The sequence below is a fragment of the Elephas maximus genome, chromosome 11 (assembly GCF_024166365.1).
Source record: "Elephas maximus indicus isolate mEleMax1 chromosome 11, mEleMax1 primary haplotype, whole genome shotgun sequence".
In the NCBI taxonomy this organism is placed as follows: domain Eukaryota; kingdom Metazoa; phylum Chordata; class Mammalia; order Proboscidea; family Elephantidae; genus Elephas; species Elephas maximus.
Window position 1 is genome coordinate 20,345,354 of NC_064829.1, and position 253,900 is coordinate 20,599,253.

Here is a 253,900-nt window from a genome sequence, read left to right on the forward strand (position 1 = left end):
TTAGATTTTGTATAAATGCCCTTTATTATGTTGAGGAGTTTTCCTTCTATTCCTATTTTGCTGAGAGTTTTTATAATAAGTGAGTGTTGAACTTTATCAGATGCCTTTTCTGCATCAATTGATAAAATCATGTGGTTCTTGTCTTTTGTTTTATTTATATGGTGGATTACATTAACTGTTTTTCTAATGTTGAATCATCCCCGTATACCTGGTATGAATCCCACTTGGTCATGGTGCATGATTTTTTTTGATATGTTGTTGAATTCTATTGGCTAGAATTTTATTGAGGATTTTTGCATGTGTTCATGAGGGATATAGGTCTGTAATTCTCTCTTTTTTGTGGACTCTTTACCTGGTTTTGGCATCAGTGATACGCTGGCTTCATAGAATGAGTTTGGGAGTACTCCGTCCTTTTCTATGCTCTGAAATACGTTTAGCAGTAGTGGTGTTAACTCTTCTCTGAAAGTTTGGTAGAACTCTGCAGTGAAGCCATCCGGGCCAGGGCTTTGTTTTGTTGCGAGTTTTTTGATTACCTTTTCAATCTCTTCTTTTGTTATGGGTCTATTTAGTTGTTCTACCTTTGTTTGTTTCAGTTTAGGTAAGTAGTGTGTTTCTAGGAATTCATCCATTTCTTCTACGTTTTCAAATTTTTTAAAGTACAATTTTTTGTAGCAATCTGATATGATTCTTTTAATTTCAGTTGGGTCTGTTGTAATATCACCCATCTCATTTCTTTTTTGGGTTATTTGCTTCCTCACCTGTTTTTCTTTTGTCGGTTTGGCCCAATGGTTTGTCATTTCTGTTAATTTTTTCAAAGAACCAGCTTTTGGTCTTGTTAACTCTTTCAATTGTTTTTCTGTTTTCTATTCATTTAATCCTGCTCTAATTTTTATTATTTTCTTTCTTCTGGTGCCTGAGGGTTTCTTTTGTTGCTCTCTGTTTGTTCAAGTTGTAGGCATAAGTCTTTGATTTTGGCCCTTTCTTCTTTTTGGATGTGTGCATTTATTGATATAAATTCACCTCTGAGCCCTGCTTTCACTGTGTCCCAGAGGTTCTGATAGGAAGTGTTTTCATTCTCATTGGATTCTATGAATTTCTTTATTCCATCCTTAATGTCTTCTATGACCCAGTCATTTTTGAGCAGGGTATTGTTCAGTTTCCAAGTGTTTGATTTCTTTTCCCCGCTTTTTCTGTTATTGATTTCTACTTTCATGGCCTTATAGTCAGAGAAGATGCTTTGTAATACTTCAATGTTTTGGATTCTGCTAAGGCTTGCTTTATGACCTAATATATGGTCTACTTTAGAGAATGTTCCATGTGCACTAGAAAAGAAAGTACACTTGGTTGCTGTTGGGTGGAGTGTTCTGTATATGTCTACGAGGTCAAGTTGGTTGATTGTGGCATTTAGATCTTCCATGTCTTTATTGAGCTTCTTTCTGGATGTCCTGTCCTTAACCGAAAGTGGTGTGTTGAAGTCTCCTACTATTATTGTGGAGCTGTCTATCTCACTTTTCAATGCTGATAGAGTTTGTTTTATGTATCTTGCAGCCCTGTCATTGGGTACATAAATATTTAATATGGTTAAATCCTCCTGGTGTATTGTCCCTTTAATCGTTATATAGTGTCCTTCCTTATCCTTTGTGGTGGATTTAACTTTAAAGTCTATTTTGTCAGAAATTAATATTGCCATCCTGCTCTTTTTTGATTATTGTTTTCTTGATATATTTTTTCCATCCTTTGAGTTTTAGTTTGTTTGTGTCTGTAAGTCTAAGATGTTTCTCTTGTAAGCAGCATATAGACAGATCATATTTTTTTATCCATTCTGCCACTCTTTCTCTCTTTATTGGTGCATTTAGTCCATTTACATTCAGTGTAATTATAGATAAGTATGTTTGTGTGTGATGAGTTTAGTGCTGTCATTTTGATGTCTTTTTTGTGTGTTGTTGACAGTTTCTTTTTCCCACTTAATTTTTTGTGCTGAGTAGTTCATATATTGTCTTTTCCTCTTACTCGTTGTTGATTTTGTTTCTGCTGAGTCTCTATTTTTTTCTCGTATTTTATTTAGATGAGTTGGATAGTTAGTCTCCTTTGTGGTTACCTTAATATTTACCCCTATTTTTCTAAGTTTAAACCTAGCTTTTATTTCTTTATATTGCCTTGTCTTCCTCTCCATATGAAAGATCTATGGCTACATTTCTTAGTCCCTCTTTCTTGTTTTAATATTGTCTTACAGAATAACATCGCTGTTTCCCTGTTGTGAGCGTTTTTTTAACTTGATTTATTTTTGTGACTTTCCTGTCTGGGTTGACATGTGATTGCTCTGTCCAGTGTGCTAGTGTTGGGTTGATACCTGATATTATTGATCTTCTAACCAAAGAACTGCCTTTAGTATTTCTTGTAGTTTTGGTTTGGTTTTTATGAATTCCCTAAACTTCTGTTTATCTGGAAATGTCCTAATTTCACCTTCATATTTGAGAGACAGTTTTGCTGGATACATGGTTCTTGGTTGGTAATTTTTTTCCTTCAGTGCTTTATGTGAGTCAACCCATTGCCTTCTTGCCTACATGGTTTCTGCCAATTAGTCCGAGCTTATTCTTGTTTACTCTCTTTTGTGGGTGACTTTTTGTTTATATCTAGCTGCTCTTAAAATTCTCTCTTTATTTTTGGTTTTGGCAAGTTTGATTATAATATGTCTTGGTGAGTTTCTTTTAGAATCTTCCTTATGTGGAGTTCGATGAACATCTTGGATAGATATCTTCTCATCTTTCATGATATCAGGAAAGTTTTCTACCAACAAATCTTCAACAATTTTCTCTCTATTTTCTGTTATCCCTCTGTGTTCTGGTACTCCAATCACTCACAGGTTATTTCTCTTGATAGAGTCCCACAGAATTCTTAAGTTTTCTACATTTTTTAAAATTCTTTTATCTGATTTTTCTTCAAACATATTGGGGTGAGGTGCTTTATCTTCAAGCTCACCAATTCTGCCTTCCGCTTGCTTAGTTCTACTCCTCTGACTTTCTATTGAGTTGTCTAATTCTGTAATTTTATTGTTGATCTTCTGAGTTTCTGATTGCTGTTTCTCTACGGGTTCTTACAGCTTATTAAATTTTAAATTATTTTCTTGAATAACCTTTTTAATTTCTTCAACTACTTTATCTGTGTGTTCCTCGGCTTGTTCTGCGTATTGCCTGATCGCCTTCCTAATTTCGTTCCTGATGTCTTGACGAGTTCTGTATATTAATCTTTTGAATTCTGCATCTGGTAATTCCAGGAAGGCACCTTCATCCAGAAGATCCTTTGATTCTAAGTTTTGAGAGCTTGTTGACACAATCATGGTCTGCTTCTCTATGGGACTTGATATTGAGTGTTTTCTCTGAGCCATCTATAAGTTATTGTATTAGTTTATTTTATGTTTGCTTTTTTTTTTTTTTACTGTATCCTAGCTTCCTGCTTTTTTTTGTATTGATACACCCACATGGGTTGCTTGAGTGAGCTAGCTTGGTTATTTTCACCTTTAAAGCTCTGACGTCCTGTCACCAGATGGCTAGAGCTTTTATCAGCTATATCAGTCTAGGAGTCCACTCACTTTTCTTGTATGAATTCAGCTCAGGTGTCCAGGTAGCTGATCATCAATTGTGTGGTACAGGCTCTGTCCTACAATCTTAGAGGGGCAGGCGGGATTGGTGTAGGTACCAGTATCTGGTTGAAGCAGGGGGTCACACTCTGAACAAGGCAGGGGGCTGAGAACTGTCCCCCAAATGTCTGTGAGGAAAGCACATCCCTGTTCCCTAGAGCATACAGGTGGGTGGGTTCTGTGGACAGACCATGGACACCCAATGCTTTTGTTTGTAAGGACTGGGAGGTACCAGTTATCCTTGGACACTTGTTGCTGGTGGCTGGGTAACCTGAGTGGAGGCACCAGTCCTTATGCTCCTGAGGTGGGTAGGCGAGGACTGTATTTAATAGGCAAAGAGGTGTGAAATATCAAATACCCACTTCTTCACCGCACAGCTGAAAGAGTTACAGTCTGCCATCGAGGGCCCATTCTCCTGAAATAGGCCCACGCAGGTCCATGCAGGGGGAAAAGTTATTTAAAGTCTATGGGCCATTTACGCCTGAACAGGAGCTGCTTCTGTCCTGAGCTCCCCTGGTTAGCAGAGCTGGCAAATTATCTTTTCCCCCAATTTTGAATTTATTTCTATTGTCAGGCTGGGAGAATGGCCCCGGGTCCTCAACATGGCCTATCCCAGGCCCAGGGCAATTTGACAGCCACAAAAGCTGGCTTGGGAGCTGGGGGTGTGGTAAAGTATACGCAAGTACTTAGCTTTTGCTGAGAGCGCCATTATTCTCTGGTTCTGGAGGTGTGAGTAGGCTGTGCGGCTGGCAGCTTCTCCCTGAGGAAACTGTGGCCAAATGCTACCACCAGTCTGCCACAGCCGCTCCCAGAAATGGTGCCTGAGTAATCCCAGCAATTCAGGTCCTGTAACTCCTCTCCGGTTCTGGACCGTCTCTCCCTTCCCGTGTCACTCAGTCTGTTTTCTTACTTTGCCTTTGATGTTCAGGGCTCCTAGCTTGTCATAAATATAACAGTTTCACTCATTTTTTCCGATCTTTGTTGTAAGAATTTTTTCTTTTTTTTGTAAGAGGGATCGCAGGAAGTGTCTTGCTTTTCCGCCACCTTGGCCCTGCCTCTTGGCCTCCATTTCTAACCTCCTTGTCTCTTGTCTATTGCTACCATAAACGAAAAGAAAAACCCATTGTGGTCAAGTCGATTCTGAGTCACAGTGACCCTATAAGAGAGAAGAGAACTGCCCCACAGGTTTTCCAAGGCTGTAATTTTTACGGAAGTTGACTGCTACATCTTTCTCCTGCAGAGCGACTTTTGGTTAGCCCTTAACCACTGTACCACTAGGGCTTCTCTGGCTACTATAAAGGCTATGAAAAGTAGAGTGTGTGTTCTAGCCTCTCCTGCAGCTAGAATTGTCATTGGGACAAAGTTGTCAGCAGTGACATAAAGGGAAGTCTATAGGTATTGTTGCTTCTCTTTGACTTGTTCTCTTAGTCTGTCAGTAGCACATGTATTACCGTAGCAGACATTTTGCAACTATGAGGGAACAAGCACAAGATGAAAGCCAACATGCTAGGGTTGGTGGAACAGAAATAGAGAAGGACCGCGGGACTTGGTTATACGAGAAAAATACCCCTAACCCCCCGCTATTTAAGCTACTGTCGTTGAGGTTTTCTATTGCTTGCTGATGAGTTTATCTTTATTTGGCACACCATTGATACATGCAATTTCCTTAGACTATCGTATAACAAATCCTCAAAAAATGGTTTCTACTATTATTATTATATCAAAGCATGCCTCGACTGCCACCTCTCCCCAACCTCACTCCCCACTGTATGGCAACTGAGCTCCATAAAGGAAGAAATACATGCGTTAATAGTGCATTTTTTAATCAGCCTATGAATTCCTGAGGAAATACTACCAGATGCTATCCTAAGCAACATCTTCTCATAAAGCAAGAGAGCTAGAACACTGAGCCAAGTCACTGGCCCCCACCACTCCTCTATGAACACAGACCCAGTTCTGACAGAAAGCCCTCCTGGGAACTCTCCCTCGGAACTTACCCGTCCCTGCACTTACAGAACTTGCCCCAAGTCATTTCCAAATTCCCTTCCCCCAGAGAATAAACTCAACCTTCCTTTCAGCTCAAATGGCATCTCCTCAGAGAGACCTTCCCTGATGACCTTTTCTCCTGTTACTTCCCCCAGTTACACTCCATCTCCCCCTGTCATACAAACTTGCAATTATCTTATCTGTTTATTGGGTGTTTGCCTCCCCTGCTAGGCTGTAAGCTTCATTAGCGCAGGACCTCGTCTGTTTTGTTCCCCACTGTATACCAGAAAAAAATTAAATAAGAAACCCAAACCCGTTGCTATTGAGTCAATTCCAACTCATGGTGACCGTACAAGAGAGTAGAGCTGCACAATAGAGTTTCCAAAGAGCGACTGGTGGATTCGAACTGCTGACCCTTTGATTAGCAGCCGTAGCTCTCAACTACTGAGCCACCAGGGCTCCAAAGTATACCTAGCATATAGCACAGTGCCTGGTGCTTAGGAGGTGCACAAAAATACCTGTTAATTCAATTATCAAACTTCTAAAAGCTCAATGCAGATTTGGTCCTGCCTCCCATAGGCTACAACCTATGCTGATAAAATTGGAAAAACAGGTGACTTATTGCATGAATGTTTTACAAAAACATTCAAGACAGATTTCAAAAAGAATTAACCTTCACTATCAAAAATTCCTTTTATGTTCACATATTCAGGAGCAAGGCAACAATACTACATCTGTATCTCTCCCACACGTGCAGTATTCAATTTGCAAAGATTACTAAGGATTCTTAGGGTTTCCAAATTTAGTGCTCTGCTAAGGAAATGTTTTCCTGTCTCTTTCCATTGGAAAAAGCCATAAAATGGCAAGGCAGATCAATAAGCTGCAGTGATATTTCTTTTTAAACTTAGCCTCATAAATCTGCTTGGTGTTAGAGAGCCAGACACATGTGAAGGCTTTGATCTATTGTATTTACTGGCTGTTAACTACTCTTGCAAAAGAGCAAAAAAAGTTGGAGGGAAGGTGTAATAAAGTAAAGAGGTGCTGTGGATGGGGGTTTGTGTCCCCAGTGTTTGTGTAAGCATGCATAAGTGTGTGCTTAAAAGATAAAATTGACTCATTCGACCTTGGATCACATGTTTGTAAAGAGTTGGATTAAAACATTTGAAGGGCACTGAAAATCATATTTACATGAAAATTTTAACCTAAAATTTTTAAGCAGAGTAAGCAACACATCTATCTTAGAAAAAAAAAGAGAGCTGAATTTATGGAAGCCCCTTTAAGGAGTCATGTATAAAGATTATAGAGTAATAGAGTGGGAACTATGAAATTTAATTAAAACTAAAAAGCTTATTAAATAAAGGAAAGACTGAGGAAGAAATGTTTTATAAATGTCCAGAAACCAGAATTTCAGAATGTGGACACACGATAAAACAATCGTTTTACTTTTATAATTGTATAAAGGATAAAATAGCTTAACGGTTATAATTATATATCATATATAAATTTCTAGGAGTTCTACCCATCTGTCTTAGGCTGGGTTCTCTAGAGAAGCAAAACCAGTAAAGCATATAAATATATATAGAGAGAGAGATTTTTATCGAAGAAATGGCTCACATGGTTGTAGAGGCTGGAACGTCACAATCCGTGGGTCAGGCTTCTCCTGATGCATGTAGCCACAGGGTCTGGCAAACCCAAGATCAGCAGGTGAAAGAGCAGGGCTCTGGTTCACAGGCTATGAAGATCGACAAATCTCAAAGATCGGCAGGCAAGACCAAAGGTAAGCTGCTAGCTCAAGTCCCAAGAACTGGAGAACAGATGAATAGCAGCCAGCTGCAGGATCCAGAACGAGCAAAACCGCAAGCCTTGCCAGAATAACCACTTATATTCAATGCAGGCCACACGCCCAAGGAAACTCTATTTCAACTGATTGGCTACTCACAGCAGATCCCGTCATGGAGGTGATCAGATAACATCAAATCTCATCATGGAAGTGATCACACCATCCTACGACTATCAAATCCCTGAGAATCATGGCCCAGCCAAGCTGACGCACTACCTTAACCATTACAGTACCTAAAAAGGTTTATTATGGGATGAGAGTTTATAAAGAGTTGGTATAGCGTCACTATGAGTCAGAATGACTCGAGAGCGATGGGTTTGGTTTTGGTTACTTTACGAAGAGCACGTATCTTTTTGCATATGATTGAAACACAATTTTATACGACTATCCCTAGTTAATTTTTAGTCCTTGGTTAATCCTTATATCACTCCAGTTAGGTCAGTGGGTCCATTTCCCTTGGCTATAGACTGGTAAAGAAACTAGCAACTAACTGAGCGAGTTGTGTGGCTTACCCAGAGATAGTCAGCTAATCAGCATGGAGCTGGTCTGAAACAGAGCTTAAACCCCTGACTCACCACGTAGCTTTTCCTGGTTGTGAAACTTTTCTTCTTCCTGTTTACATTTTCAGTGTGATCCACATATATCGTGTACCTAGGATATTGCTAAATGTGGCAGAAGGCCAAGAAAAATAAGGCACACTATTCTCAAGGAGCTCAGTCCTGTCAAGACATCATTGTCATCTGTTTTGGGTGAGAAATATGGGCTGTTTCAAAAAAACAAAAACAAACAACAAACAGCCAAGGAATTCTTTGCTGGGAACTCCTTCAGTCAACATTTATGACATGCTTACTGTGTGTCAGGCATGGGTCTACGCACTGGTTATTTGCAGTGAACAAGACAGACCAGGTCCCTGTCCTCCTGGGGTATATGTTCTAGTATGTAAATATCACAGGTTGCTAAGCTTTCGCTAAGTCGCTGGCAAGATATTAGCCTATCAAATAAAGTGACACCCGTTTTTAGCTAAAGTGAAAAATAATTGAGCCTTTGACTCCGTTGTTGTTGTTGTTAGGTGCCGTTGAGTCGATTCTGACTCATATCAACCCTATGTATGACAGAACAAAACACTACCCTGTCCTGCGCCACGCCCACAATCATTGTTATGCTTGATCCCATTGTTTCAGCCACTGTCAATCCATCTTGTTGAGGGTCTTCCTCTTTTTCGTTGACCCTGTACTTTACCAAGCATGATATCCTTCTCTAGGGACTGATCTCTCCTGACGTGTCCAAGGTGTGTTAGACGCAGTCTCGCCATCCTTGCTTCTAAGGAGCATTCTGGTTCCAAGAAGATTTGTTCGATCTTTTGGCAGTCCATGGTATATTCAGTATTCTTCGCCAACACCACAATTCAAAGGCATCAATTCTTCTTCTGTCTTCCTTATTTATTGTCCAGCTTTCACATGCATGTGATGCAATTGAAAACATTATGACTTGGGTCAAGTGCACCTTAGTGTTTAAGGTGACATCTTTGCTTTTCAACACTTTAAAGAGGTCTTTTGCAGCAGACTTGCCCAACGCAATGTGTCTTTTGATTTCTTGACTGCTGCTTCCATGGGTGTTGATTGCGGACTCAAGTAAAATGAAATCCTTGACAACTTCAATCTTTTCTCCGTTAATCATGATTTTACTTATTAGTCCAGTTGTGAGAATTTTTGTTTTCTTTATGTTGAGATGCAATCTATACTGAAGGCCATGGTCTTTGATCTTCATCAGTAAGTGCTTCAAGTTCTCTTCACTTTCAGTAAGCAATGTTGTGTCATCTGCATATTGAAGGTTGTTAATGAGTCTTCCACCAACCCTGATGCCCCATTCTTCTTCATATAGTCCAGCTTCTTGGATTATTTGCTCAGCATACAGATTGAATATGTATGGTGAAAGGATACAACCCTGACGCACACCTTTCCTGACTTTAAACCACACAGTATCCCCTTGTTCTGCCTGAACAACTGCCTCTTAATCTGTGTATGGATTCCTCATGAGCACAATTAAGTGTTCTGGAATTCCCATTCTTCACAATATTATCCATAATTTGTTATGATCCACAGAGTCTAATGCCTTTGCATAGTTGAGAAACACAGGTAATCACCATTCTGGTATTCTGTGCTTTCAGCCAAGATCCATCTGACATCAGCAATGATATCCCTGGTTCCACGGTCTCTTCTGAATCTGGCTTGAATTTCTGACAGTTCCCTGTCAATATACTGCTGCAGTTGCTTTTGAATGATCTTCAGCAAAATTTTACTTGCGTATGATATTAATGATATGTTTTTATAATTTCTGCATTTGGTTAGATCACCTTTCTTGGGAATAGGCATAAATATGGATCTTTTCCAGTCGGTTGGCCTGGTAGCTATCTTCCAAATTTCTTGGCATAGGCGAGTGAGCACTTTCAGCACTGTATCCACTTGTTGAAACATCTCAACTGATATTCCTTCAGTTTCTGGGGACTTGCTTTTTGCCAAAGCCTTTAGTGCAGCTTGGACTTCTTCCTTCAGTACCATCGGTTCCTGATCATATACCACCTCTTGAAATGGTTGAACATTGACTAATTCTTTTTGGTATAATGACTCCGTGTATTCCATCTTCTTTTGATGCTTCCCATAGAATATTTTCCCCATAGAATCCTTCACTATTGCAACTTGAGGCTTGATTTTTTTCTTCAGTTCTTTCAGCATGAGAAATGCCAAGGTTGTTCTTTCCTTTTGGTTTTCTATCTCCAGTTCTTTGTACACGTCATTATAATACTTAACTTCGCCTCCAGGACATGGTATTATAAATTAGAAAATATTTTGTTGTTATGGTTAGTTGTTGTTGACTCAGCTCTGACTCATGAAGACCCCATGGACAATAGAACAAATCACTGCCTGGTGCTGCACCATATTTATGGTCGTTGGTATGCTCAAGTCCATTGTTGTAACCACTGTGTATTTTGAGTACTTTCCAACCTAGGGGATTCGTCTTCCAGCAGTATATTGAACAATGTTCTGTTGAGATACACAGGATGTTTATTGGCTATCTTTCAGCAGTAGATCCATCGTCAGGTCTTTCTTCCTAGTCTGTCTTAGTCTGCAAGCTCTGCTGAAACCTGTCCACCATGGATGACCCTGCTGGTATTTGAAATACCTGTGGTATAGCTTCCAGCATTGTAGCAATACTCTAGAGACCACAGTATGATAAACTGATAGAAGTGTGGTGAAATAAATACTTTAGAAATCATTAATCTGGTAAATTATGAAAAAAAACTAAAAATTATGACAAAAAAATTATGACACCATGGAGTTTAGCTTACTTTAAGAAGCTTGTATCTAGCTGGTGGCAGTGTACTCTGATTTCAGAAAAGTACTTAAGATAACACCAAAAAAAAAAAAAAAAAGATTCAAGAAAAGCTGACTTATTGACTTATACAGAGAAAGAAGTTATTGATAGATGATTGGGTAGGTGCAGAATTGCTGAGTAGACTGGTATTCCAGGCTCAGAAAAAATGAAGCAAGGCCCCCAGAGCCAAAGCCAAAATCACATGAGAGAGCCAGTCTGACAAGGCACCACTGCCACTGATGCCAGCAACAGGACGCCGAAGGCTATGCCACTGGCCAGCGCTGCGTCAGGTGCTGCTGTGTTCACACCCACCAGGGCTACCCCTGTGACACCTGGCCTTAATGGCCCCTCTGTTTCTTTCCTGACCTTTTGACTTTCCTCACCATGATTCATATAGTGGGGACTTCCCTGAACCTAAGGAGCCCCGACTCGACTACTAACCTAAAAGCTGGTGTTCAAACCCACCCAAAGGTGAAAGGTCACAGCCTTGCAAACCCTACGGAGTGCAGCTCTACTCTGCACACGTGGGTCGTCATGAGGTGGAATCAACTTGGCATGAGCGGATTTCCCTGAACAAATTTCCCTGAACCCTGGGAAGCCAACAAATGACAAAGGTCCACTGCAGGGCTGAAAATTTAAGCCAAAGTTATAAAGTGAAGGTGAACATTTTGCTTCTTAAACATCCTCTTTATTAGAAGCTGGTGCTAATATATGTTAGCTCTAGCTGTTGACTCAGATAAATATGGCTTCTATCTCAACAACTTTGTTTAGCATTTCATGTTTGCATTTTGTATGTAACTTGCAAAAGAAATTGATTTTTTTTAAACATGGTAATAGTAAAGAACATTTAAGCATCTATTAAGTCATGTTTTTACCTAGAAACTTTCTTCTAAGTATTTGAATGGGTATAGCTTTTGTGGCTTCTCTAAGTAAGGCTATGATTTATTGGATAATAATAATAGGAAATACATAGTCTTAATAAATGCTTTACATGTATTAACTCAGTCCTGACAACAACTCTAAGAGGTAGGCATTGCTATTATCTCCTTGTTCTCAGTGAAGAAACTGATGTACAAGAGAACGAGTAACTTGCTTAAGGCCACTCAACTGGCCTGCCCTGTATTGTTGCCTACCACAATATACAAGCCTCTTTAGCACATATGAAAAATGGACCACCCTACATTTCCACTTTCTGTGATGCCTTCACCACATTTAATTTTCCCCTTACACATTGTCTTCTCCCCAGATCCATTAAAATGTTATAAGCCAGGGAGACAATTCCATCTCAATCATTATGAGTCCAGCGACAGGAAACTCTTAGTATCTGTACTTATCAGTGTAACCAGAAGAAATCATGAAAAAGGCACAAGAGAGGGAGGAAAAAGTCTCTTAACAACTTCTTAAGACTCGAGAGGACATGACTAAGTCAGCCAATGTCCTTCACCTTTCAAACATAAAGGTAATTTTTAATTCCCTGGGAAATAGTAGTCTCGTCTATTTTCAACATTTTATAATGTGATAAAAGAACAAGATGACATAACAAAAAAGAAACATGAAAGAACACACAAAATCCAAATTTAAAGCAAGGCAAGAAATGCCTAGGGCTTTTCAAAGGCAAACATGATATAGATCACTACTGAGCAACTACTCCTGTGTTATAGAAAGCTGAAACCCGAGAGAGTGTCTAATGAGGTCACATCACACTCATCGTGCCATAGAGCAACCATTCTTCAGCCTGTGATTTTACTTCCCTCTTGTTCTTCTTTTCACTTGACATACATCGTCCAAAGCTTTCTTCCATGAAGTGTATTTCTTCTCATGTTTCCATATAGTCCTCTTTTGCTATTTGTCCTTACAGGTCTTTTTCTTTCACTTAATTTCCTTTCTGACCTTTGCTGCTCAGCTCTTACCTCACTGGATTTCAGTCACTTGTGCTGTGCAGAGGTTTTGTCTGGAAGTTCTGGGCTGAGTCATATGGAAAGACGCTCTCTATCGACAATGACAAGACAAGGTCATTTTTGTATCAGACTAGTGTCCTCACCTGTTTACCAACAATTGTTTTGCTTTGCATGGGCAACATGGTTGGAATCCTGAAAGGCCCTGCTCCCCTAAAATATGGTTCTTCTCATGGACCCCGGAGTTGAGTTCTGGAGGCCTTTGTTAAAACATATTGTTCAAAAGCGAAGAGTGTTTTACACTACTAGTCCTGTCACTCAGTTTGGAGGACACTGGGGGAATGGAACCTAGGACAAGAACATTTTGGGGGACCTGTTCTTATGGTGGGGGACTATCATGGGAGACAAAGGCCAAGGAGCTGGAGGCTTGATTGCCAGGAACAAGCATCAGGTCAGTGGGCTCTTGGATGAGGAAAGGGAAGGTGTAGCATACAAGATGGAAGAATCACGGAGATAAGCCACCTGTCTGAGAAACATGTCCAGGGCTAATGCAGATTGGTCACATTATAGGGAGTCATTACTATTGGGGGGATGGGTCATACCATTCCCCACCCTCCTCCCCACCAAACCCTGAAAGGTAGAGTAAAAATTGCTCAGCAGAAAGAAGTTTTCTTATGTCAAGTGAATGGCGAAATCTGTGAGACATCCCATTGCTTTAATTACCCCAATACTCGGAGTGAAAATATTATCCTATATATTTATTTGACTAAAACTGAACTACAGCTGTCACAACAAACCAAAATGGAGAGGGAAGTAAGATATGAAAGCATATTTTAGAGACAGCTGCCATCTGTTTCCATGAAACCCTTAGCGTGTCCTCAAGAGCAATGATCTTGCTCTGATTCTTTTGTTTTATTGCTGCCCACTTTTCACATGTCCTTTCCAAGCCAAAGGTTTCACTCACCTCAAATAACATTGCTTAGCAGAACTAGTACCAGACTCCTAAAAAACAAAACAAAAACCAAACCTGTTGCCGTTGAGTCAATTCTGACTCTTAACAACCCTATAGGACAGAGTAGAGCTGCCCCATAGGGTTTTCAAGGAGCACCTGGTGGATTTGAACTGCCAACCCCTTGGTTGCAGCTGAACTCTTAATCACTAGGCCACCAGGGTTTCCAACAGGCTCTTAGATGAGGGTAATGAGATTTCGAGTTATTCTAAGTCAGCATTGCAAAGGAAACCTTTGCGTGTTTGGGGCAGCTGTTGTTTCCACCAGCCATCCCAATCAAAGAACGTAGGTTCTCGTTTAATACTCCAGCTTTTGTTGTTGCTGTTGTTATCTGCTGTAGGGTTAGCATGCAACCCCAGGTAGGTGGATTGCCAGGCCTTTATTCCTAGTCCATCTTAGTCTGAAAACTCCACTGAAACCTGTTCAACCTCACGACAACACACGAGTCTCCACGGACAGATGGGTGGTGGCTGCACACGCGGTGCACTGGCCAGAAGTTGACCCTGGATCTCTCACGTGGAAGGAGGAAATTCTACCAAGTCACAAATTTATCTCACGAAGGCGATGCCCATCTTTGGCCCTCTGGCTCTCAAAGACCAGTGCCTCAATGAAACCAAAGAAAGAAAATAACTAGGGGCGAGGCATTGAGAGGCCTGGGTTCCAGTCTCCCCCATCCCCAGACTTGTTACGTGACTGTGAACAAGGCGCTTACCCTCCCTGAGTGTTAATTTTTTCATTTACAAAATGGACATAATAACCTCACCATGAACTGCCTCATATGACTGTACGTACTACTTTATGTATGTACTTTCATACAAAATGAAAGAGCTGAGGTAAATTTGGGTACTGGGTTTTAAGTAAGAAAAGGAGCCCTGGTGACCCAGTGGTTAAGAGCTACAGCTGCTAACCAAAACGTTGACAGGTCAGATCCACCAGCTGCTCCTTGGAAACCCTGTGGGAAATTTCTACTCTGTCCTATACGGTTGCTATGAGTTGAAAGCGACTTCAGGGCAATGGGTTTGGGTTTTTTTGTTTGTTTGTTTAAGTAAGCAAATCTCACTAACATGAATTCCTGATTCCATATACATCTAATTTTTTCAGTACTACAGAGAAAAATAGGCCTTTTCTATTTCCAGGAAACCCCGGTGGCCTAGTGGTTAAGACTTTGACTGCTAACCCAAAAGTTGGCAGTTAAACTCCACCAGGCACTCCTTGGAAACCCTATGTAGCACTTATACCCTGTGCTATAGAGTTGCTACGGGTTGGAAACGACTCAACGGCAGTATATTTGGTTTGGCTTCTATTTCCATAATACATATTTGCCCTTTGAAAAATTACCCTCAGGAACATGAGGCAGGAAGTAAAGGGAGAGAAACAGGAAGGGCAGGTCCTTCACTGCACACCTACTATGTGCCAGGTGCTTTTCCCAGGCACCTTATATGAATTAATTCATTTAATCCTTGCAACATCACCACATGGGAGACAAGGCGATGTTCTTCTACCCCCTTTTACAGGTGGCTGGGATAAGGAATCTAACTTTCACATTGTTGGGAGGTGGTAAAGTTTAGATCTGAAGCCTATCCATGCTTCTGCCACTCAACTGAGAGACTGAATGAACAAATGGACGATGGTCCAACCATTGTAAAAATACAGCTCTGACATACAAATGACATTGCTTAGCAGAACCTCCAGCATCTAGCCAAGGAAGTCAAGCCACTGTCTACAGTGATCACTCTAGGAAGCCAACCAACAATTCCTGTAACAATGGGCCCCAGATGGTCAGGACTTGATTACTAACTGACTAATAAGTTAGTTGCCCTAACTTTTTGCCCCTGCTTCCAACTGAGGACCCACCAGAAAAGACAAGCAGGTTCCCTAACCAATCCCACGGAGGGCATAGTAGTGATTCAGTGGTAGTGCTCTCGCCTTTCATGCTGGATACCTGGGTTCAATTCCTGGCCAATGCGGGTCATGCACAGCTACCACCCACCTGTCATTGGAGGCTTGCATGTTGCTATGATGCTGAACAGGTTTCAGCAGAGCTTCCAGATTAAGATGGACTAGGAAGAAAGGCCTGATGATCCACTTCTGAAAACCAGCCGGTGAAAACACTATGAATCACAATGGTCTGATACGCAACTCATCATGAAGATGGTGCAGGACTAGGCGGTGCTTCATTCCATCGTGCGTGGGGTCACCATGAGTCGGGGCCGACTCCACGGAAGCTCACAAGAACAACAAATTACGTAGCATGTCCAGCTTCCCTGTGCCAGCAGCCTCCAATCAGGGCACACCTGAAGCCTTCCCTTTTTCACTGTAAAGCTTTCCCACTGCCTGCCTGCCTTGGAGTCTCTGCCAAACGGAAGTGATGGTGGTGGACTCCCTTGCTATAGCAAACTCGGAACAAACAGCCCTTGTTTACTCTTCTTTGGGTGTTCTTTGTCTGTTTCCACAGGACTCTGCTTAACCTGGAGCCCTCCCAGCTCAGTGGTTAAGAGCTCAGCTGCTAACCAAAAGGTCAGCAGTTTGAGTCCACCAGCTGCTCCTTGGAAACCCTATGGGACAGTTCTGTCCTGGAGGGTCGCTATGAGCCAGAATGACTCAGTGGCAATGGGGTTGGTTATGGCTACTCAATCTGCTTGCTGATCTACCAAAACCAACTTTTTGGTTAGAAGTGGAACACTTAACCACTGCGCCACCAGGGCTTCTGCTGATCTACAGAGAAGAAAAATGTACACTCACAAAGGACTTATTTTCTCCCAAATGGCCTTAATCAGTCAAGCTTTTAGCACAAGACAGAGAACTTTTGATTGCGTGTAGCAAGACTCATTTTGAATAGACTCATCTCAACAATCTGAATAAGGCTCCATTTGTTGTTGCTGTTATTAGGTTCCGTCAATGACACATAGCAACCCTATAAGACAGAGTAGAACTGCCTCGTTAGATTTCCAAGGAGCAACTGGTGGATTTGAACTGCTGACCTTTTGATTAGCAGCCAAGCTCTTAACCACTATGCAACCAGGGCTCCAAGGTTCTATTTAGCTGGTAATGTTTTATAAGATAAGGTGTAATCTGATGCAAGATATCCTATAAGTCATCTTCTCTTATAAACAGGAGTTGTGGGACTAGATTTTTGATCCAGCCTCATGACTGACTATAAATTATTTTATGTGCTAACTTTACTTGATTGGGATGCTTACTTAGGAAAGGAAGCAAGTTATGACACTATCCTTCAGGGATAAAGATTTATTGGAAAGTTCAAAAATACATATATTGTGTAGAAGCCAGTGCTTCTGTTCTAGCTTCCCCTGTGTGGCTGGTATAGAGCTCATAGTGTCACCCAGGCTTCCTCATGCCCCTAAACCAGCCTCTTAAGATGGCCTTCATTGTGGAAAAGTAGTCAGTGAATTCCAGAATAACAGGTTTAAAAGGTTTAAGGATTATCAACAGGTCTGGTCTAGGTCCTGCTTGTCGAGATTGGCAAATGGCAGATGGCCAGCCACAGATGGACCAGGGCAGAGTTGAGCAGGGAGAAATATTTACTCAAGCTGTGTGAGCACAGACCAAAATCCTGGTGGAATGTAGCCATGATCTAGAAGAACAATACTGAGCATCCAAGGAAAGGATCCAGAGAGGGCAAAGGGCTGTTTGTCAGGAGGCAGTGTAGAAAGTGCCATCTAGGATTGGGCCTGGGCTCTATGAGTACTTATTTTAAGGTAGACAGTTCGAATCCACCAGCCACTCCCTGAAACCCTCTGGGACAGTTCTACCCTGCCCTACATGGTCACTATGAGTTGAAATTGACTTGAAGGCAATGGGTTTGTTTTTTCTGGGTTTTGTGGGGGGATGAGAGGTGGAAGGAAAGGAAGCTGAGAGGGACTGTACTAAGGCTGCCAGGTACCTGTGAAACCAGGACAGGTGGTGTGGCGAGGCCAAGGGCAGGTGACAGGAAGAGCAGCAATTCCTATATACAGCAGGTTTTTCATAAACAACCAAGCTTAGCCAGTCTTTAAAAACTTTACTCAAATTCCTGTAAAAAGACCGGACTTAATGGCCTGACTGAGACTAGAAGGACCCTGAAGGTCATGGTCCCTGGACCCTTTGTTAGCCCAAGACTGGAACCATTCCCAAAGCCAACTCTTCAAACAGGGAGTGAACTGGACTATAAGACAGAAAATGATACTGGTGAGGAGAGAGCTTCTTGGACCAAGTAGACACATGAGACTATGTGGGCAGCTCCTGTCTGGAGGGGAGATGAGAAGGCAGAGGGGGACAGAAGCTGGCTGAATGGACACAGGGCATACAGGGTGGAGAGGAGGAGTGTGCTGTCTCATTGGGGGAGAACAGCTATAAGTACATAGCAAGGTGTGTATAAGTTTTTGTATGAGAGACTGACTTGATTTGTAAACTCTCATTTAAAGCACAAAAAAAAAAACTTAAAAAAAATCAAACTTTAAAAATGGTTAATCAAACTTAAAAAAGGACTCATCATACCTTGGCTTGTATTAAATTCTGTAAACATGCACTGAATGTCTACTCTGTGTACAGCACTGTGGTAGATGCAAAGAGGAATTAAAGAAATCCAGCCATGTAATAACCATGTAATAAAGGAAGGACAGAAAGACAAATGGCACCACTAGAGAAAATTAAGCAAGAGGATGTCTATGAGTTGGATTCTCTTCACCTGATTGAGCCACCTCAGCCTCAGGTGACCTCTCTTTCCCTGGATCTGCCTCTACTAGCCAGTAGACACTTCCTTGGTGCTTTGTATCTTGTGTTCAATTCAGTCATGTATAATATTGATCGAGAGGCTACTAAAAAAACTATGCACCAGGAAATCGAGGGCTATAAAGAGGCATTAGACACAGTTTCAGTCTTCAAATACTTTGCAGCCACTCAGCCTTTCCTGCAGCCTGGGACCCACGGTCTTCTCTCTCAACTAAGCTCTCACCATCATGCTGAACTCCCCGAGCCGTCACTGTCCATGCCAGGACACCCTCCATTTCCAGTGTTCCCATTCCTGAGCTGCCATGCTTTCTGGATGAAGCTGTGTACACAGCGGACATGGCTGACCTCCTGCGATCCCTGCTGTTCAGCCACACCTGGGCATTTGATGTCACTTGATGATCCTTTGTACATTCTGTGTGTCTTCCTCCTGGGAGCTGTGCCAAACCTTTCCACCCTCCTCAAGCCATGAATGTACCCTTGCACTTATAGCTTGGATATTATCTTACCTCTCAGCTTCCTGGCCAGAAATGTACTTCTCTAGCTTATACTTTCTCTTGCCTCTCTCTCTGCCCTCTCTTTCCTCCCTTCCATCCCAGAGGAAGAGTTATCCCTTCCCATCTTAGTCTAGCTTTCTCTCTGCTCACAAATATCTTGATACCCTTCATCCTACAAAGAAAAGCATTCCTCTAATCTTGAATCTCGGTCCTGCTCCTCTCCTGGCTCTCCCTTCTTCTCCTTGATGGATTTGTCAGTAGAGAGTATGCCTTTCCTGCCTCTGCTGGCTGCTCATCCATCATCCCAGCTGCTGCAGGCAGGTGCCCACCCCACCAGGCACCCAAACTGCTCTGGAAGAGGTTGTCGATGGCCTTATAGCTGTGAGACTGATCTAGAAGCCCTAGTGGCACAGTGTTACAGCGCTCTTCTGCTAACCAAAATGTTGGTGGTTTGAACCTACCAGCTGCTCCACAGGAGAAAGATGTGGCTGTCTGCTTCTATAAAGATTTACAGCTTTGGAAACCCTACGGGACAGTTCTACTTTGTCCTGTACGGTCACTGAGTCAGAATCCACTCCACGGCAGTGTTTGTTTGTTTGTTTTTTAACCCATGAGTTGCCTTCAATGGTTTCATTGTCACCTTCAGTGCTTTCTGAGATGTAGCACATTCCTGCTTTTCCTTTCATTTCCTGACAGCCCTTTTCAACCCCTTTCCTGGCTCCTCTTCTTTCCACCCAGGAAATATGGGTTGTAGCTAAATTCTGACTGCGGATCTTGTCTTCCCTTGGGGAGAATCTCATGCTGCTGCCAAGCCCATGCCAACATCTCCTCAATGTATGTGTTTAGATTTGACTTTCACCTCCATTTCAGATCCAACTTTATAATTACTTCCTAGACAGCAAGTCTAATTCAACACATCCCAAATCAAATTCCTGATCATTTCCCCAAACTTGATTTCTTCCCCCTTACGTATTTCACATAAACACTCACCTTCTTCCCAACAGTCTCTGCCTCCTCCCTCCACCTCCCTGCTTCCTCCACTCACACCACTTAACTAATCACCAGATTCCCTTCTTCCCGACCATCTCTCGCACCGGTGCCCTCTTTCCTCTGCCTTTTCTGTACTTCAGGACTGGAAGGTATGTGCTACAGTTGAAGGTATGGAGATGTTGGAGGCCATTTGGAATCAGCTTTGGATTCTGATTTCATGGTGACCTAGGAATAGAGCCCGCGTAAGTAATTCTCGGGGCCTTTATTTCCTCATCTAAAATTCCTCTCAGGGCTGTCGTGAGGTTTAAATGGCATAATATGTAAAGGACCTAGCTCAATGTGTGGTATATATAAACAGCAAAAAAAATGTTTTCTTCTCTTTTCCTTTTACCCAGATTGTTTCAACAGACCTGTTTAACCATTTTCCTATTCATTTTTCCTTTCAATTCATTTGCTATACCAGAACCAATTATTTTCCTAAAACCCAGATTTAATACTTTGTCATTTTTCTTCCCTCAACCACCTTTGATAATTCCCTGTTGCCCGAATAAAGATCATATCCCTGGCAAGATGCTCGAAGCCTTCCAAGACTTGTGGCTATTAACCATATTAGCCATTAACCTGAGAGCACCTCTGAGGGACTACAAATATCCAAAAAACAAAGATGATGCCTTTTATCCAAGTTTCTCCAACTCAGTGACTGGAATGCAGTAGATAATTAAAGCACGTGTGTTCTAGCTACATCTGTTGCTACATTTGTACCCAGTGTCATCAAATGTGCATTTGTTTCCCTTACTGAACTACCCTTGGGTCATACTTACTATACTATAACACTTTTGGGGTATTATATTTTAATCACTTCTGTTTTCTTTGTTGAAAATCTGCTTAATAAATATGTATTGATTATTTCCAAAATATTGGTAATCATTGAAATTGATGATGAGCCTTGATGGTTCATTATGTTATTCTCTCTACATTTATGTGTGATTGAAAAGTATCATAGTTATCTAGTGTTGCTGTAACAGAGATATCACAAGTAGATGGCTTTAATAAACTGAAGTTTATTTGGTCACAGTTTAGGAGGCTAGAAGTCCGAATCCAGGGTGCCATCTCCAGCGGAAGTCTTTCTCTGTCTGTTGGCTCTAGGGGAAGGTCCTTGTCATCAATCTTCCTCTGGGTCTAGGAGTTTCTCAGCATAGGAATGCCAGGTCCAAAGGACGCACTCTGCTCCTGGTTCTTCTTTGTTCGTGGTATGAGATCCCTCTCCTCTCTGCTTATTCTCTCTTTTCTATCTCAACAGAGATTGGCTCAAGATACAATCTAATCCTGTAGATTGTATCCTGCCTCATTAACATCATAGAGGTTAGGATTTAAAACACATAGGATAATTACTTCAGATCAAAACCGAGGGCAATCACACAATACTGAGCATCATGGCCTACCCAAGTTGACACATATTTTTGGAGGGCACAATTCAATCCATGACATTCCACTCTATGGCCCCCAAAATTCATGTCCTTGCCACATGTAAAACACATCCTCCCCATCATATCATCCCAAAAGTCTTAAATCAACTCCAAGTCCCAAAGTCATATTCTGCAAAATTCCTATTTATCTGTGAAATCTAGAATAATATATTATCTTCTTCCAAAGTACAATGGTGGAACAGGCACAAGGTAGACATTTCCATTACAAATGGGAGAAACTGGAGGAGAAGAAGAGATAATGGACATCAAGCAAGTCCAAACCCCAGCAGAACACATTACATTAGCTCTCAAGGCTTGAAAATAATCTCTGTTCTCTGAGGCCACTTAGGCAATGGCCCTGCCCTCCAGACTCTGGCTGTTGACCACACTCTCCGGATTCTGGGTGGAGGCCCCTTGGCCCTGGGCTTCAACTCTACCTTCCAGGCCTACTGCTCCCTTGGCTTTGGGCGGCCTCATTCTCCTGGTTTATCTGAGTGGTGACCTCACCATCTCAGCCCTGGCAGGTGGTCTGTTCTTCTGCCCCTCAGGCATGGCAGCCCCATCCCCTCAGCTTTGAGCAGCTGATCCTGCCCCATCCTGCAGGCACTCATGAATGGCAGCCCCGCACTCCGGAGCCAAGTTGGTGAAAATCTGACTTTTTGAAACCTAGGAGGCTGCGGCCCCACCCTTTGACGCCTAGCAGGCCGTGGTTTCACCCTTTGAAACCCCAGAAGTCATGGCCATAGCCTTTGAGACCAAGCTCTGCTTCCTGTACGCCTCGTCTTTTCAGCTTCTGCTTCCTCGTTCCTTGGCCTCTCAGCCCCTCGGGCCCTGCTCTTCATTCCTAAAGCATCTTGTTTGCTATATGTGGCTGAGAAGCTAGTTTTTCCTGAATGTTCATTATCTCCTTCTATAGAAACAAACCCTCAATTTTTAGCTGACTTCATGGCCACTCAGAAAAGGGTCCGTTTCCTAGGTTTGTTCATGGCTTGATGTGACCAGGTGATGAAATTCTCATCAATGAGGCATAAGTGGAATTGTCCTATGGTGGCTTCTGGGAGCCTTCCTACCAAGACAACTGATCTATATCCTCTGTTTTGCCCCTTCCTCTCACCTGCTGTCTGGAATGAGGACATGATGGCAGGAGATTTAGCTGCTATCTTAGACTATGAAGATGAAGGTCACATGCTAGAGATGAGGGAGCAGTGAGCTGGAAGGAGCTGGGCCCCTGGGAGTTTCATGGAGTAAAGTCGGACTGCCAAAAGAAAGAACAGATCTATCTTGGAAGAAGTACAGCCAGAAAGCGCCTTAGAAGCAAAGGTGGGGAGACAACATCTCACATACTTTGAACATGTTGTCAGGAGTTCCTAGAGAAGGACATCATGCTTGGTAAAGTAGAGGATCAGCGAAAAAGAGAAAGACCCTAAATGAGATAGATTGATACAGTGGCTGCAACAATGAGCTCAAGCATAACAATGATTAAGAGGATGGTGGAGGACTGGGCAGTGTTTTGTTCTGTTGTACATAGGGTCATTATGAGCTGGGGTAGACTTGATGGCACCTAACAACACAACAACAGAGCCACTATACCAGGTCCAGAATGGACAGCTGTGAAATTTTATGTAAGAGAGAAAATACTCCTCTATCTTGCTTAGGTCACTCTTATTTTGGGTCTTTATTTCACAGAGCCAAAGTTGTTGCTAACAAATACACACTTCTTAATAACGTTTCTTCTTTGAATTATATTCAGTTGTGAATACAAGTCAGGATAGGAGTTTTCTTCTCCCTGGCCCTCTTCTTTCTACCTTGTTCACAGATAAAAGAGGCGGTGTCAATATCAGGAAGAGAAACTTGCCTTTGTGGTCTGTCTAGTTCTGAGGAATGTGAAAGACTGAAGCCCAGGAAAGACCTCCAGCTGCCTGGCCCAGTGGAGCCAGGGGTAATGCCCAGTGTTACGTGGACGTGTGAGAGGAGTGTGGAGGGGGAGAAAAGCCCTCAGGAAACGTAAAGAAAGAGGAGACGATTTTTAGTAAACATGGGAGTAGAATCAACTGTGTGTCAACTGAAGGGTCATTGGAGGGGAAGGTGAAGATAGGATTCTGCATTCTCTGGACTAGAAAGTGTGCGAGATGGGTTACTGGTAAGACTACTTCCTATCAGGTGATGGGCTACACCTATCCAACCATCCAGATGCTGCCAGCAAAGCTTGAGGGTGACATTCTTAATTCTCTCCATTCAGACACGTAAGCTTCTTGTAGGGAGGGTCCCTGTTTTACTCTACAAGTGTGGCCTAGTTCACAGTTTATAGATGCTAAATAACTGTTGGGCGTTGTTGATACATGATCATGATGCTGATTAGCTTCAGTTGTCATATATCAGTACCCCTGGGAAGACGCTTTCCTGCGGCAAAATCTGAAAAGAATAAGGTACCTCATCCTCTCTAACTCCCTTCCACCGGAATGTTTAAGTTACTTCTTGGTATTTGCCCAAGTTAATACATACCCAGCACATATGTTTTTACGCAGATGGTGACATTAATCGTCTAGAGTGGCTTTAGCCAAGCATTCATAAGCGATATTTCTTAGTCTTCTATTCCATTTGGAATTTTACTCCCTCCCCTTGTGATTTCAAGCAAAATAACCACAAAGGGAGGGGATGTGTCTTACTAACAATAAATATTTGTGGATTGAATGAATGAAAGAATGATAACAAATCAACAAATTTCTATAGACTCACCACAGCCAAGTGACTGTCATCTGCTTTGTGTTACTTCTTAATTACCAAACAATAAACTAAATGTCTACCATAATGCACTGGACCTATTGAGGCTGGGGGTGTCTCTGAGACTATGGCCCTGAGTTGTTCTTCAAAACTTGCATGGAAACTATCCTCTGAAGTCACCTTTAAACTAAGGAACAGTTTAGCCCAAAGAGTAAGGTTTGTCACCCTTGAGTATTGTGTTTCTTTTTAAAAAAAGTCTATATGAGACCAAAAGGTCAACAGCCCTTTTAAAGCATAGATGAGAAGGTTGGGGGCAGGGAGATTAAGTAAATGGGAGTGAAACAACTAGAACAGAAATAAGGAGAATGTTGATACGTTCGTGACACAGAATGTAACCAATGTTACTGTTCCTTATGTCTAGAAACTGCTGAATGGGAGCTGGTTTTGCCCTGTAAATTTTCACCAAAAAAAAAAAAAAAAGAAGTCTAGTGTAACGTGTTGTTCATCAGTTAGTATTTACTGTGTGCCATTTTCTGTGTTAATTAGTATAAGGAGCCCATAAGACCTGCTTTACAAACTGAGTAGAAAATACACACAAATAGAGGATATTTCATTCCAGTAGGGGTGTGTGTGTGTTTGTGTGTGTATAAAGCTTAAGGTTAACACATTTTTATTACTTAAACTTTAATAAACATTGTAGCCTCAGCCAGCCAATTGCCGACAAGTTGATTCTGAGTCATAGCGACCCTGGTGGCATAGTGGTTAAGTGCTACAGCTGCTAACCAAAAGGTCAGCAGTTTGAATCCACTGGACATCCCTTGGAAACTCTGTGGGGCAGTTCTACTCTATCCTATAGGGTTGCTGTGAGTCGAAATTGACTTGAGGGCAACGGGTTATATATATAAACCAAAAACCTGTTGCCATCTAGTTGATTCCTACCCATAAAAAAAAAAAAAAAATAGCGACCCTATATATGTATATATATTACTCACTATAAATTAAACAGAAGTTCAAAGGAGAAATATTCACATGACCTGGAGGGAAAAGTTAAAGATTGCTTCGTGAAACAGATAATCAGCTAAAGATAACTAGGGTTTGGCTAGACACCTTGGAGTCATTCCAGGGGCTGGAAAACCATAAAGCAAGCTTGTGGAGCAGGATCATGAGCTGAGGTTATCAAGTTTTTGAGCAGAGGAATGACACAAAGTACATTCGAGAATACTGGTCTAGCTGTGTTCACCTGGATGGAAAGGTGATTTTCTTTCTTGTCATAACACAGGGCCTAGGCCATTGTGGGGGCCTAAACAGCACAAGAGAACAACAACGGCAATCTGTGTTTGTTGAAAGAATGAATACATGAATAGCTTATTTACAACAAATGCAATTGTCCTCTCCTCTTCGTTCCAGCGAGGGTGCAGTAAGTGATACAGTCCTCTCCCTTCTATCTTGCCTTTTTTTTTTTATTCAAATCTTCTCCGCTTTTCCATCTTCAGACTCATTGCCCACCTTCCTTTCCTTTCTTGGCCTAAAGGAAGGAAACGGGATGAAAGGGGACGCTTAACAGGGCAGAGTATTGATTCCTCTGTGTCCGGTGAAGTGGATGACACTCCCTGCAATTATCCCTGTCATATCCTCCCTACAGTGCTCCCACCCTGACTCCAGGAAGACACCAGAACTATTTTTGCCAAGCCTTACATACTGCATGTCTTGAAGCTCAAGCCACTACGTTAACTACATTTTCCAAAGGAGTATAATTCAGTTATAGGAGTAACTATAAATAAAAAAGAATGTTGCGCCTTCTTGTCTATTCATGGGGATCACTGTTTTCTGGGAAGAATAATTTCTTTCTAAAACAAAGTAATTCCGTTTGAGTCAACTACCACTTTTTGATAGATGCTGTCACAACAAATGCTGCAAATTGTCTTACGGTTGATGACTACTCACATTTAGTTTTGCTTTTATACAAAAACATAGAAAAGCACAAAGAAAAAAACATAATCCTACCCTATGGGTATAAGAGCTGCTAACAGTTTGGTATATATCCCTTTTATTTTTTTCCCTCTGTTGGTTTACATGAGTTTAAGTTTAAAAAAGAAAAGGTACTGTATGTGATATCTAGTAGCTTCCCCTCTCCCTCAGTTAGGCACTAAAATGGAAAAAAAGCACTATATCGTGAATATTCTCTCCTGTTAATCAGTCTTTCAATGGCTGTATAACATTCCTTCATGTGAATTATTATAAACATCCTTCTATTTTTTAGTATTGAATTGTTTTTCATATTTTGATATTGAAAATAATATTATGGTAAACATTCTTTTTTAAAATAATTTTTATTGTGCTTTAAGTGAAAGTTTACAAATCAAGTCAGTCTCTCACACAAAAACCCATATACACCTTGCTACAAAATAAAAAAAACACTCCCAATTACTCTCCCCGTAATGAGACAGCCCACGCTCTCCTTCCACTCTCTCTTTTCGTTTCCATTTCGCCAGCTTCTAACCCCCTCCACCCTCTCATCTCCCCTCCAGGCAGGAGATGCCAACATAGTCTCAAGTGTCCACCTGATCCAAGAAGCTCACTCCTCACCAGCATCCCTCTCCAACCCATTGTCCAGTCCAATCCATGTCTGAAGAGTTGGCTTTGGGAATGGTTCCTGTCCTGGGGCAATAGAAGGTCTAGGGACCATGACCACCAGGGTCCTTCTAGTCTCAGTCAGACCGTTAAGTCTGGTCTTATGAGAATTTGGGGTCTGTGTCCCACTGCTCTCCTTCTCGCTCAGGGCTTCTCTGTTGTGTTCCCTGTCAGGGCTGTTATCGGTTGTAGCCGGGCACCATCTGGTTCTTCTGGTCTCAGGATGATGTAGTCGCTGGTTCACGTGGCCCTTCCTGTCTCTTGGGCTCGTAATCACCTTGTGTCCTTGGTGTTCTTCATTCTCCTTTGATCCAGGTGGATTGAGACCAATCGATGCATCTCAGATGGCTGCTTCCTAGCGTTTAAGACCCCAGACGCCACTCTTCAAAGCAGGATGTAGAATGTTTTCTTAATAGATTTTATTTTGCCGGTTGACTTAGATGTCCCCTGAAACCATGGTCCCCAGACCCCTGCCCCTACTAAGCTGGCCTTCGAAGCATTCAGTTTATTCAGGAAACTGCTTTTGGTTTAGTCCAATTGTGCTGACCTCCTCTGTATTGTGTGCTGTCTTTCCCTTCACCTAAAGTAGTTCTTATCTACTACCTAATTAGTGAATGCCCCTCTCCCACCCTCCCTCCCTCCCTCCCCACTCTCGTAACCACAAAAGAACGTTTTCTTCTCAGTTTAAACTATTTCTCAAGTTCTTATAATAGTGGTCTTATACAATATTTGTCCTTTTGCAACTGACTAATTTCACTCAGCGTCATTAGTGACTTCCAGGTTCCTCCATGTTATAAATATTTCACAGGTTCCTCACTGTTCTTTATCAATGCGTAGTATTCCATTGTGTGAATATACCATAATTTATTTATCCATTCATCCATTGATGGGCACCTTGGTTGCTTCCATCTTTTTGCTATTGTAAACAGTGCTGCAATAAACATGGGTGTGCATATATCTGTTCGTGTAAAGGCTCTTATTTCTCTAGGATATATTCCAAGGAGTGGGATTGCTGGATGGTATGGCAGTTCTATTTCTAGCTTTTTAAGGAAGTGCCAAATCAATTTCCAAGGTGGTTGTACCATTTGACATTCCCACCAGCAGTGTAAAAGTGTTCCAATCTCTCCACAACCTCTCCAACATTTCTTATTTTGTGTTTTTTTGATTAATGCCAGCCTTGCTGGAGTGAGATGAAATCTCATTGTAGTTTTGATCTGCATTTCTCTAATGGCTGATGACCGTGAACATTTCCTCATATATCTGTTAGCTACCCGAATGTCTTCTTTAGTGAAGTGTCTATTCATATCTTTTGCCCATTTTTAAATTGGGTTATTTGTCTTTTTGCAGTTGAGTTTTTGCAGTATCATGTAGATTTTAGAGATCAGGTGCTGACCAGAAATGTCAGAGCTAAAAACTTTTTCCCAGTCTGTAGGTCTTTTTACTCTTTTGGTGAAGTCTTCGGATGAGCATAGGTGTTTGATTTTTAGGAGCTCCCAGTTATCTAGTTTTTCTTCTACGTCCTTTATAATGTTTTCTATACTGTTTATGCCATGTATTAGGGCTTCTACCGTTGTCCCTATTTTTTCTTCCATGATCTTTATTGTTTTAGACTTTATATTTAGGTCTTTGATCCATTTTGAGTTAGTTTTTGTGCATGGAGTGAGGTATGGGTCTTGTTTCATTTTTTTGCAGATGGATATCCAGTTATGCCAGCACCATTTGTTAAAAAGACTGTCTTTTCCCCAGCTAACTGTTTTGGGGCCTTTGTCAAATATCAGCTGCTCATATGTGGGTGGATTTATGTCTGGATTCTCAATTCTGTTCCATTGGTCCATGTATCTGTTGTTGTACCAGTACCAGGCTGTTTTGACTACTGTGGTGGTATAATAGGTTCTAAAATCTGGTAGAGTAAGGCCTCCCACTTTGTTCTTCTTTTTCTGAAATGCCTTATTTATCCGGGGCCTCTTTCCCTTCTATATGAAATTGGTGACTTGTTTCTCCATCTCATTAAAGAATGTCCTTGGGATTTGGATCGGAATTGCATTAAATGTGTAGATCGCTTTTGGTAGGATAGACATTTTTATAATGTTAAGTCTTCCTATCCACGAGCAAGGTATGTTCTTCCACTTTTATAAGTCTTTTTTGGTTCCTTGCAGAAATGTACTGTCGTTTTCTTTGTATAAGTCTTTTACATCTCTGGTAAGATTTATTCCTAAGTATTTTATCTTCTTGGGGGCTACTCTAAATGGCATTGATTTGGTGATTTCTTCTTTGATGTTCTTTTTGTTGGTGTAGAGGAATCCAACTGATTTTTGTATGTTTATCTTGTATCCCGATACTCTGCTGAACTCTTCTATTAGTTTCAGTAGTTTTCTGGAGGAATCCTTAGGGTTTTCTGTGTATAAGATCATGTCATCTGCAAATAGAGATACTTTTACTTCTTCCTTGCCAATCTGGATGCCCTTTATTTCTTTATCTAGCCTAATTGCTCTGGCTAGGACCTCCAGCACAATGTTGAATAAGAGTGGTGATAAAGGGCATCCTTGTCTGGTTCCCAATCTCAGTGGGAATGTTCTCAGGTTCTCTCCATTTAGGGTGTTGGCTGTTGGCTTTGTGTAAATGCCCTTTATTATGTTGAGGAATTTTCCTTCTATTCCTTTTTTGCTGATAGTTTTTATCAAGAATAAGTGTTGAACTTTGTCAAATGCCTTTTCTGTATCAATTGATAAAATCATGTGATTCTTGTGTTTTGTTTTATTTATTTGGTGGGTTACATTAATTGTTTTTCTGTTGTTGAACCATCCCTGCATACCTGGTATGAACCCCACTTGGTCATGGTGCATGATTTTTTTTGATATGTTGTTGAATTCTATTGGCTAGAATTTTGTTGAGGATTTTTGCATCTGTGTTCATGAGGGATATGGGTTTGTAATTTTCTTTTTTTTGTGGACTCTTTACCTGGTTTTAGTATCAGTGATACGCTGGCTTCATAGAATGAGTTTGGGAGAATTCCGTCTTTTTCTATGCTCTGAAATACCTTTAGTAGTAGTGGTGTTAACTCTTCTCTGAAAGTTTGGTAGAACTCTGCAGTGAAGCCTCCAGACCAGGGCATTTTTTTGTTGGGAGTTTTTTGATTACCTTTTCAATCTCTTCTTTTGTTATGGGTCTATTTAGTTGTTCTATCTCTGTTTGTGTTAGTTTAGGTAGGTAGTGTGTTTCTAGGAATTCATCCATTTCTTCTAGGTTTTCTAATTTGAGTATAATTTTTCATAGTAATCTGATATGGTTCTTTTAATTTCAGTTGAGTCTGTTGTAATACCGCCCATCTTGTTTCTTATTCGGGTTATTTGCTTCCTCAGCTGTTTTTCTTTTGTCATTTGGGCCAGTGATTTATCAATCTTGTTGAGTTTTTCAAAAAACCAGCTTTTGGTCTTGTTAATTCTTTTAATTGTTTTCCTGTTTTCTATTTCATTTAGTTCAGCTCTAATTTTTTTTTTTAATCTGTTGTCTTCTGGTGCCTGTGGGTTTCTTTTGTAGCTCTCTTTCTATTTGTTCAAGTTGTAGGGATAGTTCTTTGATTTTGGCCCTTTCTTCTTTTTGGATGTGTGCATTTATTGATATAAATTGGCCTCTGAGCACCGCTTTTGCTGTGTCCCAAAGGTTCTGATAGGAAGTGTTTTTATTCTCACTGGATTCTATGAATTTTTTTATTCCATCATTAACGTCTTCTAAAATCCAGTCTTTTTTGAGCAGGGTATTGTTCAGTTTCCAAGTGTTTGATTTCTTTTCCCTGCTTTTCCTATTATTGATTTTCACTTTTATGGCCTTATGGTCAGAGAAGATGCTTTGTAATATTTCAACATTTTGGATTCTGGTAAGGCTTGCTTTATGACCTAATAGGTGGTCTATTCTAGAGAATGTTCCATGTGCACTAGAAATAAAGTATACTTGGTTGCTGTTGGGTGGAGTGTTCTATATGTGTCTACGAAGTCATGTTGGTTGATTGTGGCATTTAGATCTTCCGTGTCTTTATTGAGCTTCTTTCTGGATGTCCTGTTCTTCACCAAAAGTGGCGTGTTGAAGTCTCCTACTATTATTGTGGAGCTGTCTATCTCATTTTTCAATGCTGCTAGAGTTTGTTTCATGTATCTTGCAGCCCTGTCATTGGGTGCATAAATGTTTACTATGGTTATATATTCTTGGTGCATTGTCTCTTTAATCATTATATAGTGTCCTTCCTTATCCTTTCTGATGGATTTAACTTTAAAGTCTATTTTGTCAGGAATTAATATTGCCACTCCTGCTCTTTTTTGATTGTTGTTTGCTTGATATAGATTTTTCCATCCTTTGAGCTTTAGTTTGTTTGTGTCTCTAAGTCTTAGGTGTGTCTCTTGTAGACAGCATATAGACGGATCTTGTTTTTTAATCCGTTCTGCCACTCTCTGTCTCTTTATTGGTGCATTTAGTCCATTTACATTCAGGGTAGTTATGGATAGGTATGAATTTAGTACTATCATTTCGATGTTTTTTGTGTGTGTTGACAGTTTCTTTTTCCCACTTGATTTTATGTGGCAAGTAGATTTTCTTTATATATTGTCCTTTTCTTGTATTTGTTGTTGATTGTGTTTCTGCTGAGTCTCTCTTTTTTTCTTGTATTTTATTTTGATGAGTAGGATAGTTTGTCTCCTTTGTGGTTACCTTATTATTTACCCCTATTTTCTAAATTTAAAACTAACTGTTATTTCTTTGTATTGCCGTATCTTCCTCTCCATATGGAAGGTGTATGATTACATTTCTTAGTCCCTCTTTATTATTTTAATGTTGTCTTCTTTTATATAGTAACATCGCAGTTACCCTGTGCTGGGCTTTTTTTTTTTTTTAATCTTGCTTTGTTTTTTTGGATTTCCCTGTCTGGGTTGACTTCTGGTTGCTCTGCCCAGTGTTCTAGTCTTGGGTTGATACCTGATATTATTGATTTTCTAACCAAAGATCTCCCTTTAGTATTTCTTGTAGTTTTGGTTTGGTTTTTATGAATTCCCTCAACTTGTGTTTATCTGGAAATGTCTTAATTTCACCTTCATATTTAAGAGACAGTTTTGATGGATATACAATTCTTGGCAGGCAATTTTTTTCCTTCGATTTTTCAAATATGTCATCCCATTGCCTTCTTGCTTGCTTGGTTTCTGCTGAGTAGTCTGAGCTTATTCTTATTGGCTCTCCTTTGTAGGTGACTTTTCTTTTATTCCTCTCTGCTCTTATAATTGTCTCTTTATCTTTGGTTTTGGCAAGCTTGATTATAATATGTCTTAGTGACTTTCTTTTAAGACCAACCTTATTTGGACTTCAATGGGCATCTTGGATAGATATCTTCTCATCTTTCACAATATCAGGGAAGTTTTCTGCCAACAAACCTTCAACAATTTTCTCTGTATTTTCTGTTATCCGTCCCTGTTCTGGCACTCCAGTCACTCATAGGTTATTTCTCTTGGTAGAGTCCCACATGATTCTTAAGGTTTCTTCATTTTTTTTTAATTCTTTTATCTGATTTTTCATCAAATATATTAGTGCCAAGTGATTTATCTTCGAGTTCAGAAATTCTAGCTTCTACTTGCTCAACTCTGCTCCTCCAACTTTCTATTGAGTTATCTAATTCCGTCATTTTATTGTTAATCTTCTGAATTTCTGATAGCTGTCTGTCTCTGGGTTTTTCCAGCTTATTAAACTTCTCATTATGTTCCTGAATAATTTTTTTAATTTCTTCAGTTGCTTTATCTGTGTGTTCCTTGGCTTGTTCTGCTTATTGCCTCATTTTCTTCCTGATGTCTTGAAAGGTTCTGTATATTAAACTTTTGTATTCCTCTAGAATACAGGGATCATCTAGAAGATCCCTGTATTCTTTGTTTTGAGAGCTGTTGAGGTGATCACGGTCTGTTTCTTTATTTGACTTGATATTGACTGTTGTCTCTGAGCCATCTAGAAGTTATTGCCTTAGTTTATGCTTGCTTACTCTGTTGTAGCTGCTTGCTTTGTTTTGTTTTGGTATACTCCTATGGATTGCTTGAGTGAGCTAGCTTGATTATTTTTGCCTTTGGAGCTCTGGTGTCCTGTCCCCAGCTGGCTAGAGCTGTTATCAGGTGTATCAGTCTAGGAGTCCATTCAGTTTTCTTGCATGAATTCAGCTCAGGTTTCCAGGTAGCTGATATCAAGTGTGTGGTACAGGCTCTGTCATACAACTTAGAGGGGTAGGGGTGATTGGCGTATATACTGGTATCTGATTGCAGCAGGAGGGTCACGCTCTTAACAAGGCAGGGGGCTGAGAACTGACCCCCAAGTGTCTCTGAGGAAAATGTGTCTCTGTTCTGTAAAACATATGCAAATACTTAGCTTTTGCCGAGAGAACACAGTTCTCCTCAGGTTCCAGAGGTGTGAGTGGGCTGTGTGGCTGGCTGTTTCTCCATGAGGAAACTGCAGCCGCAGGCTAGTGCCAGCCTGCCGCCACCGCCACCACTTTGGGAATGGTGCCTGGGGGCTCCCCGCGATTCAGGTCTGGTAATTCCTCTCCACTTCTGAATGGCCTCTTCCTCCCTCTGCCCCTCAATTCATTGTCTAAGCTTGCCTTTGATGCTCAGGGCTCCCAGCTTGTCACAAATATACTCCTTTCACTTGTTTTTTGGGGTCTTTGTTGTAAAAAGGGCTAGACGGAGGTATCTGTCTATTCCACCATCTTGGCTCCTCCTCCTAAAATTCTTATTTTAAAAAAAATCTTAAAAAATTAAAGATCTTAGTGCATTGTTGTTACTAGTTTCTGTCAAGTCAATTCTGACTCAAGGTGAGCCCATGTGTGCAGAGTACAACTCCTTCATAGGGTTTTCAAGGCTATGACCTTTCGGAAGCAGATCTCCAGGCCTGTTTTCTGAGGTGCCTCTGGGTGGGTTCAAACTACCGACATTTTGACTTGTAGTTGAGTGCTTAAATGTTTGCATCATCCAGGGAATCCCCTTAGTACATCATTTCTAACTATTTCCTTATTGTAAATTTTTAAATACAGTATTTCCAAGTCTAAGGCTGTACTTTTTAAAGATTTTTGATACATATTTTTGCCAAATGGATCTTGGCTGAAAGTGGAGAATACCAGAAAGATGTTTATCTGTGTTTTATTGACTATGCAAAGGCATTTGACTGCATGGATCATAACAAACTATAGATAACATTGTGAAAAATGAGGATTTCAGAACACTTACTCTTGCTCATGAGGAACCTGTACATAGATCAAGAGGCAGTCATTCAGACAGAACAAGGGGATACTCAGTGGTTTAAAATCAGGAAAGATAAGCATTGGGCCCGTATCATTTCACCATACTTAGTCTGTGTGCTGAGCAAACAATCTGAGAAGCTGGACTATACAAAGAAGAACGGGGCATCAGGATTGGAGGAAGAATCATTAACAACTTGAGATATGCAGATGGCATAACCTTGCTTGCTGAAAGTGAAGAGAACTTGAAGCGCTTATTGATGAAGATAAAAGAATGCAGCCTTCGGTATAGATTAAAAAAAAAAAAAAAACTAGTGATTACACCCCAACATAAAGAAAACAAAAATCCTCACAACTGGACCAGTAAGCAACATCATGATAAACAGAGAAAAGCCTGAAGTTGTCAAAGATTTCATTTTACTTGGATCCACAATTAAGGCCTATAGAAGGAGCAGTCAAGAAATCATGCATTGGGCAAATCTGCTGCAAAAGACCTCTTTAAAGTATTAAAAAGCAAAGATATCACTTTGAGGACTAAGGTGAGCTTGGCCCAGGCCATGGTATTTTCGGTCACCTCATATGCATGCGAAAGCTGGACAATAAATAAGGAAGACCAAAGAAGAATTGATGCCTTTGAATTATGGTGTTGGCGAAGAATATTGAATATACCATGGACTGCCAGAAGAACGAATAAGTCTGTCTTGAAAGAAATACAGGCAGAGTGCTCCTTAGAAGAGAGGATGGCAAGACTTTGTCTCATGTACTTTGGACATGTTATCAGGAGAGACCAGTCCCTGGAGAAGTACATCATGCTTGGTAAAGTAGAGGATCAGCAAAAAAAGGGAAAGCCCTAATGAGATGGATTGACACAGTGACTGCAACAATGGGGTCAATCATAGCAACAACTGTGAGGATAGCACAGGATTAGGCAGTGTTTGGTTCTGTCATACATAAGGTCGCTATGAGTTGGGACCAACTTGAAAGCACCCGTCATGGACTGAATCGTGTCCTCCAAAAATGTATGTCAACTTAGTTAGGCTATGATTTCCAGTATTGTGTGGTTGTCCTCCATTTTGTGATTGACATAATTTGTCCATGTGTTGTAAATCCGATCACTATGATATGATGAGATAGATTAATGACAGGTATAGAGATGAGATCTACTAGATTAGATAGTGTCTTAAGTCAATCTCTTTTGAGATATAAAAGAAAGAAGTGAGCAGAGAGACATGGGGACCTCATACCACCAAAAAAGCAGTACAGGGAGCAGAACACGCCCTTTGGACTTGAGATTCCCGCACAGAGAAGCTCCTACAGCACAGGAAGATTGATGACAAGGACCTTCCTCCAGAGTTGACAGAGAGAAGAAAGCCTCCTCCTGGACCTGGCACCCTGAATTTGGACTTCTAGCCTACTAGAGGAAACCCTGGTGGCATAGTGGTTAAGAGTTACAGCTACCAACTGAAAGGTCAGCAGCTGGAATCCACCAGGCGCTCCTTGGAAAGTCTATCGGGGCAGTTCTACACTGTCCTATAGGGTGGTTATGAGTTGGAACCAACTCGACAGCAATGGGTTCGTTTTGGTTGTAGCCTACTAGACTGTGAGAAAATAAATTTCTCTTTGCTAAAGCCATCCACTTGTGATATTTCTGTTGTAGCGGCACCTAACAACAACAATGGTAATTCTATTTTCAGTTTTTTGAGGAACTGCCACACTGTTTTCCACAATGGCTGTACCATTTTATGTTACACCAGCAATGAATAAGAGTTCCAATTTCCCTACATTTTTGCTAATGCTTGTTATTTATTTATTTTGTCTTACCCAATTTTATCTTAGTCACCCTAAAAAAACCAAAACCAAAACCAAACCCATTGCCTTGGTATCTCATTGTGGTTTTGATTTGCCTTTCTCTGATGGTTAATGACAGCCAGGATTTTTTCATGTGTTTGGTGGCCATTTGAATGTCCTCTTTGGTAAAATGTCTGTTCAAGTCCTTTGCCCATTTTATGATTGAGTTATTCGTCTTTTTGTTGTTGTCAGAGTTTTATATATATTTTGGTTATTCATTTCTTATCAGACCTATGGTTGTCAAAGATATTCTCCTCGTCATTAGCTTGTCTTTTCACTCTTTTGGTAAAGTCTTTTGATGAGCAAGAATTTTTAATTTTTATGAGGTCCCATTTATTTATTTTGTCTTTTGCTGTCTGTGCTTTTGTTATTATATTAGGTAATCCATTGTTAAAAGCTGGGCCTGACAGCCTTGCCTCTGCGTTTTCTTCTAAGAATTTTAGGGTTTCAGTTTTCATATTTAGGTCTTCAATTCATTTTAAATTTGTTTTTGTGTATGGTGCTAGACATGGATCCTCTTTCATTTTTTCTGCGTGTGGAAATCCAATTTTCTTGGCACTGTTTATTGAAGAGATTTTCTTTCCCCATCAAATGGACTTAGCACCCTTGTCAAAAAATCAGTTGACCATAGATATGTGGCTTTAACTTCTCTCTTTTTTTGTTATTAAACTTTTAGGTTTAGTAATAGAAATCAATGGTTCATACTAAATAAGTGAGGATGACACAAATTTAAAATTAATTTTTTTTTTTTTTTTTAATATGGAACACTTCACGAATTTGCGTGTCATCCTCGCGTAGCGACCATGCTAATGTTTTCTGTATGGTTCCAATTTTAGTATATGTGCTGGGGAAGCAAGCACTTATTTTTTTCTTTTTTAATTTTCTCAGATGGGGCAAATCCCACTTTAATGCAAAAGGCTTGATTTACAACACATTCAGTAATGAACAAACAGTTATTGACTTGTGAGCATTGGAATATATAAAAGTCCCTTGAAGTTCAAGTAGTCAAGAGCATTCAACATAATTTGCTCTTTGAGGGGCTTCTGTGGTTTTACTTAACCCTTCTTTTCTAAATTAGATTAAATTACTTTCACAGCATTTAGTTGGTGTTTCCATCATGTGTTTGAGAGTTGTTACAAGGTCAAATATGAGTTTAATATAGACATTCCATTTGGAGGCCTATCTAGAAAATACTGCATTTAATCTCTATGTTGTTCCAAAGCATCAGCACTAATCGCACAGTGGAAGTCACGTCACCTAGCAACAAGTTCAAATGCTGAGCTGTACGCGTTACATAGAATACTCCTGGATTTTCAGCCAAACTTCTTGCTTTACCTTTTATTTACCAATCAAATTAGTTCCATTATCATAGGCTTGCCTTTGACAACCTTTTACATTAATGCCTAATTAAAAAAAAAAAAAAAACTTCATATAAATCAAAATCTGTACTTTTAAGAGCAGGTGTAAGGCCAATGAAACACTCATTGATTTAGACTTGTTTTTCTTCTTTAGATAGTGCGATGATATCTATAATAAATGTTATTCAACATGTCTTCTGACCATGGTAAATTCTAGTTAAGCTGAGTAATTATTTTATTTAAAAAAGTTATATATGGTTGCATCCCTCACTTGGCTCTCTCACTGTGTTCCCCGTTAAATTAATCATCGTAGTTTGAATCCACCACTCAGATTAAAAAAACAAAACTTGTTGCCACTGAGTAGATCCCATTTCACAGCAATCCCACATGTTACAGAGTTAGAGCTGCTCCATGAGGTTTTCTTGGCTGTAATCTTCACAGGAGCAGGTCACCAGACCTTCCTTGATCTTTCATGTTTTTCTTTCTTATATCTCTAGGCTGAATTCCAAGCTATTTCTTTCAATTTATTATTTCTCTCTCTAGCCAACTGTTCAGCCTGTTGAGATTATTTTTCAAATGTCAATATATATTTCATGCGTAGGGTTTCTATACGCTTTTTTCCAAATTTGTTTGTTCTTTTTTCCCATAATATCCTGTTTCTGCCCTATACGTTGTATTTCTTCCTTTATCTCTTCCAACATTTTAAACATAATTCTTTTAAAGATTCTTTCATATTGTTCTATTAACCCTAGTTCTTAGATGGGAATGATTTCTTTTGTGATTCTTCCTCATGGTGGTTCATTTCCTGTGTGGTGTCTAATTTTCACCTCTGAACTCACCTGTAATGGGAGTGGTTTAGATAAATTACAGGGAGAGCAGGCCAGCTTCCTGTGGCTTCTGACAACTGGTTGCCCAGTTAGAGTGTTCCAGTCTCTGTTTCACAGGTGGGACAAGTCCTGGCTTTATAACTGGGATTTCTTCTCAGACAGGCTAGTGGCCCTGTTTTCTATCCCGTATGAACATCAAAACCCCAGCTTCCAACTCCTAAAGCTCGTGTTGAATTCTCCTATCATCCTTATCCATTCAGTTTTACGCTTATACATTACTTTGCCTTTGAGTTTACTTTTCCTTTCTAGCCTCTTTTTTTTCTTTTTTCCATTCAAGAAATGTTTATCAAATGCCTACAAAGGCGTCTGACACAATTCTAAGCACTAGGATCTGCAGTGAAGAAAATAATGCCTTTGCCCTAAAGGATTTTATATTCACGGGATTTCTCATTCGCCATTCATGCCCTAAATGTACTGAAAATATTTTGTCACGTTTTGTCAGCATTTCTATGTGTTTAGAGTGTGTGTGTGTTTGGGGGGGGGTGTATATGGGTGGAGATGTCCAGCTGCTGCAGCTCCTTCTGCCATAACAGCCAGAAGTTCCCTGTCCTCCCTCTTAGACCATCCTACCTGTGCCTCCTAAAGGGTTGAAAGGATGGCAATACTTCTGGCACGCCTTGAAGACTAGGAAAATATTTCTAGTCACATTTAACCTGAGAGGCAGCTGAATATAATTAACTGTTAAGGAGGTAGATTTGAGAGTCTAAATGCCTAGTCTCCAACCCAGCTCAACCGCTTATTAGTTGTTAAGACCTTGGGCAAAAGTCACTCTTAGTGCTTCAGTTTCCTCATCTGATTCATTATATGCTTATTGATAGGATTTCAATGAGTAGAGTGCTTAGAATGGTAGTTGGCATGTTGTAAGTATTAATTATTGGTAGCTGCAATAAAAACATCAGTGACCCAGTGGCAAACACAATGCTTTATGACTAGCAGATTGTCAACAGATATTCATTGTTAACTTTTTCCTGCTCTGTATTTTGCTTTCTACCATCTGCATGCCTTGTGGGTCAGGGCATGCGGGTGAAACGTTTCATCATAGTGTGCACCTGTGTGGCTGGGCTGAGTTGTCAGCTGCAGCAAGGTTGGGAGCCAAACCAGGTAGCAACCAGGGGGATGTCTGAAGTCCCCACGGGGACAGAAGGAATTCTGCCAGACAGCTCATTTCTCTGAGGGTATTTATTATAGCTCGCTCCTATGTAGACTTATCTGCTTCTGGGGTGCCTTCATGATGCCCGGTGATTTCTAACAGAAATACCCCTCCTCTCAATCTCAAAGGAGTCCCTGGGTGGTACAAATGGTTAAGTGCTCGGCTGCTAACCAAAAGATTGGCAGTTCAAGTCCAGCCAGGGGTGTCTCAGAAGAAAGGCCTGGCAACCTACTTCAAAAAAATCAGCCATTGAAAACCCTGTGGAGCATAGTTCTACTAGGACACACGTGGGGTCGCCATGAGTCAGAACTGAATTAATGGCTAAAACCTACCTGCTCATCAAAGCTCAGCTAAAATGCCTCTGCTTCCACAAAGCCTTTTCCAAATCCTACATTCTACCTTCTCCTTTATCCTCCTCTCACTGTAGAGCAAGTACTCATCCCTCCCCTGAACCCAGATGATAGCATGTCATCCGTATCTTCTTTACCAACTTGTGACGTACAATCCGGTTATTCGTGTTCCAGTCATTGCATCAATTAGAAGTCAGCATCCTGAGGGCAAATCTCCATCTGATTCACCTTTGTTTGCTCACAGCCATTTGCTCAATAAAACACTTGCTAAATGAATAAACGAATGATAAATAACCACAGCAAAACTGACCTATATTTCACAGCTGAAATCAAGTATTGGGAAGTTCCAAAAATCACTGATCAATAACAGACTACTTTCAAGACATTACATACTTAGCAGAACTTTTCTCTGCCACTAAAGGAAGCACTTCAAATATCTGCTCCATGGCTGCAACCCAAAAAACCCACTGCCATCAAGCTGATTTCGACTCATAGCAACCCTATAGGGCAGAGTAGAACCGCCCCACTGGGTTTCCGAGGCTGCGAATCTTTATGGAAGCAGACTGCCATGTCTTTCTTCCGTGGTGGGTTGAATTATGGACCTTTGGGTTAGTAGCTGAGCACTTTAACCACTGAGCTACCAGGGCTCCTTCCGTGGGTTCAAGAGGCTTGTCATGAATGGCTGCAAGCAGACTTATACTTGTAGCAAGAGAGAGTATCGTGGTGTCGTGATGTGGAATCTCAAGAACTCACGCAGTAAAGCAGAAGTGAGTTGGGTTAGAAATTTTTTGCAGTGACCTGCCTCATTTCCACATAAAATAGTTTAAAGGAAGTAAACATGTTCTCAATGTGTTTTTCCATTTCACTTTAAACGGAGCTCCCATAGTTTGATTCTCGTTTTGAATGATGTCTCTGTAACAAGCCTTCTACGTTGACAAAGGAGACGCTGCATTTCATGTGGTTACCGTAGAAAAGACAAGCAGTTCCAAATACCTCTTAACATCTTTGTGCAGCTTTTGAGAGCTGAAGTCCCCTAACCTTTCTCATGTTTGGATCTCTGTAGTCTACGGCTATAAATACATTAATAATAATGTACACTATATCTTTATATGGAAACCCTGGTGGTGTAGTGGTTAAGAGCTATGGCTGCTAACCAAAAGGTCAGCAGTTCGAATTTACTAGGCACTCCTTGGAAACTCTATGGGACAGTTCTACTCTGTCCTATAGGGTCGCTATCAGTCGGAATTGACTCAAGGGCAATGGGTATATCTCTATATAATATATATGTTCACACAATATACAATTAGTACAATGATAATATACAATTATATCTCTATACTTTACAACCATTATAAATATTACAAGTAATGTGTGTTTTATTTATTTTAACTCCCCCTTATTTCTTGATTTATTTTGCTTTAAATTATTTATCAACAAAGGTCTAAACATTTATTGAATTATCTTCAGCCTTGTGGTGATAAACTTCTCCTACTACTTTGATTTTGTATTACCAATTAGAACCGGAAATGGGACAAATTGGCTCCGAATCTGTGTTATACAGGATATCAATCTGTTTCAACTTCGTAAAAGTTGTTCAAATGCCATTGCTTCAGATTCTAGTGGGACTCAGGACATCAAAATATCTCTATTTTATAAGACAAAGTGATTTTAACATGACCATATTTTAAAATATGAATCAATTTTTTTGTCACTCCAGCTAAAATCATTTAGCATTATATTTTTACTTACAGCTTTTATATTTCTTTAGTGTGTCATAGTTTAAGGCAATGCCACTCTTTAATACAACATTGGAAGTGCTCAACAATTTTTTGAAATAGTAAGACCCATAATGTGGCCTAGATAAGAAACAAAATTGTTTAAAGTCTCAAAAAATGCAAAATGGAGAAAAATTCCGATTAAAATGTTTAAACAAAACAGTCTGGTTCTCTGTAGACAAGGAATTTATCCATAAAAGCCAGTAAATATTTAGTGCCCCTCCTCCCTGTCACCCTTGCTTCCTTCACCTCCCAGTCCTGGATACATCAGGGCAGCTCTCCACTTGCCCCTCCTCCTGAGTCAGAGGAAAAAAACAATTCTTCACTCCAGTTCGATGACATAACTTCCGGGAGTGCCTGTTCAGAAGTAAAAGCTGTCAGGGATTTTTCCACTTACACTGTACCTAGCCTGGCTAGAATGCAGGAAGCTTAGAGATGGAGGGGGCTGTGGGAAACTGGGCCTGACACAGACCAGGTCTTAAGTAAACGTTTGTTGAATGAATGAATGACTCAATAGAAGAATGATGCCCTATATTTTTATTACACTTTTTTTTAACATGTAGGTAACTGCCTTCTCTTTCAGTTTTGAAAAGGAAATAAAGAATTGTTTTCATTTTTCATCATTTCCTCCTTTTCACTTCAACACTGCTGAAACTATTCTGAGAGGAGGAGTTCAGATTTCTCGACTCTGCTCCAGTAATAAGTTGCTCCCCTTCTCCCTGTGCACCGCTTTCTCTTCAGTGAAACCTAGAAGTTCCCCCTGACAGTGCGGTTCCTGATTTGGGGTATGCGAGGGAGACACTGCTCATTTGAAGTTCTGGTGAGCAGAGGACCAGAGGGGCTGGACATTCCTGAAGAGAAGGTGCCTGTATTGACAGGGTCTGCATGGAGGGTTCTGAAGCCTGTGTAGCTCTTTCCCTCTGGGACTATCGGGCTGTGAAGGAAAGAAAGGAATGAAGGTGGAGGGGGTTACCGTATGTGCTGGGGCTGGCCCGGAGATCTACTTGGTGTGGCTTCCTGTGGTCGGCCACTGGGCATACTCAGGAGGGAGTAAAAAAAGGGAGTAGGGTTAGATAACTAAAATCAGCCTTGGGAATATCAAAATAGAATCGATGTAATAAATCCCTCTGATTCTAGGACACATTTCCTGGCCTCAGAAAGGAGATGTCGTTTTGTTCCAGCCATGTGGCTTCAATCGTAATGTCTATCCTTCTGGCTTAGAAGCAGCTCTTGGCAAGTGAAGTAAGTGGCTTTTATGTGATGCCATGGGCACCAATCACCCCTCAGGTTGAAGTCTCATTCTTAAGGGTTATGCCCTTCACTCTTTTTAAAACAGAGAGGAGAAGGGAGGGGAGGATGGGGGCAATAAAACAAAAACTCAAGACCGGGGATGGGACCACAGCTTTCACAATTTACTCAAAGCTGGGCCTAATTTGTTTCTAAAGTATTTTAAATATAGAAAACCCTGGTGGCATAGTGATTAAGAGCTATGGCTACTAACTAAAGGTCGGCGGTTCAAATCCATCAACTGCTCCTTGGAAACTCTATGAGGCAGTTCTACTCTGTGCTGTAGGGTTACCATGAGTCGAATTGACCTGACAGCAATGGTTTTTTGTCTTTTTTTTTTTTTGGTTTTTAGTTGTATATTCTTTTCTGTCTTTTTCAGAATGTAAATATATGCCTTTAAAAGTGGGTAGGAGGGATTATCTGGGTACACACAGCATGCTCATGAGCTTTGTGACAAGCACTATTATTCCTTCTTGACTCCAGGTTACAATTAAATTAAAAAAAAAAAATCACTTAAATATTTATAACTATGAGCTATGTGATTTTGGAAACTTTCATGTAAATTGTAGATCTTTAGATTTTAATTTACATGTATCGATTGATTCTTCAGAAATGTTTTGAATCATCCAAGAGTTTTCTTGGATAACCTCATCTCCTAAGCCACAAGGTAGAGGTAAGGTTAAAATATCTGAAGACAGGTTGTAGTAGTCACTGTGTATTCAACTTGTAATCTTCCATAAAATCTGGCTCGTTCATTTACCTCGCCATCTTGTTACAGATGACGAAGCAGGGCCATAGAGTAGGCAGTAATGAACACTTGGAGACTGTGCCAGTGGTACTATTAATCCATGAGTCATTTTTTCCAGTTGATAGTAGTGAATACTTAGAAGTAACCAGGGCATACAGTTTGTACTAATGACAGCACAGTGTCATAGTACCTGGAAGTGTCATTGTAACTGCCAAAGAGGTTAAAAAAAATTCCTGATATCTGAGAAAACTGGACCTTAATTCCTTGATTGTAAAAGATTTGCTGCCTTAATGTAGATTTACTAATACAACAAAGGTGAGGTAATTTTTGTTTTAATATAGAGTATAAGAATCATCAGCATAGCATTCAGCATTATTGGTACTTTTCCTCACAACATTTTCTCTTTTATTTGTTCTTTGGTTTCCTCATCATTTTACACTGGCCACCATTTAAACACCATCCTTGTTACTTTCTGGTCACGCATCTCACAAATCAAGCTGATTTCTTTTGATAGCAGTGTTTTCCTGCCCAGAACTCACGATGTTGATGTGATGTACACCTCACTTCTCCTTCTGTCTCTGAACTGGTCCCTTTCAGAGGACACAGCCAGCCACCCAGCTGCTCAAGCCTTTAGCAGGTGAGTCCCGCAGAGCAGTTCCCTGTTCTTAACCTCTCTCTAACCCACATGCAAGTCCTGTCCATTTTACCTCACAAATACCTTCCTAATCTCTGCACCTTCATCTTCCCTCATCACCACTCTTGCTTGTACTACCCCAAGTACCTCCTAAGTGGTCCGGCCTGGGTAGAGACGGACTTCCTGAGACTGGAGGGATGCCAAGGGCTACAAGTGGTGGGGGCCTGCATTGAATCCCATGCACACCACGGGAGGCCATAGAAACTTTGCAATGGGATTGGCTCTGAACATTGAGCACTGAGGCCTGAGAAGCCTAGTGCTGGTCCCGGTTGATGTTCAGGGAGTGCCTGCGCTGGGTACAAGGCTGGGCCACAGCGCCTCTGGCAGAGGTGTATCAGGAGCAAGAAAATGAGAAACAATGCATTTCATATTTACCCATCTGGTGTCATGTCCCTTCTGTCTAAGGAACTTCCTTTAACATTTCTTCAGTGGAGATCTGCTGGTGGTGGGTCTCTTGGCTTCAGTTTGTCAAGGAAAGCCTTTGTATTGCCTTAATTTTTGAATGATATTTTTGGTAAATACAGAATTCTAGGTTGATAGTTTTTTTCCTTTCAGCTGTTTAAAGATTACCTTGCTCCATTGTCCTCTGGCCTCTATAGTTCTCATGAGAAGTCTTTGTCATTCAGACTTTTGTTCCTCTGTATGGAATTTGTCTTTTTTCTCTAGCAAGTTTTAAGATTTTTCTCTTTATCGATGTTTGTTGGTGGTTTTGTTATGATGTGCCTTGGTACACTTCCATGTCTTCATTTAATATATCCAATCTTTCCTCTGGCTTCTTGAACATATGGAATATTATAGATATTTTAAGGTCTTTGCTAATTCTATTGTCTTTGTCATTTCTGGGTTTGTTCTTATTAGTGTATTTTTCTCCTGATTAATGGTCATATTTTCCTGTTTCTTGGTATGTCTGCTAATTTTTGATTGGATACTGGCTATTGTGAATTTATCAAAATACACTGTTGAGTAACATATTCATTTAAAGTGTATTGCACTTCGTTCTGACACACCATTATTTTACTGTAGATATTTGATCCTTTTGAGGCTTGCTTTTAAGCTTGGTTAGAAAAGATATGGGATGGTTCCTGGCTACCACCACTGACTGCTCTGACAAGGATCACAATAGGGGGTCCCAGACAGAGCTGGAGAAAAATGTAAGTCAAAATTCTAACTCACAAAAACAGACCAGACTTACTGGCCTGACAGAGACTGGAGAAACCCTGAGACTATGGCCCCCGGACACCCTTTTATCTCAGTAATTAAGTAGCTCCTGAGGTTCACTCTTTAGCCAAAGGTTAGACAGGCCCATAAAACAAAACAAGACTAAAGGGGCACCCCAGCCCAAGGGCAAGGACAAGAAGGCAGGAGGGGACAGGAAAACTGGTAATAGGGAACCCAAGGTAGAGAAGGGAGAATGTTGACATGTTGCGGGGTTGTTAACCAATGTCATAGAACAGTATGTGTACTAACTGTTTAATGAGAAGCTAGCTTGTTCTGGGAAACCCTGGTGGTGTAGTGTTTAAGTGCTATGGCTGATAACCAAGAGGTCAGCAGTTCAAATCCGCCAGGCACCCCTTGGAAAGTCTATGGGGCAGTTCTACTCTGTCCTATAGGGTCGCTATGAGTCAGAGTTGACTTGATGGCAGTGGGTTTGGTTTGGTTTTGGTTTAGTTTGTTCTGTAAGTACAATTAAAAAAAAAAAAAAAAGCTTTGAGCTAGGGCTAATTTAGCCCCACTATAAAAAAAAAAAAATTTTTTTTTTTACTAAGCTCTACTCTATAGTGTCATTGTGAGTTGAAATCGACTCGATGGCAACGGGTTTGGGTTCTTTACTAAGGTGAGAAACTTCTGAGGACTCTGTACAATGCTGCATGTATTATTCTGACTGGTGGGAACGAGAACTATTCCAAGCTCCATATGATCTGCCGCAATCGTTTGGATTAATACTTTCCTGTGGCCCTTTCCCTAAGCAGGCAAAGAAGCAGTAATCAGCTCAAGGCTCCTCTGCAGCTCTTCGGAGCTCCCTCTTGGTACAACACCCTTCTCTTTAGTACTCTTTCCCACAATTCTGGCCACCTCAGCCTCCTTGAATTTCAATCTCTATCTCCTGAGCCTAACAAGACGGATAGGTTCTGCTTGGGTTTCCCTGGCTGGAACGCAGCCTGAAAACCTTCTCCAGGCCACGAGCTGGAACAATCATATGCCTCTCCCCACACTTCCCCCTTCTCTCAGCTCACAATTCTGCACTGTCTGTTATCCAATATCCCAAACCAGTTTTTTGTTAATGTGTTTTGCCTGTTTTTCTAGTTGTTTATGGTGAGAGGGCAATTTCCCTGACAGTGCTCCTTTGCGGGCAGAAGTTCCTGGTAATGTGGTTTTACATTTGCTTCTCTGGGGTCCCAGACATTTACCATTTTTATGAGAATTCTTGGCATGGGATACCTACACCATGTGGTGCCGTAAATTTGGACACCACATACATGCAGCACGGGCTTGAGGAATCCATTAGTTGTTTTTCTACCCAGAACCACCTCCAGGCAGATGGCAGCTTTCGTATAGCTTCTCTATGTCAGTTGGTGATATTTTTACTAGACTCATTTCTTGACTAAGCAACCCGCGGTGCATCCTAGCTGTCACGGATTGAATTGTGTCCACCCAAAATATGTGTCAGCTTGGCTAGGCCATGGTTCCCAGTGTTGTGTGATTGTCTACCATTTTGTTATCCAATGTGATTATCCTGTGTTGTAAATCCTACCTCTGTGATGTTAACGAGGCAAGATTAGAGACAGTTATGTTAATGAGGCAGGACTCAGTCTACAAGATTAGGTTGTATCTTAAGCCAATCTTTTTTGAGATATAAAAGAGAGGAGTGAGCAGAGAGGCAGGGGGACCTCATGCCATCAAGAAACAAGAGCCAGGGGAATAGTGCATCCTTTGGACCTGAGGTCTCTGCGATAAGTACCTAGTCCAGGGGAAGATTGATGACGAGGACCTTCCTCCAGAGCCGACAGAGAGAGAAAGCCTTCCCCTGGAGCTGATGCCCCGAATTTGGACTTCTAGCCTACTAGACTGTGAGAGGATAAATTTCTCTTTGTTAAAGCCATCCACTTGTGGCATTTCTGGTATGGCAGCACTAGATGACTAAGACGCCAGCTTTGTACTAAGGTCTTGGTACCAGCTTCCCACCTTGAGTACTCTGAGTCCACATCTATGATTCTAGCATGGGTATTAAAACTCCAGTCCCCGGCTCTAGGGCCTTTTCTAGGTAAAATTGGTATTTTTGCATTATGAACTCCATGCATATTTTATTTTTATGTACTTGTAATGTCGTAGCAGCACAGTGGTTAAGAGCTCAGCTGCTAACCAAAAGAATGGCAGTTTGAATCCACTAGCTGCTCCTTGGAAACCCTATGGGGCAGTTCTACTCTGTCCTATAGGGTCTCTATGAGTTGAAATCAATGGCAACAGATTTCTTTTTTTTTGTAATGCTGTAGATCATTTAGCCTAGTAACAGCTCAGTTTTGTGATTCCAATTTAAAAAGTTTAATTGATTGTGATTTTTGTCTATATGCTAAAGACTTAGTTTAAAATATAATTAATTTAAGTTCTTGTAAAAGTTTTGTTAGGTCAGACAATGGTTGTCCTTAAAATTGAAAAGAAACATATTAATTTATAAACACAGTTTAACAAATTAAAGGGAATTTAGAGATGCTATGGAAACTGGGAATGATGCTATAAAAGCACCCTTGAGATTAATTTTTTTAATGGCTAGATTTTTAAATAGAAGAATAAGATTTTAGAGCAAAACTTCAAAGACTTCAGAAGATCTAGGTTTTTGTTTTATAATTTTATTTGTTTAATCCAACAGTTTCTACGTGTATCATTTAGTGACACTGATTACATTCTTTGAGCTGTGTGACCATTCTCACCCTCCTTTTCTGAGTTGTTCCTCCCCCATCAACATAAATTCACTGCCCCTTAAGGTTCCTGTCTAATCTTTCAAGTTGCTGTTGTCAATTTTATCCCATACAGATAGTTCTTAAAAGAGCATAGTGCTCAAGGCAGACTTTTTTTTTTTACTAATTAAGCTAAACTATTTTTTTTTTTAATTGTTTGGTTTAAAGAAGGCTTCAGGGTATGTTTCGGTTTAAGATTTAAAGATTATCTCAGGGTAATAGTTTCAGGGGTTCATCCAACCTTCATGACTCTAGGAAGTCTGGAGTCCATGAAAATTTGAAATTCTGTTCTACATTTACCCCCCTTTTGATCAGGATTCGTCTATGGACTCTGATCAAATGTTCAGAAGATCCAGGTTTTTTAATTTGTCACTTTACTACATTGAACCTTAATTTCATAAAACTTAAAATAAACTCTGAAGAATCCTTTCTGCGCTCCAGCATAGTCCTCTGAGCACCAATAGCTCCTAGTTAACAGGCCACACAGATTCATAAATTCTTATGCATTAGAACATATCTTCAGCAAAACTGAAAGGATGGATCTATAGTTTTGTTTATATTCTTCCCTGGAGAATTTTTTTTTTTTTATGTAAGCTATCAAATCACGATGTAGTTGATTCAGTTTGGTCATTATAATGGTTGAAATAATTCTCATAACCATTTTATTGAGAAGTCTCAGCTTATAAAGCTATGAATATGAAAGTTATTTCTCTCACTAGCTGCCACCAACTGTGTTCCATCAGTCCCTCTCTGCTGGGTGGCAGGGATCTTAGTGAAAGCACAGTTTGATTTCATAAATTTCCACACAGTTTTGGAATTTAGGACACACTATTTGTTTTAGAATTTCATTTTCATCTGACTCAATGTACTTTTTGTCTTCCTCCAGTCTGGGCTCCAGGGACTCGGAAGCATGGGATGGGGTGGTAGGTTCCACTCTCACACACCTCCCTCCCTCTCTTTTCCCAATACTGGGAAGTCTGCTCTTGGTTCCTATGAAGGGTGCATCTGGGATCCTTTAGAGAGTCTTAGTGGGCCCCTCAGAGGCCCTAAGTGGTGCAAATGATTAACACACTTGGCTGCTAATTAAAAGGTTGGCAATTTGAACCCGGAGGCACCTTGGAAGAAAGGCCTGGTGATCTACAGGTAGTCCTTGACTTTTGACATGTTCAAGTTATGATGAATGACACAACTGTTTTTGTTTTTATCATGCTCTAGGTGAAGTTTTACAGAGCAAATTATTTTCTCATTGAACAATTAATACACATATTGTCTTGTGACATTGGTTGTCAACCCCATGAAGTGTCAACACTCTCCCCTTCTCAACCTTGGGTTCCCTGTTTCCATTCGTCCAGCTTTCCTGTCCCCTCCTCCCTTCTCGTCCTTGCCCCTGGGCTGATGTGCCCATTTAGTCTCATATACACGGCTGGGCTATGTGTATTATTGTTTGTTTTATAGGCCTGTTTAATCTTTGGCTGACGAGTGAACCTCAGGAGTGACTTCAGGCCTGAGTTGAAAGGATGTCCCAAAGCCATACTCTCAGGGTTTCTCCAGTCTCTGTCAGACCAGTAATTTTTTTTTTTTTAGTTTTAATTTTGTTCTACATTTTTTTCCAGCTCTGTCCAGGACCCTCCATTGTGATCCCTGTCAGAGCAGTCTGTAGTGGTAGCCAGGCACCATCTAGTTGTGCTGGACTCAGTCTGGTGGAGGCTGTGGTAGTGGTAGTCCATTAGTCGTTTGGACTAATCTTTCCCTTATGTCTTTGGTTTTCTTCATTCTCCCCCCAGCCCTCAACCCAGTAACTCAGTTCCTATGAGAGTCTGGATGTGTCCACGAAACTTCTACAACTCTGCCTTGGTCAAATTGTGCTGGCTTCCCCAGTATTGTGTACTGTCTTACCCTTCACCAAAGTTAGCACTTATCTATTTTCTAGTTAGTGTTTTTCCTTCCTACTCCTCCCCTCCCTCATGACCATCAAAGATTGTTTCTTCCTCTGTGTAAACATTTTCATGAGTTTGTATAATAGTGGTCTCATACAGTATTTGTCCTTTTGTGATTGACTATTTCACTCAGCATAATGCCCTCCAGATTCATCCATGTTGTGAGATGTTTCACAGATTCATCATTGTTCTTTATCATTGCATAGTATTCCATTGTGTGTATGTACCACAGTTTATCCATTCCTCTGTTGATGGGCACTTAAGTTGTTTCCATCTTTTTGCTATTGTGAATAATGCTGCAATGAACATGGGTATGCATGTATTTGTGTAACAGCTCTTATCTTTTTTTTTTTTGCTACATCTTATTGTTAGTAATATGTACTACCATATGTGGCAGCATGTAATTTGCTGTTATCATTCTCATGCTAACCCCTAAAGACAAATAAAAATCAGATTTACAAAGAACTGATAATAAAAGGCAATATTTATGAAAACTTTTTTAAAAAGAAGAGGTATTCAACTTACGTCAGAACTGACTTACAATGGTCATTGGAATGGAACTCCAATTTATGACAGGGACTACCTGTGTTTCCAAAAAATTAGCCATTGAAAACCCTATGGAGGACAGTTCTACTCTGACACACATGTGGTCCCCATGAGTTGGATTTGACGAGATGGCAACTGGTAAAACGGTAACTGGTATGGGGTCTATCACCTGCACAGGCCCTTGGCATGAGATTGGCCCCTGCTTGACCTCTTTCCCTCTCTTTAGCTTCCCCTTCAGGTGGCCATCCTGCAGCCCTTTCCTTCCGGGTCCATTTGTCCAGAGGTAGCCCCCTAGTGGAGGGGAGGGAAAACTTCAGTCAGCTCAAGGCCAGCACCTCCTTCAGGGTCCCCTTGACCCTCAGGAAACTCACTTGCCATGCCTGATAGTGAGGACATGGCCATCTTGCTCCTGTCCAGTGCTCAATGTCCAGCAGCAGCATCAGGCACTCTGCTGTACACATGAATCACCAGCAGTCAGATGAGAGGCATTTCCACCCCTAACATTGTCAAGGGGAGAATGTGTATGTGTACCCCACTGGAGGAGGGCATCTCTGGCTCCTTTCTCAACGTTTGACAGGAGAAAGAAGGGGAAAAAACTCTCTCCACCATTACTGTTTACCTCCAGTGATGTGTAGGTGACTGTGTGTGTGTGTGTGTGTGTGAGTGCTCACACATGCCCATGTGGTGGGGAACAGGGAGGAGGAGGAGGGGATGGAGCTTCCTGAAGCAGCTTCCACTGGAAGGCTGCCTCTCAGTGAGCTCTGTAGGGAGGGGAACCCCAACAGCTGACAGTTCTCTGACCTTAGTATGTGGGTTCTTTTCATTGTGTGTGTGTAATTTGTTTTTTTTCTTCTTCTTTTTTAATTTATTGTGCTTCAAGTGACAGTTTACAAATCAAATCAGTCTCTCATACAAAAACTTATACACACCTTGCTGTGTACCCCTAGCTGCTCTCCCCCTAATGTGACAGCACACTCCTCCTCTCCACCCTGTGTTCTCCATGTCCATTCAACCAGCTCCTGTCCCCCTCTACCTTCTCATCTCGCCTCCAGATGGGAGTTGCCCACATAGTCTCATGTGTCTACTTGAGCCAAGAAGTTCACTCCTCACCAGTATCATTTTCTGTCGTATAGTCTAGTCCAATCCATTTGAAAAGTTGGCTTTGGGAATGGTTCCAGTCTTGGGCTAACAGAGTCTGGGGACCATGACCTCCAGGGTCCCTCTAGTCTCAGTCAGACCATTAAGTCTGGTCTTTTTATGAGAATTTGAGGCCTGTGCTGCACTGTTCTGCTCCATCAGGGATTCTCTGTTATGTTCCCTGTCAGGGCAGTGATAGGTTGTAGCCGGGCACCATCTAGTTCTTTTGGTCTCAAGCTGACATAGTTTCTGGTTTATGTGGCCCTTTCAGTCTCTTGGGCTCATCTTTACCCATGTTTTGGTGTTCTTCATTCTCCTTTGCTCCAGGTGGGTTGAGACCAATTGATGTATCTTAGATGGCCACTTGCTAGCATTTAAGACCCCAGAAGAATGTGGGTTGTTTAGTGCCTTTTATTCTTAGCTTTGGGTCTTTGCCACCAGTTCTGACACTAGACACCCCACACCATCTTATTACACTGAATTCACACATTACATCCAATTTCCTCAGGCATCATAATGACGGCATTGGCTTGCTTTGGGGGCGTGATAACAGAGTGCAGGGAGTGCAGTTTCACACCTCTGAATGAATTGACCTTAGGTAACTTATCTTATCTGATCATGTTATAAATGTACTGCTTTAACTAAGACCAATTTAATTCAGCAGATGTGCTGCAAGAAGTGCTGAGAGAGATAAGCAGAGGCCACCCAACTGAACGGAAAAACGGTAAGAATGTGGGAAAGACACTGGTGATGAGGAGGAAAGGTGTGTGAACTCTTTATTAATACCAAAGAGGTTTCCAATTACAATACTGCCAAGAGAAACACACAGCAATACTATAACACACAAAATACACTGGCTGGCTTAACCACTTGTCTCCACTTTGACAGGATGTTGAAGTATAATTGCAATCCATGAGAATTTACTGGTGAACACTTAGCCAAATCCATCTCTGTGTCCCAACATATTCTCCTGCTCTCTGGCCATCATTCAGCATCCCTCCAACTTTATTCTGGTCTTTTCCTTAAAACCATTTCCTAATATTTTTGCTACCAATGGTATTCTCTTGACACAATTTGTAGATAAAGAAAAACTATTAAAATGTCACTAGTTGGTGCTATTTTTTAATACATAAGAATAAAAGATTCAACAATTTCCCCCTCACACCAGCACAAAAGCAGGGAGTAGAAAGCACGAAGACCGCCTTAGATTTAACCTAAGCCCCTCACACAGGCAGCACAAGTCGTCTGCTTTCCTGGTGCTCCCTGCCCCTATCTACAGTCACTTGGACTTCTTGTTTCCCGTCTGGGGCTGCAAGACCCTGGCCTCGTCCTCGGGGATGAACACGCTGACGGTGAAGTCGCTGGTCTCTGTGCCGTACTTGTTCTTCACCACCAGGGCGTACTTGCCTGAGTCAGCGGTGCCCACTCCGGTGATGGTGAAGAAGGCCGTCTTTCCTGCCTCAAACTTGAGGTTGCAGTGATCATTTGAGGCCAGAGGCTTCTCATTCTTCATCCAGGAGACCTCTGGAGGTGGATCGCCCCACACGTTGCAAGTGAGATTAAGGGCCTGCAAAATAGGTTTTACATGAGGGGTGGAAATACATCTGATACGATGATGACCTAACTTTAAGAATCTTTCTGGTGAGTAATGATTGTAACCCTTGAATACTGTGTTCTTAAAAAAAAAACAAAACCATCTACATAAAAACAAATAGACAACAGTTATTTTAAAGTATAAACAAGAAGGTTAGGGGGAGAGATTAGGGAGTTTAAGTCAATGGGAGTGAAACAACCAGAACAGAAATGATGAGAATATTGACACAATGTGAAGAATGTAACCAGAGTCACTGATCATTATGTCTAGAAACTGTTCAATGGGAGCAGGTTTTGCTGTGTATATTTTCACCAAAAAAAAAAAAAAATCTTGTGGCTTGACATGATCGGATAGAGAATAATACAAACACCTTGGATGGGGGCTTAAAGGTATTACTTTTATGAACCTGCATGAGTTAAAATCTGAAATCAAATCTGAGCAGTTTTCTTTAGAGCCGAGTCTTTCTGGCTTCTGGAGTGCTGGTTATCAACAACATGAAGGAATGTGTGCACCGGTGCTCATTACAGCACTGTTCCCAATAGCTAAAGGTGGAAACAACCCAAATGTCCATCAACAGATAAGAAGATAAACAAAATGTGGTCTATACACACAGTGGAATATTACTCAGTCCTAAAGAGAAATGAGGTCCTGACACATGCCTCAACATGGATGAACCTTGAAAACATGACGAGTGAGGTAAACAGCCACACAAAGGCAAATACTAACAGGAAATGCAGGGAGCCCAAAGTTTACGAGTAGTTGCCGGGGCAGCAGGGTTGGGGAAGAGGGATTCATTGCTTAGGGGGCACTGAGTTCCTATTAAGGGCAGTGGAGTCGTTTGGAAACCAGGTGCAGTCAAATCAGTGCTGACTCAGGGCAACCCCGTTTTTTCAGAGTAGAACTGTGCTCGACGGGGTTTTCAACGGTTAATTTTTCAGAAGTAGATTGACAGGCTTTTCCTTCTGAGGCACCTCCAAGTGGACCTGAACTACCAGCCTTTCAGTTAGCAACTAAACGTGTTAACTGTTTACACCACCCAGGGACTCCTAATTTGGAAAAGGATAGTGGTAATTGTTGCATGACATAGTGAATGTAATCAACTTCACTGAATTGGACATGTAAAAATTGTTGACTTGGCAAATGTTTTGTTACATACATTTTTACCACAGAAACAAACAAACCACATTGAGGAGCTTACTTCCATTCTCCAGCTCCACTGTCTCTTTCCTAAACACGATGCTTTTTGCTCTACTGTGGCAGTGAGGACACAGTGGAGAAGCTCATTGCCACAATCACTACCTGCTTCATTTGCAACTCGTTTGCATCACTGAGTCCAGCCCCAGAATCCTAACAGCTGCTTCAGATAATGTAACTAATTTTCAAATTCCATATTCCTCATTTTACTTCTTTCCCCCAAACACCACCCAGTCTGCTGCAGTTGTGCAAGGCGCTCTACCAGAATGTATTCCCAAACAAAATATTCCCATCTGGGCTGAAGCCTTCTCATTCTAAAAGACCAATATTTAGGCCTTCAGTTTTAGTTTACTTTTTTTTACTGGAATGTTTATTGAGGTAGTTATAGATTCACCTGCAGTTGCAAGAACTGATACTGTGATAGCCTGTGTACCCTTCACTCATTTTCTCCCAGTAACAACATTTTGTGAAAGTATAGCACAATATCACAACCAGGATATTGACGTTGGTATGACTCACTGATCTTACTGGCATTTCCCCAGTTTACTTGTGTGTGTGTGTATGACCTGTGTAGGCTTGTGGATCCACCATCACAGTGAAGATCAGAACACTTCTATGACCACAGTGATCCCTCCTGTTGCCCTTTTATAGCCACACCACTTGTCCTCCTCTCCAATCCCATTCCTAACCCTTGTTAACCACTAATCTGTTCTCCATTTCTAAAATGTTACTTAAATTGGAATTATACAGTATGTAATCTTTTGGGTCTGCCATTTTTGACTCAGCATAATTCTTTAGGGATTCATCCAAGTTGTTGTGTTTATCCTTTTTTATTGGTGAGTAGTATCCCATGGTATGTATACACCTATTGAGCGATATCTAGGCTGTTCCCAGTTTTGGGCTATTATGAATTAAGTTACTGAGAATATTCTTAAGCAGGTTTTTGTGTGCACATAAGCTTTTATTTCTTTGGGATAAATGCCCAGGAGTGTGACTGCAGGCTCATAGGGTAATTGCCTGTTTTGTTCATTTAAGAAACTGCCGAATTGTTTTCCAAAATGGCTGTACCATTGTATTTTACATTCCCATCAGTGATGTATGAGTGATTCAGTTTCTCCACACCCTCACCAACATGTGCTGTTGTCACTTTTTTTTTTTAATTTTTAATTTTAGCTCTTTGATAGGTGTGTTGTGATATTTCATTGTGGTTTTAATTAGCATCTCTCTGATGGCTAGTAGTATTGAATTTACTTTACATTTTAAATTCCATTCTTGCATTTTTCTTCATACTGAAATCCAGAAATTACAAGGAAAAGAACTAGTCCTCCCAGTATACAGGGAAAAGATTATCCTTCTAAATGTCCTTCTAAAAGGTCTTACATAGTCACTTGTTATCTCTTGTGTAGCAGTGCCATTTAAAATTAGGTCGATTAAGAAATTTGTTTTCCTTCCACCATTAATTGGCATTTCTTATTAAATCATTCTACAATCCATTTCAGCAAGAAAAGTACGAGTCAAACTATTGTAATTAATCTTTTTTACCTAAGAAGACCAGGTATATGATTTCAGAAACTATGATTACTTGAGGGTTAAAACTTTTACCAAAACCAAACCAAAAACTCCCAAACACCCTTCGTGTCATAGAAAACCATTACCCCTGCTTTAGAGTGGAGTAAGAGTTTACCAAGTGCGTTCACATACATTCTCTCTCTTCATCCCCACCACAACCCAGTGAGTTGGGTATTTGTAAGTTCACTAGGTAAGAAAAAATGGAAAGAGAGTTCAAAAACAAGAACAGCCCAACCAACTGTGGTCCTATTTTCCAGCCATGAAGAAATGACAGCTGAATGAAACCTACCTCACACTAAAGTGTTTACATACGCTGTGTTTTATTACCCTTGTCCTAACCGTGGGTTGTATTTCTTTATTGCCGGGTAGAGCTGGGAAAATGTGGGCACCACAGCCAATACCCACGCCCCTGTGGCTTGTATATTAAGCTTGTTTTAATGAAACACAGGAACAAAGAAAGTGACTCCAGGTTATAAATTCTATTCATTGCTTTTCAGAGGGATTATTATGGAACCAGGAAATTCCAGTTTAAAACTAAATGGAAAGAAGTCAGTTTTCATCGGAAGAGGGACTGCAGAAATAACACTGAGCAGCAGATTTTCCTTCAAAGCTGAGGTAGCAATAGTCCAGTCCATTTTCCTCTATGCGTTAGAGGTTGTTTCTTCAATTGTATTTGTCACATAATTATGATCGCACATTTTCAGCTTCTCACAATTTTAAAGGGGACACTGGGAAGACACTTAGTGGTCTATACAAGTTGGCATGAGACAAATTGGCTAAAAGTGAGACCATCCTGGTGCTTAGCATACAAAACACTTAAGATGACCAGAAAATGGAATGTCTAACCTTGTGTTTGGCTATTCTGAAGTCATCCACACACAGCAGTGGACTAAGGTGAAGATGGCAGGAAGTTAAATGTATGGTAGAACATGGAGCAAAGTCAAGGGCACTGAATCCACTCAACATGTGGGAGGAATGGGGACATACTTACCTTACCCTCCTGGATGGTGACCACGTCTGGGAGGCCGCCCACCACTCGGGCACGATCTGCAAGCACATGTGTTTCTGGTTAGCCTCTGAAGTGATGAGGTGGGTGACAATATTCACAACACCACCCCAGTGAGCTAACTTTTCAGTTTCATTTTCCTCTCCTTACAGTTATTTCATACCCGGTTTCATGTGCAAACCAATAGCCCAGTGATTTAGGGTTTTAATCCTTCACACACATACGCATGCACACAGGTGCCTGTATCTTCCTAAAATAGCAACTTGAGATTGCTTGATGGAACCAAGCTGCACTATAATTTTCATGGCTATATTTAGCTTAGTGGCGCTAAGCTCAAGGAGGCAGAGCAGATCTCTGCGGACGCTTCCAAGCCCTGCGTGGCCTCTTTTATGGGTTTCCTTATGATTTAAAAAGGCTGCAGAATGGAAGGGCTGTGTGCCAGCAGGATCAGGAGGCCTGTGCAGATGTGGGCTTTCTTTGAGGGCTTCCCTAGAGAGCTCCCTTTCTCCTCTCCTGCTGCAGCAGTGGGCTCTTAGTCCTTTACCACGAGTCCCTCTAGACCTTGGTTGTGCTGTCCAGAGCCGCCATCTATAGCTGTGCAGTACAGAGGCCCCCAGACAAGGGGACAAGGTAGAGGACAGGGCTCTGACATCCAGGGCTTCCTCCCCTGGTCAAGCCATGTGTTCTGGGTGCAACTGCCTCAGCCCCCAGGAGGGTGCCTTTCTGTAATCCATGCAAACGTGACCCCTCTGCCCCTGAGTTGGTGCCACCATGGTCTGCTTTTGAGGCCTGCTTCAATTAATTCATTACTTTTGATCCTTGTTCCTATAATTTCCTTTTCCAGCAGTCAGGGTGAGGCTGGTTCCATTGTACCATGTGAAAGCCTCATCCATGTTTGATTCCCTGAGTGACCTGCTGTGTGATATTCACCATATGGACCTCAGTCTCCTCATCTGTAAAATGAGGGGGTTGTACTAGATCTGTGGACACTGAGCTTCCAAACTCTGCTTTACAGCGTGCATGGGGCATCTCTACGGCCTGAGAGGAGGTGTGAGCAGGGGTGTATTATGTAATAAGCAAGGTAAGCACAGGCCTACCTGTGCTTACTTACTAATCATAGTGAACAATTTCACATTTTTTTTTTTTTTTTTTTTTACCACATCAAAGATTCTGCTTCTAGGTATGGCTGGCATCTGTCTCTTTCCCAGTCCCACAGCACTTTCCTAGAGAATCAAAGCCTCTTTTCAAATTTACAATTGCTGACAGGGGTGGATGACCCAGTAAGCAAGATAAGCACGGGCTTGTGTGTACGTACGTACTAATCTGTAGTGAACATGTGAACCCATGTGAAATTGTTCACTACAGATTAGTAAGTAAGCACACATAAGCCTGTGCTTACTTTCCTTATTGGATAATCCGTCCCTCGGTGTGAGAAGGGGACATTGCATTAGGGATCTAGACGCCCATCCCAACTTTAATTAAAAATAACTTTGTTTTTACCAATTTTGTACTTCAGGTGTTTGTGGAAGATTTTGTTAGAATTAAGTATGCCATGGCTTATAAAAGTTGGAAGACATTGAGTGAGAAGATCTCTAAGGTCTTCTCAAGCTCTAAACTGCCGTGATCCGGAGAGCTAGGAAAGGGATCATGAGCTGGAGGGAGCCTCCGTGCCCCCAAGAGACTTTAAGAATCAGCAAGGCCATCCAATGCTTGTGGATGACTGACAGACGCAGGAGGGACAGACTGGAGACCAGATAAGAGATCAATACTTCCCTCTTGCTCTGACATGCTCCAGGTCACACTTTCACCCCTGGTACTGGCATCTACCCCATTCACCACTGGTGGCAGCATTACAAACCCATAGCAGGAGCCAAGAGAGTGACAGAGGAGAAAGGAGGGTTAAAAATCTCATTCCTGAATGACTTGGAGCCATTGGAAAATGGACGGATGGCTTCACTCTCACTCCTCCAAGTTCTCTTCAATCCCAACTTAGGGTTGACTCTACAGTTTTATCCCTCAACAATTTTCATATTCTGGCTCCCACAACGAGAAAGAAACTGAATTATGATGGTGGATTAGCCAGCGACTTCTGGGGTCATGTAATACGGTTCCAGTTATTCCAATCATCTTATTTGTGAAGTAAACAGTTGATAGATGAAGGGTTGTGGATGTGTCTTAGTAAGTATGTTTCTGGGTACTCAGACTTGATAGCTGGTGGTCATTCACTCAGACTGTGTCTAGTTAAATGAGAGTAATAACAGCCTTCCTGAGCATCTTTTCTCTTCCAGGGGCTCTCAGCAACATGTGGGAGCACTTGCTATGAGACAAGTTACAGTGATTTACCTGACGGAAAATTTACAACGTTTTGTGATTTTTCTTTTCTTTAACTGTGTATACACTTTTCTGATACATTGTGGCTGCAGGTGATTGACAACCTGTTGTGTGATCTCCAGCCAAGAGATTTATCAGGATGTCTGGTTGGTTGCTCAAACCAAGAGCTGTGTGACATTCTTATAATGTAACCTGAGGCCTTCTTTTCATAGATGTTCTTACTCAAGAGACTGAAATGAAATTGTAATGTATAATGTAGACCACCTATAATTTTGAAAAAAGAAACAAATGAAAAAGCTCTTTCTCTTTCCTCTATTGTCTTAATACAAAAGAAAAGCTACATTTTGAAACTATGCCGGGTAAATGGGAAGGAGATTTACTTACTTTTCTCTGCAATGGCAGCTTGTCTGTGGTTGAGAGAAACAAACATACACACAAAGAAGAATTCAGTGTTAGTTCAAAGCAGTTAACCTTGCCTGCATTTCATTGCCTCAGAAACGTCTTGCTACTCATGTAACAGTGGGGAGTGCTGTTTGGAGTGGACTTGCTGGAATAAAAGGCCCTCTCTAACTCAGGTCAGGGAGCAGCACACAACGTTCCAGAGAACTCAGACCACTTACGTGGCATTTGCTAGGAAAAGGACTTACTTTAGCCTCTGGAATTCAGCATAGGCATCCTCATATGCTTTAAAAGAAAAAAGACAAGTTAAGAGTTTTCTCACACAGAATTGACAACACACAGAGGCTGATTATAACTCACGGCCTGAGTTAATTGTGTTCCGTCCAGACAAGACTAAGCCTGTTTAACGTGCTCAACAAGAAGAGGAAATGCTTTCTGGGTAAAAAATACAAAATGGCAGATTTTAGGAGATTTGAATTCATCATGAAACCTTTACACAGAAAGGCAGAGATTAGCTCCACCAAAGATAAAATGGAAATAAAAGTGTGTTTCAAATAACAGTTGGCTGTCTAATAAGCATCCTGGTCAGCAAACAAGCTTTTCTCTTATTAAATATCCCAGGCGTCACAACTCCCCCAGCTAAACGGGTGTGTCTCCAGCTACACCGTCTGGCCTGTGTATTCGGTTAAAGGGCAGAATGAATTACTGTAAAGTAACCTCAGGGTATACTGAGCCTGAAGGAAGCACTGCTTCTTATGCCGTGATGGAGGTAAGACGAGTGAGTGAAGGAAAGGAGAGTTATAGGGTTCTAAAAAAAAAACTGCTTTCCTTAGCTGTCAGAGTAAGCCACTTTGAGAACTTCAGGCAAAACGGCAGCTTCATTTTAACGCTCTTGACGGCACTGGGTTTTTTTGGGTCTCCTATATCTTTAAGCTTCTCTGTGGTCTAGACTCAAAACTTAAGTCTACAAAACACAGATAATATGAGTTCACCCCCCCTCATTTCATGAGCTGAGAAATATAAAGTCAGAATTAAAGTCTCTGGCTCTCATTGTTTCTTACCTGTACAGGATAAAAATGGACTAAATAGTTAGTGTAAACCAGGCTGAGATTCAGCACCCTTCTTCCCCCACTCACCACATAGAGAGACGGAAGTGCACAGCTGGGCCCTCCACCTCTGCTGGCGGCAGAGATACTGTGAAGACAGCCCACAGCCTTTTACTTAAGGATGGTTTGAGGGTTAAATAAGCTTTGATGGGCCAGAGGGTTAAAAAAAAAAAAAAAATTTACCCACCCACTTGTTTTCCTTTTTCTAGCATTTCAAGTAGTCAGACGGACTGCAGAAGAAACCCCTGTCATTGTATATGTGACTGGCCTAGAGAGTTGCGTCCCTCTGGAGCAGACTGATGAACTCGTTGACTGCAGAAGCCCTTCAGTGAGTCTTTCCAGTCATGATGGGGTAGGGGTTAGGGCACAACACAACTGAAACAGGCCGGAAAGGCTGCTCTCTAAGTTAGGAATATATTCTCTGAGGACTAAAGAAACACTAAGCTCCATTGCATGTTTTGGTTATATTTTGATATACGAAGATGTGGAGGGACAAGTCCATCGCCTCCTTCAGTAACTTAGTGTAGACTATTTTATTTCTGCAGGAAAGACTAAGATGAATAGTGGGGGAGAGAAGGGGCACCACATTTTAACACTGAGAGGCGTGTGTCACCTTCTTCTTCGCTCTCCTGTGGAAAACCCTTATATGTACCTCTCTTTACTCTCTTCTCCTGTTCTTAATTCTCTCCAGAAGCCCCCGCGCTCTCAGTACCTGACCAAGAAATCTGAGACCATCAGGATCCAATTTCTCCAACTTCCTTCTTTCCTCTTAGTATGGACTTTGTTTTTCACAAATCCCCTCCTCTAGTTTCTGAAGAAAAGGAATCCCTGCTCCTTTCCAAAGTCAACACTTAGCCTCTGCTCTTGATTTCAGACCTTTTCTCTTTACTCTGCAGGACTTTGATAGATGCCCCATTATTCCCCTTCACTCACACCTGCAGTCCTCCCAGCTCAACAGACTTCTTGGACTCTATGAAGATGCTCAAATTTCATTCACCATAGAAATACTCTTTTTCAGTGTGGGTACACTAGAAACAATCCTCCTTCTCTAGTGACTGTGGAGCCACCTGGCCTTGTTTGTAATCACTTTGTGGAGGAGGGGTGCATCCTTGCTGTCCCCACTGTACCTCCCGCTCACTCCCTACCCCCTGAACTCTGGCTTCCTCCACCACTGCTGGCTTAACCCGCTTCATCAAAACCAAAGCGCTCTTCGAGCAGTCGAATGCAATGACCTCTTTCCACCCTTCACTCTTCTTCAAACTTACTTTATAGTAAGTTCTAATCTGCGGAATATCACTTACCTTGTCCAGAAAGATCCACTGTCTTCTGGTGTCCAGTTTTGCCATCAAAGAGCTCCATGACATATTTCCCTTTGTCGTTGGGAGTAGGCTCATTGATTTGTAACCAGATCTGCTCTCCGGTGACCCCACTCTTAACTCTATCTGAGTACCTAATAGCGGTTCCACTGGTAAAATCAAAGAAAACATTGTTAGTGTGGGCTTTCATCTGAAGCTGATCTTTGGCCATTCTTGAAGGTCTTGCTGTAACATTTTACAGACTTTTAAATAGCATGGGTTCCACGTATGTTATTCCAATGCTTCAGAGAAAGTATTGGCCCTGAAGCACAGAATTCGGACTCCAAGGCTTGAGGGGAAGGGGAGGGGGCACTGATATTAAATATAACATTTAATTCCCAATAGCAGTCTGGAGCCAGAGCAGAGAGCAAGCCAACACTTCTCAGCTATATTAATTATCTTTGTTTTTGCTTGGGTTTATTTATAGCACTGAGGGAATCTTTAAAACCAAAAGGCCAAACTAGATATGATTGATAGTTATATATCAGCTTTTATAAGCTGGTCCAAAACACATTTAAGGGGGCCCACTTGTGCCTGACACCTATTTACATGCTTGGTTACAGGCTATTTAAAACATATGTAAATATGCACAAGGCAGCAGAGCCAAGGGTAAGTGAAAAGAAGAGGTGCTGCCACAATGAATGAGGCACATCCTCTGTCCCTGAACAGGAGTTTCTCAGGATTTTACAGTGTGTCAGGAGAATAAATAGAAGTATAACCCTATTTGCCCTGGTGGTGCAGTGGTTTAGCACTGTGGCTGCTAACCAAAAGGTCAGCAGTTGGAATCCACCAGCCGCTCCTTGGAAACCCTATGGGGCAGTTCTATTCTGTCTTATAGGGTCACTATGAGTCAAAATTGACTACAATAATGGGTTTGGTTTTTTGGTTTATAACCCTTTATTTTGTGATCTCACAGTCCAGAAATGCTGCTGTCCTAGATGAAATAGGAAAAAGAAATTGGATATACTCTGAGTGATGTTAAAAGAAACTTTATGGAGAAATTGTAAAAATGTGAAGAAATAAGAAAAAAAAGCACTATACAAAACAACACTGTTACAGTCACAGTTATGCATAGAGAAAAGTCTAGAAGGAAGTACTCCAAAATGTTCATAGTATGGCTCATAAAACTATGTTGTTGTTAGGTGCCATCGAGTTGTTTCTGACTCATTGCGACCCCACAGGCAACAGAACAAAACATTGTGTTCATATGGAACCTGTACATTGACTGCTGCTTCCATACGTGTTGATTATGGATCCAAGTAAAATGAAATCTTTAACAACTTTAGTCTTTTCTCCATTTATCATGATGTTACTCATTGGTCCACTTATGAGGATTTTTGTTTTCTTTATGTTGAGGTGTTATCCGTACTGAAGGCTGTGGTCTTTGTTCTTCATCAGTAAGTGCTTCAAGTCCTCTTCACTTTCAGCAAGGAGCATTGTGTCATCTGCATAATGCAGGTTTTAATGTCAATCCTGATACCATGTTCTTCTTCATATAGTCCAGCTTCTCAGATTATTTACTCATACTGAATAAGCATGGTGAAAGGATACGACCCTGATGTACCCTCTTCTTGATTTTAAACCACTCACTATCCCCTTGTTCTGCCTCTTGGTCTATGTACAGGTTCTGTATGAACACAATTTAGTGTTCTGGAATTCTCATTCTTCGCAATGTTATCTAGAGTTTGTTATGATCCACACAGACAAATGCCTTTGCATAGGCAATAAAACACAGGTAAACATCTTTCTGGTATTCTCTGCTTTCTGTCAAGATGGATCTGTCAAGATCCATCTGACATCAGCAATGACATCCCTTGTTCCACATCCTCTTCTGAATCCGGCCTGAATTTCTGGCTGTTCCATGTTGACGTACCGTTGCAACCATTTTTGAATGATCTTCAGCAAAATCTTACTTGTGTGTGATAGTAATGATATTGTTTAATAATTTCTGCATTCTGTTGGATCACCTTTCTTTGGAATGGGCACAAATATGTATCTCTTTCAGTCGGTTGGCCTGGTAGCTGACTTTCAAATTTCTTGGCATAGACGAATGAGCACTTCCGGCACTGTGCCCATTTGCTGAAACATCTCAACTGGTATTGTGTCAATTCTTGAGCCTTCTTTTTCACCAATGCCTTCAGTGCAGCTTGGACTTGTTCCTTCAACACCATCAGTTCTTGTTCACATTCTGCCTCCTGAAATGGCTGAATATTGACCAATTCTTTTTGGTATAGTGACTCTGTGTATTCCTTTCATCTTCTTTTGATGCTTCCTGTGTCGTTTGATATTTTCCCTGAAGAATTTTTCAATATTGCAATTCAAGGCTTGAATTTTTTCTTCAGTTCTTTCAGCTTGAGAAATGCCGAGTGTGTTCTATCTATCCTTTTGGTTTTCTAACTCCAGGTGTTTGCACATTTCATTACAATACTTTATTTTGTCTTTTCGAGCTGCCCTTTGAAATCTTCTGAACAGCTCTTTTATCATTTCTTCCTTTTGCTTTAGCTATTCTCCATTCAAGAGCAAGCTTCAGAGTCTCTTCTGACATCCACTTTCTTTCTTTCTTATCTTTTAATGACCTTTTGCTTTCTTCATGTATGATATCCTAAATGTCATCCCACAACTTCTCTTGTCTTTGATCATTAGTGTTTAAAGTGTCAAATTTATTCTTTAGATGGTCTCCAAATTAAAGTGGGATATACTCAAGGACATATTTTGGCTCTGGTGGACTGGTTTTAATTTTTTTCAGCTTCAAATTAAGCTTGCATACGAGCAATTGATGGTCTGATCTGCAGTTGACCCCTGGCCTTCTTCTGACTGATGATATTGAGCTTCTTCATCATCTCCACAGATCCCTGTGTATTCCATCTGGCGAGGTCCACATGTATTGAGTAACCATTTATTTTGTTGAAAAAAGGTATTTCCAATGAATAAGTTGTCGGTCTTGCAAAATTCTATCATGCAATCTTCTGCATCGTTTCTATCACCAAGGCCATATTTTCTAACTACAGATCCTTCTTTGTTTCCAGCTTTTGCATTCCAATCACCAGTAATTATCAATACATCTTGACTGCATATTTGATCAGTTTCAGACTGCAGAAATTGATAAAAATCTTCAATTTTCTCATCTTTGGCATTAGTGGTTGGTGTGTAACTTTGAATAACAGTTGTATTAACTGGTTTTCCTTGCAGACATATGAATATTATCCTACCACTGACAGCATTGTACTTCAGGATAGATCTTGAAATGTTCTTTTTGACGATGAATGCAAGCTCATTCCTCTTCAATTTGTCATTCCCAGCATAGTAGTCCATATGATTGTCTGATTCATAATAGCCAATACAAGTACATTTCAGCTCACTAATGCTTAGGATATTGATCTTTATGTGTTTCATTTTTGATGACTTCCAAATTTCCTAGATTCATGCTTTGTGAATTCCGTGTTCCAATTATTAGTGGATGTTTGCAGCTGTTTCTTCTCATTTTGAGTCATGCAACATCAGCAAATGAAGGTCCAAAGCTTACTCCATCCACGTCAACTCTACCTTGAAGGGCAGCTCCTCCCCTGTCATATTTTGAGTGCCCTCCAACCTGAGAAGCTTATCTTCAGGTGCTATGTCAGACAGTGTTCCACTGCTATTTGTAAGGTTTTCACTGGCCAATTTTTTCAGAAGTAGACCGCCACGTTCTTCTTCCTAGTCTGTCTTAGTCTGAAAGCTGCGCTGAAACCTGTCCACCATTGGTGACCCTGCTGGCATTTGAAATACCAGTGGCATAGCTTCCAGCATCACAGCAATACACAAGCAACCACAGAATGACAAACTAACAGGGATAATATTATATTATAAATTCTTTCTATTCTGTAATATATTATTATAAATTTATTTTCTAAAACAAACATGTATTATGTTTGTAATTGCAACAACCAAAATGAACATAAAAAAATAGGAAAATAAAATTCTTCACCAAAAAAACCTTTTAGCTTTCAAATATGACTTTAGCATTTCTCTTATACCATCACATTCTTTAAAAGTAATTAAAAATTAAAATGCCATAAAATGTAGGGTAAAGGAACTTGTCTATACCCTGCAGACTCTAGCCTGAGCAATAGATATGTCTTAGAGTCTTAGACAGAAGGACAGGTAGTTCTCTGCTTTGCTATAATTGTTGCTGTTGTTAGGTGCAGTTGAGTCAGTTCCAACTCATAGCAACCCTATGGACAAGAGAATGAAACACTGCCCCGTCGTGCGCCATCCTCACAATCATTGTTAGGCTTGAGCTCATTATTGCAGCCACTGTGTCAGTCCATCTCATTGAGGGTCCTCCTCTTTTTCGCTTTGCTATAATAAATCTGTTTAAATTCTTTACACTCTGGCTAATATGCAAAATAGTACTTTACATTTGTAAAGTACCTCATGGTTTACAAAACATCGTCATTTTCATTACCTCATTGAATCTATTAATCTTTTGAGATAGAGTAGGTATTACTACTCCTTTTATATAGGAAAGAAAAGTGAAGTTCAGAAAATTAAGTGACTTGCCTAAGATCACTTGGGAATTTAGGAGCAAAGTCAAGACTGAAACCCATTTCAAGGTTTTCCCCATTGCAGCACGTACCTACATGAAGACAGTGAAGACAATCCTTTAATTCCTGTACCTTCCAGAGACACAAAAATGTACAAATAACTCCTTTAGCTGACTAGGCCAAATAACTTAAGACATTTATGCAGTATCCATTTACTGCAGTATCCATTTCCTCAGAGCGTATTTTCAATGTTCTCATTTTTTTTTTTGAACAAGTAATTCTTTTAGAGATGACGTAAAGCTTTTTGATTGATGATTCAATTAATTTATCTTATTTTTCAGACTGATATATTAGAATGTCCTAGATGTCACAGAGGAATTTCCTAGTAATTGATCTATTTTAACTTATAATTACTTTCCTAAAATGTCCTCTGAAGGAAATAGAACAAAGGAAAGAAAACTCAAGCATTCTACACTGGAGTTTTACTTCTCATTTTTCAGAACTCAAGAAACTAATAATAATAAACCACACTGTTGTACATAACAATAAAGTAGTTTTAAAGAAAACACAAATTATTGCTTTGTGGGACCCAGTTCTAGTACAACCTAGACTTTTAGTGCAACTTGAACACAGGGGCTAGGGCCATGTGAGTCTGGGCTCTGGAGCTGGGCTGCCTGGGTTCAGCCCTGTGCCCCTACGGAGCTGTGTGACTTCGGGCAAGTCACCTCCCAGACCATAAGCTTCCTTATCACTAAAGTGAGGTTGTACCTATGTCATAGAGCTCTTGTGAATATTAAATAACTTCATACCTCTAAAGGGTGTACAACAGTGCCTGGAATACTGGAAGAGCCACTGAATGCTGGATGTAATAAACATTATCTGCTTCCTTCTGGCGATGCCAGAATGACTTACTTTTCAGAGGGGCTTTGAAGAACATTTTGCAGTTTAGAATAAGTGTTCACTGTATCCTAAGACTGGACTGACGTGGCTGGGCCCCCATCACATTATATATGCCAGGCTTCTGTTACCTTTCAGCTCAGAAAATTGTAAGAAAGTACAGAGGTCAAGGACATTGTCAAGAGTTGAAATGGGAGGACTGCTTTGACTTGGAGATCTACGTAGGTTCTTGGAATCTCAGAGGTGAACTAGAGTGGAACTCCTGCATAACTCCACAAAGGTAGTTTTGAGATTAGAGCAGATCTTCAGGCACAATCCAGTCCAAATACACATCCTTAAAGTCATCTTAGAGTCTCCAAAGTCTTCTGAGAGTGGCCTGGAAACATGGGAATGCCCAACAGAGCCAATCGCTGTAAAAATAACTTGGCCACTCTTCTGAATTAATTCATATAAAGGGAAATTTGGTACCTCTTGGTGCACACTGCTTCAGTCTCGTTCCAAACCAGAGCATGTGTTAGCAGTATGCAGCGGTGGGTTAACCAGTAGGCAAGGCACGCATGGGCTTACTTATGTTTACTTACTAATCTATAGTGTACAGTTTCACAGAGATTTCACCACATTTGGTGAAACCCAGGTGAAATTGTACACTACAGGTTAGTAAGTAAACACAAGTAAGGCCGTGCGTGCCTTGCGTATTGGGTCATCCGGCCCTGGCTGTCTGTAGCAAGAAAGGGATAGAGACCTGGCCCTGGATGTCCAGCAAAGCAGAGACGGCCTAAGCACGACCCTGTCTGGAGGTGGAGGTTAGAGTATAAGCATGGATGTGAATTACGACGCTTCTCAGGTTACAGGAAAGATGTACCATAGCCATTCCTGGCCTCAAAATATGTGTATTAAGGGCAAGTGCTACCATACTAAGGGGGTGGACGGGGTTCTTCTGTCCTGTGCTCTTCAATGTCAGGCCCTGAGAAGCCAAGGGTGTCAGAGACTTCCTATCTGACAAAAACAAAGGTTCAACCTCCCACTTTCTTTGCCCCCAGTGGAGAAAGAATTTGTACACCTTGAGTTCCCACTTACGTACTTGTGGGACCAGTTGACTTTCAAATCATCCAGGTAGTAAGGAACGATGGAGTATAGGCGGATTCCCTCAGCGGTGCTCTGGATCTTCAGGTCCGTAGCAGACAAAGCTGAAAGGGGACACAGCACATCCGTGCACCGGTAAGTCCACCGGCAAGAGAAGAACGAAGCAGCATCCTTGTGGTGCGAACACTGACTTACCGATTCTTTTGCATACTTCAGTCATCAGCTCTTTAAAGGCTGTGGGTAGAGATTCACAGACAAAGGTTTAGTATGAAAATGTTCAATGTAAGGTCAAATCTCAAATTCTTAGTCAGTATTATGCTTTCAAAAATTCCCTGTCTGGTGAAGGGTACTGATCACAAGGTAAATTTGTTGACCAATGAATAAGTGCTATTTGAAGGAATAACTTAATTTTTTATCAAATTTTAAAAGACTCCTGTTTATTTTGATATTTTTCTCCCTCTGATTCTTTGTAACTGTCACCGTATATACATCCTAGGGAAAGAGCCAGAATGGGATTCCCAGGAAAGTTCTTGTCTTTAGGATTCTCTTTCTTCCTAAATCCCAAGAAGCCTGGGCTTACATAGAGGAAGGCTTCTTATCTGTGTCATCAATTCATAATGAATTAGCCGTCGAGTTCCCTGCTCTCCCTCAGTCTAATAATGCGTTGCCAATAAGCACATTTAGTCATCTGTCCACCAAGGAGCCCCGGTGGTGCAGTGGTTAAAACGATGGACGGCTAACCGAAAGGTCAGCGGTTTGAAACCACCAGCAGCTCCGCAGGAGAAAGATGTGGCAGTCTGCTGCTGCAGAGATTTACAGTCTTGGAAACCCTACAGGGTTGCTATGAGTTGGAATCAACGCCTCGGTAATACGGTGGGTTTTCCACCAAGAGTAGGAAGGCAAAATCAAAGCCAAACTTCTGCTCTTTGTCAGCAATACCGTTAAAAGATTTCATCCAGGAACAAACTGGAAGTTTGGGGGCCACATGTAGGTTTTCATTTCCGTGATAGTTTGTCTTTAGTAGTGGCTGAAAAATGAAAATTGCTTTCTTGCTATGCTAGTAACTGCAAGGCTTTGAGTTTCATACCTAAATCTTTCTGACCACTGTTTAACAGTGAACTATTTTGGTCATGCTTCCCACAGACTTTTAATCCTGGAACATTTCTATAGTTGAAACAAAAATGATGTTTTGAATTGAAAACAGACCCCATTGGACCATGGCCTATTCCTTCCCTGAGGATCAAAAGTAGACTTTTGATTGCTAGGAAGACTAAAACAAGTGAAGTATTTTTGAATAAAGCAGTAGTTCATGCTGCTGAAATTTCAACTAAGACAAAATCTTCAGGCCAAAAAAGCATGACATCAATCACCAGCCCAGCCTCAATCCTAACTCTCCTAACCTGCATACAGAACACACAAAATGGACCTCACAATTGGTGGACTGACCTTCATCCACAAGCTTCAATCTGCTCTTATCTTTCCCTCGGTCGTCTTTCAGGATCACCTCATAAATCCCAGCATCTTTCTTCGAAAACTGAGGGGGGAATAAAGATTCCACATTGCAGTTTATGGTGGACTCAGGGTATAGTGTTTGCATGTCTATGGCCCTGTGATTTATGGAGCTGCCAACCAAACACATGTTGAATGAGCATCTAGCCATGCAGGCGATGCTGGCACCCAGTCAAGATGGCCCAGGTAGCAGTGCTGGTTTTCCTACCTTCTGAGGCTATCATTGATCTGAGGCTCAGAGCCCTTAACTTGTACTCTGCCTTCATTTATTAAAAACAGAGGATCACATAATTTTGAAAGCTGTCCTCTTTTAGACAGAAAGTGGATAAAAATCTGTACTTTAATGAATACTATGTCTGATGGTCTCTGGGTCTTTAGGGAACAAAGAAGAATCCACTTAACTGCCCTGCCCCTCCCCTGTGGATAAGAAAGCCAGTAAACCAACAAAACCAAACCCAGTGCCTTCGAGTCGGTTCCGACTCATAGCGTAGGACGGAGTAGCCAGTGGGGGTTGGAGATCTCACAAAACCACGCATATCACAAGGTGAGAAAAGCTCTTATGTTTCTACAGCTTTTTTTGGTGGTGGGGGAGGGTAATGTTAGGGGCAAGAAGCTCAGGAACAGGGAGAAGCAAGGAATTATAAATCACCTAGCAAGAAAGGAACAGAATCTAGTCTACGCTTTTTGGGAGAACATAGGGTACAGAAGGAATAGCCTACATTTCACGTGTATATCGCCTACCTCTGTTATAAGCAGGGTGCATACACAGGTGTATCACCTACCTCTGTTATAAGCAGGGTGCATATGCCATCCTTAAAATCATGTTTTTCATCCACTGATATCTCTCTCTCATCTTTATACCACACAATATGAGTTTCCTTCTTAATATTTGCCACCTAGAAGAAAAAAACGCCATTACCTTTCTTGAAATAAAGAAATGCTATTGTCATAGAACAGAATGGTTCTCAGTGCAGCAAATTACAGGAAAAGGAGCAGTGAACTTGAAGTAGAAGACAGAGATTTCTAAACCAATCAGCTGAAAGCTATTTTAATTGAGAAAAGAGTTTAGAATAAAGTGAATATGAATGAACAAACCTAAATCTAGTATTTCTATTTCCAGCAGTAAAAACTGACTTTAAAAATCATCTGGTAAAGAAGAAAAGCTAGAACAGACAAATACCTATATACTGATATAGACACTCAAATAAAAATAAAAATCTGAAAACAAAAGGAAGACAAATTCCATCAGACCAAAATACAGTCTGTGTCATTAAAAACAAATGGCTTTATCAAAAGAACAGAATAAGGAAGCCCCAATCTAGATCTAAAAAAATTAATAAAAGATAAAGGGGGCATTACAAATGAACACAAAGAGGAAACATGGTTTAATAAATTCGTTCTTAGCAATTTTGAGGAAACCCATTCAGATCCTGTATCCCCACATCATATTGTGGCATCAATTTTGAATGGACTAAAAGGCCTCATACAGTCGAAGGGTCTTGAGCTTTATCTGAAATATTTGAATTTTTTACAAAGGAGACTAGATTCATGTATTTCTTGCATAATTAAAATTATATTAAAAAATAAAGGCCTCATATAAGGACAAATCCCAAAGACTCCACTGAATAATCAGGCAAAGGCATATACAATTCTAAGAGTTTGAATAGACTCAATGGCAATGGGGTTTTTTTAAAAGAAAGAATACAACTATAAAACAAAGAGAGGAAGAATGTTTAATCTCATTATTAACAAGGATATGCAAGTTTTAAAATGTTAACATTTTCAGCTAATAAGTTAACATAAGAAGAACCAAGGCTGGTAATCGTGCAGTGAAACCGTCCAGGCAAACCTTCTTTATAACCCTACAGATTGGTTCCTGAATCGAAGAAGTAACTGTATTACTAGACAACACTGCTCATGATAAAAATGACCCCAGTTGGAAAACCGCATCTGGACTGGGAAGGACTAGAATTGGACCCCACAGCTCGGGGCCTCCCTGAGTGCACTGACTTTTGTGATTTGCACGTGTCCCTTCCTGGGACTCTGGGAGCTCTGCCTAGTGAGTTGTTACAAGAGTTGTTGGAGATTTTTTTTTTTTTTTAATAATTTTTATTGTGCTTTAAGTGAAAGTTTACAAATCAAGTCAGTCTCTCATACAAAAACCCATATACACCTTGCTACACACTCCCAATTACTCTCCCCCTTTAATGAGACAGCCCGTTCTCTCTCTCCACACTCTCTTTTCATGTCCATTTCGCCAGCTTCTAACCCCCTCCACCCTCTCATCTCCCCTCCAGGCAGGAGATACCAATACAGTCTCAAGTGTCCACCTGATCCAAGAAGCTCACTCCTTACCAGCATTCCTCTCCAACCCATTGTCCAGTCCAATCCATGTCTGAAGAGTTGGCTTTGGGAATGGCTCCTATCCTGGGCCAATTGAAGGTCTGGGGGCCATGACCAGCAGGGTCCTTCCAGTCTCAGTCAGACCATTAAGTCTGATCTTATGAGAATTTGGGGTGTGCATCCCACTGCTCTCCTGCTCCCTCAGGGTTTCTCTGTTGTGTTCCCTGTCAGGGCAGTCATCGGTTGTAGCCGGGTACCATCTGGTTCTTCTGGTCTCAGGATGATGTAGTCGCTGGTTCATGTGGCCCTTTCTGTCTCTTGGGCTCGTGATCACCTTGTGTCCATGGTGTTCTTCATTCTCCTTTGATTCAGGTGGGTTGAGACCAATTGATGCATCTTAGATGGCTGTTTCCTAGCGTTTAAGACCCCAGACGCCACTCTTCAAAGTGGGATGCAGAATGTTTTCTTAATAGATTTTATTATGCCGATTGACTTAGATGTCCCCTGAAACCATGGTCCCCAGACCCCTGCCCCTACTACGCTGGCCTTTGAAGCATTCAGTTTATTCAGAAAACTTCTTTGCTTTTGGTTTAGTCCAATTGTGCTGACCTCCTCTGTATTGTGTGCTGTCTTTCCTTTCACCTAAAATAGTTCTTATCTACTATCTAATTAGTGAATGCCCCCTCCCACTCTCCCTCCCTCCCCCCTCTCGTAACCACAAAAGAACGTTTTCTCAGTTTAAACTATTTCTCAAGTTCTTATAATAGTGGTCTTATACAATATTTGTCCTTATGCAACTGACTAATTTCACTCAGCATAATGCCTTCCAGGTTACTCCATGTTATGAAATGTTTCACAGATTCGTCACTGTTCTTTATCGATGCGTAGTATTCCATTGTGTGAATATACCATAATTTATTTATCCATTCATCCATTGATGGGCACCTTGGTTGCTTCCATCTTTTTGCTATTGTAACAGTGCTGCAATAAACATGGGTGTGCATATATCTGTTCATGTAAAGGCTCTTATTTCTCTAGGATATATTCCGAGGAGTGGGATTGCTGGATCATATGGTAGTTCTATTTCTAGCTTTTTAAGGAAGTGCCAAATCAATTTCCAAAGTGGTAGTTGTACCATTTGACATTCCCACCAGCAGTGTATAAGAGTTCCAATCTCTCCACAGCCTCTCCAACATTTATTATTTTGTGTTTTTTGGATTAATGCCAGCCTTGTTGGAGTAAGATGAAATCTCATTGTAGTTTTGATCTGCATTTCTCTAATGGCTAATGATCGTGAACATTTCCTCATATATCTGTTAGCTACCCGAATGTCTTCTTTAGTGAAGTGTCTATTCATATCTTTTGCCCATTTTTAAATTGGGTTGTTTGTCTTTTTGCAGTTGAGTTTTTGCAGTATTATGTAGATTTTAGAGATCAAGTGCTGATCAGAAATGTCATAGCTAAAAACTTTTTCCCAGTCTGTAGGTCTTTTTACTCTTTTGGTGAAGTCTTCGGATGAGCATAGGTGTTTGATTTTTAGGAGCTCCCAGTTATCTAGTTTTTCTTCTACGTCCTTTATAATGTTTTCTATACTGTTTATGCCATGTATTAGGGCTTCTACCGTTGTCCCTATTTTTTCTTCCATGATCTTTATTGTTTTAGATTTTATATTTAGGTCTTTGATCCATTTTGAGTTAGTTTTTGTGCATGGAGTGAGGTATGGGTCTTGTTTCATTTTTTTGCAGATGGATATCCAGTTATGCCAGCACCATTTGTTAAAAAGACTGTCTTTTCCCCAGCTAACTGTTTTGGGGCCTTTGTCAAATATCAACTGCTCATATGTGGATGGATTTATGTCTGGATTCTCAATTCTGTTCCATTGGTCCATGTATCTGTTGTTGTACCAGTACCAGGCTGTTTTGACTACTGTGGTGGTATAATAGGTTCTAAAATCTGGTAGAGTAAGGCCTCCCACTTTGTTCTTCTTTTTCTGAAATGCCTTATTTATCCGGGGCCTCTTTCCCTTCTATATGAAATTGGTGACTTGTTTCTCCATCTCATTAAAGAATGTCCTTGGGATTTGGATCGGAATTGCATTAAATGTGTAGATCGCTTTTGGTAGGATAGACATTTTTATAATGTTAAGTCTTCCTATCCACGAGCAAGGTATGTTCTTCCACTTTTATAAGTTTTTTTGGTTCCTTGCAGAAGTGTACTGTCGTTTTCTTTGTATAAGTCTTTTACATCTCTGGTAAGATTTATTCCTAAGTATTTTATCTTCTTGGGGGCTACTCTAAATGGCATTGATTTGGTGATTTCCTCTTCAACATTCTTTTTGTTGGTGTAGAGGAATCCAACTGATTTTTGTATGTTTATCTTTTATCCTGATACTCTGCTGAACTCTTCTATTAGTTTCAGTAGTTTTCTGGAGTATTCCTTACGGTTTTCTGTGTATAAGATCATGTCATCTGCAAACAGAGATACTTTTACTTCTTCCTTGCCAATCTGGATGCCCTTTATTTCTTTATCTAGCCTAATTGCTCTGGCTAGGACCTCCAGCACAATGTTGAATAAGAGTGGTGATAAAGGACAACCTTGTCTGGTTCCCGATCTCAACGGGAATGTTTTCAGGCTCTCTCCTTTTAGGGAGATGTTGGCTGTTGGCTTTGTATAAATGCCCTTTATTATGTTGAGAAATTTTCCTTCTACTCCTATTTTACTGAGAGTTTTTATCATGAATGAGTGTTGAACTTTGTCAAATGCCTTTTCTGCATCAATTGATAAAATCCTGTGATTCTTGTTTTTTGTTTTATTCATGTGGTGGATTACATTAATTGTTTTTCTAATGTTAAACCATCCCTGCATATCTGGTATGAATCCCACTTGGTCATGGTGCATGATTTTTTTGATATGTTGTTGAATTCTATTGGCTAGAATTTTGTTGAGGATTTTTGCATCTACATTCATGAGAGATATATGTCTTTAATTTTCTTTTCTTGTGGTGTCTTTACCTGGTTGTGGTATCAGGGATATGGTGGCTTCATAGAATGAGTTTGGTAGTATGAGTGGTGTTCACTCTTTTCTGAGAGTTTGGTAAAACTCTGCAGTGAAGCCGTCCAGACCAGGGCTTTTTTGGGGGGGGGAGTTTTTTGATTACCTTTTCAATCTCTTCTTTTATCATGGGTCTTTTTAGTTGTTCTGTCTCTGTTTGTGTTAGTTTAGGTAGGTAGTGTGTTTCTAGGAATTCATCCATTTCTTCTAGGTTTTCTAATTTGTTTGAGTGTAGTTGTTCACAGTAATCTGATATGATTCTTTTAATTTCAGTTGGGTCTGTTGTAATATCGCCCATCTCATTTCTTATTCGGGTTATTTGCTTCCTCTCCTATTTTTCTTTTGTCAGTTTGGCCAATGGTTTATCAATTTTGTTGATTTTTTCAAAAAACCAGCTTTTGGTCTTATTCTTTCAAATGTTTTTCTGTTTTCTATTTCATTTAGTTCAGCTCTAATTTTTATTATCTGTTGTCTTCTGGTGCCTGTGGGTTTCTTTTGTTACTCTCTTTCTATTTTTTCAAGTTGTAGGGATAATTCTTTGATTTTGGTCCTTTTTTCTTTTTGGATGTGTGCATTTATTGATATAACTTGGCATCTGAGCACCGCTTTTGCTGTGTCCCAAAGGTTCTGATAGGAAGTGTTTTCATTCTTATTGGATTCTATGAATTTCTTTATTCCATCCTTAATTTCTTCTATAATCCAGTCTTTTTTGAGCAGGATATTGTTCAGTTTCCAAATGTTTGATTTCTTTTCCCTTCTTTTCCTGTTATTGATTTTCACTTTTATGGCCTTATGGTCAGAGAAGATGCTTTGTAATATTTCAATGTTTTGGATTCTGCTAAGGCTTGCTTTATGACCTAATAGGTGGTCTATTCTAGAGAATGTTCCATGGGCACTAGAAAAGAAAGTATAGTTGGTTGCTGTTGGGTGGAGTGTTCTGTATATGTCTACGAGGTCATGTTGGTTGATTGTGGCATTTAGATCTTCCATGTCTTTATTGAGCTTCTTTCTGGATGTCCTGTCCTTCACCAAAAGTGGCATGTTGAAGTCTCCTACTATTATTGTGGAGCTGTCTATCTCACTTTTCAATGCTGCTAGAGTTTGTTTCATGTATCTTGCAGCCCTGTCATTGGGTGCATAAATGTTTACTATGGTTATATATTCTTGGTGCATTGTCTCTTTAATCATTATATAGTGTCCTTCCTTATCCTTTCTGATGGATTTAACTTTAAAGTCTATTTTGTCAGGAATTAATATTGCCACTCCTGCTCTTTTTTGATTGTTGTTTGCTTGATATAGATTTTTCCATCCTTTGAGCTTTAGTTTGTTTGTGTCTCTAAGTCTTAGGTGTGTCTCTTGTAGACAGCATATAGACGGATCTTGTTTTTTAATCCGTTCTGCCACTCTCTGTCTCTTTATTGGTGCATTTAGTCCATTTACATTCAGGGTAGTTATGGATAGGTATGAATTTAGTACTATCATTTCGATGTTTTTTGTGTGTGTTGACAGTTTCTTTTTCCCACTTGATTTTATGTGGCAAGTAGATTTTCTTTATATATTGTCCTTTTCTTGTATTTGTTGTTGATTGTGTTTCTGCTGAGTGTATTTTTCCCTTGTATTTCATTTTGATGAGTAGGATAGTTTGTCTCCTTTGTGGTTACCTTATTATTTACCCCTATTTTTCTAAATTTAAAACTAACTTTTATTTCTTTGTATTGCCGTATCTTCCTCTCCGTATGTAAGATGTATGATTACATTTCTTAGTCCCTCTTTATTATTTTCATATTGTCTTCTTTTGTATAATAACATCACAGTTACCCCATGTTGGGCTTTTTTTTTTTTTTAATCTTGCTTTGTTTTTTTGGATTTCCCTGTCTGGGTTGACTTCTGGTTGCTCTGCCCAGTGTTCTAGTCTTGGGTTGATGCCTGATATTACTGATTTTCTAAAAAAAGATCTCCCTTTAGTATTTCTTGTAGTTTTGGTTTGGTTTTTACAAATTCCCTCAACTTGTGTTTATCTGGAAATGTCTTAATTTCACCTTCATATTTAAGAGACAGTTTTGATGGATATATGATTCTTGGCAGGCAATTTGTTTCCTTCAATTTTTTAAATACGTCATCCCATTGCCTTCTTGCCTGCATGGTTTCTGCTGAGTAGTCCGAGCTTATTCTTATCGGCTCTCCTTTGTAGGTGACTTTTCTTTTATTCCTCACTGCTCTTATAATTGTCTCTTTGTCTTTGGTTTTGGCCAGCTTGATTATAATATGTCTTGGTGACTTTCTTTTAAGATCTACCTTATGTGGAGTTTGATAAGCATCTTGGATAGATATGTTCTCATCTTTCACAATATCAGGGAAGTTTTCTGCCAACAAATCCTCAATAATTTTCTCTGTATTTTCTATTATCCCTCTCTGTTCTGGTACTCCAATCACTCGTAGGTTATTTCTCTTGATAGAGTCCCACATGATTCTTAAAGTTTCTTCATTTTTTTTTTAATTCTTTTATCTGATTTTTCATCAAATGTATTAGTGCCAAGTGATTTATCTTTGAGTTCAGAAATTCTAGCTTCTACTTGCTCAATTCTGCTCCTCTGACTTTCTGTTGAGTTATCTAATTCTGTCATTTTATTGTTAATCTTCTGAATTTCTGATTGCTGTCTGTCTCTGGGTTTTTCCAGCTTATTAAACTTTTCATTATGTTCCTGAATAATCTTTCTAATTTCTTCAGTTGCTTTATCTGTGTGTTCCTTGGCTTGTTCTCATTTTCTTCCAGATGTCTTGAAAGGTTCTGTATATTAAACTTTTGTATTCTGCATCTGGTAATTCCAGGAATGCACTTTCGTCTAAAAGATCCCTGGATTCTTTGTTTTGAGAGCCTGTCGAGGTGATCGTGTCCTGTTTCTTTATGTGACTTGATATTGACTGTTGTCTCCGAGCCATTGTATTAGTTTATACTTGCTTACTGTGTTGTAGCTGCTTGCTTTGTTTTGTTTTGGTATACCCCGTTTGAGTGAGCTAGCTTGATTATTTTCACCTTTGGAGCTCTGGTGTCCTGTCCCCAGCTGGCTAGAGCTGTTATCAGGTATATCAGTCTAGGAGTCCAGTCAGTTTTCTTGTATGAATGCGGGTCAGGTTTCCAGGTAGCTGATATCAAGTGTGTGGTACAGGCTCTGTCCTACAGTCTTAGAGGGGCAGGGGTGATTGGTGTATATACCGGTATCTGATTGCAGCAGGGAGGTCATGCTCTGAACAAGGCAGGGGGCTGAGATCCGACCCCCAAGTGTCTCTGAGGATAACGTGTCTCTGTTCCCTAGAGCATGCTTGTGGGTGGGTTCTGCAGAGGGACCATGGGCACCCAAAGTTTTTGTTGTGAGGACTGGGAGGTACCAGTTATCTTTGGACCCCTGTCACAGGTGGCTGGGTGACCTGAGTGGAGCTACCAGTCCTTAGGTCCGTGTTGTGGGTAGGTGAGGACCTTGTTTAATAGGCAAAGCAATGTCAAACGTCAAACACCCACCTCTCCACCGCATAGCTGCAATGGTTGGAGTTTGCCAACAAGGGCCTATTCTCCCAAGATAGGCCCACACAGGTCCATGCAGAAGGGAAAGGTGCAGACGGTGCATGGACGGTTTATGCCTGGACAGGAGATGCTTCTGTCCTGAGCTCCCCCAGTTAATTGTTGTTGTTAGGTGTGGTCGAGTCGGCTCTGACTCATAGCGACCCTATGCACAACAGAACGAAATACTGCCCAGTCCTGCGCCATCCTTACAATTGTTGTTATGCTTGAGCTCATTGTTGCAGCCACTGTGTCAATCCACCTCGTTGAGGGTCTTCCTCTTTTCTGCTGACCCTGTACTCTGCCAAGCATGATGGCTGTCTCTAGGGACTATCCCTCCTGACAACACATCCAAAGTATTTAAGACACAGTCTCACCATCCTTGCTTCTAAGAAGCATTCTGGTTGTACTTCTTCTAAGACAGATTTGTTCATTCTTTTGGCAGTCCATGGTATATTCAATATTCTTCGCCAACACCACAATTCAAAGGCGTCAATTCTTCTTTGGTCTTCCTTATTCGCTGTCCAGCGTTCACATGCATATGATGTGATTGAAAATACCATGGCTTTGGTCAGCTGCACCTTAGTCTTCAGGGCGACATCTTTGCTCTTCAACACTTTGAAGAGGTCCTCTGCAGCAGATTTGCCCAATGCAATGCGTCTTTTGATTTCTTAACTGCTGCTTCCATGGCTGTTGATTGTGGGTCCAAGTAAAATGAAATTCTTGACAACTTCAACCTTTTCTCCGTTTATCACGATGTTGCTCATTGGTCCAGTTGTGAGGATTTTTGTTTTCTTTATGTTGAGGTGTAATCCATACTGAAGGCTGTGGTCTTCAGTCTTCATCAGTAAGTGCTTCAAGTCCTCTTCACTTTCAGCAAGCAAGGTTGTGTCATCTGAATAACGCAGGTTGTTAATGAGTCTTCCTCCAGTCTTGATGCCCTGTTCTTCTTCATATAGTCCAGCTTCTTGGATTATTTGTTCAGCGTACAGATTAAATAGGTATGGTGAAAGAATACAACCCTGACACACACCTTTCCTGACTTTAAACCAATCAGTATGCCCTTGTTCTGTCCGAACAACTGCCTCTTGATCTACCTAAAGGTTCCTCATGAGCACAATTAAGTGTTCTGGAATTCCCATTCTTCGCAGTGTTATCCATAGTTTGTTATGATCCACACAGTCAAATGCCTTTGCATAATCAATAAAACAGAGGTAAACATCCTCTGGTATTCTCTGCTTTCAGCCAGGATCCATCTGACATCAGCAATGATATCCCTGTTTCCATGTCCTCTTCTGAAACCGGCCTGAATTTCTGGCAGTTCCCTGTCGATATACTGCTGTAGCCGTTTTTGAATGATCTTCAGTAGAATTTTGCTTGCGGCTCTAGGTGCTCATCAGAGTCTATCTCAGGCCCAGGGATTCAGCTGCTGAAGCTGGCTTGGGGGTTGAGGGGGCGCGGTAAAATGTACGGAAGTACTTAGCTTTTGCCGAGAGCGCTGTTCGCCTCAGGCTCCGAAGGTGTGAGTGGGCTGTGTGGCTGGCTGCTTCTCCCTCAGGAAACTGTGGCTGAACGCTAGTACCAGCCCGCTGCCGCCCGCCGCTGCCGCGCTCTGGGAATGGTGCCTGAGGGCTCTCCGCGATTCAGTTCCGGTAACTCCTCTCCAGTTTTGAAAGGCCTCTTCCTCCCCCTGCCCCTCAGTTCTTTGTCTAAGCTTGCCTTTGATGCTCAGGGCTCCCAGCTTGTCACAAATATACTCATTTCACTTTTTTTTTCAGGTCTTTGTTGTAAAGAGGGCTTGAGGGAAGCATCTGTCTATTCCACCATCTGGGCTCCGTCCCTACTGTTGGAGATTTTTAAGCCACAGAGCTTCCGAACCTGCCCAATGGGGATCTTGTGTCCTGCACATGAGTCGTCATCTGGGGGGCAGGCAAGGAGAATAGCTCCCTGACATGGGCTCCTGCACTGACCGCTGCAAGGACTCCTAGCAGGAGAAACCCTCTACACTGCCTTCGGGGGAGCTGGGGTTCCTGTCCTGTACCCCTTTGCAATTGGTGCCAAGTGGGGCCGTGGCAGTCTTGTGGGTCTAAATGTTTAGTGGTGAGTAAATTGATATAATAATAAAATTAAGGGCTCTGTTTTTATGGGGACAGAGGAAGGTTAATTCTACTTGAACTGAGAAGGGGAAGGCTTTACAGAGGAGATGACATTGAGTTGGGCCTTGAGAAAGAGTTTTGTCACAGAAGTTGAAAGAAAGACATTCCGGTATTGGAACAGCATAAATAAATAATATTTGAGTACTCAATTTATTTGTAGGCTCCCCTTGGTTGTTCAGAATCTGGGCAAGGGGCTGATCTTTGAGGACAGCCATCAGAACAGGATACCAGAGGGCTACTGCAACGGTAGGGCCGATAGAGGGAGGGTGGATGTGTGGGCTTCTGGGAAAGAGAGGGTTTACAGGGAGGTCGGTGAAGGAGAATGCAAATAGGGAACTGCATGGCAGTGATAAAAGGGAGAGGGTGAGTGTTTTAAGCTGCTGCCTACAAAAGATTTTCTCAAGAGCCATTGCCAGGCTGTGAGAAAGACTGAGCAGATTTTTAATACTGTGTTGAGCATTAAGAATGTACTCCCATTTTTTAAGGTTTCCTGAAAGCTGAAACCTAAAATTGATTTTTCTTATTTATTTCTGGTAGACTGCTGTTTCTCTGAACTTAAAATATCTAGTAGAGACAGAGAGGGCTGTGGTGGTTTGGTAGTAGAGTTCTTGCCTTCCACGTTAAAGACCTAGGTTTGATTCCCAGCCGATGTGCCTCATGCTACCACCCATCTGTCACAGGAGGCTTGAGTGTTGTTATGATGCTGAATGAGTTTCAGCGGAGCTTCCTGACTGTGATGCACTAGGAAGAAAGGTCTTATGACCTACTTCCAAAAATCAGCCAGTGGAAACTCTGTAGATCACAATGGTCCAATCCGCAACTGATCATAGGGATGACGCAGGACTGGGCAGCATTTCGTTCCATTGTTCGTGGGGTCACTGTAAGTCAGGGGCTGACTCGACGGCAGCTAGTAAGAAGTAGAAGCTGGGGCCCTTGGGTTCCGGCTTTCAAAATGACAACTGCACACCCAACACCAAATCCAGGCTTCTGCTTTTGAGTTGCTATCAGCCATCATGACCATAACACTCCAACCTCTTCCAGAAGTTCCTTATCTAACATTTTTTATGATAACACCCTATGCTAAGGAAAAGGGCCTTGGTGGCACAGTGGTTAAGTGCTTATCTGGTAACCAAAAGGTTGGTTTGAATCCATCAGCTGTTGCATGGGAGAAAGGTGTGGCAGTCTGCTTTTGTAGATAACAGCCTTGGAAACCCTATAGGGCAGTTCTACTCTGTCCTACAGGGCCACTATGAGTCAGGAGGTTCAAGGTGGTTTAGAATACTATTTAGATTTTCTTTTCTCTTTTTCTAAAAATTTCCAAAGGCCTGATAAGACCATTGGTTGTGAGCTGCAAACTCTTCACTAAACCTCTCTATCAAGTTAGCACAGTGGCTTCAGAACCAGTAGCAGAGCTGGGGACCCTCAAAAGTCCTGATTGTCACACAGTTAGATAGGAAGCTGCTAAATTTTCACAGAAAAAAAAATCGTAGTTGGAATGATTCTGGCAAAGACCTACCACTTAGAATGCAGATTTGTCCTCATTAACTAGGGCATGGGTAACAAATGGGAGTGATCATCTTGCCTTTCCATGTTTTTATGTTTTATTTTAAATGTTTCTTCCCAACCAGAGGTTACAGGAGCATTCACCAGGAAGGATATGCTGCTTATTATAGTGGTGCAAACAGAGAAGATGAAAAACTGATCTTCCTTTCTCCACATTCTAGGTCATCTTTATTTCACTTGAATCAAGTATTACAAATTTATCTACCACTTACCTTGCATTTCAATAGTACGTTACAATCGCTTGTCACTTCCCAGCTCAAATACTCAGCAAAGTGCGGACCTATGAAATTTGAAATGACATAAGCAATCATTTTATTATTCACAAATGCAAAATCAAAGTTCGTTTTTAAATCGTAAGGTATATTATGTTTGAAAACGAAATTTAAAAATTCTAGGTTTTTTTAAGCATTTTAAATGGAAACATGTTTAATACATAAATATTTTCAATTGTTTTTGTATGTTTATATATATTATTATACTTGTTTTAATTTGTTATGAAATAATCTTAGAATATTTTGTTCAAAAAACTGGTTTTTCTCTCTATTCACTGCCTATCTTTTACCTTGTTTCCTGATCCATTCTTGCCGCTGGAATTCAGCTTCTTTCTGGAGCTTTTTATAAACTAGAAATTGGAAACAAGGAAGTATGAAATTGAGTTGAGCAGTATAAATGTACATGCCAGACACTGTGCTAAGCAATTTATATTCATTATTAGAACACTCTCACATTGTGACAGCCCCACTGGTTTTCAATCTTTACAGATGGAGAAACAGACTTAAAAAGGCTAAGTAACTTGTCCAAGGTCGCAAAGCTAGGGAACTGTGGAATAGAATCAGATGTTGTGATTGTAGAGATCTGACCAGCCTCTACAGTGTTCTGTTAAACGCCACATTTTAAATCTTGGTGGTTTCCATGGTGGCTTACGTCAGCTGACTTACTACTGTCTATTTGTAATGTATAATCAGTAGATTTGGTATGCACTGTTTTTGCATTTTTTCCTTCTCAATTTAAGTACTTTAAAGTAAGTATACCTTATAAAACAGTATCATAGTTTGTTTCTGAGACACACATATAGTCTCGGCTGTATGACAGTCTTCTTTACTGGAGGGTTTTAGTAATACTTAGGTATATATGAGATCATTTCAACGCAGTCTTGCCTGTGGGCCAGGGATGAATTGGGTGTCCTTTTAAAGCAACTTTAATTTCTATGATTCTGTGGAAAGTAGAAACTGAGAATTGTGTTTTGCGTACTGGAATTCAATTGAGAAACGCCTCATGCGTCCTTTCACATGACCACGTTGTGCTGTGGAGTATTTGCACAGAAGAGGAGAGCAATGCCCTCCAGTTAATATTCCACAGGACTCTTACCATCTCCAATAAGAACAAGAGTAGAATGGCCAGTTGCTTTTCCGTCCTGGAGCTGGAAAGTATACGTCCCCTCATCCTCTTCCTGCAGCTTCTCCATGAACATTTCAATTATACCAGTGTTTCGGTCAATATGCATCTTATATTTCTTCAATGCAAAGAGGAAAAGACAGAGAAATCAGTGAACTAGATATTTTATTTTGAAGACAATGAGCTTGGTAAAATAAAAATCAACCACAAAGAATTATAATTTTAATAAAATTTCTTAATAACGTTTTTCTTTTTTAAAAGATAAGCAAGTCTTCAAAATCTTTTTCCCAAGGAAAAGGAAAATATGAGGAATATATGACCATCAATTCAGAGTACTTGGTTAGAGGATGTCCAGAATGAATTACTACAAGATCTGAAATTTAATTTCTTAATTACAAATAAAGTTTTGTTATTGCAAATCACAAAATGTTGTTGAGTTATTTTTAGATTCCCACTGACTTTCCAGATCGCATTACTCTGAATGAGCAGAAGGATGTAAAACCACCAGCAGTCTGAGGGAAGCGCTGCCTACAGTTTCACACCATTCATGGCTATGCCCCTGGTGTCTAGTACATGGGTGGCATACAGTAGGCAATCAATAAATATCTGCTAAATTAATATGTAACTGAAAGATACTTCGAAAGTTGAAATCATTTGCCCTGACTGAATTAAAATTGCTCTAGTAGACTGTGCTTATTTTATCTCATTGCTTGAACAACTTTTTTCCAGAGGGTAAAGATAAATCTAGTCCCTGTGCGTACAAGCACAAATTTCACAACAGGTTTGAGTTAATGAGGTTTTGCTATAAAATATCACAGAATGAAGGCTCAGGTCTGGGCCCAAGTCTGCGGTGCCATTAAAGCTCCAGAGCTTCCCTTGCTGAAGCCAGTCTCTGGCTGAGACCACATTTCTGCTTAGCTTCCCTGTCCCCCTGCCCCCCATCTGCCCCCATTTTGCTTTCCTCACTCCTGTCTCCTGAGAGCACTCCCCCTGGACATCACTCCAATGAGAATCTCTATTTCAGGCTCTCTTTTGGGGGAACCTGACCTAAGACAGCAATTTTCAACCTCTGAAATAGTATGGTTAGGAGCGATTGCCATGACAACAAACAGCTCTTTAACTACAGTGTGTATTGTGTGTGTCTGCGTGTGTGTGCACGCATGGACACATGAAGAAGAGTGTGTACGCACATATGTGCATGAGTGTCTGCTCAGTGGCTGTGGTGGCAGAGTGCTACCAACAATGCCTTTCCTTCCTCTCTGTTGGCCAGGTGGTGCTCATACTAGCAGATGAGAACATTTCTGAACTAGGAAGGAGACAGGCCACACTGGACACAAGAGTGACTTATTCTGGCTCTAAATGCAGTTACCACATGAGCTGAAAGGAATATGCCGCATACTCTTCTGCTATTTACATAAACCACCTTCTACCTCACTCGTGGATCCTCAAATGTTTTAAAAATATATCTCAATGGGTTGTTACAGTGGCCACGAGCCACACCGCCTTGTCCCTCTCTGTTTCCCATTTACTCCCGTGATAGCATGTGGGAGCGCCAGAGCCACTGAACTGAAGGCCTTTAGAACTACTGGGCACAGTCCTGGCTGTAATGATATCTGTGGGGAGGACAAATACAGCTCACATGTCGTAACACTATCTATAAAACCTTCATTTATGTTAAACGCAAAGAAATATAGCATAAGGATGGAAAGTCCAAGCTCGTCTAGTGAAATAAATGTATGAACGTGTATATATGTACACATACATATTCACTTACGTAAAACAGACATAAAGACACAAAAATGTAGGAAAAAACATGTATACCAGCATGTATATCAAAAGTTTTAAGAATGTAATTTTTTTTACAATAAGTATATGTCATATTTTTAACCAGAAAAGCAATATGAGATCTTTTTATTGCCTTTTTTTTTTTTTTTTTTGAGCCATTGGAACAATAGAGGCCATTTCCTCAATACAAAGTATCAAGTCTTTGCTGGGGTTATGCTAGTTCAGGTAAGGGCTCCTTTGCCTTCTCAGGTGAGCAGCTGTTTTCCAAGGTGACCATACTCACCAGGCTGCCTGAGGTAACCTTGGTTTATGGCTGCTGACTTGGAAACATGCTTATTGTATACCCTTTCACTCTCACAAGGGCCCAGTTTGGATAACAAGATGTACTCAGTCTATGTTTTCCCTCCACATTTTTCACCTGAGGAAATGATTTAAAAATTCCCCCCACTCCACTGCCCAGTGATTTTCACAACTTACCTGTATTCTAACAGGGCTTCTCCTAGGTATTTTACAACAATACATTTAAAAATCTAAAAAGTGTAAAACCTACCGGCCCCTCAAAAATTTCCTTGTCATTAAATATGTAGCTGACTTTGGCGTTGCCAGACAGCTTCTCAGCCTGCATCCAAAACCGGACCTGCCCCTTCTCCAAAATTTCAACTTGCAACTCTGATTTAACTGGGACAACTACGAAAAATAAAAACAGAAATAGTATTATATTAGTAACAAATTGTGCTGAAACTGATCTTTCAACAAGTGAAAAACAGCCAGTGAAAATGGAGATGTAGTACTTGGCTTCTTGCATAAACCTGGAGACAGGGAGAGCATTGCAGGGACAGCCTCAGACCATGGGACGCAAGACGGGTTCTAATCCAGGGATGGTCATTTTGGGCAAGTCTCTCACCTTCTCTGAGTTGCCTCAACTATATAAATGAGGAGGATGAACTTCTCAGGGCCCTTCTAACATATGCCTCGATCTACTGTGGCTGTTGTTGGTAGGTGCTATCAAGTCTGTTCTTACTCATGGTGGCCCTGTGTACAACAGAACAAAACACCACACGGTCCTTCTCTACCCTCACAATCATTGTTATGCTTGGCTCATTGCTGCAGCCACTATTTCATTCCATCTCGTTGAGGGTCTTCCTCTTTTTTGCTGATCCTCTACTTTACCAAACATGATGTCCTTCTCCAGGGACTGCTCCCTCCTGATAACATGTCCAAAGTACGTATGCTTCTAAGGAGCATTCTGGCTGTGTTTCTTCCCAGATAGATTTGTTAGTTCTTCTGGCAGCCCATGGTATATTCGATATTCTTTACCAACATCATAATTCAAAGGCTAGGTTTACTGAGGGACAATAACAAGGAGTGATGAAACGAGTCCTGGACAACCCAGAAGAGTTGGTGACTAGTCCAAGTTCTGCTAATAACAAACTGCGTAATATCAGGTGGTTGCTTCCTGTCTCTGGGCCTCACCTAACTTGTCTATAAATGAATATAATGTCTGTAAATATCCTAATTAGCCAAGATATTGTCCAGCTCCAACATTCTATGGTTTATTAACTTAATTACTTCAAAATATTTGGGAAGGAGTGAAGTTTTATTTTCTTCAACAATTTAACTCACTTTGGGAGCATTTTAAATGTTTTTAAATGCATTTTAAAGAATGGTTAATTTTGACTATATACTATACAAAAATCAACTAACTTGTCATTTAAACCGTATCCATCCCAATGTTACATGAGTTCATTTTACTTCTAAGACCAAGCAAAATTTTTAGACGCAAGTAAGTGAGTCTCTATTGAGGAGTTAATTAAAATACATCATGCCTTCCTTCACGTAGAGGGTGCAGCAGCCACGTGGTATCTCTGATTTACAACTGTATCACTTAAGCCACTCAAGTCTGAGTGAAATTTAGTAAGTTGGCTGATATCTCTCAAAATCGGTTCTTTTTAATTTTTTAAAACTAGATAATGTTCTCTAGAATGGCTCCTCCAACTGCAGGTGGCTCTAGGGCATACTTTGTGGAAAAACATGGCTGTCTCTCACAGCTTAGTTGTCTGGGAAGTCATCACCCTTTACTTTCTCTACACTGTTCTTAAACCTCTCTCAAAATTTTAGCATGTGGTACATTTTAAACTACAAATTTCCCAAACTTCTACCAAATATAAATTAATACTTCTCTGCATTTATCCTAAAATGACTGTTTTTCAAGCTTCAAGGAATGCCTTTCATTTGCATTATTGCATATTCATTGAAAATTTTAGTTTAGATTCATCCATTTCAGAACTGAAAGAAGGCTTAGGCGTCATCTGCTGAGGCAGACAGAGATGGCTTTGGAGTCATATTATGACCTTCAACAGCTACCTTCCTCTTTAAGCCTCATTTTCCTCACCGGCTCAAGTGGATATTTTCTACCTCACAAGGCTATTAAGAAGAGTAAATATAGTAATAAAATGCATTAAGTTACTAGACTAATGACCAGTAGTCAAGGAAGGTTAGTTCACTTCCTGACCTAACTTCACTGACAGGAGTGCTGAGACCCAGGAAGGTTTAGTAGCAGAGGTGAGCGGAGAATTACAATCTCCTCCCTCAGCCTAGGGTTATTTCCTCCATCCTGCATTCCTCCTGATCCTGCGTTGTCCACTCTGAGGACCATCAGGGGTTTCCCAGTGTGGGCATAACTTCTGAGGAAAGGGGAGGATGGACAGGCCACAGTGTGCAGACAGTAGAAGCTCATGCTTGCTACCAGTAAGTCCTGAGGGAAGTGGAAAGTAGACTCTCTTCTAGAAAAGTCTGAGACCCCATTCTGGGGAATGTAGTATATGAGTGATGTGATTACCTTGTAGGCCGTAAGGGCCATTGGCCTGGAAAAGAGGTCTAGAGTGTTGGTTGGGGGTGGTGGGGAGGGATCCTGGAAGGCTCTGCCTCCCTTATTGTTCACCGTTGTCTTTGAGTAATAAGGACATTGTCTGGGGAATGCTGGCCACCAGGAATCACCACAGATGGCATGGTGGCCAATATGCCAGGTGCCCACACAGAGACAGTCCCACGTGTATAGGGGAACAGGCTCCAGGGTCAGACCCCTGGGTTTAACCCCACATACCAGCTTTGCGAGTTTGGTCTAGCTACTTAATCTCTCTGGGGTTCACTTTCTTCATCTCTAAAATCACATTACCACAGTACTGACCCCTTTAAGGTCACTGTGAAGTTTAAATGATACATCCCATTTAAGGACCCTACAAACAGCCTGGCATATCATAAGTGCTCTGTAAATGTTGACTATTATTATTTTGGTACCTCTTTCCTCTTCCAGTTGCTTCAACAACATCCTACAACCACCAATTGTAACATATACTATATTGACATTTATGTATATATACTTGTGTATATCTTCACACATACATATGTACACAAGTGGGATAATAACCAACGTCTGCAAATAGTGAATTTCACAGAGTGTTGATAATACTGAAACATATACCCCCACCCCTGCACAAACCAAACCTTGAAAATCTAAGATATAGATATATGTGGAGCCCTGGTGGTGCAATGGTCAAGGGCTCAGCTGCTAATGAAAAGGTTGGCAGTTTGAATCCACCAACTGCTCCTTGGAAACCCTACAAGGCATTTCTACTCTATAGGGTCACTATGAGTCAGAATGGATTTGATGGCAACAGGTCTGGTTATATGTGTATATATATATATATATATATATATATACATTTTTTTTAAATACACTTCCTCTCTACAAATGCTGGTAAAACAGAGTAGATTATTTCTGTTTTTATCTCTTTATACATATATATGTATTTTTTTTCCTTTTTCTCATCCCTAAACTTCTCTAGGCTCTCTTCTCTGGCAGTTAATTTGCTCTAGCAAATATCTGCTATTTGTAGGTTTAAGGCATATGTTTAATGGTTTTCAAAATATTTTTGAAAACAGCTTAAAATAGGAGAATTTACTGTGTAAAAGGACAAAAGAACACCACAGTCTCATTCACATCCTCTAAGAAACAAGGCCAATTTAGAATCTTACAAAATCTCAAGAAAATGAGTTAGTAAGTGTCAACATTTACTAAGAGAGAGTGAGAATACTTTGAGAAATTAGTATGCTGCTTTGACCCTATCATCAGCTCTCTGAAAACATTTCTGTAGTCACTTGATTAATCTGATAGTGGCTAGGGGCAAAAAGAGCTGGAATATTTAAAATGCTGCTTCAGCGGCCTGGGGAGAACTCCCTTGGTTTGGAAAGTTGATACTCGCATGTCAGGGTTGTAGACACACTCTCGGGTTCCCTCTCTGTGCCTACCAAACTGACACGCTGCCTCTAATCAAAGCCTACCTGAGTGTGTTTGTTGCTCCTTCTCTCATAGGGCCAACAGTCAGAGTCCGTATGTTTATACAAAATAAAACATCTCAGAATAAATGAGAGTGGCAGCAGGCAATCAAAAATGCCTTAATTAACTCTAAGTCCAGATGGCCACTGAGCTCCAGGAGGGCTGGCGTCTTGTCTCCGCACTGACTCTCCATCTTTTGTCATCACCATCCTTACAGCTAAATGTAAATGTTGTTTGGACCAGCTGTTGCCAAGACATTTAATCAGTGTTTATTGTCTGACTAACTAGATTCATAGGTGCTGCTATTTCTCTCCATTTCTACTGATGTTTGAAAGTAGACGGTGCAAACATGACTGGGGTCTGCCTCTCTTTTCAGGCTCTGACTGTGTTCAGCAGAGTGACCCTTTCCTTCACTCCCTGCCTCATGGCCCTATGAAGATAAAGAGAAAAGGGGAGACTATCCTCTATGGCTCGGAGACAGACCTCCCATTCCTAGCAGTTGATTCTTTCAGGACCACTGTTTAGATTAAATTAATATATATATATTTTTTTATGTATTAGTGTTCAAAGCTCGACTGATACCACGTTTATTAACTCTTACAGCATCTCTATATGGTAAGTACTATAAACTATTAAGGAGTCCCTGGGCGGTGCAAACAGTTAATGCGCTTGGCTGCTAACTAAAAGGTTGGAGGTTTGAGTCCACCCAGAGGGCACCTTAGAAGCAAGATCTGGCGATCTGAAAAGCCAGTCAGTGAACACCGTATGGAGCCTATGTACAACCAAACACCTCATGGGATTTGTTTTCCTGGTTTGGAGATTTAGGGGCATGGTTTCATGGGACATCCCAGTCAATTGGTCTCATGTTTTTAGTGTTTCTGTTCTACCTCCTCATTTGTTGCATAGTGCCCGGGGTCTTAAAAGCTTGTGAGCAACCATTCAAGATACAACAAATGATCTCTATTTGTCTGGAACAGCAGAGGACGAAGAAGAGGCAGGAATAGGAGGAGAATATGGAATGTGTTGCTAATTGCCTCAATGAACAACTGTCTCTTTTGCCATGGGACCAGAAGAACTTGATGATGCCTAGTTACCATCCCTGAACATTTTGATCAAAGATTCTATTAAAAAAAAAAAATCCTGAACAAAAGAGGGAAAAATGTGGAACAAAATTTCAAATTATCATAGACTCTAGATTTTCTGGAGCCGTTGAGGCTGGATGACCCCTAAAACTACTGCCCTGAGATAAGTGTTAAACCTGAAACTGATACTATCCTCTGAATTCTTCTTTAAACCAGATAGTAGTTTAGCTTAATAGTAAAAAAAAAAAAAAAAGTCTACCTTGAGCATTGTGCTCTTTTAAAGAATTATCTACATGGGATCAAATTGACAACAGCAACTCGAAAGTTAGATAAGAAGCTTAGGGGCAATGAGACTATCTTAATGGTGGTGGAAAAATTTGGAGATGGATAGTGAGAATGGTTGCACAACTTGAAGAAGGCAATCAATATAATTGAAGTGTACATGTAGAAATTGTTGAATTGGTGTGTTTCACTGCGTGCATTTTCACCAAAAAAAAAAATGGAAAAAACAAAACAAAACCCTATGGAGCACAGTTTTACTCTGACACACATGGAGTCACTGTGAGTCAGAGCTGACTAGATGACAAGCGTTTTAATAAAATATTACAACAGCCATTCCTGAAAAAAAAGCAAGGCCCAGGGAAATTGAAATAAGTTGCCCAGGTTCACTGAGTGAATCAAAAAGTACACCACAAAGCAAGTCCAGGCCAAAACTTTACATTCAACACAATTTTAAAAATCAACTTTTCAGATTCTGTTCATGATCTTACCTTGCCAGCTTTATGCCAAATAAACACCCAGGCAAGAAGTGGCTTGCCTGTAATGCTATGGGGAAAGTTCTCCCCTAGAATTCAGAAAGCTGCATGCTGCCTTCAGAACACATAGGCCACTCTGCTCTGAACAAAGTCCATTTTGAGAACAGTGCAGCTGAGGCCAACATTCACCAACAGGATCAAGAAGTCTTTCCTTAGAAATGTCAGAGAATGTAGGCAATTGGCCCTAGGGCAGTGTTTTTGTTCCTTTGCTAATCATAGCCTCCATTGAGAATTCAGTCAGAGTGATGGGCCCTCTCCCTAGAAAAATACACCTGTACAAATATACTAAGTTTTGTCTACAGTCTCGGGTAGGGATATAGTTTTGCGGATTTGTGAAACTCCTGTATTAGTGAAGTAGTTTAGGTATTAGGGTGTAAAAACAAAATTCTGATTTTACAAGAATGAATGTATGCTGTCATTCTCTATTTGTTTGCTCAAGCTCTAGGGTGTAACTTTCTGGATGCTTCACTACTTTGGCCAACAGGTACTAATGGCAAGAGATGCTATCAGATCAGTGGAACCTGCCGGGTGTCATTTCAGACTTCTTTCTGTTGTCTTAGGTGTCGATTGTGGAATTTAATCTTTAATGTAGAAAGTACTTAATTAAAGGGTTTGATAGAAAGTTCCGAGGGATTATTTTTCTGACCAAGGCATGTTTATCTTATTTTCCAGGAGTTTCGAATAGGAGGTATTCTCTTTATTCAGAGATATGACTCCTCTATTAAGTTACTTCTGCTAAATTACTTATGAAGAGATTAGTTTTCGAAAAAGACATGTTGCTGTTAGGTGCCATAGTCAGTTCTGACTCATAGTGATCCTATGTCCAACAGAAAAAAAACACTGCCTGGTCCTGCACCATCCTCACAATCTTTGCTATGTTTAAGCCCATTGTGGCAGCCACAGTGTCAGTCTATCTCCTTGATGGTCTTCCTCTTTTTTCCTGACCCTCTGAACTTTACCAAGCAAGAGGTCCTTCTCCAGGGACTGGTCCCACCTGATAACATGTACAAACTACGGGAGACAAAGTCTCACCATCCTCGCTTCTAAGGAACTTTCTGGCTGTACTTCTTCCAAGACAGATTTGTTCGTTCTTCTGCCAGTCCATGGTATATTCAATATTCTTCGCCAACACCATAATTCAAAGGCATCAGTTCTTCAGTCTTCCTTATTCACTGTCCAGCGTCTGTATGCATATGAAGTGACTGAAAATACCATGGCTTGGGTCAGGTGCACCTTAGTCGTCAAGGTGACATCTTTGCTTTTTAACACTTAAGAGAGGTCTTTTGCAGATTTGCCCACTGCAATACGTCATTTGATTTCTTGACTGCTGCTTCCATGGGCGTTGGTTGTTGATCCAAGTAAAATGAAGTCCTTGACAACTTCAATGTTTTCTCTCTTTATCATGATAATGCTTACTGGTCTGTTTGTAAGGATTTTTGTTTTCTGTATGTTGAGGTGCAATCCATACTGAAGGCTGTATCTCTGATCTTCATCAGTAAGTGCTTAAAGTTCTCTTCGCTTTCAGGAAGCAAGGTTGTGTCATCTGGCTACTGCAGGTTGTTAATGAGTCTCCCTCCAATCCTGATGCCCTGTTCTTCGTCATATGGTCCGGTTATTCAGATTATTTGCTAAGTGTACAGATTGAATAAGTATGATGAAAGGATACACCCCAACTCACACCTTTTCTGATTTTAAGCCATGCAGTATTTCCTTGTTCTGTTCAAATGACTGCCTCTTGACTATGTACGTGTTCCTCATGAGCACAATTTTGTGTTCTGGAATTCCCATTCTTCGCAATGTTATTCATAATTTGTTACGATCCACACAGTTGAATGCCTTTGCACAATCAATAAACACAGGTAGACATCTTTCTGATATTCTCTGCTTTCAGCCAGGATCCATCTGATATCAGCAATGATATCCCTTGTTCCACGTACTCTTCTGAATATAGCTTGAATTTCTGGCAGTTCCCTGTCGATGTACTATTGCAACCACTTTTGAATTGTCTTCAGCATAATTTTACTCGCATGTAATATTAATGAATTTGTTCAAGAATTTCCACAGACCACTGGATCATCTTTCTTTGGAATAGGCACATATATGGATCTCTTCCAGACAGTTGGCCAGGTAACTATTTTCCAAAATTCTTGGGATAGGCTAGTGAGTGCTTCTTGCATTGCATCCATTAGTTGAAACATCTTAATTGGTATTTCGTCAATCCTGGAACTTTGTTTTTCACCAATGCCTTCAGTGCAGCTTAGACCTCTTCCTTCAGTACCATTGCTTCTTGATCATATGCAACCTCTGAAGAAGTTGAATGTCGATTAATTCTTTTTGGTACAGTGACTCTGTATTCCTTCCATCTTCTTTTGATGCTTCCTGCATTCTTCAATATTTTGCCCATAGAATCTTTCACTATTGCAACTCGAAGCTTGAATTTCTTCTTCAGTTCTTTCAGCTTGAGAAATGCTGAGCATGTTCTTCCCTTTTGGTTTTCTGACACTAGGTCTTTGCACACTTCATTATAGTACTTTACGTTATCTTCTTCAGCTGCCCTTTAAAATGTGTTCAGCTCTTTTACGTGATCATTTCTTCTGTTCGCTTCAGCTACTCTATGTTCAAGAGCAAGTTTCAGAGTCTCTTCTGACATCCATTTGGGTCTTTTCTTTCTTTTTAACGACGTTTTGCTTTCTTCATTATGATTTTCTTGATGTCATCCAGCAATTCGTCCGGCCTTCAGTCATTAGTGTTCAATGTGTCAAATCTGTTCTTGAGATGGTCTCTAAATTCAGGTGGGATATACTCAAGGTCGTACTTTGGCTGTGGTGGACTTGTTTAAATTTTCTTCAGCTACAACTTGAACTTGCATATGAGCAATTGATGGTCTGTCTGCAGTTGGCCTCTGGTCTTGTTTTGATTGGTGAGACTGGGCTTCTCCAACATCTCTTTCAGTATTTTATTTGATTCTTGTCTATTCCATTGAGTGAGGTTCATGTGTATAGTCAAGTGCATATACCCAGAAGATATATATGTGATACCAAAATATGTAGGTAAAACTTGAAGAACTTAATCCTCAAATGTTACACCTATGTTGCCTGACACTTCTCTATGTAACAGAACATGGGATGTATTTTCTACAGTCATATCATTTGTATCTCTGGAGGACAAATGGCAAAGCAATGAAAAAGCAGCACTTTTAGAAAGTATATCTGTACCCACCAATGTGGGTTCCATTTATGTTCTCAAGAGCCTCTGTTCTGCATACCATCAGATCGTCACCTGACCTATTCCAGAAGTCACTACCGAGTAAAATTGCTGAGCTCTGTGAATGCGTTTTGGACACTTACTTGGGAATTTGTGTTCCTGGCTGAGAGCAAGTAAACGTTTCAACTCTGTAGAAAGAAAGAGAGAACATTAAACCTTTACTAAAACAAAACTGTCTTTATGTTAGAGAATACTTGAGAAATTAAAGCAGCATTAGACTTCTTAATTTGATTTGAAACTTACCTTCTTCGTCTATTAAGTAGCTTGAAGCAATTCCATCAGTGTCTGTTACATCACAGGAGTAAATTCCCAAGTCATCCGTCCCAAGGTCTTTAAAGGTCATTTTCGTCCTTCAAAACAACAATATTTTTCTTAGAATTGAAGCTATATGGGGTCAGTGGATCTGTGTTCTGCCCTGTCTGTAGGTAGGTTGGCATTTGTACGTGCTACTTCATTTGAAACACTGTTCCTATCCCCCTTGCTGAGCTAAAACGTACTGATTTTTGATGTCTTAGGTTAAATGTCATTTCTGAGAAGACTTTCCTGACCTCCTTGGATGTGTGTGTGTGACAGGGTAGCTGGTATCTCCCACCCCCAAACTGTCTTGTATTTCAATACAAATCTGGCAGAAAGATATGTAGCTGATCAGTCCTTGCTGGGGAGCCTGAATTTTTTCCCCAAAGAGTGGAACCTGCTGTCAGTACTGCTGGGTGCCTTTCCCTGTGCTCCCCTTTTCTGAGCTTATCGTGCTGGTTTATATGCCTGTTCCATTATCTATATCCCATAATCCCTGTGCCTGCAGGGGCAGGTATTGTTTGGTTTACTGTTGTACTGCCAAAACCCAGTACCTTGTCTGGAACGTAATATGTGCATCATAAACATACGTGGAACGAATAAATGAATAAGTGGATCAATGGTTACATTTTACTGTGTTTTCTAACTTTGGTGAGTCATACTGCTAGTCAGTGTCTAAGATCAGCTAAACATTTTAATGTTAGCCAGTGGAAACACTGGAAGAACTATTTATAGTTTGTCTTTTCTTTGACCAAATGTATGTTTTACTTCAAAGACTTTACAGCAGAGTGACAGAAAAATGTGTTTTAATTATAGTCAGTATTTTCTTGCCATTCTCCAACTAAATTGTTATTTCTTTCTGAGATAAGTTGGGTTTCATTGTAATAGAAAAATACTTTGTTTTAGCAAATATAATTCAATATGGTTGATACTATGAGAGTACAAAGCTTGATAAGCAAGGTGAAGTAAAAAGAAAACTCAAAATCTTAGAGCTGAAAAGAAGTGAGAGAACATAAAATTAATTCCCTCTCTCCTCCCCCATTTTACAAGAAAAGAAACAGAAGTTACATAGCTTGCCCAAGGTCACCCTGGAAGATGGAAGTAGAATGCATCATCTATAAGTACTACCCATTATTGAGTTCTTTTCACTCATCACTGATGGTGAAAAGAGCACAAGAGATTATATTTAGCCCATTTAATTTACCATAACTTGAAGCAAGTAGCAAGTTCTTCCAGCAACCCCCCATTAAGCATTCTCACCACTACTTTAAGACTCCAAAATGTCTTAGAATTAATGAGAATCATCTTTACAGTGGAATTTTATGTCAGTCAAAGCTTTTCTAACATCATAAATGAGATAATATATGAGAAAGCACTTTAAAGACGCTAATGTGAAAGCACTTTATAAGGACTATTATTTTTAAGGTTTATATTCATTATGACTTTATATGTAGTTGCAAATATATTTGCAACTTCCTCCCCTTATTCCAAGTAATTAAAATTGAAAACGAAGAGCTTACATCACGCTCCTATGGTGAAAAGGAAACCCATTACTACCACTGAAGCAGTTCTTACTTGTTGCCTTTGCTTTCAACTTCTAACCGTGGAGAATCCTCAGTGGATATGTAATCCTTAGACCAGGTGAATTTGGAATTTGGAGACATCTGATCACATTCGAAGTTCAAAGAAATGACTCCATCATCATCCACATTCACAACAACCTCTCTGGTTCCTAGAAGGTCAAAAATAGGATGCTGACACTTTCTGGTAGAATCAACTAAGTACAAACTTTTACCTTGAGATTCTTTACTTTAGCCTTAAATAAAGCAAGGTCTTGAATCCGTGCAAAAGAAGGTCCCAACCGCTCACCAAATGTGCATGGTCCTGTTTGACAAATCAACTTTCTCACTGTAATAGAACATTAAATGAATGTGCCACATCTCTTAGGTAGACCCAAAACCATGGACAGTATTGTTTGTTCAGGGCTGAAAAAAAAATTGGTGCTATTTTAGCCACATTTTCTCGCTCAGTCCTTGATGTGACCATGGTACATTCATGAGAATGGGTTGATTGTGAAAAGGGGGACAATGTAGCCTTGGGAAAAAAGAAGGTTGAATAGTCCTTCACCAAAACCAAAAAACCCATTGCCACTGAGTCAGTTCCAATTCATAGTGACCCTATAGGGCAGAGTAGAACTGCCCCCATAGGGTTTCCAAGGAGCAGCTGATGGATTTAAACTGCTAACCTTTTGGTTATTAGCAGCCGAACTCTTAACCTCTGCAACACTAGGGCTCCTGACCTTACCAGGACCTAATTCATGACTTTTGCTTCAATAACACCCACCTTCAACTAGTCATCAGGAAAGGCTAGAAAGAATAAAGAACTGAAGGGAAATTGGAGGGGAGAACATAGAGGGAGTAAGAATTGCCTATGTTCACATGTTCAAAGTTGGTAAATCATGGAAGAATGCAGACATCCATGGAAACTTGCTCTGCTGATCAGGTGACCATGAGCCAACCTAAAGACGCCCCTCTGGATTAGAAACGAGAGCGATCTAGAAGCAACTATTGTCAAAATGTATGGAAATACGTTGAAATAAATTTTGAGAGATACAGATGTTTGAGAAGGATTGGTTTTTGAATTTTAAAAGAAAAAAATTTCAGGAAAAAAGAAAACAATTCAGTTTATGTTTCGAGTTCTTTCATTTTTGAGAGTTATGTTAAATTACACCTCCATCTAATATAACATATCAAAGAGTTTGTACAGCATGAGAACATTGACGCACACACCAAAATCTATTCCGAACGGAGTAAAATGTGCTGCTCATTTTGACATTTACTCACGTGCCAGTCTAAACTTGATTTGTTTTAATACTTTAGGAAAAACATATTTAATCCCAGAATGGCACAGCTTTATTTAAAGAGAAGCATGAAATATATTCCAACAGATACTTCGCATGAGTTGACGGTTTCCTTTCCAGATTGTATCATAACAGGCTAGCATCTTGGCCTACTGTCCAATAAAACTTGTCAGTGGAAAAAACATTGCAAAAATGCTCCCAGGGGAAAGGCAAGAAGCAGCCAGGGCCCAAACAGCAGAGCGGCAAGAGGGTCTTTGTTCCTAACCTTCGCATCCATTCTAATTTGTGTCCTTACTGTTGGCAGTGTGGGCTTCAGTGATAAACCTCCAAAAAGTAGTTTTTAACACATGTAAAGCTCAGAGCAGACTAGTTCTAGAGGAATGTTTTAATCATTTTTTTCTTTTAAGCAAATAAAGGGTTATTTTCAGATAAACTGAAATAATGACCAATTAAAGGTTAATGGTTCCCTAACTGAAATGTCCACCATATGTTATGTTTAAAAAGCGCTGTCTATTCCATTGGAAATTGCGGGTGGGGATTTATTCCTATTCCTGAAGATACCTGATGAAACAAATATCAAAAAAAATATTAAACAAGAACTCTTATTAAAACCTAAAAAAGGACTAACACCTAAGAGAGTGCCCATTTAGCATGGTTGAGCCACAGAGAGAATATGAATAGAAAAGTGTGGTATTATCATGAAGGGGAAAGAACTCTTTCTAGAATGGATGCTGACTAAACCTTTTGTTGATATTTTCATATCTATTTTGCAGGCATGGCAGATTGTTTATATTAATCCTTCATTGTTTCATCTGTAATCCCTTTTTAAAAGGAAATGAATCATCCATATGCTTGCTGTCTATTATATTAGAGGTATACCTTAAATTTACAACAGAAAAAAGTGGTATAGGTTAAGAATCTTGTTTTTACTAAAGTGCAAGATTTGATCTTTCTGCAAACAGGAGTCACAAAACTGGAAGAATGGGAACAATTTAATTAGCTAAGCCTTTCTCTCAATTCCATAGCTAATCTTAGCACGCTCATACCTCACCCATCTGGAACTTTGCCCAAAACCACGAAGCGAGGAACTCAAGCCTCCGGGAGCTAGTGTTGATGTGACAAAGTCCACACACTGGCATTCCTGGGCACCAGTCATGGGAGACTTTCGTAGACTGTCACTTGAAATCTATTTACACTTAGCTTAAGATGATTCTAAGAAGCCTCGTTGGTAGGTTTCTCTCAGTAGCCTACACTAAAAAAGAGGGATTAAGAAGGTACTTTTTTTTTAACAGCAGGCACACTGAGAATAAGAAAAATGATCATAAGTGAGGAAGCTGAAAAACTAAAAAGCAGACACAAAGACAATTGGTATGAGAGCAAATAGCTCCTCGCTCCATAATGACATTACTGTATTGCAACAGTGTACAATAGATAAGCCTAATAATTATGGCTCTGAGTCACACAGAAGAGGGTAAATATGATGCAGTACACTGCATCCAAGAAGGCTGTACTTAACGAAATGTGTAGTATATATATATTTTTTTGTGTGTGTAGTATATTTTTAGTATATTTTAAAAGAATTTTCACCAAACTGTCTTAAATTATATTTTAAAGTATTGATGCTTTAGCAGTAAACTGTCAGGTAAATGGAACAATCTAGTATTTAAAACACCATTTTTTCCAGGTTTGTGATTGATCAAATTTGGCCCCAAACTCATGCAACTTGGAGAACAGAAAAACCTGCTTACTTGCTTTCTCAACTGCCTCTGTTGCTAAGAATATAGCTATCTCATTGATGTGTTCTGGAAAATTCATATTTGTAAAGTATTTTTTGTGAAAACATGAAATGAAACAAAAACATGTTATTTCTGAGTCCCAGGCAATACACATGTTTCCACCTTAACCTCTGAGCGTTACATCGTTTTATAGCTGGGCTTTAACCTAAGAAATGGGATAATTTATACTTCTTGGAAAAAAGTAGTAATTTTTGAAAGTCCTAGATTACAGTTGATATTTAATATTAACTGTAATGTCACCTAGCATCTAAGAAAGTTTTTCTCATCTATGAAGATTTTCTCACTGATCACATCCAGTTAGCACAGGAAGCAGTATCTGCAGTGAGCGGAAGAGAAAGGCACAGGCATTTCTTCAATTTACGGACACATAATTTCTTTTTATTGTGTCCATGTCTGGGTGCAGTCAAAATTGTTGATTTATTTAAGTAAATGGGCGTTAAAGGGAAGAGTTAAAACTATACTCAACACTTAAACTATACTCAGCACTTAGAATTTTCACTTTTTGAAAAGTTGCATTGGGTATTTACCAAGAATAGGGCTAAATTCTACAAGGACAAAGATTTGGTCTGTTACATTTCCCACACATATTATTTGCGTCGGAGACTAGACTTAAAAACAACTTTAAAAGGAAAAGGTCATCCTGGACAGAACTGGAGAAAAACGTAGAACAAAATTCTAAGTCACAGAAAAAGACCAGACTTACTGGCCTGACAGGGACTGGAGAAACCCTGGGAGTATGGCCCCCGGATACACTTTTAGCTCAGGAACGAAGTCACTCCTGAGGTTCACCCTTCAGCCAAGGATTAGACAGGTACATAAAACAAAATGAGACTAAATGGGCTCACCAGCCCAGGGACAGGGACTAGAAGGCGGAGAGACGGGGAGCAGAAAAGCTGGTAATAGGGAATCCAAGATTGAGAAGGACTGTTGATGTGTCATGGGGTTGGTAACCAATGTCAAAAAACAATATGTGTACTAATTGTTTAATGAGAAGCTAGTTTGTTCTGTAAACCTTCACCTAAAGTACAATAAAAAAAAAAAGGAAGAAAAAGATCAATTTAGAATTGCAATGTTTATTTTATTGGCACTTGTCTTATTAAACCTTGAGTACAACATCAACAATATTTTAATAAATAGATAATATGAAATAAAAGTTCTAACAAAGAAAATATTTTACCAGCAGTGTGCTTCCTGCTGTATTTTATACTCAGAATTAGAAGCTTGATCTTCTCCCTGACAAATCAATGTTACTGTCAACTGGCCCCAAATATCACTCTAAAAGAAATAATAATCTCAAGCATTTGAAAAATCAAGTTCACTGAAACTATTTCCAATACTTTTTCCTTCTTAAGTGTATTTCATGAGTTCCATAACAATTTTCATTAGAAAACAATGTTCAGTAAAAATAACGTAATGAAAAAATATACTTTAAGCACACATTGTTTAAACATAAGGTAAGTTTATTGTCTTACAATGATGACTGCAATAAGTTATAGCTTGTACACTATTTGTTACATGAACTATGATGCTGAGGTCATCACATTCTTTCAATATGACCATTTGAATTCAAAGACTTCTGTTACTGTTTAATTTTACTTAGTTTGTTAACAAAGTTCTTTGAAGAAAGGCAGTTTTTCAGAGTGACATAATAGAAACTGTTTCACAGTGATACTTCTAATGGAAAATTGGACTGAAGCTGCCTTTGGAAAAAAAGGTAGACGCTACCTGAATTCTGGGTTTAGGAATAGGAAGAAAAAAAAAAAAAGGTGTTTTTGGAAAATATAAAGAAATTACTTGGTATAATGAGGAGTAAATGTGAAGAAACAGTAATTTAAAACAGAAGGATATCACTTGGAAATTGAGAAGTAGGCAAAAACAATAAAAAAATGAACTTAGCATTTTCTTGCATGTGAAAAATGGACATGTTGGATTATAGACTTCTCTTTTATAACAGGAAGTAGACAAGTCCATCTGGAGGGCAAATTTTATACATATTAAAATCTGGTAGGAATTAATAATGGGATGTTTAAAATAATGGGTCCTGGATATATTTGTTGATGTTTAGGTACCATCTAGTCCATTCCTACTGATAGTGACCCTATGGAAAACAAAACAAAACCTTGCCCAGTCCCCCGCCATCCTCACAGTTGTTGCTATGTTTGAGCCCAATGTTGCAGCCACTGTGTCAATCCATCTCATTGAGGGTCCTTGTTTTTTTCACTGACCCTCCACTTTACCGAGCATGATGTCCTTCTCCAGGGACTGGTCCTTCCCGATAACATGTACAAAGTATGTTAGACAAAGTCTTGCCATCCTCATTTCTAAGGAGCATTTTGGCTGTACTTCTTCCAAGACAGATTTGTTCGTTCTTCTGACAGTCCTGGGTATATTCAACATTCTTTGCCAACATCATAATTCAAAGGCATCATTTCTTCATTGGTCTTCCTTATTCATTGTCCAGCTTTCGAATGTGTATGAGGTAACTGAAAATACCATGGCTTGAGTTCAGGTGCACCTTAGTCGTCATGGTGATATCTTTGCTTTTTAACACTTTCAAGAGGTCTTTTGCACCAGGTTTGCCCAATGCAATACGTTGTTTGATTTCTTGACTGCTGCTTCCATGGGCATTGATTGTGGACCCAAGTAAAATGAAATCCTTGCAAATTCAATCTTTTCTCTGTTTATCATGATGTTGCTTATTGGTCCAATTGTGAGGATTTTTATTTTCTTTAATGTCGAGGTGTAACCCATACTGAAGGCTTCTGTCTTTGATGTTCACCAGTAAGTGCTTCAAGTCCTCTTTACTTTCAGCAAGTAAGGCTGTGTCATCTGCATAACACAGGCTGTTAATGAGTCTTGCTACAATCCTGATGCTGTGTTCTTCTTCATATAGTCCAGTTCTTGAATTATTTGCTCAGCACACAGATTGAATAAGTATGGTGAAAGGATACAACCTAATACACACCTTTCCTGACCTTAAACCATGCAGTATCCCCTTATTCTGTTTGAAAAACTGCCTCTTGAACTATGTATAAAGTTTCTCATAAGCACAGTGAGTGTTCTGGAATTCCCATTCTTTACAATGTTATCCATAATTTGTTATGATTCACACAGTTAAATGCCTTTGCATGGTCATTAAGACACAGGTAAACATCTTTCTGGTATTCTCTACTTTCAGCCAAGATCCTTACGACATCAGCAATGATATTCCTTGTTCCACTTCCTCTTCTGAATCTGGCTTGAATTTCTACAGTTCTGTGTTGTTGTACTGCTGCTACAGTTTTTGAATTATCGCCAGCAAAATTTTACTTCTGTGTGATATTAATGATATTGTTGAATAGTTTCCACATTCTATTGGATCCTTTCTTTGAAATAGGCACAAATATGGATCTCTTCCAGTTGGTTGGCTAGGTAGCTGTCTTCCAAATGTCTTGGCATAGACAAGGGAGTGCTTCCAGTGTTGCATTCGTTTGTTATAAATATCTCAATTGATAGTCCATCAATTCCTGGAGTCTTGTTTTTTGCCAATACCTTCAGTACAACTTGGACTTCTTCCTTCAGTCCATTGGTTCTTGATAACATGATACCTCCTGAAATGTTTGAACGTTGACCAATTCTTTTTGGTGTAGTGACTGCATGTAAAAATTCAAGCCTCAAGTTGCAATATTGGAAGATTCTACAGGGAAAATATTAAATGACGCAGGAAGCATTAAAAGAAGATGGAAGGAATACATACAGTTAATCGCCACCAGATACTGTTTGGTATACCAGCCTGGAGCCTGTTAGAAATGTGTTCATTGCTTTCTAGTTAATACATTGGTCTTGTTTTTTCTAGAATGTTTATAAAAAATAATCATTCATTTGAATATCGTGGAAGTTTCTTTTGTAAAATCACAGTAGAAATTTCTGCCTGCTATGTGTCCAGGCCACCACGTGTCTGTCAGTTTGTTGTACTGTCGTGACTTGTGTGTTGATGTGATGCTGGAAGCCTTGCCACCAGTATGTCAAATACCAGCAGGGTCACTGTAATGATTTTTTTAAAAAAAGCTGAAATAAAAACCACATTAAACTGTTCATATTCCCATACATTTCATAATCTGGTATGAGAATCCTTTCTCATGTGATTTAAAGTCTTTTACAATGGCATTAACGTATCACTTTTTATAAACTTTATTTGTCCTTCTCTGTGGTGTATGTGTGTGTGTGTGTTATGGGACAGAAGAGAAGCAGATAGGAGGGAGTTAAAACAATCTGCCCCATGTAAGGCTGAGCTGCCCTTTGCCGAAGATGATGATAGCTGCTGACCCACCATACTGGGCTGCCTCCACTAGACGCTTCTCTTACAGCTCCCCTCCATAACGTGAGGCACACTACAATTCCTAGCCAACGCACGGTCATGACCTGACTGTCAGTGGAGGCTTTTGTCTTGCTAGGGTGCTGAATAGGTTTCAATGGAGCTTCCAGACTAAGAAAGACTAAGAAGAAAGGTTTGGCAATCTACTTCTAAAAATCAGCCAGTGAAAACCCTATGGATCACAAGAGTCTGATCTTCAACCGATCATGGGGATGGTGGAGGACTGGCCAGCATTTCATTCCATTGTTCACGGGGTATCCTTGATTCGCAGCCAACTCGATGGCAGCTAACAACAACAACAGGGTTACGTTTACATGCTGTGGGTACGGAGCAGATGCATACTCACTGGCTAAAACATGGAAGTCATTCATTACTTTTTCATTTAATAAGCATTTATTAAATGCCTACTCAGTACCAGGTACTATGCTAGGCCCTAGAAAAACAAAGAAAAAAGACATAGTTCCTATTTTGAAGGAGCTTCACAGTCTAAATCCACAGTTCTCAAACCTGGCTTCACACTAGAATTACTATGGAGCTAAAAATCAATCCATCAACCAATCAAACACAAATAAATTTGTTTCCAGCCTCAATCTTTGTTCTTGTTATTGTTGTTAGGTGCCATCGAGTTGGTTAAGACTCATAGTGACCCTATGCACAACAGAATGAAACACTGCTCGGTCCTCCACCATTCTCAGAATCGTTGTTATGCTTGAGCCCATTGTTGTGGCCACTGTGTCAACCCATCTCACTGAAGGTCTTCCTCTTTTTTGCTGACCCTGTACTTTACCAAGTGTGACATCCTTCTCCAGGGACTGGTCCCTCCTGATAACATATTCAAAGTGTGTCAGAGGAAGTCTCTTCACCCTTGCTTCTAGGGAGCATTCTGGCTGTACTTCTTCCAAGACGGATTTGTTTGTTCTTTTGGCAGTCCATGGAATATTCAATATTCTTCATCAACAGCATAACTCGAAGGCATCAATTCTTCTTCGGTCTTCCTTATTCATTGTCCAGCTTTTGCATGCACATGAGGCGACTGAAAACACAATGGCTTGGGTCAGGTGCACCTTAGTTGTCAAGGTAACATCTTTGCTTTTTAACGCTTTAAAGAGGTCTTTTGCAGCAGATTTGCCCAATGCAATATGCCGTTTGATTTCTTCACTGCTGCATCCATGGGTGTTGATTGTGGATACAATTAAAATGAAGTCCTTGACAACTTCAATATTTTCTCTGTTTATCATGATGTTGCTTATCGGGCCAGTGGGAGGGTTTTTGTTTTCTTTAATGTTGAAGTGTAATCCATACTAAAGGTTGTAGTTTTTGATCTTCACTAGTAAGTGCTTCAAGTTCTCTTCACTTTCAGCAAACAAGGTTTTGTCATCTGCATAAGGCAGGTTGTCAATGAGCCTTCCTCCAATCCTGACGCCATGTTCTTCTTCATATAGTCCAGCTTCTTGAATTATTTGTTTAGCATACAGATTGAATAAGTATGGTGAAAGGATACGACCCTGACCCACACCTTTCCTAACTTTAAGCCACGCATTATTCCCTTGTTCTGTTCAAACGACTGCCTCTTGCTCTATGTACAGGTTCCTCATGAGCAGAATTAAATGTTCTGGAATTCCCATTCTTCTCAATGTTATTGATAATTTGTTATGATCCACACAGTTGAATGCCTTTGCACAGTCCATAAGACACAGGTAAATGTCCTTCTGGTATCCTTCATGACTCCACTGCTCAACCACTGAACACACATTTGCATTCCCAGCCCTAATAGGTTCTGGACCAATCAGTTTTTTGAAACTGGAATTTTAATGAGTCCTTAGTTAGTAGGTTGTCAATTCAATCCCAAATCTTTATTTCTACTGGTCCTGCTGCATTCTTCTAGCAGTCCTGCTCCTGGTGACCAAGCCCAGGTATGACCCAGTGCTTGCTTGCGACTCTGTCTTGTGTCTGGGTCCTCCTGCCATCACCTGACTCCTGACCACTGCTCTGTTTCTCTGATAAGAATGCCTGCAGCCTGTACCACCAGCTCTTTGTTGCCCTCCAGGTCACCTCCAGGTCACCTTGGCAGGTCTCTCTCTTGTCTCAAGTCTGATCTGGCTCACTTTGCCTGCACCTATGCCCCAGATCTGATGCGATCAACCACAGGTACTGTTTTAAAAATATCAAATATCAAGAACAGAAGTGCCCTTTTACGTACTAACAAATCTAAACTAAGTATTTTTCAGCTTATGCTTTTTGCAGGTTTTTCTAGCTAATAGATTTCTTGGAAAAGTATGACACATTTAGTCCATTACCTGGATCCTCATTACTGGCACAGTTAGACTTTGTAGCAGTGACTGGGCTACAGATCCTTGCATATTCTTTGACTTCAATGGGAGACCAGAGACTCTACCAGCACTGGTGGCTTAGGTTAAATTTTCAGGGGAATTCAAAGTACACCTGAGATATCTTGTTGGCTGTATTTGTGGTTTGCTGTTACATGATAAGCTTTATTTTCTATCCGAAAATTTAATGTTTTCCAAAAGAAGTTGTTCTTCTAAAACAGCAACCTAAGTTTCAAATCCCAAGTCTTGAAATTGGATAAAATGCTTTTCCCTTCATTCTAACATAAAATAAATGCCTGGGTAAAAGAAAATATATTGGTATTTAACAAAATAAATTTAGACAATTTTAGGTTACATGCAAATTTTTACAAGGACTTATAAAACCTCATTTGTAGTGTATGAACATGTTACTTTCACGACTAAGGTGCTCCTGACCCAAGCCACAGTCTTTTTAATAGTCTCATATGCATGCAAAAGCTGGCCGGTGAAAAAGGAAGACAGAAAAAGAACCGATGCATTTGGACTGTGGTGCTGGCAAAGAACACTGGAATACACCTCAGAGGAAATGCAACCAGCATGCTCCTTAGACGCGAGGGTGGTGATTGGCTTGCTTACTTTAGACATGTCATCAGGAAAGACCAATCACTAGAAAAGGATCTCATGTTTGGTAAAGGAGAGGGTAAGCGAAAATAAGGGAAACCCTCGATGAGGCGGATTGACACAATAACCAACATGCAGAAACGATCATGAAGATGGCACTGGACCGGGAAACATTTCATTCTGTTATACATAAGGTCACTATGAGTTGGAGCCAACTCAAAGACAGCTAACTAACTAACTAACAACAACATCTTATGTCCCATCATACCGTGTTGTAAACTCTGGCTTTGCTGCTAAACTGTAAGCCCTGCCTTCAGGGACGGCATCACTCTTTTCCCAGTGCCTACACAGTGCCTGTCCTGTCCTAGGTGCTCAGGAAATACATGCAAGGAAGAATGGGAACATAGCAAGTGGAACAAGTCCAATGTCACTCTAGGGTTTTGGTGTTCCTTCATGGGGAAGCATTTAATTTTGTACATCCAAGGATTCTTTCTAAGCTGTGAGCCAATGGCTCTGAGAGAGTTAGTATGGTGCTGTTTAGCACACAGATGTCTGCAGCTGTTTCTTCTGGTTACATTCTGGGAATGGGGTAGTCAAAAAAAAATGGCTTGTGGTGCCTTATTCCAAATCAGTGAAACAAAATGCTCACCCAGGAGCTACTAGCAGATCCATTTCTGGTGGTAAAATTTCTGTAGTGATGGACCTGTGAATGTCATGCCTGGCCGTCTGGTTTAACTTTTCCTCAGCCAATCAGATTTGGGATCCACAACCTACAAGATGACTTTGGCCTACCAGTGAATAGAAGAAGAGTTCCCTTTGTAGGCATCCAAGTGGTACTCTGACAAAAGGAGATTCTGCACTTGGGTCCATTTTCATGTCCATTTGGTACCTTTTATTTCCTCACAGATGTAAACTGAAGAGTCTGATTTCTGTAGGAATGTGTGTCCTGGTGTTTTCCTGTGTTACCTTCAACCTGGCATATGCATTCATAGCATTTTTCTGTTTCCTCATGAAATTTTGCAAAGGATACTTACATGTAGTGTGGCACGTCCTCTGGACACCCACCATGCTTTTGTACAAGGAGGTCACTTTTGTTGGACCCCTGTCTAGAAAGTAGTTACAAAAGTGACTGAAAACAGGTTATGAAGAAAGAGAAGAAAAGGGGCAGATGTTCCCTAACGGATACATTTTTATACACTTTTCAAGTTAACAGAGCAAAAACAGTTGTCTATTGTATGTTCTTTTCTCATCAGAAAAATAAGTATTACATTATAGATCTGCTCTTTGTTTCTGTCTGAAAATGGGGACAGACTAAAGTGTAAGTGCTTGGACTAGAGTGAATATAAACCTAAAATAACTGGTGGATATATATTTTTTATATCCTCTCTCCTTTTCAGTGCTTTCTTTTATGTAATTTTAATAAACTAAAATATAGGATACCTTTGAAGAATGATAGAGATTGAAAATGATAAAAGAAATCATTACTATGTAATAACCTGAAACCACTTGGGATGTGAACACTGTAAATTTTGTTCTCATAATAAAGGGAAAGACTGTCTTCCCTAGTCCAATCATAGCATCTCTAAAACTGGGAAGTGCGGGCAGCCATTCAGTGATGTCAGCCGTTAGTTTAACCCAGGGTCAGCAAACTACGGCCCGTGGGCCAGATCTGGGACGTTGCCTGTATCTGTATGATCTACAAGCTAAGAATGGTTTTTCCATTTTTTAACAGTTGAAAAAAAAAAATCAAATGAAGGTTAACATTTCGAGACATGTGAAGATTACGTAAAATTCAAATTTTCGTGTATATAATAAAGTTTTATTGGAACACAGCCATTTTATTAGTTTATATATTGGGTATGGCTGCTTTTATGCTACAGGGACAGGACTGAGTAGTGGTGACAGAGATTACATGGCTATAAAAAAAAATACTATCTGGCCCTTCACAGAAAAAGTTTGCCAACCCCTGGTTACACTTAATAGCTGTGATTACCTAGCTCCTACATTTGTTTAAGGATTGTGCCTGTATTGTATCAACCTCCCCTACGACTGGAAAGACATTCTTGTGTGACTTAATGGCCAGTGCTTTACAGGAATAATGTCCCAGGAAGGTATGCATGAAACGGTTGGTCCAGGAAGTGGAATTTGACCAAGAACATTCCTGTTTTTAGATATAGACCAGAAGACCCCTAGGTGTTTTTCAAACCTGGCTCACTCCTGTCCTGAGGCACCTATGAAGAACAGCAAATGGCTGTCATATTCTAAGGTCATATTTATCAGTGATTCAGACAGCATTCACTGATGGTCTTAAAAATTAGGAAAGGCACTGAAGTTAGGTTGGATGCTATTTTGGTTATTGTACCCAGATGAGGTTAATTTTAATGGAAAATAAAAGCACACCTGGACGTGTTTCTGCCACCACAGGACCGGCAAGGTCAGACGGCTTCCCGACACCCGCCTGGTTCATGGCTCGGACACGGAAGACGTAGCTGACACCCTCCTGGAGGCCTTGCACCTGGAAGAAGCAGGTAGAGGAGCAGTGGATGTGTTGTGCCCTTTTAAACAGAAATGTTCTTCCTCTGTAACATTGCTTTAGTTATTCAGGAGAAAAAGCCCAGGACATGACCTAAGCTTTAGGATTTTCCTCTCTGGACCAGTTGTAAGCAGTTGGTGAGGAGGTGTAAGATCCCTTCAACTCTTTTTTAGATTGTGTAATGGCCACCAACATCAGAATCCAAAGACTGGTTTAAATGAGTTATCCAAAAATACAACACCCAAAGTACTCATGATAGCATAAACGCTGCCTTTTTTTTTTTCTTTTAACTGATGCTTTTGAGACATCCTATGAATAATTTCAGACAAAATTCTTGGCAAGTGGGGGGAATTAAAAACATAGACCATTGACATTTTCTATTTGTTTAGAAGCATGTTAAAGCACTAGAACAAAAACAAAAATTGTCCCTGTAAATTTAATATAGCTATTTCTTACAAAATAGAGAAACAATATAATTATGAATGTAAGTAACTTATGCATAATCAAAATTTAGAAGACCCTGTAAAGCAGTTCTACTCTAAAACACATGGGGTTACCATGAGCCAGGGCAGACTTGATCGCAACTAATAATAACAACAACATTCTAAATTCTAAATCCCCAAGTTTTTAATACTCAAGGAGATGTTGGCTGAGGATCCACTACATGTGTGCCACTGAACTATGGTTATAAAGAATTGTCAAAAAATATTTCTATTTCTGTGATGGACCCACTTCACAATTTTTTTGTGACTTTGAGTTCAACACAGTCTTATTATTGTTTTAAATACCATTAATATATTATCAAAAATGAATTTTTATTTTTAAAATGTGGCTTTGAAAAGCTATACTATATTTTTAAAAAGGAATTTATTACATACAGAGGGCACACTTTTCCCATAATATTGTGACAGAGCTCGATAGAACTTATTTACCCAAAATTGTTTAAATCAAACAATGCTAGAACACATTTATTCAATTAAGTGAAGTGTTTGTGACCATGTATTTAAAGGACCTATGTATTAGATTATTTGATTTTTTAATCTAATTACTTAATAGTATTGTGTTTACAACAACAGAATGTCACTATCCGTGTAATGATAGCTTTCACTGGAGCCAATTTGAGATAGATTTTAATCTGTAAGCTAGCTTATATTTAGGCACAGGCTACATGCACAGTTTGATGTACTTAAACTCTGTGTTTAGACATACAGCCAGGAAACTGTGGATTTTCCTTGTTGTGATAAAAACAGCCTGATCTCCAGGTGCCTGACACATCTGCACCTGACTCTTAGGTAATGTGAGGCTAAGCACACATTTGAGTCAGATTGCGCAACACGGACAAGGAAGTATATCCACATTCCAGTGTCTAGCTGCTGCTGTGACAGGGCCACTCCTTCATCAACACAGGGACAATGACCACTGACTCCAACAGCATCAGAAATACATAATTTATGCACATCGACTTCCCTTTTTCTTGGACTCTTTTTCCTTCCCTATAATTTCCACAGGAACTGTTTTCTTGCCTTTTCCATCTATGTCCCCTGCCCCCTTCAATAACTCACTCCCTTCTTACACTTTGTCGCCCCCAGGTTGTGATTACCAATTTAAAAAAAATGAGAAAGCTTGGTTAAATTCTTTTGGTTGAAAGTAACACAGCTTTAGCTTTTAGAAACACCCAGACAATTGGTGTTAAAACAGTGGCGTCACTATGGTTGATGTCACCCAGTGCCATAACTCAGGTCTCACCCTCCCACGTGCCTACTCCCGTACCAGATCATACAGAATCCTTAGTAATTTTTTTTGTATTAATGTAATTCGTAAATTGTAATTCCCATATATCACTCCTCCTTTCCCTTTAATTACTACTTCATTCTCAAAAAAGTTACTGATATAGGTTCACAAATATTAATTACCACAATATTGTAGCTAAAACACCAGAAAATTTGACAAAATCAGTGACTATAAAAACAACAAAATAATGAAAACAACAGTGCATGCTTATGGAATGTGCAGAAAAAACCACGTGATTCAAAGAGTCACCGTAATTGGGTAATAATGACAGCTCTGACCAGAGCGCATTAGAAGGTTCAAAAAGTAAATTAGCATAGAGTTTTAACCTTGTAGGTATATTGATACATGTAAAGCTGGGCTTACGAAAAATGTTTTGTTGTTCTAACTAACTATAGTGATTTTTTTATAAAAGATAATAAATTTCCGTTGAAACACGGCACAAAAATTTTACAATCATTTTGGTGTCACTCCCTCTGACGGTGTCATCCAGTGTGGTCCACATCCCATAGCCCCTGATGACACCACTGTGCTGAAATGAATGTGGCTGCTTCTGGCAGAAACAAGTCGGCCCCCTATGCTCTGGCTACAACAACACTAAATTCTCCCACTGGTGGAACTGTCTCTCCTGTCCAACTTAAGTTTATCAGGCTATACTTTAAAAATATGTTAATGATTATGTAAGTCTCCAGTATAGGCTTGAAAAGCTTCTGAATATAAAACATCTGGACCAATGCATATATACCAAAATGGGTATGGAGATTACAGGATATTTATCTTCTTTATATCTTTATTGTTTGGATTTTTCTTAATGTGTGTGTGTTAGTTTTATAATGAGAAAAATCAATAATCCTATTTCCATTTTATAAGCTGTTGATAAAATATAAGATCATAAATCAATGGAATCTCTAGACCTTGTAGGAAGTTCGTCTCTAGGTTTGTTGGGCATAATCTCAGTGTCACTTTCTTGCTCTTAAATTTGCCCTGCTTCTTCTTTTTGCTGAGTGACATTAACTGTTCTTTGATATGTTTAAACTCTGATATTTTTTCCATGTGAACTGTCTGTCTGTCCAAGGGCTCTGCCCATTTTTCTGGGCTGTGGGTCTCCTTGGCTTGGCACCCCACCCTTGTTTTGCTTGATCTAAGCCCAGTTCTGCCTCAGGCTCTTGAGATCCTGCTCTGGGGCAGACTGAGGATTTGGAAACCCTCATCCCAGCTGTATACACATACCGCCACCGTCAGGATGTTTCTGACCTTTATTTTATGCTGCCCTTTGGGGGTTACTTTGAATCTAGAGGTCTTCTGATTTATCCCAACAACCAAACAGCATCCTATGCTCCAGGCTTTCTGGACCTTTTCTCTTTCTCATGAAATGTGACCTTTTCTATTTCCTCAGGGCTTTGGAAGGGGCTGGAGAGCTGATTGGCATACGCCAAATTGAGTTAATGGCCTATTAGGTATAATGACTTATGGGTACCCCCTACTGGAGGAGAAATCTACATTTTCTTTACAGGGACTGTAAATGCCTTCACCCCAGAGAGCAACAGACTGATGGCGTGGACTTCAGTCCATGGTGGTAAGTGGATGGAAGAGATCTGTTAGACTAGGAATAATACTCTGAGTATCTTCATGGCTCACTGAATGGGAAGTGGCCAATTATGCCAACAGTTCCATCCAGTGTGCAGCTTTCTGCATGACTGTGGTGAAGTCACACTTCATTCAAATCATAAGAAATAGGATCATATTTTCCATAGTTCTAAGGCCCTGCTGTGAACTCAGGGCCTCCACATATCACTGTTAACAATAAGGGAAATCATTTTTTCAAGATTTCCATTTGGTACAAGTTAGGGACTCAGTGGTTATAGCAGAACAGTTTTTGGTAGATAGAGTTAGGAATTAGTTCAGTTAGAAAACTCTAGAAGAATTTGGAGGGCAGTGACATGAATAAGGGTGAGGATAAGGTCAAGAGTTGAACAAGTCCACTCCACTAATCTCTGAGAGCTCACATTAGCACAAGCTTGATGGAGTGAGTAAAGAGAAAGAGCATAGCACCAAAGAATCAGCAGTTAAAGGCCAACTGGTGTGAACTCTGTAAAAATAGCACCCTTGAGTAAAAAAAAATTACAGGCAGGAATGGAAAGCCGTAATGTTTTAAGACTGAATAACAAAAATGCAAGTTGGACAAGATAGGGCAACAAGGGAAAGAAGAGAGAGAAGGAAACTGACAGATGTTTTTCAAAGTGAGGTATTCAGGTTAAATACACCAAACTGTTTAAAAAGCAGCAGAAAGTACCCTCAAGCCTAACCACCAAACAGAATTTTACCAAGAACTCAATATATGAAACAGACCAGTGCAGAGCTGTTTTGCTTTATCTTGCTAACTTTAACATTAACATTTTTAATAGAGCAGTTCTCCTCTGTAAAGACGGTTTCTAAAACTACCAGCATCCTATTACCCTCAGGTAGTTGTTCTTAATAGCCGCCTTGTTGAGTCCTCGCCACTTGTCATCTCTGGCATTGGCCTCCTTCAAGTCCACAAAGTAACCAGTCACCGGGGTCCGTCCAGAGTAGACTGGAGGCTTCCAGTGGAGAACCAGGGAGGTTTTCCTGACTTCACTGTACTTGAGATCGTGTGGAGGTCCTGAGAGAGTGAAAGCAATGAATTGAAACATATTGTAGATGTGAAAAATCAAATATATGTCAATTTAGAACCACACCTAAGGCATTAAAGCTGAATCTGATGCTCGTGTTCTTTCGCCTTTTACTCTAGCATTCTCATGGAAATATGTATTTTTGTGGTCTTTCTCACATCGTCTTCCAACAACTGCTCTCCATCAATCCATTCCACCCCTTTAATGGGTGGTGAAGTCCAGTGCAAGGTGCCTCTCAGTGTCTATAATAAAACTTTCCTTCAGGCTGTTCTCAAGCCCGCAAACGTGCCTGGATTAAAATTCTTTATCAGAACTGTTTAATTTAGTTGCAGATTCAGTTTTAGGTTATTTTTGGAAAATGATCTGAAAATCCTTCCAAATCTCAATTAGTATGAAGAAAACAACTCCATTTGATGGCATGTGACTATAGATAGTAACACTTCTCTCAAAGAAAAAAGGAATATAATACAAAACAGCTCCCAGTTGGAAGGAAATCTTTCCCCGAAAGCATATATCCCATATACTGGTAAAAACGAATGACAGTTTATGACTTACAAAGAACCTTTGCCAAAATAAATAGACTCAAACCTGTGGGGCTTGAATCTGTGCTAAACACTGTCAGGTATTTTACATTCATTTATCTCATTCATCTCCGAAACGATGAAGAGAAGCCAAGTAACTTATTGAGCCTCATCATGTTGTTAGGTGCCATTGAGTAGGTTCCGACTCACAGACCCTATCTTCTCTTGTATGAAACACTGCCTAGTTCTCAGCCATTCTCACAATCATCGCTATGCTTGAGCCCATTGTTGCAGCCACTGTGTCAATCCATCTCATTAAAGGTCGTCCTCTTTTTCACTGACCCTCTACTACTTTACCAAGCATGATTTCCTTCTTCAGGGACTGGTCACTCCTGAAAATATGTTCAAAGTATGTGAGACCAACTCTTGCCATCCTTGCCTCTAAGGAGCATTCTGGCTGTACTTTTTCCATGCAGATTTTTTCGTTCTTCTGGCAATCCATGCTACATTCAACCAATTCTTCGGTCATCTTTATTTATTGGTAGAAGGCCAGAATTTGCACCCTGTGCGTGTACTCTTTGATCTCTTGGGAGAGTTCTAAACACTAACTAATTACCTTATCTTTGCATGACCACCAGCTGCAGTGCAGGTGATATATTTACTTATTTTCCTTTCTTTCTTTTTAGATAACAACTGATTTCTAACAAACCAATCATAATCCCCTAAAGTGACTCACACTGGCCTGAAGGCCAACTATAAACACAGCCTCTATCATGCTATTCTTTGTGTTTTGCAATAGATAGTTCAATGTTTATTTGGCCCTTTACTTGGCAAAATATTGGGATTTACAACACATATTTTGGGGAGACATAATTCAATACATAACATCCCACCTTTTGGTCCCCCAAATTCACATCCTTGCCACATGCAAAACACATTCACCCCATTATATCATCCTAAAAGTCTTAAACCAACTCCAAGTCCAAAATCCCATCTTCTGCATCATCTAAATCAAATATGGGTGAGACTTTAGAGGTATTCCATCCTAGGACAAAATTCTTCATCTGTGAACATGTGAAATCTAGAAGATGAGTTATCTGTTTCCAAAAAACAATGGTAAAACAGGTACAAGGTAGACATTTCCATCACAAATGGGAGAAATTAGAGGAAAAGAAGGGATAATAGGCACCAAGCAAGTCCAAAACCCATCAGAAAAAATTACTTTAGCTCTCAAGGCTTGAAAATAATCTCCTGTTCTCTGAGACCACTGGGGCAATGGCCCCACCCTCCAGACTCTGGGTGTTGGTCACACCCTCCATCCTGGGCTTCAGCTCTACCTTCCAAGCCCAGTGAGACTACAACTCTGCTCCCTCTGCTTTGGGAAGCCCCATTCTCCTAGTCCATCTGAGTGGTAATCTCACCCTGCCACCCCAGCCCTGCAGGCCCCGTTCTTTTGCCCCTTGGGCATGGCAGCCCCACTCCCTCTCCTTTGGGTAGCAGCCCCATCCCCCTGGCACACCTTAACAGCAGCCCTACACTTCGGAACCAAGTTGGCAAAGATATGACTCCTTGAATTTATGAGGCTGTAGCCCCACCTTTGGGATCCATGAAGGTACTGATTCTTTTGCTCCTTCCAACAATTCTGCTCATCTCTGAGCTGCTTTTCTTGGAGGACAACAGATGTAGCTCCTTTGGCCTGTTTCCCGCCAATAGAATTTCTCTGTCCTTTTCAGTCTAAGCTGATGGGTTTTCTGCTATGGTGGTTGGTTAGATCCATCAGTCACAGGCTTAATCTCTTTAACAAAAGATTGTGTAGCTACGCCCTTGGTGAAAATTCTAGGACATGTGTCCTTAGTTTGTACAAGAGAATTTTCTCAATCTTGAATGAAAGGTATGAGTCATCCTTGAGTTTCCACAGTGTCTTCTGTGGAAATTGGTTTAAATAATTATCAATACCTTACACTTACATAGCATGCTCTGTTTTGTAAAAAGCTTTTGTGACCACCATTCTTGTGTCATCCTCAGAACCCAGTAAGGAATCCAAAGTGTATTGCCACCCCTACTTTATAGAGGAGGAGCTATGATCTGCGGCTTCCTAGCACTTCTAGTCTAGGAATCAGAAGACCTACCTACCAATCCTAACTCTGCCACTTACTACCTGTGTGACCTTCAGTGTATCTTTTAACCCAAGTCTCCGTTTCTTCACCTATAAACTGGAGTGATGCCAACAGACACCCATAGTACTCTTCTATAAGTGCTTGCCCAACACTCTTCAGGAAGTCCAGGATGGATCTGAGAGATGAGGGTCAGTAGGGTGGAGGACTGTCTCAGTCATTTCTCCTTTGAATTAACTCACTGTCACTCTGCAACCTTTTTTGCCAAATACAATGTTTTCTATCAAAGCATTTTCCACAGGCATGCTCAGAATTTTAGTTTCTATAGACAGTCAAATTTTAGCTTTACTCAGGAATTAAAGAATTTGAAGCTAGATTTGCTCTTGTTGAGGTGGCAGAAAGAACTTAAGATATATTAACTGGCATCCAGGAGGTGCAAGGAGAAGTGGTGTGTTTGCCTGCTGGTTATTTGTTGAAGTTGGGTGAGTAACTGAGCTTCTCTTGTATTCTTTTTATTTATACTTGGCACAGAAATAATGCAGATGGGTGCTCACTAAGTGAAAGCAAAGGGGTGGTTCTTACAGCACTAGGGTTTCAAATAGAAGAAGTGGGTAGACTGAGACCCAGTATGCCCTAGTATGGCCTCTTGTTCTGATGCAGCCCATGCTGGTGCCATATCAATGTTAAATATGTGGAATACCAATCCAGGTGGGAGAATTCAGCCCTCTCGTGGCACTCGAAATACTTGTTTCAGTAACACTGGAAGCAAAATAGAATCATCCTTCAAATACAGTAATGTTGCCAGTTTGAATCATAATGGTTTAGTAAATTTGTTTATATTCAGTTTTTAATTTGCTCAGTGTTATAGGCAAGAGTCTCTGTCGTGTTCCCATTCACCCTCTCTGCCCACCCAACCACCTGTTATGATTACCTCCAAAGGAGAGTATCTGCCAGTCAGGTTCCAGGATCTTTCTTGTGATGCAGAATTGGGAAAATGTGTAGAGAGAGAATGAACTAGATAGGTAAGTGGAGAGGGGCCTGGGCTTAAGCCTTAAGCCCATCCAGTGCCGTCGAGTTGATTCTGACTCACAGCGACCCTATAGGACAGAGTAGAACTGCCCCACAGAGTTTCCAAGGAGCGCCTGGCGGATTCGACCTGCTGTCCCTTTGGTTAGCAGCCATAGCACTTAACCACTACACCACCAGCCTTAAGCAGGGATGTTAAATTGATCTGTGTTACATAATGAATAGCTATGGGACAGGGAGGAGGGGAGAAATAACAAGGAAGAGAAATCACAAGACTAGGGCTGAAAGGGAGACTGAGTTGGTAAACGCAAGGCTCTAGAGCAGCTGGAGAATGCAGGAGAACTGGTGAATGTCAGAGGAGGTTTTGAGAAATTTCACTATGGGATGTGAATCGGATGCTCTTTAATTTAATGGCCTTTAAGAAGCACAAGTAAAGATTGGAATTTCCTTTAGATTATCATTTAATGCTCATGTTGTGTGCTTGTTTCAATCTCACTCCTTGCAGAGGCCAAGCTATGTGGGCTTCAGGATTTATTTGGAATACACACATAAGAAATTTATACTCAGTTTTATATTGGTATCTATTATCTACTATGGAAACCCTGGTAGCGTAGTGGTTAAGATCTGTGGCTGCTAACCAAAAGGTCCACAGTTTGAATCCACCAGGCGCTCCTCAGAAACCCTATGGGGCAGTTCTATTCTGTCCTATAGGGTCACTATGAGTCGGAATCAATTCGATGGCAACTGGTTTGGTTTTTTCCTTTGGTATTATCTAATATTACTGTAAAACGATTTTAGGTTAACATGAGAATCCAAGAGAATTCTTTTCTCATGAAAGTTATCTTTATAACACCTTCATTTAGTTTCAAGTTGTAGGTTCCATTGAAAGAAGGCCCACACCCCGGTGTTGAGACACGGTTTCTATGGTTTACCTGGAACAGCAATGGTCCACTCCTCACATTTGAAGGATGTGCTTGCTGCTGAGAATTCTCCTAATCCAGTGATGTTCATGGCCGCCACTTGGAACTGATACACCATATTTTCCTTCAGGTTGCTAATCTGCAACATCGACAACATCACAGGTAGTGAATGTTTCAGTTTTCTTTTATTCTAGGTGATCAACATTTTCTATATTTACCTCCTGTGTAAAACATATCCCAATGAATTATACCATTTTGTAATCTTCTCCCCTTGAGTGGGGGTGAAACCTGTGATCTTCGTCTAACCAATAGATTATGGCAAAGGTATTGGAATATCAGTACCATGATTGTGTTATGTTACGTGTCCAAGGAGAAGGGATACGCAGATGTAACTGGGGTCCCTAATCAGTTGATTAATCAAAAGAGAGATTAGCCAGGGTAGGCCCAACTTCGTCAGGCAGAATCTATTAAAAGCAGGTCTGGGCCCTTCCTGAAGAGACACACTTTCCTGCTAGCCTTGAGAAAACCAACGGCCATATTGTGAACTCCCTGTGGAGAAGGGTAGCCTCTACAGCCAAGGGCCTCAGCACTACAGCTGCAAGCAACTAAACTCTGCCAACAACCTGAATGAGCTTGGAAGAGGAACCCAAGCTCCAGATGAGAATGCAACCTGGCTGACACCTAGATTAAGAGGATGCAGCTAAGCCATCCCCAGACTCCTGACTATTGGAAGCTGTGAGATAGTAAATGTGGGTTATTTTAAGCCGCTAAGTTTTTAATAATTCATTATGCAACAATAGAAAACTCATACATGTCCTCATGAAACGTAAATGAATTCTAAGTTAGGAATCAAATATTAAATTTGCATAATGTTTCTGCTCTTTACTGAGCGACCTAATCTTTTCTATAACAGTAGAAATTGGGTTGTAGTGAGGGTAAATACATGGGATAGGATACTGAATGTGAAAGCGTTTGCAAAATAGAAATGATGGAAACACATTGGTGTGAAAAAATCATGGAATATAAACAATCCATTGAACATTAAAAATGCTTAATAAATTGAGGTGCTTATGGAATCAACTATTCATAAGGTTTTCACTGGCTAATTTTTCCATAAGTAGACTGCCAAACCCTTCTTCCTAGTCTGTCTTAGTCTGGAAGCTCCACTGAAACCTGCCTATCAAGGTTGACTCTGGTGGTATTTAAAATACCAGTGGCAAAGTTTCCAGTATTACAGCAGCACACAAGCCACCACAGTACAGCAAGATGATAGACATGTGGCACAACTCAAAATTGGAAGAAACAGCTATAAACATCCATTAATAATTAGAATGTGAAATGTACGAAGTATGACTCTAGGAAAATTGGAAGCAGTCAAAAATGAAATAAAAAAAATGAAATAGAACACATAAAAATCGATATCCTAGGCATTAGTGAGCTGAAATGTACTGATATTAGCCATTCTGAATTGGACGATCATAAGGTCTACTATCATGAAAACGACAGATTGAAGAGGAATGGCATCATGATCATCATGAAAAGAACAGTTCAGGATCTATCCAGAAGTACTCAGCTGTCAGTGATAGGATAATATCCATATGCCTATAAGGAAGACTAGAAACCCTGATGGCGTAGTGGTTAAGTGCTATGGCTGCTAACCAAAAGGTCGGCAGTTCGAATCCATCAGGTGCTCCTTGGAAACCCTGTGGTGCAGTTCTACTCTGTCCTGTCAGAATTGACACAATGGCAATGGGTTTTTGGTATAAGGAAGACCAACTGATACTACTATTATTCAAACTTACTCACCAACTGCCAATGCCAAAGATGAAGAAACTGAAGATTTTTACCAACTTCTGCAGTCTGAAATTGATTAAACATGCAATCAAGATGCATTGATAATCATTGGCAAATGGAATCCAAAAGTTGGAAACAAAGGATTGGTAGTTGGAAAATACGGCCTTGGTGATAGAAACAATACCAGAGATTGCATGACAGAATTTTGCAAGACCAATGACTTCTTCATGGCAAATATCTTTTTTCAGCAACATAAACAGTGACTATAAACATGAGCCTCATCAGATGGAATACACAGAAACCAAATAGACTACATATGTGGAAACAGACAATGGAAAAGCTCAATATCATAAGTCCGAACAAGGTCAGAGGTTGACCATGGAACAGACTATCAATCACTCACATGCAAGTTCAAGTCAAAACTGAAGAAAATTAAAACAAGTCCACAAGTGCCAAAGTATGACCTTGAATATATCCCATCCAAATTTAAAGACCCTCTAAATAATAGATTTAACACATTTAATACTAATGACAGAAGACCAGATGAGTTGTGGAATGCCATCAAGAACATCATACATGGATAGGAAGACTTAACATAGTAAAAATGTCTATTCTACCAAAAGCCATCTATACATACAATGCACTTCCGATCCAAATTCCAATGTCATTTTTTAATGTGATGGAGAAACAAACGACCAACTTCATATGGAAGGGAAAGAAGCCCCGGATAAGCAAAAAAAGCAAAGCATTATTGAAAAAGAAGAAGAAAGTGGGAGGCCTCACTCTACCTGATTTCAGAACCTATTATACAGGCACAGTAGTCAAAACAGCCTGGTACTGGTACAAAAACAGACGTATAGACCAATGGAACAGAATTGCTAACCCATATATAAATCCATCCACATATGAGCAGCTGATATTTGACAAAGGCCCAGTGTCAGTTCATTGGGGAAAAGATAGTCTTTTTAACAAATGGTGCTGGCATAACTGGATATCCATTTGCAAAAAAATGAAACGGGACCCATACCTCACACCATGCACAAAAACTAACTCCAAGTGGATCAAAGACCTAAACATAAACACTAAAACGATAAAGATCATGGAAGAAAAAATAGGGACAACGTTAGGAGCCCTAATACAAGGCACAAACAGAATATAAAACATTACCAAAAATGACGAAGAGAAACCAGATAACTGGGAGCTCCTAAAAATCAAACACCTATGCTCATCTAAAGACTTCACCAAAAGAGTAAAAAGACCACCTACGGACTGGGAAAGAATTTTCAGCTATGACATCTCCGACCAGTGCCTGATCTCTAAAATCTATATGATTCTGTCAAAATTCAACCACAAAAAGACAAACAACCCAATCAAGAAGTGGGCAAAGGATATGAACACGCACTTCACTAAAGAAGATATTCAGGCAGCTAACAGATACATGAGAAAATGCTCTCAATCATTAGCCATTAGAGAAATGCAAATTAAAACTACGATGAGATTCCATCTCACTCCAACAAGGCTGGCATTAATCCAAAAAACACAAAAGAATAAATGTTGGAGAGGCTGCGGAGAGATTGGAACTCTTATATACCGCTGGCGGGAATGTAAAATGGTATAACCACTTTGGAAATCTATCTGGCGTTATCTTAAACAGTTAGAAATAGAACTATCATACAACCCAGAAATCCCACTCCTCGGAATATACCCTAGAGAAATAAGAGCCTTCACACAGACAGACATATGCACACCCATGTTTATTGCAGCTCTGTTTACAATAGCAAAAAGTTGGAAGCAACCAAGGTGTCCATCAACGGAAGAATGGGTAAATAAATTGTGGTATATTCACACAATGGAATACTATGCATCGATAAAGAACAGTGACGAATCTCTGAAACATTTCATAACATGGAGGAACCTGGAAGGCATTATGCTGAGCGAAATTAGTCAGAGGCAAAAGGACAAATATTGTATAAGACCACTATTATAAGATCTTGAGAAATAGTATAAACTGAGAAGAACACATACTTTTGTGGTTACGAGGAGGGGAGGGAAGGAGGGTGGGAGAGGGTTTTTTACTGATTAGTTAGTAGATAAGAACTGCTTTAGGTGAAGGGAAGGACAATACTCAATACATGGAAGGTCAGCTCAACTGGACTGGACCAAAAGCAAAGAAGTTTCCAGGATAAACTGAATGCTTCAAAGGTCAGCGGAGCAAGGGCAGGGGTTTGGGGACCATGGTTTAAGGGGACTTCTAAGTCAATTGGCAAAATAATTCTATTATGAAAACATTCTGCATCTCACTTTGAAATGTGGCGTCTGGGGTCTTAAATGCTAACAAGCGGCCATCTAAGATGCATCAACTGGTCTCAACCCACCTGCATCAAAGGAGAATGAAAAACACCAAAGTCACACGATAACTAAGAGCCCAAGAGACAGAAAGGGCCACATGAACCAGAGACCTACATCATCCTGAGACCAGAAGAACCAGTTGGTGCCCGGCCACAACCGATGACTACCCTGACAGGGAGCACAACAGAGAACCCCTGAGGGAGCAGGAGATCAGTGGGATGCAGACCCCAAATTCTCACAAAAAGACCAAACTTAATGGTCTGACTGAGACTAGAGGAATTCCGGTGGTCATGGTCCCCAAACCTTCTGTTGGCCCAGGACAGGAACCATTCCCGAAGACAGCTCATCAGACATGAAAGGGACTGGACAGCGGGTAGGAGAGAGATGCCGATGAAGAGTGAGCTATTTGTATCAGGTGGACACTTGAGACTGTGTTGGCATCTCCTGTCTGGAGGGGGAATGGAAGGATAGAGAGAGTTGGAAGCTGGCAAAATTGTCACGAAAGGAGAGACTGGAAGGGCTGACTCATTAGGGGGAGAGCAAGTGGGAGTACGGAGTAAGATGTATATAAACTTATATGTGACAGTTTGACTTGATTTGTAAATGTTCACTTGAAGCTCAATAAAAGTTAATAATAATAATAAAAAAGAACATCATACATGAAGAAAACAAGAGGCCATTAAAAAGACAAGAAAGAAGGGAAAGACCAAAATGGATGTCAGAAGAAGCTCTGAAACTTGCTCTTAAATGTAGACTAGCTAAAGCTAAAGGAAGAAATGATGAAGTAAAAGAGCTGAACAGATTTCAAAGGGCAGCTTGAGAAGACAAAGTATTATAATGAAATGTGCAAAGACCTGGAGTTAGAAAACCAAAAGGGAAGAACACACATGGCATTTCTCAAACTGAAAGAACTGAAGAAAAAATTCAAGCGTCAAGTTGTGATAGTGAAGGATTCTACAGGGAAAATACTAAATGACACAGGAAGCATTAAAAGAAGATGGAAGGAATACAAAGAATCACTACCAGAAAGAATTGGTCAATGTTCAACCATTTCAGGAGGTAGCATATAATCAAGAACTGATGGAAGAAAGAGGTCCAAGTTTTACTGAAGGCATCAGCAAAAAAAACAAGGCTCCAGGAATTGATGGAATACCAATTGAGATGTTCCAACTAATGATACAATGCTGGAAGCACTATGCAAAGACATTTGGAAGACGGCTACCTGGCCAACCCACAGGAAGAGATCCGTATTTGTACCCATTCTAAAGAAAGTGATCCAATAGAATGTGGAAATTATTGAACAATATCATTAATATCACACACAAATAAAATTTTGCTGAAGGTAACTCAAAAGTCATTAAAGCAGTGCATTCACAGACAACTGCCAGAAAGTCAAGCCAGATTGACAAGAGGATGTGGAATGAGAGATACCATTGCTGATGTCAAATAGATCCTGGTTTAAAGCAGAGAATACCAGAAAGACATTTATCTGTGTTTTTTTAACTATACAAAGGCATTCGACTGTGTGGATCATAACAAATAATAGATAACATTGAGAAGAATGGGAATTCCAGAACACTTAATTGTGCTCATGAGGAACCTGAACATAGATCAAGAGACAGTCGTTAGAACTGAACAAGTAAACACTGTGTATTGTAAAGTCAGGGTTGTACCCTTTTACCATACTTATTCAATCTGTATGCTAAACAAATAATCTGACAAGCTAGACTCTATGAAGAAGAATGTGGCATCAGGCTTGGAGGAAGACTCATTAACAACTTGTGATATGCAGATCACACAACATTGCTTGCTGAAAGTGAAGAGGACTTGAAGCACTTCCTAATGAAAATCAAAGACAGAAGCCTTCAGTATGGATTGCAGCTCAATACTAAAGAAAACAAAAAACCTCACAGCTGGACCACTAAGCAACATCATGACAAACAGAGAAAATATCAAAGTTGTAAAGGATTTCATTTTATTTGGATTCACAATCAACACCCATGGAAGCAGCGGTCAAGAAGTCAAACAACGCATTGCTTTGGGCAAATCTGCTGCAAAAGTCCTCTTTAAAGTGTTAAAAAGCAAAGACGTCACTTTGAGGACTAATGTGTGCCTGACCCAGTCCATGGTATTTTCAACCACGTCATATGCACGTGAAAATCAGACAGTGAATAAGGAAGACTGAAGAAGGGTTGACGCCTTTGAATTATGGTGTAAGTGAAGAATATCGAATATACCATGGACTGCCAGAAGAGCAAATCAATCTGTCTTAGAAGAAGTACAGCCAGAATGCTCCCTAGAAGCAAGGATGGTGAGACTTAGTCTCACAAACTTGAGACATGTTATCAGGAGGGACCAGTCCCTGGAGAAGGACGTCATGCTTCGTAAAGTAGAGGGTAAGCGAAAAAGAGGAAGACCCTCAATGAGATGGATTGACACAGTCGCTGCAACAATGGGCTCAAGTATAACAATTATTGTGAGGATGGTGGAGGACAGGGCTGTGTTTCGTTCCATGGTACAGAGGGTTGCTATGAGTCGGAACCTACTCATCTGCACCTAACAACGATGATGGAATCAGCTGAGTTAACAAACTTATCTATTTATGATTTAAACCAAGACAAGAATCTGTCTACGCCTGATTTTATCAAGAAGCCATAAGTTTATCTACAAGAGTGCTTATCTTGCCAGTTATTGAGGGTATAAGTAGAAAATAATGGCTATGTGTTATAGCGACAGAGTAATACAAGCACCCTTTTTTATTAAACACACCCACGCATATGTACATATATTCTCTTTAAAAAGAGAAACTTTTTAAGTAAGGGGAAAACATGATGTAGATAACTTGGGTTTAAAAGTACTTTATTCAGGTACCAGTGTTGCTTGGGGGCCCTGGTTGTATGACCAATCATCTCAGTTTTCCTGGAATTACAGGATATCCCAGAATGCAGGACTTTCAGGGCTAAAACTGGGAGAGCCCTGGGCAAACTGGGGAAGGTAGTCTTTTTAGGCCTAGGTGAAACATTGTGGAATGCAAATTCTGTTTCTCTCAAAGGTATGCTAGGCTATTCACATTAACCCTCCCACTGGAAAAAAAAAAAAATTTAAAGTCCTGGATTAAAAATATTTAAAAAATCCTTGAAAGCATCAAATTAGTGACAAGACGTGATGGAATTACCAGGCCAAAATGAAGGAAAACAGAAAACAAGGATAAATGGAATGCAGAATTGGCTTTTGCCTTGGAGATATTTGCCAATTGAGGCAAATTTGACCTTTGGTTTTAATGTTTGCACAAAGAGAAGGGCTTAGAAATCACAGCCCAGAGCCATCCCGAAAAGATGAGAATAAAAGGAAATCTTTCTTCGGACCCCAAAGGGCTTACCCTCAGGATAAAGGTGAATGAGAAATAAACCTGCCTTCAGGGACTAGCCCTGCAAAGATCTACCCGGCATCTATGAGAGTGATACTTCTGTCCCATGCCCAGGGAGTAAAGGCGTTTAGGGGTTAGGATGATTCTGGCCCCTTTTACTTTTCCCTTCCTAGTCTGTCCTTGGGACTCTGGTCATAAGAGAGTATGAGTACACTGATAGCCCACATGACATCCATATTGGCGCTATAACTGCTGCCACTGTATATTCATAAAGTGGTTTCCATCCTACATAGCACATGTGTTATGAGTTAGTTACCTAATTTGATAGTCACAATACACCACTGAGGTCCTGATGAGTGTCCCCGCTAGACAGATTAGGAAACTGAAGCTCAGAAAGGATAAGGAATTTTTCCTAAATTGTTCAGCTAATTGGTGGAGAAGAAAGTACTTGAAAGTGGATCTTTGGATCCCAAGCCTAATGCCCTTTCCCCTCCACTAGCTGAGATTAGGTCAAGTGACAAAAAAAAAAAAAAAAAGCACAGGCTACATTCACCCAGAAAGTGCCCCTGTGTTTGTCCTGGATGTAGAAAAAGAAGTAATGTTTTTGCCCCCCAAATCAAAGATAATAATAGCTAACTAATATGCTCTTAGGGTCCCTAGGTGGGTCATAGATAAATGCCAAGCAATCTGCTTCTGTAAGAACTGTGGCCAAGAAAATCCAATGAAGAAGTTCCACTCTGTAACCATGAGTCAGAATCAACAGCAACAGGTTTTGTTTTGATAATATGTTCTCAGCACTTACTCCATGCCAGGCACTGCCCTAAATACTTCACAAATATTATCTCGCTGATCTCACAACTACCCGAAATGGAAGGTGCCATTATTTTCTTCATTTTATATATGAGGAAACTGAGGCTCAAAGATGTGAAGTGACTTGGCCATAATCACGGACAAAAAGTACTAGTGCCAGGATTTCATCCAGGCTGTGGGGCTGCAGATGTCCCAACTCTTAACCACTATAGTTGCTGCCTACACATTTTTCTTCCTCCCAGCGGGCTTATTCATCCTTCTATTTTTCAGGCAACCCACCCTAGAACTTGATGCCCCCTGGACTTTTGCTTGGTAGCAGGTTACTTGACTGAATCAAGCTGAATACTTCCACCTCTTCTGTTAACACACCTTCAGCAATGGCACATTAGGGGCCTGAGAGCCCTTAAGCCAGCAACACGAAATTCCCTCTTTCTGCCAAATTACTTTTTCAGATGGTGGCCAAACTCCACAAGGACACAGAGGCAGATTCCTCAAACAGAGCCTCATTCACCAGAATAATTAATAAATGCCTTGAAAGGGATCAGGGGAGAAGATTTGCTGCGGTTTTGTTGGGCATCTGGAGAGTGAAACACAAGCAGTTCAAATACATCTTTTATTTCTACTTACTGCCTTTGTCAAGAACCTTCACATTCCATAGGGCAGATGGATTAAGTAGGTTTAGGTTTTTTTTTTTTAATAGTTCTGTGTTTACGTAAAATAAGGGTCCCCCTCCCTACCTCTGCCAAATAAAAAGAAAAGCCACATACAAGGAAAAAGGAAAAGCAAAAGCCTAAATCTCTGTGCTGACAAATACATGGAAGAAAACATTCTTCTCATCAGATAAACACTTGATATCGTGTTTCAGTGATTTTTTTCCCCTAAAGGAGCTAAGCACAAAACTAATACAATTTGGCTGAAAAAAATAAACTTACAATGGATTGCCCTGACAAAAATGTGGGATTTAAGATGTTGGAGAAGGTTTGTGCCAACAAGCGAAAGCAAGTCCCATTGCCTGCGACCTGGAAGCCTAAGCCCTTTGTACCAGAGTTCAGCTTTGGGTTTTGGCATTCTCCTTGGAGACTCCAATTAAAGAAAAAAGAAAAGAAATAAGCCTACCTTCATGTAGACGTGCAGTGCAAATTCACACAGCCTGACTGTCCAAAAATATTAAAGCCTTATGTTTGAATTAAGAGGGAACTGAATGGGTAGTGCCCCCAGACAACTTGAAGAAGGAAATATAAGTCGTTGGAGAACCTTCATCCTAGATTTCAAATTATTCATGCAAGTAATGTTTTTCAGGACAATGAGCAGCACAAAGTCAAAAATAATCAAGCATGGAATCAAGCATAGGAAAGAAGGCACCAAGAATCATACCATAAATAAACAGATAATAGATAAAGACCTTCAAAGATATGAGACAGCAGATTATCAGACATAGATTATAAAAACAACCATGTTTAAAAAATAAAATATGAACTTAAAAATATGTACAGGAGACATTAAGCTATAAAATACATAAAATGCGACCTGGAATAACTGGAAAATACAAGAAAAAAGAGAATGGATGTATTTATCAGTAAATTACATGCAAAAGAAAAGATAATTTGTAAAGTGACAGATATAGTCAGAAGAAGATATACAGAGCACAATAATGAAGACACAAAGATGGGAAAGAGAGAAGAGTGATTAACAGACATGGAAAATAGAATGAGAATATCAAATATATGTTTAATTAGAGTTTCAGAAAAAGATAATGGGGTAGCAACAATATTTTAGGACATATGGCTAAGAATTTTCCAGAAACACCTTCCAGAAAAGTCCAATGCACATATTAAAAAATCTCCCCCTCAAAAACAAATTCTAATCAGATAACATTTTAAAAAATCCTTATACTTACACACATAATATTTTAACTGTATCACATCAAAAGTAAAGCAAAATATTAAAAACTGCTCAAGAAAAAGACAAATTACCCTCAAATGAGCAAACGGACTAAGAACTGACATATCAGCTTTCACAATGAGCCAGTGCTGAAAGAAAATAACCATCATTATAGAATGTTATACCCAGAAAAAATATTTCTGAAGTATAACCAAAAATATATATATTTTCAGAAAAACAGAAATAAAAAGAGTTTGCCCTCAGAAAGTCCTCACTAAAGGTGGGTCTAAAATATTTACTTAGGCAAAAGGAATCTCAGATGGATGATAAAAGGTAAGGAATTAAAAGCAAATAAAGTGGCAAATATGTAGGTAAATTTAAACAAATATTGACTCTATAAAACAATAATAATGCCTTTCGGGTAAAAAAGATAGAATTAAAACACACACAGAACCAAACAATTTGGGAAAAGGGTAAAAAGGTAAAGGAGTCTAAGGTCCTTATGTTTCAAGAGGAGGGTAAAACAATGGAATAACTTTAGGTTCTTTAAATTTGCTTGTTGTAATTCTTAGAGTAACCACTACAGAAACAAAAGCAAATTACACCCAGAATCTATAGCTTTCAAGGTAGTATGGGGGAAAAAAATGGAAGGATTAAAAAATAAAACTATTCAAAAGTAGTTAAGAGAGAACAGAAAATGAACCATAAAACAGGCAGACAAACAAAAAGTACAATATAAGATGCTGGTTAAAAGCAGTAATTAGTAATATCATTAAACACTCCAGTTAAATGACAAACAAAAATCCAACTCTATGTTATTTATAAGAGACACATATAAAACACAAAGTTACAGAAAGTTTGAAAGCTAAATGATTAATAATGATACATCATGCAAACACCAACCAAGAGAAAACAAAGCAAAAAAACTCATTGCCATCAAGCCAATTTCAACTCATAGTGACCCTATAGAACAGAGTAGAAATGCCCCATAGGGTTTCCAGGGAGTGGTGGTGAATTTGAACTGCTGATCTTTTGGTTAGCAGCTGTAGCTCTTAATCACTGTGCCACCAGAGCTCCTAAGGGAAAACAGGTATAGCTATATTAATAACAACATAGAACTTGAAGATAAAACATATTATCAGAAATAAAGGTCACTTTGTATGCATCTAATAAACACTGCTTCAAAATATATATAAAGCAACATTTTAAATGGGTGAATTTTATATTATGTGAATTATATCTAAATAAAGATATGTACACATACATACAAATGTACATATGTATCAAAAGTTTATAGAACTACAAGGAAAAAAGAACAAAGCCACAGTTATCATGGGGAATTTTAACACATTTCCTTCAGTGTTTGATAGAATGAACTGATAAATGCCAAAACCAAAGACAAGGAAAGAATCCTGAGAGCAGGTTAAGAAAAACTAAGAGTCACATACAAATGGGAAACAATAAGACTGAACTCTGATTACTCAGTAGAAACCATGCAAGCAAGAAGGCAATGAGATGACATATATAAATACTTGAAAGAAAAAAAAAAAAAAACTGCCAACCAAGAATAATATATCCTGCAAAACTCTCCCTCAAATGTGATCGTGAATTTAGGACATTTTCACATAAACAGAAATTAAGGGAATATGTAAGTACCGAACTAAACTTACAAGAATTATTAAAGGGAGTTCTTCAGTTAGAGAGCCAACAACATCAGACAACAATCTGAATCTAGGAAACAGGACAGCATCAGCCAGATCCAACCTACACAATGAACTCTCAAGGATAAAATAAAACTAAAAGATTTACAACAGGGAACCAGAAGGGTCAATTGGTAAATGACAACAACATCAGAACAATAAAAGAGGGAATAAACAGTGTAGGTATAGAACTTTCAAATGGAGAGGAAGTCAAGGTGCTATCAAGTAATTAAAAACTGATTTAAACTTAGAGGGATGGGGTAAATTTTGAGGTAAACACAAAGAAAGTTAACAAACCTACTCAGCAAAATAAAGAAGAAAAATATAAAGTCTTAGTAAACACAAAATCTATAAAAATAAAAAAATACACAAACAAAAGGAATTCGGCACAGAAGAGTAAGAGGAACAAAGAAAACATCAGCATCACAAAAAAAAGCACTACAAATTGACAGCAATAAACTCATACCTATCAATAATCACACTGAATGTAAATGGCTTAAATGCACCCATAAAGAGACAGAGAATGACAGAATGGATTAAAAAAAACAGGACCCATCAATATGCTGTCTACAAGAGACAAACCTTAGAAACAAAGACATAAATATATTAAAAATCAAAGGATGAAAAAAAAAATATGTCAAGCAAACAGCAACCAAAAAAGAGCAGGAGTAGCAATACTAACCTCAGATAAAATAGACTTTAAAACAAAATCCACCATAAAAGACAAGGAAGGTCATTATATAATGATTAAAGGAACAATCCACCATAAGAACATAACCATAATAAAGACCTACACATCTAATGACAAGGCTCCAAAACACATAAAACAAACTCTAACAGCACTGAAAAGAGAAACTAACTGTTCCACAGTAATAGTAGGAGACTTCAACACACCACTCTCAGTAAAGGACAGAACTTCTAGAAAGAAACTCAACAAAGATACAGAAGATCCAAACGCCACAATCAACCACCTAGACCTCATAGTCATGTATAGAATGCTCTACCCAACAGCAGCAAAGTACGCATTCTTTTCCAAAGCACATGCAACATTCTCTGTAATAGACCACATCTTAGGCCATAAAGCAGCGCTCAACAAAATCGAAAACATTGAGAAAATACAAAGTATCTTCTCTGATCACAACACCATAAAAGTAGAAATTAATAGCAAGGAGAACAAAGAAAAAAAAATCAAATACGTGGAAACTGAATAACACCTTGCTTAAATAAATCAAAGATGGAATCTAAAAACTCCTAGAATCAAACAAAAATGAAAACACATCATACCAAAACCTTTGGGACACAGCAAAGGCAGTCCTCAGAGGTCAATTTATAGCAATATATGCATACATCAAAAAAGAAGAAAGGGATAAAATCAAAACATTAGCTATACTACTCCAATGACTAGAAAGAGAACAGCAAAAGAAGCCCACAGCCACCAGAAGAAAGGAAAAATAAAGATCAGAGTAGAAACAGATGAACTAGAGAATAGAAAAACAACAGAAAGAATTAACAAAACCAAAAGTTGGTTCTTTGAAAGGGTCAATGAAATTGACAAACCACTGGCCAAACTGACAAGAGAAAAACAGGAAAGGACACAAATAACCCAAATAAGAAGTGAAATGGGGGACATTACAACAGACCCAACTGAAATAAAAAAGATCATAACAGAGTACTATGAAAAACTATACTCCAACAAATTTGAAAACCTAGAGGAAACGGGCAAATTTCTAGAAACACACTACCTACCTACCTAAACCAACACAAACTGAGGTAAAAAATCTGAACAGATCCATAACAAGAGAAGGGATTGAAAAGGTAATAAAAAAAGCTTCCAACAACAAAAAAAAAACCCTGGCCCAGATGGCTTCACTGGAGAATTCTACCAAACATTCAGAGAACAGCTTGCACCAGTACTACTCAAACTATTTCAGAACATAGAAGAGGAAAGGATACTTCCAAATTCATTCTACGAAGCCAACATAACCCAGATACCAAAACCAGGCAAAGACACCAAAAAGAAAATTACAGACCAATATCTCTTATGGATATAGATGCAAAAATTCTCAACAAAGTTCTAGCCAATAGAATTCAGCATCATATTAAAAAATAATGCACCCCAACCAAGTGGGATTCATAGCAGGTATGCAAGGATGGTTCAACATTAGAAAATTAATCAACACAATCTACACATAAATAAAACAAAAGAAAAGAATCACACATTATCTCAATCGACACAGAAAAGGTATTTGATAAAGTCCAACACCAATTCCTAATAAAAATGCTCAGTAAAATAGGTGTAGAAAGGAAATTCCTCAACATAATAAAGGTCATATATACAAAACCAACAGCTGACATCATTCTTAACTGAGAGAGGCTGAAAACATTCTCCCTGAGAACAGAAACAAGACAAGGATGCTCTTTATCACCACTCCTATCTAACATCATGCTGGAAGTCCTAGCTAGAGCAATAAGGCAAGAAAAAGAAATAAAGGACATCCAAATTGGTAAGGAAGAAGTAAAACTATCCCTATTTACGGATGATATGATACTATACATAGGGAGCCCAAAGGAGTCCATAAGAAAACTACTGAAACTAATAGAAAGATTCGGCAGAGTCGCAGGACACAAGATAAACATACAAAAATCAGCTGGATTCCTCTACAATGATAAAGAGAACTTCAAAAAGGAAATCACCAAATCAATACCATTTATAGAACCCCTGAGTCGGAATCGACTCGACAGCGCTGGGCTGGTTTAAGAAAATAAAATACTTACGAATAAATCTAACCAGGAATGTAAAAGACCTGTACAAAGAAAACTACAAAATACTACTGCAAGAAACCAAAAGAGATCTACATAAATGGAAGAACATATCATGCTCATGGATAGGTAGACTCAACATTGTGAAAATGTCAATTCTACAATTGTCAGTTGCAATCTACAAATGCAATGCAATCCCAATCCAAATACAAACAACATTCTTTAAAGGGATGGAAAACTTATCATTAACTTTACATTGAAAGGGAAGAGGCCCGGGTAAGTAATGCACTATTGAAAAAGAAGGGTAAAGTAGGAGGACTCACACTACCTGACCTCAGAACCTAATATACAGCTACAATAGTCAAAACAGCCTGGTACTGGTACAATGACAGACATATTGACCAATGGAACAGAACTGAGAAGCCAGATGTAAATCTATCTACCTATAGTCACCTGATCTTTGACATAGGCCCAAATTCCATTAAATGAGGGAAAAGACAGTCTTTTAAATAAATGGTGCTGGCAAAACTGGATGTCCATCTGTAAAAAAATGAAACAGCACCCATACCTCACACCATACACAAAAACTAATTCAAAATGGATCAAAGGCCTAAACATAAAACCAAAAAGTATAAAGATCATAGAAATAAAAATCGGGTCAATGCTAGAGGCCCTAATTCATGGCATAAATAGGATACAAACCATAACTTACACAAACACCAGAAGATAAGCTACATAACTGGGATCTTCTAAAAACTAAACACCTGTGCTTAGTGCTTAGTGCTTATCAAAAGACTTCACCAAAAGAGTAAAAAGAGAACCTACAAACCGGGAAAAAAAATTTGGCTCTGATAAATCCATCAAAGATCTAATCTCTAAAATCTATAGGAAAATTCAACACCTCCTCAACAAAAAGACAAATAATTCAATTAAAAAATGGGGAAAGGATATGAACAGACACTTCGTCAAAGAAGACATTCAGGTGGCTATCAGAGCACATGAGGAAAAGATCGCATCACTAGCCATTAGAGAAATGCAAATCAAAATGACAATGAGATACCATCTCACCCCAACATTACTGGTGTGAATAAAAAAAACAGAAAATAACAAATGTTGGAGAGGCTACAGGGAGACGGGAATTCTTATGCACTGCTGGTAGGAATGTAAAATGGCACAATCATTTCAGAAAATGATATGACACTGCCTTAAAAAGCTAGAAATGGAAATACCATATGATCCTGCAATCCCACTCCTAGGAATATATCTTAGAGAAATAACAGCCATCACAGGAATAGACATATACACACCCATGTTCATTGAAGCATTATCCACAATAGCAAAAAGATGGAAACAACCTAAGTGCCCATCAACAAATGAACTAATAAACAGGCTATGGTACATACACACAATGGAATAACATGCAACAATGAAGAACAATGATGAATCTGCAAAACATTTCACGACATGGATTAACCTAGTGGGCATTCTGCTGAGTGAAGTAAGTCAACCACAAAAGAGCAATTACTGTATGAGATCTCTACTATAAGAACTCATGAAAAGGTTTACACACAGAAAGAAAAAATCTTTGATATTTACTAGGGAGGAGAATAGTGACCAGGGAAAAACGCGAACTAGACAATAGGTAAGTGGTAACTTTGGTGAAGGGTAAGACAGTACACAATAGTGGGGAAGTCAGTACAGCCTGAACAACGCAAGGTCATGGAAGCTCCACAGATACATGCAAACTCCCTGAAGGACCAAATTACTGGGCTGAGGGCTGTGGACCATGGACTTGGGGGACATCTAGCTCAATTGGCATAACATAGTTTATAAAGAAAATGTTCTACATTCTACTTTAGTGGGTAGCATCTGAGGTCTTAAAAGCTTGTGAGTGGCCCTCTAAGATACTCCACTGGTTCTACCCCATTTGGAGCAATGGAGAAAGAAGAAAACCAAAGACACAGGGAAAGATTAGTCCAAAGGAATAATGGACCACAACTACCACAGCCTCCGTCAGACTGAGTCCAGCACAACTAGATGGTGCCTGGCTACCACTACCAACTGCCCTGACAGGGATCACAATAGGGGGTCCCAGACAGAGCTGGAGAAAAATGTACAACAAAATTCTAACTCAAAAAAAAAAAAAAAAAGAGCAGACTTGCTGGTCTGACAAAGAATGGAGAAACCCTGAGAGTATAACCCCGGACACCCTTTTAACTCAATACTGAAGTCACTCCTGAGGTTTACCCTTCAACCAAAGATTAGATAGGCCCATAAAACAAAACAATACTAAATGGGCACACCAGCCCAGGGGCAAGAACAAGAAGACAGGAGAGGACAGGAAAGCTGGTAATAGGAAACCTAAGGTAGAGAAAGGGAGAGTATTCACATGTCGTGGGGTTGGCAACCAATGCCACAAAACAATATGTGTATTAATTGTTTAATGAGAAAATAATTTGCCCTGTAAACCTTCATCTAAAGCATATTAACAAAAAAGAAGAAAAATATTACAGCCAAGAAAACCCTATGGAACCCAGATCTACTCTGTCACACGGGGTCCCTTTGAGTCTGAATCAACTCAACAGTACGCCACAACAATGACAAACAGTGATCTAACCATTGGCCTTATACAGAAAAGTGTCAAATTTCTAATTTATTTTGTATGACAGAATCATAGCTATAGAATTTGCAAGTCAAAGTTTATAACAGTTAAAATTCTGGAATTGTTGCCCAACAAGCCTTTCAATAAGTGCTATCAGCTTATACTCACAGTAGCAGTAAAGAGAGATCTAATGGGCTGTATCCTTGCCGGTGGTTCACATTGCTTATTATCTTTTTGTAATCTTTTCTAATTAATTTGATACATTAAAAAGTAGTTATTTAAAAAAAATAATAAAATGACAAAAAATCAGTAAGGATAAAGAAGATTTGATCAGCAAGAATACAAACGTGCCCTAAAGCTCATATATAGAATTCTTTACCCAACAACTGTAGAACATGCATTCATTTCAAGCACACAAAGAACACTTACATAAATTGACTATATATGGGGCCATAAAACAAATCTCCACAAATGGCTGAGGGTTGAAATCACAGAGTATGCTCTTTAACCACAATTCATTTGAGCTAGAATCAGTTTACAAAAAAAGAGATAGTTTAAAAATTCTCATATGGATTAGGAAATTAAGAAATATACTTCTCTCAACAATAACCACATAATATAAAACAAATTATTTAAAAAAAAGAAATATACTTCTACAATGCCCATAGGTAAAACAAGAAATATTATTCTAACTCAAAAATATTTTAAAGTGAATAGTAATGAAAATACTATATATATAAACTTAAAGGATGCTACTAAGGTGGTTTTTAAAGGTACATTTATAGTTTTTTTTTAAAGTTGAAAATTGATGAGCTACACATTCCTATCAGAAGTTAGAAAAAGAATAGCAAAAGAAAGTTTAAGAAGGTAGAAGGAAAAATCAAGATGAGTATATACAATGAAATAGAGAAAGCAAACTTTTGAGCAAAGCCAGAGTTACTTTTTCAAAAAATAATACGATTGACAAATATCTGACAAGACAGGTCAAGAATAAAAGAGACACAAGTAACGCTCATCAGTAATGCAAAACAGACATCATCATAGATGTCGCATACATTTAAATATTGTAAAAGGGTATTAGGAAAAATTCATGCTGACAGATTTGAAAGTGTAGATGAAATGGGTACATTTATAGAAAAACAAAACTTTCCAAAACTTAAACGATAGTCCTAAAACTACTTTTTTTAATTAAATACTTAGTCCAAAAGATTTCCACAAGGAAAAATCCAGATAGCTTCACCAGAGAGCTGTACCAAACAATCAAATTTTTCTAAAGAGTAGATGAAGAAGGAACACCCTCTAATTCATTTTCTGAGACTAGAATAAACCAAATACTAACACCTGGCAAGGATAGTACAGGAAGGGAAAACTGGAAGACCATCTCACTCCTGAACAGAAGCAAAAATCTCAAACAAAATGTTAGCAAACACAACCCAGGAATATACAAACAGTGTATACATAAGGTCCAAGTCAGGTTTGCACTAGGAATGCAAGGTTGTTTTTAATATTAGACAATTACTATAGTTCATCACATTAAAATTAAAGGAAAAAAATAGCATGATGACATTAACGGATTTTTCTTTTAAAAGTCTGGATAATTTTAATTAATTCTTAACAAACTAGAAATAGAAAGAAGCTTCCTTTAAAGGAAAAAACCAAACCCATTGCCGTCGAGTTGATTCTTCTGACTCATAGTGACCCTGTAGGACAGAGTAGAACTGCCCCATAGAATTTCCAAGGTTGTAAGGTTAAAAAAAAAAAAAAAAATTTCTTTTTTTAACCTTTGTGGGAGCAGACTGCCACATCTTTCTCCCACAGAGGAGCTTGTGGGTTTGAACAGCCAACCTTTTGGTTAGCAGCTGAGCACTTAACCTCTATACCACCAGTGCTCCTTACGGTTTCCCTGAGCTGGTAATAAATGTCTCCAAAACATCTATAGCAAAGATAAGTTGAAATGTTGAAAGCTTTCCCTTTAAGATAAGGATCAAGTCTAGAATGACCAGTATCACCTCTTCTGTTCAACATTGTGTTAAAGATTCTAGGCAGAAAGTGAGGTAAGAAATGAAGTAAAAGATACACAATTTGGAAAGGAAGAAGCAAACTGTCCTTATTTGCAGATAATATGACTATTTAGAGAGAAAATCCAGAAGAACTTATAGATAACTTCTTAAAATCCTAAGTGTAGCAAAAAAAAACTATATATAATAAATTATATGCAAAATTAATATCTAAAAATCAATTATTTCTATCAGTGACAACAAAATGATATATACTCTTTAAAATAACACTGAAAATATATAGTACCTATATGCTACCACCCACCTGTCAGTTTGGCATACTGTGGTGGCTTGCGTGATACTATGATGCTAGAAGCTATGCCACCAGTATTTCAAATACCAGTAGGGTCACCAATTGTGGACAGGTTTCAGCAGAGCTTCCAGACTAAGACAGACTAGGAAGAAAGGCCTGGCAATCTACGTCCAAAAATTAGGCTTTGAAAACCTTATGGATCACAATAGAACATTGTCTGATTTGCTTCCTTTGGACCAACAATCATGAAGATGGCATAGACCAGATAACGTTTCACCCTGTTATACATGGGTCAGCATGAGTCAGAGTGGCTCAACAGCAGCTAACAACAACGTAAATAAATAAATGACGCGCAAGACCTCTGCAAAGAATTATAAAACTTCATTGAGAGACTTTACAGAAGACCAAAATAAATGGAAACAAATACCATGTTCACAGATTAAAAAGTTAGAAGACTCAATATTTTAAGGAGCTCAATGATTCTTCATTTACTTACAGATTCAATGCAAGCCAATCAGAATTCTAAAGGGTTTTAGTTTTGTTGAACTTTTTTCTCTTGTTTTTTGGTGGAACTTGGTAACTTGATTCTACAATTTATATCAAGGTACAAAAGACTAAGAATAGCCCTTGAAGAAGAGGAATAAAGTGGAAGAAATCGATGAAGCAGTTATCAAATTTACTATAAAGCTATAATAATTAACTCAGGGTGGTATTGGCCCAGGGGTATACAAACAGACCAATGGAGCAGACCAGAAAGCCCAAAACGGACACATGCATATAGAGAAACTTATTATAGGACACAGATTACCTAGCAGAACAATGCGAAAAGGACACTTTTCAACAGGGTATCTAGGAAGTTACTTTGACCCTCACCTCACCCCATACACAAAATCTGTAGATGAATTAATGACTTAAAGGTAAGTGACAAAACTTTAAACTTTCAGAATATAATCCAGTGCACTATCTTCATGACCTTGGAATAGAGAAAACATTTCTTTAAAAACGAGCAAAAATCACTAATGACAAAGCAAATTAGCTGATAACCTAACTACGATAAATTTGATAATTTCAATGAGATTAAAATTGAGGTACTTCCCATAAAGAAAGGAAAATATGAGCCATTGAGGTGGGAAAAGATACTGTAAGTTATACAGACACAAAGGACTTACCATCACACTGTATGAAGAACTTAACAAATCAATAAGAAAACCCAACAGAAAAATGGGCAAAAACCTTGAACACGTATGCTGTAACAGAGAATATAAAAATGGACTACACGCATAGGGAAAGACTTTCCAACCCATTTGACACTCGGATGGTCAAATGTGAAAACGTGTGAATACACCATGTGTTGGCAAGGATGTGTATCAATAGGAGTTCTCATACTATTCAGAAAACAGTATAGAATTATCTAGTAAAGTGACACAGACCCCATGACCCTGCAATTCTACTTTTAGGTAATAACCTAGAGAAACTAGCACAATGTGTGCCAGGAGACATGTACAAAAATGCTCATAGCTACACTGTTTGCAGTAGCTAGAAACGTAAAAATGCCCAAATAACAACCAAGTAAATTGTGATATGGTCATATAGTGGAATACCATACAGTCATGAAAAAGCATGAGTTATAGCTCCTATATACACCAACATAGAAAAATCCTCAAAGCAATTTTTATGCACTTTCAGTATGTGTGTTATATTCAATACATTTTGAATGCTAAATTAAAGAATCGTGGCATTGAGGTGGGGGAAGCACCACGCCCCGGGCCTCATAGCATGGGGCTCTGGGAGTGCTGGGAGGTGGCAACTTTAATTATTTAATAGCTGTGGTGTTGATGCTCTAAAGAGGGGGGCCATCGTTGGCAAAAGTGAGACCCCTTAGATGCTTTGAGGAGGTCTGATCGAGGACACCCACGTGTGGAAGAGAAACTTGAAGGTGAATACTCATGCAGCACCCCTTTGTGACCCTCAGAGCCAGTACAATAGGGGATACTTCATAGGTGTGGACTGAGGTCTGGCCATCAAGCTTGTGTTCCTCTATCCCCTGTGAGCGGAACATGGAAAGTTAAAAATCCAGAGTCACTGGAAGCTAGTGGCATATTGGTTACAGATATTTTATAAGGTTTGGAAGAATCACTAATTTATACAGTAAGTATACAATTCATATTAAATATTCTAAGAGGTTATTATGTGTATGTATAACCCAAAACCCAGTGCCATCGAGTCGATTCCAACTCACACCAATGAATCAGAAAATATAACTCCTGCCTGTTTAGCCACTCTACTATTTACTTTGATATGTTTTCTCACAAAGGCCCTACCATTGCAGACAATGGAAACAGGAGAAACAAAATGGAACACTCACAAGGTACTGGGTGTGTGCATGCAGCGGTGCGACCATACATGTGACACTCGGCACTAGAGAGAGGCACATCCTTACCTTGTACGCCTGATCACTGACGGCCTTAATGTTGGCTTCTTTCCATTTTCCTGGTACCCCGTCAATTACTTCGCGATAGTTCACATAATAGCCAGAGATTTCAGCCCCTCCAGTCTTTTCTGGTTGCTTCCATCCAAGAACCATTGAGTCACGAAAACTTTCGAGACAAGTGATATCATAGGGTGGAGATGGTGTCGCTGTTGCAATATGAATAGCTCGTGAGTAGGCAGAAAGGCACTTATGATTCCATATATATCAAACTTGTGGAACTGGTGCCATTCGTGAACACAATAGATCTTGTGGCCCAGAAAAACTAAAACGAGAACCTGATCAGTAACTTGGCAAGTTATTTGGTATATGAGAAAAAAATTGATGTAATAAAAATATATACTGCAAATGTTATTCAAAAAATACAAATAAGATGCCCCTAGAGAGCAATTAGTTTTGGAGTATTAACAGCAAAATGATGAAACATCCTGAAAAATTGATTTTGTTCCCCACAAGAAGAAATATTTTTCCCCAAGGTATTTTTTTTACTCATGTTTCCTTATATGGCTTTGTTTTTATTTGCTTACTGAGGAAAATGTAACATGTCTATCAATTTTTGCATCAATTTGCTTATTAGAATTTCCATATATTTGTAAATTAGCACTTCACCATTGAGAAGCACTCACCTGTGCGAGACCTTACAACTATACAGTTTTTGTCTGCACACAGGGAAAATCTTACTTTGCAGCTCAACTAAATGTCACCTTTTAAGAAACATTTTTAAAAACAAGCACAATCTGCCACGTGACTTTCTCTTGGTAATTATTTCTGTAGCAATATTTTTAACCTGTTGTGGGAACATTATTCATACAGCACAAGATACTAAACAGCTGTCACTGTTTATTACTGCCTCGCCAGAAAAAATAATTAGAAGATATTTCTTAAAAATCTTCATTTATGGTGGCTTTGCTGATCAACTTTTCACCCAGCTACTGACATTACAGTTTCATATGAGGGGCAACTATGGAGAGAAATCTATCTAGATAGACAATAACATCAAAAATAATTTTCTGAATACTCATTTGGATTACAGGAGGTATAGGAACTGTCTCATTCTTTTTCAAAAAATGAAATCTTTTACTTCCCTCTCTATTTGAATATGAAGTCTCAAATTAATATCTCATGTCATCTTGAGTTGAAGGGACCAATAAATGTGTCAAAAAGAATAGCAGAGTTTACAGAAGTTGGAGTGGGGTAGAAATAGGGAAAGGATATAACTTATCAGCATAGGAAGGTCATCATTTCATTTTTATTTGACAAGAAAAACATTGTCTCCTAGAATATATAAACGACAAGTACCAAATATCCTAATCAGATAAAGCTTAGCTTACTGACAAACAGTCTTAAATAAATCAGTTCTGGGAACATGAATTGTGTAGCGTCAATCAGCCATATATGCTTATAATACTTTATTAAACTTTTCATGGCAGCTCCAAGGTAAAATCACTTATATTGATTTAGACTAAATGTGAAGGATAATTTGAAAACCTGAGGATACACCACAGAAGTTAACTGTTACCCTGGCAAAATATCACTTCTTGGTGAAAATTTTTCTTATATGTGGACTGAACATGAATATTTCAAAACGCCTTACCTAGGCTATGATGGTCAAGTCCTTCCTGCTCTAATCTCTAATTCCCTAAGCAAAATGAGTTCAAAGATATCTGCCTGGCCAAACCAAAAAGGACTCTGTAATCAAATTATTTTAAAGGTTCCATTGCCATCAAGTGTAATGAATAAAATGCAAAAGCTATATAAAATTACTTTTATAACACATTAAAAAAAAATCCCACTGCTGTCGACTCCTACTCACAGCGACCCTATAGGACAGGGTAGAACTGCCCCATGGAGTTTCCAAGGACCACTTTTGGATTTGGATTTGAACTGCAGACCTTTTGGTTAGCAGGCATAGCTCTTAACCACTTCAGCTTTTCCTATAACACATTAGGCAGAAGTGTTTCAAGTGGAGAGCTGAAAACACGTGGGAACACGATGAAACGGAGAGGAACATGAACATAGATGGGAGAACGCAATGTGGACAATGAGAGGTGAATACACTGATGGAGACAGACGGAACGGTTTTACTCTTCAGCGCTCACCTAGATCCTTCTTCTTTTTCAGAGGGTCAGACTTACTTTTCCCCTTAGGAGCTGCTTTCTCTGGTGGTGGGGTAAGCTCTTCCTGAACTGTTTCACTTACTTTACTCACTGCTGTTCTGCCCAGTTTGTGAGAGCTACTGGGCAGTGCAGGTTTGTTAGGTTTGCTACCAAGCAAAGCATCTTTCTTAGCGGTTGGCCGGGAGGCTTCATGCATGCCTCCCTGGAAGTCTGTTAGTCCACCAGGTGTGTCACTCAGGTCAGGCCACACATCTCGAGACACTCCTCCCCCTAAATTGCCAGACAATAACAAAAACACTTTGAGCCTAAATGCAGTATAAACTGCTCTTACTAGAACAAGGAGAAAAACATTAGGGCCACAAACAGAACAAAAACAATCTTGGTTTAACAGAAACCACTTGGATTTGCAAGAAATATGGAAACCACATGTTTCACACAATTTACACCAACAAACATTTCGACTTCTCCAGATTCAAGAAGAAGAAGAAATGGGAACAAAAAAACCACAGACAGATCAGGAACTGCTTTGATTTGCAGAAACTAGAGTTTTTTAGTATATACAAGAAAAGGTAAATCTCAGACATTTCTTGAGTGAATAAGCCCTATCACTCAACAGAATAGGGGGAAAAAGGACCAAAAGTACACAAAAGACATAATATTAATGATCTTGGTTTTATAACAGAGTTATACACATTACAGCAACAGTAATGGTCTGGACCTCCCAACCTCAAAAAACATATTCACTATTGCCCACTTCATACCCAAACCACACCAAGCCATGAGTCAATTCCAACTCACGGCAAGCCCATATGTTATAGAGTAGAACTGTTCCATAGGGTTTTCTTGGCCAAAATCTTATGGAAACAGATTGCCAGGCCTTTCTTCTGCAGAGCTGCTGGGTGGGTTCAAACCACCAACCTTTACGTTAGTAGTCAAGTGCAAACCGTTTACACCAGCACAGCTGCCTGCCCATTTTATGAGGAATGCTAAAAGAGAAATATCGAATGCTAACTGAAGATAATTAATATTAAATATTTTTTCTCTTTACATATGTGTTACTATATCACAGATTTCATTTTTACTGTTTTGAACTGCCTTTGCTTACTTTATGCAAGATTGGGAGGTACACCACGCGCAGGCATAAAATTGCTTTGTTGCTGGTTTTCTTCTGACCATTACTTTGCAGGCAGAGAGGAGCCATATGATTAATCAAACATATGTGCCTCATATGAATTTTAGAGTTTATAAAAAGCATGTTAACATGCCGTTAGTGCAAACAAGCCAGCTCTGTGACAGATGAAATGATACATGTTATGGGTGGTCTACCACTTTATGGAATTGGATGGTCCTTCGCATTCCCAGAATGAGCATGGAGTTAGGATGGAGACTGACACAAGGGTTCATGGGAAATTTCAGAGGAACTTGGGCTTGTGAAGATGAAAAGGCTGTGGGTGCACAGAAACTGGATGAGTGATGACGATGTGGAAATGATAGCTGCAGAAGGTTCAACGTTGCCTAGGTTGAGGGAAAACTAGTGGCTGAGGATGGAACTACTGAGCAAACACTAGAAGCTTTAAGCAATTTCCAGAGAGGATGGTATCTTCCTGTAAAACTTAGAAAAATTCATTTTTTTCCCTACCTAATTATGGGTAAGAAACTTACCGATAGCAGCTTTTACTTGAATAGCTTCTGAGTCCTGTGAATAGTCACTAAGTCCAGCTGCGTTAACTGCTCTGACTCGGAAAATGTAACTCTGACCAGTCACCAATCCGTGACAAGTAAATCTAAAAGGAGAGAAACTTTCAGTAACTGTCCTAGAAGGGAAGTTAGGGGAAAGGGCTGTTAGTCTAACTGAATGAGCTGGCTTAAAGAAAATCATTATTTTTTTTTAAAGGAAGGAAAAGTTGTAGAGAGGCACAGGGAATGTAAGTGCTTTCGACAAGGAGGTAACTAAGGCAATCTTCTAAACACGCTCTCGTGAAAAATGAGGAGTCTCAATTTAACTGCCAATTAGTCCCCTAACCGTTCTTAGTTTCTGTTTGCTCATCAGTAAAATGGGGATTACAATGTACAATGTCTACTTTGTAAATACTGGCCATAATTTTAATAAATAAGGCATTCAATAAATAATAACTAGTATTAATAATGGAAACGCTGGTGGTGTAGTGGTTAAGTGCTATGGCTGCTAAGCAAAAGGTTGGTAGTTCAAACCTACCAGGTGCTCTTTGGAAACTCTAAGGGGCAGTTCTACTCTGCCTATAGGGTCACTATGAGTTGGAATCAACTTGACAGCAATGGGTTTGTTTTTTGTTTGTTTGTTTGCTTAGTATTAATAATATTATTAATCACTATTTCAGGCATACATTATGGCTGTAAGGCATCTCTACTCCGTATCAGAGGCCATATCACTGTCCCTCTGCCTACCAAGGAAAGTACAACTACCTGAAAAACTACCCTAAAATCTGAAAATAGGGTGAAACATGAATTCCAGAATTATCACAGGAGAAAAGTGGGGTACAGAACTCAAATTCTAGTAAAAAAGACTGGGCTTAATGGTCTGACTGACACTGGAGGGACCCCAGGAGACAAGAACCTCGAATTCTCTGTTAGCCCAAAACTAAAATCATTCCTGAAGTTGAAGATTAGACTGGACTATAAGACAGAAAATGATACTGGTGAGGAGTGAGGTTCTTGGCTCAAGTAGACACATGAGACTAAGTGGGCAGCTCCTGTCTGGAGGAGAGATGAGAAGGCAGAGGGGAAGAGGAGTTGGTTGAATGAATGCAGAAATACAGAGTGGGGAGGAGGAGTGTGCTGTCACATTGTAGGGAGAGGAACTAGGGTCACGTAACAATGTGTATGTAAGTCTTTGTACGAGAACCTGACTTGAATTGTAAACTTTCACTTAAAACACAGTAATAATAACAATTTAAAAAATGCCTGGGTAAATTATGTTAGGTATGGAATCCAATATCACATCACCTTGTTTTTTGTTGTTTTTTTTTTTTTTTTGCCCCTCGATACTTTATTATTTTTTATTGAGCTTTAGATGGAAGTTTACAAAGCAAATTAGTTTCTCATTAAACAATACACATAGTGTTTTGTGACATTGGTTGCCAACCCTGTGATGTGTCAACACTCTCCCCTTCTCGACCTTGGGTTCCCCACTTCCATTTGTCCAGCTTTCCTATGCCCCCTGCCTTCTTGTCCTTGCCCCTGCGCTCGTGTGCCCATTGAGTCTCATATACGTGGTTGAACCATGTGCGTTATTGTTTGTTTTATACGCCTATTTAATCTTTGGTTGAAGGGTGAACCTCAGGCGTGACCTCAGTACTGAGTTAAAAGGGTGCCTGGGGACCACACTCTCAGGGTTTCTCCAGTCTCTGTTAGACCAGTAAGTGGTCTTTTTTTTTTTTGTAGTACCGCATCACTTTGGATATTAAAGATCAGAATATCAGTTGCCATTGAGTTGATTCTGACTCATGGTGACTCATGTGTGTCAGAGTAGAACTGTGCTTCATGGGGTTTTCAAGCGTAGATTTTTCAGAAGTAGGTTGCCAGGCCTTTCTTCCAAGGCACCTCTGGGTAGACTCAAACCTCCAACCTTTTGGTTAGCAGTGAACATGTTGTGTTAACCATTTGCACCACCCAGGGATTCCAAAGATCAGCATAGAAGGGTAAAAAGAGAAGAAATAGCATAAAGGAAAAAAATCAGAAAAGAGATTTAAAGTGAACTCTCAGCATATAGCTGACATAGTATGTTTCTAAGTATTTTAACATCACGAGTAAACCTTTTTCCCGTCCTTTGCTGGATACCTGTATGGGACCATCTTCTCTTTGCACCGCTGTGACTCTACATCCCTCCACATGCCCCTCCCTCCCCCTCATCCTCCCCACTGTTACCGTGGGCCTTTCACGGGGTTGTTGTTGCAGGGCTCCCACGTGCCAGAGCCAACAACACTTGACTCTATGTAGTACCCCACCAGCTCTTTTGCATCTTTGGATTCCTCCCAAGTAACCACCACTGAGGTGTCTGTGTTTCTGCTTGGTATGATTTTTCCGGGGGGCTTAGGGATATCTAAGGAAAGAGGAAAACAGTGGTCAAACCCATGGTGGTTTTAAAAATTCACCTTTATTACATATGCACACGCACGCACATTAAGCTTTATAATATATTTGATAAAGCAGAAAATATACAAAAGAAACATTAGCTAATAATGACAAACCAAATATCCAGTGACCCGTTAACCAACTCTAGAAAAAAAATCTCCAGCAATACTCTTGTAACTCCTAGAGAAGGTGACTTTTCATAAATAAAAATCAAGGTTTTTTTTTTGTTTAATGTACGAGTCAAGTAAAGCCACCAAATTAAATTTATAATAAGAAAGAAGGATGTTGTCACCATTTTTACTTTTTTTTTTATATATATACACCTATATATGTATGTATGTATACACACACATTAGATGCTTCCTTTGGAATTTCCCTCGAACTGCAGTAAAGTATTACAGTTGCATACCGTAACCTACACTTACCAAGCTTGTCCCCTACCACGGTCACCTCTGTCGCCTCTGAGGGCTCCCCAACTCCAGCTGAATTGGCACAGCGGACACGGAAAGAGTAGGATTTTCCTTCAGCTAAGTCAAACAGAGCAAAGCGGGGGGACTTCACTGGGAGCTCTGTGTTCACCCGCTGCCAGTTTTGCGTCCCAGCCTCACACTGCACAGAACAGAGAAACTCAGTGAGTGCAGCGAGGGTGGGCGGGACTGTAGGCCAGGTCACACGCCAGGTTTTAATTCTGTCAACAAATTGCTACCTGTTAGGAAAGTTAGGCTGGAGAAGAGATCTGGAGAAAACGAGGAAGGAAGCATCTGATGTCATACCCATTGCCGTTGAATCCATTGCGACTCATAGCGAGCCTGTAGGACAGGGTGGAACTGCCCCATAGGGTTTCCAAGGAGCGGCTGGTAGATTCAAACTGCTGACCTTTTGGTTAGGAGCCGAGCTCTTAACAGGTGTGCACCAGGGCTCCAAATGTTATGTTAGCTGTTTAAACCGTAATTACCTTGTTGAAAACTGTATTGTTTTAACTCTTATTTAATGACCCATAACATCATTCAAGTGTGTGGTCCTCAGAAGGCCTTCTGTGGCCATGCCCTCCCCATCACTCCCCATCCCTCACCCTGCTTGGTTTTTCCTCAAGACACTAATGACTCTTTGAAAGTAAACTGTTTGACTGACTCCTCCACTGGAAAGTAAATGCCACGAGTTCAGGGAGCTGTCTGCTCTCTGCTGTCGCCCAGAACCCAGGACTGGAACCTGCAGGTCGTGGATGATCAGTGATACTTTTTCTGAATCAATGAGTGAATGAGTAACGTTAGCGAAAGATAAAGATTTTTTCCTTCCCTGAATTTTAGAATAAGTAATGGAGAAAACGAATTTAAAGAGATTCTCCTCTTGAAATTAAATGACCTAGCATGACCTTGAAATCCTGAAATGAAGGATGTGGTGTATAGTTGAGACTCTCAAAAGTCTTTTTCCCTCCTATTCTAGCTTTCAACTTTGCCCACAGTCAGCAGAAACAGAAATTTAGATACTTTTGCCTGGTTTTGCTCCTTGACATTTTAACGGTCTGGAAAGACTTTTCCAGAAATCCAAACCTTGGGACAGATTGACCAGCTCTCAAAGATGATACACTTTTGGAAACAGAAGTTTACTGGTGCATCATTCTGCATAACCTTCATTGAAACTGGAGCAGTATAGAATGGTGAAAAGGAGCCGGAGACACTGGTGCTGGTCCCAGCTTTGCTAAGAGCCAGCTATGTGACCTTGGGAAAGTCACCTAAATGCCCTGGCCTCAGTTTCATCATCTGTAAAATGAGGAGATTTGACAAGATAACCTCCAAAGCTCCTCCTTTCACTGTGTGTGGGAGGGTAAGGAGGATAAATCCTCCTAGACATTCAACCGGCTACCCATGGAGGGACAGAATTTTCCCAGAACTTTAATCATTTCATTTATACTTTTGATTCATCTTGACATATTCCCTCTTGGGGAACACTTCAGCAATTATCAGCCATTTACACTTTTACAATAATAGTAGCAGCTGCTTTTCACTGTGCTAAGAAACTTTATATGCCATTGTACCTCTTTAATCCTCTCAGCTGTGCCGTGAAGTAGGTATTGTGTCATCATCAAAGTTTTCCAGATGAGAAAACTTAAGCTTGGAAAGGCTGAAAGGCAGCAAAGTGGAACAGTTTTATATAGATCAGAACCAGATGGCCCAAGTTCAAATCCTAGCTCTGTCGCTTCCTGGGTGTGTGACCTCAGGCAAATTATATAAGCCATCCATGTTTCAGTGTCCTCATCTACAAAACAGATATGATGAAAATACCAGTATTCACCTCATAAGGTTGTTGTAAGAATTAAGCAGAGTACTTAGAACACTGCCTGGTGCATGATAAACTTCAGCTATTTTCATTCCTACTGAAAGAAACAGAGCTAGCAAGCGACACAGTCCTCGTCTCTGACATGGGCAGATTTTTGATGAAAGAGAGAGAAAGAGCTCAAGGTGTAAGACACCTAAGGAAAAAGGCTGGGGGCTCTGGAGGCTGACACATCCAGTTCTCTTGCCGATAGCGAATCTGCTGTAGCTGACAGGCAAGCTCATGCAAATTTCACTGTCGTGTAAAGAAGTTCCAGCACGAGGTAACAGAAGGAATGGCACCACATTACGTGTTCCTTAGAGTTTTGAAGATGGAAATGCCACAGACAAGAACAAGTGAAGGATTTCCCTTTAGAAAAGTGAACGTATTAGAAGCGGCTTATCAGAATTCACTTTAGACTCAGCTCAGGAGACCCATCTGACATTTGGACAGAGCGCTGTAACCACTCCAGGCTGCTCAGGTATCATATCAGGGTATTCTGTGAGTGTGCAGTGGGCCCTGGACAGGCCTACCCCACTCAGTGCTGTACTCAGAAATGCCCCCTTCTGAAACTCTGGTGGCGTAGTGGTTAAGTGCTACGGCTGCTAACCACAGGGTTGGCAGTTGGAATCCACCTGGCGCTCCTTGGAAACCCTATGGGGCAGTTCTACTCTGTCTTACGGGGTCACTATGAGTCAGAATCGACTTGATGGCAACAGGTTTTTTAGTCTATTCTAGAAGTCTCCAGGTGGTGCGAATAGTTAATGTGCTTGGCTGCTAATCAAAAGGTTGAAGGTTTGAGTTTCCCCAGAGGCACCTTGAAAGAAAGACCCAATGATCTACTTCCAAAAAATCAGAAATTGAAAATGCTATCGAGCACGGTTCTACGCTGACAAGATGGGGTTGCCATGAGTCAGAGTCAGCAACTGGTTTGGTTTGGTTTTTTATTCTGTTCTAAGACGGGTGCTGGTGAAAGGATATTTAAAGTTTAATCACAGATTCACACGTATTCAGGTCTAGGGAAGTTACAGATTTTCGTGGAGAAATTAGTTTATGTGATCAGAGGAAACGTTCAACAGAAGCCAAAATCGGCTCATCTGAAGAAAATGCCTCAGTAGTAGCTCGCTGCTGTGTCATTGTTACAGGAAAGATGGTAATTACTGTCACAGAGGTTATTCACAACTCTTTTCCTGGGGGTGTTTCAAAGTGATTTAGTCGGGGTGTGTATTAAACACGCCAGGAAGTGAACATTTATCTATGACTCATTCTTGTCCCCTATTTAAAAAAAAATGCTGAGAAGCCTGCTCAAGTTACATTTTATTTGAGGCTGATATCTAGAAAACATAAAAATTAGTACAAATATAAATTCTTAGTATTTTGATAAAACCAGACTCTTGGAATGTGTCCACCTTGCATGTTGAAGAGATGAGGCATTTACTATTACCAACTTGATATGGATAAAAAGGAAGTGAGGCATGCGTCTCAAAGACCTGAGCTAAGTGTCCACGTCAAGGAAAAGTAATTAACAAAGGGAAAACACAGACCGTAACATTTTTAGCTTCAGTATAATTTTCTCAAGAGCCTCTGATTTCAAATAATTAAAAGACAATAAAGATATTTTCATACTGTTTTTATGTTGTTACCTAATGTGCAGATGTTTGCCTACACCTACATACCCTGGTGTCGCAGTGGTTAAGAGCTCAGCTGCTAACCAAAGGGTTGGCAGTTTGAATTCACCAGCCGTTCATTGGAAACCCCGTTGTTGTTGTCGTTAGGTGCTGTCCAGTCGGTTCCGACTCATAGCGACCCTGTACACAACAGAACGAAACACTGCCTGGTCCTGCGCCATCCTTAAAATCGTTATTATGCTTGAGCAGTTCTACTCCGTACTATAGGGTCCCTATGAGTCAGAATTGACTCGACGGCAATGCTTTTTAACAGGTATACACCTAGGGGACGAGCTGGTGGCACAGTGGTTAAAGCACTTAGCTGCGGTTTGAACCCATCAGCCACTCTGTGGGAGAAAGATGTGGCAGTCTGCTCCATAAAGGTTTGCAGCCTTGGAAACTCTATGGGGGCAGTTCTACTCTTTCTGATAGGGTTGTTATGAGTCAGAATTCTTGATGGCCGTGGGTTTGGCTTGGGATATACCTAGGCTATCTATTCTCTTGCAGTAACTGTCAGATAGTAGGTAGTGTCAGGAAGGTGCCCTGAAATTGAATGGTCAGAAGAGCATTAAGGTTAAAAGAGAGAGGAAAATTAATTGCACTCCATAATATTTTTGCCCAGAAAAAAGGCTTTCCTATGATTTCACTATGAAAATAAAATGTAAAGATAACTTATCATATCATACAGTTTAATTTTAAAAAACACACAAAAATTTGTTTCATTAGTTGTTCTAAAAAAAAGGGTGCATACCTGCGAATAAAAATGTAAATTTTCTTACGTATAAGATAAAATAAACTTTTTTTTTTTTTTTGGTTTTTCAACTATATCTTAATCAAAACTTTATTAACAAATAGATTTTAAACCTCATTTTAAGCAAATCCTCTTTAAACACCCTTTTCCAGTAGCGATTATCCTGGTAGGCAAGGACTTCTTGTGCCCCTTAGATACTGTGCCGTGATTTGCAGCTGGGCAAGTTCCCCCAGGTAACTTCCTGTCCAGTCGTGGCTCTTCTCCATTTGCTGAGCATCAGTACTTTTCATAACCCACGTTAAATCTTGATACATATGGAGACTTGCATGTAATCCTTATCCTTTCCACATATCTTATTCCTTCATTGCATGCTGCCCTCTCTGTTGCTCTAGCCCCCAATATAATGATAAGATATTTGAGAGAAAGAAACAGCCAATATCTTATATAGTTTTATAATCTCTGATCCCACTCCACTACCTACTTAGAGTAGGGCCAGCTAAGCACATGGCACCTGTGAGGACTTGCTGCCTTCAACTCTTCCAGCCATTTTAAAGTGTTTCAACTTCTCCTTTCTTCTGACCCACTACCATCATGGATGTTCCTTCCCTACTGAGAAGGACAAGTGGTGGAAGAGATGAAAAGACATGACCACAGCAAGGGAGACAGAGCAGTCTCTAAAAAATATAGTCACGTGGGCCACCTGGAGCTTCAGAACCATTTCTCTTCTTATAGGAGTTATGATTTGGGGTCTATGGACCACTTAGTAGTCTATGGATGACTCTCTTGGATCCATAACCCCCCTGAACTTCCAAGCAAAACTCTGTGTGATACAAATTTCCTGTGGAGAGAGTTCACAGTTTATAGGATTTTAAAGAGTCCAGGACAAACTTCCCATCCCCTCACTGTCCTGAAAATTTAACATCCACTTCTTTAAAGAAATCTTAAGGAAATGGCATGAGGTATAAATGCTGATCTCAGAGTCTTACCTTTTCCACAAAGTACATAATGCCCTCATGGCCACGTTGGCCAGGGGGCTTCCAGCTTAGCACCACATAGCTCCGTGTGGCCTCAATCACAGTGAGGTCTGTGGGGGGCCCAGGAACAATACCCTCTGAAAAATAAGAAGGAAAAATGAGAAGCACACATTCTGCGTAGCCCAGGATGCCCAGAGAGTCACAAGACGCTTCTCTCTGTGTTGGAAGAGTTAATTACTATCCCACAGTATAAAGTGCCATGTCCCTAAACTCCTCCATAAAAAGTTATTCATTCATTCAAATGCTACCTGACACTGGAGAAAGAACTGCACAACAGGACTAGGGGGATCACTTCTCAAAGCTCTCCCAGGGCCTAGCATACTTTGTGTTCCCACTAGCCAGAAGGGAAAATTCCTTGGGTATTCAGAAGGGTATTGTCTGTGTAGCATGGCCAAATTACTCCAGACTGAAGGCTACTCTGATCCCACCTAACAAAAGCAAGCCTTGAAAGGATCCAATTACTTCCGACTAACCTAACTGCAAAAATATCCATCACCCAACAATGTAAAATTAAAAATGTCTGCCACCCAATAACAAATTACCACATACGGAAAAAGCAAAAAAAAAATAAAAGCCATAATGAAAAAAACAAAACAAACAGAAATAGAAAAAAACAAAACAAACAAACAAAAACAATAGAAATGACACAGATGGTAGAATCAGTAGACAAGGACATAAAGACAGTTATTATAAGTATATTCAATATGTAAAGAAGGTAAATATTGAATGTGTTAAGACAGAAAAAATATAAAAAAGATCCAAATTGAACTTCTAGAGCTGAAAACTACAAAATTTAGGATGAAATATACATTGGCTGCAATACAGATTAGACACTGAAGAAGCAAAGATTAGTAAAGTTAATGACATAGCAAAAGAAACTATCCAAAATGAAACACCGAAAGCAAAAAAGACTGAAGGAAAAAAAAAAATTGAATTTGTAGTTTAAAAGCTTTCCACAAAGAAAACTCCAGATCTAGATGGTTCTACCCATGAATTCTACTCAGGATTTAAAGAAGAAATAATAAAAGTTCTATACAAACTCTTTCAGAAAATTGAAATAGAGGGAATATTTTCCAACTCATTTGATGAGGCCAGTATTATCTTAATACCAAAACCAAAGAAAGACTTCACAAGAGAACAATATAGACCAACAGGCCTCATGAATATACACGCAACTTCCTTAAAATTTTAACAAATAAACACTAATAATATATAAAGACGATAATACAGCATAAAGAGGATAATACAGCATGTCCAAGTGGGGTTTATCCCAGGAATGGAACGCAAGGCTTATTTAGTACTCTAAAACCAGTCAATGTAATTCACACATTAATGAAAAATGAAAAATCATACGTTCATCTCAATAGGTACAGAAAAGCATCTGGCAAAATCTCACACCCATTCCTGGTAAAAACTCTTAGCAGATGAGGATTAGAAAGGACCTTCCTCAAAGTGATAGAGGATGTGTATAAAAACTGACAACAAACACTTATCTGTGTTCAACTTAATAGTGAAAGACTGAATGGTTTTCCAATGAGATCAAGACAAAGCAAAGATATCCAGTCTCTTTACTTTTATTCAACATCGTACTAGAGTTTCTAGTCGGTGCAATAAGTAAAGAAAAAAAAGGTATCTAGACGGAAAGGAAAAAGTTAGTCTAGTCTCAGGTGACACGATTTTATATGTATAAAATCCTAAGAAACCTACAATAACTGCTAGAATTAACAAATTTGTTCAGCCAGAATGCAGGATACAAGATAAATATACAAAAAAAATGAATTTCTATTTTTTAAACATCAAAAACTGGAAATCGAAATTAAAACCATTTATAATAGCATCTGGAATATGAAATTCTTAAGGAGAAATCTGACAAAAAAATGTTCAAAACCTGTACACTGAAATGACTAAACATTGCTGAGAGAAATTAAAGAAAACCTAAAGAAATGAAGAGATAAACAGTACTCATGAATTGGAAGACTCAATGTTAAGGTGTCAATTTGCCACAAACTAATTCTTAGATTGAACACAATCTCAATCTAAATCTCATAAGGTATGTTGTAGAAGTTGACAAGTTAATTTTAAAATTTATATGGAAATGCAAAGACTTAGAATAGCCAAAACAACTTTGGAAAACAACAAGATTTCAGGACTTATACTATCTTATTTCAGGACTACAAGGCTTATAACAAACAAAACAAATACAGTTTATAAAAGTTACAGTAATCAAGATAGCGTGGTACTGGTGTAAAGAAAACCAAATTGATCAATGAGACACCACAGGGATTCCAGAAATATATAATCATATATATAATAAATATATAATCAGTTGATTTTGACAAAGGTGCGGAGACAATTCAATGGGGGAAAGGATAATCTTTTCAACAGATATTGCTCAAACAATTGGATAGCCATATGCAAAAAAATAAACTTCAACCCTTACTTCACACAACATACCAAAATCTGATTTGAAATGGATCATGGACTGAAATGTAAGAGCTAAAGCTATAAAAAACTTCTAGAAGAAAACAGAGTATCTTAGTGAAGTCTACTTGTCAAAGATGTCAAATATGACACAGAGATGGCAAATACTAAGCAAATTAGAAGATGCTCAATATTGTTATCCATTAGGGAAATGCAAATTAAAACCACAGAGAAAGAGAACTACACACCCAACTAGAATGGCTAACATTAAAAAACTAAACTTTCCAAGTACTGGTGACAATGTGGAGCAACTGGAGCTCTAATACATTGTTGGTGGCAGTGTAAAATCCTACAATTATTTTGGAAAACAGTTTGGCAGTTTCTTAAGAAAATTAAACATACACCTACCATATGACCTACCCATTCAACCCCTAGGTATTTATCCAAGAGAAATGAAAGCACGTGTCCACAAGAACATTTAACAAGGATGTTCACAGGAGCTTTCATGAGTGAATGAATAAATAAATTGGAATGAACTGATACACGTATCAACATGGATGAATCTAAAAATAATTATGCCAAGTGAAATTAACTAGACAAAAATAATACCTCCTGTATGATTTCATTTATCTAAAATACTAGAAAATGCAAACTGAATCTGTAGTGACAAAATGCAGATCAGTGGTGACCTGGAGATGCGGGAGAGGGGTAGGAGGGAGAGATTACTATGGGGCACAAGGATGAGATGGATATGTTCATTGGTTTGATCATGGTGATGGTTTTACAGGCATATACACATATACCAAGAAAAAAAAAAAACCCACTGCCATCGAGTCGATTCTGACTCATAGCGACCCTATAGGACAGAGTAGAACTGCCCCATAGAGTTTCCAAGGAGGGCCTGGCGGATTTGAACCGCCGACCTCTTGGTTAGCAGCCGTAGCACTTAACCACTACACCACCAGAGTTTCCATATACACATAAGAGTTATCAAATTATACACTTTATATACATGTGATTTATTGTAAGATAATAGTAACCCAATAAAGTGGTGATTCTCAGACCATATGCTACTTCATGATTTCCAGATATTTCCTTTGATTTAGAATGCTCTCTTTGAATGTCTTCAATAATATACACTGTACCTTTTACAACAAAAGCTAACCTGCATAGCAAAGGCATTGGGGAAACCACCATTCTTACCTGTAGGTTCCTCTTCAGTGACAATGATCTGTCCAGTCCAGGGTGCTGAGGGGCGACCTGAACAAAGAACAAAGAAAAATATAAAAATAGCAGACATTCATTTCGGCTGTTTTAACTGCACTTATAAATTGGCAAACTGGCCAGATTAGTCACAAATGGGTTTGCTTCTAGTTGTATATTTCCTTAATCAATCTTACTGACTGTGAATATTGAGTGTGTACGTAGTATCGTGGCCTCTGTCCTGGAGGGACTCACAATCTGCTAAAACAGTTGCTGTTGAGTCGATTCTGACTCATGACAACCCCATATGCGTCAGAGTAGACGTGTGCTCCGTAAGTTTTTCAATGGCTGATTTTTTGGAAGTAGATTTCTAGGCCTTTCTTTCGAGGCTGTTCTGGGTAGACTCAAACCATCAACCTTTATGTTAACAGCCAAGCCTGGTAAACCATTTGCACCACTCAGGGATTCCCACAGTCTGCTAAACAAACAAACAAAAAAAAATCAAACCCGTTGCCATCGAGTCAATTCAGGCTCATAGCGACCCTATAGGACAGAGTAGAACTGTCCCACAGAGTTTCCAAGGAGCGGCTGGAGGATTCAAACTGCCGACCTTTTGGTTAGCAGCCAAGCTCTCAACCACTTCACTTCCAGGGCTCCCACAGTCTGCTAGAGCCTAGTTATTTGCCTGGACTGACTAAATTGATTTTTTCTGGAATTGTACTTACACAACTTAAGAAAATAGCCTGTATTCATTTATTGTTCAACATGTATCCTGAAATATGTAATCATTCTAGTCCCTTCTTAAGATACAGCATGTATTTGGGAAAGATGTTTGTAGAACACATAAGCCCAGTGGTTATTTATGAGTCATAACAAGGATGAAGGAAGAGAGGGGCGGGCGCAGATCCAGCAGTAAAGTTCAGTGAAAGCAGTGTTTCCCTATTGCATTTTGAAAAGTGTTATCTACAAAGGAAACCAGTTTGGATCACTAGTAAGAAAAATGGATGAGACAGACAGTGTAAAGTTAAAAAGGAAATTCATTTCCATGATCCCATAGACATCAGAGAGAGTAGTTCAACTACTATTTTAAACAAAGGCCTTTTCACCAGAGTTTGTGTAAAAACAGAAAGGTGATAAATAAGACAATTTATTTTCAATTCAAACAAATCTTATTTTCACTGGAATTTGTAAAAGAGGAGTCAGTGAAATTATGATACAGAATTTGCAAATTTAGGAAAGAGGAAGGGAAGTCAGCTGATTAGTGAAATGACTAGAGAGCAGTCAAGGAGACTGATTAGGCAAGGCTCCAGGGAAAAGATGGCATTTCTTTTACCTAGAGTCTTAGGGTGCCTCTGCATGTAACCAAAGAAAAGAATAACACTGTGAATACGGAATAGACAATATTCTTCAACCAGGGTGATTTCCCCCTAAGGGACATCCGGCAATGTCTGGACACATTTTTGATTGTCACAACCGGAAGGTGCTACTGGCACTGAGGGAGTAGAAGCCAGGAATGCTGTCAACACCCTGCAATGCACAGGACATCCCCTCAACAGAGAAGTGTTGTTGAATTACCTGGTCCAAAATGTCAATAGTACTAAGGCTGAGAGATCTGGTGTAGATTGAAGTGTTAACTTCTAACAATTCTTTTAGTGTCTTTTTATAGCCACTGTTATCAGGGATGCCATCTGGGTTCCTATGAGGCAAATGCAGGCCATAATTCATGCACCATGGCTCTGACATTGAGACTTGCAGCTAGATATATGAAAAAATTATTTTTGCCTGTCTAACATGGAAAGTAAAGTCTGGGTCAGATGCAATGTTGTAAACCTGTTTTTCCTTTTACATAGAGAAACTTACTGTGCTGAGATATTAATGCCCTAAGCGTCAACTTCTAGGTTAAAAAGTTCACCTTGAACGGAAAGAAACCTGTATTTTCAAGGCACTAATAATGCTCTCCATTTGTATTTCATTCGAACATGATATCTGAAATTCAGTTAAAAAGGCAAAGTGTTCTGAATCAGAAGAAAGAGAAAAGAAAGTCCTTTAGAGAATGGATAAGTCAAAAAAAAAAACCACTTTTTTGTTTTCTGTTTTTTGCACCTAGGATTTTCTGATCAATAAAGGATTTCTTAGGAGGATTTCTTACTCTTTTCTCCCTCTAGTGGAAGAGGGAGAATTAACCCTACAATGAGTCTTATCGTAGGTTTTCACAAAAAGGTTTAGGAAAGATAACAACGAAAATGCTTACTTTTGAGTCTAGCTTTTTCAGCTGGATCCAGAGCGGCGACAGGCTCAGACACTCGAGACGGTAGACCAATCCCATTTTTATTCACGGCTCGAACTCGGAATATATAGGAACGCCCTTCTATCAACCCAGTGACCGGAAAACGGGCAAACTTCACAGGTATGTCATTGCATTGAGACCAGGTATCTGTGCCCACCTCACATCTATGGGAAAAGCAGTGTTGAAAAATATTCAAAGAAGTCTGTAGGGGACACTACGTTAAAGGTGATGGAAAAATTCAGAAACAGTTAATGGTGATGTTTGAACAACGTGATGAACATATTTAATGTCACTGAACTGTACATGTGAAGATTATACAAATGGCAAATGTTTGGTTACCTACATATTTATTATAACAAAAAAATGATAAAAGAGAAAAACTTAAATAGAAGTCTGGATAAATAAATAGCTCCAAAGCTACAAACCCGCCCACCTGCTTCAGATTGTCGCTCTACAAAATACCCAAGAGTGGTTTGCTAGTTACTTAACCACAGCTATTCAGCTCTGTTCAACCACAGTGTGTCTCCCTGAACAAGAAGAAAGAGGTTTGAGATGCGTCCTGAACACGCACGTGCTCTTCCAACTCATTAAAGGCAGGCGGTGAGGAGCCCACGTTTGGCAGGGGAGAGGGAGAAGCAAGCAGGTATCTACCGTCTTTACGTCTGAGAGACTTAGAGGAAGGCTCCCTTAAGCGTCTCCACTGCCGACATCTTCAATTCAACATGTGATTCTTTTCTTTGCCTTCTTTAGGCAATTTCTGCTAAAGATGGAACTAATGCTGAGAAAGTGGACACCGTAAAGATGCCTATGTGTTCTGTGGTTTGGAAAGAGTCTACCATACCTCTCTTGGTGGTCAGGCCACCCTGTGAGGGAGGAAGAGCAAGCAGGGTGTCACACTATGTTTGTTCTTTAAGAGATAAGACTAACCAGAGAGATTCCCAGGCCCAGTAGGGGGAAGATGAAGTGCTTGAACTTCTAATTTCTAATGGGGTGCTTTTACAGAGGCTGCTAGGGGTGGGGGGGGGGACCGGGTCACCCTCAAAGAGCTGAAGATGACAGTTTATATCATGATATTGGCCTCCTCACAGGGCTTTAGGGGCGCAATGTGTGAGTGAATTATATAGCATTAGGATTATATAACTCCTAGTATTCTTTTTTATTAGCAGAGAACTGAAATTTTAGTTATAGCACTTCCTCAACATGACTCTATGTCCCAGAAGTATGCTTCTCAAGGGGAAAGGGTGGCCAATGGCCGTGCAAACTGGTCGGGGTGGGGAGCTTTTTCTATCCTTCCCCGCCATTGCCCTTCCATTCTGTGATATAGACAATAGACATTTTTCTCAACCTTATGTAAAGAGCTATCAGGTGCAGCTTCAAGCCCTGTCTTCCACTTATTTCCTCTAAATCTTTCCTTTGCAGAAATTCTAGATCTGCTATAGGTGGGGCGTGGGAGCAGGAGCTGGGAGGGTGAAGGTGACTTTTGAAACTACCTGTCTCCAGAGGTTCTACCAGGATTCTCCTTTTTCCTCTGTGCCAATATTGCCATAATAACCCCATGATGCTAGAGAGCACCTCCTAACCCTCATGAGGGCAGGACAAAAGGTGGAGGACCACTGCTCTAGAGACTTCTATAGTATGTCAGAGCAGAAAGGCCACAAATCTGCGGACAGGCTAATATATGAATTATAGTTTTGCTACTTATTCCCTGTGTGACCTTAGGAGAGTTATTTCTTCAAATGCTTGGTCTATTTGCAAGAGCCTGCTTATGTCTGACAAAGTCAGACCAGAGGCTTAGAGCAATAGGGACCATCTAGGTTTCAAAACTGACTAAGATTCTGTTGTCCAGAATCCACTGCCATATTTTATGCTGCTGGAGCATGGCCTGTCCTGATTATATGCATTACCGTACTTTTACAAATAACACGCCCACACATATAACGTGTGGAAATAACATAAAAAAGTTCTGGCATAGCATGCTGACGGATATACTGCAGACGTCCCGTGACATTTCCAGAAGTGAATTTTGGCCTCATTCACCTGTCATATTGTTCTGCTCATTTTCTTTTGTTCTGTTCATTTTCTTTAATCTCCTGCTTTGTGTATAAAAATAGTCCAAAAATGTTACTTTTGATCATAATTGTAAAATAAAGGTGTAAGCCAGAGTCAAGACGTCATGGATCAAGTTTGGTAGTCCCCTGGTAATCAGAAAATAATCGAAACTGTGCATTTGTTTAAATTTAAGTTGATAATTACAGCTCATTATCTCAACAAATGAATGCAAAAACCTTATCAGGTTATGTTAGTGAAGCTATCAGGTTATGTTAGGTCTGCTTATTTCACAGTTTAACTAAGTCTTAGCATCAATTGAAATCAGCAAAATGTGAAAAAAATTGGCATAGTCCATTTATGCAAATAATACATGGGGGCCTATGTGGCTGTAAAAAAAAAACCATGTAACTCGTGCATTATTTTTGTAAAAACAGTGGTACATTTCTGGAACATAGTGAGGAGCACTGTTCCCTACTAAGGACCTGAGGAGGGTGATTTTTGTTCACTGAGAACTCAAGCAGAAGCCCAAAGCTTGTCTTCAGGTGTAAGAGTAGCCCTATGTTGAGGAATAATGAAGGGAAAGGGATTCCTGAACGAAGTCAGAGTGAAGATGAGAGACAGGACCTCCTAGGCTGGTGCTTAGAGCCCAGGCTCTAGAGCCAGGCTGCCTGACTTAAGCCCAGCTCTCCTCTCTAGCATGTGGCCTCGGGTGAGCTACTTATTTCCTACTTGCGATGACAGGATCTACCTCAAAGGGTAGTTTTTCAGATTAAGTGGTTAATATATGTGAAGTGTTTAGAATAGGCCACACACATGGTAAGTGTTTAATAAATACTAGCCATGATGTAACTATTTATATTATGACTAAGGCAAGAGGAAAACAAAACATTCTGATTCTCCCTGGTCTTTCACTGATCAAAGTTTGCAAATACCTTGGAAATCTACCAAAAACCAGTAAAACATCATTACTAAATGATGAAATAATGTGGAAGCATTTAGTGCATGTTTAAATACCATGCAGTTCTCTAAATATTAGATTTACCATAACTTAGTATAGATCCCACAAAAAAAATAGATATACTAAATAAACACTAAATATTTCGCAGGCTTTAATAGTGGGTGTATATTTACTTATTGCTATAAATATATTAGGTTTAATACACTTTGGTACAAACCTATTTACCATAGTGGCACATATTATCCATCTCTTCTAGAATCAGATTTCATTTCTCAAAAGTGAGAAGAGAATTGGAGCAACCATTTGAATAGAAACTAAGTCAGAGAACAATGAATTTAGGTCAGTAATCTAAATTTGTTGTCTATATTGTCCAAATTTACTGGAAAATTAATGTGTGAAACCCATTACACATTATAATAACCCAGTTACTCTAAAAAGCAGAGCTTCTGAATTTTGGAGAATGTAAATGCCAAGAACTTGTAAAAGAACATAATTTAATACAATTGATTTTTGTTGTTATTTCTTTGTACAACTTGAAACCACATCCTGTGATGTAAATAGGATTTTGTTAAAACTCCTAAAGTCAATATTCTTAAATTACTGACATACTAGGCATATGGATATGAAAAACATTGAATACCAGCTATTAAATTTCTAAAGTGGTGTCTATCAGGTTACAAATTCATAGCATTCTTGCTAAATTAATTACTTGAGGTGGTAGTCAAATTCAAAGATTATCTTTGAAATTTAGATAGATAAATAGATGATAGATAAACAGGGTATATATACATAAGATACAGACCCAAACAGACATCGGTATGTAAAGAGAGATACACAGAGGGAGACAAAGAGTGCAGAAAAGAAAATTTCACTGAAAGGTGATGGGAAAAATCAAGCATGCATCTCTATGACCAGATAGCTTTAACTTGAACCGAAGTTAAGCTAAGCTCTTACTTATCAATAAAATATCCCAGAATAGGACTGCCTCCATCCACAGCTGGCTGTTTCCAAGAAATGATGATATAATCTTTGTTGGCATCTAAGCACATCACATCCAAGGGAGTAGCTGGAGCACCTTCAATCTCTGCATCAGCATCTGGGGAGAGAGAGAAGGATCCCATAAACGCTCTCAGGTTTGCTGTGGCAGCTTGGCAGGTTGAGGTTTCAGTGCACACGTTTCTTGCGGCACTACCATACTGGCTACAGCTTTGGGCCCAGTAGAGCAAGCTTCAGTCTTGTCATTTGCTTACCAGCATCACAATGTGTGTTTTCCATCTTCAGTAGGAAGAACATTAGGTTAGAAAATAGAGAGGGCTCTGAAAATGACCCCTGACCTTTGCCTCTTAGCTCTTGCCTGTCCAAAATGTTCTGAAAGAAAATTAATACAGAGATGTTGGAGATTGCTATCAGGCAGGTCCAAGGTAAGTTGTGCCAGGAATTCTGTTCTTATGACATTTATCCTGCAATGTTATTACTCAGAAACTATCTAGGGCTCTAAAGGAGAGCAAACAGGCCCTCCTTTCACCTTCTGGATGAGTCTACAAGAGAACAACAACCATGGAACTTTGCCTATCCCAATGCTGGGAATCACCTTGGAAGAGAAAAGAAAACATTCGTTTTGATCGGATGTTTGTTCCCACACAAATAGTATAGCCTCTACCAGACTGAGTCTAGCACAACTAGATGGTGCCCAGCTACCACCACCGACTGCCCAGACAGAGATCACAATAAAGGGTCCCAGAAAGAGCTGGAGAAAAATTTAGAACAAAATTCTAACTCACAAAAAACAGAACAAAAACCAGACTTAGTGGTCTGACAGAAACTGGAGAAACCCTGAGAGTATGGCCCCTGGAAACCCTTTTAACTCTGCACTGAAGTTACTACTGAGTTTCACCCTTCAGCTAAAGATTAGACAGACCCATAAAATGAAATGAGACTAAATGGGAACACTAGGCCCGAGGCAAGGATGAGAAGGCAGGAGGGGACAGGAAAACTGGTAATAGGGAACCCAAGGTCAAGAAAGGGAGGGCTTTTATCTGAGTTTAGTAAAAGTCCAGGGTTAAACAAGATGCTGCAGACAGTGACTGTTCATGAAGCAGGATCTTCAGACAGTGGGGCCCCTGAGACAGTGTGTCTTTGGGCACAGTGATATTAGTGTATCAGGGGTGCTTCTAGGAGAAGAGGAAGGGGAATGAAAATATTCTGTTTGTAGCCTTTTAAGTGAGAACCATTAAGATGAGTGGCAGAGCCCAGGGGAGGCCCACATTTGCCAAGTGTCCCTGACATCTGACCAACCCTTTCATAAACGGAGCTAGGAGAAGAGGACACGTAGGGGCCACTCATCCAGGGAAAACATTCTTGTTGACTGAACAAATGCTCTCCTTTTCTATGATCTGCACTTCTGGAACTCTGATAAGTTACCAAAACACTTGAAAACACGGCAGAAATAAGTGTGTACTTCTGAATTTAAGAGGTTTGCATGACCTGTGAAGAGCTCAAGTCACACTGGTTTTGAACATTCCGTTTGTGGCCCCAAGTATCAGCTGGAAATTGTCTCTAGGCCCTTATTTCCTACATAACTGCACAGGAGACTGTAACCAGACCATGGTGCCTAAGACTTGATGCGGAAGCCCTGTATGCCGCACACTGGGACACTGGGGCATTTTGAACAGGAGACATGTCCTTCCTTTGGGAGCCCTGGGTCGGTAGTGGTGGCGGGGGGGGCTGCTGTGGTGAAGCGGCGGTGGGGCAGAGCTGCAACGCGGTAGAGATAAGGAGACTGACATACTAAGTGGCAGAAGAACTGCTGATAGAAAACTGCTCGGCTGCCAGGGGGACGGCTGGCAGCCCCCAGTCATGTCCTTTTGTTAATGCCCATAATGTAACAACCAGTAACCCTGCACCAATGGAGCAGCTTAGACATACAGCAGTAGGGATAAGCCGTAAGAGGGCCTGGCAGACAGCCGGCATTTAGGGAGCCACTTCTCAGCATTTCTAAGAAATTCCATAGAATATACCATTCATGGATGGGCCTGACAATCTTTCAAGTCACTCAGCCATTCATTCATTTATTCACTCATTCAGGGTGTTAAATGCCTACTGTGTGTTCATACTCTTCTAGGTGCTAAACACAAAAGTTAAAGGACAAGGATCATCCCTCCTCTTAAGAAGTTACAATACAGTTGGGAGAACAAAATATACTTGAAATGACAAGCACGCACTGTGAAGCAACATGACTGAGTGAAGGTTAAGTGATAGAGCGATGTGGCGTTTGCTGTCACGGCGTTGGCTTAGAGCAACCGCTACAGTGTCTGGTTGACAGTCCTCATTCAGTCAACGCTAGTCCCCTTGTAGGCCTCTGTCCTTCCCTATCCTGACCCCCAAACAGCCTAACTTTTCATAGGTTTGATTAACCGGGTCAAAGATCAGCCTGCCAATTTTTACATTTTGACCTCTGACATAGACCATTAACAACTCTTTTCCAAAATATTCATAATTCTATTGTTTATCTTTATTATAAATATTGTACATGCTTGTAAGATAGTCAATAATCAAAAATATGATAAATTAAAATTCCCTTTAATTCTATGACTCAGAGATAACTACTGCTAACACATTGGCCTGTACCATTCTAGATCTGTTTAAATCTAGAAACTAAAAAATGATTATTTAAAAACAAAAATGGAATTGTTCTATGTTTTTGTGTAAATATAGGTATACACCACTAGTTTTTTTGCTGCATGGTAGTCTATTGTTTATCCGTAGCATTTATCATAATTTATTTAACAACTTGCATGTTTTTTTTATGTTGGTGGATATCTAGATTTCTCCCAGTTTTCCCCAACACAAATGTTTTCTTTACCTTTGTCCAATTCAGTCAAATTCCTAGAAGTGTTAGCAATGTGCACTTTTAATACATACTGGCAAAACACCTCGTGAAAATTAGAACCAATTTACATCCAGCAGCAGTGCACAGAGTGCCTGTTCCTCCATTCCTTCAACTCAGGCAATTCTTAAAATCTTTTTAATCTTTCCAACATGTCAGATAAATGATAGAGCAAGGGGATATCTCATTTCAATTTTTCTTACTTTGATTACTGGTGAAAACTTTTTCATATATTCATTTGCCATTTGTAATTCTTCTTTCATGACATTCCTATTCTATCCTTTACTACTTTATCATTTCTATGAATGCCAATGTGTGTGAGAGAGAGAGGAAGGGAGTGGAAGGGAAGGAACATATAAAAGTCTAGAAAAATATAATATTGGATATCTCTGAATGGTAGACTTACTGATGACTTTTCTCTCCTTGTTGCTTATTTATATTATTATTATTATTATTATTGCAATGAACTCCTATTATCTACGTAATAAAATCCTGGCCAAATGTATGCAGTTCTGGAATGTGTTTCTGCAGACATATGACACTTTGTACACTGGCTCAGAAGCTATTTTCTAAGCAGCAAAAATATGAAAACTCTAAAAACATGTATCAAAATGGCTTCTAGAAAATGCATTAAAGTGGCCTCATGCAGCTCAATAGATACAAAATTTTTTAAAATACATAAAATATCACTTAAAACAGTTTGGCAGTTTCTTAACTGATCATGTGACCTAGCAATTCCACTCATAGGTGTCTACCCAAGAGAAATGAAAACATGTTCATGAGTATGGATGAAAATGTTCACAGCAGCGTTGTTCGTAACAGCCAAAGTGGAAAAATCCAACTGTCCCTCAACTGGTGAATGTGTAGACAGAATGAACTGCGTCTCAATGCATAGATACACCTCATTCTGATATGCTATAACATAAATGAACCTCAAAAACATCGTGCTCAGTGAATGAGGGCAGAAGTAAAAAACCATATACTGTAACCAAGAACGTTCAGAAAAGGGAAATCTATAGAGACAGAAAATAGATAGTGGTTGCCTAGGACTGGAGTAAGAAACCCTGGTGGCGCAATGGTTAAGTGCTCAGCTGCTAACCTAAAGGTTGGCAGTTCGAACCCACCAGCGGCTCCACAGGAGAAAAGACCTGGTGGTCTGTTTCTGTAAAGATTACAGCCTAGGACTCCCTATGGGTGCAGTTCTACTCTGTCCTATAGGGTTGCTGGAAGTCAGAATCAACTCTGCGCACAACAACAACAAGGGCTGGGATGGGGATAAGAGTGGGCAATGATTCTGTGTTGAAATTTCTTTGAGGTGATGGAAATGTTCCAAAACTGGATTGTGCGTGATGGTTGTACAACTTCCTCAGTACACTATGAAGCACGGATTCTTAACATGGGTGAATTCGATGGCATGTAAATTGTACCTCAATAAAGGCAATTTTTATAAAAGATCCTTAAAAATATCATTAAAATAAACTTATGAGTGAAATCTTTTTCTAAAAGTTGTTAAATTCACAGTGCAATTGCTAAAATTTATCTTTCCAATTTATCTTTTCAATTCTCTCACGTTGGCATTTGAGGCATTTTAGAAACTATTTCTATTTCCTTATTTTGTGAATCTGAAATCTGGCTTAAATACAAACTTCAAATTTTAACACCTTATCCCTGTCCATAGTTGGTAACATGAAGTTTGTCTTAAATGTGGCAGAGAGCCACAATTCTGGCGGGTGGGCACTGAGAAATGTTATGAAAGAACCCCTAGACTATGTCAGAGTTCCCAGGAAAAGTCCACGAAGGAAGCATGAAGACATAACTAAATTTTTCTGGAAAAGCAGAGCCTCTCTGCAGAAGATATTCTCTGGTTTAGGGCAGACAGCTGAGAGGTAAAGACTACTTCTTCAGTCCTCATTGAGCCAGTTTATGTAGGTGGTTTGACCACACAAATTTACTTGCTGGTGAGCTCCAATGTGCCTGTTTTCACTGCAGTTTATCCAGAAGCCTAGCCCCACCCCCACCCCACCCCACCCCCTCGGTGATACCTGACTTTTCCCACAATGCTTTAGTGTAGGAGAAAGTCTGAAGCATTTTTCAGATGTTATAGATATCATACACTTATCAGTTGCTGGTACATCGCGGAATTCAATGATAAGTTGTTACTGCCGAGGAATGGTATGGTATAGTCTGCTAACTGTCCCCCGGTATCCATTCTTCCCTATTTCCTTTTAGAACTAGAACCCTGAGCTTTAGAGAGAACATGGCTGCTCATACACACCCTTGCTTCCCTCGCTGTGAGGTGTGTGCATGTGGCTAAGTGTTCCCCAGGGAGGGAGTAGAAGTGAGGTGTGCAACTCCGCATCTCTCCTCCACGTCCTTCTTCCTCTCTCCTCTCTTCTCTATTCCATGGGCTGGAATGGGACATGGGACAGGACCATAGGGGACAGCAACATAAACGGGGCCTGGGATTGAATGACTGCATTGAGTAGAACCATCTGGACCATCCTCCTGCCCCTGGATTGACAGAGAGAAACTTTTTGTTGTTGTTTTGTTTTGTCAACTTCGCCCATAAACAAAAAATAAAGCTAAACCTGTTGCCATCAAGGAGTTGATTCCAACTCAAGGCAACCCCATATGTTACAGACTAGAACTGAGCTCCGTAGGGTTTTCTTGTCTGCAATCTTTACAGAGGCAGATCATCAGGCCTTCGTCCCACGGCCCCACCCGGGGTTGTAGCTGTTTTTGTGCCATAGACCCCTTTGGCAATTGGGTAAAGCCTAGAGGCCCCTTCTCAGACAGTGTTATTAAGTGTATAATATATAATACATGAGCTTACAAAAGAAACCAATTCTATTAGAACACAATTTTAATCATAGACCCCTTGGGGGTCAGTGGATACTGGTTAAGTACCCCTGAAAGATCTCTAAGGTTCCATTTTGATCAAGATGCTTGTGAGTTTATGATTCTATCTAGTGCATGAGAGATAAAGGTTAGTAAGTCTACCCTTGTAAGCCTGCAAGTGTTAACAGTCTTCCATATGTACTAGGGTCCCATGGAGAAATAACATTCCCACTTAGACTTATCTAGTCTACTCAAGGCACCACTGAAAAAAGAAAGACTCCTACACTTAACAATGATAGTTCCTCTTAAAAATTAAGTTGCACTGCCTTGTTTCCTAGTTCAAGCTATAAAGAAGAGAGCTAGAGTAAAATGATAAATTTGCTCCCCAAAATAGATACTAAAGAGTAAGTCCCAAAATAACACATCCCTCTTCCACTGCAGCTTCCATAAAAAAAAAAAAAAAAAAAAAAAAAAACCGTTGCCATCGAGTCAATTCAGACTCATAGAGACCCTGTAGGAGAGAGTAGAACTGCCCCATACAGTTTCCAAGGAGTGCCTGATGGATTCAAACTGCTGACCTTTTGGTTAGCAGCTGTACCTCTTAACCACTACACCACCAGGGTTTCTGCAGCTTCCATACGAGATGGCTTTTCTTATCTTTAGGATTAGCATCTCTACTCAAACACCTATAGAGAACTGTGCTGGTGGTTTGCTGAAGATGAGGAAACTGCTGATATTATCGACAATAACATGGTCTGAAAATCTGTCACTTTTTTGTTGGTGCCTTCCGGGTTCACCTTTTACACTAGGTCTGGTTTTTACTGGAAATTAATATCCTATGCCATATAATTTGGAAGAGTTTTCAAATGGCTCTTTCATCATTACACAAAGATGTTTGAGCAGATTGATATGGCCTCAGCATTTTAATGTTCTTTGATGTTCTGCTTTTGCTAGGTCTTACCTCGAACAAATACGTAAGCGCTGTATTGTTCATAATATTCTCCCATTCGCACATGAATTGTATAGAGGCCTTCATCTTCTTTGTTGAGATGAGAAAATGTCAACGTTGCCCGTTCTCCACTCCAATGTGTTTGCACCCATTTTGATGGAGAAACAGGTACTCCTAGAAATTTTTAAAAAATGTAAGTAAATTACCTTTTACTGCCCTTCCTCTCTCCTTCCTCCCTCCCCTCCATTCCTCTCTCTCTCTTTTTCTCATCTTCTCTTTTGAAAGCTAGTTGACTATTATAGAACATATCTGGGGTTTGGGGCCATTCTGCCATATTATACTGGTAAAAGTGCAAGACCAGAAGTGAGGGGACCAAGAACTGACACATAATTTGCAGGACCCAGTGCAAAATGAAATGGCAAGTTCAAAAAGCAGAGAAAATGTGCAGTTAAAGGTACTACAATATAAAGTTTTTCCTTTAAATTATTTTATTACTTACAAAACATAAGGGGTAATATAAATTGCAAAAAAATTTTTTGGTGTTATAATTTTATACATAATAATACCTTATGAATATGATATTTTGATTGATATAATAAGATATTTCTGGTTCATTTTTTGGCAAATTCATTCATAGGTCATCAAAATTTATACTTTTAGCAACTTTATTTTAAATTGATATAACTGAAAGCAGCATCAGTCATTCTTGGCAAATGCGAGATCACAAATAATTTTTGATAATGTTTTATTTTGAGAAGGATCTTTCTGCTGATGCAGCTCTTACTGGAGCTGTTGAGAGTATTATACGGGCTGTGACAGTACTGGGACAACCTTAAAATAAACTTTTTCAAAATACAAATTTTAGTACTCTAGAGCTGATGATTCCTGAGGAATAATTTTTCTAAAAAGATTTAACTCTTCATACAAATTAGTTTCATATAAGTCTAAATTTAATTTTAAATACATAATACAATTGTATTTTAACATTTCCTCTAATATATCCTGTAACTTGTGGGAAAGGTCACACAAAAAACTTAAAGTGGCTTCATGATTTGCATATAATTCAAAATGCCTACTTGCGCTTTCTATCAATGTATCTTCAGTTACAAGGAAAAATTAATTTTAAAATTGTCTTCCTCACTGAGAACTCGTTCACCCAAGGCTTCATATGAAAATAGTGTTCTTTTCTTTCCATCAAAAGCGACAATCTCTAATTTCTAATTCTAAGCCTGTGGGTATTTGTTCTGCAGTGTTGCAGCAGTTTTCAAAACCAGAGGTTCTAAATTCTTTGAAGGGTTCTAATAGCTTCCTTACGTGCTTTATTGGAATGTCTATATGTAGGCTTTTATTTTGTAATATCGTATTGACAAAGTTTACTGCCTGGTCACCGACAGTTCTTGTCCCAGTGCTCAGGCCAGGGACTTAGCATTTGTGCAGATGCAGAAGAGATGAGTTCTGGGAATGGACAGGCAAGCTGGCCTCTCACTGTGGGTTTCCACACTGCCCCCAGGTGGAGCCCTCCTCTCCTCTGGGGCTGCAGCCACTGCCATCACCACTGCTCTGCTGCCACTAGTGCCAGGTCCAATCTGGACCCAGGTCCTGACCCAGCCATCTCCTGGGAACCCTACAGTGCTGCAGAGTACTCCAGGTGGACGCATACACACCTGAAGGCTAGGCCAACTGCTTGGTGAGCAACTGAACATCGCCCACCATGCCTGGGGGCAGAATCTGAAAGTGTCCACACTGTCACCTAATATAGTTTCTCTGCTCATGCCCATGCTGTATTGCCCCATTGGACATCACTTACGAAAAAAACAACTGTTGACATTATTAGGAATTTCAAGCTGGTGACAGCAGAGCATTAAGGAATCTGCAGGTCCCCTTCTGAGAGTGGTCCTGTGGGCGGGCACCATTTGCATGTCTATAAAGTCATTCCTGGAAGGGACCTACATTCAGTCCTATCTCTCTCATTAATTAATGATGCAACTTCGGCGAGTCACTTAACCTCTCTGAGCTCTGGTTTTTTTCCATGAACAAAATTGAGTTTGAGCTGCCGTAAAGTGTCTTACAGGAAATACCACAAAATATTATCACTATTTTTTTTCCAAAGTTTTCCTTATAAAAAAAGTTAAACATAAAATTACATGATAACCTTAGGAATACACAGAATAGCGAAACACATCTGGAATTTTAAAGTTTTTTTGAGAGCTTTAAAATATAATCCTGGTCCAGATGTTAAGATAAACTGAAAGGAACAATGAGAGTGTCCAGGTCTATTCGCTTCTCGCTCCGTTACATATCTTCTACTTGCTAGGCACCTTTCATGGAATATGCAGATAAATGTGTACCTAGAGGGAAGTTCAAGTTCTTAAATATCAGTGCGCTTTTCACTGCCTAGGCCTAACGGGGTGCAGAAAGGCTGGAGAAAGTACAGGTTTTTCAGTGAGGTTAGGTTGTTTTTTTTTTTTCTTTATTAGAGCTAAAGTTTTGGGGACATACAAGAAAGCAGAGTACTAGTGAAAGGTGCACCCGACGCAGAGGGCAAACAGCAGGGCCTGAGGTCTGGGTGTACTGGAGTTCTGCTGGGTGATTTTGGGCAGTTCCTTATTCTCTCTGGACATGTTTAATATCTTTGTCTATTGGACAAGATAATCTGGTGTGGAAACTCAGTTCTTTTGGATCTAAGATTTATGATACTATTTTAGAGATCACATTATTTCTTAAGGTCCAATGATTCAACTAATCAACTTGTTTTGATAGCTTTTTGTTTGATGTTTCCTTTGGCTTTGGAGCATTAGCTAGACTTAAAATAGACTTTAATACAAATATGACGTATAAGAGAAAATGAAACCTTGTTTCTTCCTCACATCAAAGTATCATGGCTCTAGGCCCTTTTGAAACAAAATAAGACTAAGCTGTGATTGAAAGGCAGAGCCAGAGGAACTAATAATGGGAAGATTTTCTTTCTGTTCTTCCAGTCTCAGTTATAACATGACCTCAAGAAAAGGACAATTTTTATGTATTTTTGTATCCTTCAGGGACATCAGTGTAGCTACACATATTTTGTATGCAGAATATATTTACCAGAAATTTTAAATTATAAAGATCCTTTAATACGTTAGAACAAAAGAACCCAGGTCTGAATTTCTTCTTAATTTATTCTGTTGGTTAGTTAATAAAGTTATGTTTTGAAAAAGCTTCATACAATTCCTATTGCATAAATGATAAGTCTATGAAAAAGGGTATTTTACCAAATAAACTTACAAATTAAATATACATTATTTTGTAATCCTTTTCACGTATTAACGTGGTGATAAGAAAATATAATCTCCAAAAATATATTATGAAAATTTTGTACATTGATATATACGTAAAAGCTTACTTTAAAAACATAGAGTAGGTTATCCCCTCCAACTTCCAGATTTCGCCAACTCTGGTAACAGATTTGCAATCTACAGACATCTGTACTCTGGGCCAGGCCTGGGGAACTGGCCTGCAGCCTTCTTCAAATAAAGGCTTAAGGGAGAATTCATTATTCCAAAGACTCACCATTTCTGTACCACTGGATCTCTGGCTGGAAATGTTTAATTTCGGGAGTGATAATGACACGGCAGCCTAGACTCATCGTCTCGCCCTCTCTCCCAAAAGACACATCAAACTTGTCATCAAAGTGGATGTCAAACTTGGATGCATAACCATAAGGGGTAACAGCAACTGGGTATAGCAAAAACAGAATCAGTAATTTACCTCTTTTGTCAAAGAGACACAGAGCATTTTAATACACATAGCCACAAAGCAGTTACAACAATGACTGATCCAATTATTGATGTGGCACAAACTAAGCCTTACACAAGAAGTATGTAGCACAGATGCATAATATCATTTGAATGGAAATTCTTGCTTCAATGGTCAGATGAGCTAAATGCTTATTTTTATTATTATAATAAATAGAATTTTAAAAACCAGGTTGAATGTCTTAAATAAAATGCAAATTAATAGTGCATTTCACTTAGACTCAAATAGTTAGCTGCAATATGTGCACTTTTTAATTTTAGATTCTGAGTCCATTTAAACTCTTCTTGTGCTCTTGGGATAAAACAGTCATACCAATTACACCAAAAAATAGAGTTTTTCAGTAAGTTACTTCAGTTTCTTTAATGAGCAGAGTAAAATTATAAGAAATGTTAATGTGAAAAAAATAAAAATTTTTAAAATACTGTAACTTTAAAAAAGGTTTTTCTCTTTGGTGTTTCTTATTTATAGATTGAATACATGCCTGCATTATCAACTCTCAGGTTTTTCTTTTTTTTTCCTTCTTCTCTCTTCTAAAAGGAAAGGGCTGAGAATGTAATGACTTTACTGAGCACTTATTTAAATGCCACAAGGTTTATTTTTGATTGTCATCTCATCTTTGTAACAACACCACAGCATAGACACTATTTTTTCCTCTCTTTCAGATGGGGATGTGGAAGTTCACAAAAGTAATATCCTGCCAAGGCCAAGGCTTCACACATAGCACGTGCGAAATTGAAATTCAAACCCGCATCTGCCCAACTCTACAACTTAGGCCTTCCTCATACTTTGTCTCTCTTCCTAAGACCTGAGTATTAACTTGAAAATGCATGCTAACATTTACTGAGTTTCATTTGTGCCAAGTACTGTTCCAAGTGTTTAATATCTATTAGCTCCGTTAAGCCACACAATAGCGCTATCAGTGCCATTATTATCTCTATTTTATAGCTGAGGAAGCTGCAGCATAAAAAAAAAAAAAAAAAACGAGGCTAAATAACTGCTCAGGTCTCACCCCCACAGAGCCAGGCTTTACACTGCAGGCTGTTTCCAGAGCCTGTCCTCTCACCTCACACACTGCACTGCCTTTAATTTTTATCTTCCCAGGCATACTATCCCAGCCATAACCAACAGGGAAATCACTTCTCTTTGAAGCACATGTCCCATCTGGCCCACTGCTATGTAATGATGACCACTGAGGCCAAAAAGAGAAAAAGCTTCATAAGATCTCGTGTGGAACAGGAGGCTGGACTGGTTCCAAACCTGCCTTAGGGAGTAGGGAAGAAGGTGACAGGGAGGGTCTGTGGTGACCTGGAAGTTCCAGACCCAACTGGAAATGCAAGTAGGCCATCTAAAAGCTGACCCTAATTTCTCTCTATATCTGAGATTGGTCTGGGCTTTCCGAAGTGGCTTTGGGGTTCAGCGAGAAACCAAACCAACTTTAACAAGAATACAAAACACCATTCCCTTATCACTTCTCACTCTTCCACCATACTGACTCGCCATCCCGAGAAAAATGGTTTAAAACAGGGGGCAGCAAACTATAGACCACGGGCCAAATTTGCACTGCCTCCTATTCTTGTACTATTAAGAATATTGGTTCTTTTTTTTAAAACAGCTTTATTAAGATATAATTCACATAAGACTCACCCATCTGAAGGATACAATTCAGTGGATTTTAGTCTAATTGCAAATATGCACAACCATCACCACAGTCCCTTTTAGAACATTTTAATTACCTCAAAAGGAAACCCCATACCTCCTAGTTATCACCCACCTATCCTCCCATCCCTTCTAGCCCTAAGCAACCACTAATCTATTTTATGTTTTTTTAGAGTTCCCTATTCTGGACATTTCATATATATGGAATCATATAAAATGTGATCTTTTGCAGCTGACTTCTTTAACTTAGCATAATGTTTTCATAGTTATCCATTTTTTGGCATGTGTCAGTATTTCATCCCTTTTCATGGCTGAATAATATTCCAGTATATGGCTATATATCACATTTTGTTTATCAGTTGATGTATATTTGGGTTGTTTCCACATTTTGGCTATTATAAATAATGCTGCTATAAACATTCATTTACAAATTTTAGTATGAACAAATGTTTTCATTTCTCTTGGGTGTATACCAAGTTACGGGATTGCTGAGTCATATTAAACTGTGTATTTAACTGTTTGAGGAACTGCTAGACTGTTTGCAAAAATGGCTACTCCGCCAGCAGTGTATGAAGTTTCCAATTTCTCCACATCCTTGCCAACACTTGTTATTATCTGACTTTTTTCCTTCTAGCCATCCTAGTGGCTGTGAAGTGATATTTCACTGTGCTTTTGACTTGCTTTTCTCTAAAGACTAATGAAAGAGCCCTCACGGCACAATGATTAAGTGTTCAGCTGCTAACTAAAGAGTCACTGGTTTGAACCCCTAGCCACTTCACAGTAGAAAAGATCTGCAATCTGTTCGCATAAAGATTATACCAAAGGAAATCCCTTGCGACAGTTCTACTCTGTCATATATGGCCACTATGAGTCGGAATCAACTCGATGGCACAACAACAACAACAATGATTAATGAGGGCTCCCTGGGTGACACAGTTAAGCTCTTGATTACCAGCCAAAAATGGTGGTTCGAACCCACCCAGAAGTGCCTCGGAAGGCAGGCCTGGTGGTCTGCTTACAAAACCCTACGGAGCCTTGAAAACCCTACGGAGCATTTACTCTGCACATGTGGGGTTGCCATGAGTAAGAACGTATCAATGGCTGGGGCATCTTTTCATCTGCTTGTTGGCCATTCATATGCCTTCCTTGCATAAATGTCTTCTCAGATCCTTTGCCCATTTTTAATTGGGTCTTTTTATTTTTGAGTTGTAAGAGTTCTTTATATATTCTAGATACAAGTCCTTTTCAGATATATGATTGACAAATATTTTCTCCCGTTCTATGTGGTGCTTTTCATTTTCTTGATGGTGTCCTTTGAACACAAATATTTTTAATTTTAATGATGTTCAATTTTCCATTCTTTTGTTGCTTATGATTTGATATCATATCTAAGAAACAATTTCCAACAGCCAGAATGGAAATAATGAGAAACGCTGACACGTTGTGAAAAATATAACCAACGTCACTGAACAATATGTATAGAAATTGGTAAACGGGAACCTAATTTGCTGTAGAAATTTCCACCAAACACATGCACATGAAGAAACTGTTGTCTAATTCAAGGTCATTAAGATTTATGTCTATCTTTTCTTCTAAGAGTTTTATATAAGATTTTTAACCTTACATATAGATCTTCAATCCATTGTGAGTTAATTTTTTATATGTGGTGTGAGATAGGGGCCCAATTTCATTTTTTTGCATGTGGATATTCACCATTTCGTGAAAAGACTATGCTTACCCCATTGAATGGTCTTGGCACTCTGTCAAAAATCAATTCACCATAGATGTATGGCTTTATGTTTGGACCACCAATTCTATTTCACTGATATATGTCTCTCTCTCTATGCCAGTACAACACCATTTTGATTATTGTAGATTAGCGGTAAGTTTTGAAAACGGGAAGTGCAAATTCTCCAACCTTGTTCTTCTTTTTCAAGATTGTTTTGGCTATTTGGGGTAACTTGCATATCCATATCTTTATCAACCATTCTCAAAACTAGCAGTTGTCATTTAATGCTTGGAAACTAAGATGTTAGGGTTAGATTACCTTTCTCGGTCTGACCATTATAAGCTTCTAATTATTTGAACAGTGATAGAGATTTTACATTTATTGCTTCCCATGAAAAGAAGTTCTGATATAGATGAAATGTTTGAAGTTCTCAAATTACCACCAATAAGAATTTTTCAAAAGCTTATAATTTATTATTTAATTCTTAAGTCAGTTTTGGTAGTTTTATTCACTTTAAATTGTACTTCATAAATTCATGTATTCATTTAATTATTAATTCATTATTAAACACCTACTCTGTGTCAGACACTGGAGTTCAGAGATAAAAGACCCAGTCTTCCCTTGAAGTGGCTCATGGGCCAGTTAGAGAGACAGACGTGTAACACTTGACAGTGCCCTTCGTGACTGATGCTCTGATGGAAGTGCCTTGGTCTCATAAGGGACACCTAATTGGGGTCAGACACAGATTTCCTGAGAAGGTGAAGCTGACCTGGGTATTGAAAGATGAAGAAAAGTGCTTTGGTACAGTTCAGATGTATACGTGTGTGCGTATGTTCTGGTGGCACAGTGGTTAAGAGCTCGGCTGCTAACCAAAAGGTGGACAGTTCAAAGCCACCAGTTGCTCCTTGGAAACCCTCTGGGGCAGTTCTATTCTGTTCTATAGGGTTGTTACAAGTCAGAATCAACTCAACAGCAATGGGTGTGTTTGTGTAATGATTTTTTTTTCAGTTTAATACAGAAAGCCTTAAAAGCATTTTTCATTTTTGTTCCATCATATCTGGGTTTTTTTGTAAAACTAGAACAAAGTAATTAAATTCAGAGAAGAACAGCAACCAGAGAATCTAAAAACTGAAACTAACCCCAGATCCCTAGTACATGCATACTAGCATACATTATGTGTTATACATATCTTATGCATTTATTTCAGCATTATATAATAGCTTATTCTGCTGCATTTTAAATAGGGATGAAATTTAGCAAACATATTTTTAAACTTACAGCTGAGGGGCAGGGTGGAAACTCCGGCATGGAAACAAGTCTCATCAAACTCTCCTTTATATCCTAAAAAAGAAAACAGAAAGGGATGTAAACTGCTTCACGATTGATTTTTTTTTGGCAATGGGGAGACATTTTTTTAAAACACACTCTGAATAAAACAAGTCCAGCAAACCTACTCTTTACCACGACGGACGCATACGCTGAAAGCTCTCCTTTAACGTTCATCGCCGAGGCCCGGTACTGAGCTGTGTCTTCAAAATCACATCTGAAAGAACATCATAGAAATGAGTGGCCATCATGGTGACACTCCTCTTAATTAATAACAGTAATATCAAGGGACTCCCTGCTAACTCAGTACATGCAAACCAGTATCTCACGAATGGCTCTTCAGGGACTCTTGGCAAAGCTATTGTCTGATCTAGTGAATGATGGGAGTTTATACGGTCCACATGATCTACTGCATTTTCATGCTGGCAGCACGGAATGGGAGAACATTCATAGATCGCTGTGCCCCTAGCCCGGGTTCACTAAAAATATAAGTAAATAAGCCAATAAACTGATAAGCACATAAATTACAGAATGAACACTGTTATTACAAGCTTGTCTCAAGTTATATTGGGAGCAGAAAATGTCTAACCATATATCTTTATAGCAGATGACTGCCTGGAAGCATAATGGAGGGGGTGGACTGCTAGCTATCTTACCCTCAGCAATAAGTTTCATTTGGGGGGCATCACGGCAACAGCGACGAGAAAGAAGCAGCTTCTCCTTGAAGGCCTCCAGAGCCTCCCTGATCCATAAGCCAGATCCATGCTGGTCTAATACTTTGTTCTACAGTCAAAGCCTAACTAAGTTATTTAGACCTGAATTCTACTAAGGCTCAGGCCACAACTGGCATTTCAGTCCACAGAACAACAAGAGGTGGCATTTGGAAGTGCTTCTAAGTTATAATACAGAAATCAGAATGTCTTAATAACAGAATGAGGGAGAACATGACCTCACAGAGAGATGAACAGGCTAAGATTTCAAAGAAGGCTCTTTGACTCTTGTCACCACCAGTTCCTGTGTCCTCCATCTTTCCCTGAGGTTCAGTTTCATTAGTATAAACTTTTTCCTTGTTGAAATTTTATGGACATCAATAGAACTCCAGTGGAGGTAAATACATCTGTTTTTTATAACTATTTAATTATGAAAGCAGCCACATAGCTTGTCTCAGTAGAACCACCAAGCAGCAGATACTGTGTTTGGCGAACATCACAAGGTCCCAGGGTTTTGTTTGGAGCCCAACATCACTTGTGTCAACTCCTCTGATCTGAGGAGAAGGGTATAAATCTCTTGAGATTGTAGTTATGCAAATTTTATTTTGACATCTCAGCATTTCATAGTTTTATCTGAACTGAAAATGGTGGGAGCTTATTTAGCTTTTTCATCCACGTAACTAGGTTTGGATTTCAGAACCCTCTTAGGAGACAGGATAAATCTTTGAGGACTTTAAAATTTTGACATGGATTCTGCTTTCAACATTTGTTTTGGATTTTGCTTTACCCTAAGATAACCTATCATCTGGCCCTGCGACACACACACACACAGAGATAACAGTGCACGTGATCAGTTTCCTGGTGCTCCTGGTGTGCTGAATGGAAGAACAGTATCTCCAGCTTTAGCTTACTTTCAATGCACCCCACCAAATCTCCATGGCTTTAAGTTATTAGTCTAATGCATATATCATCAAGAGTATGATGATGATGTTGATTTGGAACTCTGAAAAAATAACCGAATATAAATGCCTAACACATACAACTTATTTTCTTACTAATGACTAGGAAAACCTCTTGTATATAAAACAATAAATTAAAAGATACTTATTAATTTTTCTTATCATCTTTGGCTAAATCCAAATATAAAATCACTTGGCAGGTAATGCAGGCCTGGTAAGTATTAGTGATGTACATCATTGCTAGGTATACACCAAGAGAAGAAATGTCTGTGAATTCTCCTCACATTACACCAAGACTACACTGGACTAGGATAAAGAGGGGGAGCAAGTTCCATTAACTGGAGGCACGAGGCACCTCCTTAAGCCACTGTCAGGCAATACACGTGGACATTGATTTCTCTTACGCATTAATCTCCAGAGTGTGCATCCCATATCGACTTTCAATAATATACTTTCCAGGATTTGCGTGGACATTTATGGGAACCTGGTTTTTATACCTGTAAGACAATGGAAAGACAATGAAAACAACATGAAGTAACTTAAAGTGTAAATAACTTTATGACTACACACACACACACACACACACAGAATTCTTGTTGTAGGAAAACATGTAAACATGGCACTCATAAAAGTGGCATCTGTCCAATAAATAGAAATCTACAATAAGTTAAATAGTACACTATATGTAAACACAATAAAACATCTTGATGAACATGCTTTTCTCTTCCACAGAAATTACATTTAAAACAGCTGACCATTCATAAGAATATGGATGAATCTCATGTACAAAATGTTGAGTGAAAAAAGCCAGACACATCTATGACACTACACTGGTCTCACCTAGTATGGAGCAAGGGAGAAAGAAGAAAACCAAAGACACAGGGAAAGATTAGCCCAAAGGACTAATGGACCACAACTACCAGAGCCTCCACTAGACTGGGTCCAGCACAACTAGATGGTGCCCTATTACCACCACCGACTTCTCTGACAGGGATCACAATAGGGGACTCCAGACAGAGCTGGAGAAAAATGTAGAACAAAATTTTAACTCACACACACACACAAAAAGACCAGATTTGCTGGCCTGACAGAGGCTGGAGAAACCCTGAGCGTATGGGCCCGGATACCCTTTTAGCTCAGTAATGAAGTCATTCCTGAACTTCACCCTTCAGCCAAAGGTTAGATAGGCTCATAAAACAATACAAGACTAAATGGGCACACTAGCCCAGAGGCAAGAACTAGAAGGCAGGAGGGGGCAGGAAAGCTGGTAATAGGGAACCCAAGGTCGAGAAGGGAGAGTGCTGACACATCATGGGGTTGGCAACCAATGTCATAAAACAATATGTGTATTGTTTAATGAGAAGCAAGTTTGCTCTGTAAACCTTCGTCTAAAGTACAAAAAAAAAAAAAAGCCAGACACAAAAGAGACACAGTATAATGATTACACTTACATAAAGTACAAAAATAGAAAAGACTAATTAATGCAGCTAGAAGTCAGGATAGTGATTTCTCTTGGGGAGGCGGTGCACAAAGGAGGCTTCTTGGGTACTGATGATGTTTTGTCTCTTGATTTGGGTTCTAGTTATGTGGGTGTGTGCAGTCTATGGAAATTCTTCAAAGCTTGACATTTATATATAACAAGCATGTTTGGTATGTATATTATACTTCAGTAAATAAACTAAAAAAAAAAAAAAAGTTGACCATTGTTGAAATGACAAAGCAAAAGGCTTTGTGTTAGGGGTTTTATTGCTGTTGTCTGAGGATGAAAGCAAAACATTCCTCCTACTAACATCCTTGCATGTTGTTAAAAATAATGCCATTGCATTAAAAGATCATCATATTTAGGTGTTTTATTTATGAGGAGCCCTGGTGGTGCAATGGTTAAGTGCTGGGCTGCTAACCGAAAGGTCGGTGGTTCGAACCCACCAGCTGCTCATCGACAGAAAGGTGTGGCAGTCTGCTTATAGGACAAAGCAGAGCTGTCTCATAGGATTTCCGAGGAGTGCCTGGTGGATTTGAATTGCCGACCTTTTGGTTAGCAGCCGTAGCCTTGGAAACCCTACGAGACAATTCTATTCTGTCCCATAGGGCTGCTGTGAGTCGGAATTGACTTGATAACAATGGGTTTTATTTATAAGCAAGCAAAGCTCTTGCCTTGGAAGAGTTTATAATACAAATCATGAAGAGAGAGAGAGAAAAAAAAAAAACTTTGATAAATAAAAACTAAACAACCCTTTTTCTTTTTGTTTCATCCTTGGTCAAACCTCTCAACCCTCAGAGGGTGGGGCTACCCCTGAGGGGCCTCTCCCTGAGACACTCTTTTCCTGGGATGTAAGTGGCTCCAGATTTGGTCATCACTTCCTCAATTCTCTCAACAGCCTGTGGCTATGGTACCAGGCCAGTTTTACCACCTGTGATGATGATGGTTGCTTACATTAATTATATCAGACTGCTGTCATCATGGAAAGAGCAGTGCTTTGTTCTTAGTGACACAGACATTCTTGATACAGATTTGTCTTCCCTGCACACAATGCTTCTGCCAAAACTACCATCCATGGACTTACATAATGTCTTATCCACTGTCATGATATCCTACACAGCATTGCCTCAGATCTAGGAACTCACTTCATGCCAAATGAAGTGTGGTAATGGGCCCATGCTCATGGAATTCACTGGTCTTACCATGTTCCCTATCATCCCGAAGCAGGTGCTTGATAGAATGATGGAATGGCCTTTTAAAGACTAAATTACGGTGCCATCTATGTGGTAATACCTTTCAGGACTGGGGCAAGGCTCTCCAGGAAGCTGTAAATCAGCATCCAATATATGATGCTGTTTTTCCCATAGCCAGGATCCACAGGCCCAAGGGGTGGAAATAGGAGTGACATCACTCACCATTAGCCCTAGTGACCCATTCACAAAATTATTGCCTCCCCTCCTTGCAATCTTATGCTCTGCTGGTCTAAAGGTCTTACATTCAAAGGGAGAAATGCTCCCACCAGGAGACACAACACTTATTTCATTGAACTGGAAGATAATAATGCCACCTGGCCACTTTGGGCTTCTCATGCCTCTGAATCAACAGGCAAAGAAGGGAGTTACCATACTGGCTGGTGTGATTGGTCATGATGACCAAGGAAAAATTGGACTATTATTACATAATGGAGGTAAATAAGAGTATGTCTTGAATATAGGAGATCCCTTAGGGCATCTCTTAGTACTACCATCCCTTGTCATTTTGACAGGGTTAACCCAATTCTGACAGGGCTACTAATGGCCTTTTTATGTATCAGAAATGAAGGTTTGGGTCACCCCACCAGGCAAAGAATCATAACGAGCTGAGATGCTCATTAAGGATGAAGGGAAGATGAAATGGGTAGTGGAAGAAGGTAGTTCTAAATACTGGCTATGACCATGTGACCAATTGCAGAAATGAGGACTGTAATTGTTATAAGTATTTCTTCCCTTTTTTGATATATGTTCATGTGTGTATGTGTGTATCAAATGTCTTAATTTTATTCTCTTCCTTGTCCCATTACTTATTATAAAATACAAGATGTAAAAGGGGTTAGTGTGTTTTTGGTTATATGCATGTTAATTGTATCATGTTAAGTGAAAGTATGGCTTTATAATTTTCTTTATTTGGAATTTATGTATAGTTTAAAGAGATGTGTATAGGTGTCAAGTTTATAAGGGGTGGACTAAGATGGTTAAGTTTATGTGTCAACCTGACTAGGCTATGATTCTCAGTAGTCTGGTCAGATACCAGACTGATTGCTGTTCTGTAATGTAATGTAATCACCGTCCACAATGTGATCAACCAATCAGTTGAAAGGATAGTTTCCCTAGAGGTGTGGTCTGCATCTAGAACATAAATGGATACTGTGGCAGAACTCACTCTCTCTCAACCCTGCACTCTTCTCATCACCTGATCCAGATCTTGGGACATAAGCCTGCAGAAAAGTCCCACAGCCTGCCACCTGACCTACAGATTTTGGATTCATCAGCTCCCGCAATTCCGTGAACCAGCAGAGGTCTCCAGTTTGCTGCCTGACCTATGGATTTGGCATAAACCATTTCCTTGAAATAAATCTCTCTCTATATATTTTTACGTATATACATCTCACTGGTATTCTCTAGAGAACCCACATGAGACATTACCTAAGCCATTTTCTGCCCAGAAGGAGCCTGGAGTTCACTTGCTTCCCTTCCAGACACTCCACTCAACATGTACAAAAAACATAAACAATATGGATAACCATAGTGATGCTCACAGAGCATTCGCTGTGGACAGGCAGTTTTCTGAGTGCTCTGTGACATACTAACAGATTCAATCCTCACAATGACCTCTGAGACAGACTATTTCTAAAATCATTTTCCAGATGAAGAAACTAAGGCATGGAGAATTAAGTAGCCTGCCCAAAGTCGAAGAGCAGAGCTGGAATTTGAACACCGGCAGTCTGGCTCTGACATATGTCAGACTACCACTGCCCAACTGTTCTTACTTCTTCAGACTTTGGAAATGATTGTAAGGAGGGGTGGGGGCAGGGAAATCGGTGGACACGGAGAGAAAGAGGATGAGAGAGAAAGTGTAAGTTAGAGAAACAAGTCCTGAGAGACAAGATGTCTTGAATTCTAGTTTCAGGTGCTGCCTCTAGCATGCTAATAGTGCCTGGAAGAGTCATTTCCTGTCATTGGGTGGTTTTTAGGACTTTCAAATGAAAACATGATCCCCAGGGCCCCTTCCCCTTTACTGCAGCTGCTGGTGCTGCACTAATGACACCACTGACTTGCATAAAATCTCTCAGTGGTTCCCGGTGTTTCCAGGATAATATCCAAGCAGTTCAGTATAATCCTTTCTAATTTGACCTGAAATTTTCTTTCCAGTTTCATCTTTAATAAGTTCCTTCCTCTCTCTAACTGATACACACACATATACGCAATACACACACACCCTATGTCCCTAAAACACTTTATTCATTTTCTACACTTTTCTTAATGCATAAATGTCCTTCTCCACATAGCAAAATCCCAACTCATCCTTCAAGGCTCAGCTGAAATGCCACTTCTTTAATAAAATTCTCCCTGAAATCTCACACAATGTTAATTGTTCCTGGCTTTTTGCATCAGTTCAAATAGCTAGATACAACCTGTGCCGGCTGCCACTGAGTTGATTCCGACTCACAGCAACGCTATAAGAACGAGCAGAACTGCCCCACAGGGTTTGCAACGAGGAGAAATCCAATCAAATCCAGCTCTTTTAGAAAGTGTAAAATTAACACAATTCTCTCCTGCTTTTAAAGAGAACTTTTCTCTTGTTTCATAGAGTTTAAAAAATGTGGATTCAAACTGCTGATCTTTTGGTTAGCAGCTGTAGCTCTGAACCACTGTGCCACCAGGGCTCCAGCTAGATACATTTACCAAATTATGGTTGCTATGTGTCTCTTCTACTAAGTTGTCAGTGCCTTGAAGATTGGGGATTGAGTTTTATCCACATTTACTTCTATTCCCACCGCCAAGGAAGTATGAGTCAGTCATGGAAAAACATAAAGTATGCAGTGTTTGTTAAATTGGATTGAATAGAATTATTGTGTAATGAAACAGGTTAATTATAACTTCATAATGTTTTGGCTGAAAGAATAGAGTTCTGACAAACATATACTTTTTTTTTCATTGCCATCGAGTCAATTCTGACTCACAGCAACCCTACAGGACAGAACAGAACTGCCCCATAGGGTTTCCAAGGAGCGGCTGGTAGATTTGAACTGCTGACCTTTTGGTTAGCGGATGAACACTGAATCACTGCGCCACCAGGACTCCACTATTTACTTTAGATACGGGTTACTTTAAATAAGTGCACTTGAAGAGAATAAGTTGAGGCCTTTTGGGTCTCAGGTCCCTCAGATGTAAAAATGTAACATTTGGGGGTTGGGCTAGCTCAGGATAGCAAATGTATGGTAGGAGCAGCAGCATAGCCTTCTCCTCCACCCGCAGAAGATAGTGCCAATTGATTGTGGGGCTGCTGCCGCCCAGCCCAGGAGCGGCTCAGGCAGCTGTCTCAGCCTAGGCTTCAGGCAGCCAGGACTCTTTGATTAGAGATGCTCTGTAAAAAGAAATCCACTGGCCACTCCTCATTTCTGACATTCCTCGTTTAGGTGAATGACAGGGTGGAACATGATAGTCAGCGTGTTCTTCTGATTGAATTGGTTTAGTACATTTCACACTTGACTCAAAAGCTCCCTCTTGCCTGGTGTTGTCCATGTGTTGGAGTATTTTCAGCAGTTTCTCTTAGCATCAGAAGAGAAATATGACACCAAAGGCTACGGCATGTGCTGCTTGACCAAGCAAGTGGGTGGCATTCAATTTGACTTCTGACCAAAAATGTTCTTCATCTCTATAAACTATGAGTTAAAACAGTAATTTGTAGCTCCTGGTGTTACTTCACCCTTCTTGCTTTCCAGTACTCCACAACTGAGCATCTTAGTTCCTCCCCCCTCAACTAAACATCCATAGCTGTTCTCATGTGACCAGCTGGTAAACTAAATTGCTTTAACATATTCACACACGCACACCAGACAATACTTTCACTCCGGCGCCACTAGCCTTTCCTGTGGGAACTCATGTTTTAAAGCAGTGGACAAAGATTAAGTCAGAAACCAATTCAATGACATTCTTCTAGGAATTTTCGTAATGAGACCTTCAGGTTTTGGGTCACTCTGTAGTTAAGTCAGAGAAGAAATGCAGAATTTGGGGTGTGCTCTGTATATATACTTTAAAAAAAAAAAAATATATATACTTTAGGGCTTGTTATTTCTGGAAAGTGAAATTCCAAACCATCCAGTCATTGGCTAATTTTGGAGCACTTTGTGACCCACACCCCGGGATTAATTGTCAAAAGGTTTCTTAAATCCTTGTGAATACATAGATGTACACCATTTTCCTTATCATATTCACGTAAAGTCTATTAACTATATTAGTTAATGAGCTTTCATTATACTTTAAGTGGTTCTAGAATAAAACCCTGACACTCAGGGACTTTTCATTTATGTATATAAAACACATACATCATTACCCACACAAATGCCTGTGGATATTGGGCTGATGTCAATAAAGTGGTTACAGTAAACTCTTTCGTAGTGTAAATTATGAACAAGCAAAAAGGCTTGATTTTTTTTTTCCATTAACAAATGATGCTTGTCAAAATTGATCTAGGTTTCAGAGGGGAAATCCAATCAAATTTAGCTCTTTCAGAAAGTATAAAATTTAGACAATTCTCTCCTTCTTTTAAAGAGAACTTTTCTCTTGTCCCCTATTTCATACAAGGTAAAAAATGTGACTAGATAATACACTCCCTTCTATCCAGCTTCTTCTCATAGCTAACTGCTCTTCTCAGGTTCGTATGCATCCTTTCAGTTCTGCGATGCACAGAAAACAAATACAAGTATAAATTCTTTTTCCTCCCTTTAAAAACCAAAGTATAATCTTTTGTGCAAGTTATTATATAGATATAGCCTATTAAGTAAAAAAATCTTGGTTTTCACTACATACATATTTTCCCTTCTTTGTTGACAAAGGAGTCCCTGAGTGAATGGTTAATGTGCATGGCTGCTAACCAAAAGGCTGAAAGTTTGAGTCCACCCAGAGGCAACTCAGAAGAAATGCCTGGTGACTTACTTCCCCAAAAATCAGCCATTGGAAAACCTAGGATGCACAGTTCTATTCTGACACACATGGGTCGCCATGAGTTGGAATCAACTTGACAGGAACTGTTATATATTTTTTATGTTGACAAAGGCTTCCTTCAAGATGGTCCACTGCATTGTTGTGTTACAGTGGTATTCTCTGCAGCTAATGCTCCTACTGAACCCAGTCCCAAAACAGGCTGTCTTCTGCCCTCAGAGAGGGCTGGAAACAGGACTGTGCCCCTCGGCTGTCTCTGCACCCGGCACTGATGAGTGATGTGTGCTGCAGTCACTTGACACTGTCAGGGTAACCCCTGGGTTCTGTTTAAATACACTGGGTCAGTAACGTGGGATTGGCTGAAGAGCAGCTGCTGTGTGTCCACATCGTTTGTTAGACCTTAGGGACCTGGAAGACCTGAGGATACCTAGTGGAAACCTGGAGTCAATCCTTCTTTGGAAAGGGCTCTAGGGGAGACCCATAGCCCCAGGCATAAATGTCTTTGGAAGATGTGATTAAGGACTCAGTTGCTAGAGGTGGAGGTTGCATGATGGCAGGAAGCATCACCACAAACTGATTCCTTTACCTCCTTCTATTCAGGAACAGCCCTGGTGGTGCAGTGGTTAGGCGTTTGGCTGCTAACCAAAAGGTCAGCAGTTTGAATCTACCAGCAGCTCCTTGGAAACCCTTTGGGGCAGTTCTTCCCTGTCCTGTAGGGTCTCTATGAGTCAGAATCGACTCAATGGCATAGGTTTGGTTGTTCAGGAAGAACAAATCAGACTTAGAAGAAATACAACCAGAATGCTCCTTAGCAGTGAGGATGGTGAGACTTGGGCTTGCTTACTTGGGACACATTATCAGGACAGACCAATCACTAGAAAAGGACACCATGGTTGGTAAAATAGAAGGTCAGCAAAAACGAAGGAAATTCTCAATGAGATAGATTGACACAATGGCCACAACAATCCACTCAAGCATACCAACGATGAGGAAGATGCCCCAGGACCAGGCAACATCTCCTTCTGTTATACGTCCATTGCGATGGGTCAGAGCCAACTTGATGGCAGTGAACACCAACCACCCTTCAGGGAGGGGATTCTCAGTGTTTCTCTCATGCTTACACTCAGCGTCAGGCACTGGAAGCTGCAGCTTCAGTTGCAAAAGGGCACAAAAGCCATTAAAGTAATCACCAAAAATCTTGGTTCTTGCTTGGGTTGTGAGTTCTCAGCTTATCGAGGGGAAAGATGCTCACCGAGGATCGCACATTCTGCACCAGCATTGCAGAGTAAATTACAACTCTGTCTTATTTTTTTTTTTTAAAGGCAGCATGCCCAGGACAGTATACTAATCCCATACAGAAGTTTCCTACCAGAGGTGGGTGAGGTGGATTTACCTTGAAGCTAATGAAGCTTAAGTTTCAGGACCTCTAACCAGTATGGGCCCCTAGAAGGCCCTATGCCCAATTTATATTTATAATATAATATATAAAATTTATATTACTAACTTTATATTCTTTTCTGCAAAGAAAGTCCCCAAAGAGTATAAGCTTCATGTTCCACAAAACCTGGACCAGGTCCTTTTATTGCCATTGCCGATTTTCAGTTCTCTGCTAGCTGATTACACAAATTTCACCTTTATCCATAGATAAATCTTGCTCTCAGAAGTACAGTTAACTATTTTCTCAGTTGCCCACTGGTTCTTTTGTTTTAATATTAAATTTTTAATCAACTTGCAAGGCAACAGGACTTTCTGTGAGTAGCCCTGATCTGTCCCTGCTGGTAGGATTTTTGATAAAGAGAACAGTGGCTAGGACCTGTGCTTTGCATCAGACTGAGAATATGTTGCCTTCTGCAAGCACTCAAAGGGGTGTAGGAACTAGAGAAGGGGCGTTCCAGTAAATGAGGCTCCCCATCTTTCCTGAGACAAATCTTGTCTTTGGCCCTCACTTTTCCATGAAATGAGACTCTGAGACATAAAATACAATTATATTCATACATAAATGAAATATACCTTTTTCTCACTTAACAATAACAACATGGTTAGGTTCCAAAGACCAAGTCATTAGGTAAAATTGGTGTTATGTGAAAATGGAGGATGACCACATCAAATCACAAAATGGAGGATGACTACATCATTACATAACTGCCAAGTTACATCATTACATAACTACCAAACCACTGAGAATCACGGACCAGCCAAGCTGACATGTAAGCTTAAATCATTAAAGCAAGTGTTACTCTTGCCTTGCACCTCGGTGTTCAACTGCCAGATGTATGTCGTTAATGCACAAAATAGTCAGATAGTAAATTTTTTACTATTGTCATAAATGCAAAATGTTGGATAACAAGATAGTCAATAAGTGAGGAGAAAGTGTAAATATTTCAAAGCCACACATGAAAGATTTGGGGGTTAATTGTACCTCTCAGCTCTATTAGTGATGATAATTGGAAACTGTTGGAGTTTTTTTTTTTTAACTGAGTTTCTAAATATTGACAGTTTGATTACCTTATTTTTTTTTTTCTGGGGAGTTTTTATCTTTTTTATTTGTTGGCTTTTCCAGGCCAAGAAAACACAATGTAAGGAGTTTAATCTCCAAGGTTGAGCTCTGCCTTTCAGAAATCCTTTCACTCTAACCTGATAGCCCCATAAATGGTATGTGGCCAGGGTTTTATTCTAGTTACTGTATATTTACCAGAATAAACAAATGCTTAAGGATTTAATATTTTTCTTCAGAGATTGTTTTATGCCCTTTTGAAAGTCATCTTTAACTTTAATTTCAGAAAAGTAGGAACCCAGAGACAGGACACTAATAAACATATTTACTCAATTAAGGGATCAATTCTTCATTTATTATCAATATATTTTAATTAATAAGAGAAGAGGAAATTCTTACTAGCCAAATAGTATTTCTTAGAGCTGAAAATTTACTATTCTCCATGGAGTTCTACAGGAAAGTTTGGACTTTTTTTCCTGAAGTAGGAAGTAATCAGTTTTTCAAGAAGAAATGTCCCTTTAACAGGCCAGTTCTCTATAGTCCCAGAGGGTGGGCCAAAACTGTCAAAGGCAGATTGGTTTTAAAAAATCAGTTTACATGCTTTAAGATGTAAAAGAATACCTTAGTAAGTCCTACTTTCATTGAAATATGTTCCTACATTTCTCATAATACTATAATTTACATATAATACCATAAATTATTTTCCTTGATAATTCATAGCTGGCTCTGGGTTTCAGTCTTTGGTTCTCAAACAGAAGGATTCTGAAAAGAGTTTATATGCACAGAAAAACTGTAAGTAAATTCAAAGTTATCGAAATCAGTTGCTGTCGATTCAATGTCAACTCATGGCGACCCCATATGTGTCACAGTAGATCTGTGCTCCATAGGGTTTTCAGTGGTTGATTTTCAGGAAGTAAATCATCAGGCTTTTCTAAGGCAGCTCTGGATGGACTCGAGCCTCCGACATTTCCGGTTGGCCAAGTGTGTTAGCCATTTGCACCACCCAGGGACTCCAAAGTTATCAAAGGCTGATTGCTATCACAGGTGAATTTTTAGACATTCAGCACCTGCTCCTAGGGGTAACCTTCAACAGTTAAATGAGTTTCTCTTGTCATCTACCTCCATTTGTGCCAGCCAGGTGTTTGACCAACATCAGAAACAACAGAAAGGTGAGGAGGAGGACGCTCTGTGGGTGACAATACCACTCCAGGTAGCATTCACTCTGCGACACGCGGTTTATTTACCATCACCCCTGAGATAAGAAAGCAGCATGCAAAACACCTGTGTCAGAGAATAAAACAGCAAACGTCTTTTTTAATTGTCTCAATCATTCTCATACTTCTGCTCTCTGTGGCAGATATTCACGATATGTGACAGGAAGTTCTGGGTTTAGGGGTCACAAGTTTATTGCCAATTGCAATAGAATAAAAGGAGAAAGGGGGGTTTATTCATTATGGAAAGAAAATGTCTTAAGGTCCCGTATGAGTAGCGTCTCCCAGCTGAGATACGCCTCTTTTTTTTTGTTTGGTTTCAGAAAGCACACTGAGACTCGGCTCAGGTAAGGAGCAGAAATGAGAGCCCTCTGAGTTTTAGTTATTTTTAAAAAGGCAGCATTGCTTCTACTCACACTACGATACCTATATTGTAAAGTTCACTAATGGAAGGAAAATTTTCTTTAACTTTTATGGTCCTTTGTAGTTACAGATATAATTTTCTTTGTAAACATGTTGACTAAATTTAACAGTTTATAGAAATAAAGACTCATCTGTATGACGGGATTCTAAAGGGTAATAATGTATCAAAATATGCAAGACTGTTCTTTCTTCTCATGCATAAAATACTCATCCCAGCATTCTTTTTTTATTCTTTTGAAACTCTACACAAAACTGCAGATGTCTTCCTTGACTCCTGCACACTGAGGGAAATGGAACTTCATGTAATCAGTTCTATAAGTATTTTTCACAAAGCTGACATACCACGTGAGACGAGGTTCTGGCCAGCCTGACACCGAGCAGTGCAATTTTACATTCTCCTTCTCCCACACAGTATGCGAATGAGGCTTAATGGTGAACTCAGGAGCGTGAAGAAGGCTATCTTCGTTCAGCTTTTTATGATACGCCTCGGTTTCTTCCAACTGGAAAAAAAAAATTACCACACTACTACTAAACCGAAACAACCTGTGCTACTTAAATGTCGTTGTTGGGTGCCACCAAGTCAATGCCAACTCCTAGCGACTGTATGTGACAGAGTAGAACTGCCGCAGAGGGTTTTCTTGGCTGCAATCTTACGGAAGCAGACCACCGGGTCTTCTTACTATGGAGCCACTGGGCGAGTTTGAACTGGCAACTTCTGGTTAGCAGCCGAGGGCTTAACCATTTGTGCCTCCAGGGCTTCCACCTAAATAACAAATATAAACCGAACTTATTTTTCCATTTGGAGCCTTGTTTTTGCAGCTAGACAAAATGCACTCCCCTCCTCCCTTTTTGAAGCACATGTAATTATTTAATACCTAACATTCTAAGTTTAAGCAATATTTCTTAAGGTTCTTAAAATATACTCCCTGGAGTTTAAAACTACTAGGCTTCCCTTTCTTTGACCTATACATTTTAATGTCTTCTCTCCTTATTGCATTTTGCTTCTCCACAAAACCACATATTTCTAAACTTGAAACAAATAAATTTATATCTACACACACACACACGCACAACCTGTTCCATGCATTTCCATTTTTGTAAGTTATATTAACTTGTCTTTTCTTACTGTTTTTCTCAGAGACAGCTGTTCTGCCTTTTCTCGAATTGCAACTTTCCTTGACTTCTTCTCAAAAGCCTCCTCTTGCTGAAGAGTGGATGTGGACTGTTTGGATACCATGGACTGCTTGGATGCTGTCGACTGTTTGGATGCTGTTAACTGCTTGGATGCTGTCGCCTGTTTGGATGCTGTCGCCTGTCTGGATGCTATCGCCTGTTTGGATGCTGTCGCCTGTCTGGATGCTGTCGACTGTTTGGATGTCGTGATTCCTTCTTCACTAGCAAGAAGATTCCTCTGGGCTATATACGCAGCAGCTTCTTTAATTCTTTCTTCTTCCGTATCTGTAATTCCACTGATATGCGCTTGGCTAAAACATAATAAGAACAAAACATGGATACTGTGGATGGCACTGATAAGACTACCCTGTTTTACCAAGTTCAATGTACCAGACCTCCAACATAGTATACTTTGCCCAAATAAAACCTGACAGAAAAACATGGTAGATCAGGAGCAAACTCTTCACATTCAAAAGTTAACGTTAGCACCGATAATAATAATAACAACAATGATAACACCTACTATGTCACTGGTGCTGTGCCAAGTGCTTTTTAACATGTTGTTGTTAGCTGCCAAATCAGCCAGTTATCTCATTTAATGCTCACAACAACCCCCTGTGGTAAATTGTCTCATTTTTATTTTACGTATGTAGTAATTCAGAGAAGTTACATAACTGGCTGGAGATCACTGTACTCGTTTGCTTAGTGCATTTAAATATAATTTAGTTTACAATAAGAGATTAAAGTTGTGACTACCTTTCAAGAAAAGATGATATTGTAAGATGAGACATAGTTTTTGTGCTTTAAAGCCTGTGATCCTGACATATGACTTTGTGCTTGACCTGGATGCTATAATCCAACAGACGTACTGCATTGCGCAGAACTGTTGCATAGAAAAATAAGTTCCAGATTTTCACAAGATTCTTATGCCTACTGTTTTCTTTCTAAGATAACAGAGGTTGTGTGTATGTTGTATGTGTGTGTGTGAGTGTATATATAACAATCCTCATCTGTATTTGCATATAGCTATGAAACAGTCAAGCCTGCAATCAAAGTAGTAACATTTATAAAAGTCATCTGTCTTTATTGGTTATTGATGATGATGGCAAGTGAGAGACAGGAGGTAACATCTAAAAGTGTTGTCCCCTAACGTAGTACTTTATAATAGAATTTTCACTGTGATTTGTTAATGCTGTTAAAAATAGATTATTTTTAATCTCCTTTGTTTTGAACCCTATCAGATGGTTCAGTAAGGGAGTATATTGATCATACTGAAGATTCGCTTGAAATTCTGAGTCTTCTCAGGCCTTTTAACGCAGAATTGCCCGTTTGCTTTTCTTAGAGAGGAGTGCTTCCAAACGTACGTAAGCGAACACTGCTGTTGTACATGCAAATGCCTGGCCTTCTGATGAGGAAGAGGGTTCCACACTTGCTATAAGGCTGGAATTTCTCCTGGAATATTACTAGAACAGTGAGTAGACAAGATGAGTCAACTTTCTTTCTTACTAAATTTAGTGAGTAAATTTTAATTTCTTTCTCCTTACATTTGTCTTCCCAAATATTAATAGGGAAGTCCCTACTAATGAAATCAGTAATATATTCACTAGTCAATTTAGCAAAAAAAAAAAAAGTAAGATGGGAGGTGTTTAGCTTAGTGTCCTAGCATAATTAGCTCTCACCTTTTTTTCTGGAATGAGATAGGAAATAAATGAATACAAAATAAACCATTGTGAGAATTTGTTTGGAATTCTCTACAGCAGTCAATATACGGTGTAGACAGAGCTTTGGAATATGATTCAATATGTACAATAGTTGATCATATCCAGTGCTAGTCTTGCGCCAAGCTGAGACAATGCTAAGTGAGAGAACTTTAAGTCTGACCTCACACTGCTTCCAACAACAGATACCCTGGCATAGCTCTAGAGGGCAGGGGGGATTCATAGCCTCCTTGCCTCTTCCATATAGAAATAACTGAACTTCAAAACTCTAATTACGTATTTCACGTGAGAACTTGAGCACATTTTTAAACACATCTGTTGGACCTAAGCTAGCAAGCATATTTCCCTTTAAGTAAATATAAATATATGTCATTAGTAACTCTTCTATAACCTGAGCACAGAGCAAGAATCTGATGTGACATGTTGACAAAAGTACACTGCTACAAATTAAAAACAAATAAATGCATATACCTCCCCAGCACTCTGAATAGCACTGATGGTCTCAACTCCAAACCTGTCACCTGCAGGGCCAGTTTCTTTCCCATCCTCCTTGTCTTAGGCTGTTAATACTGTCAACGCCCAACACCGTAATAGAACATATGAAACTGGGTCCATACAAAAAATAGAGGAGAACTGTAAACGAAACCCATAAGATCAATTTTCTCTCACATTTTATTTTACCAGAGGTTATTTTGTATATTATCATTTCTTGAGACTGGCCTGGGAGAGCCGGAATGGTTGGTTTGGTGGGGAAAGATCTGGGAGAAGACATGAAGAGTGCATGTAGGCTAATGCTAAGTTGATGTGGTTCTTAAATGATTTTTTTAAAACAGAGAGAAACAAAGCAGAAAATAATAATATTTTATTCTTCTAACTTAGCCATCTCTTATAATGACTACTTGCATATATAAACTAACTTTGTAAAGAATCTAAGTCTGGGCCATCCTAATCATTCCCTTCTGTTTGCAGTGATGCTGGGTGATGGCAAAGACTTCTGAAGGGATCCCTTTTCATAATTAACACATCCGTTCAGTGCAGGGTCCTGGGCTTCCTTAGATATACAGTGTGTATACAGGGCCCAGTACATAGTAGGTGCTCAATAAATGTTAGTTATTATTACTCATCATCTACTCTGACAACATTCATTTCCGACTTTCAAATAATCAAACCCAGGAAGAGAAAGCAGCACACCGTCCTGAGAAAATGGGCACCATGTAGTCGCTGGGTACATTCTCTTTCTCCTCTGCAGAAAGGAGGCTCTTCTTGGCTCTCTTTGCTTTGGAACTCAACTTGGATGAATAATCTTCTAGCAGCAGACTGGAATCTGTAAGTCTGAAATAAAACCCCTCACGTTAGACAATAACAAAAAAATGCATTTCAAATATTCAGCAGCTTGACCAAGGCAAAGTCATAGAAGCCTCCTAGACACATTCAAACACCTTGAGGGATTGAGTTACTGGGGCCGAAGGCTGGGGACCACAGTCTCAGGGAACATCTAGGTCAACTGGCATAACATAGGTCATAAAGAAAATGCTCTACACCCTGTTTTGGTGAGTAGCATCTGGGGTCTTAAAAGCTTGCAAGTGGCCATCTAAGATACATCTATTGGCCCCATCAGAGCAAAGGAGAATGAAGAAAACCAAAGACACAAGGGAAGTAACAGTCCAAAAACTAATGGACCACATGAACCACAGCCTCCACCAGCCTAAGCTCAGAAGAAGCAGATGGTGCCAGACTACTACCACTGACTGCTCTGACAGGGATCACAATAGAGGGTCCTAGGCAGAGTGGGAGAAAAATGTAGAACAAAATTCAAATTCACAAAAAAAGACCAGACTTACTGGTCCAACAGAGACTGGAGGAACCCCTGAGACTATGGCCCCCGAGTACCCTGCTAACTCGGCACTGAAGCTACTCCCAAAGTCCACCTTTCAGTCAAAGATTAGACAGGCCTATAAGACAAATAATAACACACGTGAGGAGCCTGCTTCTTAGTTCAATCAAGTAAACAAGACCAAATGAGCAACACCTGGCCAAAAGCAGAGACGAGAAGGCAGCAAGGGGCAGCAAACCTAGATAAATGGACACGGGGAACCTGGGGTGGAAAGGGAAAGGGGAAGAGTGCTGACAGGATGCAGGGATTACAACTAATGTCACCAAACAATTTGCGTATAAATTTTTGAATGGGAAACTAATATACACTGTAAACTTTCACCTAAAACACAATAAAATTTTAAAAAATAAGTAAAATATTCAGAATACTGATAAATGGAAGTTTTTACTTGAGAGGTTTTGCAGACTCCTAGATCCTACTGCTATAATTATCTTCCATCTTTAGAATTAAAGGGGAGTCAGAAAGACCTTGTAGTGCACTCTAAAACCCGTTGCTGTTGAGTCGATTCCAACTCATAGCGACCCTATAGGACAGAGCAGAACTGCCGACGGGGTTTCCAAGGAGTGGCTGGTGGATGCAAAGTGCCAGCCTTTTCCTTAGCAGCTGTAGCTCTTAACCACTGCACCACCAGGACTCCACTGCACTCTAAATAGGAACAAAAGAAGAATCGGTCTATAAAAAGGTCATGGCTTCCCCGCCCCTCCCAACGCTTCAAAGGAAAAGAGCAGTGCTTTTTATAACAGTCCAAATATCTGTGCTGTTAAGCTAAGATGAGGAATTTAGGCAGTCTGTATAAATGGGTTTGATACATGGTACATCCAAATCCCTCCGGGGGATTGTTAAGAATGCAGATTTTTTTCTGAATAAGGGTGGAAGATTCTGCACTTTCTAACCGGGAGCCCAGGTGATTCTGAAGCAGGGGCTTTCAGCGTGCACGTTGAGACACGTTATGTGGTGTAGACAGATTCCACCGTTAAAGGAACTCTGGGCTTACCTCAACAGAATTAATGTACGTCATGTGAACACGAGCATCGGGTGAGTCAGAGAATTACAGGGTGTGATAAGGGGACGCAAAAATCCATCTATGCACGCTTGTGCAAATGTACATTTTGAGGTATTTAATATAGAAGCCTGGGTGGCCCAGTTTTTGACCAGGTGTTACCCTAAAGTTAAAGTTGGAACCCACCCAACAACTCTGTGGAAGAAAGGCCTGCAAACTGCTTCCTCAAAGATTATAGCCAAGAAAACCCTACGGAGCAGTTTTACTCTGTAACACATGGGGTCGCTGTGAGTCAGGGGCCGATTCAACGGCAGCTAATGACAGCAGTGTTCTTATAAACCAAAAAATGTGCTATTGGGATAAGAAACATGAGAGCAGAGATCACACCTAAAGAAAAAAGACTGACAAAGCTAAAATATAGTCTTTAAAGTTCTTGGCTTCTTTCCAAAAATTGCATTTTCATATAAGCATATCAAATTTTGCATAACCTTCAGGAGCTGACTGGAGTCATTGCTGCACTCCAGGTTCAGAGCCCAGTTCTACCCAGCAGGGAAGGTTTCTAGCAACAGGGGAGCTCTGCACTGTCCTTGTAACTTTTCTACTATGATAATTAAAAAAAAAAAAAAAAAAACCCGTTGCTGTCTAGTCGATTCTGACTCATAGCGACCATATAGGGCAGGGTAGAACTGCCCGATAGGGCTTCCAAGGAGTGCCTGATGGATTCAAACTGCCGACTTTTTGGTTAGCAGCTGAGCTCTTAACCACTGCACCACCTATAATAAAAAGTTTAATGTAAAGAGATAAAAGCTCCTGGTCTAGAGAAACGTTGAAAAGAAAATGAAGACTGTGAGTGGGGTGAATGGGAAATGCCATCTGCCCAGTTGAAAAAGACAAATGCATGCCACCCAGACCTGGCTACGTGTTCATCTTTGAAAATCATTTGGGAAACCAAACGGGGTCACCAAGATCAAAAGAGGAAGTCAGCCAAACATATAAAAAATATATATATACCTATTACAAAATGGACATATAGCGATGAAGGGAAACGTGTTCTCTGCCTAACCAGTAGCATCAGTAATTCAGGGAACTGTGGAGCTCACACGGGCTGTGGGCACCGTGGTGCTGGCAATAGTCTTTGACCTTCAGACTGGAGCAATGGAAGTGACAAATCTCTTCCTCACACACGGTCTACCCATCTTCCCCAGGGTGAATATCTAGCTCTAATCCTATGATCAGCATTAAATCTAAAGGTTAGAACCTTAAATGTAAGCTCAGGGATTGGTACCAATTGGAAGCCTTAGTGACATTTGTTCCTGGCTGGCTGTTACAGGCACTAGCAAAATGACTACATTCTATACCCCCGGCAGGTCACAAAGTACACATCGTGCTTATACAGGTCTAAGTTTAAAGCGTATTTTCCTTCACTCCTTCATGCCATTACTATCACACAAAATAAAATAAAATTACGGAGCTGAAGAGTTTCATTTTTTCTATTCTAGAACATTCATATTTTCTAATTTCTCTCCTGTTTTTCTGGTTTTGCTCTTTCCTCTTTCATTCTAGCTGTCTACAATCATATTCTCATGAACTCACATCTTTAATGTTTATTTACAATAAAAACAACTATGGATTGTCACTTTTTTTGCTATGTTGTTCCTTTTTCTGTCATTTTTCCTTTAGTACAAATCTTAAGATTGATGCAGTTATTATACAGAACATGCCAGAATGTGGTTATTCCATTCCCACAGGTAAAGGACAGCAGCTGATTTTGAATAGCTGAATTTTTTGATAGAGATTCACAGCATTATCACCTGTTTCCACCTCGAATTTCATTAGCTAGCAATAGCAAAAGAAACTAAATCAAAGTAATACAAAGCTTGAAGGAACTGACTCTGTAATAAAGTAATTGCTTATTTGAAGAATAACTATCAATAGTCTATTTCACTATGATCCTTCAACACTGAAGTCCAACATTTTCTGCTAATCAAATTTTAAAGTTGAATAATGTTTTTAAAAGAGTTAAAATAGAATATGCAAATTTTGAACGTCTTTGAACTTAAAGAGCTAAAAGAGGGCCTATGAATCTCTCAGACTTTCAGTTCTTTTGAAATTAATCCTCTAATAGCTCAGTTTCTGAGTAGATGCTAAGCTGGATATGTATGGACATGTTAACACTACTTCTAATGTCCTTTAGGCACTCAAATCTTGAAACTTTTTGAGTTCTAAGCCACTAATGAAGTTAAGCAATAGATACAGATTGATTTGTGTGTGCACGCATGTGTCTGTGACAGTGTCCAGGGGCATCTTTTTGTACTTTGCTACTAATTGTGCTATGCCTCCGTTGGTATGTCTAGAGTCAGTAGGTTTAAAATTAACATCCTGGTGTGTGACGTCATGGCACCTATCACCAGCAACAGCACAGAGAATGGATGTCAAGTACAGAAAGCACTCTGGAAATAGGCCAGGAACTCAGAAATAGACTCACATCTCTGTCCAATTCAAATATTGGACAGAAAAAAAAATACCACCTTCTGCTCTTAAAACTACATAATAAGCACAACAGAATAAGCAAGAAAAAGCCACTCATAGACTTCCAGAGATGAAGAGATCACAGAGATCTTGACATTAGGCCCCTCAATTTACAGATGCAGAAACCAAAGCTGAGAGACTCCTCACAGTTCACCCTTGTTCACACAGCAAGCTGGTGGTTGAATTCAGACTAGCACCCATTTCAGATTGGTGTTCTTTCCACTATACCAGCGGTTTCCAATTTTTGTGATTGAGTACTCTCGAAAAACAAAAATGGGGGCATGCCCCCAATATATGCATGTATTTGTATGTATTAAAAGCTCTATAAATATTCTTGCTTAATAAAAAATTCAGTATGTAGAAAATAGTTAAAGAACAAATCCTATTTAAAAAAATAGAGGTACTAATATTTCTTCTTAAACCTCCATGCTTTTGCCTTCATGCAGCCCCAACTTCAGAAACCATACACCATGTCACATTGTCCCTAAGGACTTTGACATTGATTGACTATTACTGAATTTATTCACATAAATTGAGGTTGTGAAATCATCACAGTCCCAGTTGAAAATAAAGCATTAAAAAAAGAAAACAAGCATTGAAAAACTCAGTAGCCTTTATATAAAGTAAAATGCTGGTTACTTAAAATTATGTTTATAATCACTATACAATTTTGGGAAATTGTCCCAGGTTCCCAGGATGAATAAATTTATTTATACTCCTGTTCAGGAAAATGCAGGATCTGCTTGATGGCTATACTACTTTCTGAGCATATTCTGACAGCCTATCAGTGCATTTCAGAAAAATGAAGAGTCTTTCCTGACTATGCTCCTAAACCCAGCATCACCAGTCCCGTATGCTCACAGTTAGAATGCACTTGCTGGTCTCCCTTCCTGTCTGTGACCACTCAAGGAGAGGGCTGGTCTCGGTCATCTCAGTATCCCCAGCCCTGTGACCAGTGCCTGAGGCTGCTCAGTAAAAGTTGATGGAATGAAGTGAAATTAGGATTTATCCTCCTGTAATCTTTTTTTTTTTTTTTTAATCACACCCTAGTTGTGATTCTCAACCCTAGCTTCACATCAGAATTGGCTGAAAAGCTTCGAAATGTGACCAGTGCAGAGGCAGGACTTCCAGTGGGGTGGAAAGAGTAGCTTGATGGTGCCTCTCCCCAAAAAGCAATTATAAAACCAGGCACAATTGCCAAAAACAACCCATTTCAGTAAGGAAATATTTGGAAACCAAATATCAGATAGAGGTTTAATATCCAGAATATATAAATAACTGCTATAACTCAACTGGAGCCCCAGTGGTGCAGTGGTTAAGAGCTTGGCTGCTAACCAAAAGGTCAGCATTTCGAACTCACCGGCTGCTCCTTGGAAACCCTATGGGGCAGTTCTACTCTGTTCTATAGGGTCACTACGAGTTGGAATTAACTGGACGGCAGTGGGTTTTTTTTTCAATAACTCAACTACAAAAGACAAACAGCTCATTTAAAAAATAGCCAAAGGACTTGAATATACATTTCTCCAAAGAAGATATACAAATGGCCAATACCCATATGAAAAGATGCTCAACATCATTAGTTATTAAACCAAAAAACCAAAACTATCAGCAGGTTCTGACTCATAATAACCCTGTGAGACAGAGCAGAACTGCCCCACAGGGTTTCCAAGGAATGCCTGGTGGATTCGAACTGCCAATCTTTCGGTTAGTAGTTGTAGCTCTTAGTCACTGTGCTACCAGGGAAATGCAAATCAAAACCACAACGAGATACAACTTCACACCCAGTAAGATGGCTATTACCAAAAAAAAATTAAAATAGTGAGTGTTGGCAAGGATGTGGAGAAATTAAATTTTCTCTTACAAAACTTTGTTACATCCAGTCATACAAACATTCAGCTTTTAACAATCTGTTCTGCTTATCTACTAAAAAAAGAAAAAAAAACAACAAACAAAATCCCCTAAATAAGCCAACCCATTCATGGCTCTGCAAATCAACCAAAGACATACTTACTAAGAAGTGGTTATTCATATAAAACTATTGACCTTCAGGTGAGAACAGTGGGAGTCTGTGTGGCATTCTCGGCTTCTCTCACCTCCCACACCTGGCTCCTTCGGTGAGGTAGGGCCAGCGGGGTGGGAAAAGGTGTGAAGACCAATGGGTCTCCTGCCAGAGGGGCTGGATTTGGAGCAGAGCATGAACAAGTCCCATAAGCAGCAGCAACCTAAGTGCAAGCAAATGAGGAAGAGTAGCAGCTCTGCCAGTGTGAGGTTGTGATCACATTACGGCAAGCAACAGATTGGCAGACCCACCAAAAATTTACCAGGAGGATCTGGGAAATAAGACAGTCAATGGGGGCCTTCATATGCTCTCCACACACGTGTGCAGGAAAAACTGGAGAAGGCCAAGCTACCCACACCCCTTTGGCTGGCTGGGAGCTCGCACACACACAGAGGACACACAAGAGAGCCCGGACCCACTGCCGTCGAGCCGACTCCAACTCTTAGCAGTAAGCCTGCAGGACAGAGCAGAACTGCCCCACAGGGTTTCCAAGGCTGCAGTGTTTCCGGAAGCAGACACATCTGTTTCCCATGGAGCAGCTGGTGGGTTCAAACTGCCAACCTTTCAGTTAGCAGTAGAGTACTTCACCACTGTGCCACCAGGGTTCCCAGGAGAGCCTCGAGGTAAGAAAAACCAGGACTTCCTTCAGAGCTACCTAAACTTTAAATGCTCTCTCCAACACACACACACACACATCTGCTGGCAGAGGGTGGAAACTTTATTGGCTTGAGATGTTTGAACACAACCTCTGAGCAATCATAGTCTGACCATTAACCTATACAAGCACAGTGTGATTCCTGGGAATCCAAGGTTAAAAATGTGGACAAAAATTTAAAAAAGCAGAACTAAACAAAGGCATCCGCAACCACACATTGCAAAGGAAACAGATCCTACAAATATGTCCAGGCAAGTTAATAAACAAAAACAAAACGAACAAAAAAATGCACCATATTAATAGAATAAAAAACATTATTATTCCAATAAAAAACCAAACCAGTGCCATCGAGTCAATTCCGACTCATAGCGACCCTATAGGACAGAGCAGAACTGCCCCATAGAGTTTCCAAGGAGCACCTGGCAGATCTGAACTGCCAACCCTTTGGTTAGCAGCTGTAGCACTTAACCACTATACCACCAGGTCATGAGTCGGAATCGACTCAATGGCACTGGGTTTATTATTGCAATAGATGCAGAAAAAGCATTTGACAAATTTCAATGTTTAATCGTGTCTAAAAACTCAACAAAATAGGAATAGAAGGGAACTTTTTCCACTTGATAAAGCCACCTATGAAAAACCTACAGTAAATACCACACTTAACAGTAAAGGACTGAATGCTTTCTTCCTCAGATCGTGAACAAGGCAATGGTGCCTGTCCTGGCCACTTCTATTCAATGTTGTACTGGAGGTTCTAGCCACAGCAATGATTTAAAAAAAGATTAGAAAGGAAGGCTTCTACTTTTATTCACAGATGCCATAACCCTATATATAGAAAAATTTAAGGAATACATGCTAGTACTAATGTGTTCAGCAAGGTCACAGCATACTGAATCAGAACGCAAATATAAGCTATATTTCTATATACCAGAAAACAACAACACAGAAATAAAATTAAGAAAACAGTTCCATTCAAAATAGCATCAAAAAGAATACTTAGGAATAACTTTAACACAGAAGCACAAGACTTGTACATTGAAAATTACAAAAACGTTTTACGATAAATGAAAGCTCTAAATAAATATTCCATGTTCAAGGTTTGGAACACTCAACACTGTTAAGATGGCACACTTTTCAAAACTGATCTACAGATTCAACATGATCCTTATCAAAATTCCAGCAGGCTTTTTTCTTTGTTTGCAAGGACAAGCTGCTCCTGAAATTTACACGGAAATAGGAAGAACCTAGATAGCCAAAATCAATTTGTAAACAAAGTTTGAGTACTTCCATTAACCAATTTCAAAACATAATTAAAACTATAGTAATTATGATATCAATGATATTGTTATGATATCAATGATATTGTTCAATAATAAAACTGAGAATCCAGAAATAAAACCTTACATTTATGGTCAATTGATTTTTGACAAAGGTGTGAACATAATTTAATCAGGAAAGGTTAGTCTTTTCAACAAACGGTACTGAGACAATCGTGTATCCATATGCGAAAGGATAAATTTAGAACCTTATCGCACATCATACTCAAAAATTAATTCAAAATGGGTCATAGTTTTAAAAGTAAAACCAATTTTTTTTCTTAGAAGATGGGAGGAATCTTTATGGCACTGAGTTCATCAACATTAGATGTAACAACAAAAGCGTATCCAAACAGAAAAAGTTGATGAATTGAACATCATAAAATTAAAAAGTTGTGGTCTTTGAGTGACACTTAAAAGAATGAAAAAACAGGCCATTGAATGAGAAAAATTACTTGCAAACATGTATCTGATAAAGGAATTGTATCCAAAATATTTAAGTAACTCTGACAACTCAACAATAAGATTAAAAAATCCAATAAACGGACAAAAGATTTGAATAGACACTTCACCAAAGAAGTTATAGAAATGGCTAATACACAAATAAAAAGATGGTCAAAACCATTGTTGTTCCGTGCCTTTGAGCCGGATCAGGCTCATAGCAACCCTATATAAAACAGAATGAAACATTGCCCAATCCTGAGCCATCCTTACAATCATTGAATTGAGCCATTGCTGCAGTTCTATGTCAGTCCATCTCATTGAGGGTCTTCCTCTTTTTTGATGACCCTCTTCTTTACCAAGCATGATGTCTTTCTCCAAGGATTGGTCCCTCCTGATAACATGTCCAAAGTACGTGAGACAAAGTCTCATCATCCTTGCTCCCAAGGAGCATCCTGGCTGTGCTTCTTCCAAGACAGATTTGTTCGTTCTTTTAGCAGTTCATGGTATATTCAATATTCTTCCCAACACCGCAATTCAAATGCATCAGTTCTACTTTCGGCTTCCTTACTCATTGATCAGCTTTCACATGTGTATGAAGTGACTGAAAATACCATGGCTTGGGTCAGGCACACTTTAGTCCTCAAGGTAATATCTTTGCTTTTTAACACTTTAAAGAGGTCTTTTGCAGCCGATTCACCCAATGGAATGCATCGTTTGATTTCCCGGCTGCTGCTTCCATGGGTATTGATTGTGAATCCAAGTAATACGAAATCCCTGACAGCTTCAATATTTTCTCCATTTATTATGATAATACTTACTGGTCCAGTTGTTCTCTTCATGTTAAGGTATAATCCATACTGAAGGCTATAGTCCCTGATCTTCCACCAGCAAGTTCTTCCAGTCCTCTTTACTTTCAGCCAGCAAGGTTGTGTGATCCGTATATCGCAGGTTGTTAATGAATTTTACTCCAATCCTGATGCCCCATTCTTCTTCATACAGTCCAGCTTCTTGGGTTATTTGATCAGCACACAGATTGAATAAGCATTGTGAAAGGATACAACCTGATGCACACCTTTTCTGATTTTAAGCCACACAGTATTCCCTTGTTCTGTTCAAATAACTGCCTCTTAGTCTATGTACAGTTTCCACATGAGCACAATTAGGTGTTTTGGAATTTCCATTCTTCACGATGTTATCCATAATTTGTAATAATCCACACAGTCAAATGCATTTGCATAGTCAGTAAAATACAGGTAAACATCTTTCTGATATTCTCTGCTCTCAGTGAAAATCCATTTGACATCAGCAGTGATATCCCTGGTTCCATGTCCTCTTCTGAATCCACCTTGGATTTCTGGCAGCTTGCTATCAATGTACTGCTGCAATTGTTTTTTGAATTATCATCAGCATAATTTCATTTGCGTATGATATCGATAATATTGTTCAATAATTTCCACATTCTATTGGATCACCTTTCTTCGGAATAGGCACAAATATGGATCTCTTCCAGTTGGTTGGCCAGGTAGCTGTCTTCCAAATTTCTTGGCATAGATGAGTGAGCAGTTCCAGTGTGGCATTCGTTTGTTGAAAGTTCTCGTTATTCTGTCAGCTCCTGAAGCCTTGTTCTTCATCTATGCTTTCAGTGCAGCTTGAACTTCTCACTTCAGTACCATTGGTTCTTCACCATACGCTACCTCCTGAAATGGTCAAATGCCGACCAATTCTTTTTGGTACAGTGATTCTGTTTTTTCTTCCATTTTCTTTCAATGCTTTTGCATCATTCAATTTTTTGCTCATAGAATCCTTCAGTATTGCAACTCGAAGGTTGAATTTTTTCTTCAGTTCTTTCAGCTTGAGAAATGCTGAGCATATTCTTCCCTTTTGGTTTTCTAACTCCAGATATTTGCATGCTTTGAAATCTTCTGTTTAGCTCTTTTACTTCATCATTTCTCCCATTTGCTTTAGCTGCTCTATGTTCAAGAGCAAGTTTCAGGGTCTGTTCTGACATGCATTTTGGTCTTTTTTCTCCCCCCCCCGCCCCAACTTTTTAATGACCTTTTGCTTTCTTCATGTATGATGCCCTTGATGCCATCCCACAACTTATTTAGTCTCTGGTCATTAGTGTTCAATGCATCAAATCTATTCTTGAGATGTTCTCTAAATTCAGGTGGGATATACTCAAGGTCATACTTTGGCTCTCCTGGGCTTGTTTTAATTTTCTTCAGCTTCAACTTGAACTTGCATATGAGAAACTGATGGTCTATTCCATAGTCAGCCCCTGCCTTTGTTCTGACTGATGATATTGAGCTTCTCCATTGTCTCCCTCCACAGATGTAGTCAATTTGATTCCTCTGTATTCCATCCAGTGAGGTCCACATGTACAGTTGACATTTATGTTGTTGAAAAAAGGTATTTCCAGTGAGTAAGTCATTGGTCTTGGAAAATTCTGTCATGCGATCTCTCAGCGTCGTTTCAATCACCAAGGCCGTATTTTCCAAATACAGATCCTTCTTCTCTGTTTCCAACTTTCACATCCCAATCATCAGTGATTATCAATATATTTCCATTGGTTGTTTGATCAATTTCAAACTGCAGAAGTTGGTAAAAATCTTCAATTTCTTCATCTTTGGCATTATGGTTAATGCGTAAATTTGAATAATAGTATTAACTGGCCTTGTAGGCATAGGATATTATCACTGACAGCATTGTACTTCAGGATAGATCTTGAAATATTCTTTTTGATGATGAATGTGACACCATTCCTCTGCAATTTGTCATTCCTGGCATAGTAGGCCATATGATTGTCTGATTCAAAACGGCCAAGACCAGTCCATTTCAGCCACTAATGCCTAGGATATCAATCTTTATGCATCCATTTCATTTTGGATGACTTCCAATTTTCCGGAATTCATACTTCATACCTTCCACATTTCAATTATTAATGGATGGTTGCAGCTGTTTCTTCTCATTTTGAGTTATGCCACATTAGCAAATGAAAGTCCCAAAAGCTTGACTCCATCCATATCATTAAGGTTGACTCTCCTTTGAGAAGCCAGCTCTTCCCCAGTTGTAATTTGAGTGCCTTCCAACCCGAGGGGCTCATGTTTTGGCACTATATCATACAATGTTCTGCTGCTATTCATAAGGTTTTCACTGGCCAATTTTTTTCAGAAGCAGATTGCCAGGTCCTTCTTCCTAGTATGTCTTAGTCTGGAAGCTCCACTGAAACCTGTCCATAATGGGTGACCCTGCTGGCATTTGAAATGCTGGTGGCATAGCTTCCAGCATCACAGCAACCCACAAGCCACCACAATATGACAAACTGACAGACAAGTAGTGGTATTAGGTATATACAAATTAAATTAGTCATTAGGCATTTGCAAATTAAATCCACAACAAAGCCCTATTGCCCACTCACTAGAATGACCATAATAAATAAGACAAAATGTTGGCAAGGATGTGAATAAACTGGGATCCACATTGTAGGACAAAGAACTTGGTATGTTTCTTTGACTTTGGTTTCTGAATATAACCTGAACAATCAAGACGTCTTTGTTTCCCAAAATAGCCAGGCAAGTAGAAACTACATAGGCCCAACACCTGGCAATTAATTTCAGGAAGGGAGGGGGGATCTAATGCAGTCATGCACACTCACTGATTAGATCAATCATAACTACGCGTATTCATTGAGGTCCCAATGACTAGGGCATCCAGGACTGTGGAGCAATCCTTTTGGGGCCTCCTGGATTAGTGAAAACATCCATGCTTAGGAGAGGGAGTGGCATGTCACTGGGAACAATAGAGGCCCGTGCCAGGAACTCTCTCAGACCTTGCTGGTTCATCTCTATGCTTGTATCCTTTCTGGATATAACAAATGGGTAACTATAAGTATAGGTAATAGTTCCTATAAGTTCTGTAAATTATTCTAGTGAATTATCCATCCCACTCAGGGCAGTGAGAACCTGCAGAGAGGCTAGCATTTGCCTATTTGTCAGTGGCTGGGACTATAGAGTCCTAACTTGTGGAAACTCAACTCCAGGTGGTTAGGGTCAGAGAAAGTGCCACACGGGTGGCTGTGTCAGGATGAGGAAGTGGGGAAGTGGGGACATGAGTTATCTTTACATTTTGGAAATTACCCTTATGTTGGCTATTTCATACACTCAGTACATTGCTGTTGTTGTTGTTGTTAGGTGACGTCATGTTGCTTCCGACTCATAGCGGCCCTACAGGACAGAGTAGAACTGCCTCATAGGGTTTCCAAGGATCAACTGGTGGATTCAAACTGCTGACCTGTGCCAACCAGGGCTCCATGAACTCAACTGAATTAATGCTATACGTTCAGGGGCAGATTAGCTTAAGTCACCCACATGTATTAAATTATTTGGGTTCAGCGGGAAAGCTATTATTTAAATATTCATCCCTTAATAAATATTCAGACCTTAGTAAATTTTTCCTGTTAACTTCCTTAATGTGGTTAAATTCCAGAGAATGGTTTAGACTAGGAACCCATTGGGCCAGAAACCTAATCCTGGATTAGATGTGACCTCCTTCTCCCATCTCTGAATACATGCCAGTAAGTGGCTCCAGGATCTCTGGAATTGCAGGCTGAGTGTGTCTCGTGCCTAATGACACTGACAGTGAGGACGGTGGGTTTGGCATGCTCACATCAGCAGTGTTCTTGAAACTGGCGTGAGGAAGACTCTTCAAAGGGCACCTGGGCATGGTTGGTTTTACAGGAATTAAGTGCCAAATGGTCAAATTTCATACGTATGTTTTCTTAAAACTAATCCGCCTGCAGTAGAACTTCACTCTACTACCTGATAAAATAAAACCTTTGTTTTATCAATTACCCTTCTCTCATTTTTAAAAGAAAGATATTCCTTTAAGGAAGTGTAAAAATCTCCTTGAAGCATAAAAATCTCCACGGTACCCCACAATAACAAAAAATTTAATAATTTTTCTAACCAGAACTCAATAAATGCCAACCAACCCATCCATCTCATTGACATGCATTTTCAGTGAGTTTTACTCTGTCTTATCATTTTTCATTGTTTTTGTTTAATTGTGTATTATTAATATATTTAAGCCTTAGAAGCTTAAGTAACAAAAAAATTTAAAACATTTTCAATACATATATATATTGTAGAGATATAAGAGCTTTTATTTATTTTTCAGTATTTTTAAATGGGTAATGGTGGCTATCAAATCCCTATGTATATGCTGTAGACACATTAATGGTGATGTAAGAGAACAACTATTATTTTGAATGTTGGTATTTTAAAACTATTTAAAATTATATACTTTGTAACAACTTTTACTTATGATGAAGAGAGTTTTTTAAATTATTTTTGGAGATACTTTAGTAAAAAGGTTTGAAGACCATTTATTTGGAAGGTACAGTTTCATTATCACTCCTGCTTATTTTATTTACCATATTCAATCTCCTCTTCTTTATAGGATCTTAACCTGAGAGTTAAGAATGTTTCAATAATGAAACATAAAACTACATGTATATTTCCTAGCTTAATCTCTAGATATGACTTTATCTCCAAGAATCTAGGAAGTCTATTTTAAGAACCTATTCTAAGGGGAAAAATCAAAGGTATTATTAAACATTTATATTAAATGGTGTTAATCTCAGTTATTATTTTTAAAAAGAAGCTGTCTTTTAAAATAAATGAAAATGGCCCACAATAAGAAACCTATCAATAATAACAGAGACGCTAACATTTTTAAAATGGAAAACATCTCAGAATGTAAGTTTAAGTAGAAAAGGAAGAATAACAAATTCTATGCAGAAGGACCTTCAATTGTGTAAAGAAGTCTCTATATAAAGGGAAAAAAAGTAGAAGCAGATAAACAAAATGTGCACAGTTTTTCTCCTGGGATACAGTCTTAAGTGTTATTTTGGTTTTGGTTTCTTATCTAAACTTTGCTGATGTCTACAAAGTGTATGGATTATTTTCATAATCAGAAAAAAGTCAACGGTATTTTTAAGAGCGTGGCAATGAGTCACAGAGTTGAAGTGGATCTTACTGCCCTAGAGGAGAGCCTCCCAGTGATCTCAATTATCCCCCCCACAGAGGGACCCCTCTACACTTCTTTTCTTACCTACCTCCAACTGTCAACAAAGAAATTGCTACCCGTGAATAACACAGTCCTTTTTCCAAACCAGCTCTTCTTTCTTCTTTGTTGCCTCTCAAGGGTTATCCTTGGTCATTCTAATTTGGTTTGTGTTTTTTAGACAAGCTGGTGTTACAGAAAGCCCAAGAGAAAGTTGACAACTTCAAACATTATTGAACAATAGCCTTTTCAGACTATGTTATACCACAGTGAGCCAATGTGTCAGAGTAGAACTGTGCTCCACAGTATTCTCAATGGCTAATTTTTTGGAAGTAGATCCCTGGGCCTTCCTTCCAAGGCGTCTCTGGGTGAACTCAAACCACCAACCTTCCAGTTAGCTGCCCAGCGCACTGACTATTTGCACCACTCAGGGACTCCATTATATGTCATAGTGCTACTGAAATCTTCACAGGTTTATTTCTTAACTTTCTGTAGCAATTTCATTTATTCAACAAAAAACTTACTGTGCATCCACTGTGTACTAAATGGTGTGCTTGGCACTGACTGGGGAGAGGGCAGCATATGAAGAGAAATAAAAAGAAAAACCCTGTTTTCTCAGAGCTTTACAATTTAGTAGGGGAGCAAATGCTATCAGGCCTGACACATTGTATTATGTCAATGAAGGAAGAAAGGATGGAAGGACAGAAGGAAGGCTGGCAGACAAGCAGAAAGACTAGTATAAACGAAATTTGAATTCACAGGCTCCAGACAGAATTTCTGGCTGAGGTTATCAGGGAGTCCTTTGAGAAACAGCTGGAGACTGAAAGATGGGTGGATCATCCCAGGATGACAGAGCGGTATATGCAAAGGCTTAAAAATAAAAGCTCTGGTCTTACTGCTGATTCATCTGCATGCTGCCATTACACTTTACTGAGTACCCAGAAGAGAGCTGAACCCATTGTTATTATTCTGAAATTTTTCCTTTATAATCACATCTTTACAACCTAGGACTGCTCCATACAAGGAAACTGGTAGTGCGATGGTTAAGCACTTGGCCGCTAAGCAAAAAGTTGGCAGCTCAAACCCACGCAGCTGCTCCAAGGGAGAAAGACCTGGAGATCTGTTTCCATAAAGATTACAGCCAATGGGCTAGCTCTACTCTGTCACAAGGGGTCATTATGAGTCAAAATCAACCCGACAGCACACAGTAACAACTATTCCAGACACACAAGGTGCTTGGCTGTTTACCAGAGAGGAAGAAGAGGCAATGGTTTTAACGAGCTATGGGCCAGCTTCCTCTTGGCTGTCTTTGCCATGCTTGCTCAGTCAGCTCATCCATAGGGATTCGGATACCAGACACTCCTTCTTTCTTATTTTCATGATCCCTTTGAGCATTAGGAACAAGAAGTTTGAGTCAAGCAACAACGTCAAAGGCAACACTGTCTTTGGGCTTCCGTGAAAAGGTTATTTTGGGGCTATTTTTTTTTTTTTTTTTTTGGATTTAGAGCAGCTTCTTTTTCTGCTCTGCCTTTTTTTTTTTTTTTTTTGACAAAGGCGCCATATAGACCTCAACACTTTCTGCTGACCTTTCGATTTCCCAATCTGGATACTTCTGGAGATTTCGGGAGAACATCAAAGTTAGCAGACAAGCAGGAGGCTGAGAAAAATCCTCTTTTTGCTAATATACTTTGCAGAAAAAACTTCTTAACAATACACAAGCATGAATTTAATTTGATTAACACCACCCTCAAATTTACTTACATGTAGTATCAAATAAAATATTGCAAAACCTGCAAAAGCCTGAACTCGTGTAAGGCAGAAACCTATCAGAGAAGGGAAACTCAGATATTTTCCACTAAAACAAGCGATAGAAAAGTGATAAGAATGCATGCTATCAAAGGTGGAAAACTTTTGAAACCCGGAAAAAACAAGGCAGTCCTGTTTAGTTCCGGCTCTCACAGGTTTCACTGTAAATAACCATCCCTTGGCTTTAACTTTTTGCATTATATATCTTACATTTACCTTTTTTTCTCTCTCTCCATCTCACTAACTCAGGCATAGAAACATCTCATTTTGAGTTTTTTTTTTTTTTTAAAACACTTTGAGTCGGAATGGACTCAAGGGCACTGGAACTGGGTTTTCTGGGTTAGGAAGATAACTACAATTTTTTTCTTGTACTTATTGCTTTATTTTTTTCATTATTTAAATTTCCACTGACAAGTAGCCTTTTACTCTCCTTATTTTACTATCCTTTTAAGTAACTTTAGGAGCCCTGGTAGCACAGTGGTGAAAGCACTTAGCTGCTGGCCCAAAGGTTGGTGGTTCCAAGCTACCCGCCACTCTGTGGGGAAAGATGTAGCAGTCTCCTTCTGCAAAGATTTACAGCCTAGGAAACCCGGTGGGGCAGTTTACTCTGTCCTATAGGATCGGTATGAGTCGGATCTACTCAACGGCAGTGGGTTTGGTTTTGGTTTTAGTAACTTTCCACAGCTAATATATAACCATTATCTAAAAGAAAACACCATACAGGTCTGAGCCACTTCTCAACATGAATGTAGAACAGAGTGGATGGGTAAAACTCTGGGAGATTTCACATCTTGTATAGTTCTCATCTCTAATAATCCTTCAGTTTTTACCCATTTCTGACTACTTCAGAAATCAGTTAACCAGACTAGAAGTAGGAGGAGAAGAGTTTGCTCCATATTTCCTAGAAATATGGAGGACACTTGACTTCAGTATCAGGAGATGCCTATGGAGTCAAAGGTTGTCTCTCTGTGGACTGAACATTGGCCACAGTTTATTATACTTAGTCTTATTAACTTATTTACCAAGTCTTATTAATATATTTTCCCAGTAGTCCAGAAACCCACACCCTGTCCCACTTTGGGAGTCATTGGGGACATTGCGGCTGACTAGGCATTGCATGAAAGTTACCATACCTGTTTTAGGTGCACCTGTTTCATCTAGACAGATTGCACTGGGGAAGGTTGCAGTGGCTCCTTTGGGCTTCCAGAATTCAGAGATCTCTGTGGGAAGCTCGGTTACAGCCACTGCCCAGCCAGCAGGCAGGTGCCGACTCTGTGGAAGCCAAGGCCTAGAGGGATGGAGCTAACATTTCACCTCTGAGCCCACGGTGGCAACCGCTTTGCCCTTCCTCCTCCTTCAGTCGACTTCTTCCATTCTCACTGCTTCCCACAGCACAATTCACCTGCCTATGGAAGAGTAAGGCCATCCAGGGCACATCCTGTATCATCTAAATGCAAATTTAGCCAGCAGAAAAATCTGACAAATAGTGTTTCCAGTGTACAGTAAAGCACAGGGCAAAGATTGAATCGTGTGTTCCTGGTCCTCACTTTACATATCTGGGAGAGGAAGGGCTTGAATTAGAGGGACTTTTGGTCCCTTCCTGCTGTAACACTCCACAGCTCTGTGAATCTATAAATTGCTGATTTTATAAACCAGGTACTACAAGGAGTGGGAATCCTACCTCTCTCTCCACAGAGAAGACAGGTGAATGCAGAACGTGGGTACCTGGAAAGATGACTCTCCTTGGAGTCAACCTTTGCCTCTGGGATTCCAAACATTACTCAAATGCCATTTAAAGAAATAACTCTGACTTTTCTACTTTCCTTAGATTTTCCTGGTCCCCAGACACCCTGCTAACTCAGAACTGAAACCAATCCCGAAGTCCACCTTTCAGCCAACGATTAGATAGGCCTATAAAATAAACAATGACACATGTGAGGAACACACTTCTTAGTTCAAACAAGGATACGAGACCAAATGGGCAACACTTGCCCAAAAGCAAAGACAAGAAGGCAGGAAGGGACAGGAAAACCAGAGGAATGGGCCCGGGGAACCCAGGGTAGAAAGGGGGGAGTGCTGACACAATGCCAGGATTGCAACCAATGTCACAAAACAATTTGTGTATAAATTTTTAAATGAGAAATTAATTTGCACTGTAAACTTTTGCGTAAAGTGCAAGAAAGAAAAAAAAAAAAAGATTTACCTCATCATTTTGTTGGTACTTAAATATTAGAAGACAAATTCCAGAATGCAGTACTGGTTTTTGACATCCAGAAAGAATGTTGTTTTCTCCTTATATGTAATGATTACACTTTTATTTAGAGAAGAGGCTATAAGACTGCTTCTGGAGATAAAAGGTAAGGATACAAAGCCTGGATATAGCAGCAGCTTTCCAAGAAAGCTTCATTTCCCATAACAATCCAGTGATTCAATAATTTTTTTTTTAAATAACTTTTATTAAGCTTCAAGTGAACGTTTACAAATCCAATCAGTCTGTCACATAGAAGTTTACATACATCTCACTCCCTACTCCCACTTACTCTCCCCGTCTTGAGTCAGCCCTTTCAGTCTCTCCTTTCTTGACAATTTTGCCGGCTTCCCTCCCTCTCTGTCCTCCCATCCCCCCTCCAGACAAGAGTTGCCAATACAATCTCAAGTGTCCACCTGATATAATTAGCTCACTCTTCATCAGCGTCTCTCTCCCACCCGCTGACCAGTCCCTTTCATTTCTGATGAGTTGTCTTCGGGGATCGTTCCTGTCCTGTGTCAACAGAAGGTCCGGAGAGCATGGCCGCCGGGATTCCTCCAGTCTCAGTCAGACCATTAAGTTTGGTCTTTTTATGAGAATTTGGGGTCTGTATCCCACTGATCTCCTGCTCCCTCAGTGGTCCTCTGCTTTGCTCCCTGTCAGGGCAGTCATCGATTGTGGCCGGGCACCAACTAGTTCTTCTGGTCTCAGGATGATGTAGGTCTCTGGTTCATGTGGCCCTTTCTGTCTCTTGGGCTCTTAGTTGTCGTGTGGCCTTGGTGTTCTTCCTTTTCCTTTGCTCCAGGTGGGTTGAGACCAATTGCTGCATCTTAGATGGCCGCTTGTTAGCATTTAAGACCCCAGACGCCACATTTCAAAGTGGGATGCAGAATGATTTCATAATAGAATTATTTTGCCAATTGACTTAGAAGTCCCCGCAAACCATGTTCCCCAGACCCCTGCGCTTGCTCCGCTGAGCTTTGAAGCATTCATTTTATCCCGGAAACTTCTTTGCTTTTGGTCCAGTCCAATTGAGCTGACCTTCCATGTATTGAGTGTTGTCTTTCCCTTCACCTAAAGCAGTTCTTATCTACTGATTAACCAATAAAAACCCTCTCCCCCCCTCCCTCCCTCCCCCCCTCGTAACCACAAAAGTATGTGTTCTTCTCAGGTTTACTATTTCTCAAGATCTTATAATAGTGGTCTTATACAATATTTGTCCTTTTGTCTCTGACTAATTTCGCTCAGCATAATGCCTTCCAGGTTCCTCCATGTTATGAAATGTTTCAGAGATTCGTCACTGTTCTTTATCGATGCATAGTATTCCATTGTGTGAATATACCACAACTTATTTACCCATTCATCCGTTGATGGACACCTTGGTTGCTTCCAACTTTTTGCTATTGTAAACAGAGCTGCAATAAACATGGGTGTGCATATATCTGTTTGTATGAAGGCTCTTGTATCTCTAGGGTATATTCCTAGGAGTGGGATTTCTGGGTTGTATGGTAGTTCTATTTCTAACCGTTTAAGATAACGCCAGATAGATTTCCAAAGTGGTTGTACCATTTTACATTCCCACCAGCAGTGTATGAGAGTTCCAATCTCTCCGCAGCCTCTCCAACATTTATTATTTTGTGTTTTTTGGATTAATGCCAGCCTTGCTAGTGTGAGATGGAATCTCATCGTAGTTTTAATTTGCATTTCTCTAATGGCTAATGATCGAGAGCATTTTCTCATGTATCTGTTGGCTGCCTGAATATCTTCTTTAGTGAAATGTGTGTTCATATCCTTTGCCCACTTCTTGATTGGGTGGTTTGTCTTTTTGTGGTTGAGTTTTGACAGAATCATGTAGATTTTAGAGATCAGGCGCTGGTCTGAGATGTCATAGCTGAAAATTCTTTCCCAATCTGTAGGTGGTCTTTTTACTCTTTTGGTGAAGTCTTTAGATGAGCACAGGTGTTTGATTTTTAGGAGCTCCCAGTTATCGGGTTTCTCTTCATCATTTTTGGTAATGTTTTGTATTCTGTTTACACCTTGTATTAGGGCTCCTAGGGTTGTCCCAATTTTTTCTTCCATGATCTTTATCGTTTTAGTCTTTATGTTTAGGTCTTTGATCCACTTGGAGTTAGTTTTTGTGCATGGTGTGAGGTATGGGTCCTGTTTCATTTTTTTGCAAATGGATATCCAGTTATGCCAGCACCATTTGTTAAAAAGGCTATCTTTTCCCCAGTTAATTGACACCGGTCCTTTGTCAAATATCAGCTGCTCATACGTGGATGGATCTATGTCTGGGTTCTCAATTCTGTTCCATTGGTCTATGTGTCTGTTGTTGTACCAATACCAGGCTGTTTTGACTACTGTGGCTGTATAATAGGTTCTAAAGTCAGGTAAGGCGAGGCCTCCCACTTTCTTCTTCTTTTTCAGTAGTGCTTTGCTTATCCGGGGCTTCTTTCCCTTCCATATGAAATTGGTGATTTGTTTCTCTATCCCCTTAAAATATGACATTGGAATTTGGATCGGAAGTGTGTTAAATGTATAGATGGCTTTTGGTAGAATAGACATTTTTACTATGTTAAGTCTTCCTATCCATGAGCAAGGTATGTTTTTCCACTTAAGTATGTCCTTTTGAATTTCTTGTAGTAGAGCTTTGTAGTTGTCTTTGTATAGGTCTTTTACATCCTTGGTAAGATTTATTCCTAAGTATCTTATCTTCTTGGGGGCTACTGTGAATGGTATTGATTTGGTGATTTCCTCTTCGGTGTTCTTTTTGTTGATGTAGAGGAATCCAAGTGATTTTTGTATGTTTATTTTATAACCGGAGACTCTGCCAAACTCTTCTATTAGTTTCAGTAGTTTTCTGGAGGATTCCTTAGGGTTTTCTGTGTATATAATCATGTCATCTGCAAATAGTGATAACTTTACTTCTTCCTTGCCAATCCGGATACCTTTTATTTCTTTGTCTAGCCTAATTGCCCTGGCTAAGACTTCCAACACGGTGTTGAATAAGAGCGGTGATAAAGGGCATCCTTGTCTGGTTCCCGTTCTCAAGGGAAATGCTTTCAGGTTCTCTCCATTTAGATTGATATTGGCTGTTGGCTTTGCATAGATGCCCTTTATTATGTTGAGGAATTTTCCTTCAATTCCTATTTTGGTAAGAGTTTTTATCATGAATGGGTGTTGAACTTTGTCAAATGCCTTTTCTGCATCAATTGATAAGATCATGTGGTTTTTGTCTTTTGTTTTATTTATGTGATGGATTACATTAATGGTTTTTCTGATATTAAACCAGCCTTGCATACCTGGTATAAATCCCACTTGATCAGGGTGAATTATTTTTTTGATGTGTTGTTGGATTCTATTGGCTAGAATTTTGTTGAGGATTTTTGCATCAATGTTCATGAGGGATATAGGTCTATAATTTTCTTTTTTTGTAATGTCTTTACCTGGTTTTGGTATCAGGGAGATGGTGGCTTCATAGAATTAGTTGGGTAGTATTCCGTCATTTTCTATGCTTTGGAATACCTTTAGTAGTAGTGGTGTTAACTCTTCTCTGAAAGTTTGGTAGAACTCTGCAGTGAAGCCGTCCGGGCCAGGGCTTTTTTTTGTTGGGAGTTTTTTGATTACCGTTTCAATCTCTTTTTTTGTTATGGGTCTATTTAGTTGTTCTACTTCTGAATGTGTTAGTTTAGGTAGGTAGTGTTTTTCCAGGAATTCATCCATTTCTTCTAGGTTTTCAAATTTATTAGAGTACAATTTTTCATAATAATCTGAAATGATTCTTTTAATTTCATTTGGTTCTGTTGTGATGTGGTCCTTCTCATTTCTTATTCGGGTTATTTGTTTCCTTTTCTGTATTTCTTTAGTCAGTCTAGCCAATGGTTTATCAATTTTGTTAATTTTTTCAAAGAACCAGCTTTTGGCTTTGTTAATTCTTTCGATTGTTTTTCTGTTCTCTAATTCATTTAGTTCAGCTCTAATTTTTATTATTTGTTTTCTTCTGGTGCCTGATGGATTCTTTTGTTGCTCACTTTCTATTTGTTCAAGTTGTAGGGACAGTTCTCTAATTTTGGCTCTTTCTTCTTTTTGTATGTGTGCATTTATTGATATAAATTGGCCTCTGAGCACTGCTTTTGCTGTGTCCCAGAGGTTTTGATAGGAAGTATTTTCATTCTCGTTGCTTTCTATGAATTTCCTTATTCCCTCCTTGATGTCTTCTATAACCCAGTCTTTTTTCAGGAGGGTATTGTTCATTTTCCAAGTATTTGATTTCTTTTCCCTCGTTTTTCTGTTATTGATCTCTAGTTTTATTGCCTTGTGGTCTGAGAAGATGCTTTGTAATATTTCAATGTTTTGGACTATGCAAAGGTTTGTTTTATGACCTAATATGTGGTCTATTCTAGAGAATGTTCCATGTGCGCAAGAAAAAAAAGTATATTTTGCAGCAGTTGGTTGGAGAGTTCTGTATAAGTCAATGAGGTCAAGTTGGTTGATTGTTGTAATTAGATCTTCCGTGTCTCTGTTGAGCTTCTTACTGGATGTCCTGTCCTTCTCCGAAAGTGGTGTGTTGAAGTCTCCTACTATAATTGTGGAGGTATCTATCTCGCTTTTCAATTGTTAAAATTCGATTTATGTATCTTGCAGCCCTGTCATTGGGTGCATAAATATTTAATACGGTTATGTCTTCCTGATCAATTGTCCCTTTTATCATTATATAGTGTCCTTCTTTATCCTTTGTGGTGGATTTAAGTCTAAAGTCTATTTTGTCAGAAATTAATATTGCTACTCCTCTTCTTTTTTGCTTATTGTTTGCTTGATATACTTTTTTCCATCCTTTGAGTTTTAGTTTGTTTGTGTCTCTAAGTCTAAGGTGTGTCTCTTGTAGGCAGCTCAATAATTTTTTGTAATTCAGATTCAGCCACTGGAATCTACAGATGGCCTTGAATCTCCATATAAGTTGAGTTATTTCAAGGTGCTTTTTTTTTTTTTTTTTACTGAATATCATAAAAGCACTAACAAGGGAACAACGTATTTCTTAAAACTATGTGGCATCTTTCTGAATAGAGAAAAAATAAGCAGTTTACCATCATCACACCACCTAAAGATAAGTCTCCAAAGATCCATCATATACAGAAAATCTATCTGTGTCTTTTTGCAGCCTCAAAACTCCATGGCTAAGCGTGCTGAAGAGCTCTGTGAAACATGGATGGAATTAATAATTCAGTAATAACAGACAAAAATCTGCCTTCTGCTCACGACGTCCTCTCACCGCCCATCTGCTCCTGCCTGGACTAACTGGACGCCCTCCTTCTGCGCTCCTCCTACTGCATATTCTGTTTCGGCTTAAGTCAGATCATGTCATTCTCCTGCTCAAAACCCTGCCACAACTCCCCCATTGAACTCAGAATAAAAAGCCCTTACAATGTCCTCCAAGGCCCTACCTGGCCGGTCCTGCCCCACCCGTTACTGTTCTGACCTCTTCTCTACCTACTGTTTCCCTTGTTTCCGGCCCCTCACACTGGCCTCATTACTATTCCAGCTGTTAGGCCTTGGGATGGCTGTTTCTAATGCCTGGTGTGCCTTTCCACCAATAACCTCATGGCTCACTCCCTGAGCTGCCTCATGGTTTTGGTCAGAAAGCACCTTCTCAGTGAGGCCCAACTGCCCGCCAGCCTGCACCCCACCCCACATACCTGATCCCTCTCAACCTGTTCTAATTGTTATCACTTTTATAACACTTATTACCTTCCAAGTCCCCGGGGGGGGGGCAAATCGTTAATGTGCTCAGCTGCTAACCAAAAGATGGGTGGTTCAAGTCAACCCAGAGACACCGCAAAAGACAAGGTGATCTACTTCCAAATAAATCAGCCATTGAAAACCCTGTGGAGCACAATTCTACCGGACACACATGGGGTCGCCATGAGTCAGAGCTGACTTGATGGCAAGCGAAACCTGTGAGAGCCGGAACCTGACAGGAATGCCTTGTTTTTTCGGGTCTCAAAAGCTTTCCACCATTGACAGAGTACAGTCTCACCACTGAGTGGAAAATATTTGAGTTTTCCATCTCTGACAAGTGTCTGCCTTACACGTGTTCTGGCTTTTGCAGGTTTTACTGTATATACTTCAATGTCACTTTTTATTACATCTACAGTTTATGGTCTGTCTCCCCACACTCCCTGAGGGCAGGAAGCTTTGTCAGGTTTGTTCACTAATTTCTCCCAAGCACACAGAACAGTGGGCAGCACACAGGAGGTGCTCAGTAAATTACTATCAAATGAGTGAATAATAATACCTCAACCTCACTGGGTGTTTCCCACGTGCCAGCCACTATACTGAGCACCATACAATGATTCATCCTCGCAAAGGGAAGGACAATCATTCTCCTCACTCTACAGTTGGAGAAACTGAAAGGTTAAATAGCTAACCTGAGCTCACCTGCCTAACTGCAAGTAAGCACAGGCCTGCTTAACCTCCAAACCTGCTTGCTTCCTTGGATTATCCCATCTGGAAATGGGTGTGCAGGAAATGGATGCTAAATAGCGAGGGTCAGGACTCAAAAATGTCCACCAGGTAGCAGATTTCTTTGGTAATAACCTTTTGAAACCACATTAGGGTGGAAGACAGCAAGGTCTCCATCAAACCCTGCTGTAATCAAGCCTACCAATTAAGGATGAGGGTTCCTGTGTTTAGTGGTCTCTGTTTTTAGCATTGGTATTTTCTGTATGAATTAGAATTGATTTGGATATTTGCACATTCTTTGCAAACTCTAGTAATTTAAAAAGAGGTTGTTGTCTGGGTAACAACCCAAGGGAAGTCTATTAAGGTGACCTGAGTGTAGGTGAGGGGCATAATTTAACGTCATCCAGAGTGCCCTTGGCTGGTCACTGAAAGCTCCAGTGTTCTCATACCCAAACTGGTGTCTCCCAGAGACCTATATATCTCTAAGTCTGATCCTGGGGGCAGTAGTGGCTCAGTGGTAGAATTTTCGCCTTCCACACAGGAGACCTGGGTTCAATTCCCACCCAACGCACCTCGTGTGCAGCCACCACTCATCTTTCAGTGGAGGCTTGTGTGTTGTTAGGATGCCAAACAGGTTTCAGTAGAGCTTCCTGATTAAGACAGACTAGGGAAGAAAGGCCTGGTGATTTGTAAAACAAGGACACTAATTTTGACTTGTCAGGTTTGTATGAGGAGTCAGTGATATAGAAGATGCAATGCTGAATTGCAGCATATGGGCTGATCTTTAATCTGTGTAGAATCAGACAATTAGATGTCTGTCATTACCCCAGAGGGTGGAGGGACAACTCTAAATCCATCCAACATCCAAGAGCTGTACTATTTTCTCCCTGATCATTAATACAATGAAATTTTTGAAATTGATTCATTCCTACTTAGCAAGCAAATATTCCCTTTTTATTATTTTCATTTTAATGTGTGATCTGTTAGTCGAAAGCTTAATTGGAAGAACGGACAGTAGCCTGTTTTCGTAATACCACATCCTCTGTAAAGATCTGCCTTATTTCATTCTAAGTCCTTAGAATAGTGGCATTTGGAAATGGATCCTTAAGGCTGGACCATCTGGTATTTACAGGTGAACTCTTCAGGGAGTGGTCCTAACCTTGTTGAGTCAGAGTCCTCCGAGAATCTACAGTCCCTCTCTCCAAAAAAATTCTTATCTACACAAAATTTTGCACATAATCTCAGGCTGTCCAAGAGTCTGTTGAAACCCATTCATGTTTAGAGTTTAGAACCCCTGCCTTATGGCTGCGGAATGGGCATGAGTACCAGTTCTCCTTTAATCCCTAGTCAGTATTTGCTGATTTAGTTACTTAGTAATCAATATACATAATAACCATAAAACAATAATCTCGTCATTCTGAGAGGTTTTGTTTTTCCCAAACTATTTTATTTACTTAGGTTTTTTTCTCCTTGTGACAAGGGAATTTGTTTTATAATCCATGGCTCAGAACACAACTGGTAACTGATCTGTGTTATAACCACAGTGACACTGAACTAGCCATTGTTGTTAAGACTCACGGAGGTCAGCCAAGCCCTGAGCACACATAAGTCTCCATAGTTTCCACTTTAGCACTAGATCTCTAACTACAAAGCGGAGGCCAAAAATAGACCTAGCCTTGTGCTTCCATACATTCCACAGATTTGCATGTCCAACCCCTGGGGTTTTTAATCAATAACACTGTTCACAATCCAAAGAGAGATTTAATTTAGCATTAAAAAGTTGTCACTCCTTCCATTCTGAACAAGCTAAAATACAACCACACATTAAAAAGGAAATAATAAAAGGGAATATTTTGTTACACTTGATAAGTAGAAATGAATAAATTTCATTATATTAACATTCAGAGAGAAAACAGTACAGTTCTTGGATGATGGAATTCTAAGATTTTGAAGTTTCCAATGAATTTAATCTGCAACTGTTAGTTCTAAAGCTAGAAAAAAAGGACTGAAATGCCCCCAGGATTAGATTCGCTTTCTTTGTCTTGTCTTTTGTATTATACAAAGGAAAGAATATTTGGGTTTTCTTCTACGTCTACATTTCTGCTAGGTCTACATTTCTAAGTCAACATATTTGAATTGCTCAAAACATAGTAAGCCATTAATAAATACCTACCTACTACCTGGAAACCAAAAGGTCAGCAGTTTGAATCCATCAGGCGCTCCTTGGAAACTCTATGGGGCAGCTCTACTCTGTCCCGTAGGGTCGCCATGAGTTGGAATCAACTCGACGGCAATGAGACCTACTGCCTACCTGCTTACATAGATAAATAGAAAGTAGGAAAGAATAGACGTGAGAGCTGGCCGTAGAAAAATCATTACAGTTCCATTTCCTATAGAAAGCTCTTTATAGCTAAAATGACTAAGTCTTCCAAAGATTATGTAGAACAAACATCTCCTGAATAAAATATAAAAATGCTCAAGGGGCCAGTTACTAATGTTCGATGTCATACATTGGATTATGAACATTGCACATGTAGTTAGAAGAATCTGTATAAAATTAAAATAATTTTAACGTAAAATTTGGCAACAGAGTTGAATAAAGGCCACTCAAAAATACAAATTCATAAAATTCTACAACACTGGGGAAACGAAGTAAGCACACAAAGAGCTGCAAAATAACAGCTGCACAGTAATGAAAACACCCATCTTCCATAGACTTAGCACAGGCAGTCCAGGAAAATGGATATTTAAAGTCTAATACTCCTCTATCAAAGACAGCTGCCCTGCTGAATGAGGTTTCTATCTATGCAAAGCTTTTCAGAAGAACAAAACGATACTGTCATATCCTTATGCTGCTAATTCCTTCCAACTTTTCATTGGAAGCCAGTTCACTTGAAGCAAGTGCTAAAAGAAATGCATTTGCCTCAGTGACAATATTTCCATATTTGCAGCCAACGCAAGAGCCTCATGGGTAGCCCATGATAGAATGCGACCCATGAAAGTGAGACTGCAAAATGATCCTGTTCCATTTTAAATGGAATTTCAGCACGTTGCCATGATACATTCCAGGTAAACCCCTGCAGACTCTGGATCTGGGACTTAACACAGGCAGACCCTCCCAGGGGGTCACCGTCAGTGCCAACGAAGTGACAGCAGCAGATCAGATCCTGCTCAAACCACACAGGGGCTGAGGATTTTCTGCCTTCAGAAATCTTCCTCGCTTCTGCTCATACAAACCACTGCATTATTTCCCCAATACCTTTTAATTCTCAGAATAAGCACCTTTTCCAATTGCCCTAACAGATATTTTGTGGATTTAAATTTTATAAGACTTAAAGTTATGTTACGTTTATAACAAAAAGTACAACCCAGGCCAGATGCTTTGGAGAGGAGGGCAAGGGGCAGCAGATGGCTATTTACCATATATTGCAGAGATTTTTACTTTTTGAAGTTCAGCAATTACGTCTGTTGACTACAGATAGATTTCTAATAAAATCAGAAAGCTTTAAAAAAAAAAAAGTGAAAGAATAACATTTAATTCTGAATATTGAGAAAATTAAAATTAGCATGGGCTGAGAAAGAAAACATCTGCCCAGCATTCATCAGGCTGAAACAACAGACGCAGAGAAGTCAGCTGCAGAGTTAACAGGGACAGTATTTCTCCCAAGGACGCTGCTACTGTAGTGGCATAATAACCTCCTTCTTTGAATGACTAGAGCCTCATCGAGAAACTTTCTTCTCTAAAATAAAAATCTATCGGTAACTCAATACTTGAAATCATATCAATAAGAATGAAACGTGGTACTCTTTCCCACAGGATCCAAGCCACTTGTTGACACAGAGAAGCGGCCTCAGTTTCCAACCCAGGGTGCACAGCTTCAGATAAAGAATTTCTGGACACAATATTCCACATTTATCTTAACTTTGTTTCCAAAGAAACAGTATCCTGGGTCCGGTTTGCAGATCAGACCTACATCTAAGCTCCACTCTTTCTAGAATCCTGTAATCGCTCTTTTCCTTTGGTGAAATACCTCACGATTCCTCCCTCATTGCAGTGTGGTCTTCCTCACCGCAATAGGTCCGTAAATCTAATTTTGTTGAAGTACAAGTTTGTTCCTGGTATTCTTAGGCTGACTGTGATAGGGCAACACTTTCATAAAATGCTCCAGCTAAAGTATCTAGCTGGAATCCTTGGGTGGTGTAAACAGTTAACATACTTGCCTGCTAACCAAAAGGTTGATGGTTCTAGTCCCCCCAGAGGTATCTCAGAAGAAAGGCCTGGGGATCAGCTTCCAAAAAATCAGCTACTGACAACCCTGTGGAGCACAGCTCTACTGTGACACACATGAGGTCACCATGAGTTGGAATGGACTTGATGGCAACTGGTTAAAGTGTCCAGCTACTGTAGAATTTTAAGTACTGACTTTCAGATACTGAAAAACAGAATACATTTTGCTGTAGTTTGGTCTTCTGTGGCCTGTGAATTTTAAATTCTAGACTGGCTTCTCATCAAAATAGAAACATTCTGAGAGCCAGGAAACCTGCTGTGAGTGCTGAAATGAGATTTCCAGGCTCTACTGCTGGGGCAAAATTTCCCTGCTTCTAGAAATAACAGAGTTTACATTTCAAGCAAGACTCCACAGTGTGACTGGGAAGCTCTTTGTGGGCCTCAAAGACATGATAAAGGGAACTAGGTAAATATAGGTCCCAGGACTCCCAAACATGTGATTTCTCATGGGTTAAATTCACGGCTGCAGTATTTAAGAAGAAAGGAAAAAAGTGATGTTGAAGGGCTGTTCAGAGAACACGTCTTTTGACATACCCGTGGGAGTACCCATAATCGTAGGCTGAGGCTGCCTTCCGACTGACTTCGGACCCGAGGGAGTACTCTGTGGCTCCCAGACTGTAGGCCTGAGATCCCTGCTGCAGGTAGGAGGCGGCAGTGGAAGCCCGGCTGAAGGCCTGTGATTCCTGGCGGTGGGCGGCCGACGAGCGGCTGCTGTAGGCTGTGGAGCCATGGGTGTAGATGGCAGAACGCTTCTTCTCCTGCTGGTACTGGCTCGTGGTGGTGCGAAGGTCCTTGTGGTAGCTTCGATCATAGCGGTCGTGGAGCTTCTGATAAAAAGGCAAAGACATCATGTGCCCCTTGAGCGCCAGGCAACCTACAGGAAAACAAAAATGTTTGAGTAAACTCTGAAGGAACAAATCCCACAAAACAGGTCATCTTAACCTGGGATGTATTGCATTGAGTAAATCTGCTGCAAAAGACCTCTTTAAAATTTTAAAAGGCAAAGATATCACTCTGATGACTAAGGTGTGCCTGATCCAAACCACAGTCTCTTCAATCACCTCATCTGCTTGCGAAGCTGGACAATGAAAAACGAAGACAGAAGGAGAATTGATGCATTTGAATTGTGGTGCTGGCAAAGAATACTGAATATACCGTGGGCTGCCAGAAGAAAAAACAAATTAGTCTTAGAAGAAATAAAACCAGAATACTCCTTACAAGTGAGGATGGCAAGACTTCAACTAGCTTTCTTTGGACATAAAAAACCAAAAACCAAACCCGTTGCCGTCCAGTCAATTCTGACTCATAGCAACCCTACAGGAGAGAGAACTGCCCCGTAGGGTTTCCAAGGAGTGGCTGGTAGATTCGAACAGCTGACCTTTTTGTTAGCAGTCAATCTCTTAACCACTGTGCCACCAGGGCTCCTCTTTGGACATACCATCAGGAAAGGGCCAATCTCTAGAAAAAGGGTATTACGTTTGGTGAAGTAGAGGGTCAGCGAAAATGAGGGAACCCTCAATGAGATGGACTGACAAAATAACCCTGACAATGGACTCAAACTTATCAATGATAATGATGATGGCACAGGACGCAGCAACCTTTCATTCTGTTATACACGAGGTTGCTACAAACTGGAGCCGACTCGATGGCAATGAGCAACAACAATAACTTTTCCAAAAAATGGAAAATGCTGTGAAGTTCAGCTTAACTATCGTTCAATAAACTCCCCACTTCATAGCCCGGATATGCTCCCCCTGCCTTTGTGCTTTCTGTTTTCTTCGTATCTAGGAGGTCTGCACAAAATTTCCCTGCCCTGCCAATTGTACTTGTTCCTCAGACCTTTCAGAATCCATATTTCTAATTTTCTAGCATTTCTTTCTGATAAGGGCGTCATCCGGGAGAACATATAATGGTGGAGAGTGTGGTTTTCATTCAACAAATAATTATCATGCACCTACTGTGAGCTTGGCACTATTCCAGCACAGGAAATACAGAAATGAGCAAAATAAACAAGAATCCTTGCTCTAATAACCTTATATTCTATGGCAGGAGACAACAGATAAAATAAATAAAGTATAAGATATATTCCAAACCAAAAACCAAACCTGTTGCCATCAAGTCGATTCCAACTCATAGCAACCCTATAGTACAGAGTGGAACTGCCCCATACGGTTTCCAAGGAACGCCTGGTAGATCTGAACTGCTGGCCTTTTGTTTAGCAGCCGTAGCTCTTAACCACTACGCCACCAGGGTTTTCATCAGGTAAATCAGAATGTGCTAAATGCTAGACAGAAAGATAAAGCATCATCAGGGAGGGCTTGGCAGAAAAGTGGTATCTGAGCATGAGAGTATCTGGCGAAAAGTATTCCAGACAGAAGACCAGTGCAAACGCACTGAGGTGTGAGTGTGCCAGTCAGACTCCAGAAGCAGCAGACAGGCCAGCGAGGCTGCAGTGGAGTGAGGGCCAGGGGAGGCAGAGGAGATTACATCAGAGGTATGTGGGGGTAGGGGGAGATTAGGAGGGCAGGGAGATTAGAGTCCTATAGGGCTTTGGCTTTCATTCTGAAAGGCTGAAGAGCCATTGGAAGGCTCTGAGCTGACCATCACTCTAGCTGATGTCTGAAGAACTGACTTCTTGTCCCTGTTGAGGGACAAGAGTGGAAATGGGGAGACTAGTGAAAAGGCCACTGTGATCATCCAGGCTGGAGATGATAGCGGTAGAGGTGGACATGTGAAAAGCGGTCAGACTCGAGGTCTATTTTGAAGGTAGAATCAACAGAATTTGCTGAAAGCTTGGATATGTGAAAGTGTGGAAGTGAAAGAAAGATAAGAGTAATAGAAGACTTGAAGAGTTTTTTACCTGAGTAATTGTGTGGTTCTGCTCTGTCCTAGAGGGTTGCTGTGTGTCAGAATCAACTCCATGGCAACGGGTTTTTGTTTTGTTTTGTTTTTTAAATTGAGTGGTGCAAATGGTTGATGTGCTGGGCTGCTAACCCAAAGGTTGACAGTTTAAGTCTACCCAGAGGCACCTTGGAAGAAAGGCCTGGCAATCTACTTCCGAGAAATCAGCCATTGAAAACCCTGTGGAGTACAGTTCCATTCTGGTACACATGGGGTTGCCATGACACACATGGGATTCAACCAGATGATGGTATCCTTTTTTTTTTTTTTAATTGGAAGGGCGACTTCTTTTAATTGGAAGGATGAAGGTAGGGAGGAGCCAAAAAAAAAAATCAGTTAACCATGGAAAAGCAGAATATTGGTTTGAGCCACACATTTCAGATATCTGTTAGACATTCAGGGTGTTCACTGGCCAGCTGGGGATGTGCATTTGGAGTACTGGGTAAAGTCCAGGATGGAGGCCTACGTTTGACAATCAGCAGCACAAAGACGGTATTCGAAGTCAAGAGAATGGCGGAGAACAATTGTAAACGGAAAAAGAAGTCCTAGGACTGAAGGTCAGGCATGCTAATATTATCTTGTAACCAACTCTCTCAAATCTCACAAACACTTCAAAAAGATATAATGTTAAACCAGAAAAATCTTTTGCTCCATTAAGGATATGAAGGCTTCTAGTCCTACATAAAGAGGTAAGAAAGCCAGTCATCCATGGAGCAGTTTGCACTGCGGACCTGAGCTAACAGTTCCATAGAAAGCCAAAGACAGGGTCTCTGACAGAGGGACAGGGGCTTGCCCACTGCATTAGCTTTCTTGAATAATCTGTCCACTGTCAGGAGGCCTATTAGCTGCACTGGCAACCTCAGGTGAAGTGTCGAAGCTCCCAATTATTTAAACTTTTATGCATGTTCTGAAATGTTATTTTTAAATTTTGTAAGTAAAATTAGTTTTGACGTTTTTTCCAAACCTTGATTTTTTAAAAAATTCTAAATGAGGAGTAGATCCTTCTAAACTTGAATTTTTTTTTTTTTTTTTGGTCAAGTTTAAAAGTACCTTGCATTTAAACTACTTAAAAAGTCAGTGTGTATTTCCTAGAGAAGAAAATCCAGCAAACATCTCTCCAGAAATATTTATCTCAGGGGCCATGGAAGATACCAGTCTACATGGCATCTCCTAAAAGGAAAAAAACAGCGACTAGGAAGCAAATCTGTTTCAACTGTTGAATAGATTGCTATTTTCTATTATAAAATAATAGAATCACCACCATGTATGATGAATAATTCTTGGATGGGTTTTCACAAAAGAAAAAGGTTAGAAATTACATTATAGAATCATATTAGGCAATTACAAAGATCACGTTTCTGCAATGACACACACTACATCATAACACGGCAAATGTTACTTTGATCACTTCCCAAAAAACCAACCATAAATTACCTTCCTATGTACGTCGTAAGCTAACTTCACTACCCAGATAATGAAATGCTGCTATTTTCACTAAATGAAATCTTTAAATATCTTGTCCCAATACCACTTGGTACTCTCTTTATTTCTATTTTCTCCAAATAGATTTGTTTTTAATTACACTTAATCTTCCAAGCACATAGTTGTTTATTACAAGTAAACAGAATTTGACTTTAAGTCAACAGAGCTGTTTGTCATAGCTCTGACCTCTGGAACGAAGACATTACCTTCTCTTCATAAATTCAGCAAGGATTATCCCCAACACATGATTACAGAAGAATGTTGTCGTCTTCTGCTCCTCTAAGTCCTACATTTTCATCCTGAAAATAACTTGGGAACTTAGGAAGAAATACGAACCCCCTGGTTGTGATACTGACTTGATACTTTTGTACGGGCATTAGCAGCCAAGAGCTGATGAAAAATTCTTCCCAGAAGGTATTAACTTTTCATCATTCTGGGGGATCTGTGTTGCCTCTGAAATGTTACTTAGCCATTTTCAGGTTAGGAATCTCATGATGCCCTCTTGGATTTATCCACATTGCACTGTCAGAGCAAAGTCACTGGACTCTAAGGAGGTGGTTTAAGAGTCCCTTACTTCCTCTTGGTCTAATTTATAATCGGGGTATTTCGGGCATCTGGAATCACACTGATTTCCTGGCGTCTCATCCATTCCAGATTTCAACCAAACCACTGAACTATAAACTGGGAACAAGTACTTAATTCACAGTTCAGCTTGAGACAAATATCATCTCCTTATAATTCCAAGAACAGTAGCTTAATCTAAAAAGAACACAATGAGAGTATAGCTGTGCCAGCAGAAACTGGGCCCCTGCTGCTCCTCCTTCTCTCCCCAGGAGCTTCACTTTCCTATTTCTCTGCTATCCTGACATCTCTTTCAGCAAACCGCCAGCTGAAATGATACAAAGAAACCACACACACCCAGCGCTGTGAAGCAAATGCAGCGGATTCCTCTGCCTCAGTGCCACACTTACCAGTCTCCAAAGGAGTAACGGTGGTGCGTATGTTCCGAGGTGGCTGTGGGACTGGCTGGGAGAGGGAAAAATCCCTCTAGGTTGAATCCAAGAGAAAGAGGCAAGGCTAAGCCAGGACCCCGGGGGCCAGTTCAAAAATACTGCATGTGGTCAGGCAGGAGAATGTCAGGGCCCCACAGCCAGCCTTTTATGGCCAAGGACAGATAAATATAGCAGCAAATGGGGTGGGGGGATGTGAAGTGGAGAGGAAGAGAGAGGCCCTGACAGGTCGCCACTTCAGCCATGTCATTAAATCAATGCCAGTCAGCAGGACTTCCCTGATTAGACCCAATGTAAGAATTTTATTTGCCTCTAAGTGCTCTTTGAAATATCACTTTATCACTGGATATTTGAAAGTGTAATGGAAAGAGTGGTTTGTTTTAAGCGCTAAAAATAGTGTGTAGTAATCTGATTCTCAGAACAGACTTCACGAAGTTTTAATGCCAAGATATGGCTCTGGGTGTGCTGTAAATAACACATATACTGTACATAAAGAGACACAAAGTGAAAATGGAACGTGAGGCTGATGAGAAGTAAAACAAGACACCAGTTACCCATGGTGGCAGTCTGGGCCTGACAGTCACATTTCTCTCATTTCAGGAAAATTTACAAAATAAGTCATAGCTCCAAGTTTGAATGTATGATTTCCTCTTGATTAACTAAAGTCTTCTAAGAAGCAGCTCATTTTATCTTTCTTAAGCTCACAGTAGGGGGCAGTGGTGATTCAGTGGTAGAATTCCCACCTTCCATAGGGGAGACCAGGGTTCAAGTTCTGGGCAATGCGCCTAATGAAAGGCCACCCCCTGTCTGTCAGTGGAAGCTCGTGTGTTGCTACGATGCTGAACAAGTTCCAGTGGCGCTTCCAGACTAAGACGGACTAGGAAGAAAGGCCTGGCCATCTACTTCGAAAGAGCAACCTGTGAAAACCCCATGGGTCACAAAGCTCCAGTCTGTGCCCAACATGAAGATGGCACAGGACCAGGCAGTGTTTTGTCCCAGTGTACATGGGATCACCACAACACGTGGGCTGACTTCACAGCAGCTAACAACAACAATCCTCAAAGTAGGATCAGTCTATCTAAAGAGATTTTCTTTCTTTTCCTTTAAGACTATATAACTAATTAAGAGGAGTATGGGTGAAGCAGTGGTTAAGTGCTCAGCTGCTAATCGAAAGGTTGGCAGTTCAAACCCACCAGCTGCTCCACAGGAGAAATATGTGGTAGTCTGCTCCAGTAAAGATTACAGGCTTGAAAACCTCATGGGGGAGTTCTACTCAGTCCTATAAGGTCTCTGTGAGTTGGAATCGACTCTGTGGCAATGCATTTTTGGTTTGGTTATAATCTGGTGGTAAAAGCCTGGGCTTTTGGCTGAAGCCAGACACCATGTAGCCTCAAGCAATTTATTTCCCCTCCCTAAGCTTCAGTTTCCTTCTATATAAAACAGGGATAATATCCAAGTTACAGGGTTGCTGTGGAGATTAAATGTGATAATGCAGATAAAACTCTTAACTCAGTGCCTGCCTGTAGGGGGACAGCCCCAGCAAGGAAAGACCCTCACTACGCATCCCGGCAGATAATCCAAAGAGCTGACACATAGCTGTTTCCAGATTCGTATGTTCAGAGAAACTTACTGACACAGGCAAGCAGCTGCTCTTCAGTGGTGGCTGGCTGGAGTATTTTCTGCAACCACCTAGCAAGGGTCCCATTCCAGCTGGGACCAAGGCTCATTGTTTTTCTCCCACGTCCTTGGGCAGTCAGTGTTCCCAGGGACCTCACATTCAGGTCCAGATGTTTTCCTTCTTGTTGCTAAGGCATTCTTCGGCCTTGGCTGCTAGCCCAGCAGTGCCACTCCTGGCCTCGTACCTTAGCCCAAGCCCTTTCTGAATTCATCCCCAGCATGCTTCAGGGAAGAGCAAAGCTGATTCCATTAGGGAGGGGTGCATATAGCTGAATAGCATTACACTACACTGCCACATAATAAAGACTCAGTAAAGTCAACTACTATTATGAACAGCAATAACTTAAAAGCTCATTGCTCAGATTGTATATATTAAACAGGCTGGTATTCTGACAATATTGGCCTTATGTCCTGACAGAGACATTACATCGACTGAATGTAGATCACTTGTATTTATCAAAATATTGAGCAGACACAATATTACAGTATATTGTATAATTACTTTCTTGATGACAGCTACAGTGAACACTATGGAGGAACTATCAAGTGCCCGACACTGTGATAGGCATGGTCTCACTGAACGTGACACGTGACCTCATTTAATTTTTACAATACGCTGCAACATAGGTATCATTAGCCCCATTACACATCTGAGGAAGCTGAAGCTTCCAAAAGTGAAATCACTTATGAAAGAGCACACAGCCAGCAAATGGCATAAATGCAATCATTCAAAGATGTTTGGATTATAAAGCCCATGCTGTGTCCTCCAGAGACACTCTGTTTATAAAGCCAGATATTTTTTTAGTGGTCTCTCAAGTGCAAGACAGCTCTCCACTCATAACAGAGACTCAGCTTCTAAGCTACCAAAAATATATATGAAGAGCATATATGCCACTTGGTCCTGATCTGGTAAAATTCAAACTGGAATTTCTTTGTTTTCATCTCTCACGTGAATATGCACCTGGACATTTTAGATATCTAGAATCATGGAAGGATTTTCTAAGTTTTAGTTCCCTGAGGATCCATTTGTTCTAAACATCCAGCACAGGGCACTTGATTGCCACGTTGCCAATGGTTCTTCCTGAGTTTTATACACCAGCCATTGGAAGGGTCCCCTGTGAGTCATTTCTCTAGAGAACATGGCAAACAGCTTCAAATTATCTTGAAGCAGAAAAGAGGAAATGTATACAAAAATAAATGATGTAAGTCATCATAATACTAGCTACTATTTAATGACAATTTGCTACATGCCAGGCAATAATGCTAACTGCTTTACATTGTCGTATTTGATTGTCACACACATATAAAAACATTTTATGGATTAAGAAATTGACACTTAGAGAGATTAACATTCTTAAAGTCATAACTAGAGACAGAGGATTAAAACTCAGGTTTGCTTTACACAGAGGCCACCCTCTTATACATTATACTATGCTGCCTGTTAAACATTTAACAATGGGTTTATGTGTGTGTATGCATGCAGATAGATAGATGGGTGGGCAGATGGACAGATGGATGGATAGGTAGACAGGTAGGTAGACAGATTGTTGTTGTTGTTGTCAGGTGCTGTTGAGTCGGTTCTGATTCATAGTGACCCTAACTACCACAGAATGAAACACTGCCTGGTCCTTTGCCATGCTCACAATTTTTATGTTTAAGCCCATTTTTGCAGCCACTGTGTCAGTCCATCTCGTTGAGAGTCTCCCTCTTTTTCATTGACCCTGTACTCGACCAAGCATGATGTCCTTCCCCAGGTATTGATCCCTCCTGATAACATGTCCCAAGTGTGTAAGACATAATCTCGCCATACTTGCTTCTAAGGAGCATTCTGGTTGTACTTCTTCCAAGATAGATAGATAGATAAATACATAGTGGCATTGACAATAATGTCCCCTAGAAGGAAGAACTCTTACTGAAGAAGAGTTTTGTTCATATTTCCTATATAACAGACAATTATTTATTAGGTCAAGACCTATGCTTTGGTTACATGTACCAATACATTAAACTATTTACTGAACTTTTATCCCTGTTGAAAACGGAAAATGAGAGAAAGCCACGTGTACTTGTGAAAAAAAATAATTTTTTTTTTTTTTTTATGTTATAACTTACTCATTGACACAAAGACCCCAGGGAAAGCCAAAGAGTTAATTCCAAATGAATACAGTAAGGCTTGACAAAAGCTGTACAAGCTAGGCTCAAATTAATCTTCTAAGGGGTCTTTCTGCTGAGGCACCATCTAGATTCAGCCTCTTCTAATACCATACTTACCCAAACTATGGCTATCTAAATTAATATGTTATATGCAGTAATATATTGCATAATAAAGCTAAAATAGAGGAGAAAAATTTAGTTGAACCCACACAGATCAATTACTACGATTTAAACATTATTCCTTTATAGATGTGTAATCATTCTGTTAATTACTCCGATTTAATCGTAATTCCCTTACAGACATCCTATTTATTTCAAATTTCCCATAAAACCATTTAATGCAAGATACTTTTTAAAAACTTATAACTATAGCAATCTAGATACTTCAGAAAGTATTTGCTTCTAGAATTATTTTATTATTTTTTTCTTTAGTAGTTTTAAAGTAAAGTAGTTGCATTTTCTCTTCAAGCTAACGGTTGTTATTAAGCACCATCTGGTCGGTCCCAACTAACAGCGACAACACCTACGACAGAATGAGTACTGCCCACCCCTGAGCCCTCTGCACAGTCACTGATGCCCACCCCTGAGCCCTCTGCACAGTCACTGATGCCCACCCCTGAGCCCTCTGCACAGTCACTGATGCCCACCCCTGAGCCCTCTGCACAGTCACTGATGCCCACCCCTGAGCCCTCTGCACAGTCACTGATGCCCACCCCTGAGCCCTCTGCACAGTCACTGATGCCCACCCCTGAGCCCTCTGCACAGTCACTGATACACTTGAGCCTATTGTTGCAGCCACTGTGTCAGTCCATCTTGCTGAGGGTCTTCCTCTTTTGCACCGACCCTCTACTTTTTTTTTTTTTCTTAACCAAGCATAATGTCCTTCTCCAGGGACTGGTCCCTCCTGATAACATGCCCAAAGAACATGAGATGAAGTCTCGCCATCCTTGCTTCTAAGAAACACTCTTCATTAACACCATAATTCAAAGGCATCAATTCCTGTTTGGCCTTCCTTATTCATTGTCCAGCTTTCGCATGCATATGAGGCAACTGAAAATACCACGGCTTGGATCAGGCGCACCTTAGTCTTCAAGGTGACATCTTTGCTTTCAACACTTTAAAGGGGTCTTTTGCAGAAGATCTGCATAATGTCATAAGTCATTTGATTTCTTGACTACTGCTTCCATGGTCATTGATTGTTGATCCAAGTAAAATGAAATCCTTGACAACGCCAACATTTTCTCTGTTTATCATGATGTTGCTTATTGGCCCATTTGTAAATATTTTTGTTTTCTTTGTGTTGAGGTGTAATCCATACTGAAGGCTGTGGTCTTTGATCTTCATCAGTAATGCTTCAAGTCCTCTTCACTTTCAGCAAGCAAGGTTGTGTCATCTGCATAATGCAGGTTGTTAATGAGTCTCTCTCCAATCCTGATGCCATATTCTTCTTCTCATAGTCCAGTTTTTTGGATTATTTGATCAGCATACAGATTGAATAAGTATGGTGAAAAGATACAACCCTGACACACACTTTTTTTCCTGACTTTAAACCACATAGCATCCCCTTGTACTGTTGGAACAAATGCCTTTTGGTCTATGTACAGGTTCCTCATGAGCACAATTAAGCGTTCTGGAATTCCCATTCTTCGAGATGTTATCCACAATTTATTATGATTCACACAGTTGAATGCCTCTGCATGGTCAATAAAACACAGGCAAACATCTTTCTGGTATTTTCTGCTTTCAGCCAGGATCCATCTGACATCAGCAATGATACCCCTCATTCCATATTCTCTTCCTAATCCGGCTTGAATTTCTGGCAGTTCCTTGTTGATGTACTGCTACAAACACTTTTGAACGATCTTTAGCAAAATTTTAATTGTGTGTGATACTAATGATATTGTTTGATAATTTCTGCAATCTTTTGGATCACCTTTCCTTGGAATGGATACAAATATGGAGCTCTTCCAGTCGGTTGGCCAGGTAGCTGTCTTCCAAATTTCTTGGCATAGATGAGTGAGCACCTCCAGTGCTGCATTCATTTGTTGAAACATCTCAAATGGTGTTCCGTCAATTCCTGGATTCTGGTTTTGTGCCAATGCCTTCAGTGCTGCTTGGACTTCTTCCTTCAATACCATCGGTTCTTGCTTATATGCTACCTCCTGAAATTGGTGTATTCCTTCCATCTTCTTTTGATGCTTCCTGCATCATTCAATATTTTCCCCATAGAATCCTCCAATATTGCAACATGAGGCTTGAATTTTTTCTTCAGTTCTTTCAGCTTGAGAAACGCTGAACATTTTCTTCCCTTTTTGTTTTCTAACTATATGTCTTTGAGCATTTCATTATAATACTTCACTATGTCTTCTTGAGACACCCTTTGAAATCTTCTGTTCAGCTTTTACTTCATCCTTTCTTCTGTTCAAGAGCAAGTTTCAGAGTCTCATCTGACATCCATTTTGATCTTTTCTTTTTTTCCTGACCTATTAATGACTTCTTGCTTTCTTCATGTATGAGGTTATTCCACAACTCTTCTGGTCTTCGGTCATTAGTATTCAACACATCAATTCTATCCTTGACATGGTCTCTAAATTCAGGTAGGATATAAGCAAGGCCATATTTTAGCTCTCATGGCCTTTCTGTAATTTTCTTCAGCTTCAACTGGAACTGGCATATGAGCAATTGATGGTCTATTCCATAGTCTGTACCTGGCCTTGTTCTAACTGATATTGAGCTTCTCTATCATCTCTTTCCACAGACATAGTTGATTTGATTCCTGTGTATTCATCCAGAGAGGTCCACATGTATAGTCCCCATTTATGCTGTTGAAATAAGGTATTTCCAATGAAGAAGATCTGGGTCTTGCAAAATTCTATCATGCAATCTCTGGCGTCATTTCTATCACCAAGGCCATATTTTTCAACTACTGATCCCTCTTTGTTTCCAACCACCAGTAATTATCAGTGCATCTTGATTGCATGTTTGATCAATTTCTAACTACAGAAGTTGGTAAAAATCTTCAATTTCTTCATCTCTGGCCTTAGTGGTTGGTTGTAAATTTGAGTAATAATTGTATTAACTGATCTTCCTCGTAGGCATATGACTATTAACCTATCACTGACAGTGTTGTACTTCTGGATAGATCTTGAAATGTTCTTTTTGACGATGAATGCAGCACCGTTTCTCTTCAATTCGTCGTTCCCAACATAGTAGACCATACGATTGCCAAACTAACTATAAGTTTATTAATATTCTTATAAGTGTGAAAATGATGAATTTAACAGTAGTGTACCTTAAAAGCCAAAATAAAAAACCAATCCCATTGCTGTCAAGTCAATTCTGACTCATAGTGACCCTACAGGACAGAAGGCTCATAGGATTTCCAAGGCTATAAATCTTCATGAAAGCAGATTGCTACATCTTTCTCCCTTGGGGTGGCTGGTGGGTTCAAACCACCAATCTTTTGGTTAGCAGCCAAGTGCTTTCACTGCTATGCCTCCAGGCCTCCTTAAAAGCCAAAATAAATGTATAAATTACATTTAGCCATGTATACTTAGCAATTTTATAGCTCATTTTCATTTTACAGTAGAAAATCTATTATTGTATAACATGAAGGAACAAACAAACTAAACTCTTTAGTTTCATCCTTCAGCCAAAGATTAGACAGGCCCATTACACAAAACGAGATTAAATGGACACACCAGCCCAGGGGCAAGGACAAGAAAGCAGAAGGCAACAGGAAAGATGAAGACGGGGAAACCAGGGCTGAGAAGCGGAGAGTGCCGACAAGTCATTGGATTGGCAACCAATGTCACAAAACAATATGTGTATTAATTGTTTAATGAGAAACTAATTTGCTCTGCAAACCTTCTCCTAAAGCACAATTAAAAAAAAAAAAAAAGATGAGCAAGATTCCAAGCACCAGAAGGGAGAAAATAAATTCTTTATAAATGAAATGTAAATAAAACAAACTAAATTACAGCTGAACTCAAGAAAGTTTTTTTTGTTTTCTTTTGTTTTTTTTAAGCTGCTGGTTTTTGTTAACAAATTGAACCCACACATCAACAATATGGAAAGAGAAAGCGTTGCATTTACTCAGATCTGTTCATAAAACCTTTATTGAACACCTGCTAATGTATCAGGCACCACGTTATACTCTAGTGTACAGAGGTAGCTAACTCATGCCCCCAAAGTAGCCCCCATGGAGTTAGAGGGAGAAAGAATATTTGATAATGATTATGGTATAATGTGATAAGTGAAATAATAAAATGATGGATGCAGTACAGGGGGATGTGATTAGTTCACATCTGTCCAAAGCAAGACCAAGAGCCACTCTCCTTTAACAGGTACGAACCAAAGGAGCAAATCTAACGTTACCACTCAATCCTCACCTATTGGGCAAAGCACCACGCTAGTTAAGGAAAAAAAAAATTTTTTTTTTTTTGCTAGTTACAGGGGTGCAAAATCCACTGACATGCGATGTCCTCAAGGATGTCCAAATTCTGAGCAATATTTCTCCAATGCTGATCCTTTCATCAGAAGGAAAAGATTAAATTATTCAATGAGCTCTTTAAAGTTGTAGATTTGTTGTATCCTTCCCATCTCAGACATGCCTAATTAAAAAAAAAAAAAAATTGGGCATCTGGCATTTAGTCCTGTTGTTTATTGAGCATTTATTGCATGTTTATTGAAAAAAATCATTTCACCTCTCTGAAGCTCCATTCTCCCATCTATAAAATAAAAGGTTGGAATTAGATCATCTCCAAGGTGCTTTCTAGCTCTGATAATCTGTGCTATCTCTCCAAAACGTAACTGTTTTATTCTTGTCTTGCTCATTAGCTGATTAGCAATATCGTATGTAGAGCAATTTTGAGGGGAATAAATAAACCCTCCTTACTCCAAAATGTCTGCTTCTCATGTGTGCTAGCTCACACCGTGAAAGTGTCAGCTTATAACTTTGATCCCTGTGAGGCTGAAGATGATTTAGAAAGATGGTACCAGTTTCAACCCATAACCAGTCCTTTACATCTTTGTATGATGCGTCTAAGGTTTCTTATGAGTAGAGGAGGGTGGAGGAAGACAAAGAGGGAGTGGTGATGGAAAAGGGTTATAGAATGGGGGTCTAGGACTTGTATCCAAGGCCAAATTTCATCCAGCTATTAAATGAACTAGTTCTAAACTAGATGAACTAGATCTAGATCTAAAATTAGATCTAGTTCTATTTTGCCTGTCTCTGGGCAATGACAAAATTAAGCCAGTACAGTCAATTTACTGCATCAAGACCTATATGCTGTGATGGGCGCATGTGAGCTCCCTCCAGGCTAGGGACAGGACAGAATTCCCGGGGCCAACAGCCTGGTGTAGAAAAGGACAGATTTGTTATGGTGTAGCACTGGCAGAGAAGCTGGTGGATAGGAACCCAACCCTCCTCACATCCCACCTACTGTCCTGCCCCTCAGGCCACCAGGAAGTACAAGGCTAAGCCCACAGCTGCCTCGGGTTTCTGTAGAATTCTGCACTCATGGCTACAAAAATGGCACTACCTTCTAGTTTTTATTGGTTGTCCTATCTCACTCTCCCTCCTGTCTTAGAGTCCCTCCCCCATCACAAGAACCTCTACCTTGCTTATCCAAACCAGTCTTCCATTTGCAGGAGAAGACAGGGAAACTCTTTAGTCGTTAAAGTGCTCTTTGTTGTTGTGTGCCATTGAGTCAATTCTGACTCCTAATGACCCTATACAGAGTAGAAATGTCCCATAGGGTTTTCTAGGCTGTAATCTTTGCAGGAGCAGATTGCCAAGCCTTGGGTGGGTTCAAACCACTGAACTTTCAGTTAGCAGTCGAGAGCTTAACCATTGAGCCACCAGGGTGCCTAAAGTGCAGTAGGCCTTAGAATTGTTAGGTAATTGGACAGAGCTGATAAAACACTGACTGGCCATCCCTATGAGTACAAGGAGAGAAAGATAGCAAACGGTTCCTTTCGAAATTGTCAATGATGTAGAGGTAGGGGAGTAACCTGAGCAACCCCCCAGAGCCCCAGGGGCCAGAACCAAGGCTTGGTGCCTCTCTTCCTAGAGTAGGTTCTGGGTATGAAGGAGGGTAGAATGAGCAGAGTCCTAAATGTCAAGGCATGTCCAACATCCCAGCTGAATCTTGTTGTTGTTGTTGCATGCTGTTGAATCGATTCCAACTCATAGCAACCCCATACGACAGAGTAGAGCTGCCACACAGAGTTTCATAGGTTGTAAGCTTTATAGGAGCAGATGGCCAGGTCTTTTCTCCTGCGGAGCCCTTGAATGGGTTCTAACAGCTGACCTTTCATTTAGCAGCCAAGTGCTTAACAATTGGGCCACCAGGGCTCTTAGCATATACATGTGTGTGTATGTGTGTGTGTGTGTATATATATATATATATATACACACACACACATCTTAGGCTGGGTTCTCTAGAGAATCAAAATCAGTAAAGCATATAAATATACGTATAGAGAGGTTTATACCAAGGAAACGGCTCACATGATTGTAGAGGCTGGAATGTCCCAAGTCTGTGGATCAGGATAGACACTTCTTCTGATTCATGTAACTGCAGGGGCTGCCGAACCCAAGATTGGCAGATCAGGGAGCAGGGCTCTTGCTTACAGGCTGTGAAGATCGACGAATCCCAAGATAGGCAGGCAAGACTGCAAGGCTACTCGATTGACTTAGCTGCAGGGGCTGGTGAACCCAAGATCGGCAGATAAGCTGCTACCTCAAGTCCCAGGAACAGGAGCCAGCTACAGGATCCAGAGCAGGTAAAAGCCAGAACGTCCACTTATATTGGGATGCAGACCACACACCCAAAGAAACTCCATTTCAACTGAATGGCTACTCACAGCAGATCTCATTGTAGGGGTGATCCCATATAAATATGGAGAATCACGGCCCAGCCAAGCTGACATACAATCTTAACCATCACAATACAGATGTACAGAAACACAAGAGACACGCAGGGAATTGTCTCTTAACAATGAACAGATGCTATTTCAATAGATGCTTTATATGTATTAACTTCTTTATTCCTCATAGCAACCTATAAAGTAGGTACTATTATTATTATTATACCATTTTCACCAATGAGAAAACTGAGGTACAGAGGTACAAAGAAGTTCATGAAGTTGCTCCAGAACACACAGTTAAACAGCGCTAGAGCTAGGATTTAAACTCAGATAAAACAAATTCAGAGTTCATATGCTTAACCAGAATGCAATACTGCATCATAAATAAAAACCACTTCTGACAAAAATTCTGTAACTACTTCAATTTTTTAAATAATGTAGACACCATTTTTACATTTTTGACAGGCACATATCTCCAAGTATTAATTTTATTATGTTCTGTGTATTTCCTTTTTCTCCCTGTTTTATACTCTAGGAGTCCCCTCTCCTCCCCTAGTTCACACTGAAGCAGAAGCAAAGATGCAAAAACAAAGCCAACTTCAGACTGAGGAGTTTCAGATGCACACTTACAGAGCTACCTTTTCCTATCCTGCTCACAACATAAGACAGGGCCCAGAGGAAGAAGAGGAGGAAAGCAGGATAGCCACAGATAGAACGAGAGAGGAAGGTCTAATAGAAGGCATGGGGTGATCCTCAACCTGGAAGGAAAAGGACCTTTGATGGAAAGAATGAGGGAGCAGAGAGAAAGACAGAAAATAATTTATCCTGGAAAATGCAGTCTGACTGATTCATCCCTGTTCCACACAGGCACCCACTGTTTAGCGGTCTTGGACGCTGGTAACTCCAGTCCCACAACAGAGGGGGAACTTGGCCATGGTAGGGGGAGAAGAACATGAATGGAGAACCTTACCCCTGACTACGGGGGAGCTCAACAGTCCCAGTTGGAATCTCTCTATGGGGGTAGGAGTGGACACACCACATCACACCTGGTTCTCATCCATGTGTACTTCTCCCCTGTCTATAGCTAGCCTTTCACCGATTAGTAAATGCATTGTACCATTTCACCATAACGCGTCCCTTCATCTCTAAGTGCTGGGCACATGGATATTTCCAGTTATTCACCCAGACTAGATATTAGGGTAGGAATTAGGAGCATCTTCATCAATCCAACTGTTTTATCGCTTCTCTGTGTGTTATCTTGAGAGATCTTTGAACCTTCTCTGTCTGTTTTTTTCATAGTTCCCCTAAAGGAGTGGGACTAGAAGAGGAGTTCTTGCCCCTGGCTCCATATTAGACCACCTGAGGAGCTTTTAAGACTACCCAGGCTCAGGCTATATTCCAGGACAATTAAATCAGAATCTCTGGGCAAGGAACGTGAGTATTTTTAAACTCTCCTCAACGACTCTACCGCGCAGCCAGAGAAGACGCGTCATCTCTCAGGTCTCTTTCAATTCTAAAATGATGAGAGTCTGTGAATTGAAGAGAGGGCTATAAATATAAAAATGGAGTTTTCCTTTTCAATTACCTCCTTGGGAAGTATATTCCCAGAACAGGGGTATGAATTAAAGGGTGTAGTGTGAGATTATTTGAAATAACTATAATGCCACCAACCCAATATGACTGGACTCTTTCTTCATTGCCCCCATCAATATTGAAAAGCACAAATTTATTTTAGCAAGTTTAAAAGATTTGAGATGTATCTCATAGCTATTTTTAAATGACTTAAAAAAAATTTTTTTGTAAAGCTGAATATTTCCTTAAATATTGTCTAACTATTTGGTTTTCCTCTTGTGTGAGCTATCTTTTGGCCTTTGTCCATTAAGACTGATTATTCTTCCTGAGATCATTATTAATCTGTTGCTACAATAATAAAAGAGCTACCATTACTTGAGACCCACTGTGTGCTCATACTGTACCAGTGCTTTATATACATTGTTACTTATTTTAAAAACCTACAAGGCAGTTATTATCCCCAAGTAAAATGTGAGGAAGCTAAAGTTCAGAAAGGCTAGGCAATGTATCCAAATCACATTACTAGTAAATAACAGCTGGAATTTGAACCCCGTTTTCCAGAGCCCTGGTGGCATAGTGGTTAAGAACTTGGCTGCTAACCAAAAGGTTGGCGTTTCGACTCTACCAGCCACTCCTTGGAAACCATATGGGGCAGTCTACTCAACTCCATGGCAACCGGTTTGTTTTTTTGTTGTTGTTGTTCCAGCTGGATCTAAAAAAAAAAAATTTTTTTTTTTTATTTTTTAAAGCTCCATTCTTTTTGACTGGACAGATAAGCATTCAATGGGTGTCCTATCACACGTTTTCTGACAAGGCATCCCTGCTCACAGCTCCTGCTGATGTCTTGTAACATGTGACTCCTGTTCTCTGACCACAGGTGATGAGGTATATCAGATTCAAAGGTTAACTGCATGCATTTCCTAGGACCGTCACAACAAATTTCCACAAAGTGGGCAGCTTAGGACAACATCAATTTATTCTCTCACCACTCTGGATGCTAGAAGTCCAAAATCAAGGTATCAGTAGGGCCATGCTTTCTCTGAAGGCTCTAGGGGAGGAATCCTTCCTGTCTTTCCCAGGGTCTGGTGGCCTAGACCATTTCTTGGCTTGTAGCAGTGTAACTCTGATCTCTGTCTCCATCTTCCCATGGCCATCTTCGCTCTGTGTCTGTCTCTCCTGTTCTTATAAGGGCATCAGTCGTATTGGGTTAGCACCCACCCTACTCCAGTATGACTTCCTGCTAACTGATTACATTTTTAGAGGCCACATTTCCAAATAAGGTCTCGTTTAGAGGTACCGAGGTTAGAACTTCAATGTATCTTTTTAGGGGACAAAAGTTAACTCATAACAGTAACTGATGTATATCCCAGCCAGCAACTTACAGTATACGGCCTGGACCAAAAAGGTGAACTAAGCCAATCACATTCCTCCCTTGAGAGTATGAATTTGGAAATGTTGAGTGTCAGTATGTGCAGCAGAAGAAGGAAAACAAAAGGCGGAACCAAGAGATACTACGGGTAGATTTGGAGTCAGAAGAGCCATGGCTAGCTGCAATTATGAAGGACCAGAAACTAAGCGCAAGTAGGGAGAAAGCAAGGTAGATGGGCTTAAAGGAGAAAAACCATTTGGTCCATGAGAGAAAAACGAGACAGCCAGTCGCTAGAGTTACTTCTGTTTCAGCAACTGTCCAGTTTAATCCAGCCCATGTGTGTCCCTAAAATATGTATCCTTTTTCTCAAGCGAACTTGGTTGTCTCTATTCCTTGCTATCAAGCAAGTCAAACCCTTTCTATTAAACATTTTTATATTCTGGATATTAAGCTTTTATCTGTCTTATTTAGGAAACCCTGGTGGCGCAGCGGTTAAGAGCTATGGCTGCTAACCAAAAGGCCGGCAGTTCAAATCCACCAGGCGCTCCTTGGAAACCCTATGGGGTCAGTTCTACTCTGTCCTATGGGGTCGCTATGAGTTGGAACTGACTCAGTTGCAATGGGTATGGTGTTAGAAAGCAGATCAGTGGTTGCCTTGGCATGGGGGAGGAGGAGAGGTGGGAGGAGAAAGGAGGGAGGGGTTACAAAGGGACACGAGAAAACTCTGGGGTGGGACAGATAGGCACATTATCCGACTGTGGTGACGGTTTCACAAGTGTACACGTGTGTCAAAATTTATCACATCGTCCCCTTTAAATACATACAGTTTGTTATATGACAATTATACTTACGTTAAAGCAATTAAAAAAAACTTATTCTTCTCCCTAACAAAGATATTTATATAATCTATTTCATTCACCTTATTGTGCTTTATGTTTTATACTTAACTATAACTCATGTATAATTTATTGTGGTATATGCTACGAAAAATCAATGTAAGCTTATTTTTCCCAGTTTTAGTGATTTTTTTCACCATTGTTTATTGCAGTTAGAAAGTCATATACTGATCCATACAGTTTTATATCTATATCTACTAGTATTTTTCATTCCTTAGCCAATTTTCCTATTTTCAAACCTAGTACCATTCAGGTGATGAAGATCAAAGACCACAGCCTCCAGTATGGATTATGCCTTAACATAAAGAAAACAAAAATCCTCACAACTGGACCAATAAGCAACATCATGATAAATGGAGAAAAGATTGAAGTTGTCAAGGATTTCATTTTACTCAAATCCACAATGAACACAGATGGAAGCAGCAGTCAAAACATCAAAAGACATTGCATTAGGCAAATCTGCTGCAAAAACCTCTTTAAAGTGTTGAAAAGCAAAATGACACCTTGAAAACTAAGGTGCACCTGACTCAAGCCTGGTGTTTTCAATCGTCTCATATGCACGTGAAAGCTGGATGATGAATAAGGAAGACAGAAGAAGAACTGACACCTTTAAATTGTGGTGTTGGCAAAGAATACTGAATACAACATGGACTGCCAAAAGAATGAACAAACCTGTCTTGGAAGAAATACAACCAGAATGCTCCTTGGAAGCAAGAATATCGACGCTATGTCTCACATACTTTGGACATGTTATCAGGAGGGATCAGTCCCTGGAGAAGGACATCATAGCTGATGAAGCAGAAGGTCAGTGAAAAAGAGGAGGACCCTCGATAAGATGGACTAACATAGCAGCTCCAGCATCGGGCTCAAGCATAACAAGGATTGTGAGGGTCGTGCAGGACAGGTTAGTGTTTTGTTCTGTAGGGTCACTATGAGTTGGAACTGACTCAACAGCACCTAATTGAAAAGAAAAAAAAAAACTTTTCCAGAGAAAAGAAAAACTCAGAATTGAAAGTTATAATGTACTTCCAGGTGGTTGTCAAAGCAGATATTTTTCCAGGGCATTGATTTCAGTGGAATTAAGCCTTGCTGGAAAGTGTGCAAGAGGCCATAGAGTCTCTTTTCCTGGGAAGAACAAAGAAGTAAGTCAATTGTTTCAGGTGAATAGTCACACTCCAAATTATTATCAATCACCAGCACGCTTCATCATTCGATGGAGCACAGAGGCTGAAGCTGGGCTTTGAAGTCACACAGGCCTGCTCAGAGTCCTACCTCTTCCTCTTACCCACAGTATGACCTGGGGCAGGTTTCCAACCTCTCTAAGCTTCAGGTTCCTCATCAGTAAAATGCAGATGGCAGTTAACTACCTTGCAGGGTAAGGACAAGAGGTAACGTTAATAAAACACTTGGCAGATTGCCTGGCTCCCAGCAAATGCTCAGTAAGTAATAATTATTATTCGTCATTGTATTACTACTGTTAAAAATATACATTGAAAAACTTCTATTTACTAGTATAAAAGCAATACAGGAAACATTAACAGGCTAGTTGGAAGGCAAGTCAAACATGCCTGAAAAGGTAGAGAAAAATCCAAAATGATTTAATACTTTTCAGCACAATAGGTTGTGTTATGGATTGAATTGTGCCCCCCAGAAATATACTTACCAATTTGGCTAGGCCATGATTCCCAGTATTGTGTGATTGTCTACCATTTTGCCATCTGATGTGATTTTCCTGTGTGTTGTAAATCCCACCTGTATGATGTTAAGGAGGGAGAATAGGTGGCAGTTATGTCAATGAGGCAGGACTCAATCTACAAGATTGCATTGTGTATTGAGCCAATCTCTTTTGAGATATAAAAGGGAGAAGCAAGCAGGTGTACCTCATAACACCTAAAAAGCAGCACCGGGAGTACAGCGCGTCCTTTGGATTCAGGGTTCACGCGCAGAGAAGCTCCTGGTCCAGGGGAAGATTGACAAGGACCTACCTCCAGAGCTGACAGAGAAAGCCTTCCCCTGGATCTGATGCCCTGAATTTGGACTTCTAGCCTACTAGACTGTGAGAGAATAAACTTCTGTTAGTTAAAGCCATTCACTTGTGGTATTTCTGTTATAGCAGCACTAGAAAACTAAGACAGGATGTTACATGTGACGAGTGTTATCACAGAATTTTTGGCTACAAGCACTAGTTGCCAGGACATCTGTTTAGGACATGCTGCAAGACTGTAAAATCAATTGTGTGACCCTTAGTTAATTATCCTCCTCAGTAATTATAAGAAGCCAGGACACCAATCTCTAGATCTAAGACCAGCATCGAGAATTCCTTGGAGAGAGTGGTCCGTGTGCTGAACATCACGCCCGTAGCCTGGTTGTGAGAGATGTGGGTAGTGCTTCTCACAGCTCTTTGAAGACATGACTTTGCTGCCTTCAGTGTGTATTGTTGTTGGAGGAGAGCATACTGCCCATGAATTATGGCTCCACTGTAAAAAATTCATCTTTTCTCTTTGGCAGCTTTTACTATTTTCCTTTTACTCTTGATTTTCTGAAGCTTCACTGTGATGGGACTTGGCATAGATTTATGTTTATTTTTCCTGCTTGATATTCATAGCACACTTTCCACCTGAATGAACATTTGTCTCTCTTTCAATTCTGGGAAACTCTTAGTCATTATCTATTTTTAAATATTGTTTCCCCATAATTGCCATTTTTATCATGTTCTGGATTTTCTATTAAATATACATTGAACCACTTCAACACATCCTCCATGACTCCTGACAGCTCTTCTGTATGATTATTTTTATCTCTTTGTCTCCTGTGCTGGCTTCTGGTGAGGGCCTCAGTAATGTCTTCTGATCCACTAACTCAAAATGTCCAAAAGGATCGTTTCCTGCTATCAGCACACCCCACCCTCTATTTCTCCTCTTGTGTTCTTTCCCTCAGTGACTTTACCATCTGCCACAAATACTGATTCCTTCTTTTCCTAGGCTTACCTTCTACTAATCCTCCGTACTGTTACCAGAGCAATTTTAAAAGAATATCATTCTAATTGTATTAATCCTATACTTAAGAAGGATCAGTGGTATCCTCTTGACCTTCAGAAACACGGCTTAGGGGCCATTCAGTATACGGTCCCTGTTTACCATTTGGCCTCATATTTCTACAATATTCCCCTCATATTCTACCTTCCAGTTATTTATTCATTCAATATGTATCTTTATTTACCGAGTGCCTCTAATGTGCTAATTCTTCTTCTAGGCCTTGGGAATACTTCAGCAAACAAAGTAGACCAAAAATACTGTCTTTAAGGAACTTAGTAGGGGAGATAGGCAGTAAACAAATAAGTGTATAATGTGGCAGAAGGCAGTAAGTGCAAAGGAGGAATAAAGCAAAGAAGGGGAATGCTGGACGTGAGAAATGAGTGATTAAATTTTAAATAGAATGATCAGAGGAGGTTTTACTGAGATGTGATATGTGAGGTAAGACGTGAGAGAGTTGAGGGAGCAAGCAGTGAAAATGTTAGACAAGAAAATTGAAATCAGAAGGAACATCAAATGGCAAATGTCTTGAGGTGGAAAAATATCAGGAAAAATCAAGGAGATCAGTATGGCTGAGCAGACCAGGACAGCAGGAAGTAGGAGATGGGGTCAGAGACGTTCGCAGGGCCTGTTTTCTTAGCATCTTGTAGGCCATTGTAGGGTTTTTGTCTTTTACCCCGAGTGAAGTAAGAAGGCATTGGAGGGTATTGAGCAGAACGCTGCCCACCTTTTGTTTAGCAGCCAAGCTCTTATTTTATAGCTCAGTATAGTAAAATCAAATGTGGGTTTTGGGTTGAACTACTTACTATTTATGTGCAATTGAACAAGTAGCCAATTACTGAATATTTCCTGGGCTGTTGTGAGTTGCTGTGGAGTGGATTCTCACTCACGGTGACTCTATGTATGCAGAGAACTGCTCCATAAGGTTTTCAAGGCTGTGACCTTTCGGAAGCTGATCGTCAGGCCGGTCTCTCGAGGGCCCTCTAGGTGGGTTCGAACTGCCAGCCTTCAGCTAGTCGTGTAGCACTTAAGTGTTTGCACCCCCAGAGTCTGCATTACTGGGCACCCATGGATAGTTAGACACTGTATTAGGAGCTAGGGATACACGAACTAATGATACTGGTCCTTTCCCTCTCTTCTATCCTTGGACAATCAGAGACATGAATTATAATCCTGGTTCTTTCACTGTCTCTTGTTTAAGCTGAGCAAGTCACTAAAGTATACAAACCTTGGTTTCCAATCTGTGAAATGGAGGTAATAATACCTACCTCACAGGATTGTTGTAAGAATTAAATGATAAAAATTCTTACGCAGTATTGTTGTTAGCTGCTATCAAGTTAGCCCAACTCACAGTGACCCCATACACAATGCAACAAAATGCTGCCTGGTCTTGTGCCACTGCCATGATTGGTTGTAGAGTGGACCATTGGGATCTATAGGGTTTTTACTGGTTGATTTTCAGAAGCAGCTCACCAGGCTTTTCTTCTGTACCTAGCATGTAACAGACACATAGTAACTTGGTTCCTTTTATTTCTCCCTTTAGATTTGATCTCAAGGGAAAAGCCTCACTCTTAGTGTCCTTTTAGTAATTATAATACAACCCATTGCTGTTGAGTCGATTCTGACTCATACCAGCCCTATAGGACAAGCAGAACTGCCCCACTGGATTTCCAAGGCTGTAAATCTTTACGGAAGCCGACTGCCATATCTTTCTACTATGAAGCAGCTGGTAGGTTTGAACCACTGACCTTTCTGTTAGCAGCTAAGCACTTAACCACTGCACCACCAGGACTCCTTTTAGTAATTATAGTACCTGTCTTAGCCATCTAGTGCTGCTATAACAGAAATACCACAAGTGATGTCTTTAACAAAGAGAAGTTTATTTCCTCACAGTAAAGTAGGCTAAAAGTCCAAATTCAGGGCATCAGCTCCAAGGGAAGGCTTTCTCTCTCTGTCGGCTTTCTCATCAGTCTTCCCCTGGACTAGGAGCTTCTCCGATCAGGGATCCCAGGTCCAGAACACTGCTCTGCTCCCGGAACTGCTTTCTTGGTGGTATGAAGTCCTCCCTCTCTGCTTGCTTCCCATTCCTTTTTATCTCTTGAGAGATAAAAGGTGGTGCAGGCCACACCCCTGGGAAACTCCCTTTACATTGGATCAGGGATGTGCCTTTAGCAAAGGTATTACAATCCCACCCTAATCCTCTTTAACATAAAATTACAATCACAAAATGGAGGACAACCACAGAATACTGGGAATCATGGCCTAACCAAGTTGACACATATTTTGGGGAGACACAATTCAATCCATGACATTCCACCCGTTGGCCCCCCAAAAATCACATCCTTGCAACATCATATCATAGCAAAAGTCTTAACTCCAAGTCCAAAATCCAAAAATTCCTCTTCATCTGTGAAATCTGGAATACAAGGTATCTGCTTCCAAAGGTACAATGGCAGAACAGGCACAAGCTAGACATTTCCATTACAAATGGGAGAAACTGGAGGGAAAGAAGGCATAACAGACACCATGCAGGTCAGCTGAACACATTACATTAGCCCTCAAAGCTTTGAAAATAATCCTCTGTTCTCTAAGACAATTTACACAATGGCCTTGCCCCCCAGGCTCTAGGTATTGGCCACACTCTTTAGATTCTGAGTGGAGGTCCCTCAGCCCTAGGTTTTGCCTTCTAGGCCCAGTAGGATAGCAAAGCTGCTCCCTTTAGGCACACCATTCTCCTAGACCAACTGAGTGGCAACTCCACGATTATAAACACCATGCCTCCACCCTTTGAAACCCCTGAGGTCATGGCCATACCTTCTGAGGCTGAGGCAGCTCAGCTTGTGTTCCTTATCTCTTCAGCTTCTGTTTCCTAGTTTCTTGGCCTCACAGCCCACCAGCATCTGCCCTGCTGGGGGAAGTGTTCCAAAGCTCTGTAGCTCCACTGGTAAGTGCCTAGAGCCACTCTACTCTTCCAGGAAGCCTCCTGTGCACAGGCACTCTAGATCCATGGGTCAGCTCTAGGGCTGTCTGGCACTGGTCTCCTGGTTCTGCTGCTGCCAGTTCGCTACTGCTGCCGCAACTCTATCCATTCAGAGTTTCAAAACTGCTTCCACATTTTAGGTATCTGTTGGAGCAGCGCCCCACTCTCTTTGTACCACTGCGCCACCAGGGCTCTTTTTAGTAATTATAGTACCCCCCCAAAATCTATTATTATACACTCCAACTCTCCAACCTTGGCATTGCTGACAATGGCTGTCTATTACAGGTTGTTTAGCAATATCCCTGGCTTCTACCTCCTAGATACCAGTAGCACTTCCCTAGAGGCAAAATCACTCCTGGTTGAGAACCACTGCCTTAGTGGATCATAAGCTCACGTTAGTCTTGAGGAACATTTTAAAAAATTAAATAGCATAGAATTTAAAAAAAAGAATAAAAATATTAGAAAGCATAATAGGTAAGGTATTGCTTAGTGATATAAAATAAACTTCTTACTGTTTCAGCCAAAAGTTTGAAAGCCGCTGTTCCAAACTATACAAAAGGTATCTCATTTAATCATAAAACCCTATAAGGTAGGCAGGCTGGATGTTATCCCATCTTCCATATCTGAAAATTGGGCCTCAGGTTGGCTCAGTGACTCACCCCAGCGTTACTCATCTGGTTAAAGGAAGGATTTAGAGCAGAACTCAAGTCTCCAAACTTCTAGTGAAAATGTGGAAAGGAAATTTATCACGTGAAGACAAAGATTTCCCACAGGGTCCAGATGGTAGAGATCTGAGAAAGGGTCAGAGGCCTCTGGTGGTAGGTACAGTCATTCAAATTAATCGTCAAAGCATTAGATGGAAATTTGAATACCATCTTTTTAAGAAGATATTGTTTTTTCTATACTGGCTTGCTAACTTTTGCATACCAAAATCTAGTCCTGTGCCAGGCAGTCAATAGTTACTTTTGAAATTAATAAATAAATGAATGAACACAGACCACACAATTTCTTTTCATCTTCAATCAGCCAGGCCCAGACAATCGGGCATGCTGCTCCCCCTGCCTGGAATCTCTCACTCTCCTTTCCTTCCATATTGACTTCCAGAATCAGCTCTTCAATAGCCCTCCGGGTAACACCTTCCATACATCCCCAGATGTTTATTTTCTCTTCTACGCTCCTTCTATAAGCCTTACCTAATTGCACTGTAATTATTTGTTCCACCTCAATCCCTGATCCCCCATGCCTGAGCCTCTTCTCCTCCCCGCGCCCCCAGGGGTAGCCACTATGTTGTATTTCAAAAAGCATAACCTACCAAAGTCTCAGAGAAGAAACTAGTCTACAGGGGCTAACAGCCTACACAAGCTACGGTCTTGTCTACCCTGAGACCTGAAGAACCAGATGGTGCACAGCTACCAATACAGATTATTGTGATCAAGGCCACAACAGGTGGATCCTGATAGAAACGGAGAAAATCATGGAACAGAACTCAAATTCTTAAAAAGTCCAGACTTACTGGACTAGTTGAGACTACAGGATCCCCTAAGACTATCTCCCTGAGATGCTCTTTAAACCTTAAACTATCCTGAGGTCACTTTCCAGCGAAATAACAGATTAGCACACAAAATAAAGGATATTACCTATAAGTATGGTGCTCCATTAAAAAAACATTTATATGAGACCAAAAGGTCAACAATTATTCTAAAACAAAGATGAGAAGGTAAGGGGGCGGGGGGCAGGGAAACTTGAGCACTGGAAATGGAACAACCAGAACACAATTAAAGAGATTGCTGACAAATTGTGAAAAACATAACTAATTTCACCGAACAATCTGTACAGAAATTGTGACATGGGAACCTAGTTTGCTGTGTAGTTTCACTGAAAACACAACATTATTTTTAAAATTAAATTAAAAAGCATAACCGACAGTACCCACCCCAAGGCCTGGTTGTGCAGTTGCTGTTTAATACATGTTGACTTGACTGATGGAGTGGAAGGAAACAAGGAAGACAAGCAAGGCAGTTATCTGATTTAGTATAGAAGCAAAAAAAAATTGCTGCTCTCTTTCAAGCTGAGAGGAAAACTAAACTGTCCATTTCATTATTATGGTCCACTTTTTTTTTTTTTTTCAACTTGTTGATTTAATGATGCTAATACAATTTGTTAAAAGTAAACAATTCAGTTAAGGAAAAAAAAAAAAGCTACTTGGTGCCAAATAGCTGGTTAGTGACCATATGTATATTCCTTAGAACCCATGAACTGTTTTGCCCTTATTTACACAGAGCTTTTTATCA

At 39.9% G+C, this 253,900-nt stretch overlaps 1 protein-coding gene, 1 long non-coding RNA gene and 1 other non-coding gene across 13 annotated transcripts; 1 reads left to right on the plus strand and 2 right to left on the minus strand.

Moving 5' to 3' along the window:
* Positions 1-36,622: 36,622 nt before the first annotated feature.
* LOC126086399 (U6 spliceosomal RNA) lies at positions 36,623-36,729 on the minus strand. The gene has a single exon (XR_007519490.1). It is a non-coding gene; the product is annotated as a U6 spliceosomal RNA (small nuclear RNA).
* Positions 36,730-42,032: 5,303 nt separating this feature from the next.
* Positions 42,033-83,228, plus strand: LOC126085171 (uncharacterized). Of its 7 annotated transcripts, none has more exons than XR_007519195.1 (7): positions 42,033-42,209; positions 42,527-42,631; positions 43,939-44,061; positions 52,353-52,415; positions 56,546-56,663; positions 61,100-61,218; positions 80,986-83,228. It is a non-coding gene; the product is annotated as an uncharacterized LOC126085171 (long non-coding RNA). The 7 variants fall into 7 exon arrangements; XR_007519191.1 differs by having other exon boundaries at positions 52,356-52,415; XR_007519193.1 differs by lacking the exon at positions 56,546-56,663 and having other exon boundaries at positions 52,356-52,415; positions 80,986-81,307; positions 82,992-83,228.
* Positions 52,381-233,033, minus strand: MYOM1 (myomesin 1). 5 transcript variants are annotated; one of them, XM_049900246.1, is made up of 38 exons: positions 232,690-233,033; positions 226,201-226,540; positions 196,097-196,237; positions 193,141-193,498; positions 192,357-192,514; positions 180,611-180,703; positions 178,666-178,754; positions 178,490-178,552; positions 173,581-173,745; positions 170,044-170,205; positions 163,313-163,454; positions 159,316-159,515; positions 157,065-157,121; positions 153,393-153,517; positions 148,101-148,284; positions 147,469-147,643; positions 145,228-145,349; positions 143,584-143,835; positions 141,401-141,597; positions 119,400-119,526; positions 114,612-114,796; positions 110,235-110,349; positions 97,473-97,629; positions 95,847-95,953; positions 95,687-95,731; positions 86,657-86,793; positions 84,295-84,439; positions 83,489-83,548; positions 83,139-83,206; positions 71,040-71,153; positions 70,195-70,282; positions 68,944-68,982; positions 68,747-68,852; positions 62,192-62,355; positions 60,033-60,069; positions 59,770-59,792; positions 57,040-57,095; positions 52,381-53,258 (listed from the first exon to the last, which is right to left on the minus strand). In XM_049900246.1, exons 1-38 carry the CDS (start codon positions 232,784-232,786, stop codon positions 52,971-52,973), a joined length of 5,181 nt encoding a protein of 1,726 aa, XP_049756203.1. In that variant the 5' UTR covers positions 232,787-233,033; the 3' UTR covers positions 52,381-52,970. The 5 variants fall into 5 exon arrangements, with proteins under 5 accessions (XP_049756203.1, XP_049756202.1, XP_049756204.1 ...); XM_049900245.1 differs by having other exon boundaries at positions 143,548-143,835; XM_049900247.1 differs by lacking the exon at positions 232,690-233,033 and adding an exon at positions 231,021-231,332 and having other exon boundaries at positions 143,548-143,835.
* Positions 233,034-253,900: the final 20,867 nt, after the last annotated feature.

Excerpts from the sequence above, each read along its gene's own strand:
- MYOM1 (XM_049900245.1), bottom strand. The coding sequence starts at position 232,786 with ATGAGCCTTGGTCCCAGCTGGAATGGGACCCTTGCTAGGTGGTTGCAG. Across the intron at positions 97,630-110,234 it reads GGTGGCAGAAACACGTCCAG|GAACCAGAGAGGTTGTTGTG; the intron begins GTGTGCTTTTAT and ends TTGACCTTCTAG. Across the intron at positions 70,283-71,039 it reads GCACCCTGCTTATAACAGAG|TTTTCGAAGAAAGATGCTGG; the intron begins GTAGGTGATACA and ends TTCCCCCCTCAG.